Source organism: Uranotaenia lowii, chromosome 2 (assembly GCF_029784155.1).
Source record: "Uranotaenia lowii strain MFRU-FL chromosome 2, ASM2978415v1, whole genome shotgun sequence".
NCBI classification, from domain to species: Eukaryota; Metazoa; Arthropoda; class Insecta; order Diptera; family Culicidae; genus Uranotaenia; species Uranotaenia lowii.
Window position 1 is genome coordinate 213,261,675 of NC_073692.1, and position 288,358 is coordinate 213,550,032.

Genomic DNA, 288,358 nt, shown 5'->3' on the forward strand with positions numbered 1-288,358 from the left:
TTCGATTTATTATGACAACCTAAAAATCATTCCAACAAACTATTTTTGTTTATCTGAAAGTTGTGGTCATAAATCGAAAATATATTCCAAAACAGAAAAAGCTCATTTTCTCGCTTACTCGTTTTTTCATATGGGACTGTTATGCGAGTAAGAGAAGTCTAGGCCATCAAGGACACTCAAATATTTCCAAAATTTGAACATTTTCGTACAAAAATCTTCCAGAAATCATTCTTTGTTAAAATTTACGCTTAATACAATCATGGGACGGACTCACCAAATAAGCTTTAGCCCCTGCTAGTTGAAGAAGCATTCCACTTTCCAAGCCACCCTCGAAGAATTCTGTCTCATTACAGCGCTGAGTGAGAGGAATGCTGTTCATTTTTTTTATGTTGCCGCTGGGGAAGCTGTAACTCTTTACCGATCACACTGAACGACCAATAACACGTGGTAGATACGTTATTTTAGAAATTTTATCACTTTAATATCTAAAATGAAAATTTTCACTGACGAAGAAAAAAAAACGCATTAATTGCCGAAAAATCAAGGCTTACTCTTCCTAGAAGCTGAACCTTCCTTGTAGCAGATGACAAAAAGTGCAATCAGCCGATTCGCAATCTATTTATGAAGAAAAAAGTTATAAAAAAAGAATAATAAAATCTTACTTTGTACACTAAAATTGGGTAATTAGAAAGATTTATTCACAATAAAAAAAAAGTTTTTGGTTTTCAAGATCATATTCCGCAAACGAGGTTATAGAAAAGATTTCGGAGATTGCTGAAATTCGCCACACATTATTTCGACAAAAAATAAACCTAAAGAATAGATTACTATTCTTGAGTTAATCTGAGTGTCGTATTTGACTTTTTTTCAGAATTAAATTTTTAGTTTTTCGGTAGTTTACACCCAAAAAAATTTTAAAACTAATTCTACGGTATTTTTCACGTAGACTAAGCTTTTGATGCATCCCATCGGTTCTACGTGATTTTGGAATAACTAACTTTTTTCATCATGAATTTCACGTAAAGTCTAAGGGAATGGCTTTTGAAATCAATGGAGCAATTTTCAAAAAAGTTTGGTTATAAATTCTTATAAGAAAAAGAGCTAACATCTATCAGTTTGTTGAGCTTTGTATGAGTTGTGAAAATTGGTTTGGAGATTTTTTCCGTAATTCCATGATTGGTTCAGAACCTTATCAACGTACTGATGCTGAATTTTTTACGCCCGTGTAGATCTAAAGAAAAGGATAAGTCGAAGCAAAAAAAAATTGATCCCCGCTGACAGAAAATAAATTTTCCCATTTTAAGAGGAGAAACCACCGTGAATTTGTTTTATGAAATGAATTTGCGGCTTTATCGGTGAGGGTTAAAGAGTTGAAAATGAAAGACGGATAGAAGATCAGAAGAAAATTCTAAGGTGGTGAAAAGAGCGAAGAGCATTTGAAATAGAAGCTTGACCACATGCTAAATTCTTTGTCCCGCTCTTTTCACCACCTTAGAATTTTCTTCTGATCTTGTATCCCTCTTTCATTTTCAACTCTTTAACCCTCACCGATAAAGCCGCAAATTCATAAATTTTCCCCTCAGATCGAAAAGTGATAGTGTTTGTGTTTTGTTTTAAAGAATATAGTGTGAATAAATAAAATTGAATAAAACTTTTATTTCTATTCATCAGAGAAAAGCCTTAACTAAATCAACCCCAATTTATTCTTCATCTTCACATCGTATCCAACTCACTTGAAATTCACGTAAATTGTAACTGAATTTCATAAAGTACAAATTCTTATTGAGCTGCGTTCACCTGTTATATTGATCGAAACTACGTGAAAATCAATTAGATAAAAATTATGTAGATTTTCACGTAGCAACGATGTATGGATTATTTTGGGTGTAGCTTTTCCTCAGTGTCATGAAAAGCATAAATACAAAAGCAAAAATCAATATACATCTCATTTGATCCACAAAGTGTCTAAATTTGGAGAATAAATTACTAAACTAGTAACCCTATCAGCCCCTTATTACCAATGTATCACTTTTAATTTGGAAAGGATGTAATTAAACAGAAATGTTATTTTTCATCCATATCATATTATACTTCATGAATTAAAAGTAATAACATCATATAGTTATAAAACTTGTTAAGCCTAGTCCACACTAGGCAACTCGGACTGCGATTACGGTCGCTGAGACTTTGTTTTTGATGATGTCTCGTCTCAAGTCTCCCGACAGATATTGGAGACCTTCAGCAACCAAGATTTAAACATAAACAAGTCTCAGCAACCGGAATCGCAGTTCAAGTTGCCGAATGTGGACTATGCTTTAGATACTGTTCATATTACCACCAAAGTTGCCAAAATCACAGAAAAATCTGCATTATCACAGAATTTTGAGCAAAATTTCGTCACAGAATCTGAGCCACAGATGACAGAGTTTTTCAAATTTTCACAGATTTCCTAAATTTTGTACAGATTTCCAAAGTTATAAATTTTTATGTCATTTTCGACTTTTTATTTCTGACTCTTATTCATGAAAACATGAAATCAAGGCAATGAAAATTGATTTTTTTTTCTATTGAAACTGTAAAGATTTTCCAATTTGTTGATGTTTCACATGATTTCGGAATCTGGGATTTCGGACTGAAATTCGCTGTATCGTTTTCTGTATCGTTTTTTTACTGTTCGACAAAAAGCCAACAATTGTTGAAAAGATTTGTAATCGTAAACTTTAAACTATATAAAAATGTTTTCGGTCAATGGGAACTACCCAAAATCTAAATCTGTAATTTCAGCTATTTTTAGAACAACCATTAATCAAACAATTTTTATTTATCAGCTTCAAAAACTTCAACGAAATTTGAGCAACTCAATACGCTTGATCATGCAGAACTTGCCAGAGCAAAACAAAACCTAATTAAATCATTGTTTCATGCAAAACAAGTGCTTTTCAGCATCAAATAAGTTTTATTGAAATTCACTAAATATAAAAGTAAGATTTTGAACCTTCGCACTGGTCGGTAGATTGATGAGAGAAATTTGACGTTTGAAAGTTTTTTTTTTTTTTATTCAGTCTTCCTCCCCCAGTTCGGAATGAATTTCATAAAAATAGCGTCACAGAATTTTAGGCTTGTAGTATCGTACTACTTGATGATAACCCCGTGAATAGCCCCTCAGATTACATCCCTGTGAATTACTACATCCACACACACATATACGTATTGAGCGCAAGGAACAACGAGTAACGGCACCGAGCCATCGGGGATTCATTCGTGTTTGGTACGAGCCACCGGCAGGACGCGGCAAGACACTACAAGGCTCAAATCACAGAATTCGAGAATTTTTCTTGTCAAAAACTGATTTTTTTTCGGCAACCTTGATTACCACCTGTGGTCTGTGAAACCAAGTATTTTTATTGTTTCATTATGGGCGTCTAAAGTATCTAAATTCATTTAAACTTATGAATAATTATATCTGTTGGAAAACCCCCATTTTATTCATACATTTCCACTTTAAGATCGGTTTCTTAAGATCATAAAAATCATAATCAATCGGGGACAATATGACCCTAATCGGCTAATTGTCCTAAATTTTGTTGATAGTCTTATGTAATCCAATTCCAAATCTAAAAACAAGGGATTCTAGAGCTTCTTATTCCAGGAATAGTCAGAAAATTTTATGTATCTAGGTTTCTACTATTCCTGAAACTTAGCATCCAGAAGGTATACTTCGGGTCATATGCAGAAACAAGCCAAGAAGGAAGGTTTAAATCATTCTAAACAGTAACAAATGATGTACATGTATCTAATAGTTTTTTAATACGATTCCTTCATAGTCTTGATGCATCATCTGAGACAATTTTTTTATACATATTATCAAACGAAGAGTTGAAGAAAACAACAGACAGCTGAAACTCACGATGGCTCCAGAGAGATTTATCAGGGGCCACTTTTGTTTCGAATCCATCTCGCCTTAAAGTTATAATGTCCACTAGGGTTCATCGATCAAAGCCATTTCCGGAGGCACAAAGGCATAACAATCGAGCTCTATGAGTAGAAACGTAAACACGATACTCGACCTTAAACTTATTATTGTGAACAAAGGCAATGCTTTCAAAATATATAAACTCAAATTTATGAAGTTGAAAGGCAAGTTGGAAGAATTGTTGATTGTGAATGTAGACCTTTATTTCTACTGAATGTGCTGTTGAGATACTGGTGAAGATCGGCCGAGAAAGGTGTTCACAATAACTCAAAGAAAAATAGGTCAATAAAACACCAGTTTCATATTGTATGCTTTGAAGAACCAACTTTTATTTTCTTTTGTCCATTTTTAATGTCTCTGTTTTGCGTTGAACGTAGTTCGGATGCATCTTCTTTTTTTTTTTTCATAATATACATACTTTTTTGTTATTGTAATTGATTCGGTTCGTGATTACAACTGGTATTGGTTAAGTTTGTTTGATTTCTCTGTTTCTACTCTTTATTGTTCAATATAACCCATACATGTATATTTATAATATGTTGTCTAAGTTTTATGTGTTTGTGTCTTTATGCAATAATGTCCATATTTATATATTTATATAGTTTCTTAGTACAACGAAATAACTAGCAATAATGTACGCTTGTTTAAAACTATTCTTGATTGAGAGTACATACCTTTCGCGGTGGCATATTGGCATACGATAACTAAAAATTATAAATGAACTATAAAAACGACCTCGATAACCTAGAATCTGCATGTCTCGAATACAGCATTGCTAAAAGTACCTGTCCTATTGCTGTTCGGTGAAATCATTCATTCTATGGTGTAGATCATCGGTTCTTTATATTTATATACAGCTGCACGATTTGAGCGAAATAGAGATATTAGATGCTTGTTTAGGGTACACTTAAAAACTGATATGATTTCAACATTTATTTAGCACTATCGATGCTCTCCTCATGTATTTGCGTACTGATGTAATTTGTGTGTGTGAGAGAGTGTGAGTTCGTTTCTACAGCTTTTCGAGGAAAGGAAAGATACATCAACGAGAATAAAATCTGAAGCTTTCAAAAACACTTAACATAGTTCGAATATTGATCGTTGGAAATGCCATTTTGTAACCTTTTTGTTCTCTGATAAGATGTCTAAGCTATCGGTAGATTGATTTCTTCATCTTTCACACGTTACCATGCACAACGCCGATTGTTTGTGAGTATTTGTTTAGTTGTGGTTGTGTAGAATCAACTGCCATTTTCTCTTCAGATAACTAAATCCTTGCTTGGAAGCAAATTTGCGTGATTTTGCGCAGCAATTCAAACTACATATTACTAGTTCTAAAGCTAGCGATGAAAACCTATCACAACAATGCTGTTGTAAGGTAAACATACTGAATACTGACGAACGATTCGCTATCATAAATAACAAGAAACAATTTTTTCGATTTTTGTTTGGTTTTGTCCTTTTGAATGCTCATATAATTTTTAAGATATGATATAGAGGAAAGAAAGTTGCCTGTTTTACTCATCGAATAACAGTGTGTAAAGAGCCAACGATTATTTGGTATTAGTTTCTACATTCTTTTGTTTCTTTTTTCTTCAACCCAATAGATGCTACCGATCGATGTTGCATGCAGGTTTAAGTTGTAGAGAGGATTCAAAACGCAGATGGCACTGTATCGCACTAGTGCAGTGGATTGTTTCAGCATCGGGGTTTCTATTGTGTTTGTGTGTGATTTGAGTGATTTGTGTTTTTTCTTCCTTTTTCGTGACTGTAGCTGTGAGGTGTAGTCTATGGCAATTACACATACATATCTATATTAACTGTGTGGTTTTAGATCAGCAGTATTAGCAAATTAGTTCCATGAATCAATAGCATTTGTCGAGTGATTATTGTTGCTGATGTCGCTCTTGGTTATATTACTATATCTTGTATAATTGTTACTTTCATTGTTATAATAGTTTTCATTATTATTATTATTGACGCCGTCCTTCTGGTGGATAGAAGCAATGCAGCTTTCATTATTGGTGGTGGTTGTGGTAGGTGTTGAGTAGATGCTTTTGTTGGTGGTTGTTTTGCCATGCAAATCATGCGATACAGTAGAAGATGACCACCATTCTCGTTATACGTTACCTGAAAAAAAAAAAAAATGATCTCATGAAAGGCATTTTGTGTTGCTAAACTGCTCCGTCAGAAAAGTGGATATTTTCTCTATTATTCGGTACAAATGGGTGTAAAGTTGGCTGCATCTGATTTTTTGGGACATTCTCTTTTTTTTTATTTCCTACAACTATTTGGCTTAATCTCTGTAACATAGCTGGCCAAGTGGGTATTGGAAGCAGAGAAAATTACAAATCTATTTTACATTATATATAGAGATATAAAGCTAGGAACTAGCATTGAAAAAAAAAGAAAAAAAAAGATTTTTTGCTCGGGACGAGTACTGTGATTTTTGTATGTTGTCTGTTTTCGATAGCTTGGGACGAGCAGGAAGGAAATGATTGTTAATATTTTAATGTTAATGTATGATAGCTCGGGACGAGCATTTTTGAAATAATTATTTGCCCAGAATGAGCAACTTAAAGATTCGTTTCAGTGATCGCTTGTGGCACGAATTAAACGACGTTCTTCGCTCAAGACGAGCAGCGATGAAAAAAATGGCGGATGTTTTAAAGTTATTGAGAACTCGGGACAGCAGATGTGGGTGTAGGTCACTTTGGTAATTCGAATGTCCACGCAATAGCTCGCCTGTGGGTGATCTGATCAACGCATTCACACACAAACACACTCACAGCTTATGTTTGCAAAGCAAATTTTTTCTTCCTTCTGGGCAACAGCTAATAAATTGTTGTTGTATGGAGCGTTGTGTGACAGTTGATATTTACCGGTAGACATTATGTGTGTACACGAAGGAACTGATTAAAAAGTCGATGATATTACGTTGCCAAATCTTCGAATTGGGTTGCACAATTATCAGGTTTTAAGGACATATTGAAATAAGTCCGATGATGATGGCGATGACAATTTGTACCAGATGAAGAAAACACCAACACAATGAATCGACATTCTTCGTTGATGAGAAATTTAGCGAACATTGTCATCTCCCACCCTTTTTGTTGGTCTCGCTTTTCCTTGCTTGTCCTCAAACAATTTCAACCGAGCTTCGGTGCTCTTCGAAAGATGCGTTGATTATCAAACGAGCGAGAGCGAGGCCTTCTCAACATTCGTAGATAAATGTTGACTTTCTCAGTAGCAGCGAACGGCAGCCAATAGCAACGCCGATGCAGGGACAAAAGAGAGCGACGACGCCAGCACAAACCCCGACGAGAACGAAGTACCATGCAAGAACGACACCAAGAGCAACAACAAATGAAAAAACAACGCGCCAAGCATATTTTGAGCGGTTTGATGACGTGCCTACATTTAGGCGTTTAGGATGCGTGTCTATTTTAAGGCGTGCCCTATTTGCGCATTTGAGCTTGAATGGAATCTTGATGTTGAAAGGTTATTTCCAAGCATTGTGTCCATAAGCTCGGACAGTGCAACAGTTAAACAGGATACATAGTGGGCGTCGAAACAGAAGTGTTGTTCTTTCTTACGCCTCTTTTGGCATTTGGCCTGCCTGTTCATGCCTTAAGTTTGGTAGTATTTTGGTGCAAATCTGTTCTTTTCAGAATCGTCAACGAAAGAGTTGTTGAATGTTTTCCAGCGCGACTTTACATCTAACCGACCCGCCCCATGTGAGTTCAGGGTCGAGCCACACGTTGAAAAAAAAACAGAGGCTTTCAAAAATATACAGCTATATTTAGGAAGAGATCTTAATTCTAGATTCAGACTCAAAAAACCTTTGGGAAGTCATCTATCATTACTGCAGAATCTGAAAAAAGGTAGTTCATTGACTTAATAACAAAACTTCACAAAGTTGGAGAAATAGTAAAACATCAGCAAATATGATAACAGTAACATCTTCAAAACAAGTACTTTTTTATTTACTCGTTATAAAATTTATGAGTAAGTTCTAGATGTAAGTGTGTTCACTTTCATATAATACATGCGCGTACAAATACACCCGTATTTTAGACTCGGGGTGAGTTTCCGTTTGATGATTACTGCAAGAATTGAAAAAGTCTTAAATTTGATCTTCACTTCAGACGGATAACACAAGGTATAGTCATTTTCCGTGGATATTATTGAGATTGAAGACTTTATGTGGAACACAATTTTGGGATTTTTTTTTTCAACACTGGCCATTTGCCGTTTTCAATGCACAGCTTGTACTGGCTGGTGTTATACTGAAAAAAACCAACAAATTGACAACTATCAGTGGCGCACTTATTGCAACCTAGGTTTTCTTCGAGTATGAACAAATCGAATCGAATAAGGCTGGTTAATGGCCTTGGGTCAAAATAACGCCCCCCATAGCCATTGAATTTTAAAAGAGAATCAAGGTTTTAGCCGATTAAGGCTTTACATACAGAATAAATGACGAGGACATCTCAAGACATACATTTAATACCCTGTACCGAGATGGGAATCGAACCCATGCCATCAGGTGGAGAACAAATGTGCCATATTCACCTGGAATGTTTCGCATGCCACGTTTAAAACCGATTAAAAATGAATTTTAAAAAACTGTGTTCAAAAAGAATGTTGAGTTGGTTTTTTTTTTAGATAGCTATGTAAAGTCCTATTATCAAAATTTGACTTGCGTAAAATCAGTATTATAAAATGTATTTGAGGAATGTCTAATTGAACTTATTTAAACACGGGTGGAAATAGGGACTGGTAAAAATAGGGACTGGTGAAAATAAAAATCAAGCTACGTCAAAGGAACGGAAATTTCGCTCGAAGTAGTGACCTTTTTTTTTCATCGCCACATAACATTTTCACTTCAGCAATGGTATCGAATGCAGTTGCTTACTACCCAATTTCATCATTTTCACAAAAAAAAAATCAAGCTTTTTTAAAAAAAAAATCAGGGAAATACAATGGCTTATCAGGTTATCGACTGAGCCTCAAAAAATCAGGCAAATTCTGAAAAAATCAGGCACATTGGCATCTCTGTTAACAGGTTAAGTAACCTCTAACCCATGATGTCTATTTTATATCTCCGGAAGTAGGACCTTTAAGAAAACGTAGGTAGGGTGTGTCAAATGCTTCTCAATGGTGATGATGTGGAGATAGAAGATCACTGATCAATTGCCTTCGTGAAAGTAGCCAATTCAAAAGCTGCTGTGTACTCTTAGTGGTATGAGTTGTAACGTTACTGTTGCTGAGTCGAACGTTTCTCATTGAATTATTATGCTCTCAACCGTAGCTCCTAAAACAGAAACTTTTTTGTCATATTTGACCCGGGAAACAGTAGATAATGAAATTTAATTCTAAATTCACCGCAAAGTTATTTATTTTTTAAGTATATTACAAACGTATGATGCGAAAAACGGTTTGCTATCCAACCCCATTTCCAAAACAAAGCTTCGTAACAGGTTAGTGCTCGCTTTAGAATCAATATCTCGTAATCGGTTTGTTCAGTATTGAAAAAGAATCTTTTTAAAATATCATTGCTTTTTGTGAACTGTTGTAACGGAGTAAACTGCATATGTACATAAAGTTATGCACGACTTTTCCACGTAACCCAAGCAACCAAAAGTCGCGTTCTCACTTAAAGATGGAACCCCGAAGTTCACATTTGGCTGAGAAAATGTTTTACGGGAATTTCAGGTGACTCATGTCACGTAGAAGTTATTCAGGAACTTCTATCGCCTTTTGAAAGGTTGAAATATCGATAACGGAACTTTTAAGCGCTTTTAATGGAACTTCTTTAAAGAAGGTCGGTAGCGTTCGCTAAGCACTTTCTAAGATAACTTCAGGTGTTCCAAGGAACTTATTTGGGAAATCTAAGATACTTCTAGGCTGGGGGAGGAAGACTGAATAAAAAAAGAAAAAAATCTTTCAAACGTCAAATTTCTCTCATCAATCTACCGACCAGGTTCAAAATTTTACTTTCTTATTGAAAGATTTTCAATTAAACTTTTTTGATGCTGAAAAGCACTTGTTTTGCATTGAACATTTATTTAATAAGGTTTCGTTTCACTCTAGCAATTTTTTGCATGTTCAGGCGTATTAAGTCGCTCAAATTTCGTTGAAGTTTTTGAAGCAGATAAATAAAAATTGTTTGATCAATGGTTGTTTTTAAAAATTGCTTCAATAACAGATTTAGATTAAGGGTGATTCCCATGGACCGAAAAGCATGGTTATATACTTCAAAGTTTATATTTACGACAAAGTGGACAGACTGGTATTGGATAATCTAGCTACTGTATTCCATTCCGATGTTTACTTTTGAATCTGCAGCAATTAACCCAGAAGACTTAAATGTAACACCTAAACAACTGAGTTACATGACTCGCTACACAAAACTGATCATCTAAAGTTAAAATTTAAACGATTACAAATCTTTTCAACAAATGCTGGTTTTTTGCCGAACAGTAAAAAAACGATACAGAAAACGATACAGCGAATTTCAGTCTTCCTCCCCCAGCTTCTAGGTATTTAAAAGAACTTATTAGGGAATTCTAAGCGACATGTCAAATATGTCTGTCAATTTTATGTCATGGTATTTGTTTTGTTTATATCAGTACTCATGTTTAGAATGGAGTTCAACGCAAAATGAAAAAAAATGTCTGAGGTTGAAACAAACATTTAAAGAATTTTCCGGATTTTTAACATTGAAGTTTTTATATTTTCAGAGCCTTTTCTTCATCCACCGCTGCGATTGAGGAGAGTACCATCGCTTGCTGCCTGTGATTAGGACCCCCACTGCATGCATACTTCAAAATGCAGTAGTTTCGGAAACATGATTTCTGCTGGAGGACTACCGCTGACGTAGGTTATAGTGTGTAATAATGTTGTGTGTTAAAAGAGCGATTTATCTGAATAAACGTTTGATGATAAAATATTTGTAATTTCATATTTATTTGGTGTACCGAAAGTCCATACAAACGAAATGTTTAAACTCTCAACCAACCCATTCGATCATCGCTCATACGCGAGTCCAAATAAAATTAGTTTAAGTACTAATTATTACAATGGCAATGAACTATTGCTGGATTGGTCGAGAGGCAGGTAAGTTTCATGGCAACCTAGAGAGCAGCGGTTCAATTCTCGTAAGCATAAGTAGCATTTGTAATAAAAAAAAATTAAATTAAAATTGAAATCAATAAGATAGACCATGACAGACCGGCAATCTAGCAATCTGTCATCTGGTTGTCAGAGCAATCTGTCAACTGGATTTATTTTTCGGCGCGTAGAAGTTACTTGACATTCTCTTAGAAGCTGAATAGCGTTCTCTACAGCCACCTAAACGAACTTGAAAGTAGCTTTAAGAACTTAAATTTTGGGCTGATTAGCATTCTCTTCAGACACAAACGAGAGCTGATTAAGCTTCTATGGAACCTTTTTAAGGGAATTCTGGTTGCTTGGGAAGCCATAGCAACAAGTATCACACGTTATAAAAAATCTTAATAACTTTCACGAATTTTTGCAGCCAAGGTTTATTATCATAAGTAGTTTCGTCTAATTGTAGCTGATATTTCAAGGAAGTTTTTTTCATTATTTACTGGAATTTTGGACTCGCCTTAAGAGACCGTTTGATTATAGCAAAGTGCTTTTACTTCTCGAAGCGATATAGACTATGGAATTAAGTGGGAGTTTTGAGCGTGGCTGCCAGTTTGCCTAAATTGTAAGTTGTTAAAATGTGATACCTATTTTGAAATTGAACAAAACTGGAAACACAATTTTGACAGCAGGGCGTAAGTAAATGTTATTCCTTCGATTAAAAATTTCGGCGAAACGATTTTCTTTTCCTTTTTTTCCTGGGAGAAGAGGGGAGATGTGTGGTAGTCTATTGAACGATTGTGTTGCATGAAGCTGTATAGTGTGAGAGTGTTAGTTATGTCCCATCGCTCTCCCAATCACTGCTTGTCTATCTAAGCGTTTGCCTCTCGTAGGGCATCATTCAGTAGTTAACACTGAGGGAGATAAGGGGCCGTTCACTAATTACGTAAGCACGATTTTGAACATTTTCAACCCTCCCTCCCCCCCTGGTAAGACAAAGTAAGATTTTTCGAAACCCCCCCTCCCCCCCTAGTAACATCTAACGTTTTTAATTCTATAAGAAATTTACACATTTTTTCATAAACCAGCTATAAAATATTAAAAAGGTTTCATCCATGCTTCAAAGCAGAGCACTTTTTAAGTAAAACTTAATAACTGCATTTGAAAAGCATAATTCATACAATACAACAGATGAAATGTCTTAAACGATTATAGAAAACATTACGATTATAGAAAATATAGCATGTTCGAGGTTACAATTATCATCAATAAATTTCCACAATCGAAAAAACTATATAAAATCTAAATTCCGATTTAAAAACAAATGAGAGATCAGGTAAGCACATGGTACCATAAAAAATATTTTGTTTTTTAACTAAAAATCATACAAATCTTTAAAAAATATTGTTTTATGCTACTAGAATTGGTGCGAAAATGTTTAACGACAACAACCTAACAGCTGAGATGCACTTTAACGATAAGCGGTAAAGTTTTACGATTTTTTTTGGTAAATAGTTTGTAAAATTTAGAGTTGGTAGTGGCTTGGTTGATATCACTGAAAAAACTGTTTAGAAATTTATTATCTAAAAGCCCGCATATCTTTTTTAAAGACTTCTACTTTATGAAGTCATTTTCGAAAGAAAATGTTTTCAAATCGTGGTGTCAGAACACACCATTTCCCTGTTTGTTTCTATAAATTTCTCAATTAAAAGATTGTTATGATGAAAAGCGATTAGCGACGATCTTTTTAAATAATGTGATTCAGTGTTTCTGGTGCCATGTTGGTTTGAATTGGTTCTCTATTAATTTTATAGAACCAGCAACTGTTTTTAAATAATTAAAAAAGATTAAAGATTAATAACATAACATAAAAAATTGCCAACAAATAGGTAGGGAAAAATAAAAATAAAACCTGAGTAATATGGTTTCGTATGGTTGTGACGAATTATCAATGTAACATTTCTTACGTAAGATTTTTGGAAACCCCCCCCTACCCCCCTAGTAAGAGATCGTAAGGAAATGTGAAACCCCCCCACCCCCCCTATGTGCTTACGTAATTAGTGAACGGCCCCTAAGACGTATTTTGCTTGTTGGGTGATTCCTTGCGAAGGACCATTTTGCATAAATGTTGCTACTGTTTTATATACATATGTATTCCAATGTCACGTTTCTTTAACAAAATTTGTGTATCAGAAAGAACACCTTTATTCACAAGAATCCTCCATAAAGCACTTTTCACTGAAAACTCATAAAACGACTTGATCCACAAAACTTCGATTATGGTTATTTTTCAAGCATTTATGGTTCAATAAGGCCGAGCGTGTGAAAATGTAATCATCCGGCAAACTACACTGAACCGAATTGGGCGATTAAATTTATAGTGTAATTTCAATAAATCTTATTATTCACAGTCAAATTTTAGCTACTAGATTACCCTTTCAAAATATAAGAAAATCCAATAAATTGTATCTGACTCACTCACTTGGTGAAATGCATAGGATAATCCAATAATTATTAAACTAAATAGGGTAATAAAATTTAAAGAGTCAATCTGATAAATCTTATCATTCAGTGTGTGATAGAAGCTAACGATAAATCCATTACGAAATATAGACAAATCCAATGAATATCAAAAGCTGTTATACCTAGGAAAACATATATGAAATTCTAATACATTTCATCATTCTGAAGTTAGTACACATGCTGGCGTGCCTGAGTCGTGATCCGTATCAATCTCTGTCAATTTGTTTGGGAAACATAATCCCAGAAGAACGATTGTTTGTGTTTTGAGCCAGTAGTAATTTTTCCCGGAGGATTTTACCAGCTGAGTGGCAGCAAAAATAACTTAAATTTCATCGCTGTCATATAAATAAGCCAATCATTTATAAGCGTAAGTTAGAAAAGTGGAATGGCTGAACTTCTTGGTGTTAATATTTTCATATCTATTCTAACAGGTAAAACACGGGTCTTAAAATGAGGGACAGCAGCGAAGGAAAACAGATCCGGACTTCAGCGAGAACGTGCACGGTTCCATTCTTCGCCATGCACAGGTAGTTCATTTTTTAAAACACAATTCGTTTGAAACTTAATGCGGATTTTTTTTTCCAGGAAACATCAATCCACCAGAACAACAGCACCCAATCCGCTGAATCTGGATTCATGTACCAGCCAGGATCAACATGCATCAGGCATGAAACTGTGTCCCACCATCCATAAAAAGTGTTTGAAGTGCAGTGCAGTGTTACTTTTTAAATACCTTGATTTGTTAATAAATGTTTAAATAAAATAATTTTGGTTAAATTTGTTTATTTGAATAAATAAGATGAGAAATAGAAATTAAATTTCAGGTATATTTGATTTCAATGATGGAATCATTCATTACACTAGTTTAAATAATAAATCGTAATAATTTTGCTCTCTATTAACATTCATTGAAAATTCTGATAAAATAAATCATTTTTCTTCTGATAAAAAGTATTGGATTTTCCTTTAGTGCGAAAACACTAAAATTCCCAATAAACCTTATAGCCGGATTTTGTTCAGTGTAGTTTTGCTTCTTGATCATCTGGACTCCTCGATGTGATGGTACCCAAAAAAAATGGATTGCAGAACCTTGTTGTTGAGCCATTTTAGTCATTTTTTTTTTTAATATCGTACCATGCAACGGGGAGAACATTCTCTTTGCTTCGACTGACAAAATGCCGATTTCGAGAAAACAGGCCTTAATGTTTTTTTTTAATTTCAAAATTTCCGATACACTTTTTTAGTTAAACTTTTTTATTGATCGACCACTTTTTGGTTTGTGATAAAACAGTTAACTGGTTTTTGTGAAGAAAAAGAAACACTTGCACCAGCAATGTCACTTACTTCTCTGTGATGGAACTAAATTAGTAAATCAACTTTTGTTTACTTTAAAAATATAATATGAAGCCCTCAGAGCCAAAGGGGTATAAGTGACAAAATGGTCGATGCCGAGTTAATAATGCCAAACGATTTTTCATATTTCAAACTATATTTGGTGATTTTTTCAGATTTTTAGAATTTTATTTAGATACTTTTAGGTTCCAAAGCAAAATAATATTTTTCGAAAAATATATGGAAAATGGCCAAACACAACAACTTAAAAGCCTGTTTTCTCGAAATAAGCTTCCATGCACATATACCCCTTTGGCTTCAAGGGCCTCATATGTTGTTTTCGTATGTTTTAATGAATTTTTAAGTAATAAATTGAGCAGATCTCAATATTGAAATTATTGAAAGATGTTCAAACTAGTAGAGGAGTATCTTAAATAGTTGGAAGCCGATAAGCAAAGAAAGCCGCAAAACTGTAATAAAATATTTAAAAAGAAAACAACGTAATTTTCGTCGAAGTAATCAAAGAGAGGAAAGCGAAATCATTTAAGTTTTTCAGATAAAAATTTATAGCTAACGGAATTTTCGCTGACATCTAGGATACTGCTATATTCCCGGCCGACTGGATGCAGGGTATCCTCATAAAGGTCCCGAAGAAAGGAGACCTGACAGAGTGCGGTAACTGGCGAGGCATAACGTTGATCTGTACAACCCTCAAAGTAATCCAGAATAGGATCCAGTAGAAAATGGACCCACTCCGACGGCAACAAGCTGGATTCCGATCCGGTCGATAATGTGTGGACCACATCACAACGCTACGAATCATACTGGAACAAATCAACGAATTCCAGGACTCTCTTCTGCTGGTGTTCGTTGATTTCGAAAAAGCATTTGACCGACTTAACCATGAAAACATCTGGGCGGCTCTGAGGCGAAGAGGAGTACCAGTGAAACTAGTCCATCTCATCGAAGCACAATACGAGACATTTTCGTGCAAGGTCTTGCACGACGGTGTCTTGTCCGAACCAATGCCGGTAACTGCTGGAGTGATTGCCGTGGAATCCTTCAACAATGGAGCAACTGAACGACCTTGACCTAACTGACGATATTGTTTTGCTCGCCCAAACACAACCGGATATGCAGAGCAAACTCGAAGACCTCACCGAAACTTCCAAGGCAGGTATCAAAGTCAATGTCGGAAAGACCAAGTCGATGGAGATCAACACAGGAAATCCCTCCAGTTTCATGGTAGCTGGGCTACAAGTTGAGAAAGTGGAGTGCTTCCAGTATCTTGGCAGCCAGATAACGCCTGATGGTGGTACCAGGAAAGGCATCAAAACCCGGATCAGAAAGGCCCGATTTGCGTGTGCGAGTCTCCGAAACATCTGGCGGTCACGCCAGATCTCTCTACGAACGAAAATCAGAATCTTCAACTCAAACGTGAAATCCGTATTACTGTACGAGTGCGAAACTTGGTGCACATATGCGGTAACGACGCGAAAACTGCAAGTATTTGTAAACCGCTGCCTGCGGAATATCACCTGCGCTTGGTGGCCTGGAAACTGGATCTCGAATGAGGAACTACATCGCCGGTGTCATCAAAGGGCTCTAGAAATCGAGATTTGGGAAAGTAAGTGGAGATGGATTGGGCACACGCTACGAAAAGATAAAACGAGATTTGCAGAGAGGCGCTAGATTGGAATCCAGATGGACATCGAAGAAGAGCCAGACCTAGAAATTCGTGGCGGCGAAGCCTAGTCGCTGAAATCCGAACTGTCGACGAGAATCTTGACTGGGACCAGGTGAAGACGCTGGCTCCGGATCGTCAACAGTGGAGGTCTTTTACCACGGCCCTATGCATCGAGGATCGACGCGGGATCATAGTAAGTTAAGTAAGTAACGGAATTGAAGAGAGGTCGTCTGGATAATTTAATGCGTTTGTTATTCGGCAGTTCAGTCAAAAAATTACGAAAACGATTTTTTAATTATTCCGACGTTTCGACGCTGTTTAGCATCATCTTCAGGGAATTCTAAATTATGATGTGTTTGATCTTAAATCTTAAATATTAACATACAAATTTTAAATTCTTACTTACAATCGGATCGTATCATGTAAAAATTGATTGCTTATGTGAGCGCTTATCAACTTCAATTTTGCTCTCGATAAGTTGTGCGTTCCGATTCAAATTTATCGTCTCTTGTAACGATAAGGATAATGTTATCGCTCCCGGACGAGAGAAAATTTCTCACTTTTTTGCATGGAGCTATGAGCGCGGAGAATCATAATGGAAATAATAGCAAGAAAAAGCACTCTCTGTGCGTTTGATTTTTCGTTCGCTCCCAGTTTTGTCGGAGAATATTCTCAGAACTAGAACTAACCGGAAGAAAATAATTTCGGACGAGTTATCTTGATCGGCATTGGAAAGGGATCAATGTCATCGCGTTCTCATTTTTATCGCTTAGTGTTACACAAGCGATAAACCAGTTATCATTATCAGATCTGCTCGTTTTGCTTCCCTGGAAGCTTATTCACTTTTATGCCCTTTTTTCGCTATTGTTTTTTGTGTCGCAATGTGAATGAACCAGAAATGAATTTTCTTCATTTGAAGCTTACTTCAGGAGATTTAAGTATTCTTCTACCCTTCTTGTTATGCAGACTAGCAGAATAAAGAATGGTAAATTTGTTTGCTGAAGTGAAGTTTACTGATCAAAAGACTGCCTTCACTTAGCGCCAAACGAGCACGTGACAATCGTGCGCGTATGTGAAGCAGCAATTTCCGTTCGTCAACCCGAACCAATCGCTATCCGAGACCCATTTACACCCGAGTTAACCCGAAAATCTCTCCAACAGGGATACAAAACCTACAACGCGAAACAAGCAATAATGAAACTTTTCTCTCCAAGTTTCAACCAGCTGAAAATTCAGATTTAACAATTTGTATTAATGCTTTTTACCGCCTAGGCCCCAAATCTGAACAATTATCTTGAGATCCCCCCTATTGAACCTACTCTTCTTTATCGGCACACCAAGTGCTATTTTTTAACAATTCAGCCAAGTTTGATAAAATAAATATCATCGATACTTCGCTTTTTCGACCGGAGTTATTTTTAGAACAGCACAGAGCAAATCGGATCTGACCTTACTAATTGGCTAATTGGGCAGATGCTGTCAGTTTCCTCTGACGATGTGTGTCCGGGGTAATCGAGCGATGATGTAGTTTGCCTGCGTGTCGTACCACTGGATTCGGAATCCGGGAGACCAGGGGGCAATTGACGACCACCAGTGATCTCAGGTGGACAGACGTTTGGACGCTGGACGCTGACCCTAGGGTGACCGGACCAATCCCTGGAGAGCGTCGATCTGGCTGATCGGCACTTCCTGCACCCACAAGTAACACCTTCGCTTGAAGGAAAATCCTTCAAGCGAGACGAGAAACGCACAAATTACAAATTTGGTATTAAATTGTGATCTTAACAGTTTTCTAGGTCCTAGCTAATTACCTTTTAGGATGGTCAAAAAAGTATCTCCACCCTGCTGGAGTACCTGGGTTCGATCCTGGTATCGGACTAAGGATTTTTGTTGTGAATTAAAATTTGTTCCAAAATCTTTTTTTTTTTTGTAACTTACGGTATTCGAACCACTCCTACTCTAATCTGACGTCAATCGGGACAACCGAATTCGGTTCCTGCCACTAAAGGAAGTTTTTTTTAGAAATCTCTTCAACCCATCAGATTTTAGATTACTCACGTGGAGCTTGAAGGCAGATCACTCGAACCGAACAAAAGTGACGATCTATCAGTGTCACGGTATCTTTTTTTCTCGAAACTGTAACTAAATTCACGCAATTAATTTACAGAATCGTGCGGGGTTTTAAGGGTGAGCTTACCTGTGATTTCCAACCAATTTTAACCAACTTAATCCAACAGCTCACATCACAAATCACTCAATCTTTTGAACTCGGCAAACGTATCAACTGATTGCCGCACAAATCGAGAAAAGAATGATTAATGGCAAACGAGGGTATTGGCCCCCGGAAATTGTAAATACGAAATCAAATCCCACTAATACAATAAATGTATTATCATTATCCGATCCTTATCTCTCGGAATTGGTCAGAAATTCCGTTAACCCGGAGAGATGGATGATCGGACGGCGATCGGTTACCAAATTGTGGTTCCACCTCTCACCACTAGGGGCGCAAATCTAATTTTAAACGAAACTGAAATTACTACTTTCAAATTGAGCAACTATGCCTCGACTCGATTAACGTAAGGAAGAAAGTTCGCCAATCCATCGTATAAAAAGATCTAATCGATTGCTGCAAAAATTTACAACAATCTATTAAACCTTTTAATCATTTTGTAACAACGTTACAAATTTCACATGCTTTGAAAGAGAACATTCACGGAATTCAACCTAAAAAAAATTATGAGAACATGCCAAACTATTAAAAGTTACATTGAATAAATGTGATTAGTTAACTTATGCCGAATACATTTGTCCAGCAGTGTATGAGATAAGCATATGACAAAGGGAAAATAGAACATATACTCTGTTGAACTCTTTTTGAGTGATCTTTTTCGGTACCGATCTCCCTGCTTGTATTACGATCGAAAAGGTTCATCTACCTGTAAGACATGATGTGCCCTTGGTCATCCATTGCCAGGGATGCAAGTAACTAGATCATACGACCGACTGCTGTTACAATCAGACACGCTGCTCTAAGTGCGGGCAATACAATACAAACTCAAAGCAAATGTTCGGCATTTCCAAAGTATGTATTGATCCCGCCCGAAAAAAATCAAGATTTCTCTGAAAACTCTTTTCAAAAACTCCTATAGAGTCATGTTACTATGAAGACATTGTTTGCCAATCGTCTCAGAGAACCAGTTTGGCCTCATGAGTCCGGTACAAAACTCATACGGATAAAAGCACAACTTTCCAATTGATCTAAGTCTCCGGCTGGACATTATTTGGCTTCTTTTTTCTTTTTAGTTCTATTCACACAGAAAACAAAAAATAATTAATCACAGTTTATATAATATAGTAAACAATAATCGAAAAATGATACATATAAAATACGTAAATATACAAATCAAGAGAGTTGAGATACACTAAATCAAGAATACATAAGAGAAAATATAACAGAAATGGTTACGTTTGCTAATTTTTGTCTCCAAAATAACTTACACAAATGAGTTTTACGTCAAAAGAAGAAAACGGCAACTAAATAATAGCTATGATCTACATATGTATGGGTATGTATGTGCCCGTTCTTCACGTTCATTCGATTGATTGATCACGCAGCAGCAAAGTTGTTTATGCTTTTTCATTGTTAACTTCCGCTAGCGATACCGGGGGTCGAGCTTTTCTTACCTGACGTCACAAACGGCCCGACGTAATTGCTGGGGAAGAGACCCGTTGTTCCGTTTAGCTCCCCACGCCACCATTCGGGTTCGTCCCGGCCGAGGACCGCTATGATGTCGTCCTTCTCGAACGACAGCTCGTCGTCGTTGAGCGCTTTGTACGGGTACAGTGCTATTACTTTGTCTGTAATAAACGAGACAGTAGATATTTTATTAGTACAAACCCTTGAAAAATTATTTTACTCGAAGGATCTCACCAAGAATAGTTTCGTTCAGTTCCACTTTGCTAGCAGACACTGGAGTATTGCGGCCACTGTTTCGTCCGCCCTGCAGGATCTTGACGTACGTAGCGGGGAACCATCCGATTTGTCGCCGTCTTCCTTTGGCCTGATGATAAAACAAAATAATTGTTAGGCTTTTTCAAAAACCAATCTACGAAGTCGATATCTGCATTGAGGCAGCTCATTTTATTTGCCATTGCTATTACTCTTCGTGTGTATGACTAAGTGTACAACCATAGTCGGGATTCTGTAAGGTCTTATGTCTTAAAAAATTTAGACATTCAGGTGTAACACCAATAACAGAACTGGCAGCCAGCGCGGACGTTCACCCTGCGGAAGTTGGTATTGAGACTATCCTCCCATTCGAATATTTGTGTCAAGGAGCAGAGGATTTTTAAGGAACTCGACCTGTTTCGACCTTGAAGTTCCTCTCTTCGAATTACATCTTTGCTTGTGATTATCGGTTTCAACTTCAACCAAATCAATCTATTGGGTCGACACTCGTACTAAGAGGTTGAGGTTTTGAAACCTAGTTGCAGTGCCGACGATAGAGCGACTCTACGACATTAGCAACTCGTTTAGGGAAATGCTGAAGGAAGAAGGCATTTTACTTCAGCAGACTGGCTGTATAGTCCGACAAAAACGGCATGGCTGAACGGAAGAACAGAGCCTTAATCGGGATGTCCCGTTGTTCACTTCGAGAAGCAAAAATGAAACCAAACTACAAACTCCTAAAATTTTTGATTCGTTGGCATATGTGCAAGTGCCGGAATAAAAAGGAAGAAAACTCGACTGTGAAAGTTTACCTCTGTCGGATATGGACAGATCCACCGTAAGAGGGTTATAAGATAAAGGCGACAAGGATGTTCCGATAGATGCGGAAAACGCCTACGTTGAAGAGAAGCTGCTTCATCTTCAAAAGGAATCACCGGTTGCAGTTTTTAGATTCCTTTCGTTTTTCTATTTGAACCTTTTTTGCTCCATATTCTTACCTGCAACTCTCCCTCCCACCAACCGGAATCAGTCTTCTTCCTGATCATGATCAGCTGACCGCGAGTGAGAGACAGCTGTTCGGAACTGGTAGCCTCGTATGGAGCGATCACTTGTGCAACTTCTCCCTTCCTTCGCAGGCTGGGCGTGGCGGACATGGACATCGATGAGTAGCGGGTGTTTTCTTCGTTGGCGGCCGGTGCAGGTGGTGGCTGAGTATTGATTTGGGACACTTCCGAATCCGCTTCCGCTTGGTTTCTGGCATCTTCGGCGTCCTGCGTTGATTGCTTTCGTTTGGTGTCTACCTCTTGCGGCTGTGTTTGGTTAAATGCTTGTTGATTTCCGTTTATTACCTCCTAAAAAAGGAAAATGTTTTATAAATTATCTGCCGAGGATTTTCTGACACGGTTATGATATTTACTTGTTTTTCGGTTACTACTACACTAGCTTCACTACTGGACTCTAGGGCAGTACTTACAGATTCCTGTTTCTGTACATAGTTTGAAGGAAAGATGCCAGTTCGATTGCCTATATTTCCCGTCCACCAGTCTCCTTCTTTTTTAGACACAGCTATAATCTCCCCAGTGTCGAACACCAAGTCCCCTATTTCAGCTGATTGATACGCGTAACATGCTACATAATACTCTACATCACCATTGTATGTCGCTGCAAATTGTTCATCAACAGCATTATTATTACCGGTGGTATTATCTAAACCTGAATTGGTGGCTACATAAGACGATATACCTCTGCAAGAAAGACAAAAGAAACACATGAGTATTTCAATGTCACCAAAGCGTTGTGGATTATCGTTATAAACTTACTCTACTTCGTTGGTTGGAGCAGCGCTGAAATCAGCTGCCGGTTCTGCATAGGCAATAGTTTCTGCAGGCGTGGGTTCTACGGTATTCAGATTACTATCTACCTTCTCCACATAGGTTTCCGGAAACCAGCCCGTGTGGCCGTTGATTTCTCCTGCTAGCCATCCCGGTTCAGCGTTCTGTTCTAGTGGTACCTGTATTTTTGTGACAAATTTGTAAGCAAAGATTCAAACGACATTTGAAAATATATCGTAAAAACCGACTCACCATCACTATATCGCCCGGCTGGAATGAAATTTCGTCCGCATTTCGAGCGCTGAATTCATAGATTGCTCGGTATTTCACGTAGCCAGGTGGAGTTTTGATGGATTCACTCGGTAATACCGTTTCCGCGACGGCAGGCGTATTATCAACCGGCCACGAACTTCCCGTGTCCCAAGAGCTCGTGTAAGATTCATTTTTACGATTATTTTTCATCTCGAGAATCTGCAATAGAATTTAATTGTAAGTGTTGAATGAGAGAAAACGTTATTTTGTCCTTACCTGTATTCTTTGCATGTCATATTCTAAGTACAGCTTTTCGCAGGAATCAATCAAATCGGTCAGTTGAGATTTCAGTTCAGACAGTTGTTCGGAGTTGATCTTAATGTCGGTACTCTTGTTTTCCATTTGCTCTTTAGTATTTTCCAGTTTGTCTTTTAGTTGTTGAATTATTAGCTGTAATATCAGAAGAAATTTAGTCGTGAAATTTTCAATTTGTTGTTAACAGAACTCACTTGTTTGTTAGTAAACTGTAGCTGACTCTCCGTTTCGCCCATCTTATTTTTAGCGTCCATCTTGGCCTTCTCCTGACTTAACTGCACCAATCTTTGGTTTTGATCTTTCACCTTAGCCTTCAGCTGGGCCATATCACTCATCTGCGTGTCCCGGGTAGTTCGCATTCCGTCGATGGTACTCTTCACATTCGTAACGCCCACGCGAGTGTCGCAAATCTTTTGGGAAAGTTCTTTAATTTTTTCATTGAACGTACTCAATTCCACACTTAGCGACTGATTCTGGGCTTTCAGTTTGAGTACATTTTCCTGCTCACGTTGTCGCTGCTGTTGCATTTCTGCGATCTTTTGCGTTTCCCATTCGAGTTGGCGCTGCTTTTCCAGTTCCCTAAAACATTGGGAAATGTGGTAAATTGTAATGTATTTTATTACCGTTTTTTCATAAGATATTTTGCTAAGTTTTGTAAGGTACAATTTGAATTAAAAAAAAAAAAAGATTACAAGAATGCATGAATAATTGCAAAAAAGAATAACATACTTTCTAGCAAGTTCTTTTTTCTCAAGTTCCCGTTTACGTTGCTCCTCGCGTTCTTGCTCCAGTTCTCGTTGGCGTTGAAGTTCTTTCTCCAGTTCTTGTTGCTTCTTCAACTCTGCCTCCATCTTAGCTTTGCGGATCTTTTCCTGTTCTTCACGTTCCTTGCGTTCGCGTTCCTCCTATAAATGGTAACACAATCGATAAATACATTTTTCAAACAATAAACATTTTTGTTTTTTTCTGGGATTTTAACACTTTCATCTTCTTCATCCCCTTAAAACATTGACGAATTGAAGTCGTACCTGTTCTTTCTTCTGGATATCCATGAGTGCTTTGCGTCTTCTGTCAAGTTCTGCTTGTCCTTTATCGAAGTTTTCCTTGCGTTTGTCTTCGAACGAAGCTGTTTGAATATAGAAAATTAGGATTTGAAATTATCCAGTCGTTCATATGTATTATTACGCATTTAAAACTCACTTTGTGGCAAACCGGACAGTGGATCAGCTTCAGCCGCAGCAACGTGGGCCGGTGTACCACCCTGAGAGGAAACGGATCCATGCCGCGATGTTACCGTTGATCCGTGGCGCGAAGTTGTTTTCCGGAAGGATGGAGGAATCAGCTCAGGAGGCAGTGTAGCCGGAACTTTTTCGCCCTGCAGTGCCTGGTCGCACAGGTACATCGCTAGCACAAATTCCTCGCAACCCAGCCGTCCATCGGCATCGATATCGGAGAGGGCCCAGATCTGGGCCAACGATGCTTGGGGTAGTTTCGATTGGATCAAGATATTTCGAGCCTGTGGTCCTGTTAGGAAGCCGGACCTGTTGCGATCGGTGGTGTTGAACAGCTGAGTGTACTTAAGCTTGGTCGGGCCTTTGACAGCCCATTCAACTTGCCTGTAAATAAACGGTATTGAAAATGAGGGGCTCTAGAAAAATAAAAGTACAAAAATACTAACGGAGATTCTATGGACGGTGCCTTTTCCGAGATGGACATCGACCTTTGGGGAGTTCCTCCACCGGATGGGGGCGTAGGTGGAGCAGGAACTGAGGCTGCCACAATTGACGGCGGCACAGCGGGAGGAATAACTCCCATAACTGATGGCATAACAGGCTGAACGCTGGCCACTAATGGAGGACTTGCGATGCCCCCTACCGGATCTATCAACGGTTTAACAATACCAACGCCTGCTGGAATGGTGCCCATAGGTTGCGCAGTAGGCATTCCTCCCAATCCGGCAATGAGAGGTTGCTGTTGCATCATAGGTGGCACAACACCTGCACCCGGGATGAGTGGTTGCATCGGCATCATGGGAGGTTGAGCCGTGGCAATCAAAGGTTGTGGCGGGATAGCAGGTTTTACTGGAACTCCACCTGGCATCAACGGCTGCTGCGGAATCATACCGATCATTTGGTTACTCATCATTGGCGGAACAACGGCCTGGGGAACTGCATGAGGAATCATTGCTGGTTGTGGCGGAACTGCTGGAGCCATGTTGCCAATTGATCCGCTGAGGGACTTAAGAGGGTCTAGAGGACTCAGCCCAGAGGTTGGCGTAAGGATGGGTGTTCCACCAACCGCAGTAAGTGACGCAATCATTGTGGGTGGAAGAGTTTTCGGAATTTCGAACCCACGCAACTTTAAATTGATCAGCTTACAAGCGATGCTAAATTCACCGAGAGTCATCTTTCCATCGGAGTCTGTATCAGCAAGAGCCCTGGGAAGAAAATTGAAAAAAATTAAATTCGTTTAACAGAAACCTAAGACTTAAAAATCTTTTTATCGAAAAGAAACTTGACAGGCGTGTACTAAAATATACCACGATCGGCAATACGTGTTAGGTAGATTGTTATTGGACGTATTTCGTTTTTCCATAATTGATTTTACAAATATTATCCAAAGGCACGGCGAGTGTCCGCGTCATATAATTATATCAAATGCGGGGATGTTCATGGGGAAGAAGCGTGCTCAGCAATAGAACAGAAATGTGTCTATTTCGGGGGCTCGGCCAATGATATCTCCTTGTGCGAGGCATTTAAGAGCCGCTGGAATAGTCAAAAGCGCTCTTTGAAGGAACGTTCAAAACGTTCCTATGCCGCTATACTGAAGGGCGCGGCGCCTCCGATCCAACCGCAGTCCAGTAACATTTTCCCAGTGCTGCCATTTGACAAAGAGGATACAACAGATGAGGAGAATCCGTTTAATTTTGTAGCGAACTCATGAAAGCGTGCTAAAACAAATACCAAGACCCCCAAGATTTCGAATAAAAACCCGACAATCAGCCCTCCAACCAACATCACCAAGTAAGCGATTGCTGCAGAAAAGAAGAAACAAATTCCTCCTGGATTCCGCGTGACCTTTTCACCACAGAATAAATCATCAGCAGCGGGGACTTCAAACGCTCCCATTACTGATGCGGTTTTGCCAGAATCAGCTCCTCAACCGGGACTTTTCAAGTTTTCTGACATTCTAATGGAATTTTCTCGTTTTTCAACGTATCTGAATCCATAAAAAGCATTGTTAGTGCAATGCTTCCTATTGTAAAGACACTTTAGAAGCAATTGATGTAAACTTGACCCTTTCTTTCAGTGTTTATCTCTCTCGATGGCTTATTTATGCCGAGAGGTCGGAGATATCACTGTTTTACAGTGAAATTGTCGTAGTTTAATCCCTTAAACTGGATCCGTTCAAATTTCTTCTTCATGACACTAGTTGCAATATTTTTGCCCTTTCCGAAACATGGCTATCTTCTCAATCACACATCTCCTTCCACGATTTTAATAATATCCGTTTGGATCGCAACGATTCTAATGGAGGGGTGCTTTTGGGGATCGATAAGCACCGCTCCTTCTATAGAATCAACCTCCCTTTATCAGGAGGAATTGAAGCTGTTGCTTGTCATACAACTATAAGAGGTAAGGACTTATGCATTGTCAGTTTGTACTGGCCTCAGAGAGTTGCAGTGAATCGAAGTCACCTAGAGGACCTGTGTTCAGTTTTGCCTGAACCAAGGTTGATCATGGGTGACTTCAAAGGACATGGAACTGTTTGGGGAGAACAAATTGACGATTGTCGTTCTACTCTTATCTATAACATTTGTGACAGTTTCAATTTAACAATTTTGAACACGGGTGAAAAAACACGGGTACCTCATCCTGCAAGACAAAGTGCAATTTACCTCTCACTCTGCTCAAATTCTCTATCATTGGATTGCCAGTGGAAGGTAATCCCCGATCCCAATGGTAGTGATCACTTGCCAATCAAAATTACAATCACCAATGGGGCCAGCACTTCAAATTCAACAAATATAGCATATGACCTTATAAGACATTGGAAAAAGTACACGGACGAAATAACAGATGCTATTGATACTATGAATGTTTTACCTCCTTGGAGGAGTACCACCACAGAGAACAGACATACAAGCTAGCCCATGAAACTTGTGTAAAATTTCCAACGATAGTTTTTATAACATTTTTTTTGTTTTTTGGCTCTCATCCCAAGATTTATCTGTTCTTCGAAGGCCCCCAAATCTATGGTGGGACCAGCACTGTTCCAAAGTTTTTATAAAAACAGATCAAAAGCATTCAAAGATTTTCGAAAACATGGAGCAAAATTTCGCTTGTTAAATTTATTTTATCAATTCTTGGGGAAAAACATTGTTCCCCAAGAGTGGAGACGAGTGAGAGTTATCGCTATCCAAAGCCCGGAAAACCAGCGTCCGATGCGAATTCGTACCGTCCATTAGCGATGTTGTCTTGTATACGCAAATTGATGGAGAAAATGATTTTGTTTCGTTTGGATAAATGGGTAGAAGCAAATGGTCTCTTTTCAGACACTCAATATGGGGTTCGAAAGCGCAAAGGAACAAACGATTGTTTTGCTTGCTGTCTTCAGAGATACAAATAGCGTACGCAAAACGTCAGCAAATGGCTTCAGTGTTTCTGGACATAAACGGAGCTTTTGATGAAGTCTCAATAGAGGTGTTGTCAGACAAGTTGCACTCCCGGGGTCTGCCTCCACTATTGAACAACATCTTATACAGCTTGCTTTGTGAGAAACATCTGAACTTTGATCACGGAGATATTGCAATTAGAAAAATAAGCCCTCCTTCATGGGCTTCCCGCAGGGTTCATGTTTGAGCCCACTTTTGTACAACTTTTACGTAAGTGACATCGACAGTTGTCTCTCTGAAGGCTGCACTCTAAGACATCTTACAGATGATGGCGTAGTATCTGTAACAGGTAATACTGAGTCACATCTACACAGACCTTAACAAGAGACTTTAAACAGATTGTCATCCTGGGCTTTGGGACTTGGGATCGAGTTCTCTCGAGAGAAAACGGAGTTGGTGGTTTTCTCTAAAAAGCATAGACCAGCTAAAAGATAGCTCCTACTACTTGGCAGAACGATCACTCTATCGAGGTGTTTTAAGGATCTTGGGGTTTGGTTTGATTCCAAATTTACCTGGAGAGCACACATTGAATATCTGAAAGGAAAATGCCAAAAGAGAATCGATTTTCTCCGATCAATCACTGGCAACTGTTGGGGAGCCCATCCAGAAGATCTTTTAATATTGTATCGGACAACTAATCTTTCAACAATACCGTTGACTCCGCATCGCTTTGGGCTGTATATCCTCAACGCATAACATGAGTCTTGAAGTTTTGGCAGGAATACTCCCTTTGAAAGATCGATACAATCTACTATCACTTCGGTTCCTCATCAGGTCATGAACCCATTGGTGATCGTTAATTTTGAAAGGTTACTTGAGCAAAATTTTCAAACCAGATTTATGTTTATATACCATGTCTTCATGTCAATGAAGGTAAACCATTCTTTGCACTCTCCAACTGGTGTTTTCAGCCCAGACTACGATAATTCTTCTGTCCAGTTTGATTTGTCTATGCAGTGAAGTGTCCAGATAAATGCATAACGCACTGTAATGATTTATAATGATCACTCGTTTAGACGAGATCTTCTACTCATCCGATCGATGTGCGATCGGAGTCGAAATGAAATAAACGATCATTCTGATCTTAGCCGTGACGATAAACGGAGCCATCCTAAAAGTGTATTTTATATATTGTATTGAAAATCCCCTAGTTAAAGTTAATTTCCAAGTTGGATAATAGTTGTTCCTGATTTAAAAGCGTACATAACAGCTGGCGACGAGGAAAAAGGAAAAACTCAAACGGAATAGATTATATTTCTAGAGTGAGTTCGTAGGTAAGGCCAAGGGTTTAGTCGGCGAACAAAAGAATTGTTCTAAAGCATCGTGTTCAGCGTGAGTGGTTTGGGCTAGTAGGTCGCCTCAGCGAAGCAACTCTACCGACGCTTGCTACTCGACGTCACTCAGCGAGGGAAGTGAGACGAAATCTGTGAGTCGTGAGAAAACGTGCGAGTCAAAATCCAACCTTAAGTTGATCGATAGCAGCTACTGGAAACGTGAGGTGGTCGTTGCATATCACTAGCGTCGAACGAAGAGTGCTTCAAGTGAGAAGTGAAGTGGAATTAGAGGGTACTGCATTCCACAGTGCATTTCACGGTACATCTGCAGGTAGTAGTTGCTTCGAAAGCGTGAGTACTGAATTTTAACATTGATTTTATTAAATTGTGCACAGATTTAAACTATATACCAATTCAATCATGACTGCTCCAAGTATGATTGGAACGATTGATCACTATAACGTGGGTCGATCGTTTCAAAATTACGTGGAACGATTTGAGATCCTGTGTGATCTGAACAAGGTAACAGAAGATTGCAAAAAATCGTGGTTCATTTCTTTGAGTGGCGATCTTGTGACGACGAAATAAAACTACTGTTTCCTAATGAGGAAGTAAGTAGTTTACAGTATAGAGATATTATAACGAAATTGAAAGCGCGATTCGACAAAACTCAACCAGCGTTGATGCATAGGTACAAATTCTACAATCGGTTCCAAGGAGCCAATGAAGGTTCCGAAAATTTCGTACTTGCGATAAAACTGTTAGCGGAAAAATGTAATTTCCGTGAATTTAAAAACGAAGCTATAAGAGATCGACTGATCATCGGTCTCAGGGATAAGGTTTTACAGCATAAACTTTTGATGGACGATGATCGTGGACTGGAAGAGGTAGCTAACATGATAATTAACAATGAACTGGCTGGGGAACGCGCGAAAATAATTGGGGAACACAGTGAGGCTCAAGCGGATGTTTTTTCAATTAAAAACAGACTGGTTCGTCGTGATGGGTTCGAAAGCAATCGTTTTGGTAATCGGGCGGATTACAATCAACAGCGCTACGGAAAGCTTGCTAGGTATCGATCGCGTAGTAGGAGTAGGGACGAAAGTGGAGATAATGATCGTCGATTTCGTGGTCGTAAACAATTCAACCACTCGAGAGCTGTTTGTAACAAATGCAATCGCTCAGGTCATTTACGTCGAGACTGCTGGTTCGAGAAAAAGAATGTCAATTTTGTAGAACAAGAACAACAGAAAACTGTTTCACCCACCGATAAATTTGATCGTCTACGATTAAATGATTCCAGCGAGGAGAGCGAAATTAATTGCATGATGATATCGTCTATAAACAGTATTTCCGGAGCTTGTTTGGTCAATGCAGTTGTTGAGGGTCAGATTCTTTCTATGGAAGTGGACACAGGGTCTGCAGTATCGGTGATGAGTGAAAATTTATACAAAAAGCGTTTTCCTTTCCTCCCGATTTTTGAATGTAACAAAAAATTATTGGTAGTAGATGGAGCCAAACTTGATATCGTAGGACAAGTTCAAGTGTTGGCTAGTCTCAATAATCGCAAAACATTGAAAACCATGATAATTTTGAAAAGTAAAAATGATTTTGTACCTCTTTTGGGTCGGGACTGGATGGAAACATTTTATCCGCAATGGAAAGCTAGTTTTTCAAAGGTTTCAACTGTTAACAACGTTATTTTGGAGGCTACCAGGGAGAAAACTTTGGACATGATTAAACAAAAGTATGGAAAAAATTTTAACAAAGATTTAACAGAACCAATTTCAGGATATGAAGTTGATTTACATTTCAGAACAGAGCAACCGATATTTAAGCGAGCCTATCAGGTGCCATATAAACTAAAGGAGAAGTTCTTGAAACATTTACAAGGATTAGAGAAGCAGGGTATCATAACGCCAGTCAAATCTAGTGAATGGGCATCTCCGGTCATTGCCGTATTGAAGAAAAACGAAGATATTCGTATGGTAATAGACTGCAAAGTTTCTTTAAACAAATTTATTATTCCCAGTACTTATCCTTTGCCACTTGCACAAGATATTTTCGCTTCTTTGGCTGGATATAAAATTTTTTGTTCCCTCGATTTGACAGGAGCTTACACTCAGCTAAAATTGTCTGAACGTTCAAAAAAATATCTGGTGATAAATACTGAAATTGGTCTTTTCAAATATAACAGATTACCTCAAGGTTTGTCATCCAGTGCTGGTGATTTTCAACGTGTAATGGACGAAATACTTAAAGGGTTGGAAAATGTATGTTGCTATCTTGACGACCTGTTAATCGCAGGAAAGGATTTTAAAGGATGTTTGCTTAAATTAGAACAGGTGCTTGAAAGACTTTACAAAGCTAATGTTTGTATAAATTTTAAGAAATGTAAATTTTTTGTAAATTCCTTACAATATTTAGGACACATTATAACTAGTGATGGATTATTGCCATCCCCTGAAAAATTATCTACTATTCAAAATGCTAAAATACCACAGGATGTGACACAATTAAAAGCCTTTTTGGGGTTGATAAACTTTTACAATAAATTTATTCCAAATCTATCAGCTAAATTGCGCAATCTTTATGATTTGCTTAAGAAAAATCAACGATTTATATGGACAACTGAATGTGATGCATCTTTTAAAGAAAGTAAAGATTGTTTATTAAAAGCTAATATTCTTGAGTTCTACGACCCCAGTAAACCACTGGTAGTTGTGACCGATGCTTCATCCTATGGCTTAGGAGGAGTATTAGCTCACAATATTAATGGAACAGAGAAACCTATATGTTTTACGTCCTTTTCTCTAAACACTGCTCAAAAAAAATATCCAATATTACATTTGGAGGCGCTGGCTCTGGTTTGTGTAGTAAAGAAGTTCCATAAATTTCTTTTCGGGCAAAAATTTAAGGTTTTTACCGATCATAAGCCGCTGATAGGAATTTCCAGTAAAGAAGGAAAACATTCAATTTATGTAACTAGGCTGCAACGATATATAATGGAGCTTTCTATTTATGACTTCGATATCGAATATCGTCCAGCTTCGAAAATGGGGAATGCTGATTTTTGTAGTCGCTTTCCACTTGATCAGAAAGTACCTAACAGCTTAACACAAGAACATATAAACAGTTTAAATTTCACTAGCGACTTTCCATTAGACTTCACTTTAGTTTCGAAGGAAACTAAAAATGATAAAGTTTTAGCAGAAGTTATAAAATTTGTCGAAACAGGTTGGCCAAAATTAAATCAGGTGAAATTTAAGAACTTTTACTCACAAAAGGAGAAGCTGGAAGTGTTAGACGATGTTTTACTTATTGAAAACAGAGTGGTTATTCCTAATGCTTTGAGATATTCAATCCTTAAACTATTACATGCTAATCATGGGGGAATAATTAAGATGAAAACATTAGCGCGACGCACAGTTTATTGGACAGGAATGAATTTGGACATTGAAGATTTGGTTAAATCTTGCAATATCTGTGCTACGATGGCTGTCGCAACAAAACCAAAAGAAATATTTTCTTGGATACCAACAAAGCGACCGTTCAGTAGAGTGCATGCAGATTTTTTTCTTTTTTGAAAAGAAAACGTTTCTGCTAATAGTAGATAGTTATTCTAAATGGCTGGAGGTGGAAATTATGAATTATAGCACAAGTGCTCAAAAAGTTAACAAAAAGTTCAGTGCTTTTTTTTGCTCGTTTTGGATTGCCAGACATGGTTGTCACGGATGGAGGTCCAACATTCAATTCACGGGAATTCATACATTTTTTAGAGCGACAGAAAATTAGAGTGCTCAAAAGTCCGCCTTACAATCCGACCAGTAACGGACAAGCCGAGCGGATGGTAAGAACTATCAAAGACGTATTAAAAAAGTTTTTATTAGATCCTGCATTTAAAAATATAGATTTGGAAGATAAAATTTACTTGTTCTTAATCAACTACAGAAACAGTTGTCTTATGGAGGATGGTGCGTTCCCGTCAGAAAAGATATTTCTTTATAAGCCAAAAATGTTTCTAGATCTTATAAATCCTAAAACAAAAATTGAGCAAAATTTGGGAAAACATCCTGTAAGAGATAATTTATTTGACTACAGGTTGGAAACATCTCCTGACAACTTTGACAAGCTGGTGGCAGGGGATAAGTTATTATACCTAAATCCGAATCGAAAAGAAATACCCAAATGGTTTAATGCTGTATTTTTAAAAAGATATTCTACTAATATCTTTCAGGTCACTTTGGGTACGCACGTCATAATGGCACATCGTAATCAGTTGAAAATGATACACAATCCGCAACGACGGTGTAGCGCTTCGTAGCAATACGCAGTCCTGTTTGGACGCGGTCTAGAGGAAGCCCAGTAAACATTCCCAAGGTTTTGAATTAAATACCAGCAAGTCGATCCATACAAGAGTTATAAGTGCTGTGGCATACATTGAAATGTATTCGAAGAAATTAGCAGAGAAAAGTAGCAATCCCATGCTGTCGAAAAATGTTATATGAATTTAAAAGTTATAATTTTATTAATATTGAATTTACTAATGTAGCAGTCGAAATTTTCTGCTCGGGTCATCACCATCTGAAACCAGCCCTGCAACAAGCTTCTAGTTGGCTCCACTAGGAGCGCCACCTAATTTCCGCCTTCTGCATAATTCGTCATTGTTCTCTAGCCATTACAAAGAGAAACACGCATTAAACGTTTGTTAAACAAATCCGTATTTATATTTGTTTCCGATCCGTAAAACTTCCTACAGATCAGAAGTGGGATTACCGCGGATTGTCGCGACCGATAAGTAAAAACGCGAGACCGATAAACCGAGGAACCGTCTTTTCCTATTTTTCTCCGTTTTTGCCTTTGGCTGTTCGACAAGCCGAAACGTGCTCATCCGCCATCTTGAGCAGAAACAAAATGTCGTCATCAAATGGATTCGAAACTCCATTTAACGACAAGCAGCGTTCCGTGAAGAGGAAAACTAGATCGCAACGTTTATCTACGACTAGTTTGACAACCTCCGCTTTTGTACCAGCAATCAAGGAAGGAAGCCGCCCGATTAACCAGAAAGTGTTACACTTCAAGGAGGAGGAAACCGTCGAGGAGGAAAGCGACGCAACCGAATGTTCCGCTCCGTGCTCCGCCGTTTCGGATGCAAGCAAGAACAGTTCCCGTACCCGTCGTTCCAACCGAGAAACTTTTCTTCACCCCTTGGAAGTTGAACGCCTAATTCCTGCTTTCAATGGTAAAGACGGGAGCAGCCGCCGCTGGATCAGCAAAATTGAAGGATTCGCCCAAATCTACGGATGGTCACATCGCTCGTGTTTACATTACGCACACTCGAGGTTGACCGGAACAGCGAGGAAGTGGTTCGAGGCCCAAGACGAAACTGCGCTCAGTTGGGAAAACTTCAAACGGTCGATTTGCCAAGCGTTCCCGAGCCGCATGAACGAAGCCGACGTTCACTTCCAAATGGCCAGGCGCATCCGGAAGCGAGACGAAGACGAAGAGAGCTACGTGTACGACATGCAGAAAATAGCCAGAGAAGGTCGTTTATCCGAAGAGGCTATTATCTCGTACATCATCCGAAACATCAACGATGACAAGCTCCAGGAATATTTGGTTACCAAGGAACTGGACACAATTGCCGATCTTATCGCTTGCCTACAGCGACACCTACGAATGAGAGCCGTGGTTAACACCCGACCGCCGCTCCAAGTGCGAAAGGAGTACCCCAAACAGTCTTCAATCAAACCAGAAAGTCCCGAAGAGCATAAGCGGAAGGAAATGCCAGTACGACGGTGTTACAACTGCAACGAAGAAGGGCATCTATCCGTCAAGTGTCCCTTGCCCCAAAAGAAAATCCGATGTTCGAAATGTGGAAAAGTTGGCCATTCCACTGCCGACTGTTATTCCCAAGCCGTACCAACACCAACGAAGCCCAACTACACCAATCAACTTCACTTCATCCGAGATGGAGAAACCGAAAACCGAAATGTGGCAATGGAGCCATATTTTCTGGAAGTCGACGAAGGGAGTCGCCGGCGAGCAACTCTTCTCTTCAAGAATCGGTGCACCACGTTCAACGTACTCCTGGACCTGGGATCACCGGTAAGTCTGATTAAAGGGTCTGTGTTACCGTCTGATTTTGACTATTCTCTCGATATTCCGCCAACCGATATCACCGGTATCAATGGCTCGCGTTTGATAATGCACGGGTCTTTTAGCAGTTCGATTGTTGTTGGAGATCGCGTTTTTGGAGTAGATTTAATTGTCGTTCCAGTAGAAACTATTTCGGACGATGTTGATGTCCTTTTAGGCCGCGATTTTACGAACAGCAACTGCATCGCTGGCGTTATTTTTCGGAGGGAGACCAACGAGTCAGAATACGAAGGAGCACTTATGATCCAAGCCTTCGGCAATTCCAATGACCAAGTTTTAGTTATTGAAGAGGATAACGAGGTTGACCTAGACGTAGGAGACAACGACGAGACATTCAAGTCCAAAAAAATAATTGAAACCGTATTTAAAGATCATTATATCGATCGTTCGAAACCTTCTGAACCATTAGTAAAAATGGAAGTAGAGATTAAACTCAAAGAGTATAAACCGTTTACCGTTAGTCCAGCTCGCTTAAGCGTTTTTGAGAAAAACGAGCTGAAGAAGATAATTGACGATATGTTACAGAAAGGAATTATTTGCGAAAGTACCGCTAATGATTATTGCCGTGTAGTATTAGTAAAGAAGAAAAACAATTCGTATAGAATGTGCGTTAACTTTAAACCGCTGAATATGTTGGTTGAACGCGATAATTTTCCGATGCCGGTCATAGAAGACCTGGTGCTAAAACTGCGAGATAAACGATATTTTAGTAGCCTCGATCTTAAGAACGGTTTTTACCATGTCGATATCGCCGAAAATTCGAAGCACCTCACGTCGTTCGTGGTCGACGGTGGTCAGTATATGTTCAATAAGTTACCATTCGGATATGCTAACTCACCAGCCGCGTTTGTTCGTTATATTAATAAAGTCCTTGACAAGTTTATTAAATCCGGAATGATAACTGTTTTCATTGACGATATACTTATAAGCAGTGACACGATTGAAGAGCACATTGAAATGCTTACGTTGATTCTTTGTACGCTTAGCGATAACCATGTTCATCTCCAGTTAGAAAAATGTTCATTTCTTAAAACCGCGATCGATTACCTCGGTTACCGCATTACATTTAATTCAATTCGACCAAGCGATCGTCACATTGAATCGATACAATCGTTTCCTATTCCCGTGAATGTCCATGCACTACATCGGTTTGTAGGACTCGCTAGCTATTTCCGGAAGTTTATTTCGAACTTCAACACGATTGCTCAACCGTTATACGCGTTATTAAAGAAAGACGTTGTTTTTAAATTCGGTGAAGTAGAACTTGCTGCTTTCGATCAGCTGAAAGCTAGCCTTATTTCGAAACCGGTACTCGCTTTTTATTCCGCAATGTTAGAGACTGAGGTTCATACGGACGCGTCTAGTGCAGGATTTGGAGGAATCCTATTGCAACGTCAGGAACACGACAATAAGTTCCATCCGGTTCTCTTTTACAGTCGTAAAACAACCGCCGCGGAATCAAAGCTGCATAGCTTCGAGTTAGAGACCCTAGCCGTGGTCTATACGCTGAAACGATGTCGTATGTATTTATTCGGGTTAAATTTTAGAATCGTCACCGACTGTGATGCCATGAAAAAGACTTTAGAAAGGAAAGATATAAACGCAAAGATATCTCGATGGAGTTTGTATTTAGAGCAATTTGATTATACGATAGTACATCGACCGGGAGATCGTATGCGACATGTCGACGCTCTAAGCCGCGTTAATATTTTGTTACTCGGAAACGGAAGTCCGACCGAAGATGATTTGTTTTCTAAATCACTTTATACCGCGCAACTACAAGACCAAAGAATTCTAAAGATTAAGTCAGCCGTCGTGGAAGGTTCACTTAAGGACTACGAAGTCAGAGATAATTTGGTATACCGGAAGGATAACAAAAATAAATTGTTGTTGTATATTCCAGAGACCATGGAAGATTCGGTTATCTTCAGATACCACAGTATGGGCCATTTCGGTGCCGACAAAGTTTGTTCGGAGATAAAGCGTTTATTTTGGTTTCCGGATATGAAGAATAAAGTACTAGCTCATAGTAAATCGTGCGTAACGTGTATCGGATATAATCCTCGGAATAAACAGTATGATGGTTATCTACAGAATATCGAAAAAGGAAATATTCCTTTTGATACCGTTCATATCGACCATCTAGGTCCGCTTGAAACAACGAAATCGAAAAACGTTCATATATTCGCTATTATAGACGGGTTCAGTAAGTTTATAAAACTCTACGCGACGAGAACGACTAAAACAATCGAAGCAGTTAAAGCCTTACGTTCTTACATGCAACATTATTCGAAACCTAACCGTATTGTTTCAGACCGCGGAACCGCGTTTACTTCTAAAGAATTTGGTTCGTTTTGTGAAATACAGGGTATTAAACACGTACTAATAGCTACAGGTTGCCCCAAGGCCAATGGTCAAATAGAGCGTTACAATCGGGTACTCGTCCCTTTGTTGGCCAAGCTTGTAGAAGAACGAAAGAAGAATTGGGATTTCGTGCTATTTGAAGCCGAATATCTATTGAACAATTCGTACAATCGCGCAATCGATAATACGCCTGCAATGCTGCTATTCGGTGTTAGGCAGAAATTGTATCGAGATACAGATCTTGAATCGTTCGTAGAAAACTTGAATCAAGCCACCGATCGTAATCTAGAAGAAATAAGAGATGAAGCAGTAGAAAAGATTAAACAGTTGCAAGCATATAATAAACGAAAGTATGACTCTAAATGTCGGTACAATACTCAGGGCTGGTAGCGGTTTGACAATGAAAAAGTAGGGACTTTAGTGACCAAAATTTGAAAAAAAGTGACCAAATAGTGACTTTGAGGACCGAAAAAAGTGACCAAATTGTGACTACGTTGAACGAAAAAAGTAACTTTGAACTACAAAAAATGTGACCAAATCAGGCCCGTGCGAAGGACCCGTCCAGGGGGGGGGGGGGGGGCTGGCTGGGTTTCGAAATTCAAATTTAGATAAAAATAATAAAATAACAATACAACAAATAAAAAATTGAAAAGGAAAAGGTTTTCTTACACCGTTTGTCACTCATGTTCAACACACAAACTAAAAAAAAGACTGATAAACAAAATTTTGGAAACATATTACAATGAATGTTTCAAATTTTCGATAAGTCAAGAAAGTAAGAAATAAATTAGTTTCTAAAGAATTTCTTAGAAAATTTAAAATTAAACAAATCTGAATTCTAAAATAAATATCCAATCTTGGACAAAACTTACCATGAATAGATGTTAGGAAAATGATAATAATTGTTTATTTTTATTCATCTAAATTTGGAATTCTTTTCCTCATTTTCAACTGGAAGTTTAGTGAGAAATTCCGCTGTATTTTTTTAATTTGAACAAAAAATATTTAATCACGATTTAAAATGTGAATTACCGATTACTGAATAAGAAATCAATTTTGAACAGAATTTATTCAATGTTCGATGATTTAATTTAATTTGATAAAAGAAGAATATATTTATAATTATTTTAAAAGTGCTAGTTATATAGGCCCGACATAAAACCTTTAAAAAAGTAAAATTCTCCAGTTATCAAAATTTTATTTTTGAAGCTTAAAAAATAACTTCATGTTCAACTACACTGACAAAGAAATGTTAGAAAATGAGTAATTACGTGAATTATAAAAACTGATGAAAAATTAAAAATAATGAGTTCAAAACTCTTGTTATTAATATTGAAAGCACAAACACTGCGTATTAAAATTAATTTTGAAAGTTGCTACTAAGAAGAGTTTTTAAAACTTTTTAGATTAATTTAAAAATCATGATCGATCCATAAATCATCATTTCATATAAAAAATATTAATAAAAAGTTTTTAAATTTTCAATCGCAGGTTTTTAAGCTTAAAATTATAAGCTCTGAGTATTTTGTTTCTTTTGATTAAAATATTGGGTCCTGAAAGGACAGAAGGTTGAAATTACGTTTTATTATTAAAAATTTGGAGTTAAAGGCTTATGGTTGAAGAACACAAAAACTCAGAATTTAAAAACAAGGAAACAATTATTAAAAATATGTCTTAAAAATTTAAAAAGTTTGATTTAAAAAAATCCGGCAAGTTGATAAGAAAATTGAAAAAAAAAACTGTACAGTAAAATTCGGTAAATTTATCTGAAAATTGAAAAAACAATATGAAAATAAAAAAGATTAGGTTAGATTAGATTAGTTTTTAAAAACATTTCAGGAAGAGTTTTTTCAATAAACATGTTTCACTATAACCATTTTGGTGCTTATTTTTTTAAATTAATGATGTGGTAAATAGTGTTCTAAGCTAGAAAATTTGTCAAATTCGGCCGAGCATATTTAGTTTTGGGGATAAAGAGTTTATTACTAGTAAAATCAAACATTGATAGATAATTGATTATGGAAAAATGTCATTACAAGTATTTTTGACATCACAGCAGAAAGTGTAAAAAAACTTGATACTATTTAAAGCTCATCAATTCATATAAAACTTTTATTTTTAAATAATTTGTTTTTGATTTGAGTTTTTGTAAAAAAAAAGTGCAGAAATTTCTCTACAATTTTTTTAATTATTTCAAAAGTCATTTCAATAACACAAGCTGATAGAAATATTGCATACATATTTAGATTCGGGGAACCCAAATTAGTTGAAATTTCCGTTTAAATTCATTGCACCTAAGAAAAAAGTAAATTTTGTGGCCTTGTGTAAATTTTTAAAACCCTTTTTTTCAGTATTTAGAAGAACAAAAACCACGAAATAAAATTGGGTATGAAATTTCTTTTTTAAAGAATATTTCATATCAACATAACATTTGTTATGACATAAAAGATTTTTTTTAGTAAAATATGGTTCGTTTCAATCTCAATCGTAGTTACACTTCTTAATAAAAACCCATTCTAAAGACGAGATAGGGTTTTTGTATATCAAGTTTTGATTTCCAATACAAAAGGTTGATTGAACAAAAAATTAAAATCTACAATCAAAGTTAGTTTCAATTCATGAACGTCAAACAATGTCGTAAATCGAAATGTCTCAAGCCAAGGGTGATTCATTCCGAATTTCCGCCGGAGGCGAAAAAAATTTCTGACTGACTGATCAAGTAATTAACCGTTACTACCGTCAATATTAACAATTCAAACTACTCTTTCATTGGTTTATTTTCGGTGAAAAAAGTGACTTTTGGTGATAAAAGTGACCATTTTTCTGAAAATAGTGACTTTAGTGACCAAATGATGAAAAAAGTGACTTTTAAGTGACTGACCCAAAAAAAGTGACCAAGTCACTAAAAAGTGACTCGCTACCAGCCCTGAATACTAAATACAAAGTAGGTGATTTAGTAGTTGTTAGAACCGTTAAGGTACCAGGCGAGAATAGTAAACTGAAGCCTAAATTTAGGGGTCCATATCAGGTTCGCAAGGTCCTCGATAACAATCGATATATTGTATCAGACATGGACGGATATCAGGTGACAAGTACGTACTTCGACGGAACCTTTGATCCTCTCAATTTAAGACTTTACCGGCAAAGGTCAGAATGTTCGAGTAGTGAGTCTGATTTCTTAGGTTTTCCCGAAGAGGATTAATGTTATGTGCAGAAGAGGTTCGTTTTGCATTAAATAATCGAAGATAAAATATGTTTCCAACAGCTTTCGTTCGGCGAAAGTCTTATGCATTATTTCGTAACCGGTTTTGTTTAGTTTTGAGTCATCAGACAGTAACATGATTCTTTAGTTGGACTATCGAGGGCGATAGCAGCAGGACGGCCGAGCTGTAGCAGTCGAAATTTTCTGCTCGGGTCATCACCATCTGAAACCAGCCCTGCAACAAGCTTCTAGTTGGCTCCACTAGGAGCGCCACCTAATTTCCGCCTTCTGCATAATTCGTCATTGTTCTCTAGCCATTACAAAGAGAAACACGCATTAAACGTTTGTTAAACAAATCCGTATTTATATTTGTTTCCGATCCGTAAAACTTCCTACACTAAAAAACGGAGGACTGAAGTGTCCAGATAAATGCATAACGCACTGTAATGATTTACAATGATCACTCGTTTAGACGAGATCTTCTACTCATCCGATCGATGTGCGATCGGAGTTGAAATGAAATAAACGATCATTCTGATCTTAGCCGTGACGATAAACGGAGCCATCCTAAAAGTGTATTTTATATATTGTATTGAAAATCCCCTAGTTAAAGTTAATTTCCAAGTTGGATAATAGTTGTTCCTGATTTAAAAGCGTACATAACATGCAGCAGGAAATTCGTGGAATTCCGGATCCGCATCGTTCACTTTTGATTCCAAGAATTTTCGAAGCTAAATAATGATAGGTCGATGCTGACCAAATGTACTTTACCGATGGGTCTCTAATTGAGGATAAAACGGGATTTGGAGTTTTCTACGAAACAACAAGCGCCTCTTATAATCTCCAGTCACTGTTAGCTGCTATTCACCTGGCCTTGGGACAGATGGCTCAAAAGCCGAAAATGGTGTTGGTCTCGGAATATTAGGTCCACAAAAGCAACTTTACTATCGTCTTCCTATTGCATGCTCAATCTTCTCTGCTGAGGCAGCAGCATTGTGCATCGCTGTAGAACAGGCGACTAAGAGCACTGATCCCGCAATAATCTTTACCGATTCAGCAAGTGTTTTGAAATCATTGGAAAATGGCAAATCAACTCATCCTTGGGTACAATTTATCGATAACCAAAATGTTAGAAACATAACATTTTGCTGGATTCCAGGCCACATGGGCATTAAAGGAAATGAACATGCTGATAGTTTAGCTTTACGAGGAAGAACTGGTCGTCTCTGGTGTAAAGAGATACCGGCAATGGATGCAAGAAAAATGATTTTATCATCAATCTCACATGCCTGGCAACAAACATGGTGCAACGAACGTCTTCTTTTCTGTCGAAAAATCAAAGACACCCCACCTGAATGCGAGATATGCGACATGCGACTTGACGTGGAACATCTCCTGCTGAATTGTCGTCAATATGACGATATAAGAAAAAGATTGCAGCTACCAACATCAATAAGAACTATACTGTGCAACGACACAGAAATGGAAAACTTAGTGATCATATTCCTTAAAGAAATCGACATGCTCGAAAAAGTTTAGTTAACTAAGAGATGAACGAACTTTTAGTTTAAAGTCTCTATAATTCAACAACAAACAAACAAACCGGGCCTTGGACAGCATCGTCTCACGGCCTGTTGGGCACTACTATATTGTAACGGATAGTCTAAGCTCTGTTGACGTCCAGATCATAGTACCTAAGCGATTCTATGTTAGTTATAAGTATGCCATTAGAAATAAATTCAATCCTGTTCTAACTGCCAAGCAGGGTAGTTTGTTCTAAGGCTCTCGTCTGAATACCAATATTACCATGACATCGAGCATATTGTTTGATCGTGTGAGGTCTATCTTGTCGCCAGAACGAATTTATTAGACTCCCTTCGGGCCCGAGGAAAACCACCTAATGTTCCAGTGAGAGATGTTCTAGCTGTGCTAGATTTGGATTACATATTCGAAATCTACCTTTAATTTAAAAAAAGCAATCGATCTTCGTCTAAAATCCTTTTTTATTTTCATATTTACCTTTCTATCTTCCTTTCTTCTCTCACAAAGTTTTAAGTTAAGCAAACAATTGTAAACAAACAAAACCGATTTTGGCTCCTTAAAGACTTAAGGTATGAGCCGTTTCAAATAAAGCAATTGTTAAAAAAAATCATTACCCAATTGTAGCCAGTATAAAAACCAGAACTATTTACGTTAAAGTAAAGCCTTGTATATTTCTTTTTAACAAATGGTTTTATTAAGGAATTTTACTTATAAAGTTTTTATGTGTATTTTCCAAACTTTGGGTTAGTAGGGGGGCCGTAATCTTCGCGACTACTCAACAGTTAATTCAAATCTTATTATAGGAAAGGAAAAGGGATTAACTGGGGTAACATTGTATAATTTAAATTTTTGATAAAAAGTGAGATAAAAATCTTAGGTTCGTGGACGGATGAATGACCTAATAGATGTTAAAATTCCAATGATCAAACACATAAACAAAATTAGGTTAATTGAACAGATGTGCTTTCAATGGCTCATAGAAACAGAGGTTTGCATGCCTTTTTTATTGAATGTAATAATGTAATAATAATCTTGTTTCTGCTCTTCTCAAAATCGCAACCGCTGATGTACTTCGACTTCGAAGTACCTACAGAGAAAATAGTTATGATTTGAAACCACTGACTGGTCTTACAGAAACATTCAGCTGGAATGGGTGATCCAGGATCGATTATGCAACGTTGCTGCTCGAAAGTAAAATAGAGTTTGGTTTCAATTATGACCACTTCCATGTACGTTTAATTCTTTGAATCAAATGAATTGATGGATTGACTGACGGATCTTCTTGTCGTCGCTATTTTGCCATACAGAATGCGAATGTTTTATTTTTTTCTTATCTGTGCAACAATAAAAAAGAGGCACAAAACTGTGAAACCTCCCTCCTCCCTTGGCTTCTTCCACGTCATACCCGTGATAAGTTTCAGTCAATCAACCATCTTTTAAAGCCACCCACACTTACCAAATCTGGCCCAGAATCAGCGGAGGAAGTTGACTTTGCAGGAAAAAGCCCTTGGCCTGGCCACCGGTCACAACTCCGTTGATCGGCTGCAATGACTTGAACTGCTCATCGTACTTGGCCCTCTCACGGGATGTAATCACGAACGGATCAGCCGCCGCACTCATTTTCGCTTTCTAGACCACCAAATGGGTTACAGGAATCTGTTGTCCTGGTGTTAATTGTACGCTTCCAGTAGAACCAAAATGCCACCAATCTGCTATCTTTTGGTTAAAAGAAACTCGAAAGGGTGTTTCCTGATGCCAACCCAGTCGAATCGTAGATCAAGTGACCTGAAATTGCACTTTTCCTCCCAAGATTTCACACTGACCAGAAAATTTTCCTGATTTTTCACCGTTTCCGTTCTAATAGGTCACACACAGTAAGATTATCGATTATTTTTCCAGCTAAGAGCGAACCTTTTTTCTTCACCTATCCTTTATCAGCAGATACTTGCTTCAGCGAGTCGAAAAGATGAGAAATCGGACATTTAACTACATTCCGACACGTAATTCACTTCGCCACAATATCGGAACAAGAACCTTGGACAATTCACGGAACGATTCCACCGATAAATTGGAATTTTTACTGCACTTGTTTCGGATGAAAATAAAAGGACTCTTCCCGATTTCGATCCGACTTCTAGCTCTCGTTCTAACACTCAAAAACTACTATCCATGGTTGGACACACACTGGCTCTCTCCTTTTCCCCACTGCTCCCGCATACGATTTTACATTCCGAAAAATCGTCTTCCCATCCCGAACACACAAACACATCGATAATACGTGAGTAAGCTGACTGGAATGTTAACTGTCAACTTTGCGGGGTGTTTATGAGAAATGAATCGTTCCGTTGGAAGGTTGGAAAACGAATACAGAAGCCCCCTTGGAAAATTGAAATCAAAATCAAGCAAACGACGGGTTGAATCCAATGAATTCTGAGTAGACGCGTTGCATGCATATATTCCAAAACGCTCCAGTAGAAGTTCATTTGCAAATCATGAAAATAATAGGTCTGTTCAGAAGCAATTAGAAACTGGATTCGATTTATGAAACGCTGTTGGAGAAAAACTGCATCCTTTATTCAGGTCTAAAGGCTCGCGACTAGACTCGGCAACTGTAAAGAGTTATCACCCAATTAACCAGCAACACTGTACAGCCCTCAACCTAAGTACATCCCTGTTTGTATGTTGCTCGAGTCAGAACTATATCTGCAGCGTAATTGTACGGACGTAATAAAAATATTCAGTCGCATATTCGAGTTCTCCTTAATTTTCCCATGCTTGTTACATGGTGTCGGAAGTGAGTTTCGTTTGAAAGTTCGCGAAAGCAATAGATTTGCCAAGGATTCGTTCCCCATAACGCGATTCCGGAGTTTTGTTTTGCGGTTTGATTTTTGTGAAAAAAGTTACCGTTGGACGCCATTTTCATATTCTATCAGTGAGCGTGTGTTAGTGAACAGAATGGCAACATCAGACAGTCGTTTACCACCACCACTAGACTGTTCGAATCTCGCCAAAGACTGGCCGAAATGGAAGCAAAACTTCCACATCTATATGATCGCAAACAACAAAAACAATCAACCGGAACAATACAAAATCGCCACATTCTTGTGGTTGATCGGTGGACGGGGCGTTGAAATTAGAGGTGGGCAGAACGGCTCATTTCAATGAGCGGCTCAGAGCCGTTCGCTCAATTCAATGAGCCGGTTCATTTGAACGGCTCAAAAATGAACCGTGTCACGCGGCTAACACTGGAGCCGTTCACATACCACGTGGTCAACCTAAGGGAAGGGGGTGGGGGGGAGGGGTGGGTGGTTTGTAAATTTCCATGTAGAGGGGGGTAGGAGTTTGAGTCATGTCCACGTCTAGCATTTTAATGAAAATTATAAATAACTTTTTTTAAAAGTGCCAAATTCAGAGCAACATTACGTATTAAACTTCTACTACGAATATAAACTCGGGATTAATTTTTAATGTTATAAAAAAACATGTTCAATTACACAGAAACATGTCCGCTGGAGTCCTCAATTTTCGTTCATTTATCTCTAACACACTTTAGCAGCTTTCTCACATTATCCAAATTAAAGTTAAAATTACATTATAGGCTCACATTTTTCGAGTGTCTGAACTTTGTTAGTTTTGTATTCGAATACGTATACGGAACACGAGATATGACTGAAAAATCAAAGAATACATCGCATCCCTATTTTGTGTGTTGATCTGCTTTTGCTTCAAATTAGCAGCTTTTGATTCTTCGCCCATCAAATCACAGGTAACATAGACTGAGGAGCGAAGAACAGCAGAAACCCGTTCGATCGTTCTCTCGAACCAAAGGAACCGTGCTGGGTGGTGGTTCAAAAAAGAGTCGAAAAACGGCTCGCAAAAGAACGGCTCGAAAAAGAACGGCTCAAAAAAGAACCGCTCAAAAAAGAACCGCTCAAAAAAGAACCGCGACTCGCTCAACTCTGGTTCACAATCTGAACGGCAAGAGCGGAGTATGGAGAGCCGTTCAATTTGATCAAATAAACGGCTCGGCTCGGATGCTCTGTTCGGTTTTTTTTCGAGCCGTCCTGTAGCTCTTTTTTAACCACCCACCACCCACCTCGGTTCTTTTGGTTCGGGAGAGCGAACGAACGGATTTCTGCTGTTCTCCGCTCTTCAGTTTGTGTTGCTTCCCGAATACGAAAATATTGTAACATAACCATTCCTGTAGTAGTTATAAAACGATTAGAAACAGCGTAGAAAAACGTTTAGAAAATGATATCTGAAATCATAAAAAACATTGCACTTATCTTGAATTCCAAAACGACGGTCTGTTGAATATGGCGTTAAGTTATGTTACTGTTTAAAACTATTAAAACACTTATATGGAAGAACTGTTTTACGGACAGTTGAGATAACGTTCAAAAACCATTCATGGAAAACATATTCTGATCATCAAACTGTTTTTGTTACAGTTATTCTTAAGGTTCTGTTGTAACTGAACATTTACAGTAATAGTTGTAGAACGCATTAATATGACGTTCTTCCAACGCTATGCATACCGTACTCTGAATCACACGGGAATGTAGCACGCACGCATATATAAGAAAATTTTCTTTATTGCCGAAAAACAACCATTTTTATATTTTATAAATGTTTATTTTAATCACTTCAACAATTTATATGACATATTAGCATTTAGCATCTCTACCAGGAGGAGATCTAATTTCGGGCACACGGGTGGGTTCTCGTACCTGCTGGTCACTCGAATCCATCCATCGTACGGGACATTGCTTCCAGCGTAACATTGCACCTGTTGCTGAAATAAATAAAACCATTTTCGTATATTTCAACAAATTGTAATGGCAAAAAAATTTACCTTTTGCGAACTTCGCTGGTGTCCTCCGGTTTGTCCTATAAAATATGTCCGTCCGGACCACAATCGGAGGACTTGTTGCTGCTGAAACGGGAGTGGGGAACGGAACGTGGGTCGAACGCGAAAAACGAATATTTTTTGTTTTTGTTTGTATTCTTCTTCTCTTTCAGTTGTCAACTCTCGGCAGGGATGCCAACTAGACCAATCTTTCTAAATTGTACCATGAGTTTAAAATGTGAAAACCAAAAAAGATTTATTAGCTTAGATCAAATGCTTTTAAACCTTCTTACATACTTAATGACTTCAAGAAATAGGCAAATTTCGAGGAAATAGAATTTAAATCACTTATCATTGAAAAATGATAAAAAGGAAATGGAAATGATATGATGGATATGATATTTAGTAGAAATGATGTTTCTTCGGTTGGTTAGAGTTGAGAAATATATTTGTGCATCATATATAATAAACAAAAGAAGGAGATTATGCGGATATGCAGGTATATTTCCATGTTTCAAAAGAAGCTTGATCTCTTTACGCCAAACTTGTTTGGGGATGGGAGCAAAACATGTTTTACCTATTCTTAGAAAGAGATTATCATTTTTAATTTTGGTTTGAAGGTTTTTAAAAACCATCTGACATCTCAATATTTTACGTATGAACGACATGGTTAACCGAAAGGTTGGATAAGTCAACAAAGTAAAATAAAGAAATATCTAAATATTCTGCAGGCTTTTTTTTGCTGCATTTGCATAAATTAGTATTTTGCATGAGTATATCATAAAAGTGTGCTGATTTTTTGCCAAACCATCTGGCATCTCTGACACACGTCTTGGCCAATTTTGACGTAAATTTGATATAAGACATGGACGCTATGAGTAACGGTTCGAGATTATTTTTACGATTACAGAAAAAATTGAAGTTAATCGTTCATACAATTTATTCACCGATCCAGATATCATCACTTTTTCGCATGAATGTTTATGTTTCGTTTTTATCGTTGTCGAAGTAAAGTTTTATTTAATGGCTACGTTTACAGAGATAATCACTATTTCTGGAGCCGTAGATGTATCGTAAAGACTGTTTGAGATATGGTTTTTTAGTATGCGGGTTGTTTGGTGATGGGAGAGCAACCAAGAGCTGTTTATTTGAACCGGCTCTTTTGGAAAGAACGAACGAACCGTGACTCGTTTGATTCGAAGAACGGACGGCTCTCCACTTTCCGCTCTTGCATATTGTAGCGGTTAAATATTTCAATCGGTGTTGAGCGGCGGGTCACGGTTCATTTTTGAACCGCGGCTCTTTTTTTAAGAGCCACGGGTCGTTCGTTCTTTTTGAAGAACCGGTTCAAATGAGCGGCTCTTGAGCGCTCGCGCATCACTAGTTGAAATTTACAACACACTATACCCGAACAATGGTGATGTTGATATGTTTGGTGCGCCAGCCGGAGGCGGCGTTGAAGCGAATGACGATGGAGGACAGCAGATACAACGTACCTTAGCACAGGTCATCGAGGCGTTCGATGGTTATTGCGTGCCTCAGAGAAATGTCGCAATGGAGGCATTTAAGTTCAACGGAATCACACAAAAGGAGCGGCAGACTTTTACCGATTTTGAAACAGCACTTCGCACTCAAGTAGCTTACTGTGAGTACGAATGCGCGGTATGTCATGCTTCTTATGTTGATCGAATGCTACGAGATCGAATCATCATTGGTATCCATGACAAAATGTTGCAGCTCAAGCTCTTGGATGGCAGAAATGATTCACTGGCAAAGGTGGTGGAGACGTGCAAAATATTCGAAGCTGCAGCAGAGAACAAGCAACTGTTGGACAGCAAAATGCCGCTGAGCGTAGTTCATACTGTTGAGCACCCAAGAGAAACTTCAGAAACAGCAGGGGAGGTGGCTGTCATCACGAGATCCGGACCGAAATGCTACAACTGTGGCCAAGCATTCAACAGAAACCATCGTAGGATTTGCCCAGCAAGGAACATTACGTGTAGGGGATGCAACCGGCAGGGCCACTACCAGGAATTCTGCATATCAACGAGACAGCAAGGAAATGCCAGTGCCGACAGAAGCAGCAGCCGCGGAGGAGCCTTCTCGGTGCGGGGATCCAAGTCAACTGGTAACAAGGGAGTACACAGTGTTAATTGGGTCGATACAGGTAATTTCTTGATTTTTTTAGATTTGAAATCAAACATTAGTAGTCGTAATCTTACTTATAGAGTGAATTCAAATAGCAGCTCGAATGAGAATGAACGCTTGAGGTGGACGAAAGAATACCATGTTCAGGGGTGTCCAATAAGTTTTAAATTAGACACAGGTGCAGACGTTAATTGCATCCCGCTGAAATTTATGAAGAATATGAACATTCCTTTAAATAAAAACAATCTATATCTTGTTACTGATTACAATTCTAACGCAGTACAAATCCATGGAAGAGTGGAACTACCTTGCTATGACCCTCACACTCGTAAAACTAAAACAGCTCCATTTTTGGTAGTTGATAGCGCATGTGAACCCTTGATTGGATTGAAATCGTGTATTGACTTTGGTTTAGTATCTCGTCTCGATAGTATTAAAACTAATATCCCCTGTGATTTAGATACCCTGTTGAAATGTAACAGCGATCTCTTTGAAGGTCTGGGTAAATTTCCGGGTACATGTACCATACAACTAAAAGAAAACTCTATCCCTGTTCTCCATTATAAAAAACGTATTCCCATGAGTCTTCATGAACGTCTTAAGGTTGATTTGAATTCAATGGTTCAAGCTAACATCATAACCCCAGTCGACTACCCAACAGATTGGGTAAACAACATGCAAATTGTTGAGAAACCAAATGGCTCTTTGCGTATTTGTTTAGATCCGAAACCGTTAAACGCTTGCATCAAAAGAGAACATTTCCTGATTCCTAAGGGTGAAGACATTCTATGTCGAATGAGTGGCAAGCAAATATTCACAGTGTTAGATCTGCAAAATGGGTTCTGGCAGATGGAATTAGACCGCAAAAGCTCTGATCTTACAACTTTCATGACACCTTTTGGTCGATTTCGTTGGAACAGGGTTCCATTTGGAATTAGTAGTGCTCCTGAAATGTTCCAAAAAAGAATGGTTCAACTGTTTGGAGACATACCCGGTGTGGAAGTATATTTTGACGATATTCTGATCGCAGGGAGTGATTTTACTGAGCATGATTGCATACTGACAATCGTTTTAGAGCGCGCTAGGGATAACAATATCCGTTTCAATTCGTCCAAAGTACAGTATCGAACGAAAAGAGTCAAGTTTATGGGCCATATAATTACAGCAGGTCAGGTCGAACCAGATCAATCGTATATTCAAGCAATCATCAACATGCCTAAACCACAAAACAAATCTGACGTCCTAAGATTATTGGGACTTTTCAAGTACCTAGGAAAATTTATTCCCAACCTTTCCCAGCGCACTGCTTCTTTACGGAACTTAACCAGAAATGATTCTGTTTGGGAGTGGACAGAACATCACAACTCAGAATATGAAAACTTGTTGTCTTCTATTACTACGACTCCCGTATTGTCTTTATTTGATCCTCGTCTCCCAATAGAAATTCAAACTGATAGCTCGAAACATGGTTTAGGAAGTGTCATTCTACAACAGGGTCGACCAGTGGCGTATGCATCACGAACACTATCTGGCAGCGAGCAGAAATGGGCCCAAATTGAAAAGGAACTCTTGGCCATAGTATTCGCATGTGAGAAATTTCACTATTTCCTTTATGGAAGAAATTTTAAAGTGCAGTCAGATCACAAGCCTCTAGAAACACTAATCAAACGACCCGAATAGAAAAGTATGGTGAAAAAACCATGAGTTCCATATTCACAAACCATAAATTTAATGGTTTACACAATGCTTATTATCGTCCACTATACCGTGAATGCACATTGGAATTCATAATTTCCGACCATTCATTTCATCGTTTTGGCGAAAATAACCATGAAAAAGGGGTATTGTTATGCAGCGTGACCATGAAAAAAATGGCGATTTTCCATACATTCGGATGCTCAAAAATATAAAGTTCATGGTGGTAACAGCTTCCACTTTTTCATAGTAAAACAATGAAAATCCATTTAATTACATTGTTATAACGAAGATGTAAATCAAGGTTTTTCTATGGTATATAACTATTGTTTTAACCGTAAAGTTTCATGGTTTTACTATGAACTATTTATTGATTGGAATATTTAGCTAAAGTTATAACTTATTTCAAGGAATTTTATTCATGATTAGTTGTGCTTTACGTTTATTAAAAAGCACGACCAAACAGGAATATTATTCCTTAAAATAAGAATAACTTTAGCAAACTGATAAATTAAAAAAAATCGAAATAATTTTATTCTATATTATAATTGTTTAACACTTTGGTATGGTAAGGCTTGAAAAAACAAGACATTTTCAAATTGTGCCATCCGGAACCTTGGATAGCAATAGCAACGTGAATCTTATTTCTAGTGCCGGTCTGTAGATAAAAATCCTTACCAGAATTGCAAGGTAATGCTTCGTGGTTTCCGTGTTTACCAGATTTGTGTTTAGGGCACATAATTGTATTGCCGCTTCGATGGACCGTAACTCAATCATGGCCCGGGCCATGTCCTCTAGGATTTTGTTTAGATCTATAGAGTGGCAGCGGTTTCCAGTCACTTCTACATAAATTCGTGATGCTCGTCTATTCGCGCACTCTTAATGGTAGCATGTTTAGTAATGCTGACTTGTTTTCCTTTTCCGTTGCTGTTCATGAGTTATGTTGACCAATCCATCCATGCTTTGTTCTAACCTTTCGCAAGCCGTCCGATCGAAGATATTCTACAGATCTCGCTACAAATCTGCCGTTCGGTTTCTAACTGCTCTATGATTCAGGCCATTGGTTAGAGCAACCACCAGTGTGTCAGTCAGTTCATCGTCTCAGATCCGTACTTGGTTGTGGGGAGCTGCAAGAGAACGAGAAATGTGGGCTATGTATAGGGTTCAATTATTTTCTCGAAGATAATTTTGTCGTGTTGATGTCACAAGTAGAAGCGTTAATAAAAATAATCTTACCATCGGAATTTATCTGGTAGCCTTCATGAACATGTCCAAATACGTGATACCGTGGTTTTATTCGTTGCTGATCTGTCGATGGCAACACAAACGGCACGTAGTAAATAAGATCTCCATGACTAACGAGAGGCGTATGTGTTATCAGGATATCAACCTTTTCTGAAATGTTCTCCCACTTTTCCGGGCAATCTTTGCTGCGCTTCACATTGAAGGCCCACTTGCAAAACTTCGGTTACCCATTTTAAGACCACACAATTCAATGCTATTATCCTGCAGTTAGGTGCACTTGCTGAACTGCTGATGAATATTTTCCGTTTTCACGGCTCTCCTGAAATAAACAAAAATTAGTAATGAAACATTCCATATTTAATCACTTGAGATTGAAGGAAAGGTATGAAGAAGACTTTCACAAACCTTCGAATTTCCAAGTGTTGGTATTTCGTCAAGAATGATAAATCCAGTTTTCTTGCAGCAGCCTCCGGTGACATTTTCAAAGGAGTACATGAAGGTGTGATCGAAGCTAAGTTCATGATTTTCCGCTTTGACCATTTTGTGTTTATGCGGAAGTTTTTCTGAAAATAAATACGATTGGTTAGAATCATCATTTGAGTTCGAAACGCAAAGTTTTTACCCAGCTTATTGTTGAAATCGAGGACCGCAATTTTCTGCACAAAGATATCTCCATCCGGAATGTCAAATGGTCGGTTAGCGAGTGTGTATTCGACATACAAACAACCCGGATCTTGTTGGCGGGGACATTCCTAGTCGGAGGCTTTGCATCGATTTTGATGGCATGCTGAAATTTAGAAAGTTTCTTCCAAGCGGGAGTTGGATCTTCCGTTGGGAGGATGGATATCTTCTTTCACGTTAATCCTTCCGGTTTGATATACGATAACACTGGCACTGAATTAAGCAAAATTTTGATAAATACTTTAAAAAATGGCGCGAGCGCGGAGTGAAAATAAAACTCTACACGAAAAATTATAAATAGGCACACAATGCAAAAGTTTAACAATGTTCATTGTGGTTTGGAATTTAATTTCACCATGAAATACACAGTAACAATGATAGTTACAAGAAAATTATTGTTATACTGTGGTTTTTATATTTTTGACAACATTGGAATATTTTGAAATAACGATGTACTTCACGGTGACTTTGAAAATGACGGTGGTTTCAAAATAAAAAGTGGTTGAAAAATATTTGGATATTACGATGAAGTGCACTGTTCCATTGAAATTAATTGTTCTGTTATATTATTACCATGGTCCTTGCTATTCGGGGAGATATAGATGAAGTTACACCTAGGCTTCAACGCATGTTCCTCCATTTGTTAAAATATCCTGGGCTTTCCGTAGTGTACACACCTGGCAAGGATATGTTGATCGCTGATTGCTTGTCACGAGCTCCTTTGAGTGATAGCACCGACTTCGACGTTCAGCTATCTGGTATGGTGCACTCCCTTGCGGAACGAGCTTGCTTGTCGTTAGATAATTACCAGATGTATATCGAAGCACTAAACAAAGATGAACAATATCGTCGAATTGTTTCATATGTCAAAAGAAGTTGGCCGCCATATCATCAGCTAGACGATTTAAGCCAGATGTTCTATAAATACAAAGATTGCTTGCACTTTGAGGAAGGATTATTGTTTAAAGACCATCGACTGGTCATACCAACAGTTTTACAGGAACGCATAGCAAGATGGCTACACGCACCCCACATGGGTATTGAGAAAACTCTAGCTCGTGCAAGGTGTCAATTTTTCTGGCCTGGAATGACGAATAACATCACGGAGCTTGTCAAAAGTTGTGAGGTCTGCGAGAGGTTCACGAGAAACATACAAAAAGAACCTTTACATCAACAAGCTGCTCCAGAATACCCTTTTCATTATATCGGTACGGATCTTTATGAATACGCTGGGCATAATTATGTTGTCGTTATCGATGCTTATTCTGGGTTTATTCTCTCTGAGAGTCTTCGCGAAAAATCTGCGAGTCATGTGATTGAAGTCCTCGATAAAATGTTCTGTCGTTACGGATATCCTACTATCATTCGTTGTGATAATGTTCCTTTCAACTCCTCCGCCTTTTGTGAATATGCCAACAAATGCAACTTGCAATTTAAGTTCTCTAGTCCAAGATACCCACAAAGCAATGGGTTGGCAGAGAAGGGTGTAGCTATTGCGAAAAACATATTAAAGCGATGTTATGAGTCAGGTGATAAAAATACTTTTCAATACCGTTTACTGGAATATAATACTACTCCGGTAGCAAGCATGGGTTACTCACCATCGCAATTGTTTTTCGGTCGCATGATAAAAACACACCTGCCAATTGCTCCTGATCTACTGATTAGGAATTGTATTGACGAAAAGGAAGTTCAGAAGAAGCGGAAACAAAAACATGCCAACCAAAAACTGTACTATGATCGTTCAGCGAAACACTTACCACCCCTGAACATTGGTGAAAAGGTTATTTTTAGAAAAAACGCAAAAGAATGGCATTATGGAATAGTATATCGTATTGTAAATGAAAGGTCTTATGTCGTTAAAGATTATATAGGAAATTTCTTTCGTAGAAATAGACGATTCATAGCGAAAACTCAAAACTCAGGTTTTGACTCTAGTGATATTTTGTTCGAAGATCATCTAGCAAAGCTATTAAATAACAATGAAAAACAGATAGAAATTGTTCCATTACCTAATCAATCTTCTCCAGAAAACTTGGCTGTTGAGCCAGAAGTTATTGTAAAAGTTGAAAATGAAAGTCCAAATACATCAATTTATTTCGATGCCTATGAAGATAGTGAAAACAGTTATGATATAAAGCTTGAGGTTGATCCCATACCGGATATAGATCCACTTATGTTAGATACATCTATACACAATGATCATCAGTCGTACAAGACCCGAAGTGGTCGCGTGGTTCGTCCACCCAAGCGGTATGAGTTAGATTAGTTATCAGAATGCTATTGAAATTTGTTAAAAGAAAGCGTGTAAAGAGTTATCACCCAATTAACCAGCAACACTGTACAGCCCTCAACCTAAGTACATCCCTGTTTGTATGTTGCTCGAGTCAGAACTATATCTGCAGCGTAATTGTACGGACGTAATAAAAATATTCAGTCGCATATTCGAGTTCTCCTTAATTTTCCCATGCTTGTTACAGCAACTTGAAGTGCAATTTCGGTTGATGAGACTTGCTTATGTTTACATTTTGATTGCTGAAACTCTCCCATCTAGTCCGGCTATTTTAGACATGCATCTCTTCGTCTAGTTCAAAATGTAAATATAAACAAGTCTTAGTAAAATCGCAATTCAAGCTCCCGAGTGTGGATGAGGCTTAAGATGGATAAGATCAATTAGGTATTTCTGGTCCGCTTTGCTAATGTTTATCGTTTTGAAAAATCATAACATCACAGTTTATTTCGAATTTGAACGTTGAAGATTAGATTTGTTTAACGAAGTTTTGAAAGAGAAACATGTTTTTCTTCAAATTTAAAATATTCGTTTCTTCTGTAGATATTTCATATAATTTACCAGTTTCAAATGCAATGAGTCTATGAAAAATCATCTATCTCGAAAAAAAAGTTTTTGTTGCACATATCATTTGATTTCCATTTGACTTTGGCGTCAACCACATTTACAACTATAGTTTTTTATATATAAAAATTGAATTATTCTGAAACTGAAATGAAGGAATGAATTTTTATATTACGTGATGGGCGCGATACCGGTAAACAAATTTGCCATCTGTTAAACATCAGTGAAAGTATATAATCAGAGGAATGAACCAGCTGTCAAATCGCATACAAACGCACCGTACCAAATTTTTGGTACCAGAACGTCAGTGTGGTTCCCGAAATTAAGCACTCTATCCCATACCAGACTCGAAATAGGGTAACATTTTGGTTGCCAAACGCATTTGTTGTTGTCATACTGCAGATTTAGAATCAATTTTAACAAGGATTATGCTCGTTTCAACTTGCTTCTTCCTGCGGGTTTCTTAAATGAAAACTTGGTACGGAAATGTTTGCTCTCTTCAGTCCCTTGCGTGTAATAGCCTTCATTCCGATTAGCTGTCATTCTTATGGAAATCAGTATAAAGAGCAAGCCTTTACTCTTTTTTTCAGGCCCAAGCCCTTTTACCCCTTTTATGGATATTTTATATCTCCAAGGCGTACCTCATTCCTGTACATTTCTGGCTAAGCGTGCACTCGGAAGATGGCGATCACAACAGGAAAACAAAAACAAAGGAAAAACTCTTTTGCGATGTTTTTATTTATAATATCGTCGCAGCGCAGCCGATGATTAATTCGCATTCTCGGGTAGCTGCTGGAAGTGTCTGGAAGTAGTTCTACTAGCTGTGGTGACTTGAAAACTTTGAATTTCTGCTTCATCACTATTCTAGTTCAACCTCGAAGTGTTGGTGCTGCCGCAAGACGTCGTCGCCCTTGTGAAATAGGCATTATAAAAACAACTCTTGGAATCGGTAACAGGCTTATTCCCAGTCGAAAGTTGAAATCTGAAGGTAGCTAACAATTTCGGTTATCCGGTTAGTTTCGAATTGAAACAGCACAAAACCAAGGTCCTGTTCCGAAGAAGTAGTCCTGTATTCGAACGATAAAAGTGATTCATCGGAAGTGGAAAACCATCTAAGCGTGAAAATTTAACTCAAAAAGTGTAACTAGAAGTTGAAAATCGAACCAAAATGGCCTCTAATAATCATATGAAAATAACCGTTTTACGGTCATCCGGATCGACGGAAAATTTCTTGCTAAACATGGCGCTGCAGCATGAAGTTGGCGTCAATTTCGTGAATCTGAAGAACGAAATTGTGGCTCGTTATCCGGAGTTGCTACAGAATGATGAAATTCGCTTTTACTGGATTGGTGAGTAGCTAGATTTTTTTGCATTTTTATTTTTAACATCACGTCGGTGCCGCTCTTCGCAAAAGTGCCCGCTAGTTGAGATTCTTCATAAATATGGGACAGTTATGCTGCTCGGGGCATGAACCTGACTCTTGCAGCCAAGTGTGAGCTTTCTAACTGCGCATTTTCTTTTCGTGGGATTGATTTGTTTTCCTGCTGCTCTGACAAAGTCTTTGGCAACTTCCAAACATGTTTTGCCTCCGCTATTAGTTTTAAAAGGAATTTGCATCATCACCTATTTAAATAAGTATGAAATAAAAGTATAGTTCCATAAATTATTATTAGCCCTAAAACGCTATCTGTTTATGAAAGAATTACAATTTCACAACTGAAATGATTTATTTTTAATAAAAGGGGTTTTAAAGATAAGAATGGTTCATAACCGTGCAATACAATTTTAGTTTTGCCTGTAATAGCATTAAAAATAAGATTATGATGAAATACACTTAGCAAAATTAATCTTAGATGAGGGAAAAGCCGTAAATCACAGAAAAATTGATACATTTACAGATTTTTTAAATAATATTTTCGAAACAGAATCTTTGTCAAGGTGTCTTTTTCAGACTTTCATAAAATAGAAATCGTCATCTCTGGAAATTTTACACATTATAGAGATTATCTTCAATCCACTGTGAACGTAAAATATAGGGGTTCGATTTTATATTTATTTGATCTTTGGGATTTTAACATCTATGGGGTCATTCATCCCTCGGTGGTATATAGCGGTTCGAAAAAAAAACTTTTTATTCAAATTTCCGCTATTCTAATTTTTTTTAAGTCAGGATGAATAAATCGACTTAATTTAAGATTCCTGAAAAAAAACAGAAAAAAATTTAATCTAAAAGTTTCACAGCTTAGAACTTGAATGCATTGAAATTTATTTAAAATTAAACATTAGTTAATTAAATTTTGACGAAAATGATTACTTACACAAAGTCTGCTCTATAATGTGGCAAATCTTTGAGAAATGCCAATTTTCTTTGAATTGAAATCTTTTTGATAATTTTATAGCATTTTAAACCATTGACTTCTAACTTTTTTTCATAAAAAAAAGTGATGACATTAGTAAAGTTAATTGACCCTATCTGTTTGTATTGAAATATTTTTTTTAATTGCATAACAGTAAATGCTTACAGAATATTCAGGTCAACTTCCAGGGAAACAATTAGTTTTTTTGACGAAACTATTCCCCAGGTCCGAAATTCCGTATTTCAATCCTCAGACATGAAGTTCATTTATCGTGCCTCAAACCCCAGAGCTCCGAAGGAATCTTCTAAATAACTGACTTGAATTTTTATTATCTTTGCTGTGTTTACAAAATGGAATTATGAACAACTTGATCATAGAAAAAAAAATCTCTTAACGTTTCAGATGAGGAAGGCGATGAGATTACCATAATCAACGATTCGGATTATCTCGATTACTTGAAACCCACAGTACTACCCGTTCCTTCATACCCGATCACGAGGGACACGTTTGGTAGAGTGCTATTGAACAACCCGCCCGCCCCCATTCCTCCAGTCCGAACCAAACTCCGCATCTACGTCAAAGGTGTTAACAATCCTAAAGCCGCGACCGAACCGATAGCGACTACCGCTGAAGATGTCCCAATGGAAACGGCCTCCGTCGCCGATTCTGGGGAATCCAAAAGGGCGCTGCCGGAAAACGCACCGGAGCACCCGAACGTCATTTGCGATGTCTGCGACGATACGATCAAGGGTCACCGGTACAAGTGTATGCAGTGCTTCAACTATGACTTGTGCATGCGCTGCGAGGCCAAATACCGGCACAAGGATCACATGATGCTGCGCATCCCGACCCCGGAGATGAACAAACGAACGCCGTTGCGTTTGTTCGACAAGTTGCGGAGCTACGTGACCGAAGTGAGTGCCGCCAATGCAGCCGGATGCCGTGCCCGCGATGAAGACTACGAGAACAGCAAACGATCCAAACGCCACCACAGCCGGCCCAGGTGAGTTCTGCAAAACTTTGCTTTTGATGGTTTATGCATATGAGGCTAAGTTTAAGGAAAACTCAAAAATTCGTTGAATTATTAAATGAAGCTTGTGCTCCAGTTGGGTGGTGAAGACCAGTCCGATCAAATAAAATGATAATGGTTTAAAATTTGCAATAAAAAATCCCTCAATAGAGGTGCACTACTTTTCAAAGTGCCTTTCTTTTTTAACCTCGCCTTAACCGTAAGGCTACAAAAATCAGTTTGTTTTCTACTTTCTTGTTCTAAACCTAGACAAATATCGATTTTGGAACGCGTGATTCATTTTCGGTTCTATTAAAGTGGACCCGGCATTTTTTTTTTCTTGTGCTACCTGAAATAAAACTGGTTTGTAATGACAAGCTTGTGTGTGCGCGCGCAAGTCATATGGTTTTTGTTTGAGATGTTTTGGTTGGCCGATTAGATAGCAGAAAAACCACCCGTGTTTCATTTTTAGCCACTTGATCCTGTAGCAAGAAGATAACATCTACTAGTTGATTGAGCGAATAATCAGATGATTCATACCGAAACAAAAAAAAAAAACTTTCGATTCGAATATTTATGAAAAATTAACTGGTTAGCCTTCGTTCTTTGCATATTGACGAAGTTCGATGCGAGCATTTAGGGTGGATCACCGCTCAAATCTTTCAAGTTCTTGAATTTAAAATAAATTGACATCGATTAGATTCAAAATCAACATAATTGTTATAGGAATATATTACAAAATAGATATAATATAGTGATACGCTTTGAACAGGTGTGATTTGGGATTTGAATTGAAAAAGTCAATCTGAGTATTCAAACTTCAATTGGGTTTCAAACTGATAAAAGATTTGACCAAACCTTCTTAATATCCTTTTTTGGAGAGGAAAAAGCTCATTTGAGTTGAATAGAATCCTTCTCATATGCAGAAAAACCCCTCATCTTTTGTATTAAAAGAATACAATTTATATACAGATGTTACATCAAGTAATTAAAATTAACGCACCATACAATCTAGTAATAACCTTCCTCTTTAGTTCCAGCAAGGATTATGACGATTCCAAGGAACGCCGCGAGGACAAGGAGCGTAAGGAGCGCAAGCACCGCCGTGAGCGTTCAGCCAAGGCTGCCGATGATCGACGCAGCAGTACTCATCGTAGCAGCCACCATTTCAACCTTTCGCACCTACTGGGTCAAGCTATCGATCCGGCTAATATTAAATCCGCTTTCCTGGCGACGGATATTGCTGCGGCCGCCGCTGCAGCTGCTGCCGAATCTGCCCAGGAAGCGGCACGAGTTACCTTTGCCAATTGCCCTCTATTTTCTTCGTCATCAACTTCGACCGCCAACCAAAGCTGCTCGAACACAACTCGATCGACCCATGCTACAACAACGGCAACGTCTTCGAAAGTCGACATGCCACAGGAAGCTTCCTGTTCCTCTGAACAGCAAGAGGAACCTAAAGCTAAGAAAGCGGCCAGCTCATGCTCGGATTCAAATAACTCACCGGTAGTTGATCTTTCCTGGTTGGCTCCAACCCCAGAAAGTATTCAGCGTATCAATATGACATTTTCGAAAATCTTGGACCCATTGGGCATGAATCTAGAGATCCGTAGCAACAACAGCTCTCCGATGTCGGCCCAGCAAACTCAAACACCGCAGGAGGAAAAGCAGGACAAGACAACGGAAACATCCAGCACTCCGACAACAAGTACCCCGAGCCAAACGGCACCAAATGACACGAAGGCAACCGAAACCAGCAACAAATCTACGGAAATTGATCCTATTCAGGAGTTGGAAAAGAGGCTGGAAGCTGCATTGTTGGTTGAACAGAGCAATACCAAGTCGTCCAAAAACGATGATGACTCCGATGATGATGACGATGATAGCACTTCATCAGAAAGCAGTGGCTTTTCACTGTGCGATGAAGATGATCCCTTGAAGACAACAAAACGCTGGACTTTGGTGGATATCCCCAACGACGATGATGCTGACAAAAAGAAACCGACCGTTGTTCAAGTGGACATTGCAGTGACAACACCAAAATCAGATGATACTCCGGTCACTCCAAAATCGGTCCCGGAAGCTGCTTCTTCATCTTCGTCGATCAATTCCCAAAATATTTCGATCGACTACGAGCAGTTGGGAAAAATCCTGAAGCAACACATTGAAACGGAAATGGAAGCCACATCGAAACAATCACCCTCATCATCTACACAAGCCCCATCGACTCCGAAAGATGCAACGCCTCCATCCGCAGCTGTCACCGTTGTTGAACCATCAGTTTCGACACCATCAACAACTACTGTTCCGGCACCACAGGAATCTTCATCACAACCACCTGTTCCGGCCACACACATCTTCAGTAACAGTAAGTGGATAGGGCGAATCAAAGCAATATAATTATACAGTACTTAAATATGATTTCCTAATTCTTTCAGGACCTCATGTCAACCACGCCGTTCACTCGATGATGGCTATGGGCTTCAGCAACACCGGTGGTTGGTTGACTCAGCTGCTGGATTCTGTCAACGGAGACATCCCGAGGGCGCTGGACATTCTGCAACCGCATAAAATCATCCCCTAAATGATTTAATTCCCCTTTTTTTCCCCACATCAACAATATGTATGACGATAATTTATAATTATGATCCTTATTTTATGTAAGTACCTGTATGCTTATATTTATAACCGTTCAATTTTTTTAACTTAACCAGCATCGGCAAAAAAAAACGTTCAGTAGATGTAGTATGTATTTGAATCATAACTTAATGATATCGGACAAAAACAACTGAAAGGTTGATCCGTGGATTAAAATTAACACATCCACCTGATACGTGCGTGGAGACGTTAGTATTATTCTGCGACAACTCTTTAAACATTTACTATTTACTATTTACATTTTTTATATATTATAATCAATATAATACAAACCTATATAGTACACACAATTGATTGCAGTGATAGACAACCATAGCTGGTGATAGTAATTTTAGTTGATAGTTCACCTGATGGCACAGAAACTTCAGTTTGAACAAAATTTATCTTTTTCGATACGATGTAACCCGATGGCAGGATAAAAATTAAACAATCGTGCAGCAAAAATGAATAAATTGACAAGAAGTATTGATTGGCTACTCACAATGTCACAATATTAGAATTCTTACTATGATATGTTAATTGCAGAAGAAAAATAAATGTATTTTTAAAGGCAGTGTCTGTTTCAATTTAAAGAGATATCACAAAACCTATGATTGCATCATTGCTCATTTCGATGAGGATTTTGACATCTATTAAAGGAAGAACGCATCGGAGACTTCCGAGCCTGTCGACTCTAAGCATGCCGCTCCATTAGGGTTTCCATCACCGGGACGCAACAAATCCGGCCTTTTGGGGACCTCGGAGCCCTTCGTATCAGTCGCGTCGTTTCCAGCCAGTGTCTGCAGTGGTCCCGGCCCTGAGTTCGTCTGTGGTGATAAGGCTCCTCAAATTGCTTCCACAGGCAAGTATTCTTCAAATTTGAGAGCTGTTACTGCGCGTGATGTTTTCCTGCCTTTTAATAGATTCATCGAATTTCAACCACATCTGAGAAGTACTGCTTTACCGACAAGGGCCTCTTCACAGGGACACAAATAAAGAACTAGGCACAACGGAGACTTCGGAGCCCCTCGAATCAGTCGCGCAGCTTCCTGCCAGCGTCAGCAGTCGTCCCGGCCCTGAGTTCGATCGTGGCGATGAGATTCTCCAGCCTGCATGCTCAGGCAAGTACTCTGCTTCATCTAGAACATTATTTTTGCGTGATAAATTTCTGCCCAAAAGAACATCACTCGATTGTAATCTCCAAGCTGCGCTCGTCAATACTTCAGTTTGTTCTTCTTCGCACACCGAGAAAATCACGACTTCCACTGGGACTTCATCACCGGGACGCAACGCTTTGGGTCTTAGGGAGACCCCTGTGCCCTTCGACACCATCCATCTTCTATTGGCTTTCCTCTTCGTGATGGATTTTCCCGTTCCAGTGTACAACGACCCGGTTTGCATGGCGGTAAACGTAATTGTATCAATCTCTACTACCAGAACGTCGGCGGCATCAATGCCTGTGTTAATGAATATTTGCTTGCCTCCTCAAGTTCCTGTTACGATATCGTTGTCTTCACCGAAACTTGGCTTAAGGACAGGACCCTTACCAGTGAGGTTTTCTGCTCGGACTACAGAGTGTTCCGTTGTGATCGAGGCCCCCACAACAGCACAAAATCTACTGGAGGTGGTGTTTTGATTGCCAATAAGTCATGCCTATCATGCCTTACATTGGTGCTGTGTACCTCCTCCCCGATCGTGCTAAAAATACTACTTTTGCTGAATCCTTTTATCGTAGCCTTTCCAAAGTATGCTCAATCACTAATCCTGAAGACGACATCATTATCATCGGAGATTTCAATCTGCCTGGTTTAAAGTGGTGCTCCTCCCAAGACAGCTTCTTGTTTGCTGACCCGGAAAGATCCTCGTTCACGTTGCCCTCCAACATCATCCTCGACGCTCTAAGTACGGTCACTCTCCGGCAAATCAACAACATCGTTAACGAAAATGACCGTACGCTCGATCTCTGTTTCGTTAATGACGGGTCTCTTTCACCAACAATCGAAGAAGCTCCTGAGCCTCTGGTCAAGTCCGTCCCTCACCACCTGCGCTTTCCGGAATTGTCGCTATTACCGAAAAACCGTCATCTTTCTTCCACGACTTTTGTTGGAAAAGATATTGAGTTCATTAAATCCGTCAATACAAATATTGTAGACACCCTAGCACATAGCGACGGTGTAAGTTTTCCGCTCACTAACTCTCGATATGTACTATCAGTTCGGATAACGATCGGCTTATCATTTGATAACAATAGAGTACTTTGTGTACTAATGACGAATGCCGGCTAGCTAGGTAGATTGCTAGGTAGTGATCATCGATCAGTAGTCAGTAGTCTGAATACACCAATCTGAATACACGCGTTTTGTTTCACTCCGCACAGTTCGCGTTTTTTTTATTGTCGGTCGTTGACCTTTATGGTCAAAGTAAAACGGGAAGTTGAAACGTGTCCGAAATTCAAGAACCCGGGAGTGATAATACTAAACATATTTCTGGTCCTTCGAACCGGATGTTCCCAGTTTTGGACAAATTCCGACGATTAGTGTGATAAGTGCATGAAGAATTTTCGAAATTGTCGAAAAATTAAAAAACGTGTTGCATGAACAATAAGTTTATTGTCGGGTCAATGCCCTGTATTGTGTAACTGTGTCTCGAGGATTGACATCATCGCGGGAAACCTAGAGGCGCCATCCAACACATCAGCTAGTGCTATCGGTCACTGAAACGTGATCGCTGATCCAGTTTTTACCGTTTTTTGCATGGGAATTGTGGCATCGAACGATCGATCGGCCAATTGGAAGACTGCGACGGAATTACCGGTGGATTCGGAAGGAGCAGATTGATCGAAATTTGTACCCCAAGAGACAGAAAAAGGGAAGTAAAGGAGGCTTGTTGCATGTGGCTCTCCAATATAATTGATTTTATATTTGGTGTGAGAAATAAAGAATCAAAATTGCATGTGAGTCTAAATTTATTCTGGCTTGTGATGTCCTTTTCTGGAATTTGATTGGTATTTGATAACTCTGCTCATAAATTTCTGCTGGCAATTCTTCATTATTGCTGTCAATCGGGTTGTAAGTCCTGTGGTCAATCGGTTCGCGAACGGTACGTTGAGTCGATCAGTGGATTTGGAAAAAGTGATTGAAAAAAAAAGTGATAAAAAAAGTGATCAAAAAGTGTTTGAAAAATTTGTCGTTGAGAAGTTGAAATTTACAGTTATCAGTTTTTGAACTTAAGTGATTCAAAATGTCTCACGAACTAAGAGTGCTTGTGAAACGTGAAAAACAGTTGAACAATATCATTGAATCGATCGAAAAATTTGTTGAAAACTTTCATCCAGAAACTGATCAACGACAAATCAGTGTGCGATTAGAAAAACTAGAAAATACTTGCAAAGAGTTCTATGATGTGCGCGGAAAAATTGAATTATTTATCGAAGAGGCGATGGAAGAAGAATCGGTGGATAGTGCTGCTAGAGGGAAAGGAGAAGATCGAACGGATGACCAGTCGAGAGAGGAAGCAAATAATCTTTTATTGCAACAATTTGATGATAAGTTCTGTATGCTGAAGGCGGAATTATTGGAGTTGCAGATTAGAGATCTTCCACATAATCTCACCGAACATTTGGCTCGACCCTCTTCAACCTTTTCAAAAGTTAAACTCCCAGAAATTCGTTTACCAACTTTTGGAGGCAAGGTCAACGAATGGGTCGTTTTTAGGGATTCGTTTCACAGTTTGATCGATCAGAATTCTGAACTTACAAAAATGGATAAATTTACCTATCTTCGTGCTGCCTTATCTAGTGATGCTTTGCAAGAGATCAATAATATTGAACTCTCTGCCGCTAATTATACTTTGGCATGGAATGCGCTTCAAGACCGATATGAAAATAAGAAAATCATAGCAAAATCTTATTTAGATGCCTTATTTTCTATCGAACCTTTGAAAAAAGAAAGCTTCGAGGGTCTCAATCGTTTGATTAACGATTTCGAGAAAAATGTTCAGATGTTAGAAAAGATCGGCGAAGAAACGAAAGGTTGGAGCACACTGCTCGCCCATATGATTTGTTCTAGACTTGATGCATCTACATTACGTCATTGGGAAACCAAGCATGCGACAAAAGAGGTTCCTGCTTATATTCCACTCATGCAGTTTTTGAAGAGTCAATGCGCTGTCCTTCAATCTATCGGTCCGCAAAAGAATTCAAGTCCACACATTGATCAACGCCTCCAGAAGTCATCGGTTTGCCACACTATGGTCAAGTCGTCAGGAACATGTCCGTTCTGCAGTGAATCCTGGCACTCTGCATTTCAATGTGGTCGTTTTCAGAGGATGAAGTTGGTTGAACGAAACGAAGCTGTCGTCAAGGCCAGGTTGTGTCGTAATTGTCTGCATTGGGGACATTTGGCTCGAAACTGCGATAGAGGAAGCTGTCATCAGTGTCATCAACGGCACCATACCTTGCTGCATCCACAGGTAAGATCCTCCGGAACGTTCGCGCCGAGACCGAACCAATCAGGCATTCCGTTACCAAGAAACCACCAAGCATCTCAACCGAAACCGCAGATCACCAATCCGACATCACACACAAACACTTCCCAGCCAGTAAGCTTACAAAATTCTTCCACACCAAATAATAACACATCAGCCACACCCCATACGAGCCAAACATACATTACACTCCCTATCACACCTTCGCAAAATATTATTTTGCCCACGGCGATTATTAATATCAATGATAAGCTAGGAAATCCAGTGCAAGCTCGTGCTTTACTGGATTCCTGTTCTCAAAACTGTCTTATGACGTCGAATTTTGCGAAGAAATTGAAGATCCGAGAAACTTCAGCTCATCTGTCGATCCGAGGAATTGGGTCATCTGAAGCGGTTTCTACACGAGTGGTGCGAGCAGAAGTAGCAGCAAGATGTCCCACAATTTCACCCTACTCCGAGGAAATGAGCTTCCACGTGCTACCAAAATTAACCGTTGCATTACCAACAACATCGTTCGAACCAAGTCAGCTTATGTTACCAGATTCAACGATCTTGGCCGATCCATTGTTCTTCCGATCAAACCCTGTCGACGTCATAATCGGAGCCGAGTTTTATTTCGATCTGATGACTGAGGGCAGATTAAAGGTTGCTGAAACAGGACCAACTCTGCAAAACACCGTGTTCGGCTGGATCGTCTCAGGACGCATTCCGAACTGTGAGCCAAGGGGACAGTTGTCTTCTTCCTACGTGACATCTATTGCCGATATTCAAGACCAACTGACAAAGTTTTGGGAGCTGGAAACTTGTCGTACAAAAAGTGTTTTCTCCATCGAAGAAACGATGTGCGAGGAAATATTCGATGCAACAACAACAACATACAGCAGTGGACGATATGTGGTTAGCCTTCCCAAGAAAACCTTCATGTTGAGTCGTTTAGGCGACTCACGTGTAGCGGCGGAGAAACGTTTCGCAAGTCTTGAACACAAATTATCACGGAACGAGGAGTTGAAGTTATCGTATGTGGAGTTCATGCGAGAATTCATTTCACTTGGTCATATGCGAGAAGTCGTTTGTGATACAGCCGTCACCCCGTATTATATGCCTCATCATGCCGTATTGAAGCCAGAAAGCACAACGACAAAGCTGCGGGTGGTTTTTGACGCGTCGTGTGCATCATCGACTGGAGTGTCATTGAATGACGCCTTACTTGTCGGTCCAGTCATTCAAGATGAGTTGATCGACATCGTTCTACGTTTCCGGTTACATCGATTGGCAATTGTGGCAGACATTGCCAAAATGTACCGAATGATTCGAGTCCAGGAAGAAGATTGCCAGCTACAACGTGTTTTGTGGAGAGAAAATGCGAAAGATCCTTTGAAATCATTTGAAATGCCAACGGTCACCTACGGTACAGCAAGTGCACCGTATCTTGCTACAAAGTGTCTGCAGCGGTTAGGCGTAGAGGCCGAGAAAGAGCATCCCGAATCGGCGAAGGTTATTTCAAAGGACTTTTACATTGACGATATGCTTACTGGGGTTGCTACAGTAGAAGAAGGCCGAGTTCTGATTTCCAACTTGGTGAAGTTGATGGAAAGCAGAGGGTTTCAGTTGAGGAAGTTTAACTCCAACTGCCGAGAGATTTTGGATGATTTGCCAGAGGAACTCCATGATGAGAAGGCTTTGCTCGAGATCGATAACGCCGCTGTCAAAACGCTTGGTCTGGTTTGGGAACCAGCAACGGATCATTTCCAATTCAGATCACCAAAATGGAATTCCTCAACGATCATCACGAAACGGGTAGTGCTTTCTGACGTCGCTCGAATTTTCGATCCGCTTGGTCTAGTTGGCCCAGTCGTAGTCCAAGCCAAGATTTTTTTTCAGAGCCTTTGGAAACTGAACTGTGGATGGGATGAGCATCTTGGAGAGGAAATGCAGGAGCAGTGGCATGAGTATCGCAGGAATCTTGGTGGACTAGAAGGTTTATCAGTGCCTCGTTGGTTGGCTATCAGCTTAAATTCTGTTTCCGTACAAATCCATGGATTCTGTGATGCATCCGATAAAGCTTACGGAGCATGTATCTACATTCGCACCGTTGATGAGGCCGGAAACATCGAAGTACGTCTACTGACCTCGAAGTCTCGAGTAGCGCCGTTGGAAAATTTGAAAACCATGAAACAAAAGCAATCCACACCTCGTCTAGAACTTTCTTCAGCTTTGACGTTAGCACATCTCTACGAGAAGATCAAGAACGCTCTTGGCATTCAAGCAAAGGCATATTTCTACACCGATTCAATGATAGTAAAATATTGGTTATCCTCAACTCCATCTCGTTGGAAAGAGTTCGTGGCCAACAGAGTTTCAGAAATCCAGCATGCCACACGAGGAAGTCTATGGAGCCACACTCCTGGCATTGAGAACCCAGCTGATATAATCTCGCGAGGAATGACACCAGCTCAGCTTCAATACCAATCGTTATGGTTCAACGGGCCACAATGGTTGAAGCACGATGAAACCCACTGGCCGAGTGCGCAACCAGTTCAGGAAGGGGAGATTGATTCGAGGATATTGCAAGAAAAAGGTGCCGTTGTAGCTGTAGCGCAGCAGATAAGTACGAGTGAGCTTTTCAGCATCTGTAGCATGGACTCGTCGGTATGCATTTAATGCTCGAAAGGTGAATCGGGATTGTAGGAAGTCCGGTGCCCTGGCAGTTCAAGAATTAGAGGAATCTATGCGGGTCATAGTCCGTTTGGCACAAGCAGAATCATTTCCCGAAGAGTTACACGATTTGCAGAAGAAAGGAAGTGTTCGTCAATCGTCTCCACTAGCTTCGATTAACCCGATACTTCTTGACGGAATAATGTGCGTCGGTGGACGCCTCAGAAATGCAGCGATTTCAAATCAACGAAAACATCCCTACATTCTTTCACATCGTCACCCGTTCACGGAAGTTATGGCAGAATCGTATCACCGAAAATGGTTCCATGCAGGACAGCAGATGATGGTTTCTTTGATTCGAGGCCGGTTCTGGCCAACACGGGCACGAGATCTGGTCAGGAAGGTTATTCATCGATGCGTGCAGTGCTTCAAGGTTCGTCCAAAAATTGAGTCCCAATTGATGGCCGACCTCCCTCCGGAACGAGTCAACCCTTGCATCGCTTTCCGGAAAACAGGTGTGGACTATTGTGGCCCTTTCCAAATTGTCTACCCCTATCGAAGATGTAGGCCAGTCAAATGTTTTGTGGCAGTTTTCATATGTCTGGCTACTAAGGCGATTCACATGGAATTGGTCGGAGATCTGACAACGCAGGCGTTCATCGCGGCCCTTAGGCGGTTCGCAGCTCGCCGAAATAAACCTGATCTTATAATGTGTGACAACGGCAAGAATTTCGTTGGTGCTCGGAGAGAATTAGCAGATCTACATAAGATGTTCAAACAGCAGCAATTCCAAAACGATGTGATAAGGGCAGCTTCAGATGATTCCATTGAATTCAGATTTATTCCTGCACGTTCCCCAAACTTTGGCGGACTCTGGGAATCAGCAGTAAAGAGCTTCAAAAATTTGTACAAACGTACTATCGGAAACCACATTTTGGAACACGATCACATGATTACTGTTCTTACTCAAATCGAGGCAATTTTAAACTCCAGACCGTTAACCCCTTTGAGTAACGATCCGAACGATTACGAAGCCCTAACACCAGCCCACTTCCTGATGCAACGTCCTTTGGAAGGAATCAGAGAACCTGATCTGGTAGGCATCCCAGAGAATCGGTTATCCGCATGGCAGCGTGTGCAGAACTACATGAACACTTTGTGGAAAAAATGGTCGCAGGAATATTTGTCAAATCTTCAGAACAGAAACAAATGGACAGAACAGAGGAGAAACCTGACTAAAGGAACCTTGGTTGTACTCAAGGAGGACAACCTCCCACCGTTGAGTTGGGCTCTCGGAAGAATTGAGGAAGTCCATCCAGGAGCAGATGGCATCGTCAGAGCCGTAACAGTGCGAACGGCTAATCAAGGACTATTTAAAAGGGGAATCTGCAAAATTTGTGTTTTGCCGATACGCGACAATCTTGAATCACCTTCAGAAGGGGAGAACTAGGACTCCTCCACCGGCGGGGGCCCACAAGCCCCCGCACACCCAGTTAAGTTATGTATTATTTTGAAATTCAAAAAGCTAATCCGAATCTTTTTTCCCAGTCGCACACGAATTACTGAGCCACTCTGGGCTCAATCGCACACTTCATTTTGAAAAACCGTCTGAGTATGAGGTAATCTGTATCTGTTCTGGTGATAGTCCAAGGATGTTGCATGAGAAAGTCTGTTCTGAGCCTTGATGCATGAATCAGGCACAGCTGCATGTATTTTTATAAAAGAGACCCACATTGAAGGAAGCACAACGTTTGCTATTTTTTGAGGTACCGTCAACTGGGGCAACATGCAACAATTTTCAACTTCAATGGCTTCTAAAAAACTTATGTTCACAGTTAATCGTATCCTTTATGCATCAAAAGTTTTAAGGATGCTGGGGCATCAAATTGGCGTAGTTAAAAAAATTATTGGTTTCTTCAGTTATTTTTAATTTTCTAAAAACATGCGATTTTCACCCTCCTTTGAAAATGGGGTAACTTGCAACAAACTTTGTGTTTAATGAAAAATCTTATGAACACGTACGAAAATTCATAGTTTTTAATATATTTGCGATGCCTTAAAGACCATTACGCATGACAACACCAATTGCAGTAGTTTTTGGGTCTGGAAAAACAAATTTTCACATTTTTTCTGAAAATAGAGATGCTGCATACATTTAGGGGCTAAATAATACTACGAAAAATTCTACAAGCTGAAATCATAAAAATAAATGTTTGGATGAATGAAATTTAAATGTTTACAAACGCGTGATGCAAAACATTCATATTCCAACACATGGGAACGAGATTTACAAGGTATTTCTTTGATTTGCATTTTGTTGCATTTAACCCCAGACACCAAACTGAATTTTAAAAATATTCATTTAAAAAAATTGGGTGGTTGTTCGAAAAATATTTTTACACCAACAATGTTGGTATAACATGAGGAAACCTGTAAAAAGTTTGTAGGCAATTTTATCAAGCCGATCCGTCATACTGGGTAAAGTTTTTTTCGACTTCAAAACATGTTAAAATTTGTACATTTATTGCTCGATTTTTCAAATTTTACATAAAAATAAAAAACTTAAGACAACTAGCTTAAGATGCGAAAAATTATGTCATCATCATTTTGTTATCATTAAAAGATAACTTTATTGCAATACATTAAATTAAAAATTGATTCTATGTAGTGTTATATAAATGTTGCATCGAACCCCGCTGTTGCATGATGCCCCGTTTGACGGTATCTGTCACCCTGGGGAAGATTTGACGATTTCAACCTCCGGAGCAAAACTACGGGAGATTGACGACTAGAATGGCCAGCTTGTTGTTTAGTCACCACGGTTCAACGAAGCACAACAGTACCCTGAATGGCAACGCAAGTATCCACCAGATGGAAGTCAATGTCGGCGAGGAGAGGGGAGCGCGGAGGCCAAGGAGGCCTCCGCGAACCAGGCAAGTTAATGTGTTGTTCTTTAATACGGTTAAAAAAGCACCCTCTCATATTATTGATAGGAATTCATCGGTCATCACGGCAGCATCGGGGACCCCCCTGAGCAGAAGCCACCCACGCAGCAAGCATCGCAGTAGAAGGTCATCCACGAAGATCATCGTCACCAGAAGAAGCAGTTCGATGAGAAAAAGAGGTCCAGTATCGTAGCAAGCAGTAGAAGATCCATAGTCGAAGATTATGTTCAACAGTTCAGTACGAAGAAGCAGCGAGGTCAACAACCGGAGAAGGTCCACAGGTCCACAGAACGATCCACAGTAATCCAGTGCGCAGTCTGAGAAGCAATCCGAGCAGTAATGTGAAACACAACTTCGTCCAACCAAGACTAGATACGCAATTCGTATTAACTTACCCATGGAGTTAATTTTAGCAGAGCAAGAAGCAGAAGATACAGTAGTGCGCAAATTACTAATTAAATTAGTCAGATGGAAGTTTAATCAAAATCGGCATCATTCGTCTATAGTAGGAGCCAAAAGTTAAATTTAGTTGAAAATTATGATTAATTAGTTAAAACAGATTAAGTTGATCTCACTGAGAGATCAAGGCGGCCGGCATATGTTGGAAAAGATATTGGCCCTTATTCTGCGCCTCGAGTGACGTGACGATAGTAGAGTCACCCAAGTCACTCTATTCCAGCAGTCGGTTTAAGTGAGGAACGTCACTTCGGATGAATTTGTGAGTTCTTACCCTATATTCTCGTAGTCACCGTGGGTGAGAATCGTCGCATTCGGGTGACGATTTTAGGTGACAATTGTCGGTACCTTTTCAGGTGGTGACGAGTTAGAAATTTAATTAAAAATTTGTGTGAAGCGGAATAATCATAGTTTTGGGAATAATAAAACAACTTTTCTAGCATTTTTTAAATGTTTCAAACATTTCCATCGAAAATTTTATTTGTCTTAGAAAGCACAATAGAAAATTAGGCCGATAACTTTAAAAATTTTCGGATTATTTTTACCTCTGGTTTTTTTTGTTGACCTTGCCTTGCGGACATGTTTGGTTATTTTCGTTCCTCTGCCATCGAAGAATTGAAATAATCCATCTAAGCCGTCAGCGGAATTCCTCTTATAGAGCGCCAAACATAAACACCCTTTGACTGGCTCGAATCGGACATCCATCCTTTCCGTATTTAGCCGAATTGCCGTTGGCTTCATATCAATCTGGAACCTTCGATTTTTGATCAACAGCTCTCTTCGAACACACAAATATCGATGGTACGTCCAATAATTTTTCAACTGGTACCATCAGGATCTGGCTTCCGGTGTTCTGGTATGTCGGGGCAGCAGTTATCGATTCCCGAAAATTATGTTACATCAGCTTTGTCACAAACCTCACAATGTTTGCTTAACGAGGACCAATCGATCGCGACTATTTTTGCACCGAAATTTCAACTAACTTTTCTTTAATTTTGTTCCGAAATTTAGAATCGTGGTCGAAATCAAAACAAACCAAGAAAATTTTTCCGATTTGACAGATGTGTTCATTGGGTCACTCACCTAGAATGAACCACTGTCACTTTACCCGCATCGACTTCGGGAATAAGGTGACAAATCTCACGGTGACTCCGAGGTGAGGTGAGAATCATCACGTCACGCGCGGCGCAGAATAAGGGCCATTGAGTTCATTAAATCCGTCAATACAAATATTGTAGACACCCTAGCACATAGCGACGGTGTAAGTTTTCCGCTCACTAACTCTCGATATCTACTATCAGTTCGGATAACGATCGGCTTATCATTTGATAACAATAGAGTACTTTGTGTACTAATGACGAATGCCGGCTAGCTAGGTAGATTGCTAGGTAGTGATCATCGATCAGTAGTCAGTAGTCTGAATACACCAATCTGAATACACGCGTTTTGTTTCACTCCGCACAGTTCGCGTTTTTTTATTGTCGGTCGTTGACCTTTATGGTCAAAGTAAAACGGGAAGTTGAAACGTGTCCGAAATTCGGGAACCCGGGAGTGATAATACTAAACAACTTTAAAAGTGCCGATTTTTCAAACTCTGGACACCATCAACTGGGAATCTGAACTGGACCCTTCTGATCCAAACGCTGCTGCTGGTAAGTTCGCTCACCTTTTTTTTTTTTTTTTTTGTAATTTCTTTATTTGAAACGGCTCATACCTTTAGGCTTTAAGGAGCCAAACTCGTTTTGTTTGATTACAATTGTGTGCTTATATCTAGTTCACTTTTTGAAGAAAAGATAGAAGATAGATAGTGAAATGTGAAAATAAAAAGAGTTATAGACGAAGATCAATAGCTTTTAGGAAAAGATATATTTCGAACATGTAGTCCAAGTCTATCACAGCCAGCACATCTCTCACTGGAACATAGGGTGGTTTTCCTCGGGCCCTAAGGGAGTCTATAAAATTCGTTCTGGCGACAAGATGGACCTCGCACGACCAAACAATATGCTCGATGTCATGGTAACCTTGGCCACAACCACATAGATTGCTGCCAGCAATATCAAAACGATAGAGTACCGCGTCTAAGGAACAATGATTGGACATGAGACGGGAAAATATACGAATAAAATCCCGACTCAAGTTCAATCTATTAAACCATGGTTTAAGGCTTACCTTTGGGATAATCGAGTGGAACCACCGACCCTGCTCATCCTCGTCCCATTTGCGCTGCCAGTTGACAAGAGAGTTTCTTCGAGTTTCGCTCACCTTGTCAACTACATTATCGATCGCCATGTGCCGAAACGCTCTGCAGTCTCAAATCTACGAGCACCTTGGGTCACGAAAGAGTTGCAGCAAATGAAAACGCTGAAGAATAAAGCCCTCGGTTATTACACCAGGCACAAACTCTTCAGGCCAAAAATCAGTATCGCAAACTTAACTCAGCCTATAAAATACTAAGCACGCGCTGCTATCAGAGCTACCTAATCCGGATTCAGCGAGGTTTTAAAACCAAACCTAAACCCTTCTGGCAGTACATCAAGGATCAACGGAAGGAATCCGGCTTACCATCATACATGTTCCTGGATGATTCGTCGGCGATATACATCGGACCGTGAAATCTGTAATCTCTTCGCATAGAAATTTCGTAGTATTTTCGACTCTGGCTCAATATCCTCGGAGCAGTGAAATAGTGCAACAAGCAACGTCCCTCATTTGAGCACTTCATTTTGCAGTCGACGATGATACCATCTTGAAGGCTTCCGTGAAGCTGAAACACAGTTATTCTGCAGGACCGGACGGTATACCAGCCATTTTTTTTTGAAGCGCTGCATATCACATATCCTAAAAAAGCCTACATGTTTCCGGTCTACAAGAAAGGCGACATGAGGAATGTCAACAACTATCGCGGTATTTCTGCCTTATGCGCTATTGCCAAGCGTTTTGAGCTGGTTGTTTTAGACCCTATCTTCTCGTACTGCAAAACATATTTTTCTTATGATCAACATGGCTTTATGCCTAAGCGCTCTACGATCACAAACCTGCTGGCGTTTACGTCTAAGGTGCAAGACAGTTTTGCTTCAGGATTCCAAATAGATGCCATCTACACCGACCTGTCAGCCGCTTTCGACAAAGTGAACCATGAAATAGCTATCGCCAAACTCGATCGTATTGGTTTTTGTGGGTCTCTACTGGAATGGTTTCGCAGCTACCTGATAGGTCGGAAACTTATTGTCCGAACGGCGGAATCTTTCTCTAACCAGTTTTTCGCCACCTCTGGAGTGCCTCAAGGGAGCCATTTAGGACCAATACTATTCTTGATTTATTTCAACGACGTGCTGTTGCTCCTCGATGGACCAAAATTAGCTTACGCAGACGACCTCATGTTGTTTTATCCTATCTCCGGCCCTGAGGATGCCAAGTTCCTGCAGAACCAGTTCAGCCTCTTGGCCTCCTGGTGCGATGTCAATTGTCTGCCTTTGAATCGTAGTAAATGTGCAGCAATTTCTTTTTCCCGTAAGCGGCTTCCATCAAATGCAGTGTATTTTCTCGGCGACGAGGCTATTGCTCGAGTTGAGCACGTGAAAGATCTTGGTGTCATTCTTGACAAACGGATGGATTTCAAGATTCACACCAATTACATAGTCGATAAAGCTTCTAGAAGCCTAGGTCTACTGTTCCGCATTGCGAAAGACTTCAAAGTTATTTACTGTTTGAAGAGTCTGGTTCGTTCGATCCTTGAATACGCCTCTGCTATCTGGTGCCCTTATTACCAAAACGGCTCCGAGCGTATTGAGGCTATCCAACGGCCCTTTATGAGATTCGCCCTTCGACACCTGAGCCGGTAAGACCCGTTCCGACTTCCCAATTACGAGAGCCGCTGTAGCTTAATCGACATCGACACGCTGCAAGCCCGCAGGACCGCCGCACGAGCCTCTGTCGTAGCTGATTTGCTTTCATCCAGAACTGATTGTCCAGCACTGTTGGAAGGTCTTCAACTCAACGTACGACCACGTGGATGAGAAATCGTGATTTCCAGCTCTACGTCCCTCTTCGTTTGAATAATTATGGGGCTAACACAGCACTTATTGGTGTAATCAAGACATTCAACCGCTACTTCAAACATTTTGATTTTGACGTTTCGAGGGATGCATTCCGAAGAAAAATCCTTAAAGCTTTAAGTTTTGTGTAGACCATTGTATTTGTAGTATCTTTAATTTTAATTTTTAATTTTTTTTTTCCATTAGGATCAATATGTGATCTGTTGATGTGAGTCTATCTCGATCCTGTGTCGTGTTCGGACGTGTTTCCCGCACAAGCGTATTTAAGTGCCCATCTTCTCTATCACAGACATCCTTTTGTAGTGAATTTTTTTCACCGTCAAGCTAGGAAAAATATCTCCAGCTTCGAAATCTCCGAGTGCATAAAATAAGTGCACAGCCGCCGCCATGGGGGAAAATACCCCGCCATGGGGAAAGTCCCCAATCCCATCAAGCTCCAATCAAAGACAAATCCCTGAATGGATGGATCCGAACGGAGCACACGGACCGATTAAGTTCCTGCTGCTCAAACCCGCCCCAAACAGCAAACTGCCAACTTACCCATTCATAATCTCAAAAACCGTCGAGCTCGCCGCCGGGCAAATCGTAGGAGGACACCCGTGCGACCAAGGACAAGCTTATCTGCTCAAAGTACGATCCCAAAAGCAAATTGACAAACTGTTATCCGTCAAACAGTTGATTGATTCAACTCCCGTCACCGTAGAGCTCCACCCAACACTCAACAGCTGCAAATGCGTGGTAACTTGCCTGGAAGTTGCTGGCGCTACTGACGAGGCATTAACCAAAGACCTTGCCAATCAAGGGGTAACCAACGTGTACCGATTTACCAGAAAGATTGACGGAAAAATTCAACCCACCAACACCTTTGTCCTAACCATCCAAGGAACCCTAGTTCCCACCCACATCCGATTCGGCTTCATTCAAGCTCAAACCCGTCCGTACTACTCTCGACCAATGACTTGCTTGCAGTGTGGCATACTTGGACACACCAAAAAGCACTGCAAGAATGATGTCACCTGCCTTAACTGCGGAGAAAAGCAAAGCCACAAAGACTGCCAAAAAACACCCTACTGCGTAAATTGCCAAGGCTCCCACCCCAGCAACAGCCGATCTTGCCCTGCCTTCCAGGCCGAGCAGGAGATAATTAAAATCAGGACCGACAAGGGCATTTCACACAACGAAGCTGTTAAAGAATATCGTCTCCGCCAAAACCAAACAACATCAGTCCAACAGCGACTCAACCAAGCCAGCTTAAATTCCGCAATCAACGACAAGAACAAGGAAATATCAGAACTCAAACAATTGGTAGCCTGTCTCACCACCCAAATTGAGAAACTCACAAGCCAAGTGAAAAACCAAAATCAACCGGATCCAGGATCACACGAGGAATCTGACAGCGACACCGACATGACCAGTAACAGCTCCACAGTTAGCACAATCTCCACACCCAAGCGCTTTTGGAAGACATCCTCCGAAGACTCCCCCACCGGAGGTGACCCCATAAAAAGCCAAACAAAGGAACGACCCAAGAAAAAACGATCGCGCGGTCAGAAAAATCAAGCTCTCCCATCCACTTCGCAAACCACCCAGCCAGGTAAAACTACAACACCAGACCCCTCCAAGCAGTTCGGTAAGTCACAAAACCAAAACCGTTAAATTAAACCTATCCCAAACAAATATGGATACATCGTCAAGCACACTAAATAGAATGCAGAACCAATCTTACAATACCACCGTGACTAACCGACCCGCTCAAAAAAAATCTCAAAATTTTGCCATCCAGTGGAACACTAGAGGCCTCACAAAAAGACTTCCTGATATTCAAATCCTCCTTTCAAATGCTTCACCGACTATTTTTGCCATCCAAGACATACTTACGAACTCCAAAATCCCTCAAAACATCATAAAAGGATACAATCTACATACGATATCCGACCCATCATCACGCCAAGGCGCCGGTCTAGCCGTAAAAATCAACACCCCATACAAACTTCTCAACATCAACACCACTTTAAACGCAGTCTGTGTCAGAGTCCACACACCGATAGACATAACCGTCGTATCTCTCTACATTCCTCCACAACTGCCCTACCATCAGTTCACAAGTGAAATAGAGCATCTCTTATCCGAGCTTCCACCCCCTTTCATCATCATGGGTGACCTAAACGCCCACTCCACTAGCTGGGGCAGTTCCCACACCACCAATAAAGGCTCCTTTTTGGAAGACCTAGCCTTAAGCCGAAACTTGACTATTTTAAACAACTTGCAACCAACCAGAATAGACCCTGCCTCCGGCAATATGTCCGCTATCGACATCACACTGGTCTCATGGGAGCTCGGACCAAAGTTTGGTTGGCAAATTTTTGACGACACCTTCGGCAGTGACCATTTCCCTATCTTGATTAAGCTCGAACACCCTACACCTAAATCCGCGACCAGACCTCGCTGGAAGTACGACGAGGCAGACTGGATAGGATACCAAATGGAAGTCGATAAATCCCTAGCCCTTGAAACATCGTTATGCATCCCCTCTTTCACAAAAATACTTTTGGAAGCAGGAACTAAAAACATCCCGAGGACCAGCGGCGTCCCCGGCAAGACTGCAGTCCCTTGGTGGGGTCCAGAAGTCCGTTCCGCCATTAAAAAAAGGCGGAAAGCACTACGATACCTGGAAAGAATTCCAAATGATGATCCTAGAAAACAACAGGCACTCTCAGAATTCAAGACAGCCCGTTCACTAGCCAGAGCCGTAGTTCGCACCGCCAAAGCCAACAGCTGGCAGAAATTCACAGAAGAGGTTCATCCAAACACCCCAACCAATGTTCTCTGGAACAAAATAAAAATACTCAACGGCGAACACCGAAGCAATCCCTTCCATCTTCTCCTGAACCAGAAATACATAAACGACCCTTCCACCCTAGCCAACTCCTTCTGCTCCCACTTTGCATCCATATCATCTCCTTCAAACACCACTATGCTACCTTTGCCAACAAACCCATCCCTGAACGAAAGGATCTATAACACCAACTTCTCTTTCGACGAACTTGAGGCAGCGTTCAGGAAAGTCAAGGGCCTCTCAGCCGGCCCCGACGATATTGGTTACCCCTTTTTAAAAAACCTATCACTCACCGGCAAAACAACACTTCTCCATATCTTCAATGAAATCTGGATAAATGGCACTTTCCCCAACTGCTGGAAACTGGGTCTAGTCATCCCTATAGTAAAGCCTAAACAAGATCCTCACCTCCTGGATAGCTACAGACCCATTACTTTGCTGGCCTGCACTGGCAAGATAATGGAACGAATGGTAAACCGACGACTCCACGCCATCCTCGAAGGACAGTCTCTGCTAGATCATCGCCAATATGCCTTTCGTAATGGTCGATCCACCGACGACTACTTTCAAGAATTAGAAATGCTTCTTGATTCACCCTCCCAAAGGAACTACCATACAGAGTGTTCCTCTCTCGACCTGTCTAAAGCATTCGACCGTGTCGACAGAGTCGCTATCATAAATCAATTGAACGAATGGGGAATAGTAGGAAGGATAATGCACTACATAACTGACTTTCTATCAGATCGCAGCATCCAAGTCCTCGTAAACGGCACTCGCTCCGAAAAAATAACAGTCCACGGAGGGGTCCCTCAAGGATCAGTGATAGCCCCCACCCTATTCCTCATCGCAATCAACTCCATCTTCCAAAAAATCCCGCCAAACATACAAGCACTGGTCTACGCAGACGACATTCTGCTCATATCAACATCAGCCTTTCCCAAGACTACCAGGAAAAGACTCCAAGAAGCCTTGACCGAAATAGCAAACTGGGCACCCACTGTGAGCTTCCAGTTCTCACCCAGTAAATCCTGCCTCCTACATATCGGTCCAAATCGAAGAAAACTCAAGAAATTGCCCGACCTCACCATCAACAACCAAATAATACCACTGACCCGCTCCACCCGCCTACTTGGTATTTGGGTGGATGACCGACTAAACTTCAATCTTCATCTGAACCAGATTCGAAAGAATGCCAAAGCTAAGTTATCCATCCTTCAAATCCTAGCCAACAAAACCAGCCACGCTCACAGAGATTCCCTCTTTCGCTTCCTCCACGGTTGGTTTCTTCCTTCAATCCTACACGGGCTGGGCCTACTCAGCCGAGCTAGTTCAGAAATCATCAACAAATTGGAACCTCTGTACAATCAAGGTGCGTATATATTCAGGAGGTGTTCCCGAATAACGAATTCCCGATTCAGCCATTTTGGCTATGTAGGCTATGCAACTATGCGGAACTCATGAAGTTTGTTTACCAACAAACCACAGAAAAGCTGAGCAAAAAATAAACAAACTCATTGAGAGCCCCGCTCACTCCTCGCCTACTTACTGTGAAAGTCGGAGAACCTAGTGTATCTAAGAACCTTGTGTACAATAGCTGCATACGAATCATTGGCTCCGCTTTCTGCACCAGCCCAATCAGTTCACTGATGGCTGAGAGCGGCCAAACCCCATTCAAATACACAATCGCTAAACTTCTATCATCAAAAGCCGTGCGTTGGCTCTCAAATGGGGGCTCCAGCGAATACCAAATGGTTGCTAGAACGAACACCCTCCTCTCCAACCTGACGGGCAACGAAATCCCACCGATCTGCCCCAGACCAGAACCTCGTATTAGTTTCTGGAACGATAAAACTCCCATAGTAAATTTAAGCCTGATGCGAGTTATTAAAAAAAATGATCCCCCAACAATCATTCAAGCCCACTTTAGACAGCTTGTGGAACATAAATTTGGCCACCTCCCTCACGCATACACAGATGGTTCCAAAACCAACAACGGCCGAGTCGGGAGCGGCGTATACAATGGTAACAACAATCTAAGCCTACCTATCCCATCGCAATGTTCGGTCTTCAGCTCCGAGGCATTCGCAATACTAAAAGCAGCTGAAACATACGATCCAAAAACTGTCATCTTCAGCGATTCGGCCAGTGTGCTCTCCGCCTTGTCACACGGCAACATTAAACACCCTTGGCTACCAACCATCACCAAAATAGCTCTCCAAAAGCAAATCACCCTTTGCTGGGTACCGGGGCATGCCGGAATCCCCGGAAACGAAGCCGCCGATCGACTTGCAGCCGCAGCCACGCATTCGGATCCCCCGCCGATAGCCATTCCTCAACAAGATGCCCTCAACTTCATAAGAAGGTCTCTACAAGAATCCTGGGACATCGAATGGAACTCCAATCTCCATGCAAAGTTGCGTGAAATAAAAAACTCCACGGTTAAATGGACAGACAGACCGACCCAAAATGAAAGAAGGGCTCTTACCCGCCTCCGTATCGGCCACACTCGCCTCACACACGAACATCTTTTGACTAAAAGCCACCCTCCAATCTGCCCATGCTGCGACACAGAAATTACCATCAAACACATCTTGGTTACATGTCCTCAATACCATCTTATCAGACAGACCTGCCGTCTTGCAACAAGCCTAAGGGAAATTCTAAGTAACTGCCCGGAAGAAGAGACCAAGGTTCTGGCTTTCCTTCGGAAAGCCAAACTCTTGCATAAAGTCTGAACTAAAAACCACCCCAATGACCATAATGGGTTAAACACCATTTTCATCGAGGAAGAATGACCTAAATGGGTTAAACTCCTATCAAAAACAAAAAAAAAAAAATCTGTTGATGTACAAATAATACTACCACTTGTGAATCTGCACGATTTCAAGAGGGTTGGTATTGGTGCAATTCTCCGAGCAGGGTTGCCAACATTTTTTTTCAAAAATCAGGGAGCTGGTGAAATAAAAATCAGGCAAAATCAAAAGGACTGAAGCAACTGTCAATTCACATACAAACGGACCGTACTGACATTTTGGAACCAGAACGTCAGTTTCCCTTTGATTTCAATTGCATTTTGGTACCAAAACGTCAGTGCGGTAGTGAAATGTCAGTTCGGAAATTTTCTTCTCTTTCAGGCTCTTGACAACATCAGGCTACGTTGCAGTAACGGAAATTTTGCTCAAAGTGATGACTTCTTTTATTTTGTTGGTCATGGCTCCACATTTTCACTAAAATATGTGTTGTGGCCCTACCTGGTTGAATAATTCTACTGAATCAAAGCAATCCAAAGATTCCCTTTGATTCCCTTTTTCAAATAAGAATTAAAGGGAATCTTTATAAGGGAGTCATATTTTCACTTTTTAACTTCAGCAATGGTACCTAATCCAATTCCTTACTACCCATTTTTCATCGCATTCGCAAAAATCAGGCATATTTTATAAAATCAGGGAAATTTAATGGTTTATAAGGTTATCAGGTTGAGCCTCGAAAAATCAGGCAAATCCTGAAAAATCCTGAAATCCTGAAAAAAACGAACGACTTCAGTTGATAGAATATTGTTGTGACGGATGGACGTGTTATCACAGCGAAGTGTTATGCGTTTCTTCCAAAGATATTTTAGAATGCCCAAAGTCACTTGGAAAGAGGGAAATATCCGCTGGAATAAACAGGTATAAATGCTGGAGTTTTGTCTTGAAACCGAGTAAGCCGATGATCACAGAAGCGTGGACTTGGTTTCACATCACGGGTACAGTCTTCGTTGCCGGCCCGGATGGGAATTGTGGCCAGAGGCCCTAGGTGGGCTTTAAGGCGTAGGGGTACATAGCATCTAGAGTCGACCAATTGCACCCATGGACCCAGGGCAGCAAAGTGGGGAGACGTGGTGTCTAGCTGTTCCTTGGAATGCAATCCCTAAAAAGGATTTACCACCTGGGTGATCAACTAATAAAAAAAGACTACGCCGCCAGAAGCTTCTGAGCCTGCCTCTTCTTCGACGCCCATCTGGATTCCAGTCAAGCGCCTCTCTGCAAATCTAGTTTTCATTTCTTCGCAGCGTGTGCCCAATCCATCTCAATTTACGTTCCTGAATCTCGATTCCTAGCGCCTTTTGATAACAGTTCCACGTTTAAGATCGAGTTGCCAGGGTACCAAGAGCCGAAAAATATTCTGCAGGAGCGTTTTACAAAAACTTGCACATTGCGCGTCGTCACCGCATATGTGCACCAAGTTTCGCACCCGTACAACAATACGGATTTGACGTTTGAGTTGAAGATTCGGATTTTCGTTCGTAGAGAGATCTGGCGTGACCGCCAGATGTTTCAGACACTCTCAAACTAAAACTGGACTTTTCTAATCCGGGTCTCGATGTCTTTCTTAGTACCACCATCATGCATTATCTTGTTACTTACTGGAACAAAACAATGGACATCAGGACTCTCTCTGCTTGTGCTCGTCGATTTCGAATAAGCATTCGAGACGAGTTTAAAGACGGTTGGGTTCAGTGTTATAGGAAGCATACTTTTTGATCACATAAATAGGATGTTTGAAATATGAAGGTAAAAGGTAGAGTGTTTCGGACTGAACAAAAACAAGCAGAGTTTCAGATTAAAATTGCTGATTTATAATCGATCTAGTTTATTTCTTCATTACAGTTAATGGTTCCAGAGTGTATCGTACATGGTTTTGCGCTTGCTCGAACTAGGTCAATTGTTTACAGGTTTAGAGCTCCGGGTTGTGCTATTTACGTGCCAAGTTTCAAAAGTGTTTGAAATTTTTGTTGTTCTTACTGTTGATGGTTTTCATTCTATTCACACTGTCTGTTTTAATTTGATGTGATCTGATTTAAAATGCTAGTTTTTTCTGTTTGTTATCAGCGCCGTTTTTAAAAACCGAATCACAGTTCTAGATTCAACTTCCGTCGATTTCCTTCCTGCGTTTTCTTGTAGCGACTTTCCTTTTCTCTTTTATCCTCCTATTGGGTACACTAAGACTAATAAATTATAACGGTGAGCCGGTAGGATTTTCTGTGGTTCGCATGTGTATGTACAATCAGATAATTGATTTACAAAAAAAAACGGCTTAACACTTAAGAGACCATTGTAACTTTGAGAATTTGATTATTCTACTACCATCATTTGGGTTGATGAGCGAAAAATGCCCGATTCCGATTAAGGTTCTATAGTTTTTTTGATACCGGCCTTTTTTGCTAACAAAACTTGCTCGATTAGTTTTTTTTTTTGCTTTGTTTTTTATGATACATTTTTACTTTAATTCCTCATTTACAGTTATTTACAAGATTGTTTAAACCGAATTAGCTGAAGTACGATTGGCTAGAAATCCGAGGGTACAAAACTGGTTTGAAAATAAAATACCGCGTGTTTTTTCTGTTTCAATAAATTAAGAATATCTTTGAAATGTTTCTAGATTATCATTACACAGGACATTTCCGCAGCCTTACCTAAAACTAAAAACATATATTGCCACCTGTTTGCGATTTTTTGAAACCGTTTTCCTTCCGGGAGGAAAAATGGTTCTAGAAATTACTGAACTATCTGCTGATCAACCTCGATCTGCTGACGATCTGAGGGATTCAGTTGCGCGAGTTTTGTGTTGTGTATTTTTATTTTTTTTTAATTGTATCTCCTCCAACCTTACGGGCTGCCCTGCATGCTGTCTTCACTCTCCAGATATGTCACGTAGGAATCCGTACTGTCAGGATGGTGCCCGCTCATGTCCATGTGAGCCCCCATTGGAGGACCCTGGCCTTGTGGGGGCATTTGGGGCATTCCACCACCACCACCGACGTCGTAGCCATGCATCTGCAAATAGAATAAGACGAGAATATTAGGAAAAAGAACATACATTTGAAATTTAAGGTCAAACAGAAATAAAAAAATCATTGTATAAAACCTGAATATTAGAAAACTTGAATGTGAACCAAAAAAAAAATCAGATTTCATGATGAGATTTCTGTTTTCGAAATTTTAAATTATGGATCGAATTCAGTTAGATTTCAGATTCAGATTTCAGAATCAAAATTCAGATTTCAGATTCAGATTCCAGATTCAGATTTCAGATTTAGATTTCAGATTTCAGACTCAGATTTCAGATTCAGATTTCAGATTTCAGGTTCAGATTTCAGATTCAGATTCAGTTTTCAGATTTAGGTTTCAGATTCAGATTTTAGATTCAGTTTTTAGATTTAGATTTCAGATTCAGATTTCAGATTCAGATTTCAGATTCAGATTTCAGATTCAGATTTCAGATTCAGATTTCAGATTCAGATTTCAGATTCAGATTTCAGATTCAGATTTCAGATTCAGATTTCAGATTCAGATTTCAGATTCAGATTTCAGATTCAGATTTCAGATTCAGATTTCAGATTCAGATTTCAGATTCAGATTTCAGATTCAGATTTCAGATTCAGATTTCAGATTCAGATTTCAGATTCAGATTTCAGATTCAGATTTCAGATTCAGATTTCAGATTCAGATTTCAGATTCAGATTCAGATTTCAGATTCAGATTTCAGATTCAGATTTCAGATTCAGATTTCAGATTCAGATTTCAGATTCAGATTTCAGATTCAGATTTCAGATTCAGATTTCAGATTCAGATTTCAGATTCAGATTTCAGATTCAGATTTCAGATTCAGATTTCAGATTCAGATTTCAGATTCAGATTTCAGATTCAGATTTCAGATTCAGATTTCAGATTCAGATTTCAGATTCAGATTTCAGATTTCAGGTTCAGATTTCAGAATCTGATTCAGTTTTCAGATTCAGATTTCAGATTCAGTTTTCAGATTTAGGTTTCAGATTCAGATTTCAGATTAAGATTCCAGATTCAGATTTCAGATTCAGATTTCAGATTCAGATTTCAGATTCAGATTTCAGATTCAGATTTCAGATTCAGATTTCAGATTCAGATTTCAGATTCAGATTTCAGATTCAGATTTCAGATTCAGATTTCAGATTCAGATTCAGATTTCAGATTCAGATTTCAGATTCAGATTTCAGATTCAGATTTCAGATTCAGATTTCAGATTCCGATTTCAGATTCAGATTTCAGATTCAGATTTCAGATTCAGATTTCAGATTCAGATTTCAGATTCAGATTTCAGATTCAGATTTCAGATTCAGATTTCAGATTCAGATTTCAGATTCAGATTTCAGATTCAGATTTCAGATTCAGATTTCAGATTCAGATTTCAGATTCAGATTTCAGATTCAGATTTCAGATTTCAGGTTCAGATTTCAGATTCTGATTCAGTTTTCAGATTCAGATTTCAGATTCAGTTTTCAGATTTAGGTTTCAGATTCAGATTTCAGATTAAGATTCCAGATTCAGATTTCAGATTCAGATTTCAGATTCAGATTTCAGATTCAGATTTCAGATTCAGATTTCAGATTCAGATTTCAGATTCAGATTTCAGATTCAGATTTCAGATTCAGATTTCAGATTCAGATTTCAGATTCAGATTTCAGATTCAGATTTCAGATTCAGATTTCAGATTCAGATTTCAGATTCAGATTTCAGATTCAGATTTCAGATTTCAGGTTCAGATTTCAGTTTCTGATTCAGTTTTCAGATTCAGATTTCAGATTCAGATTTCAGATTCAGATTTCAGATTCAGATTTCAGATTCAGATTTCAGATTCAGATTTCAGATTCAGATTTCAGATTCAGATTTCAGATTCAGATTTCAGATTCAGATTTCAGATTCAGATTTCAGATTCAGATTCAGATTTCAGATTCAGATTTCAGATTCAGATTTCAGATTCAGATTTCAGATTCAGATTTCAGATTCAGATTTCAGATTCAGATTTCAGATTCAGATTTCAGATTCAGATTTCAGATTCAGATTTCAGATTCAGATTTCAGATTCAGATTTCAGATTCAGATTTCAGATTCAGATTTCAGATTCAGATTTCATATTCAGATTTCAGATTCAGATTTCAGATTCAGATTTCAGCTCCAGATTTCAGATTCAGATTTCAGATTCAGATTTCAGATTCAGATTTCAGATTCAGATTTCAGATTCAGATTTCAGATTCAGATTTCAGATTCAGATTTCAGATTCAGATTTCAGATTCAGATTTCAGATTCAGATTTCAGATTCAGATTTCAGATTCAGATTTCAGATTCAGATTCAGATTTCAGATTCAGATTTCAGATTTTGATTTCAGATTCAGATTTCAGATTCAGATTTCAGATTCAGATTTCAGATTCAGATTTCAGATTCAGATTTCAGATTCAGATTTCAGAATCAGATTTCAGAATCAGATTTCAGATTTCAGATTCAGATTTCAGATTCAAATTCAGATTTCAGATTCAGATTTCAGATTCAGATTTCAGATTCAGATTTCAGATTTAGATTCCAGATATGGTTCATATTTTAGAATAATTTATTTAGGATTTAGGATCAATTTAGGATCGAAAAATCGACAATCGTAACAAAGGTCGAACCTGATTGACCAGATGCTGGAAGGCGGGCGTGTGCGGGTTGATGACTCCGTTTCCGTCCAGGTCCGAGTGCAGCGCAAAGTCGGACAGCGCCTTCCACGGGGGCTGATAGGAGGTTACCTCCAGACCGTGCAGATTCAGTGGAGAATCATGCCGAACCGGGGAGCTGGCGACCATTGGGATTCCCTGCATTCCGTAGCCCAGCTTGCGACCTTCCTGCCGGGGACGAGAAAATTGCGACTTAGTTTGAGGGCATAATTGAGAGGTGGATGCTGCGGGATACTACCTTTTCCTGTTGCATCTGGATCTTCATCTGGATGGTTTTCTTCTTGTCCTTACAGCGCTTGTTCTGGAACCACACTCGGATGACACGTGGCGAAAGGCCGGTCATTTCAACCAGCTGTTCCTTCATGAGGGCATCCGGTCGGGGATTGGCGTTGTAGCAGGTTCTAGAAGAAAGAAAAAGAATCACATATTAAATCAAATAAAACTTGAGAAAACCAACAAATTGGTCGGGTAGGGTTGAACAAATTAATTAACCTCCTCATGAAGTGTGACTGTGTAATGTCTAGGGGAAGATTTATTGTCAAAGTCAATCAAGCGGAAAATATCAAACCGGTAGCCAACAAACAAAACTGTTTGGAAGTCAATCTGTTTGACTGTTTGAATTCGCACAAGTCAGTTCAGGTGTTAAATTGACACAATCGAAGACCGGAGTTATGACTTCAATTCACCGCGGCATGACAGGATCGAGGTCTGGTCATTTGCAACTGCAGCTACAACGAGTTTTCTTGACAAATATTACTTTCAACGCTGACTATTGTTTATCATACTGAGGAACAATTGGAGACACGGCATAACAGAAAGACATTTTAACAGGGTTTTCGCAAAATTATCGCTCTAGAAGTTTTTAGATTTTTGACGGTCGCCATGGAAGAATAAAATCCATCGTTTACAAAAACAAACAGAGATGGATGTATTAAACGGATTATGCAATGGTTTGTTCCTACTTCAACATAAGAATTTATACTTATTGCCGAATGGAAGAACCAATCTTATTATTTTCGAGGTGCGCCTCACCTCAAGAATCGTTCCACCAAATTTCTTCCTATATCACTCTACAGATGGTTTTTTTTGTAACATGATGCCAAATTAAGCCAAAGAAGGACAAAACCTATTTTCTTGATATATATTTTATCTTCCTATCCATAATCAAATGTCGTTACAGGTCGTTACTAACTTCAATTTACTCTTTACTTTTTCATTGTAGCATGTTTGATATTTCCCTAGAAACATTCGACCGATCAATTCTTCGTTTTCTCAGTCTCTCAGGCCTTCGATATCCTCCAAATCGAAAGTTTGTCCACAGTTCAAGTCTAAGCTTATTTTTATTCGTTTGAAATACAAATGGCTTTTTCGGCACTTCAGCAAAAAAACATCCCACATGTGATTATAATGTACGGTTCAAAAGATCTCGACGAGACAAGACAAAATTAATTTCTATGGGGCCAAGAAAATCTTCTACAATGGGAGAAAAAAGTAGTAAATTCAAGAAGTTGTATTATTTCAGGATAGGATTGTTCGATCTTCTGGAAAAGATCGATTCCCAAGACCGATTAAGCTGAATGGCTCCAGGATCGATTCACCTAAAAAATCTAAGCCAATGGATCGATCTCTTCAAGATCGATCTTTTGAACTTTTGTAAGAAGAGCTGCATAAGGGCTGCTTCGCGCTGAAGTAAATATTGAAAAACGATAGGAAAGCTCAAAAATTTCAACAGCAAATGTGTGAGTAATAAAAAAAAAAGTTTTCTTATTCATCATCAGAATGTTTAACTTTTCGTGACTTTGGTTGAGTGTATGTTAAGCTTGCCAGATTACTCGGCTTTATCCAGGTTTGACGGATATTTATTATAAAATTTTGGAAAAGTTCAGTCCAGCCGGTTGCCCGGTTTCATTGGAAAAGCTCGAATTTATTCACTTTATTTGCCAAAAAAACAAAAAAAAAAAACAAATTTTGTTGTAAAAATGTTTTATTTATGCGACCAAAACGAAATTTTTTGAGCAAGTTTTATAAAAATAATCATGATAGGTTTTTTGGAAACCTAAAACACGATTTCAAATCTGCTGATGAGTTTTTTTTTGTTGAGTTATTTCTGGGTTTTTACCAAATTAACCTGGTTATTGCCCGAATTTTCGGTTGAAAATATTAAACGTTTGGATTTTGCCAGTTTTTTAGATAAAATAGCCTGGATATGAGCTGAAAAAGTTCAGGCAACATTAGTCTGTCGAAAACAGAATAAATATATGCATATTTACATACGACATACTTTCAAGGTAAAATTATGAACAAGTTAGATAAGAATATGGCTTAATATTCTAATTTTACTGATTAAAGCAATTCAACTATTTTAATTTAATTCACTTGGTGAAATGGTAATTTTGAAAAGGCTACGGATTTTAATTAACGCTGGTGTTTTAATACCATCAATTCAGACACAGTTAAAGTTCAATTCTTCCAGCATCCACATTTTTCAAGTATAATTTTCATTAAGAATAGAGGCAATATTAAAATTATAATTTTAGAAATGTTATAATTCAAATTTAAATATAAAATGAATGCTTTATTTTTCTAGAAAAACTTTTTTATTGTGAACTCGGTAGAATGCTGAACAGGCGTGTTTTTTTTTCAAATAAAATTTGTTGCTCTTTAATTTGATCTCAAAATTCTGTCACGGTTTTCTGTGATGCTGTTGTCATGAAATTTGTAGTAAAGTCAAATACAAAAGTCCACAAATTTAATCGTATTTTAATAATTCCATTGGAAAAAGTAAATTTTCATTACAAATACAATAATATTTAATTAATTAGATTAAAAACATGATGTTAATAGTGATATCAAAATTCTTAATTTCGAAAGTATGTACAAAATGTAGAAATTCTATTAGTTCTGTGAAAATTTTCAATATTCTCTGATCTTTGACATAGATTCTGTGACGAAAATTTACAAAAAAATTGTGAAATTATGCATAATTCTGTGATTTCGGCAAACTAGCTATAAGACTTGAAAGTATCGATAAGAAATTAAATCTTTAGCCGAGTAAAATGCTACAGAATATTAAAGCGTGATTTAAAGCAGAATAACTTTCAAGTGACCGTTCTATGTAACTTTCGATTACTTGAGTATTTAATAACAGTTCAAGTTTTCCTCAGGAAAATACATATGTTAAGGCGGTCTCGATTTTATTGGCATGGAAGTACCAATAATGAAAAGCAGTCTTCAGCATGGTCCAGGAATTAAAATTAATCGATTTTGCCAAGGCTAAAGAATCGATCCAAAATATCGGAAATTTGAGTTAAAAAGATCGATCTCGCAAAGATCGATCCAATATCGACCAATCCTATTTCAGGAATAAGTGGCAAAAACGTTCAGCTTGCGGGTAAATTTCTAAATCTTGTCGACATGCAGATGGTTTCGAAAGTCAGTTTTTACTGATCCTATGTCGAAAACAACTTAATGAGTTCTTTAATTATGTCCAAATGTATGTTTTACTGGTATGGATTCCTCACATTCTTCCTATTCCAATGCAAGAAGGGCCAACATCACAAAAGTATTTTTAGTAATCTAAAAAACGTCACATGGAACATTTGTTCGAAATAATTTCGAGCTTTACCAACTAAATATGCATAGAAACTTTCCACCTTCATCCCGACTGCGCCCAGAAACAGGAAGGTCTCAAATTTTGCGTATTCAATCAACCTCTCTTATAAAAATGAGAAGTAGGCGTTGATTGAATGTGACAGACGTATTTTTTCGGAACTGAAAATTCTATAATATTAAAATTAAACAAATTGTTGTAAATTTTAATTCAATTGTCAATTTTTAGTGCTGTTCGACCGAAAATATATGGATAGTTCTATCTGTTGAACTCCGTTTTGTCGAACTGTCTGGTGTTGTGAAAAATTTGATGATAAATGAGAGTTAGAGATTCAAGGGGGAATAAAAGAATTTGAGAAATTGTGGTGCACCATTTTAAAAAGTTTTCTATCCAGCTAAGTATCTTCACAGAGAACAGACGTACAAGCTCGAACAAAAAAATTTCAAAAATGTGTGTAAAATTTCAAATGCTGACATCCAAAAAATATGATCAAAATGGACTTGAAAAAGTGCCACCTATTGCGCCGTTCAAAAGTTACAAATCAAATTCTCAAATGCCCAGTTTTCGAAAAGGCGTAATCGTTTATGAACTCATTAATAATTAAACTAATGCCGCTTCAAAATAGACGGGTTCAATTTACTGCTGGATAAATGCAATAAAAGTTAATTTTGACTGCAAAGAATTTCACTCCCTTTGTTTCATACGGTTTTTGTTTATTGATTTTTTCGGTGAGAGAAACCATTTTTTTTTAAATTTACATAACGTTTCGGGTTACTTTTCTTCACCCATCATCAGAAGTCCCCCGACGCCTATTCGAAAACTGAGCACTTGAAAATTTGATTTGTAACTTTTTTTTTAATTAATAACGTTGGCCCCTCCGGCCAATTTGAAATCGCCGATTTGAAGCCTAAGGCCGATGACATAGTGAGTGCGATGCGATGCGAATCAGCGGAAAATTTACGGACGCAGCCTACGCGAACTCGAGCGGCGGAACAAATTGACATCTGCTTCGCCGCGTTGAGTATGTCAGGTTTAAGCGATTCACATACATTTTCATCAAATGTGGTTCACCGCATTGAATCGCATTCACCGCATCGCATCGCATCGTATTCACTATGTCATCGGCCTAATGCCCTTTCAATCGGAATGCAATCTTAGGATGAAATATTTGTCATAATTTAAGAAAAACCGACCGGAGGGGTTCAAAGTTATTGATGAAAATTGGTTTTTCATGTTCCTCCCGAACAAAAAATGTTCCAATTTTGGGACCTTGTACTAGGCCTTGGATCGATTTGTGTAAATGCAAGTGGTAAGTTGTTTTCTATATGGATCGGAATTTAGAGGTTGAAGCCGTGACACCAAATCGGGCTACTTTTTTAATCTTTGTTTAAGAAAATTTGACAATTTGAAAGCTTATGATCGCAAGAAAAAAAAATAACAGAAGATATATTGGCTAAAAGTTAAAAGTGAAATGTGAAAAACAACTTTCAAAAAGTTTTTTTAAACATCACTATAGGGGCATAATGAGAACCCCCAAATAATAAAAAACCACCTCGACCAGGAATCGAACTCGAGTCTTTTGATTACCTCTCAGACGCCTTAAACCAATAGGCCAAAACATTAGATGCAACAAGTCAAGCTGTAGCTCTATAATTCAGTTGACTTCAACGAATTGAATTTGCTGTTAGATTCTACGGCAGAAAATGCTCAGCGTGCCCCGATCAATCGTGCTCTATACGCCCCGAGTCAACAAATTAAAGAAAAAAACAGGTTTTAAAATTGGATATAGTGAAAAATCAAAATTTAATGATGGTGAAAATACAATGTAACAATGTGTAGAGGAGATAAGTAAAGTATGCATTTTCTTTGATAAATTTTCATGAGGAATAGTTTCGTACTTCCTATAGTTTTAATTTTTCTTTAAAAAAGAAATCTATTTAAACAAAAACTTCTAGGTTCTTAAGTGTTGAAAATATTATAATTTTCATACACGCACTATAATACACGCACTGCAACATGATATACACATTGCTTCTGAATTTTCACCGTCATGAAATTTTTGATTTTTCTCTAAAATCAATTTTAAAGCGCGATTTTACTTCAATTTGTTGATTCGGAGTGAACAGAGCACAATTAATCGGGGCACGATGAGCGTTTTCTGCCGTAGCCTCTAGCAGCAAATTTCACTCGAAGTAGCCAACTGAATGATAGAGCTAAATGTCGGAGAGGTAATCAGAAGTCTCGAGTGCAATTCCTGTTCGTGGAGTTTTTTTTTCGTTTACCATTCATGATCGATTATTTTGATTGTTGCATTATATGACTAGTAGCATCTTGGCGGGTGATGCAAAGCACCAAAAACACAATGTATGAGTGTGTGTGAATTGTTTGTATTCTACAAACAGTCACACATTATTTTAGTATTCCTTTGTTTGATGAATTCACGCCTCACCGTTTAGTGTAAAATGCATCGACCATGAATGGTAAATGAAAAAAAAATCACCTCGAACAGGAATCGAACTCGAGCCTACTGCCCAAGTAACCATAAGCATTAAGCCATAACCCTTAATCAGCATTAAATCAACATTTTTAATGCAAGTTAGCATTATATCAGCATTCATAATGCTTTTTAGTTTTATATAAGCATTATTAATGCATAGAAGCACTAAAAAAAATTAGCACTATTGATAGCACGATATGCACATATCGAGCTACTATATAAAGTTACGAGCATTAAGACTGTAGCACTAAAACTTCCTGTTAATGCTTATATAAAGTTATTATAAAGCTTTAAATCTTATGTGGGACTCGAACAGTACTTGAAGTACGGGTTTTAAACCTACCTTATCAGCATCAAGAGTGGTCGAAATGGTAGAGGCGCAAGGAAAGATCAAGGCTGCTGCGGGATCCTCGGTTTGAGGCTCATCAAAGGTAATTCATAATTCAATTATAATCACTTCTCATTTCAAAGAATCCTTCATTCAGCAGGTTGATTTGACTTGATATTTTAATTTTTGTTCATTTTGATTAATCATAGAATAATTTCCCATTTTGCATTTCCGTTTCACATTAGAGTGTCCATTTCCCGACCATTTTCCCATTCCCGGGAATCGGGAAATCCGGTGGCCTGTTTCTAGGGAATTCCTGGGATCCCGAGAAATATTCAAAACATGTAAAATATATGCTTTTCGATTCAAATATACATAGCTTATCGAACTATGTTTCATGTTTCATAATGTTTTTTATACTTTTTTTAATCAAATAAATCAAACTTTCTTCAACAATGATAAATTAAAAACAGCAACTATAAAATAACATGAATAAGTCAAATTAAGAAGTCATCCATGCAATTAAGGGTTGCTAAAAAAATGTTTTTGTTTGTTTGATTGTTCCAATCATTTTTCGTTTTTTTTTGAGCACTTTACATATTGCTCTTTATATGAAAAAAAAAAACTATGTATTCTTCATTTTGAGATTTTGAACTTCACTTTGCTGTCAAAGCCAAAGGGAAACAAGTGCATGAATGTTACTTTCGAGAAACACAATCTATCTACCTGCAGCGCGGTTTTTCATATATTTTTCGAACTGTTTTGGATTTTCGTCCAATGAATACGGTGTGGAAATACATATAAACTTATTAAACATATCTATTTGAATAAAAAAAAGGAACTAAATGGCTGCAAAATGTCTACTGTCAAAGGAATCGGCATATTCTCAATGAGTTTTGTATGACTAAATTTTCTAAAACAACAATAAGAATGATTCCGGAGGCTTTCAGGCTTTTCCAGGGAAAAAGTTTTATACACGCCGGGAATTCCCGGGAATGAAACTACGATTCCCGGGAATCGAGAATTCCCGAATTTTTCAAATTCCCGGGAATTCCCGCCCGGGAAATCCCGGGACAGACACTCTATTTCACATCAATCATGATCAATCAATTAAACAATTAAAAGGTGTTGCAGTTGCAGTATGCATTGTTAATGCTTTTATACGGCTTGAGAAAAATGACTATTTGATGGTGCTCTAATTCAGCATTTTTTTTTTTTTTTAAATATGTCTTTATTTGTATCAATTCATCATTACATTTATATTACATTTTTTTTTCATTAAATTAGGTGTTCAGCTCAATAATGAACTGTTCAGAGCCCTATAGTTAACTAGATATTAAAAATTTATTTGTAAGAATTAAATATGCTTAGCGCAATTAAGAATTTAATGTAGGAGAACATCCTGTAATGGCAAAAATATTTTAAACTTAAAACTAAACACTATCCTAAAATTAAACTAGTTATAAAGAGAACGAATCTCTGCGATGGAAGACTGCATCGATTTGCCTCTGAAGTTGGAGATGATTTTGTTGGCCATCTCTTCGATCGATTCAATGCCCGCAATCCTATGAAGATCTTCGGTGCTGTGCCAAGGTGGAAGCCGCAAAATCATTTTCAGAACCTTGTTCTGAATCCTCTGGATGGCTTTCTTCCTCGTCGCGCAGCAGCTAGACCAAATCGGAACTGCATACATTATCGCTGGTCGAAACACTTGTTTGTAGATAAGTAACTTATTTCGCAGACACAACTTGGATTTCCTGTTGATGAGAGAATAAAGAGATTTAGTATATTTATTACACTTAGATTGAATATCTTCAATGTGATTTTTAAAAGTAAGATTCCGATCAAGTGTAAGTCCCAAGTACTTCACGTGATCAGACCATTCTAATGAAACCCCATTAAAAGTTATGGAATGATTTTCATTAGGTTTTAAAAATTGAGCTCTTGGCTTATGGGGAAATAAAATAAGTTGAGTTTTGGAAGCATTAGGAGAAATTTTCCACATTTTCAAGTAATTCAAAAAGGAATTTAAATTTTGTTGCAATCTACTGCGTACCACCCGTAAATTTCGACCTTTGGCTGAAAGCAAAGTATCATCAGCAAATAATCTTCTACCTTTTCCTTCTGGTACATCAGGAAGATCAGAAGTAAAAATATTGTATAAGATTGGCCCAAGTATACTACCCTGAGGAACACCAGCTCTAATGGGTATCCTTTCAGAGCATGAATTTTGATAGCTTACTTGTAAGGTTCGGCTAGTCAAATAATTTTGAATAATTTTGGTGAGATATACAGGAAATTCAAATCGAGCTAATTTCGCTACTAAACCTTTGTGCCAAACACTGTCAAAAGCTTTTTGAATATCAAGAAGAGCAACACCAGTTGAATAACCCTCAGATTTGCTAGCGTTAATCATATTAGTTACACTCAAAAGTTGATGTGTAGTAGAATGTCCATGACGAAAACCAAATTGTTCATCAGGGAAAATAGAATTCTGATTAATGTGAATCATCATTCTATTCAAAATAACTCTCTCAAATAGTTTACTTAAAGATGGAAGCAAACTAATTGGTCGATAACTTGAAGGCTCTGAAGCACTTTTTCCAGGTTTCAAAATTGGAGTTACTTTGGCATTTTTCCATTTATTGGGAAAATAAGCCAAGTGAAAACATTTATTGAAGATTTTAACTAAAAAATTTAAAGTGCTTTCAGGCAACTTTTTAATAAGAATATAGAAAATCCCATCTTCCCCTGGGGCTTTCATATTTTTAAATTTTTTGCAAATCAATTTAAGTTCATCAATATTTGTCTCACAAGAACTTTCAAATACATTTTGTTTAGAAAGAATATCATCAAATTCAAGGGAAATTTGAGCATCAATTGGACTTACAACGTTTAAATTAAAATCATGAGCAGACTCAAATTGTTGGGCCAATTTTTGAGCTTTTTCTGCATTCGTTAAAAGAAGTTTATCCCCGTCTTTCAAAGTAGGAATTGGCTTCTGGGGCTTTTTCAGAATTTTAGTTAATTTCCAAAATGGCTTTGAGTAGGGTTTTATGTCCTCTACTGCTTTGGCAAAATTTTCATTACGAATGAAATTTAAACGACGTTTGATCTCTTTTTGAAGGTCGCAATAAATAAATTTCAAATAAGGATCCCTAGTACGTTGATATTGGCGTCGACGAATGTTTTTCAGTCGTATCAAAAACTGAAGATCATCATCAATTAAAGGTTGATTAAATTTATGTTTAACTTTGGGTATTGAAGCGGCTTTAGCGTTGACTATTGAAGTTGTCAAATTTTCTACAGCCAAATCAATATCTTCAATTGAATTCAGTGGAACGTTTACATTCAAATTACGTTCAATAAAATTCCTATATCGCTCCCAGTCAGCTTTTTGAAAGTTAAAAGTTGATTTTAAAGGGTTTTCAATGGGACTTTGGGATAAAGAAAAAGTTACTGGAAGGTGGTCTGAATCGAGGTCCGCATGAGTAACTAATTGACTACAATGCTCGCCTAAATCCGTTAGAACCAAATCAATTGTGGAAGGATTTCTAATCGAAGAGAAACAAGTATGCCCATTAGGATATTCAACAGTGTAATAACCTGCAGAGCAGTCATTAAATAAAATATTCCCATTTGAATTTGATGAAATATTATTCCAAGATCGGTGTTTTGCATTAAAGTCACCAATAACAAAAAAATTAGACTTATTTCTGGTGAGTTTTTGTAAATCTCCCTTCAAAAAATTTTTCTGTTCACCGCTGCATTGAAAAGGCAAATATGCGGCAATAATTATAATTTTCCCCATAGAAGTTTCTAATTCAATTCCAATTGTTTCTAAGACTTTTGTATTGAAAGAAGGAAGAAGTCTAAATTTGAGACGACTATTGATGACAATAGCTACACCCCCACCTTGTCGATCAAGTCGATCATTTCGCAAAATTTTATAGAAAGCATTGCTTTTCAAGTTAATGTCTGGCTTTAAAAAAGTTTCAGTGATGGCAGCAATATGTATGTTTTGAGTTTTCAAAAATAAAAAGAATTCATCTTGGTTAGCCAGCAAAGATCTAGCATTCCAATTCATAATATTTAAACATCTATTTGGATCCATGAGGGAATCGTAAAGTCATAATAATTTTGTTAGCATAATTAAAAGAAGTTTGGAAAGCTTCAAACATTGAATTTGCTTTCAACATAAGTTGCATCATTTCCATTAAATTTTGATGCAAAAATTTTAATTTTTCCTCAGTTATCTCACCCAAATCAACAAAATTGTTAGAATCAGAAGAGGAAGGTCTAATTCAGCATTTTTAATGCTTATTAAGGGCTATGCTGTGATAGGATTTATTCAGCCCGCTATTTCGCCGTTTTAGCATTAATTCTCCATTATATACGTCACGCATATAGTGCAAAACAAGCATTAATTCAGAGTTATATGTGGGATAGTGTTGCTTAAGGGCTATGTTTTAGTGCTTATGGTTACTTGGGTAATTACCTCTCCGACACCGTACCAATAGGCCAAATCGTCAGATGAAACAAGCCGAGCTGTAGCTCTATTATTCAGTTGACTTCATCGAGTGAAATTCACTACTAGATTCCACGGCAGAAAACGCTCATCGTGCCCCGATTAATGTTGCTCCAGTGGGGGTTCTCGTTATGCCTCAATAGTGACTGATTTTCAGCTTTCGGCAAAAATTTTTAAAATGCATTTTTAAACGTTTTTATCTACTTTTTCAAGTAGCAGCCAGTTAAGAAATAGACTTTTTTAGTGTCTGAACACGAAACAATGATGTAAGTCACATATCATAGCTGTTTTCTTTGGTTGAATAAGCGTCTTCCTTAAGGTGACCATTATGCTCTTTTCTCCCCTACATCATGCTGTAGTGTGTATCTTATAGATCAAGATGATTTAACGATCATAAGAGCTTATTTCCCGGTGCACAATAATTATAATATTTTCGTTACTTGATCACCTTGCTGTTTTTTTAATATGTCTGTAAAAATGATAACATTTCTTTTTTGCTGAAAAATTATTACTGTAGGACCTACAAAACTTTTCCTCATGAAAATTTATTTGAGAAAATTCGTACTTTCGTGAAGAAGAGGAGTGCTTACTATGCCCCGGGTGCTGGTTATGCCCTTACCTCCCCTATTTTATTTAAATAAATATTGTTTGAAAGTAACTCGACATATTCACATATTTGTTGGGCATCTTTAAGAAAAGAAGTTTTTCCCTGACACAAAAAATGAAGATCTGCAGCCTTTGTCGCTTTGTCGAGTAACCCAAAATGTAATCAACATCAATTCGGACAAACAACAGAGACCACGCTATAAGATATCGACAGCCGGCAAAGTTGAAAGACGGAAGCCCAAGCAGCCGCCAAGCCAAGACTCAAGCAAGACCGAAGACCGACACGCACGCATGCAGATCTCTATCTCCTGATGCGGATTCAGGTTGTAAGATTGGCCGGCCAGGATAGCCCAAACTTGGACCATAAAAAACACCCCTGAGCCTGGGCGAGAATAGCGCTTCCATTTGGCCGAGCCACGCCGTTCAGGGTCCGTCTCCGATTTGAGTGCTTTCTCGCGTGACTTTGGCAGGTTTTATTTTCGGTCGGTCGGTCGTTTCATCTGAACAACAAGAATGGCCGGTCGGCCCGGGGGAAGTCCTCCAATCCTACAGACAGCCACCGGCACAGGTCGTCCGTACCGAGGCCAGAGAAAGAATGAAAAGGAAAATGCATGGCGATCGACAAAAGGTGTGATCAGCACGTTCGATCGTTTTGTGCTCGAGGGAGATTAGCCTTTTTGGAGCCGCCTTTCTTTATTTAGATTGTGTCGACCAAACAACAAAAAAAAGCGCTTCGGGTCTAATTTTGGAAACCATCAAAAGACAGATGGTTCTCTCAAGATACGATTTTAGTTATTCAATTGCAAGGGCCCAGGAAAAACTTCGTTAAATAATTTTCATAGGAGTTTGTGAGTCATTTGAAGTTTAAAATATGTCATTTGACCCCCTCTGGTACATTTAGTGTTAAACTAAAAACTATTAGCTGTGTCTTACCGTAGCGTGTGCAGTTGTTTTTCGTTGAGAACCGTCCGCACCCGGGTTGGTTTTCCGTCCGAGGGTCCATTGGTTCGGTTGGCGCGGATGCTCTTGTGCGAACCGGATTCGCTGCCGGAGTCTGAAATCGATAAGAAGAAACACACCGAACCGGGATTAGGGTTTCCGTTTGCAATTTGTGGTTTGATCAATATTTGAAGTCCCTTCCCCGCTCAAGTAGAATTTTTATTTTTTTACGGTCTAAAGATTCTATCGTGTCAGTTGATTGCAATAGATTCATATCAGCTTAAGCGGGAAATTTGTGACATAAATTTGGTCCACCATTCGCATAAATTCAAATCGAATCAAACGCATCCAGACAACTTATGCGCATTCATCGAATTCCGTTGTGGAGCGTACGGTGAACATCTTGCTCCCCGCACATTCCCCCTCTTTTGATTGTCGCAACCCATCGAAACATCTCAACTCCAAAAAAAAAAAAACCGGTATCCCATTCAATTCGATTCGCATTGATATCTAAATACAAAATGGCAAACCGAAAACCGCAAAAACTCCGAGTGTTCCCCATCATGTGTTTGTGGAGAATCTCTGGCGGTTTTCTGAAACTACCGTCTCCGTCACCGTCGGAAGGAGCGAAGAACGAATCACACTGGATGGGGAAAGGACCCCCGGCAGATGGTTGGTCGGCTGGATGGGGGAGGGCCGTCCGTTTCATCTTTGCCGGTGCGTGATTAAGTACAATTGCTTCTTGCCTCCCCCCCCCTCCCCCTTTTAACAGAAGACCACTGGCAGACGCTGAGAAATGGCGAAGGGCGGGAAGTTGTGTTGGTGGTTAAATTTGCTTGGGTTTACCCTTCTCTAAGCAGTCAATTTTACACTTTGGTTTCAAACATTTTGAAAAATTGAATTTTTGTTTACGCTTTATTTTTAAATAAGCTGTTAGATTTTTCATATGAACTTTATTTATATTACATAGCAGTTTAGATCGAAAAAATAAATAGGTTATAAAAATATCCAATCAATTCCTCGAGTAAAATCAAAACAGCGGAAAATGGTATTTTTTTTACCTTTAGTATTCAGAGTTTATCTTTTTATGTATTGGTCAAATTATTTCAATTCATTGGTTTTTCAGATTATTTTTCACGTCCCTTCCCTCATGATGTTTCAACTTCAAGTGAAAAAAGTGAAATTTTTCGCGGTCTAATTAATGGGCGAAAAACCATATATGGAGGCCCACTTTTTGATCATAAATTGATCGTTGAACGAAACACGCGCGGTAATTTTTGAAATAATGTCGAAAGGAACGATCATTTAAAAAAAAACAATGAAGAAATGATCATGGATGTATTTTCGACTTCCCGAAAGACGATGACAATGCGCGTAGTAAAAACAAGAACACGAATCGTGAAATGTTTAAATATCATGCGCATGGTAATTTAGACACGAGGAAATTACTATGAGCTGTCAAAGTTCGCATAGTAAAAATACTATATCGTAGTACTTTAGCCCAGATTTCTGGTATAAAATACTAAATCGTGGTAGAAAATACTAGATCGTGGACATAGTAAAATTATCATGATCCTGTATTCGAAAAACCCATGCAATTTTTTTCCGTGTAGGTCACAGCCAAAACAAAAACTGAATTTTTTGTTATTGGAAAATTGTTGAATTCGTGTTATGACACTTGAAAATTTTTGATTTTTGAACCAGACTTGATACTTTTCAAACGAACCCTCTATAAATAAATATGTTACAAAGTTAGTATTTTTCTTATTAACCATTTTGTTAAAACCATTTTATAATTGTCATGCCTACCTTTACAGGTCTTATCAGATTGTGTATACTCTCTTCCCCCCCCCCCCCTCCTAACTGCGTTGTAAGGTCTTTAAATATGTGTATCAATCAATTTTATTTTATAAAAATACATTAATGTACCTACCAATATTTATTTCAAAACATTCAATAAAATTTTATTTGCTTTTCGACGTTCATATTTTGCTTTATTTACACCATTTCTTTCGTTTGGTAAGGCAAATTTTGTGTCATATATGAATTTTTTAAATTACCTATCTTACGGGTTTGTGGAACAGTGCCACAAATTTACCCCACACAAAAACTGCATTTTTTTAAAAAAAAAACTATCGGAAATTTTTGGATTCTAAAATGATTTTCAATTTCAATTTCCATACTCAATACTAACTATTCTTAAGCTATGATTAATGAAGATATATTTCATTTGATCACTCAAACACAAATCGTCCTATACAGTATGATCAAATTCTAGAGTGTAGTCTCAGTATTGATTATATAACTAACTTTCAACAATTTATTGAACACTATAATAAATTAATTTTTATAATATGCTAGTTTAGTGGCGTTGCGGTAAACGTTACGATGAAAATTCTTGATAGAAGAATTAAAGATTGAAATTAAATGAGGGATAGATAAAGCAGATGCTTAATAGAAGAAATTTTATAGATGTTGAAATTGAGCCAAGAGCATTTGTATGTATGGATGAACGTAATTGCGCATCTCGCTATTAATTCTCTCAGCCCTTCAACTGATGCGGGACAAAGGGTCTAGAACGCACCTTTGAAGCATTTCATAAAATATGCTTTTGGCACAATTTCAAAATCTATAAAATTTCTTCTATTAAGCATCTGCTTTATCTATCCGTCATTTAATTTTAATCTTTAATTCTTCTATCAAGAATTTTCGTCGTAACGTTCACCGCAGCGCTACTAAACTTGCATATTATAATAAACCAATGGTGACTATTCGTTAAAAAGAATAAATTAATTTTGGAGAATACAAAGACACTACCTATTCGTAAAACACAAATAATAAAAAAGCATTATATCAATTCGGAAATACTGAATCTAATAGTAAAAAAAAATGTACCACGTCTCTAGGTAGAATTCTATGTTTGAATCAGAATAAAAAAAATAAAGAAATGAGATTAAAAAATAAATTGAAACTCTAAAAAAAAACTTCGACAACTTTTTTTTTGTTTCGATTATAGTCGTTTTACCATCTTTATGGCATTCGCGACTTTTATCAACGTTGCAGTTGGCGGATCGTTATTGAAAAACTTATCCGGTACAACTGTGTTCGATGTTTACTCTTGGGCTAGAACTCACGGACATCGGCTCAGGAAGCAACTGACTTGCTAACTGAGCTATATCACAAGCCCTAAACTTCGACAATCTGATTACCAACAGCCTGCAGAATCTTGAAAATGTGTGGAGTAAAATCAATAAAATTGTCTTCAATAAGCATCTTACACTTCCATGTTTGCAATCAACGTAGATGGTGTATTATTGAGTAATGGAATTACCATCACTGAACTTTTCAAAAAATGTTTATAAGCGTTCGTCAAACAATTATCACCAATTGGATGAAGCCCGAAACAGATTTCCAAAGTTATGAATTCAAGTTTCCCTTCGCTACTGCCGAATACAATTATTTTTTTCAACAAAATTGATAGTCCTTAAAATAATTCTGCTACAGGAATTGATGGAATATCAACAAAGATTTTTTTTAAATATAAACAAAAATACATATATCGAAAAATACACAGAACTTGTTAATCAAAGTATACGAACAAACTCCAGGAGTACGAAGCCTGGATTTCCTGTCGGTGACATTCTAGTCCATTCCCAGTCCTAACAAGGCTAGGTTTCCGGTGAACCACCACGCCTGCAGTATCCAGAAGGACGGAGGGTTTGAAAACCTACCTCGAACTTGGTCTTGTTTAAAGCCACTTGTCCTGTCAGCGGATGACTGAACACCGACACAATATTGGCGAGGATTCGAAGCACGGTGTCTGGAAGCTCGTTCGGAATTCAACAATTAAGCGATGGGCGAATACGGAAGCCGCGGAGTTCGAACGTACGATTTTTGGAACAACCAACTCCGTCTCTGCGTCAGAAAAGCGACATCTCGTTGACAAACTAGGACGACCCGGAAATCAGGCCGTTCGAGCCGCTCAACAACAATGAGTGATTAACAACTAAAAGGTGTGTCACATCAAATTGTATCACGGAAAGAACGCTGTAGAAATTTAATTTTTATGAATTATATCTTATTAATCTTATTTTAAAAATGCGGAGTTGTCACACCGGAACATCGGTAACATGCTGGGAATCGTCCAATCCACGGTCAGCAGAGTACTAAAACGATACTCCGAGATCCTAACCATCGACCGGAAGGTGAAGAACGGCAAAAATAGATGCTCCGTCAGTGAAAAAGATTACAAGCGCGTAGTTAATCAGTTTAGACGTGATCCGAGAAGTTCGGTCCGGGTTGTCACCAAAAAGCTGAATTTGTCAAGTCAATTCGTCCAGCGGACCAAGAATGGAATACCAATAGAACAATTTTGGAAAGCCAAATATCTCGGGTTACTTTCAGATGAAAATCTTCGATGAATTGAAACTTATTGACCTAGTTTCGGTCAACATTTGTGACCAGAGGAATGATAACAAACTAGGGATTTAATAGAAATAACAGAAATTTGAACGGATATTTTGCGAATGATATTGGTAGGCTATTAGAATATGAGACTTATTTGAGCAGGGCAATTGTTTTGCTGCATACTTTCGATAACTGAGTCGATTTGGGGTCATTTTTGAATTTCCTTAACCCTGGGGTCTAAAAAGCTTCATTATGGTTCAAGACTCATCCATGATTTTTTGCAGAATTTTTAAGAAACGTTTACATGAGTAAATTTTTACTTTTAGGTTTGTAGGGGAAAATTGAATATTTTGTACAGAAAAATCAACACCAGTTTTGTTTCTTCTGTGGAACCGAGCCTGCTCATAGTTTTTGTGCCCATTTATAAATTCTCCAAAGGAAATTTTCCGCTGAACATCTTTGCCGCATACCGTAAATTCGTATCTTATTAGACAAAGAAGTTATTAGGTGTTTAACAGACCCCAGGGTTTGAGGAATTCAAAATTGACCCTAAATCGTCTCAGTCTTCTGATCATGTGTTATTTTTCATGTTTCATAAAATTTGGGTTTTATTCCCTTTCTTTAGAAACTGCACAGTGGGGATTTTTTTTTATCAAAAAAGGTACTTATTCCTGTGACGATCGCATAAACATGACTAAATTTGCCTGTAAATTTGCTGAATTATACTTTGTTTGACTGCATTTCTTTGAAATTTTTTTTAAGTTTATGGGAATAGAGACAAAATAGGCCACTTGTCGTAGTTTAAATGAAAATTGGAGTACACCAATCGATTCACTCGTCATTTTAACTTTTTTGTAGCAAGGTATATTACTACAATTGGAATTATATATCAGCTCGTGGTGTTTTACATAAAGAATGGTTGGTTTTTCAAACGAGACGATCTTGCCTTAATTGGGTACCTTTTATGGCACGAAAATCCCCACTGGGCGCTTGTGCAAATACCAAGAACCAGAAGGTGTTGACTCTCGGCACCTACGCCGATTCATGATGATCGACAAATGGTCACTAATCCCACCCAAGACCCAGTGGACGAAACACGAATCATCATCGGGGGCTCACATAAATATGTAGGTATGGCGACCGTGAAAAGCGGTGCAGACACATCGGCTGCCAAACTCCTCCGCCCGATAACGAATCTCTCGGTTCGGTTTCCACAAATGGGAATTTATGTCATCGCGATAACCTCTCGCGTGCGATTCCAAAGTCCAAATCGAATGGGCACCAGATTGCACTCGCGCCTTCCGGCTCCCATATGAAATGTTTGTTTGTAAGGCACACACCAGACCGACCGGCTCAATCGGTGCTAATTTCTATCATTTTCCTAAAAGCCTGTGGGGGGAAACACGTCGGCAAATCAAACATAGATACCCCTACAAACAGCCACACACACACAATGTATGATTAGGCCTTTTGGGCTCGCTTCAGTGCCACTGCTCCACATTCGGGCTGTGTATGGTTGGATTCACTTTCTGCAAGTCTTCAAAGATAATTATGGCCACAAATGAGCCGGGCCTTTCTGAATGAGCCGAAGTCGATCGGTGTGTTGTTCGGTATCAATTTCGACCCGCCGCGCCGAGGCGATGGAGAGAATCCATCATAATGTTCCCGAATGCCCCAATCAACATCGCAAGCGAGCAAGCAACATCGCATAAGCCTCGCTCGACGATTGAATGAGCATCACCCAGTATGGGCGGCTTTTCTGGGGAAGCCTTTTGTTTTTTTCCGGTTTGGCATTGTTTTGGTTTTCCGCATCGTATCAATTACCTTACAAAACTTTTAACACATCATCAGACTTGCGCCCAGCAGTATCCATTTTCCAGGGGCAATTATCTGCCTATCTGCCGAAAAGAGCAGCTTCTCTCCCACCAAGCCACAACGTTTGATCGATAGCCTGCCTTCGGCCGAACGGTTATTTTCGTAATTCGCCTACCGGATTGTACATAGGTATATACCGGTTGTTTGATGCGGTTGCGGGTCTTTGAAGTGCTGAATTTCGGAATAGTGTCTGTTAAATTGTTGTCGGTATAAAGCATCACCAGGAGGATTCGAAGATCACACAATTTAGTTGTGTTCTGTGGAGGCGAATAATTGACGTAGAATTCTAAACTTCTAATTTTTTTTCCAACCAGTCCTATACTGACTACAATGATGCACAAGATAAGAAACTAAGGAAATATCTCGATAACAGTTTTTATAAGTGGTTTTCAAACTTTTCCGATTAACGTCCCCCTGTCTCGATATTTCGGAGCTCGCCGCCCTCCTAAGGGTATTTTGGAACAAATTTGATCCGAAATGCAACAAAAAATTGCTACTTTTAGCCCTTCTACCGCCCCCTTGCAAGGCTCTCAACGTTCCCCTGTGGGCGATAGGGACCACTTTAAAACCCACCGGTTTAGATAATGTTTTGTAGTCGGATATGGTTGTTTTGTTAATATGACTTGAGTTAAAAGCATAAAATTGGCATAAAATTATTAAAAATCTACCCAATAAGTATCAACATAAGAAAGCTCAGATTGAGTACACGTCCATTGTCCAACATTAGGAAATATCTGTGAAACATTCCATCCAAAGAACAGCACACCCACCTAACACTATCTTGCTGAACATTATCCATCTTTTCTTGACTGACTCTGCACGTGGGGGCCATCGTTCTCCATTCGGAAAGCTTGAAGAGGTGGCGGCCGCCTTTTTGTTCACGACAAACACCTTGTACGACAACAGTCGGTGACAAGGGTTCCCCAATAAGTTTAAAGCGACATCATCGGGCCCGTTCGTTGGTTTTTTTTCCGCTGTCCGTCTTTCATGTCCCAGCAACTAAGTGTAGTCCTACATGGCGTATTCGCTATTCAAAAACGGATATACACCGATCCCAGAACCTACATAGTACCTATCTGTATAGTTGAAAAGTGTCGGAGCTGTTTGTTATGTTTAGTTGTTTCTAGTTCTTTTCTCCGTTCGATCTAGTAAAAAGTCGAGCGCTTCTTACCTTACATGTCTCAGAGATGTTTCCAAAGAAAAAAAGTTTCCGATTGGTGTTTTGAGTCATCCGCGCCAAACGCAGCGCCGCGATATGGCGGAGTTGCCGATTGAGGGACGGTCGACTTCAAAAACCGATTCCGAAGGTCGGTGTGTTTGTCGGCTTGTACTACAGGCCGACTGAATCGGTTACAAGTTATTAATTATCAGGTTCTACAGAGATTGATAAGGCCCCGCGGAACATTACCGGCCGCTTTGATAGCAGCAAGCCGGAGCTTTCTTTGAGGGGAGTGAAGAAAAAAAAGGGCAATGCGCACTCAAATGGTGGGATTGATATTTGCAACGGCTCTGGTCTCAATTTTCTGCGAACTGTTCATTCGATTGACTTGATGTGTACCATCACTAGGAATAGACGAACAAATTTGGTTGTTCCTTCAATTAACACACACTAAGGAACGGATATTATAGGTATATTAAATTTTTGGCTTTCCGTATTGTTGTTAGCAGCTCAATTTTAAAATTCTGGAAAAATAAGCCCAAAAACGCTTTTAGGAACAGAAAAATTTCCATCATGAAGTCCAATCACTGACTAAACTGACATCTCTCTGAAGACATTTTTTGTTCAATTTTTGGCATAAAAATCATCTACTGTCATGATAAATTTCCGCTCTTCAACTTGTTTGATTCGTTGTGATAGTCTCAATTAGTCGATTTTTCTCAAACTTTGGGTGCAATTTCTAATTAAGATAACTACTCAAACAGCGATCAACGCGTACTTTGGTATCGACATTGGGTAACGCTTGGAGGGTCACAAAAAGATCGAAATAGATTGTCCCATCAGTGTAGTCGGTGGTCTAAGTTTATCAAAGCTAACATATCCATCAATGGATCATTGGGTGGTTTTCCTGGGGCGGAAGAGAGTCTACTCAATTCTCTATATCGACAAAATGGAAAGACATTATGCTCGTTGCTGAACCACAATCATAAGATATAGCTGTTGCAAAAATGTTCAACTCTAGTCTAGCAAAACTGCGATGGGTTTTTACGTAAGCCGCTTCCGAAAATATGTTCCGATCTGTTTTTCTTGGTGAAGAAGCCCGTCGATAGGAGTTAAACGTCGTCCGCGAATTCCACTACTGTGACTTCTGCTGGAAGGGTTTTTGACAAGTAGTTGTCGTACGTCATGTTTGACAGAATTTGTTTATTCAATCAATCAATCAACAGGCCAAGTATAGGTCCAAATGACGACTTAACGATAAATTTACACAAAATTTACTAGCGATTTCTCGATATTCTTATAACTTTTCTTCGGAAACCATCCCTCGAAATGTCAAAGTCGAAGAGCTTGGGAAAGCGGTTGAACGTTTTCATAACACCGATGAGTGCACTATTGGCTCCATAGTTGTTCAATCGAATGGGAACACACAATTGAAGGTCCTGCTGGTTTCTCAGTCCATGGGGTCTTACACTAAGAGGAATTGCTTCCAGTAGCGTAGGACAATCGATTCGCGGTGTCAATACATAGGCGACGAAAGAAGCTTGGTTGCATTTCTGTGGGCTTGAAGAGTATCCATGTCTATGAGACGACATCAATGTTCGTGGTTTGGCATGTGGAACGAGTCCAGTGTTTCCATCGCTCATGCTTTTTTTCCCCTGAAGCACTCAACTAACACAATTTGAGCGCTCGCCCTGTGCTACCGGAGACGATTCCTACACGTTCATGCAAACCTCCCCTTTATAAGCAGAATTCGTTCTGAGTGACGCGATTCATTTGCTGTAGGGAATGTATATCCCTCAAGAGTTCCTTGCTTCCTGATGCCTTAAGAGGCCGAACGATCGATACTCGATTACCTTACTGAATATGAATGCCTCAAGCTAGCATTTTGTGTTGAGGCAAGCATCTTCAAGCTCGGCGCTAAGGATGAGGCAACAACAAATTTTGAATGCTTCAAGCCTCGAGCTTAGCACGATGCGCTGGGAGAATCAGCTATCTGGAAGGAACTATTGTGGTGAATAGTGAAATCCAAGGTGCTGTGTGTGGAACAGATGGTCACTGACATGACAATGACAATGACAATGACAATGACAATGACAATGACAATGACAATGACATGACAATGACAATGACATGACACAATGACATGACACAATGACATGACACAATGACATGACACAATGACATGACACAATGACATGACACAATGACATGACACAATGACATGACACAATGACATGACACAATGAAATGACACAATGACATGACACAATGACATGACACAATGACATGACACAATGACATGACACAATGACATGACACAATGACATGACACAATGACATGACACAATGACATGACACAATGACATGACACAATGACATGACACAATGACATGACACAATGACATGACACAATGACATGACACAATGACATGACACAATGACATGACACAATGACATGACACAATGACATGACACAATGACATGACACAATGACATGACACAATGACATGACACAATGACATGACACAATGACATGACACAATGACATGACACAATGACATGACACAATGACATGACACAATGACATGACACAATGACATGACACAATGACATGACACAATGACATGACACAATGACATGACACAATGACATGACACAATGACATGACACAATGACATGACACAATGACATGACACAATGACATGACACAATGACATGACACAATGACATGACACAATGACATGACACAATGACATGACACAATGACATGACACAATGACATGACACAATGACATGACACAATGACATGACACAATGACATGACACAATGACATGACACAATGACATGACACAATGACATGACACAATGACATGACACAATGACATGACACAATGACATGACACAATGACATGACACAATGACATGACACAATGACATGACACAATGACATGACACAATGACATGACACAATGACATGACACAATGACATGACACAAAGACATGACACAATGACATGACACAATGACATGACAATGACATGACAATGACATGACAATGACATGACAATGACATGACAATGACATGACAATGACATGACAATGACATGACAATGACATGACAATGACATCACAATGACATGACAATGACATGACACAATGCTATGACACAATGCTATGACACAATGACATGACACAATGACATGACACAATGACATGACACAATGACATGACACAATGACATGACACAATGACATGACACAATGACATGACACAATGACATGACACAATGACATGACACAATGACATGACACAATGACATGACACAATGACATGACACAATGACATGACACAATGACATGACACAATGACATGACACAATGACATGACACAATGACATGACACAATGACATGACACAATGACATGACACAATGACATGACACAATGACATGACACAATGACATGACACAATGACATGACACAATGACATGACACAATGACATGACACAATGACATGACACAATGACATGACACAATGACATGACACAATGACATGACACAATGACATGACACAATGACATGACACAATGACATGACACAATGACATGACACAATGACATGACACAATGACATGACACAATGACATGACACAATGACATGACACAATGACATGACACAATGACATGACACAATGACATGACACAATGACATGACACAATGACATGACACAATGACATGACACAATGACATGACACAATGACATGACACAATGACATGACACAATGACATGACACAATGACATGACACAATGACATGACACAATGACATGACACAATGACATGACACAATGACATGACACAATGACATGACACAATGACATGACACAATGACATGACACAATGACATGACACAATGACATGACACAATGACATGACACAATGACATGACACAATGACATGACACAATGACATGACACAATGACATGACACAATGACATGACACAATGACATGACACAATGACATGACACAATGACATGACACAATGACATGACACAATGACATGACACAATGACATGACACAATGACATGACACAATGACATGACACAATGACATGACACAATGACATGACAATGACATGACAATGACATGACAATGACATGACAATGACATGACAATGACATGACAATGACATGACAATGACATGACAATGACATGACAATGACATGACAATGACATGACAATGACATGACAATGACATGACAATGACATGACAATGACATGACAATGACATGACAATGACATGACAATGACATGACAATGACATGACAATGACATGACAATGACATGACAATGACATGACAATGACATGACAATGACATGACAATGACATGACAATGACATGACAATGACATGACAATGACATGACAATGACATGACAATGACATGACAATGACATGACAATGACATGACAATGACATGACAATGACATGACAATGACATGACAATGACATGACAATGACATGACAATGACATGACAATGACATGACAATGACATGACAATGACATGACAATGACATGACAATGACATGACAATGACATGACAATGACATGACAATGACATGACAATGACATGACAATGACATGACAATGACATGACAATGACATGACAATGACATGACAATGACATGACAATGACATGACAATGACATGACAATGACATGACAATGACATGACAATGACATGACAATGACATGACAATGACATGACAATGACATGACAATGACATGACAATGACATGACAATGACATGACAATGACATGACAATGACATGACAATGACATGACAATGACATGACAATGACATGACAATGACATGACAATGACATGACAATGACATGACAATGACATGACAATGACATGACAATGACATGACAATGACATGACAATGACATGACAATGACATGACAATGACATGACAATGACATGACAATGACATGACAATGACATGACAATGACATGACAATGACATGACAATGACATGACAATGACATGACAATGACATGACAATGACATGACAATGACATGACAATGACATGACAATGACATGACAATGACATGACAATGACATGACAATGACATGACAATGACATGACAATGACATGACAATGACATGACAATGACATGACAATGACATGACAATGACATGACAATGACATGACAATGACATGACAATGACATGACAATGACATGACAATGACATGACAATGACATGACAATGACATGACAATGACATGACAATGACATGACAATGACATGACAATGACATGACAATGACATGACAATGACATGACAATGACATGACAATGACATGACAATGACATGACAATGACATGACAATGACATGACAATGACATGACAATGACATGACAATGACATGACAATGACATGACAATGACATGACAATGACATGACAATGACATGACAATGACATGACAATGACATGACAATGACATGACAATGACATGACAATGACATGACAATGACATGACAATGACATGACAATGACATGACAATGACATGACAATGACATGACAATGACATGACAATGACATGACAATGACATGACAATGACATGACAATGACATGACAATGACATGACAATGACATGACAATGACATGACAATGACATGACAATGACATGACAATGACATGACAATGACATGACAATGACATGACAATGACATGACAATGACATGACAATGACATGACAATGACATGACAATGACATGACAATGACATGACAATGACATGACAATGACATGACAATGACATGACAATGACATGACAATGACATGACAATGACATGACAATGACATGACAATTTTATTTAAAGCATGGCCGTAGGAACGAGGGGTTTGAGGGTTAAACATAATTGAGCTGAAAATCACAAATAAACAGTAGAATTTGAGGTTATTCTCTTTGAAATTGTTTTATGAAAAAAAAAATCAATTTTCATTTTGAAAAAATGGCTTGCCCAGGATAATCATTATGGAATTGATTCTCCATGAAAAATATTTGTCGATAAAGAATAAGATTAAGATTAAATAAAGAAAGATTATTTGCGGTGTATTTTTCACATTGATATTGTATATTTCTAAAACCAAAATTCAAACTGAAATTATAAATTTTGATTAAGTTTGCAAGAACCATATTTGAACCAAAAAATTTGAATCTCTTACTTTTATTTTTGAAAATTTGATTTCTGTTTTTCAATATGGTTAAAATATTTGAATTTGCTCAAGTGTTTGTAATATTAAGTTTATTTTTTTTGTTTCGATTATAGTCGTTTTAATTTCTTCATGTCATTGACGCCTTATATCAACGAAGCAAATGCGGACAGTCATTAAAAAACTTATCCGGTACAACTGTGTTCGATGTTTACTTTTGGGCTCGAACCCACGGACATCGGCTCAGGAAGCAACTAACTTGCCAACTGAGCTATATCACAAGCACATTAAGTTTATTATATTTGAGCATATATTAAGTTTTTTTTGAAAGAAATTGAAAATATTTCTTAAGGGAGGAGTAGGGTCTCACACTTTCAAAAAATGTTTTTTTTTATTTTATAATTGTAAAACATTTTAAGAATGTTGAGTCAAATTTTCAAGTCAATCGAAGCAAAACTGTAGAAATTATAGGCCTTTATCTCCTCTTATCTAATACTGCAAGAGAGAGAGAGAGCAGAAACTTCAAACGCGTTTTTCTCGAAAGCACATTTTTAAAGTCCGTGGACATCGTCATTTAAAAACAACTTTACCGTTTCTTTTCAAATTTGGAACATATTTTCTACATATAAAATACCCAACCCCAACGATTTTCTTTTTTTTTACTTTGGGGAGATTTAACAGATAAAAAATGGCGCATATTTTCGTGAAAAATCGTATTTTTTACTTCAAACAGCCACAAAAAATTCATAATTTTTTTTTAAGTTAAATAAAATCGTTGGGGTCCAGAAAAACATCTATTAAAAATATTTTGCTCTGATTTTTGACTTCAGATGATTCTATGCTGAGATGCAGTGTCCACCGCAAATCCTGTTTTCTAAAAGGCATCCTCGAAAGTGCTCCGTCACCGGCTCATTTTTCAATATTTCTCTACGAAAAACTTACTAAATGTTTTTTTTAACAATGCTTTGTATAATGCAAAAAAATTGAATACATTTGTTTGAACGATAGCTCTAAAAAAATCGTGAAAATGGTGTTTTTTTTACCCGTTAGACCCTACTCCCCCCTTAAAGACTTATTTTAGACTTAAATCAAGTAAGCCTAATCTAACAGACTCTTGAACAAATTGAAAGATTTTAACCATCGATGAAAGTGAGTTCCATATTTTATTACTTAAATTTTTATTATATAAATATTTCACCTTTTCAATATTTCAGAACGTATTTTCTAAAGTGATTTAACCCTCAAGAACCCAATTTTAAATAAGATTATTTCATCAGAATGAACAATAGAATGAATATAAAAATTCAGCAATAATAATGATGATCAATCATGGATAGAAATTCCCATTGAAATGTTTTTGTTCTTAATAATCATCAGAATATAACAACTTGTAATTGGAAGAAATGAGAAATAGAAATTTAGAATTGTAATACAACATAAGAGTTCACAATTTGAAGATAAAATTCTGAAGTTCATTAAAAAATCATAGCTCTGAACAAAAAAAAAACAAAATTCAATATTGTTATAAAATATAACTTTTAAATAACGAATTATGCTTTTGAATAAGAATAAAAAATTGAATCTAGTAACTTTTCGATTACAAATACATACATAGAATACAAATACAAATTTATAAAAACAAAGAATTATAATTTGCCGATATGCCATAAACTTGAAATACAAAATTTGGGTTAGAAACATAAATTATGAACATAGTTTATATTGGCTTATGTCAGTGTTGAGCAGCTTTTTGAACCAAAGGGTCAGTTTGAACTTGAAATTTTTTCAGCAGTCTTCAATAATTTGCAGAACTTAATAGCACAAGAACGTAGATTTTTGAGCAACAACAAATTCATGAAAAAGAAAATTTAAAAGTATAATCAAACAAATTAGATGTTGAACATGTTTGTGTAAGCTGGCAATGCCAGCTGATAACTATTAGATAAAAATCGGTTTTTGTGGTAAGTTTTTAACTAATTCCAATTGATGATGAAATACAAATCCGCTTCTATTTCATTTTTCAATGATTACAATTTTTTGCCAGATTTGAATGGTAACGTAACTTGTGTTTTTGTTCAATTCGTCAAAATTATTATCAGTAAAGTATATTTATCAAACAACATTGTGATGGATGAAGTGAAATAATAATCATAATCATGTGCTTTTTAGTGGTGCTCCGATCATTTTATTAGAATTTAAATTTCTATAAAAAAAAGTTCAACCAAATGATTGTGAGGTAAATGCAAAATAAAACACGTTAAGTGCATATTTGAACAAACTATAAACATATTATTCATCCCCGATTTATTAAAAAATATAATATAATTTGAGAATATATTCGCAGGCCGCAACCAGGTCGCAACCGGCCCGCAGGACACGTTTTATTCATTTCTGGTTTATGTATTATTAATGCAATCTGTCTTAAATATTCTTATATGAGAATTTTTTTGAAAAAATATGTCAAATATGTCAAATTTCAAATAGTTTTTCCAGTAATAAAAACTATATAGAAATTGAATTTAAATGCCTCATGCCGACAGCTTGTGTTGAGGCGAGCATCTTCAAGCTCAGCGAAAAGGTTGAAGCAACAACAACGACAACCAAACTAATCGCACACGTTGTTTGAAGCGAAAGGAAAGCGCCTAACATACGGTGCAAAGAGGAAAAAAAAAATAACGAAAAACGAGCTTCCCGCCTGTGGTAGCTGAGCAATAGCAGAATTATCCTTAAGCATTCGAACCAGGCGCAAACAAGGCAATTCGACATTGTGTGTGCCTTCGAATTCGGTTGCCTCAAGCTTGGAGGTCGTGATGAGTGAGTTACATTCGTTTGCTTTTTCGATTTTGCTTCCTCGAATGAATATTACTTCATGAACACCAGCCAAGTTGAGTGAGTGTCCTTCGTGTTTTTGCGTATTTTCCCCTCTTCAAAGCATCGTTCACTCGCGAGTGTAGCGTTGAACGAGGCAAGGATCTTCAATTCGTACTCGTTTTATTTGAAACACTGAACGAGTCTTGCCAGTTAAGATCTCTGAGGGCATTACGCAAAAAGCGCTTCTGGATAGCCTCGAGAGGCTCGTTACCGTTCTGGTAGTAGAGACACCAGAAAGCTGATGCGTATTCGAGGATGGATCGAACTATGCTGCAATACAGGCTCTTCAGGCAGTACACGTTCTTGAATTCCTTGGCCACTCGAAATAAAAATCATTGATGTGGTCCACCCGTGCCATGGCCTCGTCTCCTAAGAAGTACTCTGCGCAAAAAAGCTGCCGTCTTCGAGAGAAACTGATGACTGCACATTGCACATTTACTGCGATTCAGAGGCAGGCAGTTGATGCCTCACCACTGTTCGAAAAGATTGAACTGGTTTTGCAGAAAATCAATGTCGTCCTGACCGTTTATGTTGGACAGTTTAAGATCATCAGCATAGCAAAGTTTCGAGCCGTCGAGGAGTGAGAGCACATCGTTAAAATTGATTAAGAAGATAATCGGTCCTAGGTGACTACCTTGGGGCACACCGGAGGAGGCAGAGAACTGGCTGGAGAGAGTGCCTCCAGTGCGAACTGTCAGTTTACGTCCAGTTAAGTAACTGCGGAACCAGCCAAGTAAAGGTCTGCAGAATCCTAAGCGTCCAAGCTTACCAATGGCGATATCGCGGTTCACCTTATCAAACGCTGCTGACAAATCGGTATAAATGGCGTCAGTTTGAGACTTAGCAGCAAAACTTTCATGTTCATAGGAGGTGAAGGTCAACAGGTTAGTTGTCGTGGAGCGTTTGGGCATAAAACTGTGATGATCGATAAAAAAAGATTGCTTACAGTGCGAGGAAATCGGATCCATGACGACTAGTTTGAATAGTTTGGAGATTGCACATAAAGCAGAAATTCCTCTATACATAGTTGTTGATATCTCTCCGATCCCCCTTTTTATGGACCGGGAACATGTAAGCTTCCTTTCACAGTGAAGGGTAGGTGGCTCTGTCAAGAGAAGCTCACAGAGAGTCAGTAAAACAGTAATCGTTTTGAAAAGGTAGATGGTATACCATTCGGGCCAGTAGAGAGGGAGTTTTTGAGCTTTGCCGCTGCAATCGTGCTCATGCAGAAGCCTAGTGGCGAAACATTACTAACAGCACTCTCCACATGTTCTGGGGATGTTGAAGCAGTAGCAAGGGTACTCGAGAATTTTTGAGCAAAGAGAGTCCGCAATCAGAGTTCCCAATGTAGCAATTCAGAAACATTTGAGTTGGAATACCAGGTTCATTCCGCTGACTTTTGACATGCTTTCAGAACTATTTCGGGTTGGACTTGAGGTTACGTTGTACTCGGAAAAGATAATTTTGGTAACAACGCTTAGTGGCTTTTTTATAAGCGGAGTTCAGTCTTCGGTATACATCCTTAGTTTGGTAGGATTTGAGCTTATGCAGAGCAAATCTCTTCGCCGTCTTCAATCGACGCAGTTCTTTCGTAAACCAAGGAGTCGGCACATTCCCGGAAGTCGTGCGCTTCGGCACGTGGCGGTCGATAACGTAATTTAAGATATGCGAAAAGGTTTCGGCCGCAGCATTGGGATTCAATAGATCGAGTTCAGATTCCCAGTCGATGGTGACCAGAATAAGGGAGATAACATCGAAATCCGCTTTCTTGAAGTCGAGATAGAAACTACACAGATAAGACTTAATCTTCTACATAGTAAATGTTGTAGATAAGTCATGGGTTTGTAAATATGTCTCACATTTTCTTACCCCTCGTTACTCAAGACTCAAGATTACTAGGAGCTTTCAATCATTCACTGAAGAGTAAAATTCTTAATCAAAAGTCAACCACAAACTTACCCGACATCGATCCCAGCTCGCTCGAGTGGTTGTTATTGCTTAGGCTAGTATTGTTGTTGTTATTGTTGTTGCTACTGCTGTTTTGGTTGACGCTGCCACTGATGCTGTTGTTGTTTGGTTCCGCGCCCGGTATTAGGCTACCCGCCGTTGACTTTTCCAGGTGGTCGTGGTCTTCCTTGCAATACAGCGCTCCTCCGTCCCGTAACGCAAACTCGTCTCCTGTGGTAGATTGTGGAAGGATATTTTAGATACTTGATATGGGTTTTTGGTTGAAATTAGGTCATACCAGGTATAAGTTGTCTCGTACAGGCGGAACACCGAAAGCACTCTATGTGGTAGATTTTCGTTTTGGCCCGCATCACGAAATCGTTTTTACTAAAGGAGCTTCCGCATTTATCACATTTGGTACCGAATAACCTGTGTGAGGACAAAATTTTCTCTTAATCAATACTGAAAATCTTTTGTAGATGTTGACAAACTCACCTAACATAATCTCGCTTACAGTACGTCTTGCCGTCTCTCACGAAGCAGGTACAGTTTTCGTCCAGGAACTGGCGGCACTCTTGGCACTTGAGGCAGGCCGCGTGCCATTCGAGATCCGGCGCGACCCGGAGGATATACTGGTCGTGGATCTGGCCGCCGCATCCGACGCACAGCGAGAGGCGTTCCTTTTCTGTGAAGGAGGGTAGAGAAACAAAGGAAGCAACGGATAGATATCAATAGGGTGGTCAGGAAACACAGTTTAAAGCATTTAAAGGCCTATCTTATGATAATCGTATCGTTCGACATAAGTTTTAATTAATGTTAAAAAGGATAAATAATAATTATTTCATGGCTCAATCAAACGCGCATTCACTGTATTAACTCCCAAGCAACCAAAAGTCTCATAAAACAGGTACAAAAACGCTTACTCAGCCCCATCATTGATATGAAGTACGTTCTATGCAGCTCAAAATTTAAGTTCTTATTGATACTTTCAAGTTCCAAAACAAGTTTAATGATTTTCTATTCAGCTTCCAGCGGCCTCCTAATTCAGCTTCCAAAAAATCGCAAAATGAGCAAAAAAATTTCTCTTTATCTCAACTGAACCGTTGGCTTCGGTGCATATCACCTTCTCTTGATTATTTACTGTGTTCTGTACCGGTGCCGCCATGATGCCACGCGCTGGATTTCAAACTCTACAAATTGCTCAATTGCTTCTTTCCTACATTTCCTACATATATCTCATCAGAATGGTCACTAATGTACGAAATTACTTATTGAAAAAAAACTTGCCCGGCTTGGGGATCGAGCCCCGACCTTTGTGGTGAGAATCGAACACGCTACCACGAGACCACGCCTAGATGTTGTTCTAACTGAAACTAAAACTCGAAGAGGTGATTTGATTTTGAAAGCACATCAATGCACTTTTTGTGAATTATCAAATCCCGTTTGAGCGCTTTTTTGCCCTTTATGTGACTTACCAAATCCCGTATTGGGCACTTTTGTGCCCTTTATGTGACTTAAGTCCCGTATAACGTACGTATAGATCACTTTTGCAGCTTTCAAGTTCGTTAATGAGCACATATAGTTCACTAATGGGAATTGGGCAAAACAAGTCACATACAACGTACATATTAATCACTTTTGCGACTTTCAAGTTCATTAATGAGTACATAAAGTTCACTGAAAGGAATTGGGTAGTTAATTCTCTTTGTCAGCCAATATGTAACTTTCAATGCCTTCATTCAAGTATATATGTGACTTTTGGTTGCTTGGGACTGCATCCTTAGATCACCTCTTCCGTAAAGCGGGCCACAGACTACATCACATTTGTACAAGTGCGATGACATTCTGTAATTGTTAACACGATTTGCATCGTGTATGGTACTGTTTGAATGAGCGCGAAAACGGTTTGAGTAAAATCGGTCCAGATCGAAATGTTTTGTACAAACCACACTCTGTGGCATGGTGTATGTTGCTGTTTGTACAAAATCTAGGTCATTTACTCAGCCCCAGCTGTTTTCGCAAGCAATCGTTTGTGATCGCGTGAAATATGTTTGTATCGTGTGTGGGCGAGCTTAGAACCAAACAATCGTCGTGGAATCATCGCATTTGTACAAATGTGGTGTAGTCTATGGACCGCTTAAGAGTAAAGCTCAACAGCGATGATGCTGACAATCGCTAGGACAACTAATTTCTCTAGTATTTCCCTATCAGTAAGGCCAGTAGTGCGGCTGTCTGGAGTGGACCCTAATAGGATACACTGCTGAGATTCCACAAGCGAATCGACAGTTCTATAAATTGGTTCTTTAATGCTCGAATTATCTTCCCTGATCAAGAATAAGAATCGCTGATCTGTTGCTCTCTCGAAGTAAGCCATGCCATCCTTGCTTTGTATGTATCCTCGCTTTGCTTTTGTACTCTTTAGGATTCAATGTTTTCAAAATAATGTATTTTACAAGATGAAATGAGAGAATTATTTCGTAGATTTTCTATTTCACCAACTTTGTGTTAAAGCATCGTTTAGGGGAAAAACTCTTAAAACCCCTTTAAACGCGGAAGTGATACACTCAAGTGTACCGAGGGAAGAAAGAAAAAACTCGGAAATATTTCCCTGCAATTTTCCCCCTAAATATCTCCGGTCGGTGGAAAATAAACTAAAAAAAAAGACTCCATATTCCTTTCTTCTTAAAGCGGAATCGTTGGAAGGGCGCAAGTGTTTTCGTGCCCTAACTGTGTTTAGCCATTTTTCTAGATTTTCTGTTTTGCGCGGCTAACACTCATCATGGCGGAAGTAGCTAGGTACATACCTAAATCGAATAGAGGAAGGAGCTAAAACTTCTAGCCGGATAATTTTCTCTCCCCTCGGAAAATTTGGTATTGGATGGGGGGGAAAGCGGATTGATTTTTCCGTTTATCCTTCCTTTCTGGTTTCCTTTCAAACCGTAGGGCACACTGCATGAGAGGACAAAATATTTCCCCGAACTGATATGGAAGGACAGATTTTTCGAAGTGATCCGAACCGAAAGCATGGGGCTGATGTATTTTTTGAAGGGAAATTTTCAAACTGCGTTCGTGCTTTAGCGGAAGGTATTGAATTGGCGCGGTTAAAAGCGTTGTTCGGGTTTTACTTTAATGTGCTTTAAGAGGCGATGTCGAGGCAATGGCTGTGAAGCAGTATGTTTTTGAGTCTGACGATGCACTAATACGAACCAAATATTGAATTTAAGTTATTTGACAATTGATTTGGTTCTACATAAAATGTTGATAAATTACTGCTCACCTGCATATCTGTAAAAATTTTACTCAAAAGTGGATTGTGAGTGGGAGCGACAGACGTGTTTCAGGGAAAATTTATTAATTGAGATTTTGAATGATCATAAATTTCCGACAATGCAATGGCGCAGTTGCAACCAACTAGTGGAACTATTTCTGCTATGATTGTTTTGAAATTGTCCTGGGTCCAGTGAATAAAACCTCGTGGCTTACAAAATGCGGGTTTTTAAAGCTGTTTGCTATGACTGTTCGGGAAATGTCTCGGTTGCAGTAAGCAAGGCAGAGTGGTTTGAAAACGGAGGTTGCTATGATTTTTTTGAAATTGTCCCTGAAAAGACTTTTTTTTAGTTTTTGCTAAGTTTTTTTTGATAGTTTTTCTTGCTCTAGTTTATGTACAAGACGGGGTGGCTAAAAATGGTCAGATTTTATAAGACTGTTGCTAAAATTGTTTGGGATTTTTTTCCGATTTCGATGTATAAGACGGACAAGCGCAGATTTTTGAGGCTATTGTTCAGATTGGTTGATCTGTTTCGAATTTATGTACGTATGATTTAGCAATTTTCAGTAAGGACCGTATCGTAAATAATGAATACACGTTATAAGCTTCTATTTATTTATTGCTCTTTTATTTTTCAATTCTGGTTGTTTGTACATGTTTATTAGACTTCAAAGAATGGGAAAACAGCAAGGATCATCTTATTATCCTTGGATCTGCTCAGTTCACGCACTTTTCCGTTGATTCCTCGCATTAAGTTTTGTACAACGGTTGCATCGATGGTTTTGCTTACATTTATCAAGTCCTTCTTGAACTAAATTACGATACGGCCCTTAATTCTAAATTCTGGGTTTAGTCTGAAAATTGTTGGTTTCTTCTAAATATTGCTAAAGCTGTAGAAACCTAACCTTAATGTGAGTTTCAATCGAAACCTTTAAGTTACGCAAAAGCGCCATCTAGGACACCACACCTTCATATTCATATGTCTCGTGCTTCATACTTTGGTGTGGGTTCGTCACACCACCCTTCGGTTAAACTTCCGTCAACATGGGGACCGCATCAGAGAAGCCTCCAATCCCGGTAGGCAGACTCTATAATAGATGTACTGTATGTAACGCATATAGCACAGCAGGATCCCCCCTTCGGTGTAATGTCGAAGGAAGTCAGAGGTGGGGCGACAAAACTTGCCTCACTTTACAACACATCAGCAGCAGAACCCATATAGCTAGTTGCAGTAACAAACAGAACAGCACGCATATCAAAGGAACCGGGAAAAAGCACGTTGGTTGGTGTTAGTGCAATAATACCTCTCCAACAACCGCCTGCTGGGCTGCAGGAGCATGGCCGGGCCCGTTGAGTGGTTAGTGGCGGAGGGTCAGGAATCGCTGCTGCTAGTGGAAGCGAAGCACCCCAAAAATTACAGGAGAGCAACAGAGAGAGATGGAACGAAACGCGACCGCACCGCGCGCAGAACGACGAATGAAAACGTGCGAGTCCGTCTGTTGTTGTAGTTTTGGCTGCTGCTGCTGTTGCTGTTTTCGTTTGCGTTTTGTTCTGCTCTGCTTTACTTTGGGTGACGGTTCGTTTCGGTTGCCTCCACACACTAATACTAACCGTCTTTCTGCCCCCGTCTTTTTCCCAACGTGTTCTTATTGTTGTTGCTACTCTGTTGGAAACGTTCTTTGGCTGGTCGTCGTTGGGGGAACCTACTACTTCTTTGCTGCAAGTTTCGCCTTTTTCTTTTTTTGCGTGCCGTCGCCGCCGTCTCCGTCGCTTCAGCCAGCCGTAGCCGTCTTGGCGTGTCGTGTGATGATGTAGCGATCGCTCGTACGGCCTTCATCGACCACGGCACGTTGAGAAGGAGAAGAAGCGACGGACAGAAAGCGAACACAGGTTTCTCTCCTCTGACTCCGCCTCTATAAATTATTCATGCCCGGTTTGCTCGGTGAAGTGAGGAAAAATGTTTAAGAAATGTATTTCTTTTCATAAATTTTTGCGTTTTGTTACTTTATCAGGGAGCGGAAGATAAAAAAAAGTAGGTAGGTATGCTTGAACGGAAGAATTTATCCGTTTAAATTCTTGCCTGAAGTTGCTTTTTATGCAGTAGAAATTTTGGTTGAAGAATGGAATTGCATAATTTTTTTTGTGAATTATTGCTCGGTATGAGCAACGATCTCTATGGACGCAAAGAACCTATGAACTTTAAACGTATATTTCAATGTGCATGAGAAGTTATTTACTAGGCAATAGACAGTTCAAACAAATTTGAACCACATGCTAAATTTGAATGAAAAGTTTTTTCTTTCAATGTACATAAACAGCACACCGGCGAAGTCCGTTGAAAACGATGTCCGTGCTTGCGGAAATCATTTGAAATCGCTAGCAAAATCTTTCAATATGCATGAATTTAATATATGAAATTTCGAAAGTTTCTTTTGAGACCGTTCGATTTGCTCAAAACTTCCCTTCTTCACGGACCAAATCTATGTAAAAATACTTCCGTTAGTGAAAATGTCCGGAAAATCGATTGGACATAGTTTCAGGCACCACACGAGCTTACGGACGGAGACATAGTGCTTTTTTAACCCCTATTTCCCCTATAGTTTGTAAACAATCCAGAAAAACACTGATTTAGACTTGCAAATTCAGAACAAAATGGACCTATCTAATGAAATTTTTCCAAGGAATCAAATAAAGGCTATTTGAGCTATCACACGCTTCAGAATATCAAGTGATGGCTGATTTAACCCACAATACCCCTTATTTATCAATTTATTATGAAACAAGTAAGTTCGGACTTGAAATTTTTTAGCCAAATGAGACCTAATTTTTGTGATTTTTTTTCCGAGAAATCGAATGAAGCCTGTTTAAGTTACCGCACAAATCGTCAAATGGAGTTATGACTGTATTTCCCTCATTTCCCCTAAATTTTCAAAATTGTTCAAAAAAGCATGTTTGGACTTGAAAATTTTGAACCGAATTAGACCTATGTATCTTATATGTTTTTTCCAGGGAATCGAATGAAGGCTGTTTAAGCCACCGCACGCATCGGCAAATGAAGTTATGATTGTTTTTACCCATAATTCCCCTACATTTTTCAAATAATTCAGAAAACAGGATGTTCGAACTTGAAAATTTTGAATCAAATGACCCCTATCTTGTGTGATTTTTTCGAGGAATCGAATGAAGGCTATTTGAGCCACCGCACGCATCGTAAAATGGAGTTATGGCTGATTTTATTCTCGAAGCCATAACTGAATTTTACGAAGCGTGCAGTGACTCAAAGAGCCTTTATTCGATTCCTCGAAAAAACTCACACAAAAAACTCCCATTTGGTATAAAATGTTCGAGTCCGATCATGCGTTTTTTATAAAATATTTGAAAACTGTTGGGGAATTGAGGGTAAAATAGCCATAACTCCACTTTCCGATCCTTCATCCGACTCCGACACAAGATAAGTCTCATTTGATTCGAAATTTTCAAATCCATACATTCTTTTTTCACAATTCACTGAAAAATATAGGGAAATCGAGTCGAGGGTAAAACCAGCCAAAACTCCAATTTCCGAAGCCTGCTGTGGCTCGAACAGTCTTAATTCGATTTCTTGGAAAACATCGCATAAGAAAGGTTTGTTTTCGTTTAAAATTTTCTAGTTCAAATAAATGTTTTTTCTGGATTGTTTACAAAATATAGGGGAATTAGGGGTTTAAAAGGAACTATATTTCCATTCGTAAACCCGTGTGGCGTCTAAAACTATATCCAATCGATTTTCCGGACAAAAGGAAAGTATATTTTCATAGATTTGATTCGTCCAGGAAGGAAGATACTGAATTTTTTCACGGTCCATACACTTTTCCCCATTGGTGTGTGTCCTTCACACCTCCGGAGGTCTCCAGTAGTCGAAAACCTTGTGGCCCGCAGACCAAATACATTTTGACTATTGATCCTCCAATATTTATATGTTCTCTTTCAATGTATTTAAACAGCCATGAAGCGAAATTTTTATTAAGACAATGAAGCTATGAGATGAAGAATGTACAAATTTAAAATTATAAGTTATAAGAAAATAAAACAAATATTTGGCAACACTGGAACAGAAGCTACAAATCTGAACAAAAACAAAAGTCAGTCATTGGTCTAATTTGCAATTGTGATTCGGAATTATCAATTCACGATAGTTACAGTTTTCTCTGTCTGCTAGCTTCATATAATATATTTTTTTTAAATTTATTTTGTCTCTTATTTTTATTTTTTGTTTAAAATGTTCGGTACGAATAAAAAAAAATATAATCATGAAATAAATGCATTAAGCATATTAGAACTTACATTTTTTTCATATTTTTATTGCAAAACCAAATCCGGGTACATATTTATTTACGTAGAGTTCTTAATTGACAACCGCTATCACATTTTCCAATCGGTGACATTTCCTAGCCTCGAACCATCTAACCGTACATGGACTTTATAAAATCGAAACCGGTTTTCCGACGGCAACAACAAAGTGCAACAATGTCGCACGGAAAATGACCTCAGCAAATTGTTGTTAATAATAATTATTTCCCATCACCCAGTCCAAAGTCGGGTGTCATTTAAAAATATCGCAACATGCTCCTCCCCGTAATTGCACATCTCGGATCGGATCGGAACGGGCGCGAACCCATTCAAGTATTGGAACTGATCAATTCCGGGCCAAGGCGTCCAATAAAGTTGCGATTATTATGGGACCCGTGCCTACAGTTCTTTGGAGACCTCCAAGTTTTTCCAGTACTCGCCGCTGTAATAAACTGTTCAATTTTAAATCGATCTCAAGACAGGCCAGTGCCGAACGAAGGTTTAATCTTGAACGGATATACTTCTATCGCTTCTTGAACATCGACGACAACGCCACAATTATTACCTTGAACCGAACCTCTTCTGAGTCTGAGCTGCGATCTTCTGAGCTCAGACCATTGTGGAGCAAAAGTAAGTAGAACCGTACGGTTGCGAGTAATTTCGCGTTCACGCTCGCGTGTTTATAAATGATATGCAAATTGTTTGGTGGTACCTCCTTAATCTTTCGACGACGACGACAACAACAACGCGATTGGAAGCAGCGAACATCCACCAAACGAAAAAAGATAGTAGATTTGGAAGCTCCAAAGAGTTTGCGAGATGTTGGTGTATCTGTTTTTTTTACGGCATGAGATAAGCCAACGATTCCGAAGACGATTTTTTGGGAAACATGGTCTCGGTCTCCAGTTATGGATTGGAAGAATGGGCTAAAAAAATCCGCACATTCCCCCTCTAAAGATCGTGTCCGCGAGGCGCTCAACTCTCGCAACACATCCGCAACCGAGTCGAGTCGGTGGATTTCAACAACATGGTTACGGCGTTATCATATTCGGAAATCTGCAAAGGACGCTAAGCTCCTTTTTGCTCGGAAAGATAAAGGGTATTAAGAGCACGAATGCCGCACAAAGCTTAAAGAGAATTAAATTTGGTTAAATTTCGGCTTGGTTCTTCAATTTATAAATGTTTTCGATAATGTTCCGAACCCCACAATTGTTTATGAACGCACCATGTTTGAGTTGAAAACAATATGGCCAAAACACTTTGGATATAAAACAGCGATTTTACGCGTTTTCAAGCATATAACTTGGTCGCTATCTCTAGCTCAAAACGCAAACCGAAAAAAACACGATTAAAGTTGGATGAACTGTTTTTCGTTCAGTTTGTTATTTGCTGCGATTGCTAATGAGCCATTGCCGAGCAAGCAAGCTAATCACAAATTGCGGCGAGACGCGACGCGGCCATGATTAATTGGGCTGAGCGAATCGGAACAGCCGGAGGAGTTTTAAGGAGAGTTGGGGCTACCGCCTACTACAACATCATTCACTAAGCGCGCGTGCGAAGATAACTCTGATGAGCCAATTTGTAGTACGAGATTAGCCGGAATTGCATTACATGATGGATGCCGTTAATGGCGCTGCCAAGCATCGAGTGATGCCATGTTTTGTGTGTTATTGTAGTACTTCGTATTTGTTTTTAATGATTTTTTTTTGTCTAATTTTAAAAACAAGTCTTTGTTAACTGAACTTTCACGGTGTGTTCGGTTAAATCACTGGTTGTTCGGTAAATATAGCAACTTAATCGGTTTTTATTGCCGAACATTTGGTAAAGAATGAACGAACGCTCGGTAATAAAAATGACGAATTGGTAACCTTTTACAGCTTCTTCGGTAAATATTGCGGTATTTAGGTAAAATTTACCGAAAACTATGTTACATTTGTTGATTTTTAAGTGAACCTTTCTTGTTGCATAAGTTTACTGTTTACAGATGTTGAAAAGGGCGAAGAGCCTTATCCAGAGGCCAAATTTTTCAAAAGCAGCAAGTGAGTTGTTTTTGACAACTCGCGCGTGCACTCGCTTATGTGTATAATTAAAATCGGAAACAATAATCTACCAAATTTTCAGTGCAACAAAGGGTCAGCAAGCAGACGAACGCGGTCTATTGAAGTGCTATTCAGAACGTCAGCATTTGGTCACAAAATCAACAAGCGTCAAGTAAGCATGACTATTAACTGTAGTAGGAAAGAAGTAGGGCAATGCGGATGAAGGTTCCAAATTTGAAGGGTCCTCTATATACCGAGGTTCTAGGTTTACTAAAGACGTGAGGTGATTTTATAGATTAAAGGGTGATACGGTCAAAATTTGGTCAATATCAACTTGACATATTTCTTTCAATTTTGCATTTAGAAAACCTATACACCCCTCATTTTGAAGGTGTGTGTGTGTAGGATGTTGCTCCTGTTTTGATTTTGGAATTCACTCTTCAGTTGTCAAAATGCCGCCCAAGGAAGAAGAGCAGCGTATCAAAATTTTGCTCGCGCATCGCGAAAATCCGAGCTACTCGCACGCAAAGCTGGCGAAATCGCCAAAAATTGCCAAATCAACCGTTACAAATGTAATTAAAGTGTTTGGGGAACGTTTGTCAGTCAGGAAGTCTGGATCGGGGGGAAATGGAAAACCGGAAGCCGCTGAGACGACAAAGTAAGTTGCCGGTAGTTTCAAGCGAAACCCTAACCTCTCTCTCCGAGATGCCGCAAATAAGCTGGGTGTATCGTCTACAACCGTGCATCGAGCCAAAAAACGAGACGGACTATCGACTTACGAGTAGGTAGTGACTCCAAATCGCGATGATAAACAAAATACGACGGCCAAAGCGCGATCCCGGAGGCTGTACACGACTATGCTGACGAAGTTTGACTGCGTGGTAATGGACGACGAAACCTACGTCAAAGCCGACTACAAGCAGCTTCCGGGAGAGGAGTTTTATACGGCAAAAGGAAGGGGAAAGGTAGCAGATATTTTCAAGCACATGAAACTGTCAAAGTTCGCGAAGAAATATCTGGTTTGGCAAGCCATCTGTATCTGTGGCTTGAAAAGCAGCATTTTCATAGCTTCCGGGACTGTCAACCAAGAAATTTACGTGAAAGAGTGTTTGAATAAACGTCTGCTGCTTTTCCTGAAGAAACACGGTTGTTCCATACTGTTTTGGCCGGATTTGGCATCTTACCATTACGGTAAAAAGGCCATGGAGTGGTACGCCGTCAACAACGTGCAGGTGGTTCCCAAGGACAAGAACCCTCCCAACACGCCAGAGCTCCGTACAATTGAGAAATACTGGGCTATTGTCAAGCGGAACCTAAAGAAGACGAAAAAACTGCTAAGGACGAGTAGGAGATCAAGGCAAACTGGCTTTCTGCGGCGAAGAAGGTGGACAAGGTGACTGTACAAAATCTGATTGCAGGAGTTAAGCGTAAGGCCCGGCAATTCGGATTTGCAAACGCGGAAGCCTAACTGAATATTTTTCCTGAATTTTATACTAATTAAACTTGAAAAAGAAATTTAATTTGATTTTTTAAATAAACGATTTCATTTTGACCGTATTACCCTTTATAGAAAAAAATCCTTGAATTTGTGTGCGTACATTTGGATGTAATACAAAAAAGTTGACAGTGGATGATTCTGCATATATACCATATATACCACGACATCGAGCATATTGTTTAGTCGTGCGAGGTCCATCTTGTCGCTAGAACGAATTTAAAAGATCCCCTTCGGGCCCGAGGAAAACCACTCTATGTTCCAGTGAGAGATGGGCTGGCTGTGACAGATTTGGACTACATGTTCGAAATGTACATACAATAAAGGTATTGATTTTAATCTGTAGTTCTTTTTATTTTCATGTTTCCCTCAAACAAAGTGAGTTTTACTCCTTAAATCCTAATAGTATGAGCCGTTTCAAATAAAGAATCTCCAAAAAAAATCTGCATGTATGCATATGGGGTTCTATGCTTCTGGGGCTATACTCCAAATTGATCCGAAGAAATCTTATAATTTATTGAACTTCATGTACTACAAATCTCCTGTTTTATTATGTGTAGCAAATTATCTCGTACACATGCTCTCAGGCACTTTCAAGTATGCACGCGCGTCTTCGATGTATCTTTCTTGGATAAAATCATCTTGTTTAAACTTTCCTAGAAGAAAGAGAGAGCGAGAGCGAAAACAATTCTTATCTTGGCAACTTATCTGGATCTTTATGGGGAAATGCACTTAAAACTTGCTAGTAACACAAACTTTGGCAGCAGCTAAACTCAACTCGCGTCTCGTTTTCTCCGTTCGACAACATTGAACGAAACAAGCGCACAATTTGTTCGCATTGACGGACTGGGATTCGAGTTTTCTAGCCTAGGAAAATTGAAAACAAACTCCTTGCTGCTCTCAGGAGGGGTAGGTAGATGAAAGAAAAAAGTTGAACCATTTCGATTCCAAACACCAAGCTAGGGAAAGGCGGGCGCACATCATTCATTCATCTCCAACATTTATACACTAAGTAGCGCCGTTTAGCCACAGTTCAGCGGGTTCAAATACGTACAAGTATGTCGGTCGGCGGCGAGTATGGTAATCTATGTGTATTACTAAAAGGCATCGCTCATATCAGTCAGTTGCCCGTGTACCGACTGTGGCAAATGGCAGCGAAGCGAGCGCCCAGCCGTCGTAAAATTGCATATTTATGAGAACATGTAGAAAAATTGAAACGAAACAGAATTTATGAATATTTTAAAGGTAATTAATTTACCATCGCCGCGTGGTTTGGTGGAAGAGTGCGCGGTGCGGCTGAGGGATGGTCACTAGGTATGTACCATGTGTAGATTTATATTTGTGTATTATTGTGATTCATCCAACGGGGAGAGAAGTTATGTATCTGTGTATGTACGCTTTTTATGGAACCGATGTTTGATTTATTGGCTTGATTTTAATAGTATGATTGTTGCTATTTCGGGTGGTCTCAGGAAGGCGGAGAATTGTTGGTGGAAACGTTGTCCGAATCTGGTTATTGTTAGTTCCGGAATGATAACACGGATTCACGTGTACGTTGTGATGACAACGTTTTTACGACTTGGAAGTTTTCGTGTACGATTTGAATTTACATTGTTCAATGGATGATGTGATGCTTAAACAATGTTGGTCCTTCGAACCGGATATCAGCCAGCAACCTACGGATACAGTCCACAAATACCGAACGCTTAATCATTGTTTTTAATCAGCATCTTTAAACAAACTGACAGCACCATAGCAAAATTCTCATTTTAGTGAACATTCGTTATCTTCGAAATTTCAGAAGAGCTTTGCTGACGCTTATCAAAGAACAAAAATGTCTCTTCAGATCGTCTGAACAGACTGATGTACCCGAAATTCGAGTGTTATTCTCCAACTTGGGTCCAACGGAGTCGAGTGTTCCGTTATTAGGGACAGGACATCATGGACGATCTTCTAAACACTTCTCCTTTTAAGTCCAGCGCTAACAGCAGAGAATGTGCGCCATGGTGAAACAAAGCCAAACCCCGCTTCGCCCAACTGATGGATCAAGAGCCAACGGTACAAAAGGATCCGCAAAAGCGGGCGGTACCTTTTGCCTTTTACCTGCATCCATCGTAAATCGATCAGCTCTTAGCTCCGTCGGAGCAGAAACAAGCGAAGGGAAAATACAAAACATGTCTGATCTACAGGCATCTCTTCGATGGCTGCTGCCGACACTATTCGGCCGTGTTGGCTCAAAAGGTGTAATTTAAACGTCATAACACTCAACACGTTGCCTTTTTACTGGGCGAAAATGAGCAGCTCTTCGACCCCATCAAAAAGCTTTTCTTTTTCAGGGAGTTCAGTTATAGGCAGCCGATCGTGGTCGATGACGGGATACCTCCATCTAAGCCCCACTTTTTACTCCATAATTACATGTTGCCTCTCGGTCTCCCTCGATTGGCCACTTCACTTCTGATGGCCGCCTTCCACGATCGGCGTGATCTTGAATCTTCTTCTTTCACGCATGCCAGCGCAATCCGCATCTATCATTTACTGGCCGGAATTTGACCACCGAAATGTACGCCGAATACAAAGAACCCCGAAACTGGAACAATCTACAAACCACTCAAGCCTGATCATGCCGCAGCCTCCCGCCGGCATTCGATTCACTTTCGGTCGTACTCTTCGCCAAAAACAACAAGAAGAAAAATCCAAAACAGAGGAGAATCCAATCGTCATCATTATTAACTTCCTCTCGTTGCCCAACTTTCTTCCGCACCTCGTGCGATCAAATTTCAACTCTCCTGTGCTCAAAGGCCATTCATACGATCAACCAACCAAGACGCTGACCTCCACCTTTACCGCCTCGCGGCCACCGCAATTTCGCGTATATGTAGAATTAGCAAGTATGTATGACCAGCATCAAAAGCCGCAACCGGACATCAGATCGGACTCTCTGTTGTTGTTGGGACGTTGAAGTGGTTCCTTTACCTTCCTTACCGAGCAACAGCAGACACAAAAGACCGGAATGATCGACTAAGCGATTGAAGCGATTCCGAGAGCGCGCGCGGAACTCAACCCAACCGCGTATACCCCATCGCTCGGGAATCGGGGGACAAGATCACGGAGCAACAGCAGCATCGAGTGAATCTTGCTTGTGAGGCGAGAGATAAAATTTCACAAACGACCGCGCGGCCAGTAGCCGACAAAAGTCAAGTGTTGTCTGCCGCACGATCTTCCTCCCACATGTCCAAGTTCTCCTTTTCCTGCAACAGTTCCACCAAGGTGTTGGTTGGGATTCTCCTCTCGGGATTCTGCTCCAGTTCATTTCTCGGAAAAAGTGGACGATTTCTTGGAATTTGTACTCGGGATGAGAGCGTACAAGAGGAAGAATAAAGAACTTACGACAGAGCGGGCGGCTTTTCCTTTCTGATCTTTGCGCGCTGGATGGGATCTTGTCGTGTTCGTTTTTCTTTTCGGTCTTTTCCCTCTCCCGGCCCGGTTGGTGGTTCGGGATAGCCTTTCCCGGGTGTTTTATTTGCTCGGGAACGTAGACTGTTCGGGGTTTTTTTAAATACAGAAACTTAGAATAGATGTAGACTATGAGAAATTGCCCGGTTTCCCTGTTTGGAATCTGAACCCGACCAAAGTGAATAATTGGTTGGAGTTTTTTCCGGGAAAGTTCAGAAAAGAGGTTTTACATAATACATGTAATTTTCAAAGAAGTTTTCGTTTATTACGAATTAAGCATTTTGGAATGTGACCAAAATGGCTACTCCGTGATTGATCGAGGCCATCAATTTTGTTCAAAGCCCAATATAATGCAGCTTGGGATTAGCAATTCATTCTCAATGCACAAAACTTATACTCTCCCTTTGGAAATGGTCAATAATGGCGCCTGCCACGTCCTAGTAGTCAATGGTGATAAAAGAAAGGAATGTTAATAAGATGCTCTAAAGGCTGCAAGTGTGACCTTTTGTTCCCACATATCCGAAAAGTCATTTTTAAAAGTCCAGAAAGAGATCGCCAACTATGGAAGCCGTCTATACGTCTGCGAATCCATATTAAAGTATCCATGGAGCTAGGGATTAGTTAGGGTAAGGTAAAGATCAGGATCCATCTTGAAAAATGGTGCGATCATTAGTTCTTCCTACACTTCCTATGCTCCTAGATATTTCCTGAGGAAACTCCTTTCCCGTTTTAGAGGCATTGATTAGAAATTTAGAACGAACATCATTTGTATATTTTTATACTGCTAGCTTTTTGCCCTTCCTGTTATCCCATTTTCCTAAACGGTGTCCACGATGAAATTGCCACACTATGAAATTGCTCTAACTTTTCAACCGTTTGGTAGAATTTCATGAAAATTTGGGTGGATTTAGTTCATAGTGCATTGTTTACATCCTGCAAGTTTTAAAATCCTGTGATCAAAACTCGTGAAAATAGAATCGAAAGAACAGCTCGTGCGTGAAATGCGCATTCATCACGAGAACAGGGATCTCTCGCATCGTTCCATCGCTTAAACGAATCGCGAATTCCACGGTGTTGCGAGTGATTAGCGGTTTGAGGAACGATTGACCACCGATCGGAAACCCAGAAGTGAAGGAAAAAGTATTCCGTACAACACCAAAAATTACAACCGCGTAGTTAGGGGCTTCAGCCAAAATCCATACGCCTCCTTTCGGGATGTGACTAAGAAGCTGCACCTAAGCCGAAGTTTTGTCTAGAAGGCTCAAGGTACAAAAGGCCCGTTCAAGGTACAAAAGGCTCCTAATCGCGACGAGAAGCAGAACAAGTCCGCCAAAACCCGTGCCAGGAGTTGTACCTCAACATGCTGAAGAAAGTTGAATGCTGCATCATGGACGACGAAACATATGTGAAGGCCGACTTTAAACAGATCCCTGGCAACCTGTTTTTTTACGACCAAGGATATGTTCAGCGTTCCGGAGCATGTTCGCACTCAGAAGATGTCCAAATTTGCGAATAAATTCCTGGTTTGGCAAGCCATCTGCACGTGCGGGAAGCGTAGTGTACAGGTGTACATGAAAGAATGCCTCCAGGAACAACTACTTCCTCTTCTGAAGGCCCACAAACGTCCCAACAATCTTCTGGCCGTATTTGGCCCCATACCATTACTCCAAGGACGTGCTGAAGTGGCATGCGGACAATAAGGTCAATTTCGTGCCAAAAATGTTCAACCCTCCCAACACTCCAGAGCTCCGCTCCATCAAGAAGTACTGGGTGATTATGAAGCAGCACCTTCTTAAACGACCTAAGGTAGTGAACACAGCCGAGGAACTGAAAAAGTATGGGTTTACATGCAAAAAACGGTTGATTCACAGGTTGTGCAGAATCCTGCAGAAAAACCTCACGGCTATTTTTTCGTCTGATCTCTAGTAAATAAAATGCCCTGAGTAACGAATTTCGCGGAAGGTTTAAAGAAATCAGGAATGAACCGTTAAATAAAATCGTCTTAATTGATGAAATTATAGAAAAATGTTAAATTAACATTTGAACTAAACAAAACTTAAATGAAGCGGGGATTTATGTTTAATCTTTAAAATATCCCCGGGCTCAATGGGCTCACCAAGAATGCCAAACAAAACGCTAATCCTAGATGTAGAGGAATCCGCGAAATCCCAGAAAAGCTGCTTGGAGCTAGGGGGGTAATTTTTTCTTCGTAAGTTTCGTTTCCGATGCTTGATTGGTTGAATAACTAAATCTTAGCCAATTTTCCGGACTTTGAAATTTGCTCCAAATTTTTGATGACAGTAAAAAACGCGTCATCTTCCCTCGACCACAGCCTACTTAGTCCTTAGTATTTTTTTCTTATAAAGAGTGCCTCCATGTTTCAATGCATTTTCTTCTAAGGTTTCACTTCTCCCACTTTTCACGCAAGGAATATTTTACAAAGTGTGGACGTTATAGAAATCTATATATATAAAAATGAATTTCTGTCTGTCTGTCTGTCTGTCTGTCTGTCTGTCTGTCTGTCTGTCTGTCTGTCTGTCTGTTCCCTATAGACTCAAAAACTACTGAACCGATTTACGTGAAACTTGGCAAGTGGGGGTATTGGAGGCCGGGGAAGGTTCCTATTATGGTTTGGGACCCCTCCCCCTAACAGGAAGGGAGGGAGGGGCCTCCCAAACAAAAGACTATTTTTTGCATAACTCGAGAACCAATCAAGCGAATGGTATCAAACTTGGCATGGGGTGGTATTTGGGAACGAGGAATATTTTAAAAAATATAAGGTACCCCTCCCTCCTTTCAGTGTGGTGATAAGAAGGGGGGAGGGGGGCTACCTTACAATTTTTCATATAACTCGAACACTAATCAAGATATTGGAACCAAATTTGGTATGGGAAGGTAATTTGATACGAAAAATATTTCAATGTTTTTTTGAGACCCCTCCCTCTTTCCAGTTGAAAGGGGGAGGGGCTTTTTTCATAATCTTTTATATAACTCAAAAACTAATAAAGCAAATGGAACCATATTTGGCATGGGAAGGTTTTTGGATACGTAAAATATTTCTATGATTATTTGAGACACCTCCCTCTTTCCAATAGGGAGATATAAAAGGGGGAGGGGCCCTCTTTTTAATTTTGTACATAACTCAAAATTTAATTAAGCAAATGGAATCAAATATGGCATGGGTGGATATTTGGGAACGTGACATGTTCTAATGATTGTTTGAGAGTTTGAGACCCCTTCCTTCTTCCAGCGGGGAGAAAGGAAAGAGGGAGGGACGTTTCATACAATTTTTACTGCATAACTCAAGAACTATAACAGCAAACGAAACCAAATTTGTCAGGGAACGATATTTGGGTATGAGAAATGCTTTTATGAATATTTGGTATCCCTCACTCCTTCAAAAAGGTTGATGAAAAGGGGGAGAAGAAATCTCCCTTACAATTTTCAGTATAACTGGAGAGCTGATCGAGCAAATTGAACCATATTTGGCATGTGAGGTTATTGAGATATGAGAAATGATTCTATTATAAAATTGACGCCCCACCTTTTTTCAGCGGAAAGATAAAGGGGGAAAGGGGGGCTTCCATACATTTTTTTGCATAACTTGAGAATGAATAGAGCAAATGAAATAAAATATGGCATCAAAAAGTATTTTAGTACAAAAATATTTTTATAAATATTAAGTTCTCACCCCTCCATTCAATGGGGAGAACGGGATGGTACTTCCTTTCAAGTTTATGCATAACTGAAGAATTTACAACGCAAATAAAACCAAATTTGGCATTCGATGGTATTTCAATAAAAATCATGTTGGTATGATTCTATGATTACCTGACACACCATCCTCCTTTCAGTGAGTAGGTACATAGGAGGAGGAAGGTGAGCCCAATACATTTTTTTTAGAATAAGTTCTCAATTTATGGTAACGAAGCCAGCAAATGGAAACAAATATGGCATGGAAAGGTACTTGGTTACGAGATATGTTTCTACGATTGTTATAGACCCTTACGCCTTACATGTAGAGAGGAGAAGAAAGGAGGGGGTTCCATATAAATTTCATTGTAAAGCTTAAAAACTTAAATGGAACAATATTTGATACAAAAAGATTTCACGATCTTCATTCAGCAGGGGGTGAGGGAGGGAAGGACCGGAGGGGGCTCTCTTATCAGTTTTTTAGCATAAATCCAGAACATATCAAGCAAAAACAACCATATTTTATAAGTTGGATTGTTTGCGTACGATTAATTTGAGACCCTTCTTTTTAGGGCAAAGCTTAAAGAAACAGATTGAAATGATCGGATCTTTAACACAAATTTATAGATTAACATTCAAGAATATTAGTTTAAGTTATTTTTGGGTTGCAATTCGAAACTCCAGCTGCAGCTCTCATATTATAGCGGTTGCTTATGAATTATATTATAATTAAATTTAAAATAAGGCCATCAAAAAAAATAAAAATTTGAATAAATTCTGAAAATATCATTCGATTTTGAAAGGTGTAGCAAAGCACACCGGGTCAGCTAGTTTACTAATATACTAGAATAGTACTATTGGATCTTTCATGGCCATCTTAAAGACCATTTGTTATTATTTGAAAAGATGGTCAGTGAATTCCTTCGAAGTATTGTGGCTGGATTCAAAGGAACTCATCGGCTACCACAGACTTCAAAACTTTCTCAAAACGTTGAAAAGCAGTTTAATGAAAGATACTGTAAGGAATTATAGAAAAGTTTCATTTTCTATTTTCTTGAATATTTCACTGAGTACTCGTGTTATCAAATATTAAAAAAAAAACTTATCCGGTACAGTTCTAGTTATAAGTGATTTTCGTGCCAAAAACGCAATGGCTCATCTATACATTATTTCATCCTTATTGACATACGCTAACGCCAAAACCCAAAACATTAAAAAACAGCTTTCACCTCAACAACGAAAGACAACAATCGTCTCCAAAACCAAATTTCCCAAGGACCTCACGTCATGTTAACCGTAAATAATCATCTATTTGTAAAAAAGGACATCCGCAACCGATGGCAGACTTAAGCGCAGTCCTCAATATCCGAGATCCTTAAGGGAAGCGCTGTTGTTTACGATACGGCACTTCAGCTGAAGTAGTTTAAGCGATCATTCTTCCCGCGCCGGCTACAAACCATGTGAGCCGACGAATAGCACTCGATAGTATACATAGTATACATAGTTTCTTGTATAGGTATACAAGAAACCATCTCGCCGCCAGACATGTGTAACCACTTTGCGCAACCGACAACTGTCTTTGCATCGGAACCGATCCGCATCGCGGATGAATGCAATCCGTATAGAAACAATACGACTGGAATAGAACAACAGCAACAAGAGGAGAAAAAATAGTGCAAGTGATTAAAAATACATACAATATTATTAGAGCAACAACACCGCGCTGCGTTGCTCGAAATGGATCTTCCCCATGGATAAGCCGGAAGAGTTGTAGAGTAGAAGGAGGGGAATGTGGATGTAGTTTAGCAAACGACTACAGTAAGTCTGCTTTTATCCTTCCGTTCGCCAACTTTCGTCGTAACGTGTAGGTATGAAGGCGATAGGACGAGTTTGCGAATTGTAGTCGCACATCCCAACCGTAGGTAGGAACGCAGGTGTTACCTTAGTAGCATCATCATCGGTTGTGCTGTTGTGGGGTTTTTGTTTCTGCGATAACCGAGCGAGAGACAGTGGGGAAGCACAGGTGGAACATGTTGGGACAGGAGGGAGCTTTACTTTTGCGATCGCTCCGATGAGCCGTGTAATGAGAAGTGATAAAAAGGAATAACAACAACAATGGCAGCAGCAAAGCAGCAACAGCATCACAACGAGACGAGCGACGTCGCTGCCGAGATGGTCGGAACGTTCAAGTCAACGCGCGTCGTCGTCGTAGTCGTCTTCGGGGAGAGACCAACAATCGGAAAATTTATACGATTTTTATTACTCTTTCTTCTTGGCCGGTCGTGTTTGGCTGCTAAGAACAGCACAGCGAAATGAGTGCGGCGGCATTTCTCGGACCAAGAACTGAACACGCTGCTTTGGAGTAGGAAGTTGGTTGGTTTACGAAAAAAGTACCGACTCTGGCTGATGGCTGCCTGACGTTGGTCGGAAGATTTATTCCGAACATTTGCCGGTTTTCTGGCTCAGATGAGCCCAATTTTTCAAAACCTAGCCTCGATGCCGGCGAGGTGTTTGCTCTGCTGGACAGGGTGCAATTTGCGCAAAAGATCTGCAGAACCGTCTGACCGAGTCTCAATCAATCATAAACTTTTGGACCAAAAGATGTCATTCTGGCGGGTCCGCGAGAAAACAAACAACCAAACAATGTTAATTGTCCCGGTAGCCCCGTTAATAAACGCTAATCTCGCGGGCAAACACCGACTGGTTCGCGTCACCGTTGTGCGAAACCGCGTGTTGAACCTCTTCAGCGCGTCTGACCATCACATGTCAAGTTTCGCACTCACAATCGTCTGAATGCGGGCTGCTGCTCAATGGACAACAACAATGGACCCTTGGCGTGATTTCCGGTCTCTTCTGGAGGTAGCTTGTGCGGTAATTTGTCCACCGACGGGTCTCGAAACCAAAGCTTCCCTTCATTCGACCAGAACACAAAAGGTGAGGAAGGGGGCCGCAAATTTTGCTACACACCACATACAGGTGTGAACTAACCCGTTGTGTTCATAATTTTACAATTTTATTTTAATTTTATTGCATTTGCGACATGCCCGCAGTATCACCGCACACAGTCGGGCAATTCGCGTGTGACTCCGCCAAGACAATTTGTACAAGCTTCTTTTGTTTCGATACCCTTCTCGTGTGGTTTGACCGCCCCCGCCAAATCCTTCTTTTCAAAGAACCTCCAACCGGGCCCACACACCAATTGCATAATCGTACACATTTTGTTCGGGTATCTGCTGCAGCGACACGGTACCCATAAAATCAGCGATATTTTGGCGGTAAATTATGGTAATTGAAGGCTCTTGCCGTCGGTAAACGTGAGGGAACAAATCCCGGTTCGGTTAGCTGGTTGGTCGCCGGTTGGTCTTGGAAGGTTTGCTTTGTCTTTTACCGAGCTTATTATCGGAACATATGAGTAAACCACCGAAAAACGAGGTCAAAATTCTGAATGCTCAATTGGAATTAAAACTTTAATCTTCCGTCAAGAGCCTCTGAATCTGATTCGGAATTCGAAATTAAAATCAGAATTTTGAGCCTTAAAGTTGAATATGAATTTTAAATCCAACATTAGAAAACAAACCTTACTTTATACAGTAAACGGAAAACGCCGAGATAGGTAATTTGTTCTACCGAACCTATTCTGTAACTAGAAAAAAAATCCGTAATTGATTATTACCGACGTCTATTTTCTACCGAACTTCGTTAATCGATTCTTAACTTACCGAAGTTCGTTTACTTCTTAGCAATGCTGTCACTTTTCTGTGAAAAAGTGCCGCCCAACAGGATCGGGGCCGCTACGTATAGCTAGTACCTTGTTTTGTCCCGCGTTAGTTAGGGAAACAAGGGGAGTGATATCTCGATCGAACGATCCGGTCAAGTTGGGAGTCTAACTAAGATTAATTTTATTATCCATTTCTTAAACCTACATTCGGGTGGCGACCTACACGTAGCTTACGCGTAGTCAGCATAAACAAACATCGGACGATCGAAGTACAGTTTCCTTTTGCTTGTGTCAGCATAAAGGACTGAACCTTGGACCGTCGCGATAGAATGTTCGCATGGGCGTAGCTAGTGGGGGCATCCACCACACGCCCTTTCTTATAAAATTTAAAAATTATGCTATTGTTTAATTTTTAAATTAAGTTTAAAGTTGTTATAGTCTTCTTCTTATTTATAGTAGTATAATAAGCAATAAATTGATTTGTTGATAAGTTGTTACTAATTGATATTGTTATTGATTACATTGAGATATTGTTTCTTGAACTGTTAATGCAAAAACTAATATTGTATAAATATATTTAACTGAAGATCATCTAGTGTTTCGAATAAAGTGTTACAATGATTTATTATGGTGAATTACAATTATGGTTTATTGTTATTATTACTATTATTATTATTAGTATTATTTTCTAAACATCCACCACACGTCCTATATATGGTTTTACTCTACATTTGTGTACAAAATCTTGTTTTCCTTGAATTGAAATTTTTATGTTTGGATCTAAATCTTCCAATACTTGGTATGGACCTACATATATATTTTCCATCTTGGACCCAGTTTCATTTTTTAATAACACTAAGTCTCCTTTGTTAAAATTCATTTGTTTCGCCAAGTTGTTGAATTTTTCAACTCGTTTTATTTTCTCTTGTATTATTTTGTCCCTGATTGCTTGTTGCGAAGATTTCAATTTAATTTTTAAAATTTTTGAATAATCCTCAATGTCATATATTGGGTCAACTGTCTCGGCGTCAGATAGGTTTGATGGCAAATTACAGATTTTACCGAAAACTAGCTCAAATGGTGTTTTGTTTGTCGTTGTGTGGACTGTAGTATTGAACGCAAACTGGTAGTATTTTAACCAACTGTCCCAATACAAGGGTGATTTCTCACTATATATACGTAAGAAATTTCCCAAGTTTTTATGAGAATTTTCTAGTCCACCGATTGTTTCGTGGTGATATGCTGTTGAATTCAGTTTTTCTATTTCGAGTAATTTGCATATATCCGAAAATAGATTCGACATGAATTCTTTGCCTCTATCTGTTACGATTCTTTTTGGAATCCCATAGTTTAAAACAATGGTTTCTACAAAAGCTTTCGCTACCGTTTCTGTCTCTTTGTTTTTAATGGCTGTTGCCGTAATAAACTTTGTCAGGTCGCATTGCGTTGTTAATATATATCGGTTACCTTCTGCACTAGGCAGTAAAGGACCAACAAGATCTAAGTAAATTATTTCAAACGCAGTTTCAGCTGTTGTTGTGATTATCATTGGTGTTTTGGGTTTATTTATGATTCTGTTTTTCTGGCATAACTGGCACGAATCAATGAAAACTTTGATATCTTTTTTCATATTCTTCCAATAGAATCTTTGCTGGATAGTGTGCAGAGTTCTATTGATGCCTGCATGGCCTGCCGTTGGTAGGACATGATAGTCGTTCATTATTATCTTTTTCTGTATGTCTTCTTTTATCACTTTTATGTGTTCCCCTATAATAATTATATCCGGTATATCCTTCATTTTTATTTCATGGATATTTTCCATAAGATGTTGAGCGCTCTTTTTTCTTTTTAACAGTATGCATACGTTCTTCATTTTTAAATTTTTATATAATTCGCTACCTTTTTCATTACTCCCCGTAGGTGAGTTAATGTTTGGTTTTGCAGTATTCTTCATTTTTAAATTTTTTATATAATCCGCTACCTTTTTCATTACTCCCCGTAGGTGAGTTAACGTTTGAGTTTGCGGTATTCTTATTTTTTGTGGGGTTATTTCAATTTCTTTTATATTTGGACATACTTCCATTTCCATATATTCCACATTTGACTCTTGAGGCTGATCAGTTCCTTCCGTGTCAGTGGTTTCTTTGATTTGTTTTGATTTTGACCGTGTTATCATTGTCATTGTTGTTTCTGTCATAGTTTTTAGATCGGAAATCGAAATGCGTGATAACGCGTCCGCTATCACATTATTTCTTCCGGGAATATAATTAATTTGAAAATCGTACTCCTCAAGTGCCAACCGAAATTTGGTTAGTCTACTTGAAGGATCTGTTAAAGAAAACAGGTAAACTAATGGCCTGTGATCAGTATGAACAATAAACTTTCTTCCGTAAAGGTACGGTCGGAAATGTCTGATTGCCCACACTAAAGCCAACAGTTCCTTCTCTATAGTTGGATATCTAGTCTCAGCCTGGTTTAAGGATTTACTAGCATATGCAACCGGTCTGCCATTTCCATTGGAAAGAACTGCACCAATTGCATACCCAGATGCATCCGTATGTAACGTAAAGGTATTATTTTTACCAAAATCAGGAAAATCAAGTACAGGTGGATTTATAAATTTTTCTCTTAAAGTATTGAAGGCTTCATTGCATTCAATGCTCCAATTGAATTGTGTATTCTTTCTTGTTAGAAGATTTAGTGGTGCGCATATTGCTGCAAAATTTCTAACATGTTTGCGATAATAATTCGCAAACGCTACGAAACGCTTCACCTCGTCCGCATTTTTCGGAATAGGCCATTTTTTCACTGCTTCTATTTTAGCAGGATCGGGCTTTATTCCTTCAGCGGATATAAAGTGTCCTAAGTAGATTAACTCTGTTTTAAAGAAATTACATTTCTTAGGATTCAATTTTAGATTGACTTTTCGAAGTTTTTCAAAAACTGCGATGAGGTTCCTATTGTGTTCCTCAATTGACTTACCAAAGACAATAATGTCATCTAAATAGACAAGACATTTTGTCATATCTAACCCTGACATCGCTATCGTCATTAGACGGGAAAATGATGAGGGGCTTATTTTGAGACCCATCGGCAGTCTCGTCATTTGATACTGTCCGGATGGTGTCGAAAAAGCTGTCACTGGTCTATCTTCTGGACGTAGGGTGCATTGATAGTATCCTTGTGACAAGTCTAAATGCGAAAAATAACGAGCACCTGAAAGTGTATCGATTATGTCTTCAATATTAGGTAAAGGGAATTTATCATCCTCAATTACCGTATTTAGCTTCCTGTAATCTATAACAAGTCTCCACTTTTTCTTGTCATTTGCAGATTTTTTGGGCACTAGCAATATTGGACTATTCCATGCGGAAGTGGCCTTTTCAATAATTTGGTTCTTTACCATCTTTTGAATTTGCTTTTCTACTTCCGACTTTTGCATTTGCGGCAATTTATAGGGTTTACTATAAATTGGCTGGGCTTCTTTATTTATTTTAACCACTGGACTGTAGATATCTGTTACAGTCAGATTGTCGTTTTCAAGACAAAATATATCAGCATATTTTGTGCAAATTTGTTCCATATGCTGTTTCTCTGTTTTTGGCAAAAGACTCAAATCCAATTCTTTGAAAAGCTGTTGGATTCTGTCTGACTTATCATTCTTATAATCCATCGCCAGTATCAAATACTCACTGGCTGGCTTGATTGTTGGTTTCAGATTTGAAATTTGAACTGGTTTGTTTTTAACATTGATCATTCGTATGGGTATTTTTCCGTTTGACGGTTGTACAATAGCATTTGCAACAAATACTTGTGGTTGTATTTCCTCATTCAATACAACACACGTTTCAAAAAAATTAGTTTCGATGTATCTAACAATTTCCGTTCTAGCCGGTATTGTAAAATACTCGTGATTTGGGTTTTTGAGTTCCATCTTCATTCTTGCGAAATCAATGTTTGCTCCGAACTCCTTAAGGAAGTTTGTACCAATTAAACCATTAACTGTATCCGGTAAACTCTCTATTATATTAAATTTAATGGGATATTCTACAGAATTGTATCCTACAAAAGTTTCAACGTATCCCAGCGTGCTGGTAACTCCGTTTACACCACTTATTTCCAATGTTTGTGAATTATTTATATTGAAAATTTCAGGGAGACATCTTTTGTCCAAAATACAACAAGATGCTCCACTGTCAATTATTAGTTCTACTTCTTTACCAAATAATAAAAATTTTACTCTGAGAGCCTTTTTCGCATTAAAATTAGCGAAAAAGATCAATCAGATTGGCTTCTTCCCTTTCTCGTTCTTGTCTTTGGGGTTGTGGTTGTTGTTGTTGAATTTGTTGTTGTTGTCCTTCGGCAATGTTTGCCATGTGTGGACCGTTTCGACCTCTTCGATTATTCCCTCTTTGGTTTTGGTTGCTATGGTTATTTCCATAGTTGTTATTGTTGTAACCACGGTTGTAGTTGGTATAATGGTTACCTCTTCCACGGTATCCATTATTCCCTCTGTAGGAACCATGTCCCCTAGGGTGGCCTCTGCCTCTCCATTGATTTTGTCCATTGCCTCTATATGACGGTTTTCCGGTTGTGCACCAGAGTGCCATTAGAGTGTCAACACTGTTTTCCTGATGGGGTGTTGCTTGACACTCCAGAGCATCTGAAACCGCTTTGTTTAAAGTTGTCGGGTTTCGTGCTCTTAAGAAAAATTTGACCGATGGGTCCTTAAGTCCATCGGTAAATGCTTGTACAGCAATTGGCTGTACAATATTTGTAGATGCCGCTTCATTTGCGAACGTACCCATAGATACGTGCGCTGCAGCTAGCTTGGCAGAGAGTTGTTCAATTTCGGTTCCAAAATCCGATATCGACTTTGCATTCTGCTTTTTGGTCATCATTTCTTTTTCTATAGCCTTCGGCGTTACTCGAATTGTGAATTTTTTCTTTAATGCTTCTACAGCTTCCGCGATTGTAGTTGCATTGTCAATTGCTCCATGGGCTGCGCCCACGAGCGTTGTTTTTAAAAATTTAAGGGTTGTCACTTCTGCGACCCCTTCTGAGTAGTCGCTCAATAACTCCACACTTTTGATCCAATTTTGAAGTTTTATGGCGGTGCCATCGAATGGCTTTACCACCTTTATCGCTAAGCTAAGGTCAAGTTTGGGCGGCATTATTGCTTTTCCTGGCATTATTTCTAAAAATACAGTTTCTACTTACGATTATTATTATTATTTTTTTTTTCTGTCTTTCATTTCTCTTCATTTGTTCTCTTCCTCTGTTGGTTGTTTTCGTTTTCCATGTTTTGTTTTTCTGTTTGTTGTTTGTTCCTAAAAGTCGAAATATTATTTTAGCTTTTTGACTACTCTATACATTAAAAACATTATTTTAAATTTTTTTTTTTTTTTTTTTTTTTTTAAATTAAACATATAGATACTTATCTAGATCCGGTTCCCATTCTGAGGTACGTTTCCAACGTCCCCATCAATTCTCTGTAGTCCCCCAGGAGCGATTCCCTCAGGGCTCCGGTTGTTTACTGTTGACATTCAAATCGGCCATACTAGACGAGTACTCGGCTTCGATCTCCCAGCTTTGCCGATATACAGTCGCTTGATTGTGTGGTGCGGCAGCCGTGATGTCCATATTCACAGGATGATTTGCTTTTCCACTCAGCACACACTTCTCAGAACTTCCACTTTAACAATATCGGGTGCAAAGATTTAACGTCTTATTATTCTTATTATTCCAGCTGCACTCGTGTTGGTTGGCTTTGCTGGATATCCCGTAGGCGTGCCACGGTGTATCGCGAATGTGCTTTAAGAAGCACGTAGCTAATTAAAGCAGCGGCAATCACTACCAACGCCCAAGCGATGGTTGAATGTTCTTTGGAAGTGTTCTGCGCGACGACGGTTTCGTCAGCAGAGAACCACCCCATATTTAGGCTTTATTTATTATAAAAGTCACATACATGAACTGCTCACTTTTCTCTCTTGTTAAACAATTGTAGATGGTTATTTTCATCAATTTCCGTCCCGCACAGGTAATGCGCTTCACTTCGATGCTGCTATCTACATTGAAATGAACTGCTCACTTTTCACTCTTGTTAAACAATTGTAGATGGTTATTTTCATCAATTTCCGTCCCGCACAGGTAATGCGCTTCACTTCGATGCTGCTATCTACATTGAACTTGTACACTTTGTGCTAATTCTGGCCTGGATCGCCATGTTTTGTCCCGCGTTAGTTAGGGAAACAAGGGGAGTGATATCTCGATCGAACGATCCGGTCAAGTTGGGAGTCTAACTAAGATTAATTTTATTATCCATTTCTTAAACCTACATTCGGGTGGCGACCTACACGTAGCTTACGCGTAGTCAGCATAAACAAACATCGGACGATCGAAGTACAGTTTCCTTTTGCTTGTGTCAGCATAAAGGACTGAACCTTGGACCGTCGCGATAGAATGTTCGCATGGGCGTAGCTAGTGGGGGCATCCACCACAACCTATGACTGCATCATAAGATCTGGAAAAGGAGATTTCAAGTGTCTTGTTTTTGATGCCGGAAATTATATAGAGGAAACAGAAAACAATGTATTCGGTGGTCAATATGAAATATGAATGAATATTTTAAAGCAACTTTTGCTTTATTCACATTTATTCTTTGAAAAATTGAAAAAAAAAACAGTTCAAAGTACCGGCATTTTGGTAATAAAAACAGGAATTTCGGAAATAGTAGCAGGTAATCCGGCATAAACTACAGATATATTGATAATAACACTAGTATATACACACTAAGCTTGCAATTATTCAGCTCAGGAACATGATCCTCCGAATTACCCGAATTCAGCTCAAATGACACTTGAACTGTCAAAAATCAAATGGTTTTCCTGGGGCACAGGAAGATAGCTAACGAAATCTTGTATCACTTCATTTTTCCTAAAATTCGGAGGAACATTTTTTCGAATGCCCAGAAACTCGTTAAAATTCAGGACATCAATTTCCTGTGATACCTAACTCTAGGAAACTGTCACTGCCATGTGCTTTTTATGGGAGCAACAGTACACAGATTCGATTAAATAATTTTTCTTATTCGCTAGCAGAAATGAAGCAAAACAGAAACTGTCGTACGGGACAAACAGTATTTTTCGAAGCAATTAATTTCGGCGTTCACCTGCCCGCTAAGAATGTGGCTCCTCGAAGAACAGAATCGCTGCTGGCTGCTGGACTCGAATATCGAAAATCCCCTGATGAAGATCGATCGGAAATACTGTTGGTTTCAGTACCACGAATTTGATGCAAGAGCAGATAAATTTCCTAAAAAATTCATAATTAACTGAAAAAATAACTTTTGGCCGTTTTTTTTTTGTTTTCAGGCTAAATATTGTACAAACTTGAAACACCAGCTAATGCAGCAACGCAGTTATAACAACAATATGATTACTAAATATTAATTTGTCTTCTTTATTTTATTTAATAAACTTTACTTTTATTTGAAAAAAAAAAAAATATAATTTTTTTGTAAACCTCGGGAGGGAATAGCCTCTCGTCTACAGGAGAATGATGTTATTTCTTGCATATCACAAGACAGATCCGTTGCAAACCTACAGTTGAGTTTGGCAGTTGTTTTCCTAAGCTGTTTTTTTTGACCTAAGATTGTCCTGTAATTTCAGCTGTTGAAAATACAGGACGAAATCGTCCCGACCACAGGAGAAAATTTAATCGTGTACAGCACTTTCGAACTAAATAAACTGACGATCAGTTTTAATGTAAAATCGGGCTCTGAATTCAAAAATTAAAGTAAAAAAAAATCTCAGTAGAAACGGAAGAAGAGAAAATTTATGCAAAACTTTGAAGCACAATTAGTTTTGTTATAAATCCAACTGTAATGATGTCTTGGGGTGAAATGTTTGTCTTGTTTACAGGCTTAAGAAAATCAACCGTAAAATACAGTCGACCAGAGAGGAAATAAGTTATTTACAAAAAAAAAAAAAAAAACTAGTAGTTTTCGCTACTTCCGAGCAAAATATCTCAAGTTCCCGTTCACGCTTAACCCTTCATTTCATGATTTTTAGTTTTTCGTAAAAAATCATTTCAAACAGTTGCAAATTATGTGTACATCAATAAAAAAAATTAAAATAAAATAAGATTTTTCACTTTTTTCATACATTAATTGTTGCAAATTTGTTACTTTATGAAACGGAAGGTTAAGGTTTAAGACAATCCTTTTCCACGGTCAGATTTTGCCGAAATTTGTCATGTGACATTCTGGTAAGCTACCCATACAACCAAAAGCCACGTTTTTACTTAAAGATGGAATTCCAAAGTTCACATTTGGCTGAAAAATATTCTACGGAAGCTTAAGGTGACTCTTGTCACGTAAAAGTTACCCAGGAACTTCCATCGCTTTTTGAAAGGTTAAATTATCGTTAACGGAACTTCTAATCGCTCTTAATGCAATAATGCCACACTTTGATTATTGCGCTACAATATTGCTTCATGCATCAGACACGCAGACAAAGAGGCTGCAAAGAATACAAAACAAGATAATGCGAGTAGTAATTCGATGCAACCGATATACTCCTAGTGCTCTTATGCTTGATATGTTGCAATGGATGTAAGTAAAGCAGAGGATTGCTTAGAACAGTATGATTTTTATCTACAAATTGAAAAAAGGAATGTTACCATCCTATTTATTGGACGGTCTGCAGTACGGAGTTGACATACACGGATACAATACAAGGAGAGCCCGAGATTTCAGACTACCAAATACAAAAAAAGAGATGACCAAACGATCTGTGTTCTACAATGGACTGAAACTGTATAACAGCCTACCACGGAGCATCAAAGACAGTTCAAACTTGAATATTTGTAAGAAGCTGACGATAAGTTACATAAAACATACAATTTGAAACAAGGACTAATCCTAAAAAGGATCATACAATAGTGATGAAGATCTGACGGAACATCAGATAGAAATTTGTACGGTGATGGACATACGCGGGAGTAAGACGAACAAGTCGTACAGAAATTGACAACATAAGTAAACAATACATATTATCCTAAGGATAAACTGTCCCTCCTTCTTCAAAAGATGCGTATGGGGTGGAGGAAGGACCCAAATGGGCCTGTGGGACCATCACTGAAAAAAAAACTTCTTTCAAGAAGGTCGATAACGTTCGCTTAATACTTTCTAATGCACCGTTAAGATACTTCTAGGCATTTCAAAGAACCTATATGGGAATTCTAAGCGACATTTCAAAAATGTTTGTCAATTTCTTGCTAGGTTTATTTTTGTTTATATCAGTACTGATATTAACAAATGGAATTCAAGAATGTTTCGAATTTTTCTTATCAATGTTGAGATATTCGAATAAATTTTTGATGATGAGAATTTCTGTTAGTAGTAATTAAGTGTACCTACTAGAAGTCCTTCAAACGAAATAAGGTACAATCTATTGACCAACCCATTAAATCATCTCAGTTTGAATACTTATCATTACAGTGACAATGAACTATTGCTGGATTGGTCGAGAGGCTGGTGAGTTTCATTCCAACCCAGAGAGCAGCGGTTCAATTCTCTAGGCGTAAGGAGCTTTTGTAATCGAAGCAATATAATTAAAATCAATGACATAGACCATGATAGACTGGCAACTAAGCAATATGTCATCTGGTTGTCAGTGCAATCTGCAATCGGATTTTTTTTCGGCGCGTAGAAGTTTTTGGCACTCTCTTAGAAGCTGAATAGCATTCCCTTCAGCCACCTAAACGAACTTCAAAGTAGCTTTAGGAACTAAAATTTTTGGCTGATTAGCATTATCTTCAGACAGAAACGAGAGCTTATTAAGCTTTTATGAAACTTTTTTAAGGGAATTCGCGTTGCTTGGGTAATGATCAATTTGATTGAAGTAGGTAAGATTTATCATATTTTATTTTTTCTGAACTTTTCTACGATTAGTAACTCTACTGTATACTATGATTCGTTAAATTACGAACATCAAGTAAACATTGTAGTAAAGTGGCCAGTAGCCACCACTTTCATCCGATTTTGATGAATAATCACTTGAAATATTTGTTTTAAATTGACATCCAACGTCGATAGAAAATAAGATTTTCAAAATATTACCATTGAAACTAAAACCGTTGATGAAAAAAAAATGTCGGTCATAAATTCAAAAATATCAAAAATACTGTAAATAATACGAATGAATGTAAAAAAACATTTCTCTCTATTTCAGTTTCACCCTTCATATCACCTTTTATTGCCCAGCTAACATGAAATTGTTATAGTTCGATTTTCGGTCAGGGTGAGTTTTTTTTAAATTAACCTCAAGTTGTTCATGATTGCATATCATTTTGGATTCTAGTCATTATCGCTATATCGCCTCTCCACGTTTGAAGCTATTTGGTCACTCAAGTAACCAAATTACTTATTGAAAAAAAAACTTTGTCCGGTATCGGGATCGATCCTCGACCTTCGTGGTGACAATCCAACCCGCTTACCTCAGGCCACGCCTAGATGTAGTTCTCGCTGAAACTAAAACTTGATGAGGTGAAATGATTTTGTAACATATCAGACAGCCAGCCAGAGAGAAGCACCTCAATGCGCTTTATGACTTACTAAATCCCGTATTGAGTACTTTTGCCCTTTTTGTGACTTAAGTCCCTTACAACAATGAGTACAATGAGTACCTATAAGTGAATCATGAGAATAGGGCAAAATAAGTTACCTACAACGTACATATAAGTCACTTTTCAATTTTCAAGCTCATCAATGAGTAGGCACATATAGTTCAATCAAGGGAATTGGGCAGTTGTTTCTCTTTTTCAGCCAATAAATAACTTTCAAAGCCTTCAATAAGTAAATAAATATGTGACTTTTGGTTGCTTGGGCACTGTGTGTGTTTATGTTTTCGTGAAATTTGATTAGTTATACATGCCATTCGTTCAATTTTCCTTATATAATACATCTGAAAATTGCATGAGTAACCATTATAGCATGAAATCTGTTGAAACACATTAATTTTATTATTATTATTTTTATTAAAGACATTTTACCATTTATATGGCATTCGTGTCTGTTACTGTATCAAAAAATATCATCTTCAACTTATCCGTCAAATTACAGAGTTTTATGAATTTTACAACGCTGGTTTCTTTGCTTGTACAATTCGATAGAATATCATAATTTGAACCTTCCATATCACAGGCGCGTCGGGCTTGATCAAATCCTCTACAATCAACCAGAATATGTTGGACAGTTATTCTTACTCCGCAAAAAGAGCATTCAGGAGGTGTAGATCGTTCCAAGAGAAAGCCAGCCGTATGTTAAACGAGTGTGCCCGATACGCAACCTAGTTAACAGACGCTGTTCAGATGCGCATTTTCTGTTGGTGTAAGCACATATAGATGGTTTAACACGTCTCAGAAGATTTCGCGACCTATTCCATTCAGTTTGTCATGCCTCCTTCAACCTAATTTTGACCAATCGAATTGCGTCTGCTGCTGGAATGGGTAACTCCATCGGAGAACTCTTCCGTCCTTTGTTTGCCCAACGATCCGCTAACTCATTACCAGGGATGTTACAAATGTTACAGTGTCCAGGTATCCATGCAACAACAACATTGTTTTCGACTAACGCCTTTTCTGCCTCTTGGATCCATGGGTGTCTTGAGCGTCCTTTCGAAAGTGCATCAATACAGCTTGCCGAGTCAGTAAAAAAGATTGAATGTTGCAGGTAGTTCGCTTTCTCGGCTGCAATTTTAAGCGCATAGGCTTCAGCAGAGAAGATGCTTCCGGATTTTGGTAGCGAACAGCAAAGTTCTATCTGTCGACCAATGATGACAGCTGCACCAGTTTCCTCGCCAAGCTTCGATCCGTCGGTATAGAGATGGGAATAGTTCAAATATTTGGTTTGTATCATTTCATTGAAAAAAGTAAAAACTTTGTAACTTGGATCGCCCGCTTTTACTTTTCGTCGCATCCAGTTGTCTACACGAGGACATTAATATATTTCATACATTTTGTAAGAGAATTCATTCCCGATTAGAACTTCTTGTATTTACCTCTTGGTTTATCTTGGTGTGATGTTTAATGCCATCTGACATTTTTCGTCGAAGTTGCATTAAACAGGGTGGGTTATAAGTATTTTGTGATATTGTTATTTTTATTCTAGATTTCTGAAATTTCGTTAAAAATTACCGAGCGCACTGGAGTTTAACAACCACATCGCAGTTTCGCTCAAAGCCAAATGCCGAAAATTAATTTTAGTATTGCTTAAAAACTTCTTAATAGTTTTAAGATCAAATAACTCTGTAGTTATGAAGTTGGTAATGTGGTACCTAATTATGACGTTTCAAGTGTTTTTTTGTCACAAGTTTGAAGTTACAGTCTTTATAGCTATGTACAAACTGATTTAACGTTTTTTTAATAACGAATTTCAGTACTATTATTTTAAATAATTTTATCCAAGTTTTTCTTCTACTTCGATGTGTGTCTCTTTTCAGAGATATACTCCAGGAGGAGGAAAGTGTGTCCAAGCGGGGAAATTTGCCCGTTTCGTTTGCTTGCTTGGTTGATTGTGGGCTTCAAGCCGGAGTGTCCAGAACACGATAAAACTGTTGATTACTCACATTCATAGCACGGGTATAAACGCGCTCGGATTTTAATCGAGGCACTGTTGCGCGTTGTCAAAGTTTTCACCGCAAATCTCTCGCAGCTCCGCGGCGCGGTTAATGGGAATTTCGCACCTCCGACACCACGCCGCGACGCACGAAAGGAATGCCATAAAACTGAATGCGTTCAACCGGCAACAACAGCTGGTGCTGGGTACGCAAATGTTCGCATCGGAACGACAGGGTCCCATCAGCGTCAAATCGGAGGAGGTGGTGGGTTCCGGAAGCGGCCAGGTTAGGGAAGCATCGGGACAGGAGGGCAGTTGGTAATTATAACACATCGCGCTCGGAATTTTTATCGGCCTCCATTCTGACGTAATAAAAATGGAATCACCCGAGAAGAGCGGAGAAAGCCTACGGTTATCCGCCGTGTCGTCAGTGCGGGCGCAAATATACGAATGTTTAAACCATCTGAGTACTTCAGCCTCGTTTCCTGCCTTTCAGGTCCTTAGGCGAAGTGAGGCTTTACCGAAAAGCTAAACGGGACGGTGAGAGTTAGCGGAAGAAGCCTCATTTAAATGCATGCTCGTTTCGGATTCTGTTTGAACAACCACAGGGTGTTGCTTCGGGAGTGGGGGCGGGGGATTGGATTTCGTCGTTCTTCCGAGAAGAAGATTCACACATTTTTTACAAGCCTTCAGCTTCCAAACCGCGCCGCCACACGCGCATGCCATTAAAGCGCGTGATGGTGCTGGTCGGGGTCGTTCTTTCCCTAAACAAGTTTCGGAACCACCAGCACCAGAAACAACCATCTGGTGCTGGGTTCCAAAACGGCCGCGGCCGCCGTCGTATCACGCGAGTTACAATTTTGTTTGATTGAATAATTAATTACTTACGTTGGATGCTTGCCTGAATGTTTCCTGTCGTTTGAGGTTGGCGTTATTAATTCAACCGCAAAACCTGAAACAAATCACCAGCAGCGTTCCGCTTAAGATTGGTGGTTTACTCTTTTTTAACTCCTCTGCCGAGTGGTAATCAAAATTCGAAGATTTGTACAAACCGCGGTAGTAAAAAAGCGAGCTTCTAATAAACTAAGCGATCATTTTTACGCTTTGTGTTGATTTATGTATGTTCAGCAAATTGCTGATGAGATGAATTTCATTGCCTTTGTACGTAGTTAACCAGAACAATTGAGAGAAACGATAGATTCACATTTTTTTAGAGGAAAAAATGTGTCTCTCAATCTATAATAAAAGACTAATTAGGTCACCTATCGGCTACACTAGCGCGAAGGTCACACAAACCATCCAACAAGCAATGACAATGTTTGGTGTTTGGTGATAAACAGTAGCCCACACTTTGAACTAGGAAATTCACGTGTCGATGTGAGGAGGTTGGTTCAGCTTTATTGCGTAGGCCCATTCTATGGAGCGCTATTTGCACGGGGACATGTTAATTTACACGAAAGATGTCGCTAACTGGTAAGGCACACCGAACGGGTACCTGTTTGCACATCTATAAACCCGCAAGATCGGAGATCGGGGACCACACAAGTTGCTTAAGGTTAGGGAGCCTTTGGTTTCTTTCCGATTGACAACGGCGGAGAGCGGTGACGCGCGAGGTGACAAAACTCCAAAAACCAAAAAAGTCTCCCATGTGGTTCGAGAAAACCATGTTCAAGGTCATGTCACTTTTGAGTTTCTGCTAACTACGTTTGATCTCCGGTCGGTACTGAACACCTCCAGTAATTAAAAAAGTGTTGGATTTTTCCCGTAATTAGTCATCGGTCGGGCTGATTTGTCGTCGACCGGCCGGTCCGCGGAGATTAACGAGACGAGATATTGAGTTTTCCGCTTTTGTTTGACGTCCCAGAGATACCTTGCAAACGCAACCGAACAGGTTGAACCTAATCTCGGAGCACGGTTCTACTAACCTGCCTCATCATCATCGTCGTCGTCAACATCTGATGGTTCCCCCGATTTGGTCTCTAGCCGGTCGGGTCGTCTTAGCTTTCCTTGGTCGTTTATTACGTCTTAATGATCATTTTTTATAGTTCTGTTGTTTGTTTAAGATTTTTGTTTATAGACTTTGAACGGAGCTGCGATGTCCAGAAAGCTTGGTCCGAAGCCTGTTTGGTTGAACCAAATACAAACGCAGGACGACACCGCGCGATTCGAATTGCGGAGGGCCAAACTCCCTTGCCACGGTTAAACTGTTGTGTTTATCTACTTTATAGTAGACGCCCGTCGGCCGCGCCTTGGTCAACCCCACCAGAATCCGGGAATTAGGTGCCTACCAAGCTCCGACCCAACTCCTCTTCTTCGCGCACCGCAGACCTTGGCTCATAAATATGTTGTTTGATCTTTCTCCAGTGCCCGGCTGTAAAGAAGCTCGGAGGCGCCGTTATGGTCATCGGTATGTGATTAAAATGACGCGCCAGTGATGCATCGTTGCGCGGCCCTATGGTCATCGCCCAAGAGTTGGACCAAAACGCCCGTGGCAGTCTGTGAAGAGTAATTCTTCTCCCGCGTTTTCGTCTTCTCTTCTTCTCTCTCTGATTCGGCGAGTTGACATCTTGGCGGCATTCTTTTATTGTCCAGGCCGCGACCGTTGTACGGTTAGTGTCGCCTAGCTGTCATTACTATTACGATAATCACCTATCCGAAAACGATTCACTCGACGGCGACCGGGATCCGAAACAGGGAACGACGAATGAGACGAAGATCGTAGGAGCAGGAATCAAATAAAATCTTTGATTTGATAGCATAAATCTTTTGGGAAACGAGCTGTGAGATCGTCACCGCCGCCGGCCACAGCTTGGTTAGTCACTTGCTACGGCGGCGGGACAAATCTGGATAACTCCTTGGACCGGTGAATGGATGGATGAATGTTGGTGGCGGCTGCGACACATGGAATCCGAACTTCTCGGCAGAAGTGACATCGGATATGCCCTACTGATTCGGCCGACGCGCACCATCATCCGCACTGCTTAATTTAGTGCCCCTTTGCTTCGCGTTTCGGCAATTTCAGAGCGCGCCCGGTCAAAATAGGTGTAAATATTGTATTTTAAATTGTATTAATTATGATAATTAATTATCGGGGCATCGTTTTTCAAACGGCTGCAAAGATTTTCGAGTATTCCGCTTTCCTTCCTTCGGGTTTCTCTCAGAGCGCTTGTCAGCTTCGGCCGATCGCTTTGATCGATCCGACGGCAGGCTGTCTGTTTTGAGGAACTCGTCCAACCATTAACCCGGCCATCAGCATCGGGCCACAGTGATCGGTCTGGAAAACGGGGATCGCTAATTTGTTACCCTGCGTCATGCCGAAGCTATGTCTTTCGGAAAGATTTGCATGGACACCAGAAAAAGCTGCCGGTCTGCGTTTGTTGATTTGTTACATGTCTCTGTCATAAGACCATGACTGATTGTTTAGCATGTTGACAAATATGGCAGCCCTGCCGCGATCGTGTCATGAGTTTGAATAATTTCACCAATTATTCCGATGTCGATTCCGGTGATTTTTCAAACAGCACCAAAAATGGTTGAAATCATCGATATAAATTTTAGTTGAAAACTAACGACAATGACACAACGTTTAACAAACTTTCGAATCTTACGACCGGTACATTACAAAGCTTTACTCAACAAGCACAATTCATATCAAATTATAAAACGATTATAGGAACAAATTGACTAACGAAAAGGCTGTCCCGTTTGGAAGAAAAACGGTAGGGATGGAACAGGACAAGTAGAAAGAATAAAAACTACCATTGAGACGCTGGCGCCACCAAACTCGAATGGATCGTTTGAACGTACGTACACCACCATTTCCCAAACTTGGCCAAGGTTGCGGGCACTCTCGAATGGTCCCTGCCTGCCAAAGGGTGACTAATGTTGAATGACTCAATTGCTACCACCGACCTCACCTCACCATCTAAGACGAAGTGGACGATGATATAGGTATATCGCTGTTATCTGTCGTCATGCACCTCTTCTACACCAACTTGCGAGTGACCGTAACTCGATAGTGAACGAATGTGCGGGAACCGATATGCTGGGTAAAGGGTGAGAAATTTTCTTCTGAGTTGAGAGACTTAACCTTAAACTGGCTGGCTCTTTCAGGTCTTAAAGCTTTCAAAATAAAAATTGAAAGGAAAAATGGACAGTGTTTATTGCACAGATAAATAATCTTCTAGTTGTTACAAAAATTAGATGTAAGGTTCTTCTCAGTCCCGGAAATTTGATTGAACCTCAAATTTTGTTCAATCAGCATCAACATCCTCAATATAATGTAAGGTTGACTCAACAATAGACTGAGTCGATTTAAAACCGTTGTTGAATTTCTCAAACCCTGGGGTTTTAAAAGCTTCGTTTTAGTTCAAAACTCATCCATGGTTTTCTCGAAATTTTTGAGTTACGTTTACATGAGAAAATTTGAATTTTTATGATTGTATAGGAAAATTGAATATTTTGTAATGAAAAACGAAGTTCTGGTCTTCGAGAAAGTTTTTGAGCGGATAATTTCCTATAGAAAATTTTGAAATTTGCACAAAAACCATTAGCAGGCTTGGTTCCACAGAAAAAACAAAAATGATGTTGATTTTTCAGTACAAAATGTACAATTTTCTCATACAAACCTAAAAGTTCAAATTTACTCATGTAAACTTTACTTAAAAATTCTGCAAAAAATCATGGATGAGTTTTGAACTAAAACGAAGCGACCCCAGGGTTTAAGAAATCAAAAAATGATCCTAAATCGACTCAATCAACTCAACAATGCACAGTGGTGCAGAACGCCAATCTAGCTTAAATAATTAATTAATTAATTAATACCGCCCAGGAATAATAATCATTTGGTGTCCCAGCAACATTGTTCAGTTTTACAAGGAGTTCATTTTGGTATAAATTTATAGCCGAGGGGTCCACCAATAGCAAGATTTAAATGCTAACTTTTTTGTTTTTCAATTTAGGGCTTTGATGTCTTGGACAAAGTTGTTTATCTGGTCAAAATACATAAATTAGTCGAATGAGTCAAAGTTCTATTACATTACTCTCAGAAGTTACAGTGAATGTAAAAAATACCTAGGAAAACAGTTTTTTCTGAAACTTTGTAGATTGGCTAAAATGGTTCGCTGTCTTCAGAACAAAGTTGAAAAAAGCCAAGGTCTACAATTTTTTGTATACATTATTATGATTTCAGCTTTGGCTGAAGTTCTGTAGAAAGTATTAAGTGTTTCTTTTTATCTGATTTTCAAAGGCTTTCTTTCTAAAACCATCGTAATATATGAAGAAATTGCAGATTTTGACTCTTTACAACTTCGACTTCGACGAACCATTCTATCCAATATATGTACAAGGTTTCAGATAAAAAAAACAGTTTTTTCAAGGTATTTTTTACTTTCACTGTAACTTCTGAGAGTAATATAATAGCACTTTGACATATTCGACAAATTTATGTATTTTGATCAGATAAACAACTTTGCCGAAGATACCAAAGCCCTAATTTGAATAACAAAAAAGTTAGCATTTTTATTGCGCTATTGATGGACCCCTTGGCAAAAAAATTTATACCAAAATATACTCCTTGTAAGATTAAACAATGATGCCCAAGACACCAAATGTCTAACTCTTCATTTCTGGGGGCTACTAATTTAGTACAGCTAGATAGATTGATGTTCTGCACTACTGTGCAATGCAAGATTTCTTAGCTTACTTATATAATCTTTCTAAAATGAACCCGTGCAAGGTTGATTAGATTATTTCTTTGATGTGTATTTTTGTATAATGGCTTCAAAATCGTTAAAATTTCTTTATGATAGCTTTATAATCATGGACATTATGAAAATGTCATAGATGGACTTAACTGTGATAGTGAATTAAAAAGGTGAACTACGTGAAGCCTCTTATCAAGAGCCAAGTACCAATCGCTAAGGAGTCACACATTGTCATTCATATTTGCAATGAGATGGCAAATTTTGTTCTTTTAAAATTAAATTACTTCCGACGGGGGTTTTGATACTGAATCTATCGTATCCCAGGCGTAACCATGTACGGTTGAATCAACTTGAAAGTTTCAAATGGCTCGTTTTACACAGCATCTGTTTCATGCAATAGACTTTATTGGTCAAAACTAAATATTTCGAAATGTGATTGTGGGTGAAAGAAGCCAGAAAATTTTGTGAAAAGTAGATGAAACCCAATTCAATTCGTTAGAATCCAAGCCAAATTTGTACACACATATACTGCAGTTTAATAAAAGATTTATTGAATACTTATATTATAGAACCTACAAATACCGTAAATAATTGTGGGCCAAGCTTTGTAGCTAGTTAAAGGCACAACATTTCGTTATATAAAAAAATAGCTATTAGACTGTTCTGTTGGTATTTTGCGTGCAAGAGAAATAGAAATATAACGTTAAATGAAATGGTAAATAAATGCCACTTAATTTCAAAACTCGCAAAAAATTCTGCTGAGTGTTCTTGCTGTTTGAATAATTCATCATAAATTCTAATAGGTACGTTAGCTTTATATGATTTCAATCGCTTCAAGATATACAATATTTACGTGAATCAAGTAATCTGATATGTATCCTTTGTCGAAATACTAAAAAAATGAAAAAGAACTACCTTTAAATGGTACTGGGAAAAAATGTCAACAAAATAAAAAACAACTAAACTGCTAAAGGGTGTGCCACATCAAATTGCATCACGGCAAAAACGCTGTAGAAATTTGCCCAGTAGACCGATTCTTTTGAAAATTTTAGACAGTAAAATAAAAACTATTAAATAACTTTTGGCATTTTCTTTTTATTCATACTTCGAGCCCAAGCCCATATGCTCGCACCTTCCATTTTACCCCGTCCATAAGGTTCTACTCCGATTTGACAAGTTTTGGGTTCTTCCGGAGGGCCTGCTTCATAATCTCCCAATATTTCTCTATTGGGCGAAGCTCCGGCGCGTTGGGCGGGTTAATTTCCTTTGGCACGAAGGTGACCCCGTTGACTTCGTACCACTCCAACACGTCCTTAGAATAGTGGCACGAAGCGAGATCCGGCCAGAAGATGGTCGAGCCCTCGTGCTGCTTCAATAGTGGTAGTAAGCACTCCTGTAGGCACTCCTTAGGGTAAACCTGCCCGTTTACCGCGCCGGTCGTCACGAAGGGGGCGCTCCGCTTTCCGCAAGAGCAGATCGCTTGCCACACCATGTACTTTTTGGCAAACTTGGATAGTTTCTGCTTGCGAATTTCCTCCGGAACGCTGAATTTGTCCTCTACGGAAAAGAACTTAAAGTCCGGCAGCTGACGAAAGTCCGCTTTGACGTAGGTTTCGTCGTCCATTACCAGGCAATGCGGCTTCATCAGCACTACAACATGACGTTGTACAGAACCTTATGGACAGGGTAAAGAGGAAGGTGCGAGCATACGGGCTTGGGCTCGAAATATGAATAAAAAGAAAATGCCAAAAGTTGTTTAATAGTTTTTATGTTACTGTCTAAAATTTTCAAAAGGATCGGTCTACTGGGCGAATTTCTATAATTAGCGTTTTTTTCGTGATAAAATTTGATGTGATACACCCTTAAACTTTTTTTTAATTACCAGTTGTACGTTTTTTAAAGTGAAAAACATAAAACATTCGATCTGACAGAAGTAACTGAAGTAAAATTTTGGTTGATTGTAGAGAATAGTAGTATGTACGAACAATTAATAAATCAGGAATATTCATAATTTTATACTGTTTTTTTTTTGGTTATTTTCTCAGAGTCTGTGGCACGCATTTGGATATTGACATGAGAGAATTAAAAGAGATAATTCTCTCTCTTTTGGATGGCTTTGATTTGGAAAAGCAAAGATAGAGATGGTTGTATTGAATTTCGAGAAAAAAGAGAAAGACATATGTGGGTTCAGTGACTAAACTTCATGATGGGCAGATAGGTTGATTTGAGCGGCTCAAAAATTAACCGTGTCTCGAACTCACACGCTCCTTTTTTTTAACTCAAAATTAAGTATGACCGAGGTTCAAAATATAGTTCGATTCTATGAACTTAAAGTTAAATACCCTTTTTCCTCCTTGCGATGGTTCAAAACAATATACACTGAAGAGCGAAGATCAGCAGAAATCCGTTTGTTCGTTCTCTCAAACCAAAAGAGCCGATGGATGGCTAAAAAAACCACGGTTTCAAAACTAGCCACTGTTTGAAAAAGAGCCGCGACTCCCCGCTCTGGTGAATAAAGTGAACGGCATGAGCGGAGTATGGAGAGTCGTTCGATTCGATCGGCTCGCTCGCCATTTTCCGCTCAATTCTTTTTCGAACCGTGGCTCTTTTTCGAGCCGTGCCTTGTTTTATTTTTAATCACCACGGTCAGAGATGCCAATGTGCCTGATTTTTCAGGATTTGCCTGATTTTTCGAGGCTCAGTCCGACAACTTGATAAACCATTGTATTTCCCTGATTTTTTAAAATAAGCCTGATTTTGCCTGATTTTTGTGAATGTGATAAAAATGAGTAGTAAGCATATAAGATACCATTTCTGAAGTGAAGAAGTTGAGCGAGGACCAAAAAAAAGGTCAACACCTCGAGCGAAATTTCCGTTACTCTGACGATTTTGACGTAACCTGATCGCTCGAACCAAACCACGGTTCTTTTGGTTCTGCTCTCCACTTTTCACTCTTTGCATTTGATTTTAAGCAGCGGTAAAGTTTTTCAAACAGTGTTGTGTTCAGCAGCGTTCTACGGCTTATTTTCGAACCGCGGATCATTTTTTAAGAGCCACGATTCGTTCGTTCTTTTTGAGAACCTGTTAAAATGAGTGGCTCTTCAGTGCTCGCGCATTACTAGTTCAGTCTAAACGTGAAATATTTAAGTGAAATATTGGTTAAAGTAAAAGATGATTTTAAGGAAATGTTCATACGAAACCAAGTTATGTGGTCCAAATGTTGATGTAAATAGTCTACTAGTCATAACCAACTCTGTCTGTATATTTTTAGTATACGACATGTCAACTAAATTCCGAAGATTTATAACATGTTAGTAGGTAAACTTCTTGTTTAATAGCGTGATTATAAAAATATTTTATTCAGAGTCTTATTTATTAAAATGTAAGGATTTTTTAACAAACCGAATAAACGGTACTTTTTAAAAGTAGTCAAACGTTTGTAAAAAGTTTTTGTTTTTCAATGTTATGACGTGGTGTACGATCAGATAAAAGAGAATTTTATTTATAAGTTGTTGATTCAAATAAGCATACACCTCCAATCAGATAAATGGAAACTTTTCCTAAATGTCACGTGAGGATATATGAGTTGTTATTAGATTTTTGACGAAATACCTTATAGGAATCGAAACGGCATTAGTTTATCATGGGCTTCCTTTGCGCTGAAAAACTTACCTAGAAAAAAGAGAGATAGAGAAAATATATTAGGCACTTCGTATGCAAAAAGTTAAGGCTAAATTTTATGATTAGCTCAGCTTATTTTTTTTATATTTATGTGAAAACGTGTTATCTTAATCCTAATTTAGCAGGAACCAATAAAATTATTGCATTGAAACTTTTCACTGTACTCAAACAAACACTTCTGACAAATAACATCGAATAATCCTTTGAGTTATCGTTTAGGATCCTCGGAATCCCCTTCCTCTTCCCACTTCACGGGGCAAGAAAGTCAGTCCCCGTCCCCGAGAAGGAGCAGAATTCTACCTTCTAAGTTGAGTTGCATAAATTTCACGACTCGTTAATCTTTCCTGCTGCAGTCAAAGCCAATAGCAACTCGATTTCGACCAAGAACACGCGCGGGGGTCATAAATCCGAGGATTAACTTTGCTGTTGACCCTCAGACATCCGGGGCGAAGGATGATAGCGATAGAGCGATATCTCTGAAGAGAAAGAACGAGAGCCACTGAGGACCTCCTGGTTTAAGAATCCAGCGAAACGATTTCGGTACTCCATCAGCCAATACGACAACCACGAAGCTTTTGGGCCAAACAATGTTTCCAAATGTTTGAGGCAAGGAAAGGAAAGGAAAGGAAAAAAATTGAGCCAACTCATGCCAGATTGCTGGTGGCGCCTGTTGGGTCTCGACGGCCCCGAAAGGTAATAATGACTTATCTTGACGCGACAATTTTTCGGTCGCTTCATGTCTTCTTGAGCCTCTCTGGGGTTTGCTTCCTTTCCCGTTTGAGGTGGCAAAGTGAGGAATAAGGGGCCGGACGGTACAAATCGGTTCAGGGATTTTTTTTACTCTCACTGAATTCCCAAAACAAGGATTCCCGAACAATTGTGAAAAACAAAACTCGTGAAAAGGAAGAGACCTTCTAGAAATCCAAAGGTCCGGAACTACGGACGGACCCAAACGGAGATTAGAGAGGCCCGAAATCCCAAAGTTTATTTTTCTTGCACCGTTGAAGTGGTTCCAGGAGAGCGGCCAATGTCGAGCGTATCCCGATCCGGTTGGTGCCATTTTTTTGCCACATACCGAAAACTTTTGCCGTCTCACTTCTTCCATCTATGCTAGAAGGATTTTCGTCCGCCATGGCCAAAAGAAAAAAGCAATTTTAATCCTTTGTTTGTTTGACGATTTTCACGGTTTGGGATTTCAGTGTTGTTTATTATAATGGGAATTAATCCACTGATTTATGGAACTCGGAAAAAGGAAGGTATGGCCTCGTTGCTAGCCAGTTGGGTTCAGGGTTTGTCAAATGTTGCATGAAATAATGTGAACCATTCAGATCTGAAGAAGCAATTTATAAAAAAAGGTTTGTTTTCAAGTATAATAATAGTATAATATTTGTAAAATACTAATAAAACGTTTATTCAGTCTGTAAAGACTAAATCCGATAAGAGGGTGTATGTCATTATAAAACACTAGTTCAAAACTATAAAACTAAGAAAATTAATTAAAATATTTTGGTTCCAAAAAAGTTGGAAGGAAGCTGTTGAAAATATTTTTTTTTGCCGGTGATTAACTCTTTAGTTACAAAATGTTTCTGATCGTCAAAAATATTCAAAAAACGAACACAAAAAAGGCCAAAACAGTACGTTTTATTTGAATAATTTTAATACTACACTATTTATCTTCCGTATAAATTTCGGCAAACAATTTGGCGCCTAAAGTGTGGCTAAGCAAACTGGACGTTTCAATATTCCTCCCAGAAAAATATTGGAAAACTCACGCAAAATTACAAATCTAAACATCAATTAATGCTGCATGTATACAACACTTGACTGAAAGAGGTTGGCGCCTGGGCAATCTACCGCAACCAAAACAAAACCGGACGACTTTTCGTTTTCCGAATAGACTTGAAAAAAAAAAATCTCCCGGACGGACTCCGGTAGTAATGCATCCGATTTTTTTCCCCGGCTAGCTAACTGGCTGATGATGAATGCCTGCAAGAAACCCTACGCGTAGCGCCATACTTCATAGTTGGGGTACCAAACATTTGGGAAAGGTAGAAAACCCAAATCATAAAACAATAACATTCCAGTCAATCCAAATAAGACATGAAGCGAAATATGGAAAACAGTCTAGGCTAGGCCCAGGAGAAAAAGCAAAAAAAAAAAACAGGTCATAAAAACGTCCGGCCGTCCGGATTCCGGTCTCCGGATTTATCTGTTTTTTTTTGGTTTTTAAATTTTCAGGAGACTTATGGATGATCGCCGTTGTCTAAATCTTGGTTTTTCGGTGAAGAATGGTCGAGGCACCAGCAGAGGAAAAAAACATGACTGACAGATAAACAAACAAGTTTGACCTGTGTTGACTCCAGCAGATGATGGGAAGATTCCTCCTGGAGAATGTGGTAGGGAGAGGTAGAGAAGGTTGGAAGGTGCATTCTTCCAATTATTTCTGGGTTTCTAGGGTTTTTCTTGCAGCCTGAGCAATAATTTCATTTGGTATTGCATTAGTTTTTTTTATGAAATATTTTAGATAAGAATGCAAATTTTAAAAAGTTTTTCAGCCAAATAGATGGTTGAAAGTATAAATCCAATCTATCAAATAGAATCTATTTTGCTTATAATTTCAGTATTTGTTATTCATATTCTGACGTTTTTTAAGCATTTCAAATTTTTTATTCAATCATATGATATATATCTCTTCTAAACTTAATTATTTAACTGTCTTAACACGTATCTTCTTAAGGTATTCAAAAGAAATTTGTGAAATATCATCTCGTTTAAAAAATTAACTTTGTAACCCAATAGACGAATGTGCATAAAAGTTAGAATCAAAAATATAAAGTCAAGTTTTCAAATTTGAGGGTCGTTTTGCCACTCCTTAGAGTTAACCAACTGAGTTGAAATTTGGTATGGAATCTACTGGCCTATGACCGATTTGAGCCTCTAAGGTTTTGATTTCCGAAATATCCCTTTTTTTGGATCACTCTAGCGAACAGGCATTTAAATCCCAATGCGGTATAACTTTGTCGATGTTTACTCTTGTGCTCGCACTTATGGCCATCAGCTCGAAATGCAGGAGTTCTATCAACTAAGTAACGGCCTGAAGCTATCAAATATTAAAAGACTATCTGGAAAAAATTTATTCAACTATTCTGACACCTCCATATAATAAGCTGAAAAAACCCCTTTTTTAATTGCACAATATTCTTTGGAAAAACTTCGAGGTTACTTTTAAACCAAAAGGAAGCCGCTGGAATCTGTTTATCTCTGGTTGTTATGGTTGGTCGGCTTCTCCCAAGCAATAAAGAGCCGGGAGAAAATAACACTGTTTTCAGTTTGGCTTCCGAGTGTAATCCTCCTTCGCTGAACTGATCGTGCTCCACTCGTTATCCGAGTTTACACGAGCTGTAAGCGACTCGGACGGTAAGTGTGAGAGCCAGCGTTGCCAGATTGAAAACCGCTCAAGTCCGTAGATTTTCGGAAAATCGAAAAATGTACTGATTTCGCAAAATAAAACTTGAAGACCTTTTTTTTTTTTTTGGTCGTCAGGTAGAATTTTCATTTATCCGCAGACTCCCTTGAATTTTTTCGATAATCCGTAGAAAATCCGTAGGAAATGCTAAAAATCGTAGATTTCGAGCATCGATCCGTAGATCCGTAGAAATGCTGAAAATCCGTAGAACTACGGAGAAATCCGTAGATCTGGCAAGGCTGGTGAGAGCTCTCGCATCTGAATGGGAGAAGGAGAATTCTTGTCAAGATCGTCCTAGTGTTTCGGTTATACATCATAGTGTAAAATATTTTGACTCTCACCACACAACGTACAAAACATAACAATAATTTCTTCTCCGCTGTCAGCGTTGCTACATTCAAATCTTAAAAATCTTTGAATAAAAAAAAATATTCAGGAACCTGCACCGAAATGTGCACCAGTAACCAAAAAAGGTGGTCAATGGAAAATATAAAAAAAAACTTTTTTATTTACTATTGGTACCATTTCTGTGCTCTCAAAATTTCAAAAGACATATTTCTTAACAAAGCTTCTTTCAACTGTGATGTTTTTTTCATTTTTGACCACCTTCACAATTCTGTTATTCCTTAAAATAATGTTAAATCGATTTGATCGCAATTAAATACGTTTTTTTTCAAAAGATGAAATCAGAACTTATCTGAACCAATTCCTCTAAATCTATCTTCTGTGTGGACAGATTCTGTACCAAAAAATTATGAAAAAATCTTTACTTTTTTGTATAAAGCTGTACTTGTGGCAACCATGCCCACTGCTGTTTTGAATTTTTTTTCTTGAAAAATATAACCGTCAAAAATGAGGTGAATTGCCAAAAAATCAAGACAACGCGAAGAAACAAAAAATCTGGATTTTTCAAGACACCATTAGATTTATGAATATTATTTGCACCTCTGCTTAAATTGCATGAAGAAAGACTAAATGCAGCTTCTGTAAACACCGTAATTTATACAGCAGAAGTGAGCAGCTTCTTGGCTGGCTAGCAGTTAATATCGAAAAATTTGTATGAATTGGTTAAATTTTATTTATTCGATATTTTCATCATTTGGGCAAATTTAGAAATTGTAAAGAAGTAACAAAATGTATTTAAAAGTGCTGAATTTGAGCTTTTTTTTTCGATACCTTGTTTAGTCTCAAATTCAATCTAGAAAACAGCAACTTCTGCAACACCAAAACGTTACAAAATTTGATTATAATTAAGATGTTTCTGAAAACCAGGACATTTTTTTTACTTTAGTTTGTTATTTTTTGTTTTTTTTTATAAATTTTTTTAAATTTTTTTATCTTTTTTTTTAAATACAAGACCCTTTTTAAAAAATCAGGACATTTCAAGATTTTTTGAAAAATCAGGACGGTCGTCTCTCGAAAATCAGGACAAATCCTGAAAAATCAGGACACCTGGCACATCACGAGGTAGCGTTCGAAGAGCAGAGTTTTCTCTCGTCAAAGTAGCTAAAAGACTGTGTTGTTGCTCTCAGATTTCTTCTGAACACTATGCGCAATAGGGCTCTTGCTACACACACATAAAAGAGGTCTTTTGGGCACATATCAGAGGTTTTATATGGGACAAATTCAACTAAAATGTTGATTTTCTCTTAAATGAATGCTCAATTTCTCTCGGCTTTCATTACGTCATATAAAACATCTTAAGAATTCACAGAAAAATGCTGGAAAAGTTATCAAACCAAATTTAAAATTTGTATTTTCCATATAAAATATATTGTCCAAGCTACAAATATTTTTAACGGAAACAAGTTGCGACTAGTTTATGTCAGATTTTGTATTTGTTCGTGATAAAACTCTTTGTTCACATTTTGTTTTATACGACGTAATGAAAGCTCACGCAAGGTTTGTCCTGCTTCCACTGGAAACGTTCGTATCCTGTACAAAATCTTCATATTTTTTAAAGAACCTCAATCACAAACAAGTCAAAAAATGATGTATACAAGTAGCCATTCAATAGTTTTCATAAATTCTTCACAAAATCATCAGTCTATATCAGCTTGGGGGGAGACGAAAAAAACTGCACTCTCTTTCACTGGACAAGTCGATCTGAGGATTTTTGCCATCTATGCTCACTCTTTACTGCCAACTATTCTTTGGAAAACTTCGGGGTTAATCTTAAACCAAAAGGAAGTCTCTGGAATCTGTTTATCTCTAGTTTTGATACAGCGGGCTGACAAATGCATAACAGAAATATTGTTCGTTAATCACGAATTAAAGGTAACCCGTCTTAGTTTTTTGACATAAATTGTGTGTTCAAACAGCTTGAGTCTTTAATTTTCATTGTAGACGTAGAAGCTTCAAATAATCAAGTCATCTATCAATTATGACGCATGGGCATCGAAGAAATTTCGCTGAGAGCGTTTGATTATAATTAAGTGGATGTTTTTTTATTCGATCTACAAGTCTAGGTTTCAAATTTCGGACACATGACAAAATCGGACTGAGAAGCACTCACTTACGCATTCCCAGACTCACCTGGGAGACGGTCGATTGTCCGAAAATTGTCAGATTCCATCAAGTATCCCTCGGCACCAGGCCTGGCCCGGGATGGCTTTTAGCTGATTCCAATCTCTGGGAAACTCCCTCCCCATGAGCATTAACCGGCACTCGGAATAGTTGAAAATAATGTTTGCTTATGGGCCTTGCTGATGTTAGGTTAGGCCTCAAACGGTTTCCCTTCAATTAAATCGAAGCCCCAACTCACTTTCATGCACGCCTTGCCCTGAATTTAGAAAATACACCTGGGATCCCCAACCGGAATGGATCCAGCATCAAAAAGCTGTGATGGACATCCATCGATTGCTTTTCTCACTGTTGGAAGTCGATCTCCGTTCGGGGGCCCCGAGAGGCTACTGAAAAATTGATCAACTTTTAATCAAATTACTCGACCCAAAACGGGGGTCCAAAAGCCGAACAGGTGTTCCTTTCCCCAAAAAATCGAGAGGGAGCAAAAAAAACTCTCGTGGTACCTACTTCAGTAAACCATCTGGACAAACGAACCGAGAGTTGGCAGTGTCTCTTTTCGAACCGGCCGAGTTGTTAAACTTAAAAAAACGATAGAACAGGCAAACAAACAAACATCAAGGTAAATTATTTCAATTACGAGAAATCAGGTCTCTTTTGGTGAAGTTAGTACCTTCATACAGAAGTAAGGAAGAAGAACCTTCCCGGGTATTGTTTATCGAATTAAAGTTAGTTACCCATAGGAATCTTTCAACCTCGGCAAATAAATCATCTTCACGGTACGATGATGAGCGATATCTAGCTAGACTGGAGTTGAGCACCACGACCAACTCTAGAGGGGAAGTGTGCGAGAAAGTTCGAGGGCCTGGCCACAGTTCTGCCTCTGGGAAGCCGGGGGTGGACAGTTCCCTTGGGAAGCACTCAGCGAAACTGACTTCAGTGTCTGATGTCTGACAGGAGCAAAGCGAGAGCTGCCATCCCGGTGGGTTCTCAAGTTGGGAAAACTCACGTTGGCACGTTGCTGGGAAGGTGGAAGCTAGCAGAAGGGCTTTTGCTGTTTCGGTTTGTTCACTCTTTCGCCCTCTGTCGGCCAAACTTTCCCCCGCCTTTGAAACGAAACGGACCCAGTCAGCCATAGAATGGCAAACAAAATCTTGGAATTAATTGTAAACAAATATAATTAGATTTTATATTTGAATTATGGCATTGTGCTTTCTACACGGTTTACCTTTTATTAGCTACGGTGTCTGGTAGTTGATCGTTGTTTTTTGTTTTACAGATTTGTAAGCGGTCGGATTTTCTGCTGTCGGAACTGAGAAAACGGCGTGTGGAGAGTTGAATTCAATGCACAGTCGGTGATGTGATCGTTTGTTGGAAAATTCTGGGACATATGTCGAATCTTTCATTCGAGAAACGGCACAATTTTATTAATTTTTTTTCAGTCCGCCCATTCCAAAGATTCTATTTAATGCTAAAGGAAATTGAAGTTAGATCAGAATTGCTATTTCAACTTAAGAGTCAAAGTTCACATAACGCTGGGTAAACGGCAAGTAAGGGAATCAAAAAAAAAATTCCTCTGTAGGTCACTTTTTGACCTTTAAACGTTAAAAAACTTATAATGTCTTATTTCGAAAGAACCGTTTGTAAACTTTATGGTTCCAGATGCCAACTCCTTCGCACCTTGAGTGTTTCAGATGGTACTTTTATCAATTTTAATCCCATACTTCGTAAAATATTTCTGATATTCAAGGAAACGTGAAATGTTTAACTACACACTAACCGGGAAACTTTAAGTTCTCTGTACTATAAGCTCGGTAATTCCTTTTATCGGCCAGTTTTTTAGCGAGCTTTCATGTGCTTGGAAATATCTGCTACCTTTCCCCTTCCTTTTGCCGTATAAAACTCTTGTCCGGAAGCTCCTTGTAGTCGGCTTTGACGTAGGTTTCGTCGTCCATTGCCACGCAGTCAAACTTCGTCAGCATCGTCGTGTACAGCCTCCGGGATCGCGCTTTGGCCGTCGTATTTTGTTTATCATCGCGATTTGGAGTCACTACCTTTTTGTAAGTCGATAGTCCGGCTCGTTTTTTGGCTCGATGCACTGTTGTAGACGATACACCCAGCTTATTCGCGGCATCTCCGAGAGAGAGGTTAGGGTTTCGCTTGAAACAACCGGCAATTCTCTTTGTTGTCTCAGCGGCAGCAATTTTGATACGCTGCTCTTCTTCCTTGGACGGCATTTTGACAACTGAAGAGTGAATTTCAAAATCAAAATAGGAGCAACATTCTACACACACACACCTTCAAAATGAGGGGTGTTCAGGTTTTTTAAATGCAAAATTAAAAGAAATACGTCAAGTTGATATTGACCAAATTTTGACCGTATCATCCTTTACAGTTTCTCCGTAAAAACTACCGATTGTTTGGAAAATATTCAGTTATCCAGCTTAACAACTGAATTTTCTGTAAAAATTACCGGACATTGGAATTAAGAAGAGGTAGACTGGATAATTTGATGCGATTGTTATTCGGTAGTTCAGTCAATAAATTTCGAAAACGATTTTTCGATTATTCCAACGTTTCGATGCTGTTTAGCATCATCTTCAGGGAATGAATTCGGATCGTATCACGTAAAATTTAAATGCTTATGTAAAGCTTATTGTCCACTATTTTTCCCTATTTTTTTTTATTGTTTTTTGTGTTGCAGTTTAAATTTTTATAATTCTTATGATCAGATTTGATCGAAGGGCATGAAATCCAGGGGGCTTAAATCCAGGTACGTCCAGGTATAAAACCGCTGAAGTTATTATTTATTTACATAGTTACATACCGTTTCACGACATAACTTGAGGAACATAATTCCTATAATTCACTCGGTTCATGGCAACCGTCCTCCAATTTCTCGGGCGCTGAAGTTGTAACGTTTTTAACAGATTTTTCAGTAAATATAGCGATATTTCAGTAAAAGATGCTGAGTTCCAGTCACCGTTGCAGACTATTCATTGAAACATTTTGTGAACGATTGCCAGCATAAATACTGTCACTCGGTTGTTTGAAACGTACTCCACATGTTGTAGGTACATTTGATAAAAAAAATTACCGGTTCCGGCGGTTCTAGATTACTATGCACGTCGAGATTTTGAAAGCCTTTAACGCTAACAATAGACCCGAATGACCCGGGTGGTTAAAAGGTCTCAAATAAATAATAATAATAATAATTTAATGCCAACAAGGATGGTTTCTTATCTATGGAAATCGGTACTATCTCCACATGGAAAATAATAAAAAGGGAAATTTAAAGAAATAGCAAGATGAACAATCGTAGCGAGGTAAAGTTCACCTGAATTGAGCTGAATAAAAAGGAACAATTCACCTAGAAAGAAGGTAAATACAAAAAAGGTAATCTTACCTCCTAGCGAGGTAAAGTTGACCTGGATTGAGCTATAAACAAAACGGTACAATTCATCTCGAAAAATGATCACTATTTGGAAAACTCGTTCATTGAGGTTAGCTGCTTTATCATTCTGGAACAAGTTTTGCTTCATGCCCAATATGTGAAAAACGGAACAGAACGGCAAATATTTTCTTAGAATTTATTTTGTTGTGCTGATTCTCATCATAAAACTTTGCTTATGTTACAGATTGGGCCACAGAGCTTCGAAGTGTTTTCCACATCATTCCGGACCATCCCCAGATATCATTTAGGAAAAGCCGGACCTTACCTGATTAGTCCATTGGAGAAAGGGCATGAAAGTGTTAACCAATGCAGAAGGATTCAGTGGCTCGGAAGCACACGGAGAAGGTGATCATGTGGGAGCGAAACGAAGATCACCGAGCCGGATCACTAACACCCTGGAGGAAGAAAGTTAACCTTTTCTGCTTCAATAATACTGAGTCTGAGTCCATTAAGATGCTTAAATAAACAATTTAGTACATTTAGTAAAATTTTTAAAAAAATTAGAAATAACTACTTTTTAAAACTATTTTTGAAATTTTTATTTTTTGCAAATTTGACTATAAGCTAGAAAAATGTGCTAAATCGCTCATTGAGGATCGCTCATCACAATGGACTCAGAAAATAACAACACGATGAAAACTTGACTTTTGCACCAGAAATGGGGATGTTCTTTCTCACAGGGTCTTTAAATGTTTGAATTTGTATTGAAATTTAACAAACTTTGAAATTTTTTTCCAGAGTTTAAAAAATAATCTATCTTCCACAATTTCACAATCAAATATTTAATATTTGAATTGAATAATGCTGATTTTGTCACAATAAAGATCCGACCTGGGCCACTGTGAATTGCCTGCTTCGCCGACTGCTTTGCCCGAGCTTGTTGGCAAGGATGCCAGGTGGTTTTGTCAAAAATCAGGACGCCATGAAAAAAATCAGGATTTTTAGGACACCATGTTTTCTGCTTAAATTGTATAAATAAAGGAGAAATACAGGTACTGTAGGCACCTTAATTTATGTAGCTGAGGTAAACAAAATCTTGGCTGGCCTGCATTTTATATGAAAAAAATATGGTGTTTCAATAATATTTAAACCAAAGATTATCATCATTTAACTGATTTAACGGGTTAAACTATTTGTTCGATGTCAAAATAATTCAACTTTAAATTCAATTATAATTTAGATTTTTTTTTTTGCAAATCAAGACAATTCATTACATTTTGAAGACCATTTAAAAAAAATAAGAACAAATAAGGACAGTTTAAAAAATCAGGAATCTCGAAAATCAGGACAAATCTTGATAAATCAGGACACCTGGCACCTCTGTTTGTTGGGAACATGCATGTAAAATTACGTACGGATGCGGTTTATATATGTAGGTAGGTTAATTTAGACGTATCATTTATTCATCCACAAACACTCTTAAAGCTCAAATTTCATATCTTATTTGGGAGCATCTGTTTATGCCAATTTTGACTTCAAGCAAAGATGCTTATTTTGACGTAAGGATATATGTATCTATGGATGGTAATTCATCATGGATGGGAGCGTGCTTCATTGGTATCGCTCGGGGAACTGAAATAAAGGGAGAAAATTCGTCAATGATAACACTCATTGTGCAGCCAATGATTGAACTTGAGGTAATTTGTGGCAATTTTTTAGAGAAAAATAGAAGGTTTGAGTTCAAATGAGAGAAACCAGTGCTCAGAGAGAGTGAAAATGTGGTAATTGATGCAAATTGTTGCAATTTGTGAAGCAGTTGTTGAATTTTGATCATTTCCACACCAAATGCAAAGAATTCTCTCTTGATTTCAATCCCTTGGTATCGCTAGCTACTCTTATTCGAAGAATTACGGATAATCACCCTTATTCTCGTTTTCGATCGAATGACATTCGTTCGAAAGTTTAGCAATTTTCTATTCTTGTTTTCGTTCGAACGAATGAGAACAGTTCGATCTTTCGAACATCGTTCGATCGAGCAAAGCGTTGCATTCCCGTTTTCGATCGAACGTATTTTCGTTACCGCCTGACAAACGAAGAAGTACAAAAAGCGGCAGCGTCTTCATTATTCCTGCAGGTTGTCATTACGAGTATCTTTTTGTGATCGGAGACCATCTAGACCACAGAAACAGCTTCAGAATTAAACACTTTTCGTTGCTGCTGGTGACGGTTATATTTTGCCGGGCTAGTTTCGTTGAGGTGATCAGCTCCATCCACTGTTGATGTTAATTTGACTGCCATGCGGAAATCACCACACAATCTATAAAGAATCACTTGAATGATGGCACAACTAGAATCCATCGATCGCGACATTTTAAATATTTCACCTGTTGGCCGAAGAATAAATTTCCTCAAGAGAGAGAAAAAAACAAATTGTTGTTGGAATGCGTACGCAAAGAACTGTCATTCTAACACAGCTTGCTGCCAAGAAATTTCGAAGTTCATCTGGCAACACCAACATCGAACGTATCGCATTCAAACGAATACAAGAATAGCTTTTTCGAATTCGATCGAAAGTATCCGTTCGAACGAACGACAGATACCTACGCCGTAAACAAGAATAAGGGTGAATATCTGCAAGCAAGACGCGGAATTAGTAATTTCTTTTCTCTAGATTTGAGAAAACTTCTATCAGAACCGACAGTATCAAACAAACAAGAATTGTTGAAAAATTTTGAGCCTACTGATTCTGTAGTTTGACTACAAATAATGATCCTATTTCAGAATGTCTTATTCTCGGCTTAATATTCTGTTTTCAATTTGTTTTTTTTTAAACCAATTTTGTTTCTTACGATTCCAAGATCAAAGTGGCAAGCCGCTCCAGAATCACGCAGGTAGATCTCACGCTCGTATCTGTGGAAACGTTATCGCGTTGTAACCGTGATTGCCGAACGAGTCCAATTTTATGGGTTCGAAGTTCGTCTCCTTGGGGTCTTGTTCAGGAAAGTCTATGGAATCAGTTAAGCCCAGAAGAACGGAAAAAAAATACTTAAAAACAACAACATCGCCGGCAACAAAGTCAACGCCGGAGACGGTCGTCGAAGCTAATTATTTTAATTGGTCACAGAAATGGTTTCGGTTTAATTAAGAGACATTGCCCGCTCGCTCATCACACACGGTTTTGGATCCCGCCAACTGCCGGGGATCTCCCCTCGGTGATGTGGGAATATTTGCGCGACTCCGAGAGCCCCGAGAGGTTTGCCATCAGAGATTGAATTGTTTACAACGCGGTGCGCCGCCACCGTCGTGTGATGTGCGTTTGACAGATTTAATCTTCCGATTTTTGTTGGCTTTGGGTACAGAGCTTAGGATCGAATTGATACATAGATTTGAACGGATATATAGGACAGCTCAAAGTTGCTAATCTGGCAAATGGTGTAGGGTTGGTTTATTCAATCAGGTTTGGTTTTATTATCCGTTGTGATGCAATGACCTTAAGCTTTTTATGGGTCCACGAGCTGCTAAACGGTGGCTCGCTTTTCTACACAGTGTCGGTAGCGGTAGAAGCAGGTGTCTACAAATCTTCTGCGGCCAATCGCCACTGGCCTCACGGTAGCGCTAATCTACCAAATAGAGAAGAGACATTTGTGAATAAATTAAATGCCATCAATAAAATTTCGCTAATTTGAACCGATAGCGGCTGACCAAGGGGTCTCTAAAAATAGGTTAGTGTCTACGAAACGGGAAATTGGGCCAAGCGTAGGGTCTCGATCTAGAAGGTGCTGCTGGAAATGCCTCAATTCCGTCGCAAGGCCGCAGTTTTCTATATGGAGAGCGAATGATAGTGTGATTCCGAGAATGACACAAAACGTCAAGCGGCCTTTTTGTTGGTTCGGTTTTTTTGGTGGTCAATCGTGCGTTGTAGGACGCACTGCAACCATACAAAGAGAGACCGCTGCTGGTCGGTCGTTCGAGCTCGCGTTCTTCTTCTGAGTCGGTTCGGCGTTTGTGAGGGGGCGCGAAAAAGAAGAACCAATGCGAAGTGACGTCCCCTTTCTTGCGGGGGCCCCATTCGGGTTGCCGAACGAGGGACACTTCAAAGGGAGCGTAAAAAAAGCGATCGGCATACTGCGACAACGATACCGAACGAAAAAAAGCCTGCGACGGGCGAAAAACACACAAAACTGACCGCACCGCGGTAATCAAATTTGCATAAAAATACCTTGGTATTGGTTTTTAATAAATTATTTGCCAAATATATTTTGATGTTAATTGAGGAATTTAGGAAATTTATTCCATTTCCGAATCATATCAGACGACGGTGGGTTGTTGTTCTCCGTTTTTGTTCCTTTGTGGCACGGACCGGTTCCGAGGCGAAACAGTGGACTCGGCTTCTTCCTTTGAGAAGCTCCGATTCTGATATCGACATGACAGTTGTGTTAACTGATTTTTCTTAATTTATAAACTGGAACTGGCTGCAGCAAACGGAATTCCCTACTCCCGATTGCTTCTTATAATTATGGAAACTTGATGATTGAAATCGGGTGCTACTGTTGCGCAACAACAACGCCACCCTTCAGAGATTAGCGGCCGATTCGTCACGGATATTGCTCGGTCCAGCCGCCGCGTCAACGTCAACTTTGGATCGATTAATTCTCCGTGGCTTTCAAAGATGACAGCTCTGGGAGCCGTGTGTGATTTCGAAATCTCGATCCAAGCAAGCGTCCGAACTACAACAACAACAACAACACCAACGGGTACCCGAAATCCCCCGTGAAGGTTACCAATTATTGTAATCTCATTGGAAATTAATATTGTAATTGGGCTTGGGCCGAAATGGGATAGAAATGTAGCACGGTAGCCAAAGTGAATTTTGTTTAGCTTATCGGATGTGACGGGATTTGACTTCTACTTCTACTGACGCCGAGCCAGTGACCGCCACAGCAGCTGTCAGAAGGCGTTGGTTTCGGTCAGGTTAGGAAATGTGTCATGTGTCCGCATGTCTGCTGTTTCAACGATTATGTAAATTTATCGAAAAACTCAACTACGCAACAGAGCGTTTGCGTAGGTGATCTCATTGCTGCAAGTGATATGTCCCAGCAACTGTCACCGACGGGAATGCCTTGCTGCTTAACTGGTCCTGACGTGAACTTATCACAATACATGAAAATGGATCGCGTGACACCAAATTATATGAATCAATATACATGGGGGATGCCCATGACATCCGAAGGAAATTTTGCTATTAGGAATGATTTGTTTCATGAAACGGATTAAGTCAGATAAACACATATAAACTCAACATAAAAATTTTGTCGAAAACATACAAAGAAGGTTTTGCTCACGATCTTTTGAATGAGATAACAAAAAATTGTAATATGTCATAAAAAGGCTGAGATATGGAGATATGGTTTTTACCATTGGGTAAAAATCAACCAAAATTTGCACACTTTCTCATTGATGTGTATTGTTTACATGCTGTCAAACTCGAAGTTGTGTTTTTCGATTCAACGAAAAAGGAGGTGAACCAACGCGATTTGAGAGAACAAATTCTTTCCAAACACCTGAAATTTTCTGACCTGTCGCACCGGCAGTTAGGAAAAATGTTAAACATTAATTCTGTGATTAATCATTAAACCGTCTCCAGAGTTTTGAAGCGGTTCCAGGAGCGGTTGACATTGGACCACGGCAAATGAGTTGGAAGAAAACCGGGACCGGAAAACAAAAAGACGGAGGGAAAGGGGTGAAGCGGAGGATTAAAGCGAATCCCAACGTCTCAAGCCGTGATTTGGCTTTAAAAGGTCTCCATGTCGCAGAGCTACGTCCAGAATGCAAATAAGCGAGCTGCATTACATACATACAAGGTACAGAACTTCCCAAACCGCGATGAGCGGCAACAATCAACGGCTAAGCCTCGGGCACGGAAGCTCTACGAAAAGATGCTGACAAAATACGGCTGCTTCGTGATGGACGACGAAACGTATATAAAAGCCGATTTCAAGCGAATTCCGGGGTTGGAGTTTTTCACCGTCTAGAGCAAGTTCGATGTGGACGACAAATTTAAGAAGAAGAAAATGTCGAAGTTCGCCTCCAAATATTTTGTTTGGCAGACCATCTGCTCTTGCGGACTGAGAAGTGAGCCTTTCGTGACAAAGGGCACAGTAAATGACGAGATCTACTTATCTGAGTGCCTCGCGAAGCGCCTTTTCCCGTTCTTGCAGCAGCACGACAAAGCTCCGCTGTTTTGGCCGAATTTGGCATCACGCTACTATTCTAAAAGGGTCCTGGAGTAGTATGAATAGTCCCCGGCCAAATGCCAGACACTGAGCTTTTTTGGTTGTGGGCCGTGACACAAAGCCTATGACAATTTACCTTCGTTCTTCATCTGGCTCAGGTGGTACACTTGTAAAGTTGTCAGATTAGCAAGATGAAGGTTGAAAATTGTTGAGAGTTCGATTCTCATCAATGGCTTTTTTTTTCAATTTTCTTATTTCTGGGATGAATTATCCTATAGGATGAAAATCCCATAACAGATTCTTCTTATTTCGCTTGAATTTTTGTATGTAGTGGTCCAGCATCATTTTCCCCGAGAGCTCGAGCCTTCATGCCAGTGACGGGAAAGCAATCATATCATCTCTGGCGCAATGCATATCATTTTTGGGCACATAGTTAGCTGCGTTAGGCATTGAAATTTTGCAACTTCTTCTTTGGGTGTAGAGAAATACGCCAAGGTTTTTTTACGCGGTTTTTTCACGTTTTTTCTAACCAGGCTTTTTCACACGGTTTTTTTTTGGAATTAACAAGGTTTTTGACAGAAAATAGTGCTTTTGAACGGGAAACACTAAGAAATTTTTGAAGTTGGTAAATCTTAGCTCTGAGACTGAGAACGTGATACATGAGACCTAAGATTTGACACCTTAGACCTGAGAACTGAGACACTGAGACACGAGACATGAGACACAACACCTGAGACCTAATACCTGAGACAAGAGATATGAGACTTGAGACCTGAGCCATGAGATATGAGATATAAGACATGAGACCTGAGGCACGAGACAAGAGCCATGAAACATGAGACCTGAGACCTGAGACATAAGACTTTAGACTTGAGATCTGAGACAAGCGATATGAGACATGAGCCTTGAGACTTGAGACATGAGACTAAGACATAAGACATGAAACCTGAGGCATGAAACAAGAGCGATTAAACATGAGACCTGAGACATGAGACTTTAGATTTGAGACCTGAGACAATCTACTGGTGTTAGTACCGCGAGAAATTAGTTTAGCTCCTAGACTCAGGTCTCAGGTGTCATGTCTGAAGTCTCAAATCTCAGGTCTCATGTGTCATGTCGAAAGTCTCAGGTCTCAAGTCCCACGTCTCAGGTCTAGGTATCAGTTGTCTCAATTGTCAGGTCTCAAGTCTGAGATACCAGTTCGCAGGTCCCACATCTCAGGTCTCATGTCTCAAGTCTCAGGTCTCAAGTCTCAAGGCTCAGGTCTCAGGTCTTAAGTGTCAAGTGACATGTCTTATTGTTTCAAGTTTCACGGCTGCAGAATTTGATTGGTTTTTTTACACGGTTTTGCGCAATTAACACGGTTTTTTACACGGTTTTCGGGAATTAACACTGTTTTTTTCAAGACGGTTTTTTACGCGGTACGTGTCAAAAAACCTTACTGTACAAGGTTATTATGGAGAACATCCTGCTAAAGGGCCTTAAAGTGGTAAAGATTGTGGAAATTTTTTACATGTCCGTCCACACGTGGATTAATATAAAAAAAAAAAAAAACTTTCAAGGTGAGGTACTGCAGAACCGTATGGCTAGGGTTAAGGCCAAAGTTAACAAATTCGGGTGAAAACTCAAATTCAATTAATTGATTTTGTTTTGCAACCTGAAAACTTAGTGAAAAGCGGTTAGTTTGGGCTTTGAGAAAACCCGTATTCAAATGAAATCGACCGAAAGGAACCAAAGTTATTGATCTTAAAATAGTTTTTCATGTTTCTCCCGGTAAAAAAATGTGTCGAAATCCCCTACAAATTTCAGGTTTGTTGAGCTACCCCTTCCCGTGTTCCGATCTGACCCAAATTTGGCATAACATCTGATCTTCTACTAGGCCTAGCCTAGCCTGCAGTGCATAACTTTTTCAAAAGTCGGGTAATTTGGAGCACTCTATTTTGCATTCATATGAAGTTTTTCCATGCAATGAAAATATGAGCGTGCAGAGCCGAAATTTTCTCTGTGACTTTTAAATCATTTTGTCGTTGTTAGTAGAAAAAAGTAATACAGACCCTGTTCGTTTTTGGCAACATGCCCGAATATTTTGTGTTGCCGAAATCGAATGTTGCCAAAATCGAACAGTTTTTTTTTCTGAAACTTTTTTCTCGTATTTTTACAAAATAACTATTTTAATAATCATTAACGTTTAGTTAAGTCAATTTCCGACCATTTTTAGAACTTTTATAGTTTTTTCCTAATGTTTTTGATGCACTTTGCACTATTTTTGTTTTTTTTTTTGTCATTTTTGCTGTTTTTGTCGTTCTTTGTCATTTTTAATTTGATTTTGTAATTTTTAGTCTTTTGTTTGTATTTGTTTTGATTTTTTTTAATTTTTCAACTTTTTGTAATTTTTGAGTACTTTAAATTTTTTTTAAAAACTTTTGATTTTTTGTTGTATTCTATCACCATTTCTGAACTTAAAAACATATTGTTGGTATTTGTCTAAATTATATCGGTCCCATTATAGAAAAAAACTTAAAGGTAAAGTCGCTTCTAAAAACCGTTCGATTTTGGCACATGTGCCAGTTCACTAAAACGTTTTGATTTTTAAGCTAATTTTGATTTTAAGATCCATATAAAAGGTAATCTGTGTAAAACACAGGACTAATATCTTACAAATATTTAAAAAAAATCGATCCGAAACTGGAAAATAGTTACTTCTTTATGAATTTGTCTTTCCGTTTAATCAATTCAACCATGTTAAGTTCACGTCTCAAGTTCCAAGTCTTCTGTTTCAACATTTTTTTCTGTTCCCGTTCGTAATGACACCTCATTATTTTTGAGCCTGTCGATCAATGAGGTTCATTAAAACAATTTTGATTGATCGCCCAGTAGCCACGAGGTAGTAGAGAGGTAATGGCTCCCGACATTTTTTTTTTTGCAATTGGAGTTTAGGAAGCCAAAAACAAGTCAAGCGTGATCGAGAAATTCAAGTTTAACCAAATACAAGTGGGGGATCATAAAAGTTGACCAGCTCCTCCACCAGCAGCCACAATTATCAGCTTCGGATTAAAAATTAGCTCCACTAATTATGACACGATCTTGTCGAAGAATTAAGCCATGGCGGTGCGCTTCGAGAATTTTTGTTGTGGAAGGCATGGCGATTAGCAGCGGTCCGATAAAGCAAAAGTCAGAAGGTGGGGAGGCACATTTGAAAACAAACGTTAAACTAGGAGGAACGGAAAACTTCTCACCTAGAAAACAGCCATCCATAATTCAACCAAGTTATAGAAAAATTGCCTTTTAATGGGCCGGGTTTGTTTTTGTATACAACGAACGTGGCTTTCCCCCTCTGTTCCGGAAAAACAACTCTCACATCCGTCCAGCGAAAGCTTCCACGTTTACGAATTATTCAACGGAGTTATTAATAAACACTAAAAAGTGGAATTAGTTGCAAAGTATGAATATGGATCGCAGTAAATAATCATAATCCTAAATATTTCCTCACTCACTTTGTCTTGAAAATTTGAAGCCAACGAGAATTGGACCAGCCAGGGGACGGATTAGCCGCCACGGACTTTCGCAAACGCCTCCGAGGCCTTCGGGAAAGAATTTTTCGGAGCGGGAAATTCTTGAGGCTACTTTTACTGGTCAACAACAGCAACAGCGGCCGAGCAAAGTTGGCATAATTCTAGTTTTACGACCGACAAGAATTCGACTCTCTTACAAGTGGAAAACACCCGGCAAGCAGAGGGCCAAAATTAAGCCATTAGTAAGCACCCCGTTGAATCGGATATTACCGAATGAATTATTAAAAGGCCTCGGGCTTCCAGGTCCTTTGGTTGGATGGAACTGTAAACAAAAAAAAATGAAAACGACGCAGAAGCAACAACATGGGTTTGTTTTTCGCGTGGTTGAGGATTAACTTCATTTCCTCTGTTTTTTCTGGGTCTGTTTCATTGGATCAGCGGTTCTGGATTTGATTAAGGTTAAACCAATTTTTGCATAGTTTTACTTCGCTTAACTGTTTGCAAATTTTTTCACGTGTTTCGTATAGATCTGAGATAAATTAGTGTTAGGCATTCAACAATGAATCAATGAAATCAACTTTAATCTATCTTGCATCTCTTTAGAAGTAGGAGTACAAGGGTATGATGATTTTCTCTATTTTCATGGCGTAACCAAATTTTAATTGAACTGCTAAGTGCTAGACAAGGTTGCCGAAATCAGAAATCACAGAAAAATCTGTAATTTCACAGAATTTTGAGAAAAATTTTCATCTCAGAATTTTTATCCCAGATCACAGAATTTTGAAATTTTTCACAGATTTCACGGAACTTTGTAGATCCGGTTTTTTTTAATGTACATTGCCAATATTAATCTTGAATTTCTTACACTTATTCGTGAAAATTTTAAGAGCTGGGTAATTATAATTGATTTTCACTAAGAATTTTATTAAAGCTTGTGTTTGATATGACTTTACTTTAAAATTGATGAAAATAGCTTCATAGAAAACTGTCACAAATTTTTTTGGGTATAATCACAGAAAAACAGAGTTTATTTTGTCAAAAACACAGAATATTTTTCGGCAACCTTGCTGCTAGATAGTTCAAGTAAATTGTTTCATAACAACGAGTAGTTACTGAATAAAACCTTTTTCTCGTATTTTTTACGAATCTCGATTTTTTTTAAATATTTTTTGATTTCTTTTAATATTTCAAATTGTTACGAATAAGAAGTCGTTATTAGGTTTGCTAAGGTCTTAAAATAGTAGCTGACTTAAGAAATCGATAATGTTATGTGAAATTTAGCCATGGATTATAAACGGGGCAAATTTTTCCACATAAACTCCAATTGAATCATGCACCAGTACTGGTTTCCGAATTTCAATCTAAACCACATGACTTCAGTCACATCGTTTGGTGAGCACCAAATTTTCGAACCAAAAACAAATCACAGTAATTGCCACAAGCCGTATAAAAATAAACGAAATAGAGAAAAACCAGAATAAAAACCTCTCTGCAGCATCATAAAAGAAACGGCCGCCCCGAACAAACGACCAGATAATTTAAGGTGAATATAAAGTTCACACTATTTTACGACCGTTGACCATCGCTCGTCGTCGTGGTCGTCGTCGTTTTCTTGGACGTATCGTTGGTTGTCGTCTGATGTTGCTGCTGTCCCTATTCCTGACTCATCATCTGAAACCGTCAGCCGGCACAATTTCGAATCCGAAGGAAACCGGCAGCATCCCTTAGCTGGAAATCGGCTGCGGAATTGCTGTGGCAGCAAGTGCTCGTAATAAATACGTTACACGTACGGCAGTCAGCCGCCATTCTACCTTCTTTGCCGCCTAGCCGTCGCTCCAGAAGCTTTTTAATTAGAGGCGGTTGACCACTTCACAGTCACTGTCAGTGCCATCAGTATCAGAGACTTCACCCGGTCCCAACAAACGGCTAACCTCCTTCTGGGGGTGACCTCTGGGGTTGCTGGCGGAATCGTTGCTTCTTCCTCTTAGCCGACAGGTTGTCACACGCCTGTGATATGATGTGGTCCCGTCGAGAGGGGTCACATTCCATCTATCCATCCGAATGGCGGCGACCCCTGGCTACCAATGCAATGGCGGTCCTTTGAAGTGGTTATTTTTATGGGATCCGCGGCCGCCTTGACGGGTTTATTATTGTATCATCGGGGGTCTGCCTGCATACATAGTTTCATGTGGCAGGGTTAATAAAACTAGGAATTTTGAACTAGATTCGGCGAAAATATCGTGCGTGGGGTAGACTGTGTTTAAGTATTCAAAAATTTTACATACAACCTTTCCTTATGCTTGTATAACTGATAATAAAAGAGATCAGAGCAGAAGTTCTAGAAACCGACTTTACAGTAGGGTGATCTAGGGCTTTATGCTCCGTTTCAAAACCTTGGGGGTTCCGAGGCTTGCAGGAATGATTGCTCATGTCAAATTCCAGTTCATTTGGTTAATTCATTTGATCTTTTAACGACGCTAAAGTTTGTCTGTCTATTTGACATCAATTCCTTCAGCTAAACTCGCAAATCCACTTTTTTTGGCTCTATTTTTTATGCAGATGGATCGATTGTTCCACGAATTTGGATTTTTACACTTGACGTAGTAAACAAATTTTTCTATGAAAAACTATAAGCGAGTAGCGACAAAAAAAAGTTATTAAAGGTGGCGGACACCGAATAACCCCATTTTTTCCGTTCAATGTGTAACAACAAGGAGTTTTTTATTATTCATCAAAACCTAGGGGTAAAGAAAGAATTTAAGCTCTTTAAAATAGCGAATGGCAGAATATTTCATAAACATAATTGTGTGATTGATACTTATTGATTTAGTTCGAATAAAAACTAATTGTTTGTGATCAGTTGATTTTTAAATAACCTTATTTTTATTAGCATTCGATCCACAGGGGACGCCATTCGAATGGTGACAGAGTACTGATGAGTTGGCATCGTGGTAAGACATCGGATAGCGAACTCGGAGAACTGGAATTCACATCTCGGTCGAGGATTTTTTTTTCGTTTTACTCAAATTACTTAGATTGTTTATTTCGCTTTCTGTGGGGTTAGCGAATTGTTGGAATCGTCAAATCAAAACAAACAATAAGCAACCTTAAAAATCTGTACTTCCTTAGCCAATTCCGCCTTTTTGCACCGGAAGGCCAAATCAAAGCAGACTATCAGCAGCAGAAGCCTTTAAAATTTGCGCTTCCAAGGCCAATTTCGTCTTTTCCACCTGAAGGCCAAATCAAAGCAAACAATCATCAAAAGCAGCCTTAAAAATCTGAACTTTTTAAGCCAATTCCGTCATTTTTCACCAGAAGACCAAATCAACGTAAACAATCAGCAGAAGCTGCCTGAAAATCTGCGAATCCAAATCCATTGCATTTTTTTCCACTGGAAAGCCAAACCAAACACACAGCAGCAACAATTCAAAAAATCTGCGCCTCCAAAGCCATTCCGTCTTTTTCCACCAGAAAGCAAAATAATAACAAACAACCAGCAGCATCAGTCTTAAAAATCTGCATTTCTTAAGCGAATTCCTTCTTTTTCCATGGATGGCCAAATCAAAGCAAACAATCAGGCACAACAGTCCAAAAAATCTGCAATTCTTTAGCCAATCCCGTTTATCCCACAAGAAAACCAAGCCAAAACAAACAACCAGCAGCAGCAGCCTTAAGAATCTGCGCTTCCAAAGCCATTCCGTCTTTTTCCATCAGAAAGCAAAATCATAACTAATAATCAGCAGTAGCAGCATTAAAAATTTGCGCTTCTTTAGCCAATCCCGTTTTTTCCACCGAAAAGCCAAACAAAAACAAACAACCAACAGCAGCAGCTTTAAAAATCTACGCTTCCGAAGCTATTCCGTCTTTTTCCACCGGAAATCAAAATCAACACAAACATTCAGCGACAGCAGCTTTAAAAATCTATACGTCTTGAGCCAATTCCGCCTTTTTCCACCGGAAAGCCATATCATAGTAAACAATCAGCAGAAGCTGCCTGAAAATCTGCGCTTCCAAATCCATTCCGTCTTTTTTCACCGGGAAGCCAAACCAATACAAACAAACAGCAGTGTCAATTCAAAAAATCTGCGCTTCCAAAGCCATTCTGTCTTTTTCCACCGGAAAGCAAAATCATAACAAACAATCAACAGCAGTAGCCTTAAAAATCTGCACTTCCTTAGCCAATTCCGTCTTTTTCCACTGGATGGTCAAATCAAAGCAAACAATCAGCCGAAAAAGTCCTAAAAATCTGCGCTTCGAAAGCCATTCCGTCTTAATCCACCGGAAGGCCAAATCAAAACAAACAATCAGCAGCAGCAGCCTTAGAAATCGGCGCTACTTTAGTCATTTCCTCCTTTTTCCACTGAAAAGCCAAACCAAAACACACAATCAGCAGCAGCAGCCTTAGAAATCTGCGCTTTCAAAGCCATTCCGTCTTTTCCAGTGGCCGAATCAGAAACAATTTTGTTCGTGGCAGCAGCCTTTAAAATCTGTGCTCCCTGTGCCAATCCGTCTTTGTACTGGAGGTTGAATCAGAAATAAATTTTTCGTAGCAGCAGCCTTGACAATCTGCACTCTCTGTCCTCATTCTATTTTAACAATACAAATTTTTGTTTTTATAAAAAATGCTAATGTGTCATTCTAGTAGGGTTGAAAATTCATGTTGGTTTTAACTTGTTTCCAAACAATTATTTCAACGTTCAATATTTTATCAAGTTTATCAAACATTAATCTTTAAATATCATTCAAAGTTCAGTCACTTTTAACCTCAACTGGTTACTATTTCATCCTTAGTTTCGCTCAAAAATTACTAATTATTACTACATTTTTTGCCTCTCGATCATGTCTAGCCCTGTAGATCGATTGACGTGGAATTTGGAATTTTGTACCGATGATGAAAGTGAGCAACCATACAAAACACATAATTTGTGTTTGCATAACTTGAGATCTAATAAAGCAGATGAAATCAAATATTTCTTTTTATTTTTCCCTTCACTTTGTATTATAAGTTGACAAACAAAGAAGAAGAGGGCTTCCATACCTTTTTTCTCATATGTCAAAAGCTAATCAAATTAACTGATCCAGATTTAATGGGAAGAGAAATTTTTCTATGGACGTTTGAGATTCATTCCTTTTCTAAAAGGAGACTTGAAAAGGGGAAAAGAGTTTTTCATAATTTTTTCATTAGATTGTTAAGCGACCGTAATCAAATTTGACGCTAAAGGGTATTTGGACTCATCCCTCATTTCAGTGACTTTCAAGGGGGATTCATGAAACTTCCATACATTTTCTGGAATTGCTCGAGACTCCAGTACTATCAGAAATGATTTTCAAAAATGATTCAAAAACCCTCCCTCAACATTTAAAAAAAGAGACAAATGAAACACTGTTTTGGTACTAAGTACATTACACATTTAGATGCGCTGATTGTCATAAAACACACATAACGATGGTTTAATGAAGCTACACTTTAGATTACTTATCAACCATTATGATTAATTGTTTGTGAAAAAAGGGGCTTTAAACACCAAACCCAACAAATTTATTGAAGTTGATTCTTCTCTTATGATAAGAATATTCAAAAAGTTCAAAAACTACTTTCGCAAGATTATGTTCAAAATGGTCGAAGCAGGTGCCAAGTGAAGTTAGAAGAAGGGTATAAAAGGTCTCAAAAAGGAGGAATTAAGTTGAAGTTGATTTGAGCTTCCAAAGGAATAGTTTCCTCAAAAATGCCTTGTACTAAACGACAAGTAGAACTAACTTGATCGAAAATTGATTTTTTTTTATCGAAATGATTATTTTTATCGATCCTGGTGTTCGTAAATTATAAACAAACGTATGCAAAAGCATTGGGAAGTGATTTGACATCTACCAAAAAAATCGATGGACTGATGCATCACCCAAAAAAAAAATCAATTTACGAACACGCCGTTACTCTAATCAATTATTCTTAGTTTTTTAAATTCTGAATCAGAAATTTTAGTGTTATTTACAGAATCCAACATACAGGATAAAGAATTTAACATTTTCAAACCGAATTTTAAATCCATAATAATCATAATCCAGATAGTGACAATTTACACATAAATTTCTCTTCGAAGGTCGTTTGTGTGGAGCATGAAATTGTACAATAACTACCAAACAGGTTTAGCAATTTCTAAAATTTCTTTTTGCAAATGTTGGAAACGAGTTGCTGAAACTGCGAAATTCCCACACCCAACCTGGAGCTTGTTCCCGGTAGAAAACCGTCCCATTTTGGGTATATTCTAGAAACCCCTGGCTTAGCCAGGGAAATCCAAAAAGTTACAAAACTCACCGGTTGACCTCCCGGTATAGACCTCGCTGAAAAGTGCGAGACCCGTTCCTGGGTGGTCCGACACGTTGGGTTGCAAATTTTTGTCGCGTTTAAACTATTAGTTAATCGCCATCTTCATTACAACAACTGCCACACATCAACTCAATGACGGCTGAAAAGATAGCTGGAACAACTCCAGACGCTTATTAGTAGCTATCCGATTTTGGAAGTGCAAAACATCATGCCAGCTAGCAGGACTGAAAAGTGATATTTTGACGGCTTGATTGAAGTATTTTGCGAGCGTCGCCCTCCCCCCGACTTCAAATTTAAGGAATGTTGATGGAAACTGATGTTGATAGACTCCCGCTGCTCCGGCTAGTCAGGGGAGATGTGGAGGGTTATCGTTCACCCAAAAGCGCTAATTGACCGTCCCAAGTGGCCGCGCGCGGTAGTTTCGAGAGGTGTTCACTTAATTACCCATTAATTCCGGTGAAAAACGGCGCGGGCTTCGCTTTTTTGCCAGTGCCCCTTCCTGTTGTGCCCTTGGGGTGCGTCAACCAGTAGAAAAAAAAACGATCGCCGATGGTTACTCAAGTGTCGTTTCTTGGAAAAGAAGCTTAGCCATGCGGCCGCCATATTGGATGGTTGATTGTTTTTTTTTTTGCGTGCCTCGACCATCCAGACCAATCCAGTCGTCGTCATCAGCAGAAGCGTGTGCCATGTCTCGTGGTTGACGACTTCATAAATCTCGCAACTTTTACTGCTTCTGAGTCTGATGGGGTCACTCCCGAAGGTCGGCTGCATAATGTCGTTGTTTGTTTATTTTTTGTCGTGTAGCTTTGTGCAGTCAAACATTGCACAGCCCTGGCGGGGTTGGACACTTCCAAAAACACAAACCCAATTGGAAACAGCCAAAATTTTGGAGTCTAATGGAAAATTGACAGCAATAACAAAAACTACAACAACAAGTCCCAAGCCGGGACTTTTTCCGGCGGGGATCCTCACTTGACTGACAAACAATCAAAGCAAACAAGATCCGGACCAATAAAATGGATGAAGGCAGCAATACCCGCGCACTATTTATAGAGTCAATTAGACCTAGTAGTTTAGCTAGAGTAGTTTAAAACCACCCGGCATCTCCGGGATCCAGCAATTGCCCTAACAAGATGCGACAAAGATGTTCCGAGCCGCCTAAGAAGCTGCAACCGAAAAAAATCCGGAGAAAGCATCGCGAAGAAAAAATTATGAGCGTGAACTATTAACCGCTAAATGGTTGGTTCATTTGTTTTTTTTTCTCCTCCCGTGCTGCAGCTACCAAACGCTCGCTCATATATTATGCTGCGATGGGTCGAAAAAAAAGTGCGTCAGTTCGAAAGTAGAAAAACATGGAAGATAAATTTTAAAATTGCCGTCATCAAATTTCAACCGCCATGCCGGTTGCCTCGGGAACGGTCCATTTGCCACCAAAGCCGCGCGGTTTGAAAAATGAAAACAAACTGTCAGGGGCCATCTGACACGCGTGGTGTGTTCGGCATGTTTTGATTGAACACATGTTGATGCACATCCGCCATATTGAGTTATCGATCTTTTTTTGCCTCGTGTCAAATTGTTTTCAAACATTTAAATTCGTAATTTTTTGCCGCTGAAGTAATAAATAAAAAAAGCCAATCGCCAAATTTCGCTGTAGGCCAAGTTCCGGATTCCGGCTGTACAGTTGTCGGTCAACGTCAGGTGCGAAAAATCCAAACCGTGACCGTAAACATTGACATTTGTTTGACAGCGCTGCGCTGGATGATTTCAAATGCTTTAGTGGTAGGGTTTAGCGCGCTGCTCATATTTTGCGATTTGCTATCGCAGCAAAATCAATTGAAAATCATTCATCACGTGACCTATTTAAACATAGACTTGACGAGCTACTAAATTTTTTAACATGTTTTAATCAAATACTATCATTAAAATTGTTAATCATCTCAGGTTAGTTTAGCAATTAGAATTTCAAGCGGCTAGCCGGGCGTTACGAGCACAACGCGCAAAAATAATGTATAACTACGCATTCAAATGTCACTTGATGGGAGCTTTCGCACAACGCTTCCCATTCGGTGGGAAGCATTTCGATGAGAAAAAAACAAACAAACAAACAAACAAACTGTGCCACGTGGATTAAAGAATTTTTACAAGCAATCTAACATTGGGCATATTTATATCTAATTGTAATGTTGTTTACTAACGATCTGATTTGAGTTAACATAGATTGAGGAGATTTGAAAATTAGATTACTGTTGCATCAATCTTTTCATTATTCAATTTAAATTACAAAGTTTTAATTTGGAAACGCATTCAAAATTTAATTAAACCCGAATAACCTAGGGTGGTTTGAAATAAGGTTGTCAGATTTTTTTCAGTACGTATCCGAGCTATTTTATCTAAAAATTGGGCAAAATTCGGGCATTCGATTTCAAATCATCCATTAAAAATCCGAGTAAATTTGATAAAAAACCAGAAACTATTTACTCAACCAAAATCTTGAAAAAAATCTTGAAACAATTTTTTTTTTCATTAAAACTTTTCAGCAGATATTTTGAGCTTCCAAAAAACCTTTTCTTATTATTTTTATAAAATTTGCTCAAAAAATTTCATGTTGGACGCATTTTTACTACACAATTTGTTTTTTTTTGTTTAATTTGGCAAATAAAGTTAATAAATCTGGGCAAAATCCGGACTTTTTCAATAAAATCCAGGCAACCGGGCCGGAACGGACTTTTCCTCAATTGTGTGTTTAACATCCGGGAAAACCCGAATAAAAACAGGCAATCTAAAAGCTTAGTTAAAAAGTCTTGAATATTTTCTTTTAATAATTTTTTTTTGTTATTATTATTTTAAGTTCAAATTTAACCAAAAATATTCAACTAAATTATTTTTTATTAAAAAAGCAAAATCACGACAGTGAGCTTTCAAAAGCAGAAACAATAATTTTTCAAATATGAGCAAGATAACAAACAGCATGGGATGAATAAAATTATTTCGTTTGGAAAAATATAAAATTGCTTCTTGGATGTTGGATTGTGTTAAAAATTGGAAATTTGGAAACATGACAATCTGAATATTAAAAAAGTACTGTTTTGGTCAGGATTCACAATCTGGTGAAATACATTTTCGGACGAGACGCAAGCCAGGTTTTGCCGATTTTGAACTTATACCAAACATTATCATAATGAAAACCTTTATTTTTGACGGTAATCGTCCGATGGAACAATCGTATCGATCGGAGTTTTTTCACAAAAATCAAAAATTATTCGTATTCAGAAAATTTATTTTTGTTCAAAAATCTTTAAGTTGGAACATATTTCTAGTTTGCAGCTCCAGAGTATATAGTAGTTAAACTTTTTGTTTTAAAATTCCCATATTTTGATTCAAGTTTTCCTCATTAAAAAAAATTAAAACTTTTATGATTTTTTTTCACAAAAGTCGAAACTATTCCCACTTTTTTTTTACAAATTCATGCTGGTTTAAAAATCTTAAACTTGGAACAAAAATCTATTTTGCAGTGCCAGAAATCTTTACACATTTTTGATGGATTTTGAACGTTTTTTTTTCAAATGAACCTTTTACATACAAAATAAAAAGGGAAATAATCGAATAACATATTTTATTATTTATTAAAAATTTATAAAAATTGAATGTTTAGAGGTTACGTCCAAAAATAATTCCAAATCAGTTTAAAAAAAAATAGGTATAACGAAAAATAATTAATTTTTAATCCTGTTTAATGATTTCGATCGAAAATTTTAATGGCTTATTGAAACTTGAAACTCTGAAAATAAAACATATTCAATTTTTAACCAAGAGGTGGTTATATTTGACGAAGATGTTTTTTTTTTTAACAAAATGACATTCGGTACATAGTTTAAGGTTAGCAGATTTTTTTCCACGCCTATCCGGGCTATTTTTTTTTTTTATTAAAACCAGACAAAATCTGAGCTTTCGATTTAAAAATTTTCGACGGAAAATCCGGGAAATATCCGGGCAAATTTGGTCAAAACCCAAAAATTTCTCAAAAATAAAACAAAAAAAAAAGTTTTTAAAAATATTTTTTCATAAAAACTTATCAGCAGATTTTAAATAGTGTTTTAGGATTCAAAAAATTCTTTCATAATTATTTTTATTAAATTTGCACAAAAAATTTCATTTTGGACGCATAAATAAAAAAAAAACAACGTGATGAAATTTTTGAATTTGATTATTGCTCATAAACTGAAGAAATGCGGGCAAAATCCGTACTTCTTTGAGATGTGAAACTTAAAAAAATAAACATATTCCTATCTTTTTTCACAACAGTTGTTAATATTTACAAAAAAATGATTTTTTTTTGTTTTGAGGAAATTATTTACGAAATGAAATATACTCGTTATAAAACAAAACAGAACTTTTGCAAACAATTTTTTTTGCATGGTAACCTCAGAATTAAATTTCATGAATTCAAATAAAAGAAGAATTCGAAATTTCAATCTTGAAACAAAATGCAAAAAATTAACAGTTCAAAAAAGCCAAGCAAAAATTTAATTTAACGTTTACTAGTTTGTTGTTCATTAGATTGTAAATTTGCGTAACATTGTCTTAATGCTGAGATATTTGTTGATTTAAAGGTGGAAGAAATACGCACGTCAACGAATTGACGGTTCAAAATTCTCGGAAAAAGAAAAAAAAATCAAATAATCCAGGGAACAACATCTTTGGTGACCTTATTGAAAAAACTGAATTCGAATTGAGATTTTGGCGACCTGTATTCGAATCTTTTGTCAGATCTTGTCACCTTTAGTTTTGGTGATATGGCGATTGAAATTTTTTGAATGCATCAGTTTTGAATAAAATGAAACATTTATAGCCAAATGGGGCTTCTAAATTTACATGCAAATCAAAAACTGATTTCAATTCTTTTTGCTGTCCTCTATTGAATTCAGTATTGAAATAACATTTATTTTTGACATCGCCGAAGAACTTTTGTTAAGTTTTTGATATTTAAGATTTCAAACTATTTTACAATTTTGCCTCATTTTACAAGACCTCAATACTTTTCGAGTTATGCTTTTGTGAATATTTGAGATTGTGTTTGGCTTAAAATTTCTTTAAAATTCCGTCAAAACTCCCGTATAAAACGGGGTGAAAAGAAATTGGGCATTAAATTTCCAATTGATTTTGGTTAATCCTGGAATCTTGAATCTTGCAACGCGAGCTATAAGAGAAAAAATAAATGCATATTTGGATTCAGCGTTCCCAAAACCAGCTGCTTAATTCTTTGCACCTCGGAAAAATTTAAATTCTGCTTCATTATGTTATCAGCTGTTCAAAAAGGTTTCGAACTTTTCCCTGAGACTGTACTGAAGAAATAATTTGACGTTTTCCGAGATCTGATGTTTGGAAAATGGATTTTTTTTTAATTTAAATATATTTACAATTTGAAAACTTGTGTCCGTTGGATATGTTTTGTATCTCCTATAATTTTTTGATATAATTTTCAATTTTCAATTAAGGAGCACCAAATATTTTTTTTGTTGTTGCTTCATTGAATTGTTGCTCAACATATGATAATGTTAATAAAAAAAGTTCTCCAGATGACTATACGTAGACTTAGTCGATTTGGGGTCATTTTTGAATTTCTCAAACTCTTTCATGATTTTTTGCAGAATACATATTATACATATTATAATACATATAGCTAAAGATAATCGCGAAAGTTCATACCATGAGAAGTGTTGTTTAGAAACACTGCAAATAGTAATAGGCCATGTCTGCAAATTTGATATGTTCAAAACACTTCTGACATGATTTTGGCGAAAAAAGAAAAAAGATTGATTAAAACTGTATAAAATGGTGACACATTTAATCAAAATATACTTTGGTGAACTTGTCTTGGGGTTAATCTAAGGTTGCCAGTTGGCCCGGTTTTATCAAGGTTTGCCCGGCTATTTTTCACAAAATTTGCCAAAAATCCGGTCCGGCCCGGTTACCTGGATTTTTCCGGATTTATTCGATTTACTTGCCAAAAAACCAAATTGTGTATTAAAAATTTTCATTTCTGCGTCCAAAGCGAAATTTTTAGAAATTTGAAGCCTAAATACGATTAAGAAAATGCTGATGAATAAATTTTTTTTTCAAGTTTTTTTCCTTGATTTGCGTTGAGTAATTCTCGGGTTTTGACAAAATTTGCCCGGATATTGCCTGGATTTTTAGTCGAAATTTTGGAATCAAATGCCCGGATTTTCCAAAGTTTTTAGATAAAATAGCCTGAATTTGTCTGACCCGTCTATCTGCTGGAAAAATTCTGGAAACCTTAGGTTAACCTAAAATGGATCCTCTTTAAATGAAGAAAATTATGAAAAACGATAGAAAATTTAATTAACTCGATTGGATTTGAAACAGAAAAGTTATTGCGGTTCAAAGGCCGCAAATTTTGTCCAACACGCAATGAGTACTTTTTACGCATTGCGTTTTATACGACAATTTTCGACCAAAATACAATCTTTGAACCGCAATAACTTTTCTGTTTCAAATCCAATCGAGTTACAGTCTTCGGGTGAAATATTTGTCTCAACTTAGGCTTTGAGAAAATCAACCATAAAAAACAATCAGCTAGTGATGAAAAAAGTTATTGATGAAAAACCAGTATTTTTCGTTCCTTCCGGGCAAAATACCTCAAAATTTTATTCACGTTTGAGACTTAAGAAACCTCTCCCTATGGTCAGATCTTCCTGAAACTTGGCATGTGACCTTCTGGTAAGCTGATAAATAATTTTGACTTGGAGCGAGTGAGATTTATCATGTTTCATTCTTCCTTTACTACGATAAGTGTACTGCGGTTCGTTAAATTATTAAAAACTCCAAAAACTTCAGTTATGGTAAAGTAGCCATAACTTCTTCAATTTTCAACCGATTTTGATAAATAACCACTTGAAATCTTTGTTTTAAATTGACATTTAAACGCAATAGAAAATCAGATTTTTTAAACGCTACCATCGAGTCTAAAACTTTCGTTGAAACAAAATTTTCTCTAAAAAAATGCGTTTTTTTAATTTTTTTTTCTCATAAAGTCACTAATATCAACAATACTGTTGGTCAAACGCAAAAACAGTGTTCAGATGATCGATAGAAAACTTATTCACCTTCAATATGCAAAAGAGGGATTTCAAATTACTGTTATGCCGTCCGAGATATTTTAATCTAAGTTTAAGAACTTTTTTAATTTTTTCGAAATTTCATATCATAACTCTTCATAGCATAACTCAAAAACGATTCTACTGAGATTTTTTTTAATTTCATTTTCGGATTCAGCGCCCGATTTTACATCAAAATGTTGGTCAGTTAATCAAGTTCACGATTTTTTTAAAATTTTGTAAACTAGTGTTATCAACTCACTGAGACCTTTAACATTCTTATTCATTTCAGAAAAAAAACTTCAATCTTCAGACGAAAAAAAAAATGAAAGGCGTTTGAGTTGAATTCGGCAATCTTCATTTAAACTTTAATAAGTTATCCCAAAACTTGGACGAAGTTTAAGTGATTTTCATTGGTTTAACGTTTCTTGTTTTAAACTATGAGTAACGAGTGTGAAAACTTGTGATCTAGCCTAAATACTAAGATTAGGTAAAATATTGCTTACTCTTTAAGCTTCCACTGGCAGAGGGTGCATTGCTATTGCATATTATACTGAGTCGATTTGGGATTTTGGTTCAAAACTCATCCTTGATTTTTTGCAGAATTTGGAAGTTACGTTTACATGAGTAAATTTGAAATTTTAGATTTGTATGGAAAAATTGAATACAATGTACTGAAAAATCAACATCTTTTTTGTTTCCTTTTTCTTAAATTCTTTTAGGGATATATTTCGCTGAGCAACTTTCTCGAAGATTGTAACTTCGTATCTTATTAGACAAAAAAGTTATTAGGTGAGAAATGAGGGCATGTCTTTTGGCATTGAAAAATAGTAAATTAAATTGACAGCACAGCTGTGTGCCTAGTAAGATATTGTATGACTACTTTTCTTTATGTTATGCTTTTCCTACAATACTTCGCGAGGCACCAGCAAGCAGCCAACATATTTTTTCAAAAATCAGGGAACAGGCGAAATAAAAATCAGGCAGCGTTAAAGTAACGGACATTTCGCTCAAAGTGATGACCTTTTTTTTTTTGATCATCGCTCCACATTTCCACACTAATGTGTGTTGTGAGCCTACTTGGTTGAATAATTCTACTGCATCAAGCAATCGAAAGATTCCAATTAAATCCCTTCTTTAAATAAGCATTAACGGGAATCTTTCGAATGCTTTGATTCAGCCACATTTTCACTTTTTCACTTCAGCTATGCAACCTACTCAAGTTCCTTACTACCCATTTTTCAGGACATTCGCAAAAATCAGGCATATTTTAAAAATCAGGGAATTTCAATGACTTATCAGGTTATCAGGCAGAGCCTCGAAAAATCAGGCAATGCCTGAAAAATCAGGCACATTGGCATCTCTGCCAGCAAGTGATGTCAATTGAGTTAATTCGGTATCGAATTTTGAATACGGCGAATGCGCCAACATCACTATTTCGAGAAAAACGCGTTCAAAGTTTAACAGCTCCATAAGCTCCTAGCAAAAATATTATTTTGTTTTCTATATTTCTCGAAAACCTAATATTCTTCAGTTAACGTTGTACACTCAAAATGTAGAGCTTCGAACGTACTCAGCTGATAACTCCATTTGTTTACATATGGCGCATTTGCCCTATTCAAAATTCACAATCGAATTGTTTTTCAATCCAAAAGACATACCCCTGTTAAACAGCTAATCATTTTTTGCCTAATAAGATATGAAGTTACGGTCTTGTGCAAAGTAGTTCTGCAAAAAATTTCCTTTAGAGAATTTATAAATTGGCATAAAAACCACAGAAGAAACCAAAGTGATGTTGATTTTTCAGAACAAAGTATTCAATTTTCCCATACAAACCTAAAGCTTTAAATTTACTCATGTAAAAGTTACTCATAAATTATGAAAAAAATCATTGATGAGTTTTGAACCAAAAGAAACCTTCTAGACCTCAGGCTTTGAGAAATTAAAAAATCACCCCAACTCGCCTCAGTCTAGTGTATATTCTCTTCGTTCACGATACCCAAATGCAAATTTTCAACCTCAACAAAGTCCTAGGTACAAGCTTAAGTTACACTTTTCCACTTCTTACTAACCAGTTTTACTAAATTTTATCCTAGTATGTGACCATCTTCCGAAAACTTACTTGGTAGTATGCTGGGCCCGTGACACGTTCCCCCGCCGCCATTGTCCAGCGGGTCCAGGTGATGCTGGTTCATGACCAGCGACGGCTGCACCAGACCTCCGCGATGACTCTGCAGCGGATTCATCTGGTGCGCCAAGGGGCCACCAATCTCCGCCATGACCATAGGGGCTCAGGCTAGTTTGGGGCGGGATAGGGGTGGATGTCACTTCCTATATACTTTTTTTTTTGTTTTCACTTGATACACTTTAATCCTTGGTTGACTGGTGTAATACAGGTTTTGTAGATGGCTTCCACAGAAGGGGTTCGTCCGAAATTGATGATGTACAATAAAAACGCTGCGATCACTATCCACAGAACTGGTTTAAGGCACACGCACTACTTGTTGATAAAAAAAAAATTACAGCGGCTCAGACTTTAGTAACAGAGAGAAAAGGCGGAACAGAAGCTGATAAAAATCAAGTGATTTTTTTGGTTGATATTTTATTGCTACCACAATTGATTAACTATTTGTTGAACAAGGTGAACGAGCTCATTTCCGCTTTGTTGCTCCCTCGTATTAATATAATTTATTTTTTTCGGTGGTGGGTGTAACAGGGTGTGATTTACGACGCTACTTGATGATCGGTGGATTTTTAATTGCCAGTTGTACCGTATTTCTCATAGGTTTTCTTCATCGTCGAATGGCCGCTATCCGTAAACTGGTTGACCTAACATGGACCCGTGTTTTGGCTTGTGCGTGTTCACTTGTTCGATTCTTTCCGAGCATCAAAGAACGCCGTGATAAATGATAAACAGGAGTGGCATTGACCAAATTTTCGTCGGGGTCCCGGATAATGTTTTTCTTAGCTTCTTCCAACCAAAATCTTACGAAAACTGGGAAAAGGTAATCCGTAACACACGAAAAGCAGATTAAATAACAAATCTTATCACGCAATTCCCGACAGGACCCTAGCGAGATCGGCTGGGCACGACAATTCACCGGAAGCTTAAGGATCCGTTTCCGTAAAGAAGAGAGGGTGGAGATGAGGATACACGGACGGTGACACGACACTCACGCACGATGATCGAATAGGCTCGCGCGCGCGATATTCCAGCGATAGCAAAAGTTCCCCGTCGCGTCGTCGCTTCAAATCACACAGGGGCAACACACAACATAACCCGCGAAAGGTCGGCACCGAACTAAATCAACTGGCAACGCACGAGAGATGTCGCAATTTCCAGTTTCTCTCCATGCACCCATACCGAGACACTCATTTTCCACCCATCCCATCATACAGCAGTATGCTTTGCCGGAAAAGATGAAAGAAAATCGATACCAACACTCACACACTCGCCGCCTCCTTGCTAAAAGTGTGAGTGAGTAACTACCGAGAGAGCAATTCTCTCTCCCGAATCCGGTTAGGAAAAATCAAATCGTCCAAACAAAACATGCCTGCCGCTGCACAGAACAAGGAAGCAAGGCGGAAGAAAGAGAGCACAAGAAATCGCCATGAAGCGACGGCCTCGCCTTTTCTCCACCACGTCTTACCGGTTCTGTTGTTGCCGTTTGACGTGCTTGCGGATTGGTTGCTAAGGTAGTTTTTCACTCGCTGCGTCTTCTTGTTCCTCTCGGAATGGTAGGGGGTGGTGGCTTCTGGTTTACCAATACTCACACACATTCGCCAAGCACCTGACTGATGTCGTTCTGTGATGTGGGCCGTGTTTGGAGAAGCTGGGATTGAATTTTTCGGTTGGAGACACCCGAACAAAATGGTCGGTTATCGACCAAAAGGTGGTTGCATTGTTGTATGTAGGTAGCAGACTTCGAGAAGGTGGGGAGCGTTTTTTGGATGTGTGGTTGAGATGAACCAGCAAGCAAGCAGCCGGCCGGGCCTTTCGGAGGGATATCAGAAGTTTTCAGAATGAGAAAACTTATCCGACGGAAAGGAAGTGTGTGCATATTAACTTCACCTGAGCTGGGAGGTAGGAGGAAGGATTGTTTCGAAATGTTTGGGGAGCGGGTGTTGATTTGTGTATCGAACCAAACCGCGTTTTCGTCGTCTTTGGCGGCGGCATCGTTTGGTGTGGGGCCTGATATGAGGATTAAAGGGGAGAACAAGAATCTACAACAGCAACAACAACAGAAAAAAGCATACGCGGCGCGGTAGACCTCAACGATAGATAGACTTGCCTGCCAATGATGCAGCCATCATAAATTTCCTAACTTATTGCATACTGGTGTTCGTCGTGAGTGCACCAGGAGTGGAAAGGCTGGCTCATCAAACCCGCTCATTTTGAATCAAAATGTTTAACATCCGACGGTTTCCAGTACTGTTAGAGCAAGTTCACTGGCGTTGGGAAAAAGTGGTAGAAATTTTGACACCTGTAGCGCTTTCTGAAAATTTTACCATGTAAAAATGGTTTCAAGATCTTTGGGCGTTGTATTTTTTTACAGCACTGTTTCTATTTCAGCCGTATGTGATAGAAATATTGCTATTTTTGCATCACAGCCATCGAAAATAGAGCACGTGTTGTATAAAAACTAGAACGCCGCAGATCTTGAAAATGTTTTTGCATGGTAAAGTTTTCAACATATGCTTAAAGTGTCAAAATTTCTTCCACTTTTCCCAAAACGGGTGAACTTGCTCTTATGGTGAGTATTGAAGTTATCCTCGAAAGTAGTAAAAACTTATGCCCTGTTATAGTTTTTGTGAACTCGGACAAGAACGTGAACTCACCACAATGAAAAATTTTTCCATTTATTCGTTGAGGAGCTTTTCCAAAAAGTACAATTAAATGATGACCAAACGGTTTTTGAAATTAAAAAAAAAACTATCGTGTGCGCTTCATGTAATACTCGTAGTATTTCTAAGCCTTTAATTTTGAAGGCAATTATGTGCTTGCAATTTAAAAACTAATTTTTATGGAGCAAAAAATTTTTCCGTCATCGATGAAATGTTCGGGAGAGATGGTCTGAATTTGAAATTCAAATTTAGCTAGAAATAATAACGATACTGAACATGCACACTAAAGTAGGGTACTGATTTCTAAAACCAATTTCTTACTCTTGACCATCACACCAACTCGAAATAATAATAAATTTTACTGATACGATTCAAAATAAATCAAAATCAAAGTTTCAAATCAATGTAATTTCCGGTAAGCTATAAATAATCTTAATTAGAAATTTCAAGTCCATATTTTTGATACACAAGAAAACGAAAGCGAATTGAAATTTCGATTAAAACTAAAATTTAATGCTTCGTACATTGAAATCTGTGCTCAAAAATAGAATACATAAAATGTAACACTCGATTCAAAAAGAAGTAAAATCTAAATTTTGAAATAAATTTCAGTTTAGTTCAGATTTTTTATATTTGTTGTTTGGAATCAAATTTGTTGCTTAGAATCAAACCAAAATTTTAGGGTAGTTTTATACCTATATTTACTTCAAAAATCAAAAGAAAAGTTAATCGATGGAGCCTTGAGTGTTAAATTGAACGCATTTTCGCTTGCTGCCCCTCCAAAGTCTTTACAGTGTCATGTTTCTTAGTTTTTTTTTTATCCATTTTCTTAACATGTCCTTCTCGTCTTTGACTGTCTTCTTGCTCTTCCAAGGTTCCCGCTTCATTATTGCCCAGGATTGCTTCATCTGGCGCAGCTAGTTTGGCGGGTTCATGTCCTTTGGAACAAAATGGACAGAGTTGGCCTTATACCTCTCCAGGATACTTTTAGAATAGTGGCATGATGCCAAATCTGGCCAAAATAGCAAAAGGAGCTTCTCGAAGCACTCAGATTTGTAGATCTCGCCATTTACTGTGCCCTTTATCACGAAAGGCTCACTCCTCAGTCCGCAAGAGCAGATGGCCTGCCAAATGAGGTATTTGGAGCGAACTTCAAAATTTTCATTTGTCGTCCATATCGAACTTGCTCTAGTCGGTGAATAACTCCAACCCAGAATTTTACTCATAATCGGCTTTTATATACGTTTCGTCGTCCATCACACAGCAGCCATATTTTGTCAACATCTTCTCGTAGAGCTTGCGTGCTCGAGTTTCAGCCGTCGGTGGTTGCCGCTTATCGCGCTCTCTTCTTTGCATTCTGGAAGTAGCTCTGCGACATGCCGATCTTTTAGCCATATCACGGCTTGAGGCGTTGGGATTTGCTTTAACCATCGCTTCACCTTTTCCTTAGCCTTTTTGTTCTCCGGTCCCGGTTTTCTTACAACTCCTTTGCCGTAGCCCAACGTCATCCGCTTCAACACTCTGGAGACGATTTTTCCCAACTGCCGGTGCGACAGGTCAGGAAATTCCAGGTGTGTGGAAAGAATTTGTTCACTCGACTCGCGTTGGTTCACCTCCATTTAAGTTGAATCGAAAAACACGACTAAGAGTTTGACAGCATGTAAACAATACACATCAATGAGAAAGTGTGCAAAATTTGGTTGATTTTTAACTAATGGTAAAAAGTTATGCCCTGTTAAATGTGTCGCAATAATTTCGTGTTCGCTCTTTATGTCTAGTAGGAGAAGCAAAATTCATTCGCTGACGATGTTCAAATTTATCTTTCGAATTCAAGTTATCAGCCCAGACTTTTAATTGATGCCATGAATTCGGATTTAAAAATGCCTAACAATAGTGACAAAACCAAAAATATGTTTTTTCCCTCATCTTATAACATTTCAAATTTACCACTGCTTAAAATTGGTAACGACACTATCCGGTACGTACAGAAAGCTACTAATTTAGGAGTTGTAATTAAAAATAGTTTACAATGGACTGCATTTGTTAATGCCCAGTGCTAAAAAAAATATAAGATTGACTAAGACTGGCATCATATTTCCTACCAAAAAGAAGTTGGTAAAATCCTTGGAGCTCCTCTAATGCTAATGAGCCGACTTAAAATTGCATTGCATTGCTGCATCCGATTTACCTTTAACCTTTCTCGTTACCATGGAGTTAGTCTCCATCAAACGCATATTTTGGGTACGCCTTTTGTTGATTTCTATAAATTAAGAACTGTTATCTTCATCTATAAAGTCATATCCGCGGAAAGTCCACCCTACTTACATGAAAAATTTCCGAACAGTTGAAAAATCTGCAATAATCTTAACGTCTTTCGAAAAGAGTGTCATAGCTTTTTCAACGTGGGGGATCAGTAAGTAAATAAATAAAACAAACACGAAGAGACAAATTAGTTTATCTTATTTAATAACTTTGAAGTACAAATTGTAGAAACAAAACAAGGAATTTTATTACCTTAAACTACATGCTAAATGAATGAATAAAAAAAAATAATATGAAGATACATATAGAGAATCATTTGGCATTATTAACTCAAAATTGAAGATTTTTGCAATCATATTCCTTTTATTTTGAGAGCTTCAGATACCATCCATTCTTTATATGTTACAATATTTCATCATAGAAACCAATTATTCTTCACCCAGGCCTGTTGTTTCTAAGGACGTTTGATTTGATTTGTTTTACGCTTCGCTGCATATGATCGTGTACCCTCCTCCCGTTGGAAGTTGTCCGGAACGGATTCCGAAGTACCACGAGCAAAAGCAGCTGGAAGGGTGTCGGACGGCTGAAACGAGCGTTTTTTAATGTGACGCCTTTCTTAAAGAATCGTTAATGGTTTGATTTATTGTTATTAGTGCCCCGAGGTCGTTTCGATAATTTTTCGCGCGCGCACGTCTGTCGAGGTCAATTAAGGGTTCACGTTATTGTGTTCTATTAAAGCCCGAACACTTCACTCTCGGATGTTTAGCGTTTTGTTAGGGTGAAAGCGATAAAAAATAATAGCAACATATTTTCGGAATTTGGTTGTTTGAGCACAACAATTGAATCGAGAACAATGGCTATGTTTGTTGTTGCATATGCTACGACATGATGGAGACCCTGTAAACAGAAGCGTCTGTACAATGGATCATTTCGATAGAGGGCCGAGCTAACGTATAAAACTGTATTTTGAAAACATGATTTGATTGGCATGAAAACATGTAAAATGTTAAATACCTCAAAATATCTACATTTTAAAAAAAGTTGTCACCTTAAAATGCAAAAAAAAAATGAAAATTAAATATCATTAACACCATTAAGAACCATCCTTGACGGCGTGCAGAAGAACGGAGTGTGGAGGCGAAGGATGAACCACTCTACCGCGAGACTCTACCGTGAACCCAGTATCCAGATGGTGGGGAAGGCTGGCCGGATACGCTGGGCAGGACATGTTGCGAGAATTCCGGAAGACTGTCCTGCAAAACAGGTGTTCGCTACGAATCCGGTAGGAACAAGACGAGCGGGAGCGCAACGAGCGAGGTGGTTAGACCAAGTGGAGCGTGATCTGGCGAACGTGGGGTGTCCGAGAAATTGGAGAACGGTTGCCATGGACCGAGTGAATTTTGGGAATTATGTTCATCAAGTTATGTCGTGAGGAGGAAAATTAAATAAATAAATGTAAATTACAATGCTCGTAATTATAACTATGAATTTAATAATTCAAGTTATAAGATTATAGTTAATTAGGATTATTTGAAGCAAAGAGTTTTCATAGAGGTTTTATAGTTCTCGTGAAAAATGTCTTGGGCTTTCTATGAAAACCGAGTAAGTCATATTTTGGGCAAAATATCAGATTTTTAGATAAAAAAAAGCTGAAACTCAAAATAACAACGATACCAAAAATTTTTTTGAGGTTGTGTCACTTTCGGGAGTAAATGAAATGAAAATGAAAACTTTCCAATTTTTCGTGTTGGGAGGGTTATTGTCCTTGGGAACCACCTGCATGTCGTTGGTGGCGTACCACTCCAAGGCCTTTTCACCGTTATGGCAAGATGCCAAATCCGGCCAAAACAGTACGGAACAACCGGGTTTCTTCAGGAAAGGCAGCAGACGTTTATTCAAACACTCTTTCACGTAAATTTCTTGGTTGACAGTCCCGGAAGCTATGAAAATGCTGCTTTTCAAGCCACAGGTACAGATGGCTTGCCAAACCAGATATTTCTTCGCGAACCTTGACAGTTTCATGTGCTTGAAAATATCTGCTAATTTTCCCCTTCATTTTGCCGTATAAAACTCCTGTTCTGGAAGCTGCTTGTAGTCGGCTTTGACGTAGGTTTCGTCGTCCATTACCACGCAGTCAAACTTCGTCAGCATCGTCGTGTACAGCCTCCGGGATCGCGCTTTGGCCGTCGTATTTTGTTTATCATCGTGATTTGGAGTCACTACCTTCTTGTAAGTCGATAGTCCGGCTCGTTTTTTGGCTCGATGCACGGTTGTAGACGATACACCCAGCTTATTTGCGGCATCTCGGAGAGAGAGGTTAGGGTTCCGCTTGAAACTACCGGCAACTCTCTTTGTCGTCTCAGCGACTTCCGGTTTTCGATTTCCCCCCAATCCAGACTTCCTGGCTGTCGACAAACGTTCCCGAAACACTTTAATTACATTTGTAGCGGTTGATTTGGCAACTTTTAGCGATTTTGCCAGCTTTGCGTGCGAGTAGCTCGGATTTTCGCGATACGCGAGCAAAATTTTGATACGCTGCTCTTCTTCCTTGGACGGCATTTTGACAACTGAAGAGTGAATCCCAAAATCGAAATAAGAGCAACATTCTACACACACACACACACACACCTTCAAAATGAGGGGTATTCAGGTTTTTTAAATGCAAAATTGAAAGAAATATGTCAAGATGATATTGACCAAATTTTGACTGTATCACCCTTTAGTTTGCTCAACTCTCGAATATGCATCTGCAGTTTGGTGCCCATTTTACCAGAACGGAGCTGATCGAATAGCGGTGCTTCATGCGGTAGGGTCACGTACTTATTTTGGACCGGGTACATATTTTGGACCACCTTGCAGCTTTTTTCCAATATTTTTCTAATAGATACATCACGTTAATTATGTAAATTTTCAGCATATATAGTTCAAGCTTCTTCTTATGATTCAAGTCATATCTAACATTTCATTCAAATGAGCTGATAAGGGGGAGAAAATGGAAAATAAAGTTTTTAATTTTTCACAGTTGGGCCAAATCAAGCCCATTTCAGGAGGACGTGCCATTATTGGCGTCAACTCTCAAGAAGTTTCCTGCCTAGCAATGATGAATTCAACAACTACAAACATGTTCACAGCTATAAGAAAACACTTGAAAACTAGTTTGCAAGCTCGGAGAACCAAAAAAACTTGTTTTAATTGCAATTTGACCCATGTCGAAAATAAGTCCTACTTCATTCCTTAGGGACTTATTTTGGACCACCCAACATAACCTGGGTATTAAGCTTGCTTTTAAAAGTTCATGAGCGTAAAATGACGTTGTACGACGGTATGAAATAATTATGCATACTATTTCAATTACCTATTATAAATAAAATTTAGGAATTTTGGCATTATTTCATTTAATTAACTCGCTGAAGCCCAAAGTTTCCTATAGATGGGGTTTACTTCAATCAGCATAAACTAAGCCAATCAATGAATGTTTTAACTTACTTTTTGTGCACTATGCTTTAACCCTCATCCGCATTAGATTTCATTACCCTAATCAGCACTAGGAGTGTCAATTTGACACTCCAAGCTAAAATCGTCATAACTCTTTTTATATCTAACCGATTACAATAAAACTTATATCACTAGAAACCTTGTAATGTCAGTAAAATATATATATATATATAGTCAGAACATTATATATAGCTAAAGCTTCTAGTTTTCTCGATATTCAGCATGAAAGAAAAAAAAATCCGAAAAAACATGCCTCAGGAAAACTGCTGTAGTTCATATATTGTACGTCCAAAAAAATATTTGCCTTATACATATGAAAGCTGAAGTTAATGTCTACATCATGGAACAAAGAAATGTTTTTTAAATTTTTTTTAATGAAATGGTCACAAAAAGTTAAAAAAAGTGGTCTGAAAAACCTACTTTTCATTCGATTGCTAGTAAATACTGTTTGAGCGATGGTAGAGTTTTTTGAAAAATATGACTACAAATTTTATTAAAATTCTAACATTTGGCTGTCTTTAGATTTTCGATGCAACAAAAATTGAATTTACTGGAATTTTTCAAAGTTGACTACTTTGCGCGATTTTTTCACTAATTGAAATTTTATCTGTTTTTGTGGTCCACCGTCAGGTTGTACCCGGATTTTCAGTGCTTTCTCGCCGTTTGAAGCAATCAAAACTATATCCATTGAAAAGGGAATTTAATCTACATTCTAGTGAGGTGTGACAAATCATGCTGTGAGATTTCACAAAAATATGAAAATTATAAACGTAAAATCATTCCTGAATTTCTAGAACCACAAGCAACGCGTCCAGCAAAACGTGTTTGTTTGCTCTCCGAGTAGGTACGGTGGGTGGTGATTTGATCAGAGAGCGAAGCCGACAGACGAAATAACGATGCGTGTCGTGCATTTCTTGGTCTGTCGGCTTCGCTCTCTGCCCGAATCACCACCCACCGTACCTACTCGTACCCACCGTACCTAATTTTAAAAAAGTTTGTAGTCATATTTTTCAAAAAACTCTACCATCGCTCAAACAGTATTTACTAGCAATCGAATGAAAAGTAGGTTTTTCAGACCACTTTTTTTTTTAACTTTTTGTGACCATTTCATTAAAAAAAATTTAAAAAAATATTTCTTTGTTCCATGATGTAGACATTAACTTCAGCTTTCATATGTATCAGGCAAATATTGTTTTGGACGTGTAATATATGAACTACAGCAGTTTTCCTGAGGCATGTTTTTTCGGATTTTTTTTCTTTCATGCTGAATAACGAGAAAACTAGAAGCTTTAGCTATATATAATGTTCTAAACATATTTTACTGACATAACAAGGTTTTTATTGATATAAGTTTTATATGAAGTTCATAATAATTCAAACGATTTCAATGGATTTTACTTTTGGAGTGTCAAAATGACACTCTAAGTCGGAAAAGGGAGTTTTTTTTGTCCAGGCTTCCAGGGTTCGTCCATAAATAAAGTAAAGATGCAAAATTAAAGAACTTTTGAATTCATTTAGGGTCCCCGAAGAAATTTTTGTTTTTTGAAGCTTCTGAAAAAAGTTACAAGCATTCAAACTTGCAATAGTGTCAAAATGACACTCTTATGCGGATGAGGGTTAAACCACGTTAATCTAATAATCCACATTAATGGCAACTGTTTGATAAGCTGTTGTCAAAAGCTACAGCTTGAAGAAGCTTAAAAATATGAAAAAAAAAAAACTGGACATGCACCAATTTTTCATTTAGTTCTTTTTTATTATACTTCATGAAAAATTATTGTCAGTTTGGTCTAAAAGTTACAGCCATTCAAGGTTGTTTTTCGCGAAAAAAAATATACTTGGTTAGGTAAAAAAGTCGAAATATAAACCCCGTTTGAAGGATGGGTTGGAAAAAAAATGACAACAAATCGACGAATATGCAACGAGTTTAATTTTTGTAGCATTTGAAATATCTCAGTTTTAACACCAATTTTAACAAAAAATATATTCAACTATAGCTATATATGTTTCAAAACATATAATATTGATAAAATTTGGAAAAATACACGCGAAAAAGTAATAAAAATCTAGTTTTTCAGTCCCTGTGGTTATGCAATTCAAAAAATTTACTCAAACGATAACGTTAAAAATTTACTCCAACGATTTTTTCCTAGGACAAAAGTTGTTTTAAAGATAAAACTGAATTTTTGTAATTTTTTCAGAAAACATAATTCTTGCATATTTTTATCTTTTTGAATCTATGTTTTTACAGAACTGAAGGCAAACCAAATCCACTAAGGTTTTGGAAGTCAAAATGCATCAATAAATGTTGCGGAGTTGATGACGCCAGACTTTCTTAACTTATCTTTGGGTCGCCTGAAAGAGATTTTTGTTCTGAAAATTGCTGCCAAAGATAAGTCAACTGGCCAGTATTTAACAGTGCAGAAATTTCGTCGAGACTGCAATGTGCTGTCGGAATTTTCAAAACATTTTATAAACACTATATAACGGACCGTTTTTCTGTTTTTACTCTATTCTAATCAAACAAACAAAACTTGACTACTATAATAAGAAACGACAAGTTTAACTGAATTATTCGCATTGAGCATCAATCGCTGTCATAGATATAGCAAAATTTAGAAAAAAAGACTTATTTAGTTTTAAGGGTGGTCCAAAATAGGTCCAGAGGGTGGTCCAAAATAGAAACCTGGAGGTTCAAAATACTGACCAAAATAATAATCGAAGAAACGCGTTTTTAAGCTTAACACGTTCGTCGCCACGCTCATTTTAGTTGTTTTACTAGCCGGGCCCAAAGAAATTTTCAGAGAGAGAAAGCAAAGAGGGAGAACTCCCATATTTGAAACGTGTGGCGAAGCAGAGCGGTAAACTCAAGTAAGAGAGCGTCACACGTTTTTTGATGTGACGGGGCCCCCCAGGAAATACACCCGTCACCCGAATATGGGTGCCGTGGCGACGAACGTGTTAAATCTTGTTAAATTGCAAAAAACGACGATATGTTTCGATAGAAAAAGCCTTGATCTTCGTAATGGACGAATAATGCAGTCAAAAATTGTAACATGTACTTTTTTATTTCAGAAAATAGTTTAGCCACTTCCCAAAGCGGTCCAAAATAGGTCCGTTACCCTAATACAATTTAAGCAAAACATATATTCAACTATAGCTATATATGTTTCAAAACTTGGGAAAAACTTGTTGAAATGTGTAAAATTACAAGCAAAAAAGTACTAAAAATCTAGTGTTTTAGCCCCTGCGGTTATGCAATTAAAAAAAACTGTTGAAAAATTTATTCCAACGATATTTTTTCTCGTTGAAAAAAAGTTGTTTGGGAGGTAAACTGAATTTTTTGAATTTTTAAGCGAAAAAAATCTTTCTTTTGGATGGTTAAAAGGATAGCTTAATTCTCGCACATTTTTATCTTTCTGAATCTATGTTTTCTTAAGAACTGAAGACACTGAAGTCAAATCCACTAAGGTTTTCTAAGTCAAAATGATTCAATTAATGTCGCGGAGTGTCTGACTTTCTCAACTTATCATTGCGTTGCCTGAAAGAGATTTTCGTTCTGAAAATTGATCCTTAAGATAAGCCAACTGGCCAGTATTTACCACTGCAGAACTAATTTCGTCGAGATTGTATAGTGCGCCGAGGAGCACTACTGGAATTGTACACTGTTCAGTTTCGCGTTCGTTAAACGAGCGGCTTTAGCGCCACCTCTTTTAGTCGAGGACCGCTCGTCGAGTCCAAATTGCCCGGCGAGAACTTCGACCTCAGGGCAGGTCGTTCCTAAAAGGATCCAAGAATGGATACGAAAGATCAGGTTTTATACAATCAGCCTGAGTAGGAACTACTCGTATCGGCCACCTTTGCCAATTAAGTAAAAACGTTATGGATACAGCGTTCTATCCCCTTAGAAACACTCGCTTGTGCTTCTCATCACTGGCTTAAAAAGACCAAATCACCCTAGCTTAACACGTGATACGAAGCAGAAGCGAGCAGACTGATTTCCCGGGCAGTCCTCCCAGAGTAAAAGAAAAACTAATCGGGGAAGAACACGTGAACCACCTTTTAACCCAAGAGCTCAATGTTCGGGGAAGCACAAAATAACAACTTAGAACATTTTGTTGGAAGAACACATAGTAGATTTGTATTTAACGATTATTTAATGCGAATGACGGAAATCTATTTATAATACAGCATGCTTAATTTTGGTTTTTATTTTTCTTATCCTAGGATTACATAAGTTCGATTTGAATAGTTCCTTCCCTAACTTCCCCTATTCGTGTGCGGTTTACATTTCCTGAAGAACTTTCTGGCGAGCTTTCAGAAGTGGAACCCTTCAATGGTTGGCGGTTCCGAAATAAACTGTGTGTGTTTTTATGTTAGTTTTACATGAGGAGTTTGCTGAGTGTAGTTCTATTTTTATATGCGCATATTTTTAACTCTCACTCATGCGGTACCGATTTAGATTCCGGCCGATAAAGTAGGCTTGATTGCAATAGTAAGACGGTGCTACTTTGGGACCGTGGGTCAAACGACGAAGTTGATGATGTCAATGATTTCAGCAACAACGAGCCGAAGAATTCAACGGCCGGAATGATTATTCTGGAGGTTGGAAAAAAAAACATATTGTGCATGCTCGCACTACATATTCCTGGAGAAATTCCCAAATGGGTACATACCTTCGGTGGAGTGATTACCAAGCACGTGGTTACTCGACACCGTATCGGGTCCAACGTTTAGTGTAGGTGGCGCTTCGAAGAGAATGGTGGTGGCTTGATGCAAATTAGAGTAGGTCATCCAAGTGACGGCTGACGACCTCGTCCGACTCTCAGTGGCCGGGGTCCGAATCCTCACCGTGGTGTTGTACCGGAACTGCTGGGCTGTAGCGGTGTTAGCAATCGCTAGATGTGCGTCGGCTTGCGAGCTGGATATAATTGCCAGATTACGGCAAACAATTAGTCACACACAGAACACACATTTTGGGCAAATGAGGTTTACCTTTTATTTTTGGTAGCAACCAACCCCCTGGCAACTTGACAGCTCAGGCGAGTTTCGTGTGCCTGTTCCAAAATCGCTGGTGTCGCTGGTGTACCGCTTGTTTACATGCTTTTTAAGTCATGCATATGAAAAGGGCCCATCATGAAATGCGGTGCAAATGAGGTTTTTTTAAACTTTAGAATAAATAAAAAATGTATCACCAAAATTAATATTCTCATTCAGTTTTCTACCAATTTACCTTTTGAATAGGAGTACTCATTCCAAAAAAGGGAAAATTTTTGCTTTAATTTGATTTTGTGGTCCTTCTGAAATATTCATATGCATGTATTTAACGAAAATCAATTGAAGATTATTGCGGTAATTTTATACTTGACGTTTATTGTATACAATAGATCTCATAAAAGGTACTTGTCCCAAAAACTGCCGGATATAAGGTAATTATTTTGATCAGACCAGAAGTTTTAGAGCCAATGAAGAACACACAAATTATCGTGCTATAAATTTGCTTGCTTGGAACTTTTTCAACTAGTTTCCCTTTATTAAAACTAAGCTATGAATTTTGAATACGAATCATTTTCCATTCCATTGAATCAATCAATGAAATCATATTTCGTTATGGGCCCATCCGACATGTTAAGCAAGTGGATTTTCGATTTGACAGAACCAGAGAACCAGAAAAAACTGGCACACGCGATTTGTATGGGAAACGTCAAGTTGCCAGGGGGTTGGTAGCAACGCACACGACTATCATCTGACCGCACACAAATTCTAGCTAGCTAACTGGATGGGCTTAATTAATTTCCTGGGAAGGAACATGGAACATTAAAACACTCAAATCAAAAGGCACTTAACGTGTTCTTACGGTACAAAGACGCGGAACAAGAACAATCTCGCTTCTGATTTTTACCACGGTTAAATTCGGAATAACCCAGTGGATTCAAGGGATTCCTCAGATTCGCACAAGGACCATCGGTGTTCATTGGGGAGTCGAAGATTTCCCGAAGGAAGTCGTTGACCTTTGGACACAATAACCAATGGGCTTCGACCCAATTGAAAAAGGTGGCTTCTCTTTCCCTCCTACCCCGTCTAATCGTTCCATCTCATAACGATCCACCCTTGGAATCCCGATTCCTTAAAATAATGGGGTCAACTCGAGAGATGACGCTGAGCGCGCAATTCTCATTGAGATAATTTCAGTTGAGCGCAAGCTTCCTCCACTTCCTTTAAAACACGTGCATTATCAAATGCATTACATAAATAAAGGCGCTTCTAAGCTGTAAGTTCTAAGTATGAGTCTACATATTATAGCATGCAATTGACTACAGTAATGAACGAATTAATTGAACTAACGTAACTATATATGAAAATGATAATTAGACAAAAACGAAAATGTAACCCTGTTACATCACTCCGTGCTAAAATTACGAAAAATTTGATTGACTTGAATCAGAGATTCAAAATCAATCAAATTTTTCGTAGGTTCGTTTTTTCAATTTTAACTACCTTGTTGACTTTCGGGGTCATAGGGAATCAACGTTACACAAGTAACTCCTCGCTGTTTACAGGTGCTCCTTGCGGGCCTGCTACTGACCATCAGCGACGCTAGTCTCCGGTCTCCAGCGAAAATCGCAAAAATAGTTAAAATGGAAAAACATAAACCCATAAAATTAAACACTGTGAAGGACCATACTAATACAAAAAAAATTACTACTAATAAAATGTCATGACTTGGTTATTCTATTGTTGATAAGGGATTTGGCTATGGACAGTTCGATTTCGATTGGCAACGTGCACATTCATTCCAAAAAATACAAAAAATGAACATAATAACAATTATTTAACTTCCACCTAGTATAGGTACCAATACTAGAGGAGTCACACAAAAAACAGAATGTTTATCACTAGTCCCATAGAAGGAACCAAAAAATACGAAAAACATCCAAAATAAACAATGAATCCAGAGTTCTGATCCTATCCAGAAATATTTTCCGGAATCCCTGACCCAACTCTTTCTCCACCCACATAGATCCTGAATTTTCGATAACTCCAGAAATGATTTATCCGAAGGCGCAATCGTATTCATTTTCTACGAAAAACAACAGTTTTGGTACATTGAAACACTCCAGAAATGTTTCCCGAAGAATAACGTTTCAATTTCCACAAAACAAAAAATTTGATTTTCATCAATAAAAATTAATTAATAATTTTTAAGAGAAATCGACACAACCTAATCTTTCAACTGACACATCAAAAAAACATCGCATACATTCTGACAGACGAGGCACTCAATCTTCGCTCATTCTCTCATTCCACTCATACACTCACGCTGCTCAACCGAAAACGAACGTAAACAAACATCAACGTCAAAGTGAACTTGAAAATTTTGAACATTGTGGCTGGATTTCAATCGTTGCTGCTAATTCCGTCGTTTTTGCCAGTTCTAACGGTTTTTCTGCAGAAAGATTTCTGGATATCCGTGAGGCGTCTGCAGTCGGAGTGTTTTATGTTGCGGAAAGTTTATTTTATTCCATGGTTTTCGTGTTTTGTTGAAAAGAAAATTCTGCTTCGGTGGGATGGAATTTTTTTTTCTTTTTGTTCTGATTCTAGCGATGGACAACTGATCAAGGGAACTGGACTGGATCGATGGGCTGTTGGTGTTGGATTTGCACTGGTTCCTGTGTCTCGAAGGTAAGAAAATTCTCACTTTTTACGTTTATGTTTTGTTAAAAATAAATTTACTTTTTAGCTGTGACTACCAAACATGGACCTCCAAAACAAAATCAGCAGGATACAAAATTGAAAAAGGACTGTTAAAGAACTCACCACTTCGGCAGACGTACGGCAACACACAGGACCAGCGAAAGGAAAAGTATTTCGCCAACCTTGTCAATATCATCTGTTTGATTCTTCATTGGGAGCAACATCCAAGGACGGAAAATTATGTACCCCTACTTCCTGCTTGCTGCAATCTCAACTGATCGTTTCTAGTCCGGCTAACGAGATCATAGTTGAGGAATTAAGTTGTTCCGGAGGATTGGATCTTGGGGGTGCAGTAACGGATTCGACGGGTCAATTAGAACGCAATCAGGAGTAAAACTGAACCAACAGAAGCGGCGTCGCCTGAAAGGCCTGGTAGTAGCCACAACTCTCTGCTCCCACCTCAGCTGATCGGTTCCAAAGAACGCAGGGCCATTATTATGAAATCGTTGATGGCCGTTGAAAAAAAAAAAATTGGACACTATCCTTTCAAATGGGGATCAACAAGGAATATGATGGACAAAATACATGGACGGATTTTTAAATGCAATCATTGGACAAAATTAAACTGTGAGTATTCTTAATTATTAAGGAAACTAAACTAGATTAAGGTACTAATTTAGATTTAACGTAGGGCGATAGGCGCGAACTAATTATTATTTACTAACTATATACAATATTTACAATCGGGGGGAGAATGTGCTCCACACCCCGCAATTTTATTTTGGTTTACCCTTTGGGTGTTTTTTGCTTGTTGGTCTTGGGGTTTCCCTTTTCCATAGCTTTTTAAATGATTGTCTTTCTAGTCATGCTAGTTTGAGATCGGTTTTGGTGTCCACTTTTCGAGTTAGGTTGACTAGTAAACTTTTAAGTTAATCAGGTTACGAAAACAGGTGAAAAGGTGCTCCTTCTTTGCTTCATAGAAGCCACTACTCTTGTGTTGTGGGAGTCAACGCTGAGCTCGCTTTAAACAGTCGTGCTAGGCACTACTCAGGACAGGTCATCACTCTGCTCTTCCTTTTTATTCGTGGAATCTAATACTGATTTGAATTCAACACACCAGATCACGATTCACTTAAAAGTTTTTTCTAATCCCGCCTAATCAATTAGCTTCTACTTCTTCCATTCCCATAAGGTAATAAAAACCTTCTGGTACCTCAAATCATAGGATCTAATTTTGTTCAATTATGATAAGCAATTTTAACGAACCATAAAGGTGTTTTCTTTGAAATTGCGTTTTCCTTGTCACTCTAGAAGAGTTGTTCATAGCTAAAAAAAATTTAAACCTGTGTCTAGTCCTTTCTTGGAAGATGAGCTTTTTTTAAATGGTTCGCGTAAAAGACTCCCAACCTTTTTCCAGCTAAATTCTCAAGGTCGTAGCAGTGCTTTCCGAGTACTTTCCTGACTACGGCGAGTTCGTACTTCGGAGCTAGTTTGGAACAAAAACCCTTCGCCTTGTCTGACAATTCGAACGTCCTTTTGAGGACAGTTTCTCCTTGGGAGTAAACTGGACAATCAGGATTCGAACGAAGATTGTAGGTCTTTTTGTGTCGCTCGTACGCTTTAGATAGGTTGTTTCGAATTTCGTCGAATAGTTTACTTCGAGGTGTGTTATCTTTTCCGTCGATTCCTGGTGGGGGTTCATTTCGCATTTGTTGGTATTCCTTCCCGTCAGATACCCGTTCCCGTCCGAAAACTACAAAGTATGGTGAGTGTTTAGTTGACTCGTGCACAGCGTTTCGGATGGCACAGGCTATTGTTTGCAAGTCTGCCCAGTTCTTATGGTGTTGTTTTATTGTCGCCCGAATGGCCGTAGTTATTACCCTGTTAACTCTCTCTGTATTGTTAACCTGCGGATGATAAGCAGGGGTTAACCAATGATTAACTCCATACTCATCCAGGAGCCCTCTAAAAGCCTTCGAGGTGAATTGAGTGCCGTTATCAGTTAATATGACCTCGGGTACCCCGAACAATAAAAATATCATGTTTTTCACAAAGTCTATAAGTGAATTAGACTTAGCTTCCCTAAAAGGTTGAATAAGTACAAACTTACTAAAGACATCTGTTGCGACAAGCAGAAACGTATGTCTTCCTTTACCAGAAGATGGTAATGGGCCAACATAATCTAGTGTCACAAATTGCCAAGGAAATTGTACAAATTCCTTCTGTGCTCCCATAGGTGGAGTGACATTCACATTACCAGCTTTCGATGTTTGACACTTGAGACATTCTTGACAAAATCGGCGAACATCCTTCGCCATCCCTGGCCAGCTGAAGCGTAGTTTTAAAGATTGCAAAGTCTTTTCTTGTCCGAGATGTGCGATGTCGTGTTCAGATCTGATGATTTCGGTTCGTTCCTCTGTCCTAGGAAATAGTTTCCATTTGAAACGCGGGTCGTCCGTGTGTTTACGATCAGGTTCATAACGGTAAATACTGTTGTCTATAATCCGATGGTTTGGAAATTTTGAAGGTTTATTTTGTATTTGGTTGATCAAATCTTCATATTCGTCTGCTACTGTAGCATCGATCAAATCTATCGAACGTGACAAACAGTCGGCGACTATATTTTTCGACCCCTTGCGGTATTCTAATTGAATATCGTATGATTGAATTTTAAGTGCCCAGCGGAGGAGTTTTGAGTTTCCTGACTCAACTCCAATGGTAAACAACCATAACAGACTTCGGGCATCTGTAATAACTTTAAATTTGGATCCCTCTACGTAATGTCTGTAGTTTTCTATTGCTAGCAAAACACCCAGGCATTCTTTTTCAACACTAGAATATGCCCGTTGAGTTCTACTCAACTTTTTACTAAAATACGCAATTATCCGTGTTTCGCCTTCTTGTTCCTGTGTCAGAGCTGCTCCGACAGCTGTGTCTGAAGCATCTGATTCTATCGCGAATGGTTTTGAAAAATCCGGATTGGCTAAAATTGGTGCTGAGCTTAGAACTGATTTGAGCTCCGATAGTGCGTTTTCTGCTTCTTCTGTCCAAACAAACTTCTTCAAAGATTTTTTTAACAAGTCCGTTATTGGAACTGTTATTTTGCTGTAGTCTTGAATAAATCTTTGATAGAAGCCAGCAAGTCCTAGCAGCCTTCTAACATCTTTAACGTTCTTTGGCCTGGCGTAATCCAAAATTGCCGAAATTCTAGAGCTGTCAATAGCTACACCTTTTTCGGTCAGAAGGTAGCCCAAATAACGAATCTGCTTCCGACAAAACCTCGACTTTTCTAACGAAATCGTAAGATTCGCTCTGCGTAATCTTTCTGCTACTATTTTGATAAGCCTTACGTGTTCCTCAAGAGTTCTTGTTGCTATAACAATATCATCTAAATAGACGAAAACTGCCGGCATAAGGTCAAAACCTATGGCCTTATCCATCAGACGGTTCATTGTTCCAGGAGCTCCTGTAACTCCAAATGGACAAACCTTAAAACGAAATAGTCCTAGTTTGGTTCGAAATGCCGTGTAATTTCGACAATCCTCTTTAAGAGGGATTTGGAAATAGGCATCTTTTAAGTCTATGATCGAAAAAAAAGTAGCACGCTCCAATCTTTGGAATATTTCCAGCATATTCCTGATAGGATACGTGTCTTTGACGGTCATACTATTCAAACGCCTTGAATCCAGGCAAACCCGAATTTTACCGTTTGATTTTCTCACTGGGACCAAGGGATTCGTCCACTCGCTGAAACATTCTTCTATAACGTCCATTTTCCTGAATCGATCAATTTCGGCATCGATTTCTGCTTGAATACTTGGTGAACAACGGTAAATAGGTTGGCTTCTAGGTTTAGCTCCTTCTTTGAGTACAATGGTGTGCTCGATTATGTTGGTTCGGCCCAATTTTTCGGTGCAAGTGAAGTCGAATTCCTTAATAGCATCGACCAGAAGTTGTTTTTGCTCTACTGATAGGTCGTGTTCCGTCTCCAAACATTCCATCGTTGGTTCCGGAGGTTGGTCAGGTACATCAAAGGTCGGAATGTCTAACGTAGAATCTGTTTCCGGTATTGCAATTTTTGGCAGCTGTTCAGATGATTCCAGTGTGAAAGTAATACTTTCACCTTGTTCCTCAAACTCTCCGACTATCTCTGGCCCATTTCCAAGATCGACCATTGGTCTTATTCCGAAACTGCGCCAAAAATTACAGCCAAGAATTGGTTTTGAGATTTCCGGGACTATGACTGTTGGAACAACTTTTGTCACGTTTTTGTAAGTGTAAGGGATGTTTAAGTACCCTAGGCACTTGTACTCGGTGTTATCCGCTGTACAAACCCTGAGTTTTGTAGGCTGTATTTTTAATCCATATTTTTTTGCTAAATGCAACGAGTTTATCACGCTGATCCCAGCACCTGAATCTAGAAGTGCAGTTAGATCAGAATCAAATACCTTGACTTTCAAATAAGGACATTTTTTTGATTGAATTTGAATTTTGTTGAGTTGATCGATAGGGTCTATAAAAGGTTCAGAATAGGGAACTTTTTTTGTTGTAGGAATGCTTTGGTTCCCTCCCACGCATTCCTTTACTGGTTTCCCTGCCTCGTGAATCTACCTTGGTTAGATCCACAGCGCGGACAAGTATGAATGGTACGTCCAAGTTCCCCACATCCGTAACAAAACACCTTTTTTGTCTCCGAACAGTTACGCCAGTTATGGCCGGTCTTTTTACAATTCCAGCAAAGAATCTGATTAGTTTGTTCTGTTTGCTGTTGTCGATCATTTCCCGGTGTGTTTGGTTCTGTTCGCTGGTTGTTGAAAGGTCTAGCCCTAATCGCATCTATCTCCTGTGTATCACTCTCGTAATCAGAATATCCGTATTCGACGTTGTGAATCTGTCGCTGATTCCTATGCTCCTGATTTCTGTGTTCCTGATTCCAATGAAGATTTGGGTCCTCCGCATCTATGCCATGATTGAGCTCAACTAAATGCTCGAAATTGTGGACTTTGACGATGGCAAGTTTTGAACGGTAATGCTGACGCATATTGTCCCAAACTACTTCGAATTTCCTGCGTTTCGAGAGGCTTCTCGAAAGCATTCTGTTAAGACGCTCGATTTCTGTCACAAACGCTATAAACGATTCTCCTTTGAATTGTTTCCTTTCATTTATTTTCTGACGAATTCCCATGTCCTGATTCGGGTTACCAAATCTGTACAGAATTTTAGCCTCGAATTCTTCCCAGGTTGTTATCTCGTGTATATAGGTGAAGAACCAATCTGAAGCTTGACCTTCTAGGACCAAGTGAACGTCCCGAAGCAAAGCATGGTTCGATACCTCTTCCCTTTCCGCAATCGTTTTCAGTTTCAACAAAAAGTTTTCCACTGAATTCGATTTTCCCTCTCCGGAAAATGAAATTTTCCAATTCTCAATCCTACGTTGCGGACGTTGGTCTCTTCGACGTCCATTGGTCGAGAACCTGGAGTTGAAACTGGCATCGCTGCCTCGTTGGTTCCTATCACGACCGTAAGAGTTTTGAAAAGTTCTGGATCGCATCGGAACATGTGACTCAGACTCACTGCTATCACTATCCATTGGGTTTTGTCTAGGTAAAACGATTTCCCCCCGCCTGTTTGGTTCAGAGTCACTTGTAGGGTAAATTCTTTGACGAGAAGGTGTGCCATTTAACCCAGTATTCAATAGCTGATGGTTCTGATTTTCAATTCTAGAATGTATCAATAAGGTTTCTAATTCCGAAACTCTTTTAAGAAGATCCTCATAAGACGGTTGAATTACCAGATCCTCTGCACTCCGTTTTGGTATCGCTCCCGTTGACTTACCCGGCGTCAAACGGGACGTAGAAGGACTAACCCCCACAGCCTGTTGTTCCCCTTCCTCTGAATGAACAGCTTCAAATCCTTTTTTTGGTTTTCGAAGTACCCTCGTGATTTCTATTTTCATTTGTTGCCTCCTAGCCTCAGTACCTTCGTCCTCACCGCGGTGCCTCTTTAACCTCCAATAGTAATGTCTGAGTCGTGATTCAGTTCTTTGGTCCAGTTTTTCGACTGCAATTTCCAAAAGTTGTTGGATTCGATTATCAATCAAATCTACCTCTTGTTCGAACGCATATGGTGGAGGATATTTCCTTCCTTCAGCTTGGTCGTCCTTAAACAGTTTACGCAACAATCTATGTCTTCCCTGAGTATCTAACTGCTCAGCTTCTTTAGTTCTACCCCGCAAAAGAATTTCATAGTCCACCTCCTCGTTTGTAAGGTTGTCCGCCAAAGGATAGGGTATCGACATTTTGACAAATTAATTAATTATTTCTTTCTTTTTTTTACAGATCAAATTACAAATCTTTCTCAAACAAGAAGCACCAGGAATCAATCAAGAAGTGATCGGACGGATCTCAACTTTTGGTGGATTGAGGAGTTACTGACGAAGCAGTATAATATATTCGAAAAACAATCACATATAATATAATATTAAAGCATGCTTAGAACTCATAGACATAGGGCCAAAAAATGAAGAAATTGAATTTATTTAATAACGATTTTTAACGATAATGCTAAGTAACGGCTTTGGCTTATTTTGCCTAATAACTTACTGATTAATATTGAGGGCTTGCAATAAATAGTGATAAATAAATAAATGTAATAAATAAATAACTATGATAACTAATTAGATATAAGAAATAAATAGGACAAATAAATAAATAATTATAATAAATAAATAAATATTACATGAAAATAAATATCACAGAAAATATGAAAAATAAATAAATATTACGAGACAATGACTAGTTTTTATTTAAATATTGGAAGGAAAATTGTGCTATTTCCCAAACATAAGCCTTGAGAAAAAAAAACAGCCTCTTTTAACACGTTTAGGGCGCCAGTTATAGTGCGCCGAGGAGCACTACTGGAATTGTACACTGTTCAGTTTCGCGTTCGTTAAACGAGCGGCTTTAGCGCCACCTCTTTTAGTCGAGGACCGCTCGTCGAGTCCAAATTGCCCGGCGAGAACTTCGACCTCAGGGCAGGTCGTTCCTAAAAGTATCCAAGAATGGATACGAAAGATCAGGTTTTATACAATCAGCCTGAGTAGGAACTACTCGTATCGGCCACCTTTGCCAATTAAGTAAAAACGTTATGGATACAGCGTTCTATCCCCTTAGAAACACTCGCTTGTGCTTCTCATCACTGGCTTAAAAAGACCAAATCACCCTAGCTTAACACGTGATACGAAGCAGAAGCGAGCAGACTGATTTCCCGGGCAGTCCTCCCAGAGTAAAAGAAAAACTAATCGGGGAAGAACACGTGAACCACCTTTTAACCCAAGAGCTCAATGTTCGGGGAAGCACAAAATAACAACTTAGAACATTTTGTTGGAAGAACACATAGTAGATTTGTATTTAACGATTATTTAATGCGAATGACGGAAATCTATTTATAATACAGCATGCTTAATTTTGGTTTTTATTTTTCTTATCCTAGGATTACATAAGTTCGATTTGAATAGTTCCTTCCCTAACTTCCCCTATTCGTGTGCGGTTTACATTTCCTGAAGAACTTTCTGGCGAGCTTTCAGAAGTGGAACCCTTCAATGGTTGGCGGTTCCGAAATAAACTGTGTGTGTTTTTATGTTAGTTTTACATGAGGAGTTTGCTGAGTGTAGTTCTATTTTTATATGCGCATATTTTTAACTCTCACTCATGCGGTACCGATTTAGATTCCGGCCGATAAAGTAGGCTTGATTGCAATAGTAAGACGGTGCTACTTTGGGACCGTGGGTCAAACGACGAAGTTGATGATGTCAATGATTTCAGCAACAACGAGCCGAAGAATTCAACGGCCGGAATGATTATTCTGGAGGTTGGAAAAAAAAACATATTGTGCATGCTCGCACTACATATTCCTGGAGAAATTCCCAAATGGGTACATACCTTCGGTGGAGTGATTACCAAGCACGTGGTTACTCGACACCGTATCGGGTCCAACGTTTAGTGTAGGTGGCGCTTCGAAGAGAATGGTGGTGGCTTGATGCAAATTAGAGTAGGTCATCCAAGTGACGGCTGACGACCTCGTCCGACTCTCAGTGGCCGGGGTCCGAATCCTCACCGTGGTGTTGTACCGGAACTGCTGGGCTGTAGCGGTGTTAGCAATCGCTAGATGTGCGTCGGCTTGCGAGCTGGATATAATTGCCAGATTACGGCAAACAATTAGTCACACACAGAACACACATTTTGGGCAAATGAGGTTTACCTTTTATTTTTGGTAGCAACGCACACGACTATCATCTGACCGCACACAAATTCTAGCTAGCTAACTGGATGGGCTTAATTAATTTCCTGGGAAGGAACATGGAACATTAAAACACTCAAATCAAAAGGCACTTAACGTGTTCTTACGGTACAAAGACGCGGAACAAGAACAATCTCGCTTCTGATTTTTACCACGGTTAAATTCGGAATAACCCAGTGGATTCAAGGGATTCCTCAGATTCGCACAAGGACCATCGGTGTTCATTGGGGAGTCGAAGATTTCCCGAAGGAAGTCGTTGACCTTTGGACACAATAACCAATGGGCTTCGACCCAATTGAAAAAGGTGGCTTCTCTTTCCCTCCTACCCCGTCTAATCGTTCCATCTCATAACGATCCACCCTTGGAATCCCGATTCCTTAAAATAATGGGGTCAACTCGAGAGATGACGCTGAGCGCGCAATTCTCATTGAGATAATTTCAGTTGAGCGCAAGCTTCCTCCACTTCCTTTAAAACACGTGCATTATCAAATGCATTACATAAATAAAGGCGCTTCTAAGCTGTAAGTTCTAAGTATGAGTCTACATATTATAGCATGCAATTGACTACAGTAATGAACGAATTAATTGAACTAACGTAACTATATATGAAAATGATAATTAGACAAAAACGAAAATGTAACCCTGTTACAATTGCAGTGTGCTGTCAGAATTTCCAAAACATTTGAAACACACTATATCGTGGAGGAGTTTTTTTTTCTGTTTTTGCTCTATTCTTATTCGCATAATTGCGCATCAACCCCTGTCGTAGATATAGCAAAATTTAGAAAAAAATACAACTTATTTAGGTTAAGAGTGGTCCAAAATAGGTCCAGAGGGTGGTCCAAAATAGAAACCTGGTGGTCGAAAATACCGACCAGAGCATTGATCGGAAAAAGGCGTTTTTAAGCTTAAATCTTGTTATTTTGCCACCAACGACGATAAGTTTCGATAGACAAAGCCTTGATCTTCGTAATGAACGGATAAAGCAGTCAAAAATGGTAACATGTACAATTTTATTTCCTAAAATAGCATAGACACTTCCCAGAGCGGTCCAAAAGCGGTCCTTTACCCTATGCCCTGCGACACTTGAACTGGTTAGAAAATCGTTGCCGTTGATTTTTTGGTCATCATTAGTTTTTGAATCATTAAATATCAAAATATCAAAAACACAAAATTCGGTCAAAAAATTTAAATTAAAGTTTGTTGTGTGAAATATCATTGAGTTTATTCGAGATGAAAAATAAATTGAGACCGACAAATGTTGAATTTATTAAATGCAATTCTTAAACAAGCATCTCTCGATTGAATCCTTCTTGAACGAAAAAAAAAATCGTTCTAATTTTACACATTTACATTGTGCGGTAAAACTTTATTTTCCTCATCCCAACATACGCAGCGTTTTCCAAGCTAGTGTTTAAAACTTTCCAGCAAAGCCTTCCTTAACTCCCTCTTCGAAAAACATTGTTCTCTAGGTGTGTACACACCAAAAGCTAGCCAGCATTTCCAGGCACAACCATTAGCAAACAGCCACCTATCCACCCACACTGTAAACTTCGCTCCCCCCACACACACAAACCAATTTTTTCTCTCTCTCTCGGCTTTTCCTATGCTTCCCAGTTTGTCAAACACACCGGGAAAATTGCAACACACAGTACAAATTTAACCCAGTCAGTAGTGTTCAGGAAAAGTCAGCTCCTTCTCCTGCTGCTTCTTCTTCTGCTTTCCATTCTTCTTCCCAGTCAGTCGAGTCAGTTACTACAGTTTTGGTCGGGAAAATCCGCGGCCACGCAGCGGCTCCATATTTTTTAATTTTCCTAATGGATATCGATCAGAAAATACGGTTGCCGTTTTTCGCCTTCTCATTTTTTTATGTTTCCCGGCAGCCGTTTAACCCTTCGCTTTTTGTGTTTCTTTTTTCTTTTCTGGTTTGGCTGCTGGCGCTTTTATTCGTTTGTTTTGTGCGTTTCCGTTACTTGTGACGAGTTTCGAGCTTTTCGTTTTTTTTTTGCTCTGCTTCTCGATGTTGTTACAATTTCATTGCCGAGTCTTTTTTGTGTGGCGCTACTTCCTCGAATTCCATGATTGTGCACATTTTCATTTATTTCGGTTTCATATTTTATGTTCGGGATTAAACTTTTCCGAAAGCGTTTTCCTGTTTAGATGGAGCGAAATAAAGCAGTACCTAATCGTTTGGAGAAGTCTTCAAAGGTCATGGGGATATTTAAATAGGTTCTAAATGGTTGCGAAGTATAAAATAGCACGAGTTCGCGTTTTTATTCCGCTGGAAACGTGCCATTCATTAAGTTTTGAACTTCGTGGTAACTAGTCAGTTAATGAGAAATATTATTATTAAAATTCTGAATTCAAAATTCATTGAACTTTAATGTTAAATAATGAATTAAACTTTTATTTTTCATAATTCGAGGCAACTATTGTACAAAAAAAAATCGTTATTCAATATTTCCGCAGTTTTACCTCAATTGAAATGCAAAGATGCTGTTGTTTTAATCACATCTTCAATATGAATAAGCAATCTTCAGTTTATCTCTATTGAGCCGTTTCAAATAAAGATATTATAAAAAAGTTTATCTCTAAAATGTTAGAATATATTTTTGATAAAAGTTACTAAACATCAAAATAAATAATGAGCACTCATGATTCTTTCTTAAGAATTTTTTCTAGAATACTGACATTTAATCAAACATACATTTGGCAATTACATATTTTTTTCACAGCAAAAAATAATGTAACGATGGACGATGTAATTTCTGGAGATGATGTTGTATTACGGAATTCTGGTGCAATAATACATCTAAATCAATGAGGTACACTTTTACCACTGACCACACTGACTGGACTCTCGATTTCGTTTGTTGGATAATTTTTCCAACAGTACGCAATATCGATTTCAGAGTGCGCATCGATCGATTTGAAGAAATGCTATCCCAGTTAGAAAGTGTCACCCAACCTTCTAAAAAGGCAATTCAGACGATAAAATCGGGCTAAACAGGTACATTTTTCCTACAGGGCATTTGTATCGGAAAAATGGTAGGTTCGCCACCTACCGTCGGTATTGCGAACCTGCTAAATTGGACAAAAAAAATTAGCCAGAAAATGATCGAACTTTTGTTCTACACTCTAAGAAAATTTTACGGGTTGGGACCGTAAAAAGTACATACTTTGAAGAACGAACATTTTTACGTAGAAGTGAGTACCAGAAATTACATATTTTGTAAGTTCTTTCTGTTTTTGGAGGCCCTTACTGTGGAAACAACTTCAAAGTATGTAAAATTGGAAATCAGTCTTAGCGGTATCCTGCTGTGGTAAATATCAAAACATTCAATTTGTGTGTGTCGCGAAAACTTTACGAATTAACGGAAGAATTGCTTCGAATCATTTTGTTGCTCGAGCCTTACCTGTGAGAAACTAAGCTCTACGACGTTTGGTCTTCATCAGAATCTTTTTTTTTTAGATTGTTGATGTCCACCGCAAGCCAAATTTACTTCATCATCGAAACCGAAAGATTGGTATCGAAGTATCGGGAATCCGCAAACTGATGCAATTGATTCCGGTCAAAACTATATGGGCTTCAAAATAAAGTACATCGCCAGTATATAAGGTAATATTTCCTCAATTGTTCTGAAAAAATTACAACTAATTTCAATATCAATCTCCTTTAGAATATCCATTTCATGTTCGGCCAGCATGTTTTACGCCATGGACACCGGTTCAAGTGTACGAACCAGAGATATCGATATGGAATCAAAATATGGCTTCCATATCCTCCATCATTCCACAGAAATCCTGAAGAAAAACGAATGAAAATAGCTGGATCTTTTGAACAAACTGGAGGAAAAAGTGAAATATGAACCGGGAAATCTAGATAATAAACTTCCCTTTGAATGTATAAACTAAGCATCCTCAATTTGAAAGAATTCCTTGTCTTTAAATTTCTAATTAAATTTTTTTTCTACTGTATGTGATTCTTCTGTTCTAAGTGATTTTAACATACTTTTGAGTACTTTGTACATACTCGTCCGTACCAGCCTTGCTACATACTTTTTCGTAAAATACTTTTTACATACTAGTGGCTTCCTGCACTTACGGGTTGTTTTGACTTCTTTTTACATACTTTTGTGTACGATTTTCTAAGGGTGTAAGTGTCCTGTCAGTATGATCAGTGCTTTTACAAAGGTGGCGCAAAGGAACGCACACTATTGCACGTCGGAGAAAAAGGAAAAAAAACATAAACAAGCCCTGCGTCGCGACGCTTCGTTTTCAGGGAGCTTCATTGATCCTAAGCGAAATGCGTCGCGAAAATGGTCGGTAGTGACGTCACCATGACAGAAGTCATGGAAACTATGTTTACGAAGAAAAAACTTTACTTCTACTTTACAACGCGAATACGTCGTGAAGTGTAATATCACAACCTTCTATGTGATATCGCTTCAAGTAGTCAATGTTTTTCTTTGTTGACGTTCAAATTTGATTTTATTTCAATATTCAAGAAACGGATTACGAACCTCTGCTGTATTTGTTTGGCTTGTAATTACTATCAAAATTAATTACAAACATAAGCAAACCCAAAGCTTCGAAAATAGTTTCATTATTTTTCATTTTTTATGAAATTTGGCCCTTATGGATCGGCGGTACGAAAAATATTCTTTGACTAGAAACCGCCGGGTACATCAAGGCAATGTAAAATTAGGTTCAATTTGCGACTCAAGTTATGTGCAGGTATTTGATGTAATATCGCAATACTTTTTTTGCTGTGTTGGCTAGCGAACGGTAGACAATGTGCAACTCGAGACCCCATACTTCTTGTCTGCAACTTCGATTCTCTACCTCCCCGTGGTGCTAGCTGGAGTGCGAGCAACCTTAGCGGAGATCGTGTACCCAACCCCGGTGGATGCTTTGGTCGCATGCAGAATGAGTTAGGGGGCATCGTACGCGTCTGTTTTCCATGTCAGGGGCGGCGTGCGGAGTGCAACAACGTCCTGGTGGTGTTCAGGACCCAAAACAGCAACATCACGACGGTCCTCCTGCGAGAAATTGGAGTTAGCTGCTGGCCTTGCGAGCTCGTGATTACAAAAAACATAAGCAACGAACAACAAATTTCGGATGGAAATCGGCAAAGACCCACGCGACGAAAAGGGACTAGCGATTGTAAACTCGGAACATGAATTTGCCGATCTCTAAATTTCGTGGGCAGTATCAACGTACTCTCCAGCGAATTGAAGAGCCGCAAATTTAACATCGTACCGCTGCAGTAAGTATGCTGGAAGGGCTCCACGATACGAACGTACCCAGATGGTCGTGCCATCTACCAGAGCTGCGGCAAGGCACACGAGCTCGGAACAGCTTTTATAGTGATGGGAAAAATGCAAAAGCGCGTGATCGGATGTTGGCCGATCAGCCCACGAATGTGCCGGTTGAAAATCAAGGGCCGGTTCTCCAACATCAGCATCATCAACGTGCACAGCCCTCACCTCGGAAGTGCCGGTGACGACAATGACGAATTATACGCGCTCTGGAACGTGAATACGACCGCTCCCCAAAATATGATATCAAGCTCGTCATCGGGGATTTTAATGCTCAGGTCGGCCAGGAGGAGGAATTCAAACCGACAATTGGAAGGTCCAGTGTGCACCAGCTGACCAACGAAAACGGCCTCAGACTAATAGATTTCGTAGCCTCCAAACGAATGGCCGTACGTAGTATCTTTTTCCAGCACCGTTTCCTACACAAGTACACCTGGAGATCACCGTACCAAACGCAATCACAAATCGACCACGTTTTGATAGACAGCCGGCACTTCTCGGACTTCATCGACGTCAGATCCTGTCGAGGCGCCAACATCAAGTCAAACCACTATCTGGTGATGGTGAATATACGCCCAAAACTCTCTGTAGTGAACAACATGTGAAACCGAGGGCCGCCTCGGTTAAATATCGCTCGAATCAGCGCTGCCAGCAGAGGGCGAGCTTGACGAAGCCCCTCTCAAGGACTGTTGGTTTACCATCAAGGCAGCCATCAACAGTGTTAAGGAGAACGTCATCGGTCATGTGGAAGGAACTCGATGGTACGACTGGTTCGACGAGGAGTGTAGGGGGGTGATGGACGTAGAGAATTCCGCGCGAGCGGCAGTTGTGCAAAGAGGCACCCGTCGAAATGTGGAAAATCACCGACAGCGGAAGAGGCAGCGAATCCGAATTCGGAAGGAGCTCGAGGATCTGGAGCAGCTGCATCGTTCCCAAGAAACACGAAAGTTCTATCAGAAACTCAACGCATCCCGCAAGCCGAATTGTGCCGGGATAAGGACGGGGGCATCCTGACGGTCAATCGTGAGGTGATCAAGATTTGCAGATTCAAATATTGAGCGAACCAGGCAGCAATATAGAGCTCGTAGACAAACAGGATCTGTAAATTCTTTATTCAGACGTATGACAAACCCCAGCATTCGGTTGGCCTTTTCAAGTGTAGCACAGTAGTGTTCCTTGAATGTCATATGACTATCCAAAACAACGCCAAGGTCCTTTATTTGATTAACACGTTTATAGAAGTTCGCCCTGGATATTATAGTCGTACAAAAATGGAAGTTTCTTGCGTCCAAATGTTATGATACAGCACTTAGAAAAGCTTAAGGCCAGTAGATTGACAGCACACCAGTTCACTACTGTATTGAGGAATTGCTGTAGTTTCTGACAATCTGCCAAACTGTTAACGTTCAGCAAAATTTTTCAAATCGTCCGCGTACATAAGTACTCCGCATTCAAAAAGCAGCATGTTAAAATCATTGCAGAACAGGGTGAACAATAAAGGGCCCAAATTACTTCCTTGTGGTACTCCTGAAGTCGGAATGAAATCTAAAGATTCAGATGTTCCGATTTTAACAGCAAGACGACGATTTGTTAAATAGCTTCTGATCCAAGCACAAAATCTCTCAGATGCTCCCAGGCGTTCTAGCTTTAAAAGTAAAATTAAGTGATTAACTGAGTCAACCGCCGCAGTGATGTCCGTGTAAATTGCTTCGACTTGTTTGCCACAATCCATATTAGATATGCAGAATGATGTGAATACTGCCAGATTCGACGTTACCGAACGTTTCGGAAAAAACCGTGTTGGTTGTCCGAAATCCAGTTTCTGCAGGCTGAAAACATGCCTATTGCCTACACCGGTTGATGGTCCAGATCTGGTACATAGAACAGCTACCGGAGGAGTGGAAGGAGGTGGTAATACGCCCAATCTATAAAAAGGGCGACAAATTGGACTATGAGAACTACCGAGCAATCACTGTCCTAATTGCCGCCTACATAGTGCTGCCCCGAATCCTACTCGGCCGCCTAATGCCACAAGCAAACAGATTCGTGAGAAGTCATCAGAGAGGGACGGTCAACGACGGACCAGATTTTCACATTACAGCAAATCCTCCAAAAATGCCGTGAACACGAATTTTGCTCGCTCAACGCTTTACTCGGAAGCAAAGATTGCTTTGAGGCAGCGAAAACGACAAAACCGATGATTTATACGCTCTCAACATGGCCCACCTTCACGAAGCAATATGCATTCGAGGCAGCGAATCCAAAAAAACCAAACGAATGGCTCTCACTCATCTCCTGTTACAAGCTTGATGGAACCGAATTCAAAAGGCAGAGCAAACCCGATTCTCCTCGTTTGTGCCTGGTTCGAATGCGTGAGGTTTTTCTGCTATTGCTATTATTGCACAGCAACCGCATGCTGGCAGCTAGTTTTTTCGTTTCTTTTTCCTCCCCTCTCTTTGCACCATACGTTGTGGGCCTGTGCAATGCAATAAGTTCGGTTGTTTTTGTTGTTGCCTCAACCTTTGCGGCGAGGTTGAAGATGTTCTCCTCAACGACAGCTATCGGCTGGAGTTATTCAAATTCAAGAACGTAAATGAGTATGTGTGCCTCGTCTTCTTCATGCATCATGTAGCAACCGAATGTTGAGAAAGTTCGTTCGGGGCCGCAAACGAATAGTGTCTCTCAGGGCAGATCCTCCTCATGGGGGGAGGTTTGAATGAATGCATATGTATCGTCTCCTGTATAGCTATGCGAGGCCTCAGAGCGTGTATTTTGAAAGCCTCTGATGAGAAAATTGGTGAGGATTTCAATCACTGCTACGCACCATCTATTCATCGACTTCAAAGCCGCATACGGAACGATCGACCGTAACGAGCTATGGAAAATTATGGACGAGAACGGCGGGGATGGATGGAACGCAGTGCTGTGTGTGGATTTCGGGTGAATTTTCGAGTTCATTCGAATCGCGCAGGGGGCTTCGGTAAGGCGATGGTCTATCGTGCATGATGATGAACGTGGCGCTAGAAGGTGTTATTCGACGAGCGGTGGGCGAAATGTGGGGCACGATTTTCAAAAGATCCAGTCAACTTATCTGCTTTGCCGATGACATTAATATAGTCGGCAGATCATCTGCGGCGGTGGAGGAAATCTACCGCAAACTGAAACGCGAAGAATTGGGTTGACGATTGCTACGTCCAAGACGAAGCACGTGCTGGCCTGCGGATCCAAGACCGACCGAGCCCGCTTGTCGAGTAATAACAAGGTCACGGTCGACGGCGACGAGCTGGAGATAGTCGAAGACTTTGTCTATCTCGGCTCACTGGTGACCGCAGACAATGACACCAGCCGTGAGACCCGGCCGCGAATTATCAGCAGAAGTCGTGCCTACTATTTATGGACTCCACAAGCAACTGCGGTCGAGAAGACTTTTTTTTTTTGTAGCGGCCCACCACACTCCCCCACACCAAAAGGCTCAATTGAGCCCCCTGGTAATGGACGCTACTGTTCTCAGCATGTCTGGCAGCAATGAATAATAAAAGTTAACGCGAGCAAATTTTAATCATGCTGAGAACACAAAATTGTTTAATGTCGTGCGAGGAAATGTATTATTTAACTAAATTGACAACAATATGAATCTCAATGGAAAATAATTTCCTTTGAAGAGATTCATTATACTATATTTACTATTACACTAATTATATTTACTAATTTTATCAAGTTATGTTCAATAATTTAATAAGATAAAAATACAAACTACAATTTTTTAAAGAATAATAATATTAGAAATTAACGCTACAAATATGCAAAAGGTAAGCAAAACAAAGACTGGTTGATGATCGACTGTTTTAATGGTTCAATTTTTCTTTCAAAAGCTGTATCACTTTGGTTTTGAACATGGAACGATTGGTTATGTTTTTAATATCAGTTGGTAAGGTGTTGTATTTAGTAGGTCCAATAAACGAAATTCTTTTTTGCCCTAATGATGTTGTGGATCGGCTTCGTTGCAAGAAATCTGACTGGCGAGTGTTATGAGTTCGCAACCCCGTAGTAAAATGGAGGTTTTGAATATTTTCAGTTGAGTGTAGATTATCATAGATATATATAACAGTTTGCAAATCACAGAGTTCAGATATTGGAAGAACGTTATGCGTTCTTAAAGAGTATAGCTGAAAGGTAGGGAATAACAAAGGGAGTTTTAAGATGTTTTTCAAGCATCTATTCTGGAGCGTTTGAAGTTTCTGTAAGTGAGACAAAGAAGCTCTTCCCCATATCATAACAAGGTAGTTCAAATGAGAGTGAATAAACGCAAAATAAAATTTAAAGAGAACATGTTGGGGAACAAAATTTCTCAGTTTCCAAAGAACACCGCAAAGAGGAGTAATTTTTTTTTCCAGGTGTTCAATTTGACGATTCCATGAAAGAGTTTCATCTAAGTAAATTCCTAAGTATTTGAAACAACTAACTCTCTCAATCGTATTACCATTCATAGCTGGGTCATTAGTACGAGGCAGTTTTTTATGTGAAGAACGAAACAACATGTATTTGGTTTTTGTATAATTAAGTGAAAGTAGGTTTGAATTGAAATATTTTGAAAGCAGTTTTAGGTCGTCTTCAATGTGCTGAATTATAATATCAGGTGAAGTTTCTGAATAAAAAATTGCTGTATCATCGGCAAATAAACGTGCTGTGCCTTTAAGTTGAAGGTTACATAAATCATTTACATATAAGAGGAAAAGTAATGGCCCGATATTACTCCCTTGTGGTACACCGATATCAATATTTCTTAATTCGCTTCTTGTATTTTCAATAGCCACAAACTGCTTGCGATCTTCTAGGTAGCTACGAAGGATATTATTTGCTGTTCCTCTTATCCCGTATTTATGCAATTTGGACAATAATATGTCATGATTTAGAGTGTCGAAAGCTTTTTTGAGATCCAAAAACAATGCCCCAACAACATTTTTTGACTCTATTTTACATATGATAGATTCCACTAATTCTGAGATGGCAATTTGAGTGCTCGAGCCTGATCTAAATCCATATTGCAGTTTATAGAGTATATTGTTCTGATTTAGAAAGTCTACAATCCTATTAACAAGAAGCTTCTCGAACACTTTACTAAAAACGCTTAAGGTCGAGATAGGACGATAGTTATTGACGTCAAGCGAATCGCCAGCCTTAAAAACAGGGATAACTTTCGCAATTTTTAGACAGTTCGGGAAAACTCCTGACTCTAATATTTGGTTAAAATATTGTGTGAGTATGTACGAGAATGTTTCATGGTTGTTTTTTAGGACATTAACAGGGAAGCCATCTGGTCTATGACCCTTTTTATTTTTAAGTGAAAAAATAACTAATCGAACCTCGTTTACATTAGCGGGTCGTAAGAAGATTGTATTTTCTACCTGTGCGATATGAGACAAATGATCATTTTCAGTGTCTATTGGAATCTCTTTAGCCAGGTTCTTTCCAATTGTGGAAAAATGTTTGTTAAATTTCTCACAAATCTGTGTACTATTGGTTATAACACCTCTTTCATCTGAAAGGTTGATTGAGGAAGTCGTTTTAGATTTACCTAAGAGCGTATTTATGTTTTTCCAGAGCTTAGAATGCGGAGAATTATTTAATAAGCGCTCGTAATAGAGCCTTTTACATTCTTGTTTTTTTGCACTCACTTTTTTATTTAAATGAATTAACATCTCTTTCAAATTGTTATCATTAGGATGCTTTTTTGATCGTTTTAAATAATTATCTTTTATTTTGATGAGTGTCCACAGGTCAAATGTCATCCACGGACAGCAATTACCTTTAAGTTTTACCCTTTTATTAAGTGTACGAGTAGAAACTTTCACAAAGCGATTGTAAGTTGATGTGATTTCTTGTAGGCCTTCATCAACACTTTCTGGTAGTTGAATACTGTTTAAATAATTCACAAATAAGCTGTTTAGTTTAGCGTAGTCAACTATCTCTTTTCTTAGAATTGTTACATTTTTATCACCTAATAAATTGAAGGACGTGAGTATTTGTAGATGGTCACTAACATCAGAAAAGATTGTATCATTTTTCAATCGATCTAAGTCAATTTGCTTCGATATTACGTGATCTAGAATATTCCGAGTTGTTGGCCTAGTAGGAAATGTGTTTGTACAAGCGTATCCAAAAGATTCTAAGATAGATCTATATTTTGCTACGGTATTCAAATTAACCAGATTCACAGGAACGTTTAAATCACCTACAATAAAGCAGGAGTGATTATCAGCAACAGACGTTAGAAGAGATTCAATTTGATCACAAAACTTGTTAAACGAAAATGCAGGGGGTCTATATACGCCATGAACACAAATTACTTGACCACTTGTACAGATTTCGACACTTATTCGGTGAAAGCCATCAAAAGTTATATTTTCAGTAGTTTTAAAATTCAAATTTGTTTTTATATACATAGCTAGGCCTCCATATGGTTGATCACGGCAAGAGAAAATAGATGTATATCCCGGAATGTTGTAAATACAACAGTTGTCTTTACCAAGCCAAGTTTCACAAATAACAATAACATCGATACAAACATTAAAATGATCAATAGTTTGTAATATGCAATCAAATTTATCTAAATTATTCATACTACGTACATTCCATTGCAAAATTCTAAAGGATCTTGAATCATTATTAAAACTACTTAAATTAAAATCTTCTACATTTTCGTGGTATCTATTAATTAAACTATCCATTGAATAAAATATATAAAAGTTTCAAACAGTTGTAGATTTAAGATCTTATTTTGATCGTGGATCAGCATTGTTCCTTTTTCGTTTGGGTGAAGGACTTTCATTTGGAATCGTAGATGTGTTATTTCCTTGCTGAGTGACATGCATGCTCATATAACGATTCATTTCGAGTTTAGTTTTAATTATATCAGGTTTTGAATTTTCTGTTTGTTTGACCAGAATGGCACCATTTCTTCCGGGCCAGATGTATTTGGCTCCAATTAAATCTTGATATTCGCGCAATTCAGTTAGAATTTCCATAGATAAGGGCGTCAATTCATCCCTTATTGTGACGTTAAGCGCTTTACCATCAACTACTAATAAAGGATCTATTGAAGAAGAGGCAAGTTTCCCAAAAAAATTTTTTTTACTAAAAATTTCTTCTTTTATGACTGTATCTTTTAATAAAACTTTGATCGGTGGACACTTTTCATTGGGTTTGTTCGAGGATATTAACCTAACAGCGTTTAAAATGGACTCAGTTTTAAGCTCGTAGCCAAAAGTGCCACATGTTTTGCGTACAAGTTCTTGTGTATTTTCTCCATTTTTGTATGGCATTCCGAAGATCATGAGGTTTTTAGAAACAGCTTCCCGGTTAAATCGGTCGAGGTTTACTTCTAATTTAAGGACCTGATTAGAAAGATTTGAATGCTTAGATTTGAGGTCAGTTACTTCTTTTTCAAGAGCATCGTTTCGGAGTTTTATGTCTTTGAAATCAGTCTGAATTTCATCGAATTTCGTGGACAAAAATTCCTGCGAAGCCTCTATCGCAGTAGTAACTGATCTCATATCTGTTTTGATTGAGGTCAATTCATGTGAAACCACATTATAAACGGTCGTTTCAATTTTAGTATGGATATTTTCGATAATAGTTTCATGATCTTTCCGTAAACTTATTATTTTGGCGTAAATACATGCACAGTTGGCATCGCAAAAGTATTGCTGCGCTTTCATTTTGCGAGCTGCACTGCCAATCAAATTTTTGCACCGAAGATGAACGCTCTTGAAACAATATGCACAAGTAAGTATTTTATCAAGATTATTTTCAGTATTATTACACTCTATACAGATAACTTCGTCATCACATTCCATGTTCGCCATCGCCATAATACAACGATTAAAAGCTAAAAGGAACTAACTCGTTTGATGAAACGCACAACTAAAGCTAGAAATTATTAAAATTAAGAAATAAGAGACTTATAAATTTATTTTTAATAAATGCACAACTAAAACTAGGATTATTTAAGAAAACAACACAATAAATATTAAAAAGGAAAGACTGTTATGAAAAGAGGAACAAAAATTTAATTAAAAAAACCCTAAGCTATCTTAAATTATATGTATGTACGGAGATGAGAACTATTTAATTAAAAGCGTTATTTAAAAGGGTTCAATGTCAAAATCGCAACTCAAATTAAATTTTAAGGACAAAGACAAACCTAAATAATGTGTGTGTACGAAATTAAAGATAATGTAATTTAAAGCGCTTGAAATAAAAAAAAAATTGATTACATAATATTAAACGCACAAAAAAAAAATCTAATAAAAATCTAATTTTAAAACAAAAGAAAAATCATTGCTTTCCAAAAAGAACAATTTTCAAGTTTATGTTGCACTGTGTACGACTATCAAGAATACAAGTGACGAGTCACCATTAAAACCAGCACACGCTAGTTCCAACAATGTGTGCTACTGACGGAAGCAACAATACTTTCGTACCTACTCATGTGCGCTGGCTGCGTTTGCCTAATCTTCACCGCTAGCGATCGAGATTGACTAACAAGCTAGCAAGTGTAAGAAACACAACCCTTTGAAGTGCGCTAATAACAGAGACACACACTTTCGCACTACTTGCAAGTGCCCCGAGGTTGGCCAAATACTACACCGCTCAGCGACGAGATTTACTAACAGCTGAGCAAATGATAGAACCACAAGAAGTTGAACAGCGGCAGTTTTTTTTACTCAGATAGACCGACAAACGGTGGACGCATGCAGATACGGTTGAGATATATGCTTGGTCAACGATTTGTTGCTGTGCAATATACTCTTGAGAATGTTAGTTGTGAAAAGTAATAAGAAAGAAAGTTCACTTTACTCACCAACCTAGAGGAGTGACTTTCAATACACAGCTCACTACACGAATGCTTGGGGTATGTTTTTTTTTTACGTGTTACGGCACAAAGGAAAACTCAATTTTAACACATTTAGGACAATTTAAGTAGAAAATCATAGTACGGTTTTGCACACTGAACACTAAATAACGCCACTTAAACTCATCACAGATTAAAAAATACGTATTTCTAGTAAATATTTCAATAAAACTGCGGGACAATAAAACAAGACGGTCGATCAAAAACCAGCGCTGCCAGAAGAGTACTTAGCCCTCACCCTCATTAGACCGGTTGTTCTCTACGGGCACGAGACGTGGATATTGCTCGAGGAGGACCTGCGTACACTCGGAGTATTCGAGCGACATGTGTTAAGAACCATCTTTGGCGGCATGCAGGAGAACGGAGTGTGGAGGTGGATGAACCGCGAGCTCATGCGCGACTCTACGGCGAACCCAGTATCCAGAAGGTGGTGAAGGCTGGCCGGATACGCTGGGCGAGACATGTTGCGAGAATGCCGGACGACTGTCCTGCAAAACAGGTGTTCGCTACGAATCCGGTAGGAACGAGACAAGCAGGGGCGCAACGAGCGAGGTGGTTCGACCAAGTGGAGCGTATTACGTATTACGTACCATGTAGGACGCCCGAGAAATTGGATAACGGTTACCATGGACCGAGTCAATTGGAAGTATTTTGTTCATCAGGTTAAGTCGTGAGACGGGAAATCATGCAAATAAAAAATAAATTGTATGGAAAATTATGCCATTGAAGTTGCAAAGTGTTACATGATGCCCAGATGACGGTATCGTTATGGGTAAATTTGGAATTCCGGTTCAAACTTTTTTTCAAAACGTATCTCTTTTAACAGGTTTTGGAAACTCGGCGTTTTATTCAAAGCGATGATGGTACATAAATAGTGCAAATTTAGATTTTTTTTTGAGACCTGCTGTATGAATCAAGAATGACTTTAATTTACTTTAACAGTGTCACTTAGTAATCGAAACGGATCGTTTGTTTGCGAGCATTACAAAAAATAGATAATTTAAGATTTTCAAATGTAGAAAAAGTTTTGAGATATTTCAACTTAAGACTTGGTTATCTGTGATTATGTGGAAAAATTTCAGGTTAATCAACTTATTCTAGTGACCAATGTTACCCCGTTTTACGGTTCCACCATCAGGCGTTATCTGTCTACCAAGATACTGGAAGCACTCCACTTTCTCAACCTGTTGTCCAGCTACCACGAAATTGGAAGGATTTTCTGTGATGATTTCCATCGATTTGATCTTTCCGACATTGATTTTGAGACCTGCTGCCTTGGAGCTTTCGGTGAGGTCGTCGAGTTTGTTCTGCATGTCTTGTTGCCTTTGGGCGAGCAAACCAATATCGTCTGCCATATCAAGGTCGTTCAGTTGCTCCATTGTTGAAGAATTCCACGGCAATCCTCGGTTTGGTGGTCAGTCGATCGATCCAGTCAAAATCTCATCCATTACGATGAGAAAAAGTAGCCGTGATAAATTACATGTCTCACTTCAGCAGTCACCGAGATTTGATCGGACAAGACACCTCTTGCAAGACCTAAAGAAAAATATACTTACTTGAAATATCATAGAAATCTTTTTTGGCATAAAAAACAGACTAATAAGTGGGTCTTTTTTCAGGTCATTTAAAATTTATTTTTTGTTCCTGGTTCAGTTTCCTGGAAATCTTCAAAAAGGCTCCATTATTTTAATTCTAATTCGATGGCTAGCAACTTTTTCTAGTGTAAATCTACAAAAAATTCAACTTAACAAATAACCAAAAAGCAACACGCTCTACGGTACCAGAAAAGACTCATATCGAGCGTTTGTACTGGTTTACATTTTTTCTAAGTAATAAAACTAACAAAAAAAACGAAACTACCGACAAGAAAGGCCGCAGAAGCTGCGGATATTTGCTGAACGACAATTTTTAACGATGCCGCCACACTTGAAAGAGAGACATTTTTCAAGTGCCATAAAATATGTTCCTACATGCACGTGAGAAACTACAAGCATGTTTGAAGTTTTGAGGAAGATTAAACTCGTTAATTTTAGGTATGATTTTTAATTTTAAGGTTTAAAAATAAAATTAATTTTTCAGAGTTTCATCACGGAAAGAAATCAACTGCAAGACTTAAAACATCTGAAGGCTTCGCATAAAACGACACGAAACTGTCGTGTCTGTTGATAAAGGTGGAAACAACATTTTGTTAGCATCGATCGCTAGAACCCGGTAGAACAACGGAAAGCTATAATTCAATAAATAAAAGAATAATGGAAAGCTTTTCGGCTTCAATGGGTAGCCATTTTTCTATTCACACTGAATTGAACTCTAAACTTGGGGGCGAAAAGAATGAAGAAAAAAAATGATAGCACGAACATTGTGGAAATAGGAAAAACATGAATAGAGTAGGGAAACAGTCCATTAGAGAGCGCAAAATTGCAAATCAACATTCGGGAAATAGAAAAACGAAGTAAAAGCTGATGATGATGATGGCACCTGATTTAATTTGTGTCAAGGGAATGGCAAAAGGTTTTGTGGAAATTCTACACATAAACGGTATAGGAAATGGCTTCGATGGATGAAATGTAGAAACAATAGTTATTATAAGTCATTAGCTCCATTCATATCACGACAATAAAAGCTGTTTCTTTGTTCGATTAAATGGGTCATATGATCAAGTTTTTTTTTCAAAAGAGTTAAAGTTGTTAAAATCTATGTTATACTCCTATTTCTGTAGATGTAGAATTTAGTATTGCTTACCAAAATTGAGATTGAATTTAAAACATCACAGCGACACGTACCTACTATCGAGGTACCGTCAACTGGGGCAACATGCAACAATTTTCAACTTCAATGGCTTCTAAAAAACTTATGTTCACAATTAATCCTACCCCTTATGTATCAAAAGTTTTAAGGATGCTGGGGTATCAAATTGGCGTAGTTAGAAAAATTATAGGTTTCTTCAGTATTTTTTAATTTTCTAAAAACATGCGATTTTCACCCTCCTTAGAAAATGGGGTTATATGCAACAAACTTTGTTTTAATTGAAAAATCTTATGAACACGTACGAAAATTTATAGTTTTGAATATATTAGCGATGCCTAAAAGATCATTACGCATGACAACACCAATTGCAGTAGTTTTTGGGTCTGTAATAACAAATTTTCACATTTATTCTGAAAATGAAGATGCTGCATACATTTAGGGGTTAAATAATACTACGAAAAATTCTATAAGCTGAAATCATTAAAATAAATGTTTGGATGAATGAAATTCCAATGTTTACAAACGCGTGATGCAAAACATTCATATTCCAACACATGGAAACGAGATTTACAAGGTATTTCTTTGATTTGCATTTTGTTGCATTTAACCCCAGACATCTAACGGAATTTTAAAAATATTTATTTAAAAAAATTGGGTGATGGTTCGAAAAATATTTTTACACCAACAATGTTGGTATAACATGACGAAACCAGTTAAAAGTTTGTAGGCAATATTATCAAGCCGATCCGTCATACTGGGTAAAGTTTTTTTCGGCATCAAAAAATGTTAAAATTTGTACATTTATTGCTCGATTTTTCAAATTTCACTTAAAAATAAAAAACTTAAGAAAACTAGCTTAAGATGTGAGAAATTATGTCATCATCATTTTGTGATCATTAAAAGATAACTTTATTACAATACATTCAATAAAAAATTGATTTAATGTAGTGTTATATAAATGTTGCATCGAACCCCGCTGTTGCATGATGCCCCGTTTGACGGTAATGAAACTTCTCTAAAGAATAAAAAAAAATCAAAAACGCCAAGTCCTGTCAGTCTAGCGCCTCGGCAATTTCGCTGTGCCGTGTCGTTGAAGAATCCTCTTGAGATCGACCGGGAGATCGTTAAGTTCAAGGATAACGAGCAACTCATCTTGTAAAACTGTTATGTAGCTGCTTAAGCCGTTTTGAACCCTGAAGCCGTGGTTGTGCTGGCTGGTTGGCGGCAAGAAGACAAACGAAACCGGCTAAGAAGAATGACATGTCGTCGTTGTCGTCGTCGCCCAAAAGGATAATCATAAAACGGAACCGGTGCGCGTTATTTTTCTTTAGGCACAGGACTTTGACCAGCTGCCTCAAAGAGAAATGTGTATCGCCAGATAGACACTCCACTTAGCCTACCGATATCTGTAAGCACATCTCGTAAGAGAAAACAAGAGTTGAGCCGCAAGAACATGAAACTGGTTTAGTTTGCTGCTGCATGGAAGGATTAAATTGGTTGGTGTCATAAAAATAGCACACGCATCCATGGCATGGATCTGCGGAGTTGTTATGCAACCAGAAGTATTGTATGGTTTGTTTATGAGTTTTTCTGGTTTTCAGACGATTCGGATTGATGAACTTCAAGAGCAAAAATAAATATGTCTACACTACGGTGGCCCAGAAAAGGGGTATGTTTCTGACCTTGGCGTACAAACAGTTTCTTGACCTAGTAGAAGGTTTTTCCAACCATTTCCCGGTTATTTATTGTAATTCTAATTCAAAGATTTTCCCACTCGTTATTTTAGAAAAATCCTATCTAAGGATGCTATCATCTAAGGGGTACTTGAAATATCCTTATTCCAAACAAGGTGTTACCGGATTTTTTTTTACAAAATAACTGCAGAAAATTGAAGTTTAACGTGGGTTTCTGTAGAAAAATACTGTTTTAAAAACCATTATTCAACTTTTACATGTATATCATTCTTTATTTTAATCAAGTATGATTTGAATTTATCCATGTTGAAATTGTGACCTGTAAATTCAATCAATTGTGAGTTTTCTCAAGTTGAACATTAAGTAACAGTAGTTGTTAGATTTCCATTTATATAAACGGCTATTAATTAGAGATGTACCGAATAGTGGTATTCGGCGAACGGCCGAATACCGAATATTGACCTTTTCAACTATTTTGCCAAACGAATATTCGGCCGAATATTCGGCGGAATATTCGGTCGAATATCCTATTGAATTTTTAATGAAAAAAATTCAAGCGATTATTTCAATGCTTTCTATTTCTTCCATATTAATGCCCCTCGTGTTTTAGTAGATTATGCTCAACAAGATGATATTATCGGATGATATATTACAAGATATTTTTAAGCAGGGGTCTTCGTTGTTATTGTACGTTTATTCAAAGAGGGTTTTTAGCCTTCAACTTTTACCCTCAGTAGAGGTCTCTCTTTTTTTTTTTTAAATGTCACTAATGAATGAAAAGACATGAGATGACTTGTCGCTGCTAGGGCGTTTATTACAAGGAGATTGCGTTCCTGTGAAATCTGGGATGAAACATGTTGAAACAGGTGTCAAACTATTTGAAATTGCAACACTGATATTGAATTAGATGAAGGTCGAATTTGAGTAAAGTATCTTCAAAATAGCTGTTGAAAAGATAGATGAGCATACCATACTTTCAACCACACGTATCCTTATGGTCAGGCATTTAGGACGGTTAAAAAAAAATTAAAAAAGTTTATAATTTATGTATATTTTTAAATTTTTGAACAATCGTTATTGAACACAAAGTCTAAAAAATTTTAAAGAGGAATTAGAGTTTTTATTTGATTTAGCAAATAATCAAAACTTGGGAAGTTGTAAACAATATCTGGACATCCCGGCCAAATTTAACTTATCTGGATTCTTTACTGGATTTATGGGCAAGCCTGAATATATTCAGAAAATCTGGAATAAGCTATAATCAAAGTATAAAGCGATACCGTTCAGTATTCTCCTGAACGATCTACAGTGAAAGATACGCGGATACACCATGTATGTTTTGCTGGAACCATACGTTTTTAATGATTGTTAAGCTTTTACAACATTTCTTTTGGATATTTGATAAATTATCCAAATTTTTTTGAAAAATTTACAAGTCTGTAGTAGATATTCGGCCTATTCGGCCTATTCGGCTGAATACTCAGCTCTTCTGGCAGCGCTGGTTTTTGATCGACCGTCTTGTTTTATTGTCCCGCAGTTTTATTGAAATATTTACTAGAAATACGTATTTTTTAATCTGTGATGAGTTTAAGTGGCGTTATTTAGTGTTCAGTGTGCAAAACCGTACTATGATTTTCTACTTTAAATTGTCCTAAATGTGTTAAAATTGAGTTTTCCTTTGTGCCGTAACACGTAAAAAAAAAACATACCCCAAGCATTCGTGTAGTGAGCTGTGTATTGAAAGTCACTCCTCTAGGTTGGTGAGTAAAGTGAACTTTCTTTCTTATTACTTTTCACAACTAACATTCTCAAGAGTATATTGCACAGCAACAAATCGTTGACCAAGCATATATCTCAACCGTATCTGCATGCGTCCACCGTTTGTCGGTCTATCTGAGTAAAAAAAACTGCCGCTGTTCAACTTCTTGTGGTTCTATCATTTGCTCAGCTGTTAGTAAATCTCGTCGCTGAGCGGTGTAGTATTTGGCCAACCTCGGGGCACTTGCAAGTAGTGCGAAAGTGTGTGTCTCTGTTATTAGCGCACTTCAAAGGGTTGTGTTTCTTACACTTGCTAGCTTGTTAGTCAATCTCGATCGCTAGCGGTGAAGATTAGGCAAACGCAGCCAGCGCACATGAGTAGGTACGAAAGTATTGTTGCTTCCGTCAGTAGCACACATTGTTGGAACTAGCGTGTGCTGGTTTTAATGGTGACTCGTCACTTGTATTCTTGATAGTCGTACACAGTGCAACATAAACTTGAAAATTGTTCTTTTTGGAAAGCAATGATTTTTCTTTTGTTTTAAAATTAGATTTTTATTAGATTTTTTTTTTGTGCGTTTAATATTATGTAATCAATTTTTTTTTTATTTCAAGCGCTTTAAATTACATTATCTTTAATTTCGTACACACACATTATTTAGGTTTGTCTTTGTCCTTAAAATTTAATTTGAGTTGCGATTTTGACATTGAACCCTTTTAAATAACGCTTTTAATTAAATAGTTCTCATCTCCGTACATACATATAATTTAAGATAGCTTAGGGTTTTTTTAATTAAATTTTTGTTCCTCTTTTCATAACAGTCTTTCCTTTTTAATATTTATTGTGTTGTTTTCTTAAATAATCCTAGTTTTAGTTGTGCATTTATTAAAAATAAATTTATAAGTCTCTTATTTCTTAATTTTAATAATTTCTAGCTTTAGTTGTGCGTTTCATCAAACGAGTTAGTTCCTTTTAGCTTTTAATCGTTGTATTATGGCGATGGCGAACATGGAATGTGATGACGAAGTTATCTGTATAGAGTGTAATAATACTGAAAATAATCTTGATAAAATACTTACTTGTGCATATTGTTTCAAGAGCGTTCATCTTCGGTGCAAAAATTTGATTGGCAGTGCAGCTCGCAAAATGAAAGCGCAGCAATACTTTTGCGATGCCAACTGTGCATGTATTTACGCCAAAATAATAAGTTTACGGAAAGATCATGAAACTATTATCGAAAATATCCATACTAAAATTGAAACGACCGTTTATAATGTGGTTTCACATGAATTGACCTCAATCAAAACAGATATGAGATCAGTTACTACTGCGATAGAGGCTTCGCAGGAATTTTTGTCCACGAAATTCGATGAAATTCAGACTGATTTCAAAGACATAAAACTCCGAAACGATGCTCTTGAAAAAGAAGTAACTGACCTCAAATCTAAGCATTCAAATCTTTCTAATCAGGTCCTTAAATTAGAAGTAAACCTCGACCGATTTAACCGGGAAGCTGTTTCTAAAAACCTCATGATCTTCGGAATGCCATACAAAAATGGAGAAAATACACAAGAACTTGTACGCAAAACATGTGGCACTTTTGGCTACGAGCTTAAAACTGAGTCCATTTTAAACGCTGTTAGGTTAATATCCTCGAACAAACCCAATGAAAAGTGTCCACCGATCAAAGTTTTATTAAAAGATACAGTCATAAAAGAAGAAATTTTTAGTAAAAAAAATTTTTTTGGGAAACTTGCCTCTTCTTCAATAGATCCTTTATTAGTAGTTGATGGTAAAGCGCTTAACGTCACAATAAGGGATGAATTGACGCCCTTATCTATGGAAATTCTAACTGAATTGCGCGAATATCAAGATTTAATTGGAGCCAAATACATCTGGCCCGGAAGAAATGGTGCCATTCTGGTCAAACAAACAGAAAATTCAAAACCTGATATAATTAAAACTAAACTCGAAATGAATCGTTATATGAGCATGCATGTCACTCAGCAAGGAAATAACACATCTACGATTCCAAATGAAAGTCCTTCACCCAAACGAAAAAGGAACAATGCTGATCCACGATCAAAATAAGATCTTAAATCTACAACTGTTTGAAACTTTTATATATTTTATTCAATGGATAGTTTAATTAATAGATACCACGAAAATGTAGAAGATTTTAATTTAAGTAGTTTTAATAATGATTCAAGATCCTTTAGAATTTTGCAATGGAATGTACGTAGTATGAATAATTTAGATAAATTTGATTGCATATTACAAACTATTGATCATTTTAATGTTTGTATCGATGTTATTGTTATTTGTGAAACTTGGCTTGGTAAAGACAACTGTTGTATTTACAACATTCCGGGATATACATCTATTTTCTCTTGCCGTGATCAACCATATGGAGGCCTAGCTATGTATATAAAAACAAATTTGAATTTTAAAACTACTGAAAATATAACTTTTGATGGCTTTCACCGAATAAGTGTCGAAATCTGTACAAGTGGTCAAGTAATTTGTGTTCATGGCGTATATAGACCCCCTGCATTTTCGTTTAACAAGTTTTGTGATCAAATTGAATCTCTTCTAACGTCTGTTGCTGATAATCACTCCTGCTTTATTGTAGGTGATTTAAACGTTCCTGTGAATCTGGTTAATTTGAATACCGTAGCAAAATATAGATCTATCTTAGAATCTTTTGGATACGCTTGTACAAACACATTTCCTACTAGGCCAACAACTCGGAATATTCTAGATCACGTAATATCGAAGCAAATTGACTTAGATCGATTGAAAAATGATACAATCTTTTCTGATGTTAGTGACCATCTACAAATACTCACGTCCTTCAATTTATTAGGTGATAAAAATGTAACAATTCTAAGAAAAGAGATAGTTGACTACGCTAAACTAAACAGCTTATTTGTGAATTATTTAAACAGTATTCAACTACCAGAAAGTGTTGATGAAGGCCTACAAGAAATCACATCAACTTACAATCGCTTTGTGAAAGTTTCTACTCGTACACTTAATAAAAGGGTAAAACTTAAAGGTAATTGCTGTCCGTGGATGACATTTGACCTGTGGACACTCATCAAAATAAAAGATAATTATTTAAAACGATCAAAAAAGCATCCTAATGATAACAATTTGAAAGAGATGTTAATTCATTTAAATAAAAAAGTGAGTGCAAAAAAAACAAGAATGTAAAAGGCTCTATTACGAGCGCTTATTAAATAATTCTCCGCATTCTAAGCTCTGGAAAAACATAAATACGCTCTTAGGTAAATCTAAAACGACTTCCTCAATCAACCTTTCAGATGAAAGAGGTGTTATAACCAATAGTACACAGATTTGTGAGAAATTTAACAAACATTTTTCCACAATTGGAAAGAACCTGGCTAAAGAGATTCCAATAGACACTGAAAATGATCATTTGTCTCATATCGCACAGGTAGAAAATACAATCTTCTTACGACCCGCTAATGTAAACGAGGTTCGATTAGTTATTTTTTCACTTAAAAATAAAAAGGGTCATGGACCAGATGGCTTCCCTGTTAATGTCCTAAAAAACAACCATGAAACATTCTCGTACATACTCACACAATATTTTAACCAAATATTAGAGTCAGGAGTTTTCCCGAACTGTCTAAAAATTGCGAAAGTTATCCCTGTTTTTAAGGCTGGCGATTCGCTTGACGTCAATAACTATCGTCCTATCTCGACCTTAAGCGTTTTTAGTAAAGTGTTCGAGAAGCTTCTTGTTAATAGGATTGTAGACTTTCTAAATCAGAACAATATACTCTATAAACTGCAATATGGATTTAGATCAGGCTCGAGCACTCAAATTGCCATCTCAGAATTAGTGGAATCTATCATATGTAAAATAGAGTCAAAAAATGTTGTTGGGGCATTGTTTTTGGATCTCAAAAAAGCTTTCGACACTCTAAATCATGACATATTATTGTCCAAATTGCATAAATACGGGATAAGAGGAACAGCAAATAATATCCTTCGTAGCTACCTAGAAGATCGCAAGCAGTTTGTGGCTATTGAAAATACAAGAAGCGAATTAAGAAATATTGATATCGGTGTACCACAAGGGAGTAATATCGGGCCATTACTTTTCCTCTTATATGTAAATGATTTATGTAACCTTCAACTTAAAGGCACAGCACGTTTATTTGCCGATGATACAGCAATTTTTTATTCAGAAACTTCACCTGATATTATAATTCAGCACATTGAAGACGACCTAAAACTGCTTTCAAAATATTTCAATTCAAACCTACTTTCACTTAATTATACAAAAACCAAATACATGTTGTTTCGTTCTTCACATAAAAAACTGCCTCGTACTAATGACCCAGCTATGAATGGTAATACGATTGAGAGAGTTAGTTGTTTCAAATACTTAGGAATTTACTTAGATGAAACTCTTTCATGGAATCGTCAAATTGAACACCTGGAAAAAAAAATTACTCCTCTTTGCGGTGTTCTTTGGAAACTGAGAAATTTTGTTCCCCAACATGTTCTCTTTAAATTTTATTTTGCGTTTATTCACTCTCATTTGAACTACCTTGTTATGATATGGGGAAGAGCTTCTTTGTCTCACTTACAGAAACTTCAAACGCTCCAGAATAGATGCTTGAAAAACATCTTAAAACTCCCTTTGTTATTCCCTACCTTTCAGCTATACTCTTTAAGAACGCATAACGTTCTTCCAATATCTGAACTCTGTGATTTGCAAACTGTTATATATATCTATGATAATCTACACTCAACTGAAAATATTCAAAACCTCCATTTTACTACGGGGTTGCGAACTCATAACACTCGCCAGTCAGATTTCTTGCAACGAAGCCGATCCACAACATCATTAGGGCAAAAAAGAATTTCGTTTATTGGACCTACTAAATACAACACCTTACCAACTGATATTAAAAACATAACCAATCGTTCCATGTTCAAAACCAAAGTGATACAGCTTTTGAAAGAAAAATTGAACCATTAAAACAGTCGATCATCAACCAGTCTTTGTTTTGCTTACCTTTTGCATATTTGTAGCGTTAATTTCTAATATTATTATTCTTTAAAAAATTGTAGTTTGTATTTTTATCTTATTAAATTATTGAACATAACTTGATAAAATTAGTAAATATAATTAGTGTAATAGTAAATATAGTATAATGAATCTCTTCAAAGGAAATTATTTTCCATTGAGATTCATATTGTTGTCAATTTAGTTAAATAATACATTTCCTCGCACGACATTAAACAATTTTGTGTTCTCAGCATGATTAAAATTTGCTCGCGTTAACTTTTATTATTCATTGCTGCCAGACATGCTGAGAACAGTAGCGTCCATTACCAGGGGGCTCAATTGAGCCTTTTGGTGTGGGGGAGTGTGGTGGGCCGCTACAAAAAAAATAAAAAAAAAAAAACTATTCGGTGAGCCGAATATTCGGCTTAACGGTTTTTTGGCGGTATTCGGCGCCGAATATTCGGCCGACCGAATATTCGGTACATCTCTACTATTAATCCAATAAGGTGTATTGAATTGCAACCTTTTTCAAATATAAAAAATCCTTCAAAAAAGAAAATCAATACCACATAAAAAATTTGTTTGGGAAAGTCGGGTGAGACGGGCACCCTAAGGTAAAATTGCGAAAGAAAATAAAAAATTGCTGTTTTCATCGCAGTTTTCGTCCCGATGGCACTTTAGGTTGTTTTCGCATGAATCGTTGAAATCAGTGAATTTCCTTTATCAAGACTGTTTTTATAGCAATTTGAAACATGTTTGCAAATTGCGCTATTCAAAAGGTACATATTGCCGGTAAAAATGCTGTAAAAGTACACATTTTTGTGAGTGAAGTATTTGAGAACGTTTTTTTTTTAACCCAAATGGAACCATCTGGTCCGAGTCCAGAAACGAAACATTGTGGTGTGCGGAATTCCGTATTATATGGGCGCTTCCTTCGCCAGGATCGAGTTATTACAGTTTATATGGCCTCTTTTGAAATGCTGAGTGTTTTTCGACCGACAATTACTAAATGTTGATTAAAGGCACATATTAAAGGCTTTTGAAGGCATATGAAGCATCGAACCGATGAAAAATTTGAAATACATGGAGAAACTCATGTGTCTGTTTTACCCGACCTTGAAGTGTCCGTCACCTACCTTAGAATCTTCAGATGGTTAATGAGAAGCTTAATAATCACTCCACCTTTGAAAACGGCTAAAATGTTGAAAATGCGAGTTAAGAACTATTTTCTGAGAAAAGTAAATTACATCAAATGTATCCTCGAAGTTTTTGTTTGTTTTGATTACTTTTATGAGACCTTGCTGGATGTAATCTAACAAAGGGTCTCGACAGTGTTGATACACTTAGGCAAACATATTCCCATCATTAGATGTATGCCAAACATCGTAGTTTCCGAAATATTGAAAGAGTCCGTCTTATCCGACTTATCCCCTAGTTCCTTTTTCGTTCAAAACGAACGACTGAATTAAAAAAAAAATGTATTAAGGTACCCAGAGAAGAACGCTAAAATTTGTCAGTTTTATGGTTTCCTGGAATATTTGGTTCTCACACAATGCAAATGAAATTCCAATATATGGAGCTTATTGGAAAATGTTCTAGCAACAACTTTGCCCAAGACAACTAGGCAGTAGGAGTTAACAGAAAATAAGGAGTGTCCCAATAGACTGAATCGATTTTGGGTCATTTTTGAATTACTCAAACCCTGGTTTCGTTTTGGTCTAAAATTCATCCATGATTTTTTGCAGAATTTTTATGTAATGTTTACTTGAGAAAATTTGAGCATTTAGGTTTGTATGGGAAAATTGAAAAATCAACATCTTTTTTGTTTCTTCTGTGGAACCGAGCCAGCTGATGGTTTTTTTGCCAATTTATGGATTTCCTAAAGAAAATTTACCGCTGAACGACTTTGTCTAACCAGAGGTGAACCAGCCTGTGGCTGATTCTAATTATTATTGCGGTGAGTATAATGTTGGTAAGCATCGTAATTTCCTAATTCCTTAACAGCATTTAATGTATCAATATTCCATTTATACTTTCCCAATTGACATAAATTCATATTTAGATCTTTACATATTCAAAATATTATATGAAGCGTTTGGTAGGGATTTCCACGCTTCATTCCGCCCCTGTATCCTGTATCTTTCGCGGTTTTCATCACATGGTTGGCCTGGGCGTAGCAATATCTGCAATGCATAGGAATATGTAACAGGTAATACGCTGAAAAGAAAAATGAAAGACGCAAGTCTTCCATTTTCCAGGATGCCTACATGTTTTGGCCATGTTGATGTAAGAAGAAGAAGAAGAAGAAGAAGAAGAGGTGAACCAGCCTGTGGCTGAAAACTTCTTAAATAAAGACAAAAAAACAAACTTTGTCTAAGACCTAAACTTCATATCTTATTGCTGGATGGCTAGCGAGGTATTGCATGACTACCCAAGTAACACAGATCAAGCTAACTAGCATTTCGATGTTTTATCATGGTTTTATTATGACTTTTTTTGTGCAGCTCGTTTTATGATGGTTTTATTATGGTCATGCAAAATGCTTATATTCTTGAATCGACTATCTGTTTTAGATAGTTTTGAAAACGCTCATAAATCTTCCATTAAACATACTGTTTTAGTTATTTAGAAACTTAGAAGTTTGCTCCAAGCTTTCTTTTGCATGTTCTATAATAGCACTCAGTGCCTGATAATTAAACCGCCATAAAACTTAGTGACAGTTCTCGATCAAGATGTCAAATAAGGACACGCTCAGATTAGATAGCACATATTTGAATTAGAATTCCCATTTTTACACATTTTTGATAAGTTCTGTGTGTTGATTTTGAGTTAAAATAATAAAAAATTATAAAAAGCTATGAAAACTTCGAATTACCGGAAGTGGATTGAATAACTCTACAATATGAGTATTGAGTGAAAGAATTCAAATAGGAGGAACAAAATTTGTTGCTTGACGCCATCATTAATACAAGATGGCGGCTTCCGCTTTTATTTTCAAAGTTGTAAATAACTGAAAATATCATGAAACCTTATTAAAATTGTTATTAGGTGAAAGTAATAAACGAGTAGAAGTCGAATTTCGTTGTCCGTCGCCATCTTAAATTCCAAGATGGCGGCTACCACTCAACTTGAAAATACTGTAAATGACTGAAAATCGCCTCAAACCCTTACAATATGGGTATTAGTTGAAAGAAATGAACCAGTAAAAGTCGAAGTTCGTTATTTGACGCCATCCGAATCCAAGATGGTGGTTTCCACTGAACTTTGAAATGTTGTATATGACTTCTAATCGTATAAAACCTCAACAATATTGGTATTGGGTAAAAGGGCTCAACGAGTAGTAGTCGATTTTCTCTTTCCGCTTTACTCTGAAATGCTGTAAGTGACCCAAAATCGCACAAAGCAACCACAATACAGACCCCGAGCGTTTTTGGCAACATTCGATTTTGGAAACATACGATTTTTGAACATGTCCCTAAATCAAACAAATAACAGAAACAACATAACCTTATAGTTTTCGCTTTAATAGGACCAATACAATTTAGACATATTAACATGATAGACATAATACAATGACATAAATAGCAAATGGCAAAAAACAAAAACTATCGACAAAACACGAAAAGTGCTAAATGCATCAAAAACATGATAAAAAATGTAGTACAAAGTAAAAACAAAGTTGGGGAAAAAATCGTTCGATTTGAACAACACAAAATGTTCGAGCGGGTTGCCAAAAACAATCAGGGTCTGGTTCTTCTAGTTTATCTCTTTCAACGAATACCAATATTGTAAAGCTTTCGTGCGGTTTTTAGTCATTTGCAGAATTTTAAAGCTCAGTGGAAGCCGCCATCTTGGATTTAAAGATGTCGTTTGATAGAAAACTTCGTCTTCTACTCGTTTGGTCCTTTCACACAATGCCCATATTGGGGTAGTTTCATGCGAATTTCAGTTTTTAACAGCATTTTTAAAGTTCAGTGAAAGCCGCCATCTTGGATTTCGAGATGCACCTGATAGCAAAATTTGACTTCTTCTAGGTTAGCCCTTTTAGCCAATACCCATATTGTGGGTGTTTCATGCGGTTTTTTAGTTATTTACAGCATTTTAAGGTTCAGCGAAAGTCGCCATCTTGGATTTCAAGAGGATCTGATAGAGAAATTCCACTTAAACTGATTAAGCCATTTTACCCAATGACCATATTGTGGGAATTTCTACTGACTTTCAATGATTTCAATCATTTTATAGTTCAGTGGAAGCCGCAATCTTGAATTTCAAGATGACGCCTAATTGCGAAATTTGTATTCTACTCGTTGATCCTTTTCAACTTATACCCATATTGTGGAAGTTTCATGTGATTTTCAGTGATTAACAGCATTTTAAAGTTCAGTGGAAGCTGCCATCTTGGATTTCAAGTTGACGTCCGATAGCGAAATTCGTCTTCTTGTAGTTTAGCCCTTTCACCAAATACCAATATTGTGGGCCTTTCATGCGATTCTCAGTGACTAACAGCATTTCAAAGTTCAGCGGAAGACGCCATCTTGGATTTCAAGATGGCGTCGAAAAGAAAAAAAATCGGCTTCTTCTAGTTTAGCCCTTTCAACCAATACCCATATAGTGGTTGTTTAATGCGACTTTTTGTCATTTACAGCATTAAAAGTTCAGCGGATGCCGCCATCTTGGATTTCAAGATGGCGTCTGATAGCAAAATTCGACTTTTAATCGTTTAGCCCTTTCACCCAATACCAATATTGATGGGGTTTCATGCGATTTTAGGTTATTTACAACATTTGAAAGATCAGCGAAAGCCGCCATCTTGGATTTCAAGATGGCGTCAGACAACGAAATTTGACTTCAACTCATGATTTATTCCACGGGTGATTAACAACCAATCCGTTTTTATTTAAAATGTATGTCCTCATTTACTGTACTAAGGATTAACAACTCAGAAATTAGGAACTCATCCTAAGCGTGTAATTGATTGGCTTGCGAGAGAAACGTCAAATCGTAGCTTTTTTTGGGGTCATCATTAAACCATAATAAAACTATGAATTGACTCACGCCATGTTGGTTGCAAAATCGAAGGGCACAAAATGACGCCATGTTGATGGATTCACAATGCAAGCATTGGAAAATATTTTTTCAGGCCTATTTTCCATCAATTCCATCATGATTGACCATCAGATTTGACGAGGCGCATTTATTTTAAGATACTATTTCATACACATTTTACCTAAAATCTTGACTGGCAGTACAAAAGAGGCTCATAATATGGTTAAAACATTGGTATTTGGCAGGCTAGTGAAGTAGACAATGTGCAACTCGAGACCCCATACACCCAACCCTCGGGTAGTGGTCATATCACCTCTTGTCTGCAACTCCGATTCTCTACCTCCCCGTGGTACTAGCTGGGGTGCGAGCAACCTTAGCGGAGATCGGGTACCCAACCCCGGTGGATGCTTTGGTCGCATGCAGAATGAGTTAGGGGGCTTCGTACGCGTCTGTTCTCCATGTTAGGGGCGGCGTGCGGAGTGCAACAACGTCCTGGTGGTGTTCGGGACCCAAAACAGCAACATCACGACGGTCCTCCTGCGAGATAGTGGGGTAAGCTGCGGGCCTTGCGAGCTTGTGACTACTAAAAAAACATAAGCAACGAATAACGAACAACAAATTTCGGATGGAAATCGGCAAAGACCCACGCGACGAAAAGGGACTAGCGATTGGAAACTTGGAACATGGAACTGCCGATCTCTAAATTTTGTGGGCAGTACCCACGTGCTCTCCAACGAATTGAAGAGCCGCAAATTCGACATCGTAGCGCTGCAGGAGGTATGCTGGAAGGGCTCCACGGTACGAACGTATCCAGATGGTCGTGTCATCTACCAGAGCTGCGGCAACACACACGAGCTTGGAACAGCTTTTATAGTGATGGGAAAGATGCAAAAGCGCGTGATCGGGTGGTGGCCGATCAACTCACGAATGTGCCGGTTGAGAATCAAGGGCCGGTTCTTGAACATCAGCATCATCAACGTGCACAGCCCTCACCTCGGAAGTACCGGTGACGACAAAGACGAATTCTACGCGCAGCTGGAGCGTGAATACGACCGTTGCCCAAAACATGATATCAAGATCGTCATCGGGGATTTCAATGCTCAGGTCGGCCAGGAGGAGGAATTTAAACCGACAATTGGAAGGTTCAGCGCGCACCAGCTGACCAACGAAAACGGCCTCAGACTTATTGATTTCACCGCCTCCAAACGAATGGCCGAACGTAGTACTTTTTTTCAGCACCGCCTCCCACACAAGTACACCTGGAGATCACCGTACCAAACGCAATCACAGATCGACTACGTTTTGATCGACAGCCGGCACTTTTCGGACATCATCGACGTCAGATCCTGTCGGGGCGCCAACATCGAGTCGGACCATTATCTGGTGATGGTGAAGATGCGCCCAAAACTCTCCGTAGTGAACAACAAGCGAAACCGGCGCCCGCCTCGGTTAAACATCGCGCGACTGAAGCAACCTGAGGTCGCGGCAGACTACGCACAATCGGTCGAAGCAGCGCTGCCGGCAGAGGGCGAGCTTGACGAAGCCCCTCTCGAGGACTGTTGGGATACCATCAAAACAGCCATCAACAGAGCGGCGGAGAACGTCATCGGTTATGTGGAGCGATCTCGACGGAACGACTGGTTCGACGAGGAGTGTAGGAGGGTGATGGACGCAGAAAATGCCGCGCGGGCGGCAGTAGTGCAAAGAGGCACCCGTCGAAATGTGGAAAATCACCGACAGCTGAAGAGGCAGCGAGTCCGACTTTTCCAGGAGAAAAAGCGCCGCCTGGAGGAGGAGGAGCTCCAGGAGCTGGAGCAGCTGCATCGTTCCCAAGAAACACGAAAGTTCTATCAGAAACTCAACGCATCCCGCAAAGGCTTCGTGCCGCAAGCCGAAATGTGCCGGGATAAGGACGGGGGTATCCTGACAGACAATCGTGAGGTGATGAAAAGGTGGAAGCAGCACTTCGATGAACACCTGAACGGCGCACATGCAGGAGATCAAGACGGTGGGGGAAGGTACATCGCCGGCGTAGCCAACGACGAAGAGGAGCCACCCCCAACGATGGGTGAAGTTAAGGAAGCCATTCGCCAGCTGAATAGAAACAAGTCGGCTGGGAAGGATGGCATCGCAGCTGAACTCATCAAAATGGGCCCGGACAGGTTGGCCGATTGCCTACATCGGTTGATAATCCGGATCTGGGACATAGAACAGCTACCGGAGGAGTGGAAGGAGGGGGTAATATGCCCCATCTACAAGAAGGGCGACAAATTGGACTGTGAGAATTACCGAGCGATCACTGTCCTCAATGCCGCCTACAAAGTGTTGTCCCGAATCCTACTCCGCCGCCTAACGCCACAAGCAAACAGATTCGTGGGAAGTCATCAGGCCGGCTTCATGGAGGAACGGTCTACGACGGACCAGATATTCACATTACGGCAAATCCTCCAAAAATGCCGTGAACACCAAGTCCCTACGCATCATCTATTCATCGACTTCAAAGCCGCATACGACACGATCGACCGTAACGAGCTATGGAAAATCATGGACGAGAACGGCTTTTCCGGGAAGCTGATCAGACTGATCAAGGCGACGATGGATGGAACGCAGTGCTGTGTGCGGATTTCGGGTGAATTGTCGAGTTCATTCGAATCGCGCAGGGGGCTTCGACAAGGTGATAGTCTATCCTGCATGATGTTCAAAGTGGCGCTAGAAGGTGTTATTCGACGAGCGGTGGGCGAAATGCGGGGCACGATTTTCAACAGATCCAGTCAACTTATCTGCTTTACCGATGACATTGATATAGCCGGCAGATCATCTGCGGCGGTGGAGGAGATCTACCGCAAACTGAAACGCGAAGCAGGAAGGATTGGGTTGATGATTAATACGTCCAAGACGAAGTACATGCTGGCCTGCGGATCCGAGACCGACCGAACCCGCTTGTGCAGTAATAACAAGGTCACGATCGACGGCGACGAGCTGGAGATAGTCGAAGACTTTGTCTATCTCGGCTCACTGGTGACCGCAGACAATGACACCAGTCGTGAGATCCGGAGGCGAATTATCAGCGGAAGTCGTGCCTACTATGGACTCCACAAGCAACTGCGGTCGAGAAGACTTAGCCCTCGCACGAAGTGTAACCTGTATATAACGCTCATTAGACCAGTTGTTCTCTATGGGCACGAGACATGGATATTGCTCGAGGAGGACCTGCGTACACTCGGAGTATTCGAGCGACGAGTGTTAAGAACCATCTTTGGCGGCGTACAGGAGAACGGAGTGTGGAGGCGAAGGATGAACCACGAGCTCGCGCGCCTCTACGGCGAACCCAGTATCCAGAAGGTGGTGATAATAATTTATAATAGCTTTTTAAAAGCTTTGGTGACCAATATTGATGACAAACAATAACACGTCATGATGACGTTTCTAGGGTAGGGCCAAATAGCCTAATTTTGGCTTTATTAGAGTCCAGGTGATGTTATAGAATGCGCTTTAGCTTTTTATGAAAATTAATGCTATAGTCCAAACGAAATTTTGCTGACCATAATATAGCTAAAATTGTTACTTGGGTATAGTACATAGTATAGTACATAGTATAGTATAGTATAGTATAGTATAGTATAGTATAGTATAGTATAGTATAGTATAGTATAGTATAGTATAGTATAGTATAGTATAGTATAGTATAGTATAGTATAGTATAGTATAGTATAGTATAGTATAGTATAGTATAGTATAGTATAGTATAGTATAGTATAGTATAGTATAGTATAGTATAGTATAGTATAGTATAGTATAGTATAGTATAGTATAGTATAGTATAGTATAGTATAGTATAGTATAGTATAGTATAGTATAGTATAGTATAGTATAGTATAGTATAGTATAGTATAGTATAGTGTAGTATAGTATAGTATAGTATAGTTTAGTATAGTATAGTATAGTGTAGTATAGTATAGTATAGTATAGTATAGTATAGTATAGTATAGTATAGTATAGTATAGTATAGTATAGTATAGTATAGTATAGTATAGTATAGTATAGTATAGTATAGTATAGTATAGTATAGTATAGTATAGTACAGTATAGTATAGTATAGTATAGTATAGTATAGTATAGTATAGTATACACGGAGAAAAAATTATAGTATTTCCAACAATAATCCACTTATATTCAATCATATATCTGATTGATTCTCGACTAACTATAATTATTATAATTTCAACAATACATATAATTGACAATCTGATTGATTTCGTAAATTCAACAATGTATATAATACATTCAACTATAGTTGTATGATTAATTGTGTGCATAATATATTAGATTCAAATATAATGCCCGATGGATGTTATACATTCAACAATAATTAAAGTAGAATCAGCTATAGTTATATGATTGATTTAATTATAAATATGATATATTCAAGTATAATAATATAATTGATTTAATTATAAACATGATAGATTCAATGTTAATAATATGATTGATTTAATTATGAATATGATAGATTCAATTTTATTTCTAAGATTGATTCACTTAGGTCAACTATAAATATTGAACATTGATTTTCTGTTTATATTGGAAGTTATCATATATGAAGAATTTTTACTGAATAATTTTAATGTCTATGTTTTATTTTCTTTTAATTTATTATTTAAGTATTTTGCATCTAGTTTGTTTTTGCCGCCGTGATGCTAGAAAACCTTACCGGAAATACCGATATCCACGTTCTGGTTCCTCCGCTATTGTTCTTTTTGCATCTTGATGTATGGTTGCCCAGGAAATTGTGCGTCTTAACTAATTGGTCCCGGAAGACGTCCGTGTTTCTGCACTCGGCGAAGATTGACCTTGTTGGGGAAGGAGGGAAATTTACTCAATATCATTACATAAATCTATCATACACTGACTTACCATTATGCTAGTTTCCTGTGGGATCCTGCCAGGATCGTGTAAAAGAACGTCGAAACCCACGTCGAGTAGGTGTACCTTTCCCAATTCCAGAAACTGTCGGCCTTCTACACGACCGCTGCCAGGAACTGGTAGAGGAAAATGTTTTCCCATCACAGGAGAGCGCTTGCGCTTTGCCACCTATGTCAGGAACTGCTGGCTGAGCCCTAAAAACAGCGATACGATCGCTACAGGGAACACGTACTGGCCCCACACTTACGATTTTTTTTTGTTTTTGCTGATGAACACCTTAGTATTCAAGTAACACACAATCTAGTTTTATTATATAGTTTTATTTACTATATTTATGGTTCAATACTTAGAATCAATCATACATTTGTAGTTGAATCTATTATATATACAATTGAATCAATTGTACCACTACAGTTGAATCTATCATATTTACAATTGAATCAATTATACCACTACAGTTGAATCCATTATATTTATAGTTGAATGTCTAAAATCAATCATACAATTGTAGTTGAATCTATCATATCTACAGTTGAATCAATTATACCATTACAATTGAATCTATTATGTTCATAATTGATTACAGAAGGTCAATCAGCAGTTTCTAGTTGAATCCAAGGATGGTGATTGGCGAATAAATCGACGAACATAAAATGATTCTCTCACTCTCTGAGGTAACCCATTCCCCGAACGCATTCGAAAAAATTACACACGATGGCACTCAGTGAGTGAACCAATCGGACTTTCCGGCCAACCTGTTTAGTTCATTCAGGAGGCGATTGGGTTGCCTGTCTGCCATCCTATGATCCAATCATCAAGCGATTGCTTTGGAAGATGATTCTGCCCAGACGAATCGCAGACGAATATCATCAGCGAGCGATTGATGATTGCAATTCTTTCGACCGCATCCGATCATTCGTTCTGCTCGCAAAGTTAATTTTGCTACAGTTTGGTTGCCTGCGTTCGGGCGCTTATGAAAGTAGCTCGAGCGTCAGCATTTTGTGGATCCTTTTTTAGGATGAGCAGTATCAATATCAACTAATTTAATATTTTGTTTTGGTTTAGAAATTGATATTACAGAAACTATTTGAATAAATATCCATTTCAAAGCGAAATATAACCCTTTTTAAGGATTGTGAAAAATGTGTAAGAAATGAAGTGGGTATAAATGTAATGAAAAAAAAAAATGCTTCCATTTTAATTATCGGTGAAAAGAGATTCTAAAACATGTTCGGCTGATTTTTAAAACATAACCTCTATTTGTTAGCTTTAATATTTTTTGGTGTATCCTTCTGTTGTTTGACTGATAAACTGTAGAACACGTTATGGTTGACAATGTAATGTCAACGACAATGATAATCACATGACAATGACAATGACAATAACATGACAATGACAATGACAATAACATGACAATGACAATGACATGACAATGACATGACAATGACATGACAATGACATGACAATGACATGACAATGACATGACAATGACATGACAATGACATGACAATGACATGACAATGACATGACAATGACATGACAATGACATGACAATGACATGACAATGACATGACAATGACATGACAATGACATGACAATGACATGACAATGACATGACAATGACATGACAATGACATGACAATGACATGACAATGACATGACAATGACATGACAATGACATGACAATGACATGACAATGACATGACAATGACATGACAATGACATGACAATGACATGACAATGACATGACAATGACATGACAATGACATGACAATGACATGACAATGACATGACAATGACATGACAATGACATGACAATGACATGACAATGACATGACAATGACATGACAATGACATGACAATGACATGACAATGACATGACAATGACATGACAATGACATGACAATGACATGACAATGACATGACAATGACATGACAATGACATGACAATGACATGACAATGACATGACAATGACATGACAATGACATGACAATGACATGACAATGACATGACAATGACATGACAATGACATGACAATGACATGACAATGACATGACAATGACATGACAATGACATGACAATGACATGACAATGACATGACAATGACATGACAATGACATGACAATGACATGACAATGACATGACAATGACATGACAATGACATGACAATGACATGACAATGACATGACAATGACATGACAATGACATGACAATGACATGACAATGACATGACAATGACATGACAATGACATGACAATGACATGACAATGACATGACAATGACATGACAATGACATGACAATGACATGACAATGACATGACAATGACATGACAATGACATGACAATGACATGACAATGACATGACAATGACATGACAATGACATGACAATGACATGACAATGACATGACAATGACATGACAATGACATGACAATGACATGACAATGACATGACAATGACATGACAATGACATGACAATGACATGACAATGACATGACAATGACATGACAATGACATGACAATGACATGACAATGACATGACAATGACATGACAATGACATGACAATGACATGACAATGACATGACAATGACATGACAATGACATGACAATGACATGACAATGACATGACAATGACATGACAATGACATGACAATGACATGACAATGACATGACAATGACATGACAATGACATGACAATGACATGACAATGACATGACAATGACATGACAATGACATGACAATGACATGACAATGACATGACAATGACATGACAATGACATGACAATGACATGACAATGACATGACAATGACATGACAATGACATGACAATGACATGACAATGACATGACAATGACATGACAATGACATGACAATGACATGACAATGACATGACAATGACATGACAATGACATGACAATGACATGACAATGACATGACAATGACATGACAATGACATGACAATGACATGACAATGACATGACAATGACATGACAATGACATGACAATGACATGACAATGACATGACAATGACATGACAATGACATGACAATGACATGACAATGACATGACAATGACATGACAATGACATGACAATGACATGACAATGACATGACAATGACATGACAATGACATGACAATGACATGACAATGACATGACAATGACATGACAATGACATGACAATGACATGACAATGACATGACAATGACATGACAATGACATGACAATGACATGACAATGACATGACAATGACATGACAATGACATGACAATGACATGACAATGACATGACAATGACATGACAATGACATGACAATGACATGACAATGACATGACAATGACATGACAATGACATGACAATGACATGACAATGACATGACAATGACATGACAATGACATGACAATGACATGACAATGACATGACAATGACATGACAATGACATGACAATGACATGACAATGACATGACAATGACATGACAATGACATGACAATGACATGACAATGACATGACAATGACATGACAATGACATGACAATGACATGACAATGACATGACAATGACATGACAATGACATGACAATGACATGACAATGACATGACAATGACATGACAATGACATGACAATGACATGACAATGACATGACAATGACATGACAATGACATGACAATGACATGACAATGACATGACAATGACATGACAATGACATGACAATGACATGACAATGACATGACAATGACATGACAATGACATGACAATGACATGACAATGACATGACAATGACATGACAATGACATGACAATGACATGACAATGACATGACAATGACATGACAATGACATGACAATGACATGACAATGACATGACAATGACATGACAATGACATGACAATGACATGACAATGACATGACAATGACATGACAATGACATGACAATGACATGACAATGACATGACAATGACATGACAATGACATGACAATGACATGACAATGACATGACAATGACATGACAATGACATGACAATGACATGACAATGACATGACAATGACATGACAATGACATGACAATGACATGACAATGACATGACAATGACATGACAATGACATGACAATGACATGACAATGACATGACAATGACATGACAATGACATGACAATGACATGACAATGACATGACAATGACATGACAATGACATGACAATGACATGACAATGACATGACAATGACATGACAATGACATGACAATGACATGACAATGACATGACAATGACATGACAATGACATGACAATGACATGACAATGACATGACAATGACATGACAATGACATGACAATGACATGACAATGACATGACAATGACATGACAATGACATGACAATGACATGACAATGACATGACAATGACATGACAATGACATGACAATGACATGACAATGACATGACAATGACATGACAATGACATGACAATGACATGACAATGACATGACAATGACATGACAATGACATGACAATGACATGACAATGACATGACAATGACATGACAATGACATGACAATGACATGACAATGACATGACAATGACATGACAATGACATGACAATGACATGACAATGACATGACAATGACATGACAATGACATGACAATGACATGACAATGACATGACAATGACATGACAATGACATGACAATGACATGACAATGACATGACAATGACATGACAATCCCATAAAATATTAATGAGGAAATGATGCCCACATAATCTGAACCCCTACCCCCTTTCCGTGAACATTTCTTAAACACCCCATTCCCCCCCCCCCCCTCCCCTCCTCCCCATGTTCTCCACGTGGTATGTGAAACAACCTCAAACTCGATTCACTCAAGCACTCTCTCAAATTATTTTAATCTCTGTCTTACTTTACTCTGGGAGGAGAAAGAGAAACGATGAATTAATCGAATGGTACTGTATTTGAATCATGTGCGCTTGTATTCGTGTTTGTTTCTACCATTCATTCTTCGACTCTTTCTGGTTATCGATTTTCGTTCGGTGATCCAATTCAACGCATCCAACAGAAAGGAGCAATCGAGTCAGTTAACGATTAAACCGCGGTCGCTTCGGTCAAATTTCACAATGAGCAAGAGGAAAACGCAGAAGGAGAAAATCCTCCAGATTGTAGAAAAGGTAGTTGTTGATAATGTCGCAGTGTTTCGTTGCTCAGTTGAGAACGGAAGTGCCCATTGTGGATACGCGCAGCGGGAAAATTTTTATTCGTCAAACTTTAAAAGGCACCTTCAGACTAGTCACCCCGAAGTGTACCGGGAGCTCGATCTGGAGGAAGAACCACTGCAAAAAAGGCTCCCGAATCCCAAACCAGTGTCAAGAGCGAGATCGTCAAAACTGTTAGTTGATATTGAGAAAAAGACCGCGCTTTTAGGACTTCTTCAGTTGGCAACGGTTAATAGTTTGCCTTTTTGTTTTGTTGAGTGGGAAGGATCAAAATCGCTGATCAATCCAGTACTTAAGGCATGCGGAGCGCCCATGACCCGTCACCGTGTTGCTGACTATGTTCACAAAGCAGCAGTTGTGATTCGCGAAGTGATGCGGGGAAATTTTGATAAAAAAATTGTTAGCCTCAAAATCGATTCCGCCTCCCGCCGAGGTCGTTCTGTGTTTGGGGTGAACGCCCAATACATGGACAGTGAAGGGGTGCTTCAGATTTGTCATTTAGGTAAGTTTTTTTCCATTCACAAAAATCATAGAAATAACAACAATGAAAAGAAATTATAGAAATCATAATAAAGTTATTTGATAGCTAATCTACTGTTTTGCATTTTTACTCATCGAACAACGAAAAAACAAATGATCACAGGCACAGCTATCAGATAAATATAAGTATAAGCATAATAAGTTTTAAAAAAAAAAAACAAAAATGACATAAATAAAAAATCAAAAATAAAATAAATATTACAGGTATAATTAAAAATTAAAAAATGACAAAATTGCATAAATTACAAAAATATTAATAAATATAAAAATAAAAAAAACAACAAAAAAACAAAAATCAAATTATCAAAACGAAAAAACTCACCGAAAATACTACAATGTAAGAATTACTAAAATGTTATAAATGACAGTAAAAATTCAAAAATAACAAATATATATAAAAAAACTGACAAAAATTACAAAAATGACCAAAATGACAAAAATTTAAAATGTTACATAAATTCCAAATTGAAAAAGTTACGGAAAAATACAAAACTCTCATTAACTCATATTAACTCGTATATAATAAAATAAAATGCCATAAATGACATAAATAAAAATAAAAATGACCATATGATAAGTATTACAAATACATATAACAAGCAATAAATAAATGAAAAAAATTGCAAAAATTACATAAATGACAAAAATTACAAAAATAATCAAGATGAAAAAAAATTAAAAAACGTAACATGTATCACAGAAATGACAAAAATTTAAAAAAAAAAAATACCATAAGTTACAAAAATTACAAAAATTACAAAAACTACAAAAATAATGAACATGACATAAATAACAAAATAACAATAAAAAAAGAAAAATAATAAGATTTACAAAATTGATAAAAATACTAAACATTAGAAATGGCTGAAAACCTCGGAAATAAAGATTAAAAAAAAAAAAATAAAAAAAAATTAATAAAATCGACTTAAAAACATTGTGAAAAACAAAAAATTGACAAAAATTACAAAATTGTCAAAAACAATAAATTTTATAAAAATTGCAAAAAATTACAAAAATTACAAAAATTGCAAAAAATTACCATAAGGGGCCGTTTAGATACCACGTGGACAGAAAATGAGATTTTTGACCCTCTCCCCCCCCTCCGTGGACAAGCGTGGACATTTGGCAAACCCCTACCCCCCTCCTCGGATGTCCACGTGGACAGTATTGAATTTTTTTCTCTAAATCTAATTTGACAGTTAGAAATCACCAGTTTTTGCTTTTTTGTTATTGAAATGGCTGATTAAAAAAAAAAGAATCATTTCCTGATAAAAAATATTTTTTAAAATTTGAAATTTCTTAACTATCATATTTATAACTTGCTTTCAAATAGCTATTTATTGTTCAAACTTAAACTGGAAAGCCCCTCCCCCCTAAGTTGTCCACGTGGTATGTGAACGGCCCCTAATCACTAAAGTAGCAAAGTTGCAAAAATTACAAGAATGGAAAAATGGATTATAATTTTACATTCATTTCTGTGCAGTTAAGAATCCGATAATTTGAAATATAGTGTTTCTAATTTTCAATTGTCTATCTTCATTTGTTTTAAATAAAGCTGCGCAGGAGATGGTTGAACGACAAACAAAAGAAAATTTGGCCAAAGTTGTCCTACAAATTATAGGCGATTTTGGATTGTCATTAGATCAGATTTTCGCAGTTGTGCATGACAACGGTGCGAATATGTGTTCAAGTGTTCCACTGTTGAACATTTTTTCAAAAGAAATCTCCGAAGATGAAATTCCAATTAGCACCATGCTACCTGCTGAATTTCAGTTACTAATGAATTACAAACGGCAAGGCACCTTGGAATCAGAGGAAGAGGACGACAACGACATCAATACCGCAGGTGATCAACACGCCACCGCGACCTCATCCGGGGAAACTTGGAGTACCGTCGAAGACGAGGAAACATCTGAAGGCTCTCAAGCTTTAGAGAGCGAGGATACAGATCGCGATGATAATGATGTTGAACAACTGGAAATTCTAAACAGCGTCAGATGTGGTGCTCATACAGCACAACTGGTAGCGTATGATGACATTAAAACATGTAAACCAAGGTTGGAAAGAATAAACAAAATATGTCAGACGATGCACCACAAGACAAACAGGGAGCTTTTTATCCTACACAAAATAGCTCTTCCTCCAAAGGTGAATGAAACCCGTTGGGGTGTTTGGTTCATTCTGTTGAGGTATCTGCAGGTTTTAAGAACGAAGCCATTTCTAGCTACCTTGCAGCATCATGATCCGTCGCTGAGTAAGTGTTGAATTTCATTGAAATTACAATTTACTTATTTACTGTTTAGAAAAGTGTGTTACAGTAGACTGAGTCGATTTGGGGTCATTTTTGAATTTCTCAAACCCTGGGGTCTTAAAAGCTTCGTCTTGGTCCAAAACTCATCCATGATTTTTTGCAGAATTTTTAATTAACGTTTACATGAGTAAATTTGAACTTTTATGTTTGTATGGGAAAATTGAATATTTTGTACTGAAAAATCATCATCATTTTTGTTTCTTCTGTGGAACCGAGCCAGCTGACAGATTTTGTGCCAATTTATAAAATTCCTAAAGGAAATTTTCCACCAAACAACTTTGTCGAAGACCTTAACTTCGTATCTTATTAGGCAAAAAAGTTATTAGCTGTTTAACAGAGGTATGTCTTTTCGCATTGAAAAACAATAAACTCAATTGACATCCCTGCAGCGTGCCTAGCGAGGTATTGCATGATTACTTTTAATGCAACACTTCGCGGGGCTCCAGCAGTGATGTCAATTGAATTTATTGTTTATCAATGCGAAAAGACATACCACTGTTAAACAGCTAATAACTTTTTTTCCTAATAAGATACGAAGTTGATGTCTTCGACAAAGATGTTTGGCGGAAAATTTCCTTTAGGAATTTTATAAATTGGCACAAAATCTGTCAGCTGGCTCGGTTCCACAGAAGAAACAAAAATGATGACGATTTTTCAGTACAAAATATTCAATTTTCCCATACAAACATAAAAGTTCAAATTTACTCATGTAAACGTTAATTAAAAATTCTGCAAAAAATCATGGATGAGTTTTGGACCAAGACGAAGCTTTTAAGACCCCAGGGTTTGAGAAATTAAAAAATGACCCCAAATCGACTCAGTCTAGTGTTACAGCGTTTTTTTCGTTTCAGATTTTGACAAACAATGGGATTTAATTGATAGCTTCTGTCAAGCATTTAAACCCATCAATGTTTTGACATTGAAGCTCCAAAAGGACCACGTTCCCTTGTCCGAGTTCTACGCCGATTGGCTTATTGCCCAAGCGGAACTAAGTTCTATTTCTAACGAGGGTAATGCATTGGCAGCGAGACTGCTGAGTTCCATGGAGAAGAGGATTCATAAACTCAGCACAAGCATGGCATTTAAAGCATGCCTGTATATTGATCCTCGCTTCAACTTCAATGGGTCTCGCCGATTGAGTTCCAAGGACAGCAGAGACGCACAGGTATTAAAATCTGTTGAACGCAAATCTAAAAATTATAGAATTCAATCAATGGTTCTTTTTTCTAAATCATATTTTAATTTTATCAAACAGTTATTTAATCACATTTTTTTTCAAATTATATTATTAAACTTTTCAATCTTCATAAATTTTACTCATTTTTGTGGGTTGTACTAACGTAAGAACTTTTAACTACACAAAAAACACACGACGTATTACAGGACACGACACTTTACGTTCTTACTGACGGTAAATTTTTAAATAAAAAAAAATTTTTTTTGAAGATGGATCATTGATTGATTAATACTTTTCAATAAACTAATTTCAATTTGTTTTAAAAGGATTACCTGGTTGCACTAAGTTGTCGTCTTGATGATCTGCACGGATTGGTGGAAGTGTGTTGTTCGAACAAGGAACAGAACCAAGGTAGTGGATTTGTGGAAGATTACCTGATGAACTTTTTTAACGAAGGAAGCCCGAATATTAGTCCCGGAACTTCGAAAAAGTCATCAAATGATGCACTTCTTTTAGATCTATTGAAGCTGGAGAGCCGAGAGAAGGTGAACATCACGATTGGTAATATGACTGCTTCAATTTTAATGTTAAATATTAAATAACAATGTAGATTATTCAACAGCCTCGTCATCGCCTACTTCATCCGAAACGCAGCCAGGAACATCGTCCGATCAACCAAAGGCTTCTACGGGGTCCTGCTTTGATATTTTGGATTATTGGAGAAAGAGAAAATTTTCGAATCCAAAAATATACCGCTTGGCAATGATAATTCTTTCAGCCCCTTCCACGCAAGTTACTGTAGAGCGCCTTTTTAGTCAGGTAAAATTTATTTTGTCTGACTCACGGATGCGGCTCAGTGATTCAACTCTCAAAGATATTATGGTTCTGAAAATGAACAATAATTTGTTACCAGAAGTGGTGGAATTGATGCTGGAACGGGGTCTAATTTAATGTACTCTTTCATCCATCAACTTTTTTTTAAAAGGAATTCTTTTTTTTTTAATGAATAAGCTTTTATAATTTTCATAAATCCGATTGTCATTTATTATAATTGATTTTCTTTTTTGAATTTTTTTTGAACTCAATGTCCCCTTACAAATCAAACATAACATATATTTTATATGAAATTGGAAAAAAATCATTAAATTTATTTAACAAACGAATAAAATCAAATCATTTTTTAGGACACTGTTGAAAACAAAAAAAAACCACATATATTTTAAATAAATCTGCCAAATTTTCAATCAAATGAAGTAGATCATAAATGTCATGACAATGTCATGTCATTGTCATGTCATTGTCATGTCATTGTCATGTCATTGTCATGTCATTGTCATGTCATTGTCATGTCATTGTCATGTCATTGTCATGTCATTGTCATGTCATTGTCATGTCATTGTCATGTCATTGTCATGTCATTGTCATGTCATTGTCATGTCATTGTCATGTCATTGTCATGTCATTGTCATGTCATTGTCATGTCATTGTCATGTCATTGTCATGTCATTGTCATGTCATTGTCATGTCATTGTCATGTCATTGTCATGTCATTGTCATGTCATTGTCATGTCATTGTCATGTCATTGTCATGTCATTGTCATGTCATTGTCATGTCATTGTCATGTCATTGTCATGTCATTGTCATGTCATTGTCATGTCATTGTCATGTCATTGTCATGTCATTGTCATGTCATTGTCATGTCATTGTCATGTCATTGTCATGTCATTGTCATGTCATTGTCATGTCATTGTCATGTCATTGTCATGTCATTGTCATGTCATTGTCATGTCATTGTCATGTCATTGTCATGTCATTGTCATGTCATTGTCATGTCATTGTCATGTCATTGTCATGTCATTGTCATGTCATTGTCATGTCATTGTCATGTCATTGTCATGTCATTGTCATGTCATTGTCATGTCATTGTCATGTCATTGTCATGTCATTGTCATGTCATTGTCATGTCATTGTCATGTCATTGTCATGTCATTGTCATGTCATTGTCATGTCATTGTCATGTCATTGTCATGTCATTGTCATGTCATTGTCATGTCATTGTCATGTCATTGTCATGTCATTGTCATGTCATTGTCATGTCATTGTCATGTCATTGTCATGTCATTGTCATGTCATTGTCATGTCATTGTCATGTCATTGTCATGTCATTGTCATGTCATTGTCATGTCATTGTCATGTCATTGTCATGTCATTGTCATGTCATTGTCATGTCATTGTCATGTCATTGTCATGTCATTGTCATGTCATTGTCATGTCATTGTCATGTCATTGTCATGTCATTGTCATGTCATTGTCATGTCATTGTCATGTCATTGTCATGTCATTGTCATGTCATTGTCATGTCATTGTCATGTCATTGTCATGTCATTGTCATGTCATTGTCATGTCATTGTCATGTCATTGTCATGTCATTGTCATGTCATTGTCATGTCATTGTCATGTCATTGTCATGTCATTGTCATGTCATTGTCATGTCATTGTCATGTCATTGTCATGTCATTGTCATGTCATTGTCATGTCATTGTCATGTCATTGTCATGTCATTGTCATGTCATTGTCATGTCATTGTCATGTCATTGTCATGTCATTGTCATGTCATTGTCATGTCATTGTCATGTCATTGTCATGTCATTGTCATGTCATTGTCATGTCATTGTCATGTCATTGTCATGTCATTGTCATGTCATTGTCATGTCATTGTCATGTCATTGTCATGTCATTGTCATGTCATTGTCATGTCATTGTCATGTCATTGTCATGTCATTGTCATGTCATTGTCATGTCATTGTCATGTCATTGTCATGTCATTGTCATGTCATTGTCATGTCATTGTCATGTCATTGTCATGTCATTGTCATGTCATTGTCATGTCATTGTCATGTCATTGTCATGTCATTGTCATGTCATTGTCATGTCATTGTCATGTCATTGTCATGTCATTGTCATGTCATTGTCATGTCATTGTCATGTCATTGTCATGTCATTGTCATGTCATTGTCATGTCATTGTCATGTCATTGTCATGTCATTGTCATGTCATTGTCATGTCATTGTCATGTCATTGTCATGTCATTGTCATGTCATTGTCATGTCATTGTCATGTCATTGTCATGTCATTGTCATGTCATTGTCATGTCATTGTCATGTCATTGTCATGTCATTGTCATGTCATTGTCATGTCATTGTCATGTCATTGTCATGTCATTGTCATGTCATTGTCATGTCATTGTCATGTCATTGTCATGTCATTGTCATGTCATTGTCATGTCATTGTCATGTCATTGTCATGTCATTGTCATGTCATTGTCATGTCATTGTCATGTCATTGTCATGTCATTGTCATGTCATTGTCATGTCATTGTCATGTCATTGTCATGTCATTGTCATGTCATTGTCATGTCATTGTCATGTCATTGTCATGTCATTGTCATGTCATTGTCATGTCATTGTCATGTCATTGTCATGTCATTGTCATGTCATTGTCATGTCATTGTCATGTCATTGTCATGTCATTGTCATGTCATTGTCATGTCATTGTCATGTCATTGTCATGTCATTGTCATGTCATTGTCATGTCATTGTCATGTCATTGTCATGTCATTGTCATGTCATTGTCATGTCATTGTCATGTCATTGTCATGTCATTGTCATGTCATTGTCATGTCATTGTCATGTCATTGTCATGTCATTGTCATGTCATTGTCATGTCATTGTCATGTCATTGTCATGTCATTGTCATGTCATTGTCATGTCATTGTCATGTCATTGTCATGTCATTGTTATGTCATTGTCATGTCATTGTCATGTCATTGTCATTGTCATGTCATTGTCATGTCATTGTCATTGTCATTGTCATTGTCATTGTCATTGTCATTGTCATGTCATTGTCATGTCATTGTCATTGTCATTGTCATTGTCATTGTCATGTCATTGTCATTGTCATTGTCATTGTCATTGTCATTGTCATTGTCATTGTCATTGTCATTGTCATTGTCATTGTCATTGTCATTGTCATTGTCATTGTCATTGTCATTGTCATTGTCATTGTCATTGTCATTGTCATTGTCATTGTCATTGTCATTGTCATTGTCATTGTCATTGTCATTGTCATTGTCATTGTCATTGTCATTGTCATTGTCATTGTCATTGTCATTGTCATTGTCATTGTCATTGTCATTGTCATTGTCATTGTCATTGTCATTGTCATTGTCATTGTCATTGTCATTGTCATTGTCATTGTCATTGTCATTGTCATTGTCATTGTCATTGTCATTGTCATTGTCATTGTCATTGTCATTGTCATTGTCATTGTCATTGTCATTGTCATTGTCATGTCATTGTCATGTCATGTCATTGTCATTGTCATTGTCATGTCATTGTCATGTCATTGTCATGTCATTGTCATTGTCATGTCATTGTCATTGTCATTGTCATTGTCATTGTCATTGTCATTGTCATTGTCATTGTCATTGTCATTGTCATTGTCATTGTCATTGTCATTGTCATTGTCATTGTCATTGTCATGTCATTGTCATGTCATTGTCATTGTCATTGTCATTGTCATTGTCATTGTCATTGTCATGTCATTGTCATTGTCATGTCATTGTCATGTCATTGTCATTGTCATTGTCATTGTCATTGTCATTGTCATTGTCATTGTCATTGTCATTGTCATTGTCATTGTCATTGTCATTGTCATTGTCATTGTCATTGTCATTGTCATGTCATTGTCATGTCATTGTCATGTCATTGTCATTGTCATTGTCATGTCATTGTCACGTCATTGTCATGTCATTGTCATGTCATTGTCATGTCATTGTCATTGTCATTGTCATTGTCATTGTCATTGTCATTGTCATTGTCATTGTCATTGTCATTGTCATTGTCATTGTCATTGTCATTGTCATTGTCATTGTCATTGTCATTGTCATTGTCATTGTCATTGTCATTGTCATTGTCATGTCATTGTCATTGTCATTGTCATGTCATTGTCATGTCATTGTCATTGTCATTGTCATTGTCATGTCATTGTCATGTCATTGTCATTGTCATTGTCATGTCATTGTCATGTCATTGTCATTGTCATTGTCATTGTCATTGTCATTGTCATTGTCATTGTCATTGTCATTGTCATTGTCATTGTCATTGTCATTGTCATTGTCATTGTCATTGTCATTGTCATTGTCATTGTCATTGTCATTGTCATTGTCATTGTCATTGTCATTGTCATTGTCATTGTCATTTTCATTAGCATACCATTGTAATTGACATTACATTTTCAACCCTAACGTTTTCTATAGTTTGGCAGATTATCTGCTCCTGTGTTTTTTTTTCCTTATTCCTATGCCGATCGTAAATCTAACCAAAGCGTGCGCGGTTCAATCGTTCACTGATTCGATTGCTCCTTTCTGTTGAACGCGTTGAATCGGATCACGAAACGATAATCGGTCAACAAGAAAAATCGATGATAGCATCGTGGTATGATCTAAAATAAAATAAATTCGAGCAACGCGGTTCACAAACCAAGAGCATTCGGATTCGATTCGATCATCGTTTTTTTTCTCCTCCCAGAGTCGAGTAAGATAGAGATTCAAAAAATTCGTGTGAGTGCTTGAGTGAATCGAGTAAGAGAGGTTCATGATTGGATGAACGATTCGATTTTGACCATCCTTGGTTGAATCTATTGTATTTATAGTTGAATGCATAAAATAAATCATACAGTTGAATGCATTATATTGATAGTTGATTGCGTAAGGGCAATTAGAAGTTTGTAGTTGAATCTATTATATAAGTATCAACTGCATTTTGTTTTTTTGGTATAACAAGCTGAAATATTTGGAACAACTGTCGTCTTTCTTCTCCGTGTACTACACGGAGTATAGTATAGTATAGGAACATTTTCTTTAGGAAATTTATATATTGGCACAAAAACCAACACGCATCATTATTTCGGCTCTCGGCTTGGCTCTCTGCCCGAATCACCACCCACCGTACCTACTCGGAGAGCAAACAAACACGTTTTGCTGAACGTGCTGCTTGTGGTTCTAGAAATTCAGGAATGATTTTACGTTTATAATTTTCATATTTTTGTTAAATCTCACAGCGTGAATTGTTGCACCTCACTAGAATGTAGATTAAATGTGCTTTCCAATGAATATACTTTTTATTGGTCCAAGCATTGTAAAAGCACTGAAAATCCGGGTACAACCTGACGGTGGACCACAAAAACAGATGAAATTTCAACTTGTGAAAAAATCGCGCAAAGTAGTCAACTTTGCAAAATTCCAGTAAATTCAATTTTTGTTGCATCAAAAATCTAAAGACAACAAAATGTCAGAATTAGAATAAAATTTGTAATGATATTTTTACAAAAGCTCTATCACCGCTCAAATAGTTTTTACTAGCAATCTAATGAAAAGTAGGTTTTTCAGACCACTTTTTTTAACTTTTTGTGACCATTTCATTAAAAAAAATTTTGAAAAATATTTCTTGGCTTCATGATGTAGACATTAACTTAAGCTTTCATATGCATAAAGCAAATATTTTTGGACGTGTAATATATGAACTACAGCACTTTTAATGAGGCATGTTTTTTTCGGATTTTTTTTCTTTCATGCTGAATAACGAGAAAACCATAAGCTTTAGCTATATATATTAACATATTTTACTGACATTACAAGGTTTCTAGTGATATAAGTTTCATATTAATCGGTTAGATATAACAAGAGTTATGACGATTTTAGCTTGGAGTGCCAAATTGACACTCCTAGTGCTGATAAGGGTAATGAAATCTAATGCGGATGAGGGTTAAAAATCGAATAAATACTCCAAAATTCGAAGACTTGCAAAAAAAAATTCTAGCACTCATGCTCTCCCTTTAAAAACGATCAATAATGTTGCCGGCTACGTGCTAGGAGTGAATGAGGGATGAAGGAAGGATTGTTAGTAAAATACTTTATCCCAGTATAGTTTAACTATAGGCATGAGTATTTATTGCAAATTTTTCTAATGAATGTCCGCGTTTAAAATCGCATGTGAATTTAACAGTTTCATCTGATTTTCATACGGTGATTTCCAAAATAATTGCGTCGGATGCTGATCGAAAAAAATTAACTACTTTAATAAAGTACAAACAATCAAAAAATTCGGTATGCACAGATTTGAAACAAATGATTCTCTTCGCAATGAAAATATATTCAATTTTTTTTAGCTCAATTTGGACCTGAAAAAGATGAAAAAACATGTTGGCATGCCAAGAAAAGGACCATGCCAAAATAGGGCTCACTTACCCTACTGTTGTTTTGAAAAAACTCTGAAACAATGATGAGTCAGTATCACCAGTATAGAAACCGTCTATACGTCTGCGAATCTATATTTAAGTCTCTCAGGTTGGGTTGTGTTAATAAGGGAGAAGTTTGGATCAGGAGCCATTTTTTGAAAATGATGCGATCTTCGTTTTACTTACACCTCTTATTCCCCCAGACATTTCCTGAGGATTCCTATAAATATCTACGAGACGTTCTTTTTGAATATTTATTAAGACCTTTCAAATTATTAGAAAACCAACCTTTCGAATTTTCTTACGAGCTAGCTATTTCCCACAATAAAATCTCAATAAATCACTGATTTTCAAAACGACTCTTAAAGAGAAATAACAAACAAACAAGCACTAAACAAAAACACGGAATGCAGATTATAAAAAGTTATAGATGATGCAATTTAACAACATATTGAATTGTGGCCTGTGGGAAAGGTTTGCATACAATCCTTTTGAAAAACTTTGCGGCTCGTGGCCAATCTTTGTCTAGTATTTTTGTAGTTTAATACTTTTCAGTACTAAAGTATTTGAGCTCAGGAACTCTTATACTAAAAATTGTTTCAATTTTTGTGCTTTCTCTTGAAGTGGATTACTTACTTCTGTTCGTTGGATATAACTTTGACTGATTATAATAAGAATCTATATACATATATGGTTGCAGTTCGAAAAAAGTTATTTTAAATAGTTAATTTCAATAAACTTATTTCCATATTGCCAAATTATAAAATCTTTTTACAGAATCATTTCACTAAGTTGATTAATCCTGTCTATGGTTTTATGTTCGATTTTTTTAAACATTTTTTTTCGACCACACAGAAAAAATATCTGAATCCTTAACAACACTGAAATTGGAAATCTTTAATGTTACATGACATAGAACGCGATTTATTAATGTAAATTTACAGATGAAAACAAGATTGAATCCTTAACAGCACTGAATTCTAATGGCATAAATATTACTTGACACGGAACGCAATTATTTGATGGAAATTTACATCACATTTGATGTATGTAAATAAAAAGAAGCATCACATATGATGGAATTTTCAGTGTGAATTGAATATTACACGTCTTTAATATTTTACATGTTTTTCAAATTCCACACGCCTGTAAATGTTTACAGGCGTGTAATATTCAACTCGCACTGAAAATTCCGTCATATGTGATGTTTTTTTATTTACATCATATGTGATGTAATTTTGCAACTTTTTTCTGGTCACACAGAATTCTTAACAGCACTGAAATAGAAATTTCTTAAAATTACACAACATGGAATGTTATAGGATATTGAATTAATATTCAATGAATATTTTAAAACACTGAACGCGTTAATGTCATGTAAAAATACAGACTGTCAAAAACAGGCACACACAAATGTCAACAAAATGTTAAGTCAAGTCGTGCACCATATATAATATTTTATAATTTTTTATTGAAGCAGTTTTCCCGCGAGTGAGTTAATCGATCTTGCTGGTTGCTGGAGATCTTTGATGCGGATCTGGAAGTGGCTCCACGTTATTAAATTTAGGATCTGGTACTTCGGGGAAGAAAATAAAAGTATGGATGTAAATCCTAAAGACAAACAAAATTTGTGAGATAAAAAAATTTTGCCGTTTTATAAAATGAATTATATTAATTATAGAAAGATTTTATTTTTTATTAGGAAATGAGAAAATTCCATTATTGAATCATATAAAAGATAAATTAAATAAAACAAATTCCAATTGGAAAGTTTTTATTCCAGTATTCAGTGATTTTATAATTTACATCATTTTGATTTTACACGTTGCAAAATTTTACATCACTTTCATTTCACACGTTGCAAAATTTTACTGGCGTGTAATTTCCAACTAGCACTGAAAATTCTGTCATATATGATGCATCTTTATATTTACATCACACGTGATGTGATTTTACAGATTTATTTCGTAGTGTGCAGATAAAAATAACTTATAAATAAAAAAACTGTGATAATTTTTTATACGTATTAAAACATCGCTGAAATCGACCTATTAATCATGAAGCTATATGTTATTACAATTTTTTATGTATGTAGTTCGAAATCAAAATTTAGTTATTCTTGAGGATTTTAATAAAAGAACTGCTAAATGAAGGTTTTAATAAAATCTTACAAAGAGTATCCAGTTTCCGTTTTTTGCAGAATGATTTTTACAATGTTTCACTTTATGAAAAAGTCTGTTTTCCTCAGTTTTGAACAAAATATTTTAATTCTTGACTGTGTTACATTGCCAACGGCTTGGACAAAGTGAGCAGAGCTGAAGACTTCCACGCCAATCCATTGCAATGGTAATGAGATGGAATCTTGGCCACGGTATACACACACTTAGAAAAATCCATGTAACATTACATGCAATAGCATGGGTAGAAGGGAATCGGGCATTTACACGCAACAGTACTGCTTGTTTCATGTAAACTTCCCATCGCATTAGACTGCTTTGTTTACTGTAGGTTCACATTTCCAATGTCACTCTTAGATGTGGCTATTTATCCAATAAGAAAAAGATTGGGTTTTTCGTTTATAATACATTTATTTTCTAACACAAAAACTGCATCCAATGATAACAAGCTATCATTTTGATCAAATTGAATATTACACACTGAATGATTCACTGTCACAAAATGGTGCCATTCTGGTCAAACAAACAGAAAATTCAAAACCTGATATAATTAAAACTAAACTCGAAATGAATCGTTATATGAGCATGCATGTCACTCAGCAAGGAAATAACACATCTACGATTCCAAATGAAAGTCCTTCACCCAAACGAAAAAGGAACAATGCTGATCCACGATCAAAATAAGATCTTAAATCTACAACTGTTTGAAACTTTTATATATTTTATTCAATGGATAGTTTAATTAATAGATACCACGAAAATGTAGAAGATTTTAATTTAAGTAGTTTTAATAATGATTCAAGATCCTTTAGAATTTTGCAATGGAATGTACGTAGTATGAATAATTTAGATAAATTTGATTGCATATTACAAACTATTGATCATTTTAATGTTTGTATCGATGTTATTGTTATTTGTGAAACTTGGCTTGGTAAAGACAACTGTTGTATTTACAACATTCCGGGATATACATCTATTTTCTCTTGCCGTGATCAACCATATGGAGGCCTAGCTATGTATATAAAAACAAATTTGAATTTTAAAACTACTGAAAATATAACTTTTGATGGCTTTCACCGAATAAGTGTCGAAATCTGTACAAGTGGTCAAGTAATTTGTGTTCATGGCGTATATAGACCCCCTGCATTTTCGTTTAACAAGTTTTGTGATCAAATTGAATCTCTTCTAACGTCTGTTGCTGATAATCACTCCTGCTTTATTGTAGGTGATTTAAACGTTCCTGTGAATCTGGTTAATTTGAATACCGTAGCAAAATATAGATCTATCTTAGAATCTTTTGGATACGCTTGTACAAACACATTTCCTACTAGGCCAACAACTCGGAATATTCTAGATCACGTAATATCGAAGCAAATTGACTTAGATCGATTGAAAAATGATACAATCTTTTCTGATGTTAGTGACCATCTACAAATACTCACGTCCTTCAATTTATTAGGTGATAAAAATGTAACAATTCTAAGAAAAGAGATAGTTGACTACGCTAAACTAAACAGCTTATTTGTGAATTATTTAAACAGTATTCAACTACCAGAAAGTGTTGATGAAGGCCTACAAGAAATCACATCAACTTACAATCGCTTTGTGAAAGTTTCTACTCGTACACTTAATAAAAGGGTAAAACTTAAAGGTAATTGCTGTCCGTGGATGACATTTGACCTGTGGACACTCATCAAAATAAAAGATAATTATTTAAAACGATCAAAAAAGCATCCTAATGATAACAATTTGAAAGAGATGTTAATTCATTTAAATAAAAAAGTGAGTGCAAAAAAACAAGAATGTAAAAGGCTCTATTACGAGCGCTTATTAAATAATTCTCCGCATTCTAAGCTCTGGAAAAACATAAATACGCTCTTAGGTAAATCTAAAACGACTTCCTCAATCAACCTTTCAGATGAAAGAGGTGTTATAACCAATAGTACACAGATTTGTGAGAAATTTAACAAACATTTTTCCACAATTGGAAAGAACCTGGCTAAAGAGATTCCAATAGACACTGAAAATGATCATTTGTCTCATATCGCACAGGTAGAAAATACAATCTTCTTACGACCCGCTAATGTAAACGAGGTTCGATTAGTTATTTTTTCACTTAAAAATAAAAAGGGTCATAGACCAGATGGCTTCCCTGTTAATGTCCTAAAAAACAACCATGAAACATTCTCGTACATACTCACACAATATTTTAACCAAATATTAGAGTCAGGAGTTTTCCCGAACTGTCTAAAAATTGCGAAAGTTATCCCTGTTTTTAAGGCTGGCGATTCGCTTGACGTCAATAACTATCGTCCTATCTCGACCTTAAGCGTTTTTAGTAAAGTGTTCGAGAAGCTTCTTGTTAATAGGATTGTAGACTTTCTAAATCAGAACAATATACTCTATAAACTGCAATATGGATTTAGATCAGGCTCGAGCACTCAAATTGCCATCTCAGAATTAGTGGAATCTATCATATGTAAAATAGAGTCAAAAAATGTTGTTGGGGCATTGTTTTTGGATCTCAAAAAAGCTTTCGACACTCTAAATCATGACATATTATTGTCCAAATTGCATAAATACGGGATAAGAGGAACAGCAAATAATATCCTTCGTAGCTACCTAGAAGATCGCAAGCAGTTTGTGGCTATTGAAAATACAAGAAGCGAATTAAGAAATATTGATATCGGTGTACCACAAGGGAGTAATATCGGGCCATTACTTTTCCTCTTATATGTAAATGATTTATGTAACCTTCAACTTAAAGGCACAGCACGTTTATTTGCCGATGATACAGCAATTTTTTATTCAGAAACTTCACCTGATATTATAATTCAGCACATTGAAGACGACCTAAAACTGCTTTCAAAATATTTCAATTCAAACCTACTTTCACTTAATTATACAAAAACCAAATACATGTTGTTTCGTTCTTCACATAAAAAACTGCCTCGTACTAATGACCCAGCTATGAATGGTAATACGATTGAGAGAGTTAGTTGTTTCAAATACTTAGGAATTTACTTAGATGAAACTCTTTCATGGAATCGTCAAACTGAACACCTGGAAAAAAAAATTACTCCTCTTTGCGGTGTTCTTTGGAAACTGAGAAATTTTGTTCCCCAACATGTTCTCTTTAAATTTTATTTTGCGTTTATTCACTCTCATTTGAACTACCTTGTTATGATATGGGGAAGAGCTTCTTTGTCTCACTTACAGAAACTTCAAACGCTCCAGAATAGATGCTTGAAAAACATCTTAAAACTCCCTTTGTTATTCCCTACCTTTCAGCTATACTCTTTAAGAACGCATAACGTTCTTCCAATATCTGAACTCTGTGATTTGCAAACTGTTATATATATCTATGATAATCTACACTCAACTGAAAATATTCAAAACCTCCATTTTACTACGGGGTTGCGAACTCATAACACTCGCCAGTCAGATTTCTTGCAACGAAGCCGATCCACAACATCATTAGGGCAAAAAAGAATTTCGTTTATTGGACCTACTAAATACAACACCTTACCAACTGATATTAAAAACATAACCAATCGTTCCATGTTCAAAACCAAAGTGATACAGCTTTTGAAAGAAAAATTGAACCATTAAAACAGTCGATCATCAACCAGTCTTTGTTTTGCTTACCTTTTGCATATTTGTAGCGTTAATTTCTAATATTATTATTCTTTAAAAAATTGTAGTTTGTATTTTTATCTTATTAAATTATTGAACATAACTTGATAAAATTAGTAAATATAATTAGTGTAATAGTAAATATAGTATAATGAATCTCTTCAAAGGAAATTATTTTCCATTGAGATTCATATTGTTGTCAATTTAGTTAAATAATACATTTCCTCGCACGACATTAAACAATTTTGTGTTCTCAGCATGATTAAAATTTGCTCGCGTTAACTTTTATTATTCATTGCTGCCAGACATGCTGAGAACAGTAGCGTCCATTACCAGGGGGCTCAATTGAGCCTTTTGGTGTGGGGGAGTGTGGTGGGCCGCTACAAAAAAAAAAGAAAAAAAAAAAAAAAAAAAAAAAAAAAAAAAAAAAAAAAAAAAAAAAAACGCCGGTTGGTGTTTTCCGATTCCCTCAGCGACGGAAACGACGACAGGTGCCGGAAGACATCGAAAGCAACTGTCGAATTTCTGCAAAATAACAAATGGAACAAGATAATCAACATTGTAACTACTCCTCAAAGAGGTATTTCCATATATTTTCAGTTACCTTACTAAATAATTCCGTGCCCTTCACCTCCGGGAGGAGTCTCCAACTCGATCAGAAGCAAACAGCACACGAACAGGTACAACAAAACACGGTTGAGACACTGAGATTTACATGAAATTGCAAGATAGTTTCATCGCAAATGTCAAGATGCTATACTCTTTTTCATATTTTCTGCGACGATGAGACGAAAAAGTGTAATGTAAGATTACATTTTTCTTTCTGTGCACAGTCCTACTTTTTCTCAGCCTGAATTCATCTGTACCGAAAAAAGTTCAGTGTTAAAAAAACCTCAAGCGCCACGTGTTCAGCTGGCAATCATCCTGCCCAGATGGTCGTCCTCGTCGTCCGTCAATTGACTATCAATCTAGAACAACTCCTACGCAGTTGAGCCATCAACCAAAAACAGGCTGCAACCCCTTATAAGTTTTGTTAGTATGTTTTCGGTTTCGGGTTTATGGGTTTCGGTGATTTAATGGTCATCTGCCATGCTTCGGCGTTCCGGTTACACCTTTTCCTGAAGCGATGCGATGCGTGTCCTTGTTCCAGTAACAGGACTTGGAGCGCCTAGGAAATTGGACAGACAGATAAACAGAGGAAAAAACATCTGATGGTCATCGAGGGTTCACCACGAAAAAGTTCCGCAACTGCCGCTGCTGCCGTTTGGAAATTGAAAGCTGATTTATGTTTACGACTACGGACTAGCTCTTTTTTCTCTCCGCTGGTAATTTTCCAACTATCTCTTGCTCAGCTACTCTATAACACTATCTACATAGCTAGCTAACTTCCTAAATGATGACCCCGAAAGTTGGACGATGAACTGGACAGTCATTACATGTCCCTGACCCTCCTCTCGTCATCAGCCGTCATTCGACATCGGTCATCAACGCGTCCTGCCTATCCTCAAGCACTTCCACCACTTGTTGTTAGCTCTTCTATCCTCCCTCCAAGCTCAAGCTGACTGACAACGACAACAAGTCAGCCCTAACGCCACCCTTCCATTTTCAGAAGGCAACAGCAGCAACGGGGTTGCATCTGCTTTTCCACCGAAAGAAGGAAAACAACCCCGCTGCTAGTTTTTGCTGATAGCAGCTAAGCATAACTCAAGCCGGCAGCCAAAAAGTTACATTATTTGGCTTTTCTGTTTACGACCGGACACTCTTTTCCAGCCACAGACTAGCCAAAACAACAGTTATTAAATATGATTCTGGCTGCACCTCTCTTAGTTTCTTTGCAAGATTGGGGTGCGGCTCAGCCGGATGGGCGTTCGGTGGAATAACAACAGAAGGACAGACCAGATACTGGGCAGTCACTTACAGGTCATCCAGGTTGTGCAGATTGAAATCATGAACGGAAATGACTTTGGGCGAAAAGTTGGTGGAACGAAGTCACGTTGTTGGAGGAGCCGTTACTCACCTATCACATGCTTTCGAAATCATGTTGGGGATGTTGTCCAATAACTTTTAAGAAATCAAAAAGACGAATGTTTAACTTTACTTTTGAAATTTTACCCTTATTTTTATGAACATTACATCCAATTTAAACATTTGAATGCTAAATGCTAACTCGGTGAAATTATTGTTATCCCTTTTATAAAACGACATCTAGAAAATGACTTTTGATTTTCACCCTAAGTTTGCGTATCCCAGCAGTTTTCAGCTGCCGGCACTGCTGCTGGTGGTCATCGTTTGATCGGTATATTCATTTCCTTCCGAGTCCAATAGCAACAGTCTATGGTGCTAATTGATAGTTTGCGTAGAATGGGAATTGCTAAGTTATGATTCACAACAAAAAAAAAACAAAAATTAACATACCTACGAAAAGAAAGAAAAATCCTCGTTTTGATATTGCTGGCAACAACTTGTATAGTTGCGGCCAAGGTTAGCACGAGATCGAGCATATTGTTTGGTCGTGCGGCTCGCATCTTGTCGCTAGATCGAATTTTATAGACTCCCTTCGGACCCGAGGAAAACCACCCTATGTTCCAGTGAGAGATGTGCTGGCTGTGATAGACTTGGACTACAATTACAATACTAAACAATTGAAATTAGAGATTCACTTTTGATGAGCAACAATTATTAATAGAATCAAATTCCATATTTTTATACAAAAGTAAGAGCTTAGAACTTAATGCTGGAAAACAAATCAAATCATCTTTAAAATTAAGGAAGCATTATCGGTTATCTCTACGAACGGTTCCAGAGTTTCCTTCTCATTTCGGTTTTGATGGAAATGAGAAAGCTGACACCTTAGCAAACCGAGGGACATATGACGGAGTTGAATTTTATAGATATCTAGATCCGGTTTACTTCTGTTCTTTGTGTGGCATCCTAGAATATGCCTCTACTCTCACGATGAAAGAGAGTATCTGAGAGCTAAGAAGTATGTAGACGAAGGTGAGCAATCGCTAACACAACTGACCTCTATTGTATCTAGGTAGTCATCACAATCGCTAACACAACTGACCTCTATTGTATCTAGGTAGTCATCAGGTCAGTTGTGCGGCAGTCTGGATTTGGACCCTAATAGGGTCCAGAACCGGGATTCCTCATTGGCGATCCATGCCAGTGTTTTTGCATTTCCCCTCAGGAAGGAGGGAGGAATGGGCCAGTGCTTGAGGGAAACCCAGCACTGGTCATACAAAGCCTTTAGGCATCGAGGGATCCGACCGCCCAATAGGGCAAAGAGGTATTCGACCGCCCTATAGGGCAAAGAGGTATTCGACCGCCCAATAAGGCCAAGAGAGTTCTACCTGCCCATTAGGGCGAAGAGCGGCCTTATCAGGTAAAGTAGAATCTGACTACCTAAAAAGGCAAACATGTTTTAATATTTGAGATTAAATATCCGCAATGGGTAAACCCTGTACATCGGATTATTGTATCCGAGAGTGTTATTGACTTGAGAATAAAGTGAGTGTAATATATTTGAGATTAAAATAAATCCTGAAATACTGAATCGATAGTGAGCCGGGTTCCAGCCCATGGCCGTCGAGAGAGAATAATAAAGTAATAAATTATCATAGCCGGGTTTCAGCCCATGGCCATCGGTAAAATACTAAGAGCCGGGTTTCAGCCCATGGCAACCGATAGTAAGCCGTGATTCAGCCCATGGCCATCGGTAAAATATTAAGAGCCGGGTTTCAGCCCATTGCAGCCGATTATGAGCCGGGTTTCAACCCATGGCCATCGGTAACAGTTTAAGAGCCGAATCAGCCCATTATATTATCAATAAACATAACTAAGCAATTATTTAAAAAGGGGAAAATGTGGCATCCTAGAATATGCCTCTGCTCTCACGATGAAAGAGAGTATCTGAGAGCTAAGAAGTATGTAGACGAAGGTGAGCAATCGCTAACACAACTGACCTCTATTGTATCTAGGTAGTCATCAGGTCAGTTGTGCGGCAGTCTGGATATGGACCTTAATAGGGTCCAGAACCGGGACTCCACACTTTGGTAAACTCTATAGCTTTGAGTTCATGGCAGCAACAATGGGATTAAAGTCCATTAGGGAGATTTTGTTTTACTTTAATCCCGACCGTAAAAGATAAACCCTGGTTTTCAAAAATAGCTAATTGCAGCCGAATGTTTATTAAAAATATGTCACGTATCATTTCTAACCATACGACTTTGAGTTCACATCTTTTCAGAATCAATATCGTTGACTCCAACTTATGTGAATGTGGAGAGGACTGTGAGCACATCGATCACATCGTATGGAGTTGCCCAAGATTTGAGGAAAATCGAAGTATGTTGACCAGGGAATTGAACCGGTTGGGGAAGCACACCAATATTCCATTGAGAGGCGTCCTTGGAATGAATGATATAATTAGCATGTCATGGATCAACCCGGCCGACTGGATGCAGGGTATCCTCGTAAAGGTCCCGAAGAAAAGAGACCTGACAAAGTGCGGTAACTGGCGAGGCATAACGTTGATCTATACAACCCTCAAAGTACTCTGCAAAGTGATCCTGAACAGGATCCAGGAGAAAATCGACGCTACATTCCGACGGCAACAAGCTGGATTCCGATCCGGACGATCATGTGTGGACCACTTCACAACGCTACGAATCATACTGGAACAAATCAACGAATTCCAGGACTCTCTTCTGCTGGTGTTCGTTGATTTCGAAAAAGCATTCGACCTACTTAACCATGAAAACATCTGGGCGGCTCTAAGGCGACGAGGGGCCCAGAGAAACTAGTCCATCTCATCGAGGCATTTTCGTGTAAGGTCTTGCACGACAGTGTCTTGTCCGAACCAATCCCGTTAACTGCTGGAGTGAGACAAGGATGTATTTTATCACCGCTACTTTTTCTAATCGTAATGGATGAGATTCTGACTGGATCGATCGACTGTGCACCGAACCGAGGATTGCCGTGGAATCCTTCAACAATGGAGCATCTGAACGACCTTGACTTGGCTGACGATATTGTTTTGCTCGCCCAAACGCAATCGGATATGCAGAGCAAACTCGACAACCTCACCAAAAGTTCCAAGGCAGCAGGTCTCAAAATCAATGTCGGAAAGACCAAGTCGATGGAAATCAACACAGGAAATCCCTCCAGTTTCATGGTAGCTGGGCAACAAGTTGAGAAAGTGGAGTGCTTCCAGTATCTTGGTAGCCAGATAACGCCTGATGGTGGTAACAGGAAAGACATCGAAACCCGGATCAGAAAGGCCCGATTTGCGTTTGCGAGTCTCCGAAACATCTGGCGGTCACGCCAGATCTCTCTACGAACAAAAATCCGGATCTTCAACTCAAACGTCAAATCCGTATTGCTGTACGGGTGCGAAACTTGGTGCACATATGCGGTGACGACGCGAAAACTGCAAGTATTTGTAAACCGCTGCCTGCGGAATATCATCCGCGCTTGGTGGCCTGGCAACTGGATCTCGAATGAGGTATTACATCGCCGGTGTCATCAAAGGGCGCTAGAAATCGAGATTCGGGAACGTAAGTGGAGATGGATAGGGCACACGCTGCGAAAAGATGAAAACGAGATTTGCAGAGAGGCGCTAGATTGGAATTAAGAAGGTCATCGAAGAAGAGGCAGGCCCAGAAACTCGTAGCGGCGAAGCCTAGCCGCTAAATCCGAACTGTCGACGAGAATCTTAACTGGGACCAGGTGAAGACGCTGGCTCCGGATCGTCAACAGTGGAGGTCTTTTACCACGGCCCTATGCACCGGAGGATCGGCGCGGGATCATTAAGTAAGTAAGTCATGGATCAACGAGTTTTTGATAAAATCTAATGTTAAGTTGTGCTAGTTTTAAATGTATAGTTGTAATAGTTTCATATAACTTTCAAAAGAATCGTTTATGTAATACCTACAATACTTTGAAAAAATAACTAAAATTAAAATCAAAATTGTAAAAGATATTCGGCTCAGAGATGGTAAATACCAATAGAGCCTTCAAATGTAGTGGTTAAATAAAAAAAAAATGCTGGAATTGAAGGGTTGTCAATTTTAAGGAAACGATCCACCTGAAAAATCGAAGTTTGAGAATCGATAGATCGAACTGAACATTTTTAACAAAAAGGAGAAACTTAATGAGAAAAAAACAAAAAAGGACACAAATTGGATAAATAATTCTTTCCAACACTATAATTTTGGACACCCACGTTAAAAACCCGAGGTGTGGTAAGGTTTAAAATTCCTGAAATAGTTGAAAATGGTCAAATCGACCATGTGAAGCGTTCTCAAGCGTTTTCGAGAAATGCATACTATCGATAGACAGATTCATACCAAGCGTCATAGTGGAACTGAAAATCGGAAACTGCATTTGAAGGTTTTGAGAACGATCAAGGCAAACCCAGGGACGTCGGACTACCGCCAAGAAATTCAATGCCGACCAGTGCATCGTCAAAAAGATTCGTTTGCGTGAAGGAATACGATCTTAATACGATTCGCAAAATTCGAGTTTTCATCCGATTGCCATCAAATTTTCAAGGATTGAAAAATAACTTCATTTTACCATTTTACTCGTATTTTATTTACAGTCCATACGCATATACCCGCACCTAGACCTTAACCCCGGCCATACTTTCTTCAGTTCCTCGACTGTCTTCACTACCTTAGGTCAGTGGTCGGCAACCTTTTGAGTCGGAAGAGCCAAACACATCAAATTTTCAAAATTTCTGAGTTTGAAAGAGCCACATTAAAGTTTTGTCGAATTTGTTTTAAATAAAAAAAAATCAAAACATATAAATGAACAAAATTAACGAAAATAACATTAAACTCATTAGAGTTCTAACTCTTGGAGTTTTCTTTTAAATTGGTTTCTGGTTACATCTTATTCTAAGAACATGGATTTTCTTCTGGATCACCAGCTCTTCTTACATGGTTTAATTTGTTTATCAATTTTAAAAGGTTGCCAAATATTGAATCATGAATATATAAATTCATATTGAGCTTTAATGAATACTTTGCAAGATGTTAAAGTGAAAGATTTGATCACATTTATAAAAGCAGAATAATTATTTCTTCGACAGAGAAAAGCTTTACAAATACCAAAATAAAAAGAAAAGGAAAAAAATTTCTCAAATTATCAAGCCTTTCTTAGACATTCCCTAAATTAAGCTATTTTTTTTCCAAAATCCAGACGTATGAGGTTAAATTCAACAACAATTCAGACACCTACAAAGGTCAGATGATATTAAGATAATAAACAAATAAAATTTATGTAATCAAAAATTTTAATCTTCAAAAATTAGGCTTCTGACAACTGGTAGAATTTTCAAAATTCATGAAATCAAGCAAACGTGTCTTCAGAGTTTAAGGCATCTGGCAAATTCAAAAATCTCATTTTATGTCACATGTGATTCTTCAGTATTGTGCGCCCAATTGAATGAAAAATGAAAATCAATACTAGAGATGTACCGAATAGTGGTATTCGGCGAACGGCCGAATACCGAATATTGACCTTTTCAACTATTCGGCCAAACGAATATTCGGTCTAATATTCTGTTGAGATTTTAATGAAAAAACCTTCAGCGATTATTTCATTGCTTTCTATTTCTTCCATATTAATGCCCCTCATGTTTTTTAGTCGATTATATTCAACCAGATGATATTATCGGATGATGTTTAACAAGATATATTTTAAGTAGGGGTCTTTCTGATTTTTAAATTGTCACCAATAACTGAAAAGACATCAGATGACTAGTCGCTTCTATGGCGTTTATCACCAAAAGGATTGCGTTCCTGTGAAATCTGCGATAAATCATGTCGAGACAGGTGCCAAGCTATTTGAAATTGCTTCTCTGATATTGAATTAGATGAAAGTCGAATTTGGGAAACATATCTTTAAAATAGTTGTTGAAAAGATAGATAATTTTTAACATTAAGCAAACCATACTTTCAACCACACTAATGACCTGACGGTCAGGCATTTAGAACGATTTTTGAATAAAGAAAAAATAAAAAAGGCCGGCGGCAAATATTAAACAATATCTGGATATCCCGTCCAGTTTTACTTGTCTGGATTCTTTTCTGGATTTATGGGCAAGCCTGAATATATCCAGAAAATCTGGAATAAACTACACAGTATTAAATAATTACATGTTATAACCTGCAAATAAATGGAACAAGTTATTTCTACTAAATTTACATGATTTATGACGTAATGTAAATTCCCAAAACGAAAAAAATGACATTGTGAATTTACATGACCATAACAATGAAACCGTTCCGGCTCATTATTTCTTTTTAGTTTTTGAATTATTGTTTTATCAACTTCTAGCCATTAGCCTTGTAACAAATCATACCAATGATTAAAAACATACTCATAATGGTTTACACAACCGAAATCCACGAGCTCCAGATTTGAAACAGCATTTTCTTCGCGCATCAAATCGAACTTGCTGCTGACCGGTCGGCCGTTCGGTGTTTGTTTGTGAAAAGATTCTGCTACAGGGTGTATCTGATTTTTCTTTTAGTTTCGTTAATACTTTTTGGATGGATGATTTTGAAAACCATTTTTCGTTATTTTTCAAAATAGGTAGCACTAAGTTTATCTAGAATGTTTTTTGATTAATAATACTTGTTATTTGTTCGTTATACATTAAAATGTCCTTTGCAAAATAATGGAATGTGAGGAAGGGGTAGTGAAGTTTGTTATTTTTTTTTTGTGTAAATATTAAACAATTCAAAACGATTCACTTGTATATAAATCCAAGAAC

General features: G+C 38.2%; 6 protein-coding genes and 1 pseudogene across 10 annotated transcripts; 4 read left to right on the plus strand and 3 right to left on the minus strand.

The window, feature by feature from the left end:
* Positions 1–4,270: 4,270 nt before the first annotated feature.
* LOC129749891 (intersectin-1) lies at positions 4,271–44,370 on the minus strand. Of its 4 annotated transcripts, XM_055745011.1 has the most exons (14): positions 43,652–44,369; positions 24,658–25,416; positions 24,180–24,595; positions 24,008–24,105; positions 23,709–23,884; positions 23,174–23,558; positions 22,941–23,114; positions 22,665–22,883; positions 22,401–22,591; positions 21,998–22,325; positions 21,579–21,932; positions 20,563–20,692; positions 20,316–20,489; positions 4,271–6,103 (listed from the first exon to the last, which is right to left on the minus strand). In XM_055745011.1, exons 1-14 carry the CDS (start codon positions 43,813–43,815, stop codon positions 6,093–6,095), a joined length of 3,579 nt encoding a protein of 1,192 aa, XP_055600986.1. In that variant the 5' UTR covers positions 43,816–44,369; the 3' UTR covers positions 4,271–6,092. The 4 variants fall into 4 exon arrangements, with proteins under 4 accessions (XP_055600986.1, XP_055600988.1, XP_055600985.1 ...); XM_055745013.1 differs by lacking the exon at positions 4,271–6,103 and having other exon boundaries at positions 19,960–20,489; positions 21,998–22,244; positions 43,652–44,370; XM_055745010.1 differs by lacking the exon at positions 4,271–6,103 and having other exon boundaries at positions 19,960–20,489; positions 43,652–44,370.
* Positions 44,371–48,472: 4,102 nt separating this feature from the next.
* Positions 48,473–52,286, plus strand: LOC129742308 (uncharacterized protein K02A2.6-like). The gene is made up of 5 exons (XM_055734191.1): positions 48,473–48,706; positions 48,782–49,211; positions 49,473–50,360; positions 50,634–50,780; positions 52,144–52,286. The coding sequence occupies exons 1-5, from the start codon at positions 48,473–48,475 to the stop codon at positions 52,284–52,286; spliced, it is 1,842 nt and encodes a 613-aa protein (XP_055590166.1).
* On the minus strand, positions 52,209–54,050 carry LOC129742318 (metallophosphoesterase MPPED2-like; annotated as a pseudogene).
* A 2,387-nt stretch (positions 54,051–56,437) lies between these two features.
* On the plus strand, positions 56,438–62,244 carry LOC129749893 (protein ref(2)P). Its single transcript, XM_055745014.1, has 4 exons — positions 56,438–57,016; positions 58,427–59,027; positions 60,068–61,401; positions 61,472–62,244. The coding sequence occupies exons 1-4, from the start codon at positions 56,836–56,838 to the stop codon at positions 61,615–61,617; spliced, it is 2,262 nt and encodes a 753-aa protein (XP_055600989.1). The 5' UTR covers positions 56,438–56,835; the 3' UTR covers positions 61,618–62,244.
* A 2,666-nt stretch (positions 62,245–64,910) lies between these two features.
* Positions 64,911–68,816, plus strand: LOC129742319 (uncharacterized). Its single transcript, XM_055734210.1, has one exon. It carries the CDS (start codon positions 64,911–64,913, stop codon positions 68,814–68,816), a length of 3,906 nt encoding a protein of 1,301 aa, XP_055590185.1.
* A 67-nt stretch (positions 68,817–68,883) lies between these two features.
* Positions 68,884–70,260, plus strand: LOC129742320 (uncharacterized). The gene has a single exon (XM_055734211.1). It carries the CDS (start codon positions 68,884–68,886, stop codon positions 70,258–70,260), a length of 1,377 nt encoding a protein of 458 aa, XP_055590186.1.
* A 13,437-nt stretch (positions 70,261–83,697) lies between these two features.
* Positions 83,698–198,484, minus strand: LOC129749894 (insulin gene enhancer protein isl-1). 2 transcript variants are annotated; one of them, XM_055745015.1, is made up of 8 exons: positions 197,294–198,483; positions 119,099–119,288; positions 118,902–119,032; positions 118,616–118,834; positions 100,114–100,234; positions 87,850–88,012; positions 87,567–87,779; positions 83,698–84,918 (listed from the first exon to the last, which is right to left on the minus strand). In XM_055745015.1, the coding sequence occupies exons 1-8, from the start codon at positions 197,454–197,456 to the stop codon at positions 84,751–84,753; spliced, it is 1,368 nt and encodes a 455-aa protein (XP_055600990.1). In that variant the 5' UTR covers positions 197,457–198,483; the 3' UTR covers positions 83,698–84,750. The 2 variants fall into 2 exon arrangements, with proteins under 2 accessions (XP_055600990.1, XP_055600992.1); XM_055745017.1 differs by lacking the exons at positions 83,698–84,918; positions 87,567–87,779; positions 87,850–88,012 and adding an exon at positions 95,363–95,803 and having other exon boundaries at positions 197,294–198,484.
* Between the last annotated feature and the right edge of the window lie 89,874 nt (positions 198,485–288,358).

Excerpts from the sequence above, each read along its gene's own strand:
- LOC129749891 (XM_055745010.1), bottom strand. The coding sequence starts at position 43,815 with ATGAGTGCGGCGGCTGATCCGTTCGTGATTACATCCCGTGAGAGGGCC. Across the intron at positions 23,885-24,007 it reads ATATCCAGAAGAAAGAACAG|GAGGAACGCGAACGCAAGGA; the intron begins GTACGACTTCAA and ends TACCATTTATAG. Across the intron at positions 21,933-21,997 it reads TAGTAGTAACCGAAAAACAA|GAGGTAATAAACGGAAATCA; the intron begins GTAAATATCATA and ends TTCCTTTTTTAG.
- LOC129742308 (XM_055734191.1), top strand. The coding sequence starts at position 48,473 with ATGTTTGGTGCGCCAGCCGGAGGCGGCGTTGAAGCGAATGACGATGGA. Across the intron at positions 48,707-48,781 it reads ACTGTGAGTACGAATGCGCG|CTCAAGCTCTTGGATGGCAG; the intron begins GTATGTCATGCT and ends AAAATGTTGCAG. Across the intron at positions 50,361-50,633 it reads GGGCCATATAATTACAGCAG|AAATTCAAACTGATAGCTCG; the intron begins GTCAGGTCGAAC and ends GTCTCCCAATAG.
- LOC129749893 (XM_055745014.1), top strand. The coding sequence starts at position 56,836 with ATGGCCTCTAATAATCATATGAAAATAACCGTTTTACGGTCATCCGGA. Across the intron at positions 57,017-58,426 it reads AATTCGCTTTTACTGGATTG|ATGAGGAAGGCGATGAGATT; the intron begins GTGAGTAGCTAG and ends TTAACGTTTCAG. Across the intron at positions 61,402-61,471 it reads CACACACATCTTCAGTAACA|GACCTCATGTCAACCACGCC; the intron begins GTAAGTGGATAG and ends TAATTCTTTCAG.
- LOC129742319 (XM_055734210.1), top strand. The coding sequence starts at position 64,911 with ATGTCTCACGAACTAAGAGTGCTTGTGAAACGTGAAAAACAGTTGAAC.
- LOC129742320 (XM_055734211.1), top strand. The coding sequence starts at position 68,884 with ATGCGGGTCATAGTCCGTTTGGCACAAGCAGAATCATTTCCCGAAGAG.
- LOC129749894 (XM_055745015.1), bottom strand. The coding sequence starts at position 197,456 with ATGGTCATGGCGGAGATTGGTGGCCCCTTGGCGCACCAGATGAATCCG. Across the intron at positions 88,013-100,113 it reads AAACAACTGCACACGCTACG|AACCTGCTACAACGCCAATC; the intron begins GTAAGACACAGC and ends TCTTTCTTCTAG. Across the intron at positions 84,919-87,566 it reads TCCAGCATCTGGTCAATCAG|ATGCATGGCTACGACGTCGG; the intron begins GTTCGACCTTTG and ends TTCTATTTGCAG.